A 237637-nucleotide genomic window follows, 5' to 3' on the forward strand; every position below is an offset into this window, starting at 1 on the left:
GTTTGACTCCATTACCTTGCTTGCTGTGGTAATAATCCTTCTCAGGATGTTTCTCTGGCTGACAGTGGCATTGCCAAACCAACAAACAATACAAAAAGTTCAAATACTCTCAATAAAGGATTTGTAAAACAGAGTCAGTATAGTACAGTCTAGATTAAAAGAAGCCACATTTTTGAGAAAGTACAGTCTCTGTTGACTCTTTGTAGATTTGGTCTGTACATTTACTCCACTGAAGCTTATTGTCCAAGAGGAAACACAGATATTTGTATTCCTCTACAATCTCTATGTTCTGACCTCTGATAGATGTTGCAGAGGTAGGTGTTGTACGCTTCCTGAAGTCTATGCACATCTCTTTGGTCTTGTTGATAAACAAGTTGAGGACCAAGTGTGATTCCTCACACCACTCTACAGTCTATTAGTGTACAAGATGTACAGAAGTGGGGACAAAACACATCCCTGAGGAGCGCCTGTGTTGGTATTGCGTATATCCGACACATGGGGACCTATTTTGACCCGCTGTGAGGGTTGGCTCAGGAAGTCCAACAGCCACACAACCAGCCCCCATCTAAGGAGAAGTCCCGAATGAGTCTCTGTGCCAGAATGTAAGGCTGGTGTTGAAGGCAGAAGAAAAGTCAACAAACAGAACCCTGACATGGGATTTGGCACCCTCTATATGTCTATAGACCATGTTAATACACCCTCTATATGTCTATAGACCATGTTAATACCCCCTCTAGATGTCTATAGACCATGCTAAGGAGGGTAAGAATGGCATCATCAACTCCTCTGCTAGGCTGATAGGCAAACTGAAATGGGTCGAGGAGCTTCTGGGTGATACTGAGAATATGACTTTTCACAATTTTCTCAAGGCATTTCATTACTAAGGATGTCAAGGTGACAAGGCGGTAGTCATTCAGCACAGTGGGATTAGATGCTTTAGGAATTGGTATAATTATTGAGTTTTTCCACAGTACTGGCACGTGTTGCTGGTCAAGTGAGGATTGGAAAATGTCTGTAAAAACACCAGCCAATTGTTCAGCACAGTGCTTTAACACATGTCCACGTATTTTGTCTGGGCCTGGGCTTTTGTATGTGTTACATCCCCTGAACAACTTTAGAACATCAGACTGTTGAACAACAACTCTCTGAAACATTTGTAATGATGCTTCCATTTGTTTTACCTCCGACACGAAGATGTCTGATTCAAATCTTGAGAAGAAAACATTCAGTTCATTCGCCATGTTCTGGCCCTCATATCCACCAAGGTCAGCACTGGTTTTTCCCCTGCCTATATGGGGGGTACTAGCCATGGATTTAATCCCTTGCCAGGCCACCCTTGCGTTTCCTGAGGAGAGGGTCCTCTCCACCCTTTGCTTGTGTGCCTCCTTGTCCACTAGTATCTGTCTTTTGATTTCACATTGTACATCTCTTAAAGCCTGTCTATCACCCTCAGCATAAACTGCCTTCTTCCTATCAAGTAGTGATTTTAGATGTTTTGATACCCAAGGCCTGTTGTTAGGGAAGAGTTTACAGATCTTAGTAGGCACAACTGACTCAACACAGAAGTTTACATAGTCTGAAATAACATCTGTGAGTTCATCCAGATCAGAGCTGCTATCCTCAAATACCTCCCGCATTGTACAGTCAAAACACCCCTGGAGACCAAATACCTCCCACATTGTACAGTCAAAACACCCCTGGAGACCAAATACCTCCCACATTGTACAGTCAAAACACCCCTGGAGACCAAATACCTCCCACATTGTACAGTCAAAACACCCCTGGAGACCAAATACCTCCCACATTGTACAGTCAAAACATCCCTGGAGACCAAATACCTCCCACATTGTACAGTCAAAACACCCCTGGAGACCAAATACCTCCCACATTGTACAGTCAAAACACCCCTGGAGACCAAATACCTCCCACATTGTACAGTCAAAACACCCCTGGAGACTAAATACCTCCCACATAGTGCAGTCAAAACACCCCCGGAGACAAGTGATACTGTTGTCATTCCAGATCTGGACAGTTTTAACTGTGGGTTTCTCCCTCTCCAGGAGGCGACAGTAGGTTGGCCTGAGGTAGTTTTAACTGTGGGTTTCTCCCTCTCCAGGAGCCGACAGAAGGTTGGCTTGAGGTAGACCACATTGTGGTCTGATGTCCCCAGGGGAGGTCTGGTGGTGGCAGAGAACGCCTTTGGTGTTGTCCCATAGCACAAGTCAATTTTTCCTAGTGTGACATTTCACATACTGATGGTATGTGCGCAAGACTTTGTGCAAGGTACAGTTGTTAAAATCCCCTAAAATAAATTTGGGTGCGTCGGGGGAGATGGGATTCCAGTTTCTGTGACAGATTATAAATAATCTCTGATGCCTTTGTTATATTAGCTTTAGGTTGAATGTACACAACGGTAACAAACAATTGGGGGAACTCACTGGGCAGATAGTAAGGTCGCAGTGACACAGAAAGCAGTTCAATGTCGGGGGTACAGAGTGCTTTAGGAATTGTCATTAGACGCATGGCATGTTAGCAGAATTGTAGTCCGCATCGTCTGTACAAGGGGTATTCAAGTACTATTTGAGAAGGTGCTGTCACACAAAATTCCTAGGTGGCAAAGGACCGGATGGATAATGTAATTTATCAGTGTAGTAACAAATCCCCACCCTGCTACACTCGCGACCCTGAACTGTTCACACTCCTCTTGTTGGCGGATAGAAAATGTTGCAGTTTTTAAGCAAATTTCCCACAATTCCACACATTTTGCATGGGGCAGAAATTGTATTTACTGTTTTAAAGCTAATTTCCTGAAATTACAAGCATTCTTCCATGTCTTATGTGGGTTTATATGATTCCCACGGGTCGAAGCTGTCACGTTCTGACCTTTATTTCCTTTGTTTTGTCATTATTTAGTATGGTCAGGGCGTGAGTTGGGGTGGGCAGTCTATGTTTGTTTTTCTATGATTTGGGTATTTCTATGTTTCGGCCTAGTATGGTTCTCAATCAGAGGCAGGTGTCATTAGTTGTCTCTGATTGAGAATCATACTTAGGTAGCCTGGGTTTCACTGTGTGTTTGTGGGTGATTGTTCCTGTCTCTGTGTTTTGCACCAGATAGGACTGTTTTAGGTTTCACACATTTTTGTAGTCAGTTGTTAATGTGCACATTTACGTATTAAAAGAACCATGAACACTTACCACGCTGCATATTGGTCCTCTGATCCTTTTCGCCTCTCCTCTTCAGAAGAAGAGGAGGAAATCCTTGACAGAAGCCTGACTGACAATTATTATTATTTCTATATACATATATATTTATTATTATTATTATTATTTTTTTGACTCCATTCTGGGTCCAGATTCCGGTTCTCTGTCTGCCAGTTGAGTACGGGGGTCTATACTGTATGCAGGCGTCCATGTTTGCTGCTTTACCTTAGCCGAAGGATGTAATGGCATGACATGGGTAGCACACGTCTGGTAGCTACTAAGCTACATTCAGTATATGTCTTTTTTTGTGTTGAATTAGTTATGTTTGTGTTGAATTAGTTAAAAATGAAAAGGACTCATTCAAAATGAGTCCCTGGTCTCAATGGGCTCCCCTGATTAAATAAAAAAAATACAAATAAAAACGTATGTTCAACACTCTGTTTTTGCACACGCGCATCGTTAGCTGTACACCCACTCTCATTGAGGGTGGGGGTGGGGCAGGCATCTATCACCCGCATGGCCACAGGGACAGGTCAAGCGGTCATGTTGTCAGTGTTTATTAATGGTGACTGCGAAGCAGAGTGACAGCAGGGTGCTCTCTGTGATGATGATGCCTTATTGCTTTCCATGAACACCCTCGGTGCATTGCATATTTATGACCTGCTGGCTGTTCCGTTGCTTTGACGCGTGGTAGAAATATCTGTTTAACACCCTGCCTGGCTGCCTACCCAGGCAGTCCTGGCAGTAAACGCCCACTTTTAGTGCGAATACTTCTACCGCCTCGCTGGTGGTCGGTAGAACCCCCGAGAATGACTTTCATTCAAATTGTTTCATTTGGAAGTTGAAGTTGAAGTTCGGATGAGAGAAATTGCTCAACAGCAGGCCATGCATTGGACAGTCGAGGAAAAACTGCCTATTCTATTTGATTACTAAAAAGCTCATTCGCAGTCCCAAATAAATCATTACTGTACTGATGTCAGCAATTCGCATTGAACAGGAGTGGTTCTTGACCATCGATTTAATTAATTCGAACTAATTGGAGGGACAGATTGATTTGTGACATGATGACACGTGTATCTATTAAATATTAACGGCCATCAGTTCCCTCCAGACTAGGCTGGAATTTGAAAGGGCAGCTCATTAGATGTCATTTACTTGATTAATAACGGCCTCTCATTGCTAGCCAACATTTTTGTCCCTGTTCGTCCACATATCTTGTTCCCATTGCATCTTCTTTGATGTTCCTTCCATAGGAGGCTACTGGCTCATGTGCTAAGTCATTTGTTTCCTAAAACTGAAAAAAATAGGAATCTCATTCTTTTTGTAACAGTTTCTTACGGGTCAGATCATAGTTAATTGTACAATGGCGTTTATCATCAAACCTAGTTCAAATAAAGCCGACGTCGTGCATTGAGGTCCAGTTTCCCGAGACACAAACTAAGCCTAGCCCAAGAATTAAAAGTGTTTGCAATGGAGATTCTCGATTGAAAAAAGCTTTTTACTCCAGGGACTCTGCCTAATCTGTGTCCGGGAAACTGGCCCACCGAGTGTATGCAATACTACAATACTGAAAAGCCTATAGGCATGCATTGTCTCCCTCCCTAACAACTGCAGCTATTTTTTTTAAATGTATCTCTCATAAATGTTTACTAGGGACTTTATCTTCACACTCCGATTTGTTGTTTAAAGCACCGGTTTTGAACAGAGGTCCTAAATCAATGTACTTTATTGTTATACACCTGCTTCCTTTTGAACAACCGGGAAAATAGCTAAATAAGATGTAGCATTTATCTTCATGACACAGGCAGAGTGTTACATGATAGTCTATGGCACTGTAAATCCAAGGGCTCTCCTCAACTCTGCCTGCTGAATATGTTTGGAAGTTGCAGTTCACCAGGCTCCCCGCTGTACAGGGCTGTAGCTGAATGTAGAAATAGTAAATACGGCCTGCAGACAATGTCACTCCTCCGTGCAGTATCTCTCTCTCTCTTAACCAAAGGCCACCTTCTGCTCTCTAAGTCGATTGGCTTGCCCTGGCTCTTCCCCTTTCATAAGTGCTGCTGCTGAGATCTTAAATGCTCGTAAAACGAAATGCATGCTCTTCAACCGATCGCCACCCGCACCCGCCCACCCGACTAGCATCACTACTCTGGACAGTTCTGACTTTATATACCTAGGTGTCTAGCTAGACTGTAAACTCTCCTTCCAGACTCACATTAAGCATCTCCAATCCAAAGTTAAATCTAGAATTGGCTTCCTATTTTGTAACAAAACCTCCTTCACTCGTGCTGCCAATCTTACCCTCGTAAAACTGACCATGCTACCAATCCGTGAATTCAACAATGTCATTTACAAATTATCCACCAACACTGTACACAGCAAATTGGATGCAGTCTATCACAGTGCCATCCGTTTTGTCACCAAAGCCACATATACTACCCACCACTGCGACCTGTATGCTCTCGTTGGCTGGTCCTTGCTACATATTTGTCGCCAAACCCACTCTGCTAGGTATAGCTCCACCGTATCAGCTCACTGGTCACCATAGCAACACCCACCCGTAGCACACGCTCCAGCAGGTATATCTCACCGGTCATCCCCAAAGCCAACACCTCCTTTGGCCGCCTTTCCTTCCAGTTCTCTGCTGTCAATGACTGGAACGAATTGCAAAAATCACTGATGCTGAAGACTTATATCTCCCTTACTAACTTTAAGCGTCAGCTGTCAGAGAAGCTTACCGATTGCTGCAGCTGTACACAGCCCATCTGTAAATAGCCCATCCAACCAACTACCTACCTCATCCCCATATTTGTTTTTCTGCTCTTTTGCACACCAGTATTTCTACTTGCACATCCTCATCTGCACATATATCACTCCAGTGTAAATTGCTAGATTGTAATTACTTTGCCACTATTGGCCTATTTATTGCCTTACCTCCTTACTTCATTTGCACACACTATATACAGATTTTTCTATTGTGTTATTGACTGTACATTTGTTTATCCAATGTGTAACTCTGTGTTGTTGTTTTTGTCGCACTGCTTTGCTTTATCTTGGCCGGGTCGCAGTTGTAAATGAGAACTTGTTCTCAACTGGCCTACCTGGTTAAATAAAGTATAAAAAATATAATACATTTAAATAAATAAAAAATCTAGTCAGCTGTGAATTCACGCATGTTGAGGCATTTGCTCTCAGGCACCGTGGAGGTGGCTGAAGTGGATGGCCCCAGTGTTTGGGCTCAAGAAATGATGAGCGAGATGTCCTCTGGTCTGCTGCTGATGTGACAGTGACACACCCCCAATCCCAAACCTGACCCAAACCCGAGATCAAGCCATCCCTGTTCTATTGTCTAGATATGGGGATTCAATTGTAAATTCCACAATTTGGTCATGCAGTCAAATCAGATGCTCCTCCCTCCACCTCTTCCATCATTTTCCCAATGGGATGCAATTCGTTAAATACATTAAAACTCCAATCTAGCCACCAAAATGAGAATAAATCATTCTACCAGCTCTGCTGAAGGGGGGACTGATTATTCCACTGCGTGACCAGGAACGGGGGCATTATTTCAAAGCCTACGTCTGGGGAATGCAGCCACACATTCCCATTGACAAATGCACAGTTATTCGATCAAACACCTGCACATTTGGCTATTTTTGTTGTGTTAGTCATCCACTTATTTTGAAAAAAAACAAACATAATTATACCACTTTATTTAAAATCTGCCATTTTGAAGATTGAGAGGGATGTACTACTCTGATTCATGTGTCATATGGCTTGCATGTCGTATCGCACCAGGCCTTCATGGAGCCGTTATGGCCAGGGCTCATGCTTTGGTTAGTTTTACAGAGCGTCTCTTTCCGTTGCCATCCCCACTGCTTGTTGATAATTGCACCTAGGCCATGGGGCTCTTCAGGGACATTCCATATGATTTCAATCACTTTCTGACGGCACCCTTTTTTTACTTGAATGAAACCTTTCACACATGCCCATGGAAGAAGGGGTCAGAAAGTGACATGTTGGACCGGAATGCCAAAGAATTCAGCAGATAGAGCTGCTCAAAGTTGACCCGTTTTGCCGACCCCGCCCACCCTACCGTAAGCCGTCCACGTCTTCATCACTGAAAAAGATGAACGGTTGAGTTGGATTCTCAAACTATTATGTCATGTTTTACGTTTTAAGGTTATTGATCTGAAAGTCTGATTAGCTTAGACCCTATTTTACATCATCTGAAGTGTTTGTGTTGTGCCCGTCATCTGTTGAGACACAGCATACTATTGAATACACGATGAGTGTCATTTCAGTTATAGAAATAGAATTCATAGAATGGACCCATCACTTCAGACCTCTGGTGCACTATTGACATTTACATTTCATTGAAACTTTAACTTCCAATTACTACCAGTAAGATGTCCGCCGGTCAGTGGCGATTTTAGAATGTAAATCTTTCTGAGGCAAATAATTATTTAAAATTTTTATGCATGCCAGCAAAACCACTGCACAACACAGCACTAAACAATACATTAATTCCACTATAACTGTGACAAATGGTGCACACAAATTGTTAGGGCCTACATAAAGCTGTCCCAACAGCAGAGGTTTCTTTTCTGCACCATGGAGTGAATCCTTACCACTGCTACACCTGGCTATCAGCGGAGCCTTGTCTGGCAGCGAAATAGTTCATTCAGCTTCATTTACTGCCTTTTAAAAAGACATAGCTGATATGGCTGACTTGCTTAAACAAATGTGGTTTCTACTGACAATTGAGATGTACCAACTATGGCATAAGGGGACGATGAGTGGATAAGAGGCCATCCGTAATTTCGACTAAGACATTAATGAGCGAGCTAGGACAAATGTAGTCAATATAACTATTTGTTCAGCACTTTTGAAATGTACAGTGACAGAACTCAGAACATGGGTCGTTCTCACATTATTCTCCCTGTACACCAAGTCAGAACAGTAGGATAAATAAAGGTGGCGGATAAGCAGAAAATGAAAACTCTTACAATATTTGATGATTACATTTCTCTAAAACAGGTTATAGGCTACGTGTGCACCACCAAGTCAGAACAGTAGGCTGAATTATGAGGGGTAAATTGAGACACATTAGGGTGAGACACATGGGCTACCAACGGCTTACTACAAAACATACACTTAGCATGACTTTCAAGGCTGGCATATTACATCATTTATACAGCAGCATATAATACATTTTTGGACTTACCTTGTTCTGCTGTGCTCACTTATACAGGAAGGTGGCACTGCGGTTCTTGTGGGCAAATTATCATCAAAGTCTGGCAATCTCTGGATTTATGGTGCTTTCAAGACAACTTGGAACTTGGAAAAAAACAAGGTTGAATCATGACGTCAGTGGTCTTTAGATCAGAGCTCTAGAAATAGGCCTGAGTACCCGACTTGGAATTCTGAGTTGGATGACCATTTAAAAGTTCCCAGTTGTCTTGAACTGATTGAAGTCTGAGATTTCTCAGTTCTGAGTTTCCAGTTGTTTTGAAACCTGACAGAAGTCTTCCTGGATTGACAGCATGAATGTTTATCCTTTTAAGCTTGAAAAAGAGACCCATAAAGCCAAACTTGGACCACACACCCACTCCACTGAATAGCAGGCTGGTGATTGCTTTGCAACGATTGCAGTTAGCCACTGATTACTTCCAAACCAATCATTGTTGAATTTTCGATTTCCAACTTGCTGTGTAATGTTTAGGTACAATGGCCGATGGGCACCGATATGTTTTATCTATAATTTCTCTTCATATGACAAGGATTGTAAAGGATTTGCCAGTAAATTGTCGACGTGATTCATGATGACGTCTGCTTGTCTACCTTGCTAGTTAAGATTTTGAAAGTATCTATTTGTTTCATGTCTTAAAAAAAATATATGTTTTATTATGAACACAACAAATACAAAAACAGAAATATACAAACATGAGTACATGAACCTAACAGACAGTACCTAACAGTGTTACATGTCAAAAACATTTGCAAGTTGTCAAAAACGTTTGAGGTGTGTATTGCTTTTTTTGTTTGTACATTTACTGATCATTTCAAAATAATATTTAAATTCTATCTCAAATAATGTGAAAAGGGGTTTGTTCTCTGCCCACTTCATTTTATGGACAAAGAATCTTCCATGAAAAAAACAAATGAACAATGAAAGTTAAATCAGGGTCCATATCATTAGAATCAAAATAAAACAATATTAGAGTCTCTCAGATGAACATTTATAGTCGTTTCTTTTCAAATAAATCTTCTAACTCACTCCAAAATCTTCTGACATAAGAACAGTCCTAAAATAAATTGTCAATAGTTTCTGTGTCACAATCACAAAATACACATATGTTATCAATAGCTATTTTAAATCTGTGTATAATAAAGGTCTTTACAGGGTAGATTCTATGAATGAGTGTGTATGATACTTCTTTCACTTTATTAGATATACAATATTTACCAGATAACAATGAAACTTTGTTCCAGTTCACTTGTCCTAGGGCTGCATTCCAGTACATTTTAGCAGAAGGAATAGTAACATATTGACATAGTTTCCTTATATACATGTTATTACATTTATAGTTTAAAATGTCAATTCCTTCTAGTTGTATTGAGGCTACAAAATCCTCAACAGTTGCACTTGGAGTACTGTTATATTCCCCTAAAAGAAGAATAGCACCTTTAGGGACAGCTCTAACAACAATTTGATGCTCCTCAGGACTGAATGTAACATTGTGTGTTCTAGTAAATTCTGGATAGTCATATAGTTGTCCATCATTATTCAATAATTGTTTAACTCAGATGATGTTGTTGTCAAACCAGTTCTAGAAAAACAAATAATTATTTTAGTATTTTATGTCTTTATTATTCCAGATTGTATACCTATGAGGGGAAGTGTTGTGTTTGTACATGAGGTTCCAAGTTAGAAGTACTTGTTTATGAAAGTTAGCAAGCTTAATAGGAATTTTGCCCACATCAAAGTTGCGTTTGAGTAAGAATTCTAGACCACCAATCTGTTGGAATATTAAATTAGGGTTTATATTCCAAATGCAATCCTTATTTCTTAAATAGTTTTGTATCCATTTGATTTTAAAGATGATCTTAGTCGTTTTGAAATCCAGAGCATTCAACCCTCCCTCACTTTGGGTGCTACATATTACCGCTTTTCTTAAACAATGAGGTTTATTCCTCCATATGAAGTTAAATAATTTAGTATCAACCATTTTACTTACTGACAGAGGAACACCCAAGGCAAGGGAGGTATAAACCAATCTGGACAGACCTTCAGATTGTGATAAAAGTACACGTCCAGATAAAGATCTCTTAATAACCAGGAGTTAAATCTCTTTCCAATTTTCTCTACAATAGGAAATACATTTAAATTGGCCCTTTCTTTCTGATCTTTGCTAACTTTAATACCAAGATATGTGATCACATCTTTTACAGGGATATTCCATACTGAGTTTAAATCAAATCTTTTCAACGTTAATAATTCACATTTCCTAAAATTCAGAGATAAACCAAATACACGTGAGAAGGCATTAATACACTCAATAGCTTTCCTGCCTTCATTATGATCTTTCATTAAAAAAATGGTGGTGTCGTCAGCCAATTGTGAACATTGGATCTCTTTATCTTGTATCTGAATACCCCTAAAACGATCCTTATTTATATGAAGTGCCATAAATTGTGTGACCTATAAAAATAAGGAGAAATTGGGCATCCTTGTTTAATTCCACGTCTAATATCAAATCTTTGTGAAGTTCCATGGGATAATTTAACAGAGCTGTTACTATTATTGTAAAGTGTCTTAATTACACTTTGAAAATATTGACCAAAACCAAAAAATCGAAGACTCTCAAAAATAAAATAATGTTCAACTGTATCGAAAGCCTTGTAACAGTCTACAAATAAAATAAAGCTATCTTCTATAATGTGCTCATTGTAGTCTATCAAGTCCAATACTAGTCGAATATTATTACATATATGTCTGCCCTTCATAAAACCAGACTGGGTATCATCAATGATTTGGTCAAGACCTTTTTTAAGTCTTTCTGCAAAGATGGATGTGAAGTATCTTTCCATCATTGTTCATTAATGTGATTAGTCTCCAATTTTCTAACACCATAGGATCTTTGTTTAGTTTGGGGATTACAGAAATTAGGCCTTGTGTCATGGAAACAGGCTGGACCCCTAAATCACCTCCTTAAAAACATTAAATACAAAATTAAACAATATCATCCTAAAAATATTTATAGAATTGACTGATAATGCCATCATTCCCTTGATATTTGTTCTCTTTTAACTTGCTGATTATTTTTTTTAGTTCATTACTATAAATAAATTCCTCACAAGACTGTTGAAAGTCTTCACCTATGAATTTCGCATTGTCTTTGACAGAGTCTAGAAAGGCAGATATGTCACTAGTAGGACAGGCATTACTGGTATAAATGTTACCATATAATTCTGAAACATATTTTCAAATATATTTGGGGTTTTCATTTTCTTTTTTTTCTTTAAGTTTATGAATAGATGTAAATTCAGAATTCTTTCTTTCTAAATTGTAAAAGTATTTTGTATTTGTTTCACCTTCCTCCCACCATCTCCTTCTTGATCTTACAAATGCCCCTTTTGCTTTCTCTTCATACATTCTGTCCATTTCTAGTTGTAAAGAGAACAACTGACCCTTTCCTTCTTCATCAAGGTCCTCCATAGAGATTAGAGAAAGGATTTCCTTAACAAGTTTATCTTCCCTCAATCTTTTAAGTTCAGCAATTTCTTTACCTCTCTTCATGGCTGTTTGTCTTATTTCATACTTCATTAATTCCCAATATTTTCCAAAAGACTTAAATAGTTGGGCTTCTTCCAATTGTCTTGTATAATATCTTTGGCATCCGTCTTGAAATGATCATCTTCCAACGGTCTACTATTGCGTTTCCAATAACTCCGATTTGGTTTAACTTCAAATCCATTCATATTTAAAGATAAGAATCTAACTTTATGATCAGTAAGAATTGATGGTTCAATAGATACCTTGACTACAGTGTTATATAACGAATTAGAAATCAACCAGAAGTCAATTCTTGACTTTCTGGACATTTCAAATCAAATCAAAGCAAAACAAACTTTATTTGCCACATGCACCGAATACAACAAGTGTAGATTTTACTGTGAAATGCTTACTAACAAGCCCTTAACCAACAGTAAATTGTCCGGTGGCAATTTTTAAGCAGTCTAATGGCTTGGGGGTAGAAGCTGTTGAGGAGCCTTTTGGTCCTAGACTTCGCCCTCCGCTACCGATTGCTGTGCGGTAGCAGAGAAAACAGTCTATAACTTGGGTAACTGGAGTCTCTGACAATTTTATGGGCTTTCCTCTGACACCGCCTATTACATAGGTCCTGGATGGTAGGAAGCTTGGTCCCAGTGATGTACTGGCCCGTTCACACTACCCTCTGTAGCGCCTTACGGTCAGATGCCGAGCTGCTGCCATTCCAGGCTGTGATGCAACCGGTCAGGATGCTCTCGATGGTGCAGCTGTAGAACCTTTTGAGGATCTGGGGACCCATGCCAAATCTTTACAGTCTCCTGAGGGGGAAAAGGTTTTGTCGGGCCCTCCTCATGACTGTCTTGGTATGTTTGGACCATGATTGTTCGTTGGTGATGTGGACACCAAGGAACTTGAAACTCTCGACCCCCTCCACAACAGCCCCGTCGATGTTAATGGGGGCCTGTTCGGCCTGCCTTTTCCTGTAGTAGAAAAATATTTTAATTTCCAATGATTGCACATTAGCAAGAAGAATGGAAGGCATTGGGAGTTTACTCGCTCTCCTCCGGATTCTCAAAAGGATCCCCGAGCTGCGTCCCCTTTTCCGGCGACTTTTCTTCATGCAAAAGGCGTGGATCTGGGCCTGTTCCAGTGAAAGCAGGATGTCCTTGTTACTCCAAGTGTCCTTTTTATCAGGATATTTAGATCTCCAAATATCGACTAATCCAAGACCAAGACATAGATGATTAAATTTAGGATTAACAATGCTGGATCTGTTAGGATCTGTTAGGAGAGGGATGATCTGTCAATCATCACATTAGATACAGAATTAAAATCTCCATCTAAGATAATTGTGATATCCTGAAATGTACTTATTAATCTCTTCTTCAAATTCTTGAAATAGTATCCTGTTGTTTTGTCAGTTGTTGGACGCATAAATACTCCCTCATAAAAACATTTCACCGTTGAAAATCACTGTTCAAATGAACCAACGTCCAGAGTGGTGAGACTTACTACTGTTGACCTTCCCTTTAAACGCACCTCTTAAAACTGCTACACCTGCAGGTTGGTTGTTGCCATATGATAACTGATATCGTTACCGAAATTGATTTTTCAAAATAAATAAATTGGAAGAACAAGCATGAGTCTCTTGTAGAAAGTAAAAGTAAAAAAACGGTTGTTTGCAATGCACGAAAATAGCCTTACGTTTGAGTAAATTACAAATACCCCTGACATTAATTGAACAAAGAGATAAAGACATAAACTTCAGCCAACAACCTTGTTATGCTAATTTGTATTTTTAAAATTTTATTTTACCTTTATTTAACTAGGCAAGTCGGTTAAGAACAAATTCTTATTTTCAACGACGGCCTAGGAACAGTGGGTTAACTGCCTGTTCAGGGGCAGAATGACAGATTTGTACATTGTCAGCTCTGGGATTTGAACTTGCAACTACTATAATATTTTCCTAAGGATATGTAACTCAAAAGGATTTCCATCCCATTATTAATCTCTCCAACAAAAAACTAACAAACACTGGTCATAAAGTTAACAAAGTATTCTTACTCCCACAAGGGGAAGACATTGTGCAGACTTTACAATAAGTAGTTATTCACCCATAGTTAGTGTTAAGTTTACCAGTTCTCAGGTCAGCCTTTTCTCATTCAAGTCATTTTGTACATTTTTTATAATAAAAGGCTGCTTTTCACCTGGCAATTAGGAAGTTTTTAGGCCTACCTGTTCTGTCCGAGTTAGACTCTGGCTGTCTCTCAAATGTTCTGATTTGGCCACATTTCTTTCCCATCGATGATCACTCGTGCACCGACAAAGAAAAATCCGTTTTCCCTGCCTTTCGAGCTGCAGCCACCATCGGCCACAGTTTCTCTCGTGCCACTTTGTCCGCTGAAGTCAGATCCTCCGTGAACCTCAATTGTTGCTTGATGAGGAATTCACAACTCTTCGCTCGGCTCCAGTTAAGATCCCGTGTAGATCTGTTGGTGAACCGGATGATGGTTGTCCTCGGTCTCAAGTCTTGATCCTTGAGTCTTCCCAAACGATGAACAATGTCCACATTTTCCTTAAGTTTGACTTTTGATTCGGGAAGGACAGATCCACAGATGTCAACAACTCTGCATTTGATGTCCTCATCCGCCTACTCTGGAATTCCATGGAGCCTCAGGTTCCACCAGCGCTGGTATCTCTCCACCTCATTCACCTTTTGCTCGAGTTCAGCCACCTTCTTTTCATTTTCCTGGCAGATAAGTTCCACTTTCTTCATGTCACTTTTGAAGGTTCTCACTTTTCCAAAGATAAAGTCAACAGATTTGTTCATGGCCTCAATTTTTATCGTATTCGCCCGAACCATGTCCTCCAAGCCATTTGCCCTTTCATCTATCTTTGCTGTCAAAAGCATTACAATATTGTTTTGCATCTCAATAAGTGACACAACCTCTTGGCCTCTCATTCCCCCCCCCCCTGGGGCTTGATTGGAGTGCTGGGGTCGTAAGGTAACGGCCTGAGCTGGGGACCGGAGGGGTGCAAGTTTTCATCACCCATAGCAGTATTTCCCCCCACAGTTACATTCTGAAGAAGAGTACCCAAAACCATATCTTTTGCTGTTAATTGTCCATCCATGTAAAGTTAGACAAGCTCGTTTTTGAGCTACTGTAGCTAGCTGATCTGGCTATCTAGTGTTATCGCTAAATTAATTGTTATAGAGGTGAATAACTTGCAGAAAGTAATCAATTACTTTGATAAACAAACTAAACCATATCCATACAAGGTTTTATGACCTTAGAAATGACCAAATGGTCATATTTGGGTAAGGAAATACAATAATTCCTTCAGCTCCCAAAAAATGAATCTGCACTGACCAACCAATTTGCGCACCTCCCAGGATTTTGAAAGTATGATGTTGACATGATCAGTAAAATCAAAGCTATGATAGATATAACATGATTTGATGTCATTTTATCTGTGGCCAATGACCTTGAGCCTTCTTGGAAGGGCACTTGTAATGTAACTCTATGGCAGCACACAAGGGGCATGAATTGTCGAGCTCTCCCCGTATATTTTGTGGTGATGTACTGTAGTGTCACCATGAGTGTACTGTAGTGACACCATGAGTGTCAGAAAACGGAGCCAATCGTGGAGTAACTAGAGAACATTGCCAACCCCTCCGCACCATATTTTCTGCTGGCTGTCCCACCACCATAAAAAGCACTGAGCTAGAATAAAGCACCTGCATTTTGGAGCTGCCTTACTTAAGAAAGCAAAAAAAGAGACCATGTCTGTATGTGGCTTTATTAATTAACTCAATAATATATATGTTTTCTACATTGTTTGCTAACTGATATGTGACACATATTAATGCCAAAATAACATGCAAAACATGCAAAAACAATAATAAAATAAATACATATAAATATACAGTACTAGTCAAAAGTTTGCAAAGCTGTTATCAAGGCAAAGCAACTTTAAAGAATCTCCAATATAATACATATTTTGTTTACTACTTTTTTGGTTACTACATGACTCCATATGTGTTATGTCATAGTTTTGATGTCTTCACTATTATTCTACAATGTAGAAAATAGTAAAAAATAAAGTAAAACCCTTGAATCAGTAGAATCAATATATATATATATTTAGCTAAACAGGTGGGGCTCAAAATGAGCCCCACCTGCCCTGAATGACAGGTCGCCACTGCCGCCGGTCAACCCACCGTCGAATGTCAACTTGAATCGGTATCTATATTCTATTATCTATATTTCTATGATTTCAATGCCAGTTTAATTCTATAACAATGGACATTGCCACTCAAGTCAACATTATTTGATGTGTAGACCTCAAAGTTGAAATTCCAAATGCTTTCATATTTTAGTACATTTATTGCTAATTCATGACACCCATCCTGTATTCAAAGAATATGCTGTGTCTCAACTGATGGCGGGCACAACACAAACACATCAGATGGTGTAAAATAGGGTCGACAATGCAACATATATAAACATGAACAAAATCAGATTTTACACTTTTTTTGGGATAATTGGCCTTACAAGCAATTTTTTGTTTTTTAAAGACAACTTTTTACGTAAAAAATGTATTTCAATAAATCATTAAACAGTTTGTCAACCATGTTTGTAAGCTTTAAAATGATATCAAAAACTATCTTTTTCAGTGATGAAGACATGTAAGTCTCATGGTAGGGTGGGGTATGCAAAATGGATCAACTTTGAGCATCCCTGTCGCCTGAATGTGCATTCAGGTCCAAAAAGTCACTTTCCGACCACTCCTACCATGGGCAAACATGTATGGAAGGTTTTGCTCAAATCAAAAGCTGTCCGGTCAGAAAGTGATTGAAATCATATGGAACAACCATGAATCCAAGCCATGCCCTTGACTAAACAGTCAAGGGCATGGCTTGGATTCATGGCATTTCTAAGTTAAGTGGGGAAGGGTTCACAGCGCAGCCACAGCTTTAAGACCGTATAAAACTTATATATCCTCCATTTTAACGGGGTCCTTGGTTAAGAATCACCATATCACATTTTGATGCATAAATGCTTAAAATTTAGGCTAGTCAGTTTACTGCTCTGCTAAAGAGTACCTACAATATAATGACTTTGGCACTGGCAGAGAAATGACCACCAAGGTCACTTATCCTGTGTATCGCTGCTTCAGTAGAATAGACGGAAAGTAGAATTGACAATGATTGTATATGATAAAGAGCATTATCTTTCATAGGATACACAGCAGTTGCCCTTTGGAGAGTCAGGAAATATGTTTCAATGGAAATTGTTGAATGGCAAATATCTTGGATGATACTGTTCTAGTTCTATGAGCAACGATTGTCTATCTTCACACCCCGGAGTCGATTTTACTAATGCACATATATCACTTTTAGAACCAAGTTTTTGCAGCCATCCATGGATGGTTGTGTTGTCTCTCTGTTTTTCTTTTACTCCAACATGCAGGTTGTTGCTCCCTTTTAGTTTAATTAGGCTACTGAGTATTTGGTGCTCCAGAGATGATGGGTTGTTTGTTTTCTGAACTAAAGAGATCTGGGGGTGTTAACGTGCTACGTTTAAGACACCCTTGATTTGGGCTCTCAAAGACAACGGCATGATTCCCACATAAGTCAGATGGCGTCTGAGTTGAGGCTTGATTTATGTCTGCTTGTTGGGCATCGGAGGTGACTTTGATTTATCATACTCAGGCACAAACAAACGTAATTTACTTACTTCCTTATTGTGCTTGTTGTCGTGTTACCCAAGGCTATTTTGAATGGGTCTATTTAAGTCTTCTAACTGAATCTTCCATTTATAGGCTGAGAGGTGGAGGAAAGTGAGAGCGAGGAAAGCAATAGGCACTCTGCTTTGTGATTGGATGAGAAAAAGTAACCAAGGAAACCACAGTGCTTAACGTGTCCTGAATTGGTTTAAAGCCATTTAACTGCAACCCGAGTTGCAACATTGGTGAAGTAAACATGATCAATCAGTGATGAGGCACAGCTCAATATGTTTGAACACCGTGCCCTATTTCTGTGTTCCCCATATTAAGTTTATGTATCTGCAATGTTGCAAGTGGACCTGCAAGAGTATTTTATGGAAATGTGGGAAATAATTAAGGAAAGCGTTTCAAAGGTACTCTCATAAATAATGTAGATTTGGCGTTAAATGTCCCTGACAGCCAATGCTGGCGCTGCAGAAAGGTTGCCCTGGGAAAGGCTGAGCTGGTCTGTCTGGTCAGGTGGACTCCTTGGAGTGCCATAAATTGACAGGAATGGGAGACAGTGCAGAATAAATGGGATGGCTTGAGTGACGAACATTCCCTAATAATGTGTCCAACGGGGAGATCTGATAGCCTACAGGAGGGTTGAGAAATAGATTAGTTATCACACAAAACAATCTTTATACTCCTCAGATCTGTCCAGAATACATTTTAGAACTAATTTATGGCTTCAGAATAGGTGGTCTTTATCAATCCCGTTTGATAATATTGATAAACCTGAAAACAGATGATGGTGGTGATGATGGGTCACAAATCCCTCTCTCTGAAACCAATAATAACTGATACGAGCTCTTCTTTTGTGCTACATACATATCAACAGCAGAACTGACAAAGTATTGCCACACTATTCAATACTTGTCCCTGCCTGTTTGGAGTGTGGTACGGTAGGCCCATGTCCTGCAGCACCAGCTTCACCATATCGAACCAGCCACAGAGAAACCCTCACCTCTCTTTTCCTCTTCCCTCGAAGCCTAGTGAGCAAGGGTTATGTAGGACAGCTTTAGTGACAGTTACCCATCATTGAAAGGAGTTCTTACTCACATCTTGATTTTATTTTAAAAAACAACAACATTTAAGACAAGACCGTTTGTCTCGTAACGTCTTTAGCAGTCACCGCTTTGTTTCTACGCTGTGTTTCACCGATATTCTGGAAGTCGTCGCTATGTGAAGTTGAGCTTTACTGTCATTATAGTGTTTGGACCGTTTTTTTTTTTTTTTTCTTGAAGTTTTTCAGTTGTTTATGCAACAGCTTTAGTCACTCAGGATTATACCCGGAGTTAAGAAGACCCAGTAAGAAGGCCCAGTAATGTCTAGTTTCTTCTCCAGAGAGCAGAGCATTGCAGTGCAAAGCAGCCTTCTTTCTAAGTGTTGGTTTAGCCTGTGGGCCTGTGACGGATGAGTGCGATGTCTCTGGCCCAGATCTCCGGGAGTGTGTCCCCTTTGATATTCCCTGACTCCGGGGCGTGCATAAGCGCGTTGAGCAAAGAAGTCAAGGTCACTCCCACTCTGTCACCAGCCGCACACTCATGAATATTATGATTAATCAGAGTCCTTTGGCTTGGAGTAATAACAAACCCGACATTGTTGCGGTAAGTGCACAACCCGTAGATTTGACTCCAAGTTGTGAAGAGCTGTCTGTCGCAAGCCCCATTGGCGCCGTTTACCTTGAATGAAAACAAAGGCTTTCTCTCAAGGCACCCATTTGTCTAGTTTAACTGATTACAATCTATTAGGGTGAATATTTTATGAATATTAAATATCGGGAACTGAGGTTATCCTGAGTTCCCACTATGGATCATCTTGCTCTTTTGTATGCAGTAATTCATGTGTTTTTGTTTTTGTTCATTAACATTGATTCCTCCGGACAATTCTTTCATGTTTTCACATTTCACAGGGGGAATGGTGCACGCTACAGTGAATAAATCGATCTCACGCAACACAAATAAAAAATGGTCGCATAAATCAATTTTTGAATCGGCACGTTTAATTGAGTAATTCCATGATCATAGTCGCAAAGTAGTCAATCTATCAGAGTATTCAGGTATGTCGATAGCACAGTACCAACAATTATTAGACTTAATGTCACACCCGGCGATGCTTGTAGAGCAGTGAATAGTAGACGTCATTTCACGTGCAATTGGGCAGAGGGAACAGATCGGAGTCTCTTTATTATGCGACTGGAGATACTTTTTGTTTCCTTTATCAACTCCACGCCAGCCACGGGGAAGACAATATTTCACATAGCTGAGTGTCCATTTGTCATGATAGTGTAATGTTACTGTTGTTTTCTACAAGCTGTAAAACATGAGCCTCTCAGCGATGTGTGTTCAGAACAATTAACTTGTCCAACTTAGAGCCAGCGTGTTGGCTAATTCATTAGCAGTCGTGTATTGGTGGTGTGGGACGGCATCGGAACCACCAAGACGGGTTCCTGTTGCAGCCAAGCTGCCACTGTCTCTGTCACGATGTGCCCAATCTAAAGGCCTTGTTCCACCGAGGGAGGCCACCCCTCTTGACCTGTCCCCGTGTTACTTAAGTGGAAACAGGTGTCTCATTCGATGCTCTCCAGCTCCCCAGTAACCTTCTTTATTTATTTAAATTTTCCTGATGGTCCTGGTTTGCAAATGGAGTTGTCCCGTCCCCCCCCACTGCTGGTTTACGGGAAATGTCTGACAGCTCTTGAGAGGTCCTGGGGATGCTTTGATGGGTATTAGACATGGTTTCACACACCCAGAGGATTGGGACAAGTTCGAGTAGGCCTGCTTTCTCAGAGTTAGTTATTGTCGTGTTCATTTTTAAAGGGGTCGTTGGCAGTGGCATTTGGTGAGGGAGGACAATATTTTTTTGTTATGAGCACGGCCGTATTTCTATTACATCATATTGGTCATTCATATTCTATTCACCCGGCTCAACATAACATCAATAGATTTAGGCTACTACATGATACTCGAATTTCCCTATACCCATCATGAGGTTGCTACAACCTAGTCTATGAATTAAAACGTCTTAGGGCTAGGCCCCTTTTCTCTCAATTTCTGCCTGATTGACATGCCCAAAGTAAACTGCCTGTTGCTCAGGCCCTGAATGCAGGATGTGCACATAATTGGTACCATTGGAAAGAAAACACTTTGAAGTTTGTGGAAATGTTAAAATAATGTAGGAGAATATAACACAATAGATATGGTAGGAGAAAGTCCAAAGAAAAAACAACCAGATGTTTGTTGTTGTTGAGAGAGACCATGCTCTTACAATGGCAAGTATAGGGGCATACTCAATTCTAGCTCCCATCATGCAATTCATATGCCTTCCACAGGGTGTTAGCAGTGTATGTTCAAGGTTTCAGGCGTGTAACTTCCAAAACGAATAAGAAATATCAGTTTTAGTACAGGGACACAATCTTGGAAATTTGTGTTTGCGCGTGCCATGAAGACAAGACGCACCTGCTAAAATCGGATTCCTATTGAACATACTTCTTTCCGTAAGAAATATTATAGTTTGATTACATTTTAGGGTATCTGAGGAGTAAATAGAAACGTATTTAGACTTGTTGAAACAAAGTTTAGGGGTAGATTTTCTGATTCCTTTCTCTGCATGTTGAACGAGTGGATTACTCCAATCGATAGTGCCAACTAAACAGACTTTTTGGGCTATAACAAAGGATTTTATCTAACAAAACAACACTAAATGTTATAGCTGGGACCCTTTGGATAACAAATCAGAGGAAGATTTTCAAAAAGTAAGTGAATATTTAATCGTTATTTGTGAATTTATGAAACCTGTTCCGGTGGAACAATATTTTGATGTGCGACGCCGTCCTCAAACAATCACATGGCATGCTTTCGCTGTAATAGCTACTGTAAATCAGACAGTGCAATTAGATTAACAAGAATTTAAGATTGCAACTGATATAATACACTTGTATGTACCTATGATTATTTATTTGAATTGCTCGGCCTCCAGTTTCACCGGAAGTTAGCGGGACACCTAGCCCTGGTTTACAACATAGGCGCACAGGTTGAGATAATTTTTTTGTAATCAAGGTGACAGACAGTGACACATTCAATACCGCCTTGCACACTCTTGCCTGCATCTAGCTGATCTAGGGCTTAATCATTAGTCCAACAGTTGCAAACAAGAGTTTCTATTGGACAAATTCAGGTATGTTTATTACCGTTTCATTCCATTTGCTTCTGTTTAAAAAAAGTTTTTCAACAGAATCGGAGGAACAAATTCACCCCTGATCACACGTTCACCCCTGATCACAGTTCACTTTCATAGCAGCCACATACAAATAACATGATCATCTTGCTCATTGTAATTCCTTCTCGCATCTACAAGCTTTCCTCCTCTCTCATTTTTTCCCTTCGCTTGTGGACTTCAGTGCAGAACACATCAGCTTTGTGTGACCAGGCAAAAAAAAAAAAATCCAAGACAAACCTTCACATCATAACCGCTAACCGCTACACACAGCCTAAATCGTTGTCACCATATTATCTAACATCTTAGTCATCTTAGCTAATAGAACTAACGCATTAGTAAACCCGCTACAATCATGCAGTACAGCGTACAGTCAGCAAGCACTTTAGCAGTTAAACTGGCGGCCCTGGTGGCAATAAATTAATAAAACCAAAAGCTTAGCTTGACTTGGAAGAGTTCCAGTATTGGATAGCCAGCTAGCTAACATAGCAGCAATCTCTGTTTGAGCTGGGTGTTTGAGGAGGCTAATCTAGCTAGCTAAGTAAGTGAAAGAAAAAAATACTACGAAAAATTGCTATCTCCCTCTCTCTTGCTTCTCCTTCATTTTAATAAATGTTTTTGTTCAACTATTGTCTTTTGACTCAACTACTCACCACATTTTATGCACTGCAGTGCTAGCTAGCTGTAGCTTATGTTTTCAGCACTAGATTCATTCAATGAACCTTTGATTGGGTGGACAATATGTCAGTTCATGTTACAACAGCTCTGATATGTTGGAGGACGTCCTCCGGAAGTTGTCATAATTACTGTGTAAGTCTATGGAAGGGGGTGAGAACCATGAGACTCCTGGGTTTTGTATTGAAGCCAATGTGCCCAGAGGATAAACTATCTGTCCTCCGGCTACACCATGGTGCTACCCTAAAGAGTGTTGTTGAGGCTACTGTAGACCTTCGTAAAACAGTGTGATTTAATCAATTATTTGGTGACGTGAATATATTTTGTGTAGTTTTATCTAAAAAGGATCACTTTTTAATGTTTCACTATTTTTATTTTTATGAAATTCACTGAGGAGGATGGTCCCCCCTCCCTCCTCTGAGGATCCTCCACTGGTAGTTGGATAGTGGGATATTTACATTTGAGAGAGATTATTTTAGTTTTACCTACATTATATTTCAAGTATGCATTTTTTTCTTGTCTACATTTTCTTAATATTCCTGTCAGATCTCAGAGTCCATAGCAGATCTGTCATCCATCTTGCCTGTATTGATTTACAGTCCAGCCTGCATCTATCACGAAACTCCTCTCCTCAATTCCTGTTACGGAGCTTTTCAGATCATTATCTTCCCTTGTTAAATTTTGCTGCCCCCCCCCCATCCCCTTTCTTTGATGACAAAATCCCTTGTTGTGTTCTGAAATCTGAAGAATCTCAGAACACAACTGTTTTATCATGGATGTTGACCTTTAAGTACAAAACTTTCATGACCCGGAACCTTCTTTTTTTTTAAACTTAAGTTGACATTTATAAATGCCGAATGTCCCTCTGAATTGCTTTTTGTTGAAGTCACTGTATTGCAGGACCAGATAGCATCAGTCCATTTGTTCCAGACTTTAAGTACAGGCTCTGTGGGCAGGCACGACGTGAGAGGAGGACAATGCTACCAGTCCAGCTTCTCTGCAAGCCTATCAGAAACAATAGCGATGGAAAAGAGAGGTAACGATGATACTCTCCCCTGCTCCTCTGTTTGTGTACCCGGGACAAGAAATCGATACTGCCGGCTTCAGAGACTATTTTACAGTCAGGGCACCTCTCAGCTTAAATGTTTGTCTGTTTTAGTCAATGACACTTCTCTGCAAACTATTACCCACCGGGAATGGAGAACAAACGTGAAACAAATAAACCAGACGCCGACCCATCTTGGCATTGTTTGCACTTACAGATGGAATCCTGATAGTGTGGACATTTTCTTTGCACAGCGCCAAAGAAAAATCTATCGCGGCCAAGATCCGAAGCCATTCTACTATTATTACAGCCTCAGAGGAAATATTACTCGTGATAAAGGAGGATTTCTCGGCTGATATGCAATCAAGGTTATCTAGAACTTAGCGATGCCTCTTGTATGACATGCAAAGCCAGCCAAAAGAAGGAAATAGTTCAGCCCCGAAAAACTCATTTCGGGCTTTCACTAGACCGCCAGTAAACAAGAACAGTACTGATGTGATCATAATTCTCTTTCTCTCTCCACGGTCTACTGTAGTGTTCCCCAATGCCTCTATGGTTCTTAGTGAGGTGGTTCTCTTTTTGCCTTTTGTTGTTGTTGTTGAGATCTTAAAAAAAAAAAGGGAACAGCATATATTCAGGAAAATGTATTGAGGGGAACAACCAGAAGTCAATATGGGTGTCATAAATAAGTTCAATCTCCAAGTCCTCTGTCTGTGTTGCCTCTCCATGGTTGTCGTGGAATAACATGCTAATTGATTGGGATTCTGCGGGGAAACTTCAGAACTTTAATGACACTTAAAGACACTCACAGACATGACACGTTGAAAGTGACTCTCGCAGCTGCAGGAACATTACATTTAAAATAGTATTTTTTTCTCCTCATTTATACTCCCCCCCCCCTCCATACATTTCAACACACTCGTGTTCCCTGACTTTTAAGCACAGTATTTTCAGAAAATGATTTAGTTGAACTTAAATAACAAAAGGACCTGTTTCTAACAAAGCGCCTCGTTTGACAATTCCTACTGTTACTGGGAAGAAAAGGAGAAGAGAGACTGAGGTTTAGTGGTGCAGACAAGCCAGCCACAGCCTCACACTGCTCACCTGGATCCAGGCAGGACCGAAATAGCACTAAAAGCACCCACTCTCACTTTGTAAATGTTCCTTTGTTGCTCTGTCTCTTGCATCACTTCTATGGCTGAAAATCCCATGGCTTATCTCTCAAGAGATTTCGCCACATCACTGACTGGCGGTTCTCCCACCTAGACGTTTTAACCCCTGAGATTCCGGGACCATGCCCCTATAGACCAAGGGCTGTCACATTGATTCCTGCATAAATGTGTTTTTATAAAGTGGTATAGCAACAAGATTCATGTCGCCTGCCACGTAGCAGGGATTTAAAAAAAAATATATATAGGCATAGCAATTCCATATCGTTCAATCAACAGGGTTTTCCACCATTCCCACTAAATATTTCCACTAAATAAAGAGTATCTCTCCTTGGTACTGTCATGACTTTAGAGACAGTTGAGTTTGAGAGGGGGAATATTATGGCTTGTTGAGAGCGTGACATCAGTAGTGCACTGCAATGACTCGTCCTGACAAGGATGGGGACCCTCCCTCTCGCTGCTGGAGTCTGTTTGAACGGGCAGTCACGACCATAGGGGATTGTCCTTCACAGCGGCCAGGGAAGGACAGCAAGCAAACGTTCTCTGTAGGAACTTGGCTCTAATCTGAACAAACACTGTTTGCAAACCAAGGCAGGATGCAAAATGGGCAACACCTACAGTAGGCCTACTCGGTGTGCACACAGTACAGTGACTTTAGTTCAGTCTTGTTAAGTCAATTTAGTATTAAATATTGAAGTGTTTCGTTATATTATTCCCCCCCCAGATAATTTTTTTTATGTAGAAATTGACTACATAATGTAATTCAGCATTGACAATATAACAACCTCTCGGGTATATGAATAATACAACAAATTTTTTGGGGCAAGGACTGTACTGGATAACATTGTGGTGTCTTTTTCTTACCCCTTGTGTTCCTCTAGTTCCCTGTAGTTCTCCAGCAGTAGTGACAGATTCTCTTTGGCCCAAGCTGTTCCTCAGGGCTATCAAAACCCATTTACTCAGAGTAATGTGGTCCATGGAGCCTACATGGACCTGCCAAAACTCCCCTCAGCTCCACCATTTATCACGTTGTACAATAGTAGACCTGGTTGATTACACCTAGTTTATGTGAACATGTAATGATGTCATAGTAAAATACTCGCCTGCCACAATCGTGAAAGCAGTTGTCGTTCATTTCTATTTTGGAAGCAAACTATGGTAATCTAAAAGTGACAAGACTCCCTTGCCTCCTTTCCAGATAAATGTAGTTTTCATTTGACAAGATAGGCATTCACAACGCTACTTACAAGCAAAAGACACCGTTTGGAATATAGACAGGCTGCTCCCTTAGTCGTAGACATGAGATAGCTGTCTTCCTCTTTACCTTCGTCCATTTTAGGCAGGGCCTTGTTCAATATTTGCAGAGTGCCAAGGCACACAGAAGCCATGGGATCATCCCCATTTACGAACGAGCCGGGCCCCTCTTTTAAATGTTAATTGCCTTCCCTCATGCTTTCTCATTACACCCATTCTAAATGATGTGCTCTAAGCTCCAGTGAAAGTGTTCTAATTTATTCTCCAGAATGGCATCGGAGATCCACATAGTTATATTCCAATCACAAATTTGCCACGAACGAAAAGGAATTGCCCCTGCACATGATTGTTCAGCCAAGTCTGAGCGAAATAAACAGAATGCGCCAGCATCCAGAATGACGACATGCATTGTGGAATGTAGTGTATGGCACTCATTAGTTTGGTACAGGGACGCTTGCTGTCTATATGCCATATCTGCTCTCAGCTCACCCACTCGGCTACTGCATAATGCATAGGACTAGCTACACTGTTAAAGCATTCCATATTGAGCCAAATGAATCATTATTCACTTGTATGGGTAAAATGTTCAAAATAAGAGTTGTGTGCATATTCAACGTTTTTTTTTAACGATGAGCAGCGTTAACCGACTTGGGAAGTATATCATTTTTGTTTCATTTAGGTATTCCAATTGTTACCAAAGTGACCCTACATGATGCAATCTTTAATATTTTTATGCAGTTCGTGTGGTTGAAATGTAACATTTATGGAAAAACATTTGTTACCGGTTTAATACTCTAATAGTAACGGCTATATCAATTATGAACAGTAATGTACTTCATCTCTCCCAACACTTCCTTTCCTTAACCAAATCCCCAAATGGGATTTTGGTACACCACAGTAATTGCTTCAGTTTGATAACGTTCAGAATGTTGCTCGCATTATAATGTCCCTCTAGTTGGTCATTGTGGTTTTTCTTTTGTAATCACAACACATACTTCCGTAAACAACTTTGAAATTCCTTTTTAAGACATTCCCCTCCAGCCCATTCGTCTGGAATTGAGAGGGTTTTTGGAGAACAGTAACGGACAGACCTCTGCAGTGCTCTTTGTTGTAAGCATGTTTCTCTGCAGATCCATCTGGGGTGCTGGGTGTCAAACTCATTGCAGAGAGGAAGATGAGTATGCCAATCGTCAGGGCCCGGGGCTTTGCACCTCACGTCGTCAACATCGCTCCAGTCCTCTCCTACTGTAATGCCATCTGGCAGAAAGGTCAAAACAGGCTGATCCCAGCACAAGACTTTGGGGTTAAAAAACAACACATTTCAGGGTTTATATAATCCCCAAACTCAGTGATGTATCTCGCCTTCCAGACGGTTCCGGCATCAAAGTGCGGCAGGGGAGGTATTTAAAGCATCCATGTGAACGCCTTGGCTGTATAAACATGCCCTGTATTAACTCTCCATATGCCCCCCATCACAGTCCTGGCTATGATGCAGATTAACCGACTTGTCTGGAAGCATAGACGGTTTTTCCCCTCCTTCACAATGAAATGGAACTGATGAGAGCTTGGCAGGATGGTGTTTCTGTACCTTATATTTATGGGGATTCCAGTTTGGTAAAAAAGGCTTTCCCATAGTGAGTCAACCTAATTACGAGGACATATTAGTTGTACGAGGAGGTGTCCGCTACTCTGTCACTCTAGTCATCCAGTTTGCGTCATCCCACATGTCCATATGAGCAGATGTCCCATACCTGAAGGGAATCCGGATGGCATCATCACCAAAGTAGGGAGAAAAGAAGCTGTCACAGATGAACAACCCTCTTGTGATCTTTTCCGTTGGTCTAGTCAAACGTTCAGTGCATGCCTTTTTAAAAGTCGCATTCTTTTTCTTGCATTGTATCAAGATGCGAGGACATAGTGAGGGAAGAATAATGAGCTTCGTTATAGGAATCCACCCACTTGTCACGATACGTCTTGACCATTACCGCTTCAACTTGTTATCTTTAATACTTAATTAACCTGGCTGAAGAGCAGCTGGTGGAATTATCCAAGATGGGTAAAGCTGCAGCATCTTGCTGGTTGCCTTGGAAACCTGGGATTTTAAGCACCAAGCACTAGGCAAAGTTGGATGTTCAAAGGAGCATCAGCACAGGGCGAAAAAAAAAGTTAATTGGTTTTGGAGATTGAACCATAACTGACCAAGAGTTGCTGTTGTGAGAGGAAAAGAAAACCTCTCAAAAGTTTTATAATCTGAGGCCTCACAGAAAATAAGGACTCCATTCCTGACATGTACAGGAATATGCTGCTCTAGTCTAGGGACGGCGATTCAGGATAAGGGCTTAAGTCTGACACAATGTGGCCATACAATAGATGGATCTGAAGCCTTGGGAAATCTGCGGTGGAAAGCACAGACGTAACAGAAATCCCCACTATAAGGAAAGGGGCAAAAAGGCAGTTATTTAACCAGATGCCCCGCTCAGCAGAGAGGGGATTAAAATGCACTGCTGCTTATCTGCCTTTAAAGACCTTGACTTTCAAATCACAGGTTCCCCTCAAATCACGGTGCCAAGGTCAGCTTTTTTTTTTTTTACTACTAGTGCTCCTTTGTGTGCTAATGAGAATGCAGAAGAACTATTTCAGAGATGGGGATTTAAGTGTTCTCTCTTCAAAGTCTGTGTCTATAAAAGAAAGAAATACACGGCTAGTGACACATGCATTCTGTGCTGAACAATATGGCAAGGGAAGGTGAATTCCTCTTCGATGTGTCAGCATGTTCAAGTTGGACTGAGAGCAGATCTTTGGGGGTTGTGTCTAAAGGGATAGGACATTAGCTGTGGTGAGATTGTGGGGCATAGCTGCCTAAGTTTTGCCCACGTTATTTATATTCTTTATTCCACTTAATAATCTTAGTCAACAATGCTAGTCCAGTAAGGGCACAACACGGTATTTCCTTGTAATGCTAGTGACCTGTGATGCAGGAAGCAAATTACACTACATCCAGTCCCAACGTAACATTTCCTGTAGGATAGTGAGCGTAACGGACCGTGCCCAAGTGCAAGGTATCGAGTTGTGCACATAAGAATGGTGTCACAGCCCCTTGCTTGTGTGTGCATGCATGGGATGCGTTACTGCTAATGGTTGCTTGTGTATGTGTGTGCCAGCAACATACAGTAGGAAACGTTGCTACAGAACGTCTGCCTGGCTCATTCCTATTCTGCACGTTCCACTATCTTAGCGCACTCTCCTTCTGTGATGTGACTTTGTGGAGAAATGGCATTGATAGCTCCTACAGTAGTGCGAGAAAGCATCCCTGATGATCAGCAGTGTTCTAGAAGCGTGCTAGGAGATTGTGTAGGCCACAGTGCTCCTCTGGTCAATGGAAGTTGATTGGGGTCCCATGGTCATGAGAAGGTCAAAATCAGAGCCCTATTCATGTCAGTGTACTTAGTAGGCCAGGCAAACCCGTTTTGGTGATTTCTGGTATATCTTCAAAATCAATCAATCGCAGCACATTTTTGGACACATTCAGCAGTTTTTACCTGATTAAGTACACTGTTGAAAGTTCTGTTCATATTCCTAGAGCTTGACAATGTCGTCGCTGATTCCTGTTGAAAAGACATTTTGATAAATAGCCCAAATGTCAAAACACCGTTTTTTAACGTGTCCAAATCATTAACCGATATGCAGAAACAGTTTGTGATATGTTGAGAACATAAACATACAATGTACTATCTATACATGCTGTGCATGTCCCACAATAGTAATCATATTATTTTTAAAACAAGCACCTTATAAACTGCACATGTACCAAAACCCTGTTGTTTTGACAAGTGGCAATAAATCACTGATATCGATTAAGGTCGTAGGCGCTGTTGAAACTAACAAAACAAAAAAACACGTGGAAACTGGATATCTTTTTTGACATCACTGGTTAGAGAACAACCTGCAGATGACAGTCAGCTACATTTTGAAGTGATGCATTTTTGATTTCGGGGTTAGCAAAACAGAAAGAGAAACGCAACACTTATTTGTCAATCACTCATATCGATATCATGTTGAAATCAATTGCCCTAGAGGTGGAAGATGAGGTTGCACGTCTTGTTAAAACTAACAGCTCAAAAACCACACGGAACCTGGGAATAATGTGTTCATCACTGGTTAGAGGACGATTTGTAGAAGACAGATAGCTACATTTTGAAGTGTTGCGTTTGGATTCAAGTGGGTCGCCAACGCGGTAAGTGTAAAGCAACGCTTTTTTGTTAATAACTTCCATCGATATCACGCTGAAATCAATAGAACAGGGGGCAAATGGTTGCTATTTCGCCCTTTAGTGTGGCCAGTGAAGCACATGAGCATCACTCATGACTTGTAGAAGGCTTATATCTATATTTTGCAATGTCAGATGTTGATTTCGTGAACAGACCACTTTTTCTGTTAGTTAACTTAAACTAATCACAACGCGGCATAAGATATCAACAGTGAGAACGGTTGGCTGCTATTTAAGGGATAGTTTGATTGTCACGTCCATGAATTGGTGTGTGGCCAATGACTTTTATAGAGAGACCACCCCGAAGTCCTGTGCATCCCGGGGCATGTGACAAAATAAACGGTACAAAACCAAAGATATTGACCTGTTTGAAGCAATAAATCTTAAGTCATCGTAATGACTATAAACTGTTATAATTAAAACCACCAATCTGAGATTAAAAGGATGTGTAATTCCACCCAATTTTATGGGTGAAAATGCAAGCTTGTGTAAGGTAGTAACACAAACTGTCCACATTAGGTAAATTAGCACTGCAATGTACTTTAATTTAATACTGCAAAACAATTAAACCTGTCCATTTAAGATAATGATATGCAGTGCATTTGAAAATTATTCAGACCATTTGACTTTTTCCACAGTTTGTTATGCTACAACCTTATTCTAAAATTGATTAAATTAATTAATTTCCTCATCAATCTACACACCATACCCCATCATGACAAAGTGAGAACAAGTTTCATTTTTTTTGTTCTAGTTTATAAAAAATACAAAACTGAAATACCAAATACCGTATTCAGACCCTTTGCAATGCGACTCGAAATTGAGCTCAGGTGCATCCTGTTTCCATTCATCATCATCTGTGGTAAATTCAATTGATTGGACATGATTTGGAAAGGCACACACCTGTCTATATAAGGTCCCACAGTTGGCAGTGCATGTCAGAGCAAAAACCAAGCCATGAGGTCGAAGGAATTGTCCGTGGAGCTACGAGACAGGATTGTATCGAGGCTCAGATCTGGGGAAGGGTACCAAAAATTGGATGCAGCGTTGAAGGTCCCCAAGAACACAGTGGCCTCCATCATTCTTAAATTTAAGAAGTTTGGAACCACCAAGATTCTTCCTAGAGGTGACCAAGAACCTAATGGTCACTCTGATAGAGCTCCGGAGTTCCTCTGTGAACCTTCCAGAAGGACAACCATCTCTGCAGCACTACAAATTTAAGAAGTTTGGAACCACCAAGATTCTTCCTAGAGGTGACCAAGTACCTAATGGTCACTCTGATAGAGCTCCAGAGTTCCTCTGTGAAACTTCCAGAAGGACAACCATCTCTGCAGCACTCCACCAATCAGGCCTTTATGGTAGTGGCCAGATGGAAGCCTTTCCTCAGTAAAAGGCACATGACAGCCCACTTGGAGTTTGCCAAAAGGCACCCAAAGAACTCTCAGACCATGAGAAACTAGATTCTCTGGTCTGATGAAACCAAGATTGAACTATTTGGCCTGAATGCCAAGCGTCATGTCTGGAGGAAACCTGGCACCATCCCTATGGTGATGTATGGTTGGGGCAGCATCATGCTGTGGGGATGTTTTTCAACTGCAGGGACTGGGAGAACAGTCAGAACCGAGGGAACGATGACAGAGCAAAGTACAGAGAGTTCCTTGATGAAACCTGCTCCAGAGCGCTCAGGAACTCAGACTGGGGAGACAGTTTACCTTCCAACAGGCCAACGACCCTAAGCACACAGCCAAGACAACGCAGGAGTGGCTTTCGGGACAAGACTCTGAATGTCCTTGAGTGGCCCAGCCAGATCCCAGACTTTAACCCAATCGAACATCTCTGGAGAGACCTGAAATGAGCTGTGCAGCGACGCTCCCCATCCAACCTGACTGAGCTTGAGAGGATCTGCAGAGAAGAATGGGAGAAACTCCCCAAATAAAGGTATGCCAAACTTGTAGCGTCAAACCCAAGAAGACTCGAGGCTGTAATCGCTGCCAAAGGTGCTTCAACAAAATACCGAGTTAAGGGTCTGAATACTTATGTAAATGTGATATTTCAGCAAACATTTCTAAAAGCCTGTCTTTGCTTTGTCATTATGGGATATTATGTGTAGATTGATGAGGAAAAATAACTAGTTAATACATTTTAGAATAAGGCTGTAACGTGATAGTGTTTATGCAGCAATCTGAACGTTTGACGTCCCTGTACTTAGACTTGAATTACAGGCACACCTTACCAGGAACACTCATACACACAACCCTGTTACTTCATAGAATGTAGGTTCTACCATGTTTAATGCTCCCTATATAATTACATATTTAATAAATGAAAGGATCTCTATGATGCTCCTATGCTCTAAGTTGATATTCATGTCATAAGAGGGAATTCCCCTCAACCACAAATTGAGGATTGGGGAAATCAATCAGTCTTTCTCATTGACCCCCTTTGTAAAAGAGCCAACTTTGTCGATTTTTTTGTTATACAGAAATAACAGAACATGCCGAAAAGCTGCTGTGTTGTTTAATATACACGTAACCAGTAAAAAATCCCGACCTATGGTTCACAATGCTCAGACTTCGGGAAATAGAGCCTGCGATAACAGCCCTGTGGCTTCAGGCTTTTCGGCATCGGAAATGCGGGGACCCGGTGTCCAAGTAGGCTACAAGTAGCTACACTGAACAAAAATATAAATGCAACATGTAAAGTGTTGGTCCCATGTTTCATGAGCTGAGATCCCATAAATGTTCCATATGCCCAAAAAGCTTATTCACCTCAAATTTAGTGCACAAGGAATTTCATGTTCATTTCTCTACCATAAGCCACCTCCAATGTTGTTTTAGAGAATTTGGTAGTACCTCCAACTGGCCTCACAACTGCAGACCACATGTATGGCGTCGTGTGGGCAACCGGTTTTCTGATGTCAATGTTGTGCCCCACGGTGGCTGTGGGTATGGTCTAAGCATAAACTGCAGACAACGAACACAATTGCATTTTATCGATGGCAATTTGAATGCACAGAGATATCGTGATGAGATTCCGAGGTACATTGTGTTATTGACTGTACGATTGTTTATCCCATGTGTAACTCTGTGTTGTTTTTGTCACACTGCTTTGCTTTATCTTGGCCAGGTCGCAGTTGTAAATGAGAACTTGTTCTCAACTGGCCTACCTGGTTAAATTGTCGTACCGTTCATCCACCGACATCACCTCATGTTTCAGCTTGTGACCCCATGTCACAAGGATGTGTACGCAATTCCTGGAAGCTAAAAATGTTCCTGTTCTTCCATGGACGGCATACTCACCAGCCATGTCACCCGTTGAGCATATTTGGGTTGCTCTGGATCAACATGTACGACAGCATGTTCCAGTTCCCTCTAGTATCCAGCAACTTTGCTAAGCCATTGAAGAGGATTGGGACTACATTCCAAAGGCCACAATCGACAGCCTGATCAACTCTATGTGAAGAACATGTGTCGCACTGCATGAGGCAAATTGTGATCACACTAGATGCTGACTGGTGTTTTGATCACTGCCCCTACCTTTTTTCAAGGTATCTGTGACCAACAGATGCATATCTGTATTCCCAGTCATGTGAAATCCATAAATTAAGGCCTAATGAATTCATTTCAATGGACTATTTCCTTTTATGAACTGTAAAATCTTTGAAATTGTTGCACGTTGCATTGATATATTTTTTTCAGCATAGTCCTCTTGTTTGTGTTGTTGATCTTGGCTAGCTTAATGTTCCGGTCGGTAGTTGGCTAGCACTCAAGTGGCTGCTAGCATTGTCAAGAATACAGGCATGTGGGAAGCCCTACAATATGACATTTTTCTAAGTAGTGAGAATGCTCAGGAGATGGCAATGTTGAAAATAATAATAGGAGGACACGGGGGGAAAAAAAGGTGACATTTTTGCTGTGTGTCAATTGGGTTGTTTACCCCACAGGTGGCGGGCTGCGATGTTCTATCTAATTCCTACTGGGACTATCCTCCCAAGACACACACTGCTAGAGCCTCTGAATGGCAAGGAGATTCCTTGGGTGAAGGGAAAATGCCTTTCTACTCTACTGGATGATAGCTAAATAAACCCTGCCATTCACTGTATGGTGCCCCATCTGGGAGATTGGCAGGACTTGCTGTTGTAATCGATGTGGTAATTGTAAAACGGCCATAATTAAGGAATTAGAGAAATGGCAAAACCACAGTCGCAATTTTGCCCGGGTTAAAGCAAATAAATGATAGTCCAATTATTAACATTGTTGCATTTTGATGAGGATATGAGTCATTTATTTTCAAAAGAGATGAAAAGGCATTTCCTATATACTAATGTCGAATTCTCATCATCATTTCCTGTAGGTTATGCAATCAGGAATGAGTGATAGGGTTGAACAATAACCAAACACATATAAGTTTAGACTGTCAAAGACCCACTGTGCACCATCTGTCAAAAATACAAAATAGTATTTCACACAATATCAGTTCTGTATTTCACAAAACCTGTTTATGTCCATTTAGGCCAGGCAGAAAATGTCAGTATGAGGGTTTTGCACTTTTTTCTTAGCTCTAGAGCCCACTTCAGAGCCATTAGGCCTTCAGAATAAGATTAGTATTCCCTTCACATGAACACATGGCCGTAAACTATGGAGGTTGAATTATAGGAGAGGTTTATGCTGTAGGTAAGACCAGAGAACACATTACTCTTTCATTTTCTGTCGATACTGTGGCACAACAACTGATGAAGGAAGGATTAGGCAACAGTAAACACAACTTAACATGTAAGGCCACAACATGTACCATAGGATAAAATGGCAAAATGCTATTATCTGTGGGTAATTACATTTTTCTTTTTGCTACAGTGCCTTGCGAAAGTATTCGGCCCCCTTGAACTTTGCGACCTTTTGCCACATTTCAGGCTTCAAACATAAAGATATAAAACTGTATTTTTTTGTGAAGAATCAACAACAAGTGGGACACAATCATGAAGTGGAACGACATTTATTGGATATTTCAAACTTTTTTAACAAATCAAAAACTGAAAAATTGGGCGTGCAAAATTATTCAGCCCCTTTACTTTCAGTGCAGCAAACTCTCTCCAGAAGTTCAGTGAGGATCTCTGAATGATCCAATGTTGACCTAAATGACTAATGATGATAAATACAATCCACCTGTGTGTAATCAAGTCTCCGTATAAATGCACCTGCACTGTGATAGTCTCAGAGGTCCGTTAAAAGCGCAGAGAGCATCATGAAGATCAAGGAACACACCAGGCAGGTCCGAGATACTGTTGTGAAGAAGTTTAAAGCCGGATTTGGATACAAAAAGATTTCCCAAGCTTTAAACATCCCAAGGAGCACTGTGCAAGCGATAATATTGAAATGGAAGGAGTATCAGACCACTGCAAATCTACCAAGACCTGGCCGTCCCTCTAAACTTTCAGCTCATACAAGGAGAAGACTGATCAGAGATGCAGCCAAGTGGCCCATGATCACTCTGGATGAACTGCAGAGATCTACAGCTGAGGTGGGAGACTCTGTCCATAGGACAACAATCAGTCGTATATTGCACAAATCTGGCCTTTATGGAAGAGTGGCAAGAAGAAAGCCATTTCTTAAAGATATCCATAAAAAGTGTCGTTTAAAGTTTGCCACAAGCCACCTGGGAGACACACCAAACATGTGGAAGAAGGTGCTCTGGTCAGATGAAACCAAAATTGAACTTTTTGGCAACAATGCAAAATGTTAAGTTTGGCGTAAAAGCAACACAGCTCATCACCCTGAACACGCCATCCCCACTGTCAAACATGGTGGTGGCAGCATCATGGTTTGGGCCTGCTTTTCTTCAGCAGGGACAGGTAAGATGGTTAAAATTGATGGGAAGATGGATGGAGCCAAATACAGGACCATTCTGGAAGAAAACCTGATGGAGTCTGCAAAAGACCTGAGACTGGGACGGAGATTTGTCTTCCAACAAGACAATGATCCAAAACATAAAGCAAAATCTACAATGGAATGGTTCAAAAATAAACATATCCAGGTGTTAGAATGGCCAAGTCAAAGTCCAGACCTGAATCCAATCGAGAATCTGTGGAAAGAACTGAAAACTGCTGTTCACAAATGCTCTCCATCCAACCTCACTGAGCTCGAGCTGTTTTGCAAGGAGGAATGGGAAAGAATTTCAGTCTCTCGATGTGCAAAACTGATAGAGACATACCCCAAGCGACTTACAGCTGTAATCGCAGCAAAAGGTGGCGCTACAAAGTATTAACTTAAGGGGGCTGAATAATTTTGCACGCCCAATTTTTCAGTTTTTGATTTGTTAAAAAAGTTTGAAATATCCAATAAATGTCGTTCCACTTCATGATTGTGTCCCACTTGTTGTTGATTCTTCACAAAAAAATACAGTTTTATATCTTTATGTTTGAAGCCTGAAATGTGGCAAAAGGTCGCAAAGTTCAAGGGGGCCGAATACTTTCGCAAGGCACTGTATCTATTTTACTGTGGCTTAGTAAATGCTCTCAGTGAATATAAGTTGACATTACATTCACGTGCATGATTTGTGTAAAGGTCATTCGGAAAGTACTCAGACCCCTTGATTTTTTCCCACATTTTGTTATGTCACAGCCTTATTCCTCATCAATCTACACACAATACCCCATAATGACAAAGCGAAAACAGGTTATTAGAATATTTAGAATATTTTTATTTTCAGAAACAGTTGACTGTGCATGTCAGAACAGAAACCAAGCCATGAGGTTGAAGGAATTGTCTGTAGAGCTCAAAGACAGGATTGTGTCGGGGCACAGATCTGGGGAAGGGTGGCAAAAAGAATTCTGCAGCATTGAAGGTCCCCAAGAACGCAGTGGCCTTCATCATTCTTAAAATGAAAAAGTTTGGAACCACCAAGACTCTTCCTACAGCTGGCTGCCCGGCCAAACTCAGCAATCAGGGGAGAAGGACCTTGGTCAGGGATGTGACCAAGAACCCAAATGGTCACTCTGACAGAGCTCCAGAGTTCCTCTGTGGAGATGGGAGAACCTTCCAGAAGCACAATCATCTCTGCAGCAAACCACCAATTAGGCCTTCATGGTAGAGTGGCCTGACGGAAGACACTCCTCAGTAAAAGGCACATGACAGCCCACTTGGAGTTTGTCCAAAGGCACCTAAAGGCTCTCAGATCATGAGAAACAAGATGCTCTGGTGTGATGTAACCCAGATTGAACTCTTTGGCCTGAATGCAAAGTGGTTCACCTTCCAACAGGCCAACGACTCTAAGCACACAGCCAAGTCAACGCAGGAGTCTCTGAATGTCCTTGAGCGGCCCAGCCAGAGCCCAGACTTGAACCCGATCAAACATCTCTGGAGAGATCTGAAAATAGCTGTGCAACAACCTGACAGAGCTTGGGAGGATCTGCAGAGAAGAAGAATGGGAGAAACTCCCCAAATACAGGTGTGCCAAGCTTGTAGCATCAAACCCAAGAAGACTTGAGTCTGTAATCGCTGCCAAAGGCACTTCAACAAAGTACTGTGTAAAAACGTTTTTTGTTTTGTCGTTGTGGGGTATAGTGTGTAGGTTGATGAGGGAAATGTTTTTTAATACATTTTTGAATAAGGCTGTAATGTAACAAAATGTGGAAAAAGTCAAGGGGTCTGATTACTTTTCCGAAATCACTGTATACTTGTAATTCAAATGTCTTTACTACCTTCAATGAATCATTTATTGAAACAAAAATGTAATTACACATGTCTTACCACATCTGTCTTAGAGCAGTCTCATTGCAATAATAACCTATCATTATCTATGAGGCAGTCAAATAACGTTATTCAATAATTTGGGAAAGAACAATAGATTAGAGTCCACATGCCATTATGTTAATATCTTAAAAACATAATTACGTTTTCTCTGGCAATACAGATCATATTGGCTTACATGAAAATCAGCATAACCTAAACAGAATGTAATGTACAATGTTTTTGGGGATTTGCTTCCTTTATTAGTGCCGTGTGGCCCTACTTAAAGGGGCTGTTGCGTTTGAGGGATACTTTGGGTTTTTGGCCTTTTATCTACCGCAGAGTTTGATTAGATCATTTGTAGTCATGTTGGGCGAGTTGGAACCAGTGTTTTTCTGAGTCCAACGTGTCAAATAAATGGACATTTTGGAGATATAACGACGGAATTTATCGAACAAAAGGACCATTTGTGATGTTTATGGGACATTTTGGAGTGCCATCAGAAGAAGACCTTCGAAGGTAAGGCATGAATTATATTGTTATTTCTGAGTTTTGTGTCGCGCCTGGCGGGTTGAAATATGATTGTCATATGTTTGTATGGTGGGGTGCTGTCCTCAGATAATCGCATGGTTTGCTTTCGCCGTAAAGCCTTTTTGAAATCTGACACGGTGGATGGATGAACAAGAAGTTAAGCTTTAATTTGGTGTATTGCACTTGATTGTATGAAAGTATGATTGTATGAAAGTTAAATATTTCCCCCCCAAAAAATTACATTTCGCGCTCTGCAATTTCACTGGACGTTGTCGAAACGTTCCGCTACCGGTGCCCCTAGCCGTAACAGGTTTTTAAGAGGAAATCAACTCAATGTGTTTTACAATAAATTAGATGATCGTGGACTACAGGAAAAGGAGGATTGAGCACTTCCCCATTCTCATCAACGGGGCTGTAGTGGAGCAAGTTGAGAGCTTCCAGTTCCTTGGTGTCCATATCACCAACAAACTAACATGGTCCAAACACCCCAAGACAGTCGTGAAGAGGGCACGACAAAACCTATTATCCCACAAGGGAGACTGAAAAGATTTTACATGGGTCCTCAGATCCTCAAAAGGCTTTACAGCTGCACCATTGAGAACAATGGTTGCATCACTGCCTGGTATGGCAACTGCTTGGCCTCCGACCACATGGCACTACAGAGGGTAGTGTGTACGGCCCAGTACATCACCGGGGCCAAGCTTCTTGCCATCCAGGGCCTTTATACCAGGCGGTGTCAGAGGAATGCCCTATAAATTGTTAAAGACTCCAGCCACCCTAGTCATAGACTGTTCTCTCTGCTACCGCACGGCAAGCGGTACCGGAGCGCCAAGTCTATGTCCAAGAGACTTCTAAAAAGCTTCTTCCCCCATGCCATAAGACTCCTGAACAGCTAATCAAATGGCTACCCAGACTATTTGCATTGCCCCCCCCCCTTTCTAAGCTGCTGCTAATCTCTGTTATTATCTATGCATAGTCACTTTAATAACTCTGTACATATTACCCCCTGTATATAGCCCCACTATTGTTATTTACTGCTGCTCTTTAATTATTTGTTTTTCTTATCTCTTACTTTATTTTTAGGTATTTTATTAGAACTGCATTGTTGGTTAAGGCTTGTATTCAGCACGTGATAAATAAAATGTGTTTTTATTTTATTTGAATAAATGCCAGCTCAGCCGCAACAGCTTAAATCCTAGCCAGCAGCTAATGTAGAATTGACTTTGAATTGTATTGAAACAAGGTGACCTAAATGACCCCTCTTTTAGCCACTTGGGCTCCTGAGTGGCGCAGCGGTCTAAGGCACTGCATCTCTGTGCAAGAGGCATCACTACAGTCCCAGGTTCAAATCCAGGCTGTATCACATCCAGCCGTGATTAAGAGTCCCATAGGGCAGTGTACAATTGGCCGGGGTAGGCTGTCATTGTAAATAAGAATTTGTTCTTAACTGACTTGCCCTAGTTGAATAAATAATAAATCCCTAAACTCAAACAGGAATCATCAGGAAGTGGGATTCTGCCCAAATGTCAGTTTGGCTAGCCATTGTTCAGAGAACACAGACAATGGAAGACCGCATTAAAGGGAGCACACCCACTGTAATCACGGCAGTATGTATAGGTGTACGTTAGTATATAATAAACTGATGTCAAATGGAAAACCTCCAGGTTTGGTTAGTTCTTGTCAACACATGACTTATTTGATGTTGTTGTTGTGGTGTTGGCGTTTATACTTCTGTCAAAAAAATCGTCTTTGACGTGTATCATGTAGCTTTATATGTTTGTCCTTTGAGAGTTATTATACGCAGACTGCTTTCTTCAGTTTTGTGTCTTTTTTTCACAACGCTGCCTGAGGAAGACTCTAGAAGGTGAAACACGGTGCAGTTGTGCTTCCTGATGTACTCAATATGTATCCTTTTGTAAATATTTTCTGTTAATAGTTCACTAAAGTTTATTGCAAAGTACCGGCCACCTACTCCTCTTCTTTCTATGTAGTTTTTATAAAAATGTCAGAGTTTAACAGTATTCTCTCTATCAACTTCATATGGTCGCCTATACTGTAAATGTACTGTCCAGAACAATAAAAAATAATTTTGCAATGTCTCTCGTGAGTGTACACAGCATATTGGACAGTGGTGGGTCTGATATGACCTGAGAGAAAATGGCCCATTTGTTTGTCACATTCTGCCCCTTCTACCATTACCTGAGCAGAACCATTACAAGGAACTATCTAGCCCAGGGGTATTCAAATGGGTGTCCCATAGGGGGCTGCAGAGGTATTGCAGGGGGGCTGCAAAAATATAAACGACTGTTCAAAAGTTTGGGATCACTTAGAAATGTCATTGTTTGTGAAAGAAAAGCTCATTTTTTTGTCATTTAAAATAGTATCAAATTGATGAGAAATACAGTGTAGACATTATTAATGTAGCTGGAAACGGCAGATTTTTTATGGAATTTCTACATAGGTGTACAGAGGCCCATTATCAGCAACCATTACTCCTGTGTTACAATGGCACTTGTGTTAGTTAATCCAAGTTTATCATTTTAAAATATTAATTGATCATTAGAAAACCCTTTTGCAATTATGTTAGCACAGCTGAAAAAAACTGTCCGTAGTTATACTAGTTGAGCATCAGCATTTGTGGATTCGATTACAGGCTCAAAATGGGCAGAAACAAATAACTTTCTATCGAAACTCGTCAGTCTATTCGGAGAAATGAAGGCTATTCCATGCGAGAAATTGGCAAGAAACTGAAGATCTCGTACAACGCTGTGTACTACTCCCTTCACAGAACAACTCAAACTGGCTCTAAGCCAGAATAGAAAGAGGAGTGGGAGGCCCTGGTGCACAACTGAGCAAGAGGACAAGTACATTAGAGTGTCTAGTTTGAGAAACAGATGCCTCACAAGTCCTCAACTGGCAGCTTCATTAAATAGTGCCCGCAAAACACCAGTCTCAACGTCAACAGTGAAGAGGCTGTTGTGGCAAAATGGCTTCAGGGCAACAAAGTCAAGGTATTGGAGTGGCCATCACAAAGCCCTGACCACAATCCTATAGAAAATGTGTGGGCAGAACTGAAAAGCGTGTGCGAGCAAGTAGGCCTACAAACCTGACTCAGTTACACCAGCTCTGTCAGGAGGAATGGGCCAAAATTCACCCAACTTATTGTGGGAAGCTTGTGGAAGGCTACCCAAAACATTTGACCCAAGTTAAATAATTTAAGACAATGCTACCAAATACTAATTGAGTGTATGTAAACTTCTGCCCCACTGGGAATGTGATGAAAGAAATAAAAGCTGAAATAAATCACTCTCGACTAAAATTCTGACATTTCACATTCTTAAAGTGAAGTGGTGATCCTACCTGACCTAAGACAGGGAATTATTACTAACCTCACACTCAACTTCAACAAAACTAAGGAGATGATTGTGGACTTCAGGAAACAGCAGAGGGAACACCCCCCTATCCACATCAATGGAACAGTAGTGGAGAGGGTAGTAAGTTTTAAGTTCCTCGGCGTACACATCACAGACAAACTGAATTGGTCCACCCACACAGACAGCATCTTAAAGAAGGCGCAGCAGCGCCTCTTCAACCTCAGGAGGCTGAAGAAATTCGGCTTGTCACCAAAAGCACTCACAAACTTCTACAGATGCACAATCGAGAGCATCCTGTCGGGCTGTATCACCGCCTGGTACGGCAACTGCTCCGCCCACAACCGTAAGGCTCTCCAGAGGGTAGTGAGGTCTGCACAACGCATCACCGGGGGCAAACTACCTGCCCTCCAGGACACCTACACCACCCGATGTCACAGGAAGGCCATAAAGATCATCAAGGACAACAACCACCCGAGCCACTGCCTGTTCACCCCGCTATCATCCAGAAGGCGAGGTCAGTACAGGTGCATCAAAGCTGGGACCGAGAGACTGAAAAACAGCTTATATCTCAAGGCCATCAGACTGTTAAACAGCCACCACTAACATTGAGTGGCTGCTGCCAACACACTGACTCAACTCCAGCCACTTTAATAATGGGAATTGATGGGAAATAATGTAAAATATATCACTAGCCACTTTAAACAATGCTACCTAATATAATGTTTACATACCCTACATTATTCATCTCATATGTATACGTATATACTGTACTCTATATCATCTACTGCATCTTTATGTAATACATGTATCACTTGCCACTTTAACTATGCCACTTTGTTTACATACTCATCTCATATGTATATACTGCACTCAATACCATCTACTGTATCTTGCCTATGCCGCTCTGTACCATCACTCATTCATATATCTTTATGTACATATTCTTTATCCCCTTACACTTGTGTCTATAAGGTAGTAGTTTTGGAATTGTTAGTTAGATTACTTGTTGGTTATTACTGCATTGTCGGAACTAGAAGCACAAGCATTTCGCTACACTGGCATTAACATCTGCTAACCATGTGTATGTGACAAATAAAATTGGATTTGATTTGATTTGAATACATGTAAGGAATTGTGAAAAACTGAGTTTAAATGTATTTGGCTAAGGTGTATGTAAACTTCTGACTTCAACTGTAGGTCTACCACGCTAATCAATAGACTTACCTGTCCTACCTTGAGTCAAGGAGGAGATGGGCCATTAACTAAGCTGAGGTAACTGAGAACTCTGAGAGAACCACATTTAGAGCAAAAGGTTCCTTCATACCTCCCCCCAAACACAATGTGTCCATAGAAACCTGTAGGATTGTTGAAAATGATGTAGGTGACTTACTGAAAGACAAACAGAAACACAAATCCTATGATAACCTGAGTAGAGATGAGAGAATGGCTCTGAAGGACTTAGAGTCAGATTCTTCAATTATCATTAAAAAATGTGACAAAGGAGGAGGAATTTGTCTACAAAACAAATGTGACTATGTGAATGAATGTCACCGACAAATATTTAAAGGTGACTTCTATCACAAACTGAATTGTGACCCTACCCTTGAATTCCAGCATAATATCTCATCCACAGTAGAAGGCTGTTTGGAATCAGGACAAATCACCAAAAAATAAGTTGAATTTCTATGTGTGAAATGTCCCAAGACACCAACTTTCTATACAGTCACTAAATTACACAAACAAATGTCTCCTCCTCCAGGTAGATTGTATCAGTAATCGACTCTGTCACATCCAACATTTCTACATTTGTGGAGTACCACATTAAACCGATGGTTGAGAATCTCCCATCTTATGTCAAAGACACTAGTCACATGATCTCATTGATAGAGGGCTTAGGAAGGATACCAGAGGGCACCCTGCTTGACACTTTTGATGTGGAGAGCTTGTACACTAACATCCCACACACTGGAAGCTTGCGGGCGCTGCAACACCTCCTTCAGCAGAGATTCTACCCTTGCTCCATCCAATGATTTGCATCTTACAACTTACTGAACTGGTATTATCCAATAACTACTTTGTCTTTGAGCCAGACTTTTTCCTTCAAATTTGGGGTGTAGCCATGGGCTCCCCCTTTTCCCCCCAACTATGCAAACCTGTATGTGGGACAATTTGAAGAAGCACTCCTTTATAAAACAGAGACACACCCCTTACTTTCTAAAATACTCCTATGGAAGAGATACATAGATGATGTCTTTGTGCTCTGGGAAGGAAGTCAGCAGGAACTAAATTAATTCCAAACGCAGCTAAACGAGAGCTCTGAATATCTCAAATTCACCATGCAGCCTGATGAGAGAAAAATAAACTACCTGGACTTATGGATTATCAAAGAGAATGATGCATTACACACAGACTTACAGTATACACAAAGCCCACAGATCGCAATACCTTGCTATGTGCAGATAGTATGCATCTCCTTCCCCTCAAGAATGGTCTTCCAATATAGCCAGTTATGCAGGGTTAAAGGAATCAGACAGATTTTGACAGCATTGCAAAACAAATGACAAATAAATTCAGTGAGAGGCTACAAGGACAAAACCCTTGATGCTGCAATGATGAAAATATCTCAAAAACCTAGAGAGGAATTACTAAAAAAATCAACCAAAGAAGAAAAACAACGCAACTGTCTTTTGCACTAAGTACACCAAAGGTTCGGAGAAAATGAAAGCAACCTGGAAAAAGCACTGGCATATTCTGCAATCAGACAAACAAATCACACACCTCTTCAAGGAACCCCCACTGGTGGTCTATACGCTTGGTCGCAATATTTGAGATCATTTGGTGAGATCTGACTTGCCCCCTGAGCCCACTCAGACACTCTTGACACCTATCCCAATGAATGTATGTTGATGCTAATATGATGTATAATATTAAATTATGTTTCTGTATGATAACAATAGCTATTGCTTTTTTTAACAGTTTCACTAATTCATTTTAATTAACTTAATCATTATGACACACCCCTCACTATTGTCATTGGTTGCACTAATTTCACTGTTTGTCTACATAACCTGGTTCAAGTATTCATGACATTACCCTGAGGAAGGCACAGTGATGCCAAAATGTTGGAGTGATATATGTGCAGATGAGGATGTGTAATTAGAAATACTTGTGTGCAGAAGAGTGGCCACTGGAATTGTGATACAGTGAATTATAAGTGGAATAATCTGTCTGTTAACAATTGTTGGGAAAATTACTTGTGTAAATTACTTGTGTCATTACACAAGTCATTACACAAGTAATTTGTGTCATGACTTGTGTCATACTTGTGTCATGCAGGAAGTAGATGTCCTAACCGACTTGCCAAAAGTATAGTTTATTTTTATTTTTTATTTTACCCTTTTTTCTCCCCAGTTTCGTGGTATCCAATTGTTGTAGTAGCTACTATCTTGTCTCATCGCTACAACACCCGTAGGGGCTCGGGAGAGACGAAGGTTGAAAGTCATGCGTCCTCCGATACACAACCCAGCCAGCAGTATTGCTTCTTATCCAACCCGGAAGCCAGCCGCACCAATGTGTCGGAGGGTACACCGTGCAACCTTGGTTAGCGCTGCGCCCGGCCCGCCACAGGAGTCGCTGGTGCGGGTTGAGACAAGGACATCCCTACCGACCAAGCCCTCCCTAACCCGGACGACGCTAGGCCAATTGTGCGTCGCCCCACGGACCTCCCGGTCGCGGCCGGTTACGACAGAGCCTGGGCGCGAACCCAGGGACTCTGATAGCACAGCGCCACCCGGGACTATAGTTTCGTAACGAGAAATTTGTGGAGTGGTTGAAAAACAAGTTTTAATGACTCCAACCTAAATGTATGTTAACTTCCGACTTCAGCTGTAGTTACAGTATGAGGGCTGGGGGTAAATTGAGGTCCCATCTGGCTGGGGGATCTGTTTGTTTACTTCGTCAAAGTTTTTTTGCAAAGGATTTTACTCTTCCCAATAACTTAGGCTGCATCCCACATGTCTCCCTATTCCTTATATAGTGTGCTACTCTTAAACAGAGTGGTTAAAAGTTGTGCAGTAGGGTATAGGTTGCCATTTGAGGTGCAGCATTAGACACTTAAATGTCAACGTTTACTCTGCTCCACCTCTTGAGAATAGGAAGCCAAATGACATATTTAAATCCCAGAACTCACTCATTCTGAACTAGAATCCCTTTTCAAGTCCTTGGCACAGAGGGGAGCTCATGCCGAAGGGATTTACCCTATCCAACCATTGTGCCTGCAGTAAATAATAGATTTGGGGAGATTTGACAAAATGGCAAAAAAAAACATGGAAATCTCCCAGACATACGACATGTCAAGTTAACAGACAAAACAAAGAAACCAAGCTTGGGGAAAATTGGATTTTAGAGAATGCCTTGTCTTGAAAAAAAATGACCAGTCAGACAGTGTTAGTGAAGCAGACTGGCTTTCATTATATCAGTCATTTAGAGCTATTGAACCATGAAGATTGGTTAAGTGATATTATGTTAACCTCCTGTTCTACATCTAGAGTGAAGATTAAATGTAATTAGGGAGCTTTTGTAATGTTCCGCACTGTCCCCTAGTAATTGATGAGTGACTGAAGCCATTTAGTGTGTGTCTGTGCTATTGTTCTGATTCCAGGCAGTGGCATATGCCATTTTACAGGGATTGTTCGCAAACACAGCAATTCGCTATTTCACTCCTCCTTTTTGGTCTCAATTTGGGCCCATATTGTGTTGGAAAACATTGTCACATGAGGGGTTTATCTATATTCTGTCCTATAATAGTTTATATTAAGAATTCTGCAATATTCTTAGTTACACATCAATCAATGTTAAAACCAAATCGTCCAACTATCACATCTAAGCCAGTATAACTAATTTCGATAACACGCAGCAAATCTACTTGGATGGAGGTCCACAATCAACTCTCTGCATCTCGTAATGCTAGCTAGCCAGAATTACCCAAACAAGAGTGTACAGTCATGGCCAAAAGTTTTGAGAATGACACAAATATTAATTTCCACAAAGTTTGCTGCTTCAGTGTCTTTAGATATTTTTGTCAGATGTTACTATGGAATACTGAAGTATAATTACAAGCATTTCATAAGTGTCAAAAGTGTACATCGACAATTACATGAAGTTGATGCAAAGAGTCAATATTTGCAGTGTTGACCCTTCTTTTTCAAGACCTCTGCAATCCGCCCTGGCATGCTGTCAATTAACTTCTGGGCCACATCCTGACTGATGGCAGCCAATTCTTGCATAATCAATGCTTGGGGTTTGTCAGAATTTGTGGGCTTTGTTTGTCCACGCGCCTTTGGAGGATTGACCACAAGTTCTCAATTGGATTAAGGTCTGGGGAGTTTCCTAGCCATGGACCCAAAATATCGATGTTTTGTTCCCCGAGCCACTTAGTTATCACTTTTGCCTTATGGCAAGGTGCTCCATCATGCTGGAAAAGGCATTGTTCGTCACCAAACTGTTCCTGGATGGTTGGGAGAAGTTGCTCTCTGAGGATGTGTTGGTACCATTCTTTATTCATGGCTGTGTTCTTAGGCAAAATTGTGAGTGAGCCCACTCCCATGGCTGCGAAGCAACCCCACACATGAATGGTCTCAGGATGCTTTACTGTTGGTAGGACACAGGACTGATGGTAGCGCTCACCTTGTCTTCTCCAGACAAGCTTTTTTCCTGATGCCCCAAACAATCGGAAAGGGAAAATGACTTTACCCCAGTCCTCAGCAGTCCAATCCCTGTACCATTTGCAGAATATCAGTCACGTCCTGACCTTAGTTCCTTTGTTTATGTCTCTATATTAGGTTGGTCAGGGCGTGAGTTGGGGTGGGCATTCTATGTTTTTATTTTTCTATGTGTTTGGCCTGGTGTGGTTCCCAATCAGAGGCAGCTGTCAATCGTTGTCTCTGATTGAGAACCATACTTAGGCAGCCTGTTTTTCCCAATTGAGTTGTGGGTAGTTGTTTTGTGTTGTTGCACCTTACAGGACTGTTTCGTTCACGCTCTTTGTTGTTTTGCTATTCAGTGTTCAGTTGATTTATTAAATATTAACATGGACACATACCACGCTGCGCATTGGTCCGATCTTGACTACTCTTCCTCAGATGACGTGGAGAACCTTTACAATATCAGTCTATCCCTGATGTTTTTCCTGGAGAGAAGTGTCTTCTTTGCTGCCGTTCTTGACACCAGGCCATCCTCCAAAAGTCTTCGCCTCACTGTGTGTGCAGATGCACTTACAATTGCCTGCTGCCATTCCCGAGCATGCTCTGTACTGGTGGTGCCCCGATCCCGCAGCTGAATCAACTTTAGGAGACGGTCCTGGCGCTTGCTGGACTTTCTTGGGCGCCCTGAAGTCTTCTTCACAACAATTGAACCGCTCTCCTTGAAGTTCTTGATGATCCGACAAATGGTTGATTTAGGTGTAATCTTACTGGCAGCAATATCCTTGCCTGTGAACCCCTTTTTGTGCAAACCAATGATGATGGCACATGTTTCCTTGCAGGTAACAAAGGTTGTCAGAGGAAGAACAATGATTCCAAGCACCACCCTCCTTTTGAAGCTTCCAGTCTGTTATTCGAACTCAATCAGCATGACAGAGTGATCTCCAGCCTTGTCCTCGTCGACACTCACACCTGTGTTAACGAGAGAATCACTGACACGATGTCAGCTGGTCCTTTTGTGGCAGGGCTGAAATGCGGTGGAAATGTTTTTGGGGGATTCAGTTCATTTGCATGGCAAAGAAGGACTTTTCAATGAATTGCAATTCATCTGATCACTCTTCATAACATTCTGGAATATATGCAAATTGCCATTATACAAACTGAGGCAGCAGACTTTGTGAAAATTAATATTTGTATCATTCTCAAAACTTTTGGCCACGAATGTATATATGGACATGTTGTGCACCATAACTGTGACCATAAATATTGACGATATCCCACATTTTCCACAAAACATACTGTAGATAGCTAGCTAAGTTCAAAGCTAAAAGCAAACTTTGGGAAACTGCAGCACTGCTTAACTTACTAGCTTGCTACGTATGTAGCTACTAGATAGCTATCTACTCCATTATCAAACAAACTTGGGTTAGCTAAGGTAAGCCAGCAAGATACAGCTAGAAGGTTTGAGTCTGCCCTGTGGTGAGTAGCCTACAGTACATGTTGTTTGCAGTACAATAGACCAACATAGCTATTGTAGTAGGTCAAAGCTGTGAGTCTATTAAACCCAAGTAGTGCATGTGTGAAGTTAGACCTCGTGTTGCTTGTCAGACCAGCCTAACTTCTCACTTAGAAGGTTGTTTTTGTGCTTAATTCAAAGTATATTCTGTATTTGTTTGTTTTTTATCCAGTATGGCTGTACAGATTTGATAGACTCCCCTGCAGCATCTTGGAACAAATATGGAGGCAGGAGATGGATGACAAATGTCATTTTCGGTGCACAAATGCCTACATCATATTGAAGCGTGGACTCCCTGACCTTTTAAAAAGCACTATGAAGGATATGTATTCACATGAAATTATGTGTTGTCAGCCATTCCTCTGGACTCTTCTTTTCGTAACTCCCCTTTACACTTCGGGCAACTTTTTCTACTGATTGCAGCTTTCACAACCAGTTGTGAGATCTTTATTTGATGCATGCAGATGCATGTACATTTGCATAGTACATGGGGACAGTAGTACAAATATGGCCAGAGATAGAGTGGTTAGTATGTTTTTCTAAGATATGGGAAAGTGGGTATGGAACACAAACGAATCTAAAAGTACTTTCACTCATGTCATTTTGGTATCTTGGACAATATGCTACAAAGGAGAGCAGGCACACTCTATCCTGCATAAGGGCAGAAGGAATTGAATTCTACTCTGTCTTATGCTCATCATGGACAGAATGGAATGGCCCAAGCAATGTGCAAATACGCCTCAAGCTATGTTAACTACCGTAAATAGCATGTAATAGCAAGCATTTTAAATGATCAATTCATTTAATGACAAGATATAGATCTAAATAAAACTGCATGATCTCCTAAAACCGTGGTGCTAATTTTCCATTCCCTGATCATGTCACGTGTGGCGCACGCATGCATATGCATCAGAGTTGTTGAAAGTCACCTTTCTCACCATTTCTCAGTAGAGAACACGCATATTTCAATAGCTTTTGGCAAGGCTGCTCCTTTTCCACCCATGTTAGGGGAGGAGAGTGGTTTTGGGGCTGGAGAGGCAGATGGGCCCTCATCTTTCCCTCTCCACTGATGGCCTGACCTCTGTGTCCCCTGAAAGCATGATACCACCAAGGGCTCTGATTAAGACCAGTGCAGCCTGCATGGGGCCTGGAAAACCCACTGTGCAGGTGAGAGAGGAAGCAATAGAGTGGACCTGATTGACTACGCTGCACACTCTGGCCCGAGAGTTGCAGTTCTAACAGATCGAGAGAGTCCTCCCCATGTTTTCTGCTCTTTGGCTAATTAAGTATTATTATCCAACACAGCAGGAAGTACCTGAGAGATAATTGTCCACAGCGACAGCTAAATGTCCCAATCTGGAGGTTGAAGCCAGGAGCACTAGGAAAGGTCAGACACCATTACGTGTTCCGCTGCAGATCTAATTATTGCTACCGTCCCTCACAAGGACCTCCATTAATTCAAATTCCAAAATATTTCTTGGATGTAGTCATATTATTATTTTTTTACTCTGTCGAAACCCTTTTTTTTTAAGTGAAAAAAAATCTCTCTTAAAAAAAAAAAGAAAAAAAGAGTGAGTTAATGGGCATTTAGTGTCCCCTGAAAGCAGCTATTTTGGTCTCTGTTTGAAAATGTATTTTTATGTAGCCCCGGCCCTTGTTGACATGCTTTGTATTTTAATGTCTATGCATAATACAAAAAACGGCTTTTTTTTTGTGGTGAATTGCTGTGTTGTCATAGTTCTTTGAAGACACCAATTACATCGTATCAATAGCAATGCCATGCAGACTTGATTCATTGCTTCCCTCTCATGCAAATGTTTGAATTCTCTGTGTTATGGTCAGATGCAAAAGGTCATCTCAGAGCCATGAAGGTTACCTAATGTTTACAGCTTGGTTATGTTTTACACTGATGCCTGATTCACATTGGACTTCTTTCATTCGCAACCTTGGGAATTGACCAAAATGCACCTATTAAGAGATCAAATGACAGCATTGCAGTACATTACACATCATAATAGATTCCTCCCCCCGCTGATGATAAAGACATTTTGGATCTGTTTGGGCAGAATGGGACTTTCCTTGGTGAGAATGAAAGTCACGTACAATGTGAATAATGGTAAATCAACAAGTAGCTAGCTGTATATTGTACTGTTATACTGTATTACATTTTCCTTTTGAAGTACTCAACGCCGTTGATATACTTTCAATAGAGTGGGTTCTAACTTTCTTCATCTGTTTTCATGAACAGAAGAAATAAAATAGATGAAATAAAATCGACTCCCATTCATAGTGACTGAACAACATGAAGTTCTGGCTCATGTAAGATCGCACCAGCATGCTCTGAATGGCTCAAGTGTACCGTCAATCCAATTTAGTTTGGAACAACTGAACACATTTGAACTAGAAGTGTGTCTTGTTCTGGAAAGTAATAAACGTCCACAGCTTTTACAACCACATCAACACATTTGTGCCCAACAGATGTTTTGAAGCAAGACCTTGCCAAATTGTGTCAAATTGATCTGTCTTTCATTGCCTTTGTGAGGATCCCATTATCGGGTGACTCTTCTGCAATATTTATTCAGTTCACCCCTCTCTGCCCCCTGGCTGATCCATCCATGCTCCCCTTGTACCTCCTTTAGCTATCCAATCACTCCCCAATGCTAATGAGCAGCTTAGGTGCCCGCTCTCCTGTCTCTCAGATATCATGGCTGGAGACGGGCTCATTGATTGGAGTAGATTGATCAGGCCAGAGATGATACAGCAACATTACATGATTTATTCTGCCTCTAATACCCGGTGTCAGGGCCTCTCCCTAAGGATGCTGTTCTTCAAGCATGTTGTTCTTTCATCGTCGGGAGGATCAGAACCTCTTTACAGAATGCAACCTCAACTTTTCTCGCAGGATGTGGCTGCGACACTCTTCACTTAGCGGGGAGCCCGGGCTGTTTTGATGAATTTTTACACCGTTTCGAAATTGTCGTCATTTATATTTAATAAGTTGTTGTTCTAGGACTGTTTTTTTCCTTCTCCCCTTCTCTTACACCGAAAAGCCGTTTGTTTGTCTTGCATTCGGTAGTTGCTATGTTAAGGCAATTTAATGAGCTGTTTCCCCACCTCTGAAAGCCAAGACGGCACAAACAAACACAATGATTCTACCTCTCAAAATAACTGGATTAGCGATAAGATCCAGCCAGAGAGACAGTTTTCAACTTTTAACTCTCTTCCCACCACCACCACCACCACCCTCCCCCAAAACAGAACAGAATCATTATCATCGTCACTGACTCTCTGTTGTGTGAAATCCTAGTGAGCCTCACAGGGCTGGAGTGAGTTTTCACAGACTCTACCGAGGCGTGCGTGGTGGTGAGGTACACAGCTGGTGGCAGAACATGCCCTGTTGTTGTTTGGGCTGGAGGGCAGGTGAGGCTCTGTCAGAGCAGGGGAAAGATTGGGAGTGTGATGCCCGTCTTGTTTGTAATGCTGATGGGGAGGGGAAGAGGGTCAGCGGTCCCTCCCAGGCTTCCCTCCACATCCCATCTGTCCTGCACTGACAGCCTGTGAGCCCAATAACAAGTCAGCATCTGCCCTCTAATGAGGCTTCCCGCTCTGCATCAAGACATCAAACACAAACATATAGATAATCAAGGCAGGGGGAGAGGTGTCCCATGTGAAATATAGCCGTATCAGTCCACTTAATCACAATGTCTCCAAGTACAAAGTAAGCAATTATCGCAAGATGGCTTTGCTATTCATTTTACAACACACATAACTTGGCTTTATCAGTGTAAACTTTGTTTTGTAACCCCCCCCCCAAAAAAATCGTTCATTTGTAAATATCTGTTCCCCCTCACATTTATCATGTTTTTCCTCCTACCGTCTTCTGTCATCCATTGTTTTCAACTGGACTGTTATTCTGTGTGTCGGATGCAAACGTATCAGGTTCAGTCAGTCAATGTTCTCCCCTGGCATTACAGGCCATCGCTATTTTGGCCGGCCTCCATAGAAAACCTGACACTCCCATGAACTCTCGAAGAGGGAGAGGGATTTTTATTAAGAAGCTCTTAAAAAGAAAGTGCATGTATTATTTACAAAAAGCCAAGTGTTGTAGAAATTGCGCATGAATGATTTCTGTGAAAGGAGATTCAGCCTGTGACATTTAGCTTTTGTTCCACTTGCTTATGGGAGAGAGTGCCTTTCTTTCTTCTTCTTGGGGGAAGGGTGTGGGGAGGGGAAAGGGTGAGGACACAAAAATATCATACTGTAGGGAAGTTAGTCTGCTCTACTCTGGCTGTGTCCTTCACTAACTGTAGATGCAGAGCTCTGCCATTTTGGTTGTCAATACTTGAAAACCCTGCATATTGTCAATAATCTCTGTTTTTTTTATTTGAGGATTTGTCAATAATGTTGCATTTGTTAGCCTCGGTCTATTTTTGGTTCCCTTAAAGAATAGTAGTCTTTCATCTGAACTGTGGCTGAGAGCAGCTGATTGGCAGCAATACACTACCAGGGGACTAATATGCTATGGTCCTCAACATTCTCTGTGAGAGCACTACTCGGAAGGGATGTGCACTTTCCGTGATCTCTCCCCATGTTATTCACATATCTATGGATTTTATGGACTGAAACATTGAAGACATACAGTACCGTTCAAAAGTTTGGGGTCACTTAGAAGTGTCCTTGTTTTTGAAAGAAAAGCACCTTCTCTGTCCATTAAAATCACATCAAATTGATCAGAAATACAGTGTAGACATTGTTAATGTTGTACATTTTTATTTGACCTTTATTTAAGTAGGTAAGTCAGTTAAGAACAAATTCTTATTTTCAATGATGGCCTAGGAACAGCGGGTTAACTGCCTTGTTCAGGTGCAGAACGACAGATTTTTACCTTTTCAGATGGGGGAATCAATCTTGCAACCATTTGGTTACTAGTCCAACGCTCTAACCACTAGGCTACCTGCCGCCTATTGTAGCTGGAAACGGCTGATTTTACACAGGCGTACGGAGGCCCATTATCAGCAACCATCACTCCTGTGTTCCAATGGCACGTTGTGTTAGCTAATCCAAGTTTATCATTTTAAAAGGCTAATTGATCCTTAGATAACCCTTTTGCAATTATGTTAGCCCAGCTGAAAAATGTTGTCCTGATTAAAGAAGGCCTTCTTTATACTAGTAGAGTATCTGGAGCATCAGCATTTATGGGTTCGATTACAGGCTCAAAATGGGCAGAAACAAATAACTTTCTTCTGAAACTCGTCAGTCTATTCTTGCTCTGAGAAATGAAGGCTATTCCATGCGAGAAATTGGCAAGAAACTGAAGATCTCGTACATCGCTGTGTACTACTTCCTTCACAGAACAGCGCAAACTGGCTCTAACCAGAATAAAAAGAGGAGTGGGAGGCGCCGATGCACAACTGAGTGAGAGGACAAGTACATTAGAGTGTCTAGTTTGAGAAACAGACGCCTCACAAGTCCTCAACTGGCAGCTTCATTAAATAGTACAAGCAAAACACCAGTTTCAACGTCAACAGTGAAGAGGCGACTCCGGGATGCTGGCCTTCTAGGCAGAGTTGCAAAGAAAAAGCCATATCTCAGACTTGCCAATAAAATGAAAAGATTAAGATGGGCAAAAGAACACATGCAGAAAAAATTAAAAGATGCCATACCCTTTGGATGGCACTTCATTGGAGCCAATTTCCTCCTACAACAGGACAATGATCCAAAGTACAGCTCCAAACTATGCAAGAACTATTTAGGGAAGAAGCATTCAGCTGGTATTCTGTCTATAATGGAGTGGCCAGCACAGTCACCGGTCACCGGATCTCAACCCTATTGAGCTGTTGTGGGAGCAGTTTCAGATAAGTAAGAAGTGCCCATCAAGCCAATCCAACTTGTGGGAGGTACTTCAGGAAGCATGGGGTGAAATCTTTTCAGTTTACCTCAATAAATTGACAACTGGAATACCAAAGGTCTGCAAGGCTGTAATTGCTGCAAATGGAGGATTCTTTGACGAAAGTAAAGTTTGAAGGACACAAAAAAAAACTCTTAAAAATCATTATGTATGACCTTGTCAACGTCTTGACTATATTTCCTGTTCATTTTGCAACTCATTTCATGTATGTATTCATGGAAAACAAGGACATTTCTAAATACTCCAAACTTTTGAACAGTAGTGTACATGAGTAAGACATTGTGCATTTTTAAATAAAGCAGTATACTGCTTCTTGAATAAAAATGATCCTCGGGGCTCTGAAAATAATCAGTGAACCTTGAGCTTTCTGCTCATGTGTGCAGAGCATGTCAATTCCTCAGTCCACTGCGTTGGCTACACTCTTTCTTTTTCTCCCTTGGGCAATGGTCTCCATTCATACATACAGCAAAATGAGTATCCATATGGTCCTTCAGTAGATAGTCTAACCTTAATAATGAGAGCTCTCACTAGGCCCTGGCACTTTGGACTTTCATGTAGTATTAGACCATGGGAGCAGGATTTGTGCTGGCCAAGGCTGAACTATGCGACTGATCCGTACCGTGTCCAATCTCAGCATAAATGGGGGGAAAAGTCTGGTGTGTGGCTTTCAATGTCATACCAGTTATTTTAGCAATTTCAGGGGAATTAAAATTTAAAAAAAAGTCTCAATCTGTAATGAATTGTGAACCGGATGTAAAGCCGAAATTCCAATTCTATACTTAGCAGCAAGGTTGGCCTCAGTACGTATATCAGGGCAACATGTTAATACATTCACTGCAGGGTTTTTATTTGATTTGGATCCCCAGCAGTATCTACTCTTCCTGGGGTCCACAAAAAACACAAAACATGACGTATAACAAAACACTGATACACTGCGAGACAAGGACAGTCACAGAAATATAAAATACAACGATATACAAACAATACAACAAAATAATATGTTAGTGTGTCTGTTTGTGTGTGTCCCCTCCCACTGTTCCATTTATTACCTGGTGTAATAATATTACCTCGTTTATTTATATATTTTTTTACCCATTTTTCTCCCCAATTTCGTGATATCCAATTGATAGTTACAGTCTTGTCCCTTCTCTGCAACTCCCGTACGGACTCGGGAGAGGCAAAGGTTGAGAGCCATTCGTCCTCCGAAACATGACCACGCCAAGCCACACTGCTTCTTGACACAATACTCGCTTAACCCGGAAGCCAGCCGTACCATTGTGTTGGAGGAAACCCTGTGCAACTGGCAACAGGGTCAGCGTGCACTGCGCCCGGCCCGCCACAGGAGTCGCTAGAGCGCGATGGGACAAGGATATCCCAGCCGGCCTCATGGGTCTCCCGGTCTCGGGCTGCGACACAGCCCGCGATTGAACCCGGATCTGTGGCGACGCCTCAAGCATGACGTAATCTCTCAAATAAAATAAAAACTAGCAGGCTAGCGTGAGAAAAAAATCCCCACAACGATCCGTCGGTTTAAACTAGAGATGTCCGTTGTTTTTTTTGTGTGCAATGGATGCGTCTCAATTACGGCGCATCCACAAAGGTTCCACATCTGCAGCTTCTGTGAAAGGCGGCAAGAGCTAGAGCAGCGTTTGTCAGACCATGAGGCATCGTGAAAATGTTTTTTTTTTCTCACAAAACCATCTGTAGCGTCTGAACAGTTTGGCATACAAACTACACTGCTCCAAAAAATAAAGGGAACACTTAAACAACACAATGTAACTCCAAGTCAATCACACTTCTGTGAAATCAAACTGTCCACTTAGGAAGCAACACTGATTTACAATAAATTTCACATGCTGTTGTGCAAATGGAATAGACAACAGGTGGAAATTATAGGCAATTAGCAAGACACCCCCAATAAAGGAGTGGTTCTGCGGTTTGTGACCACAGACCACTTCTCAGTTCCTATGCTTCCTGGCTGATGTTTTGGTCAATTTTGAATGCTGGCGGTGCTTTCACTCTAGTGGTAGCATGAGACGGAGTCTACAACCCACACAAGTGGCTCAAGTAGTGAAGCTCATCCAGGATGGGACATCAATGCGAGCTGTGGCAAGAAGGTTTGCTGTGTCTGTCAGCGTAGTGTCCAGAGCATGGAGGCGCTATCAGGAGACAGGCCAGTACATCAAGAGACATGGAGGAGGCTGTAGGAGGGCAACAACCCAGCAGCAGGAACGCTACCTCCGCCTTTGTGCAAGGAGGAGCACTGCCAGAGCCCTGCAAAATGACCTCCAGCAGGCCACAAATGTGCATGTGTCTGCTCAAACGGTCAGAAACAGACGTCCACATGTGGGGGTTGTGCTTACAGCCCAACACCGTGCAGGACTTTGGCATTTGCCAGAGAACACCAATATTGGCAAATTCGCCACTGGCGCCCTGTGCTCTTCACAGATGAAAGCAGGTTCACACTGAGCACACGTGACAGCATGACCGGTTTGGCAGGTGGGTCAGTCATGGTGTGGGGTGGCATTTCTTTGAGGGGCCGCACAGCCCTCCATGTGCTCGCCAGAGGTAGCCTGACTGCCATTAGGTACCGAGATGAGATCCTCAGACCCCTTGTGAGACCATATGCTGGTGCGGTTGTTCCTGGGCTCCTCCTAATGCAAGACAATGCTAGACCTCATGTATCTGGAGTGTGTCAGCAGTTCCTGCAAGAGGAAGGCATTGATGCTATGGACTGGCCCGCCCGTTCCCCAGACCTGAATCTAATTGAGCACATCTGGGACATCATGCCTCGCTCCATCCACCAACGCCACGTTAAACCACAGACTGTCCAGGAGTTGGCGGATGTTTTAGTCCAGGTCTGGGAGGAGATCCCTCAGGAGACCATCCGCCACCTCATCAGGAACATGCCCAGGCGTTGTAGGGAGGTCATACAGGCACGTGGAGGCCACACACACTACTGAGCCTCATTTTGACTTGTTTTAAGGACATTACATCAAAGTCAGCCAGGATCAGCCTGTAGTGTGGTTTTCCACTTTAATTTTGAGTGTGACTCCAAATCCAGACCTCCATGGGTTGATACATTTGATTTCCATTGATAATTTTTGTGTGATTTTATTGTCAGCACATTCAACTATGTAAAGAAAAAAGTATTTAATAAGAATATTTCATTCATTCAGATCTAGGATGTGTTATTTTAGTGTTCACTTTATTTTTTTGAGCAGTGTATTATGACCCCTCTATGGAAAGATGAGACGTTTTGCTACGAGCCCCCACAAGCGTCTTGGGACTCGGCAGATCAGCTGTACTGACAAGTTCTGTCTGTAGCGTCGGAACAGTTTGGGCTCCAAACAGGTACATGTTGGTTGTTTTGCTCTAGGACCAACCACAATCCTCACAAGACTTGTCTGAAGGTTCCCCAGTACCAGTTTGAAAAGGGAAGGATGGATATATGGAGGTGTCTAATACATGTAAAAAAAAAAATATATATATATATATAATTTCCTGATCTTTCTTATAACTCACAGACATAGGACAGACACTTCAGTTATTTTGACCAATCAGATCAGCTCTGAAAAAGATCGGACGTGAAAAGATCTGACGTGATTTGTCAAAAGACCAATTAGTGGGAAAATGATCAGAATTGGGCTGTATGTGTAAACACAGCTTTAGGGACATATTTTTGTTGTTGTTGTTATCTTACCTTGATTTTACACTTGAATCTCCCAAACTGGGATCTATGCTATTTATTACTTTTTTAAATTTATTTTTAATATCAACACGTCCTTCCATTTCTCTCAGTCCCCTATCCTCAAATGAGGAAAACCAACTAGAAATACAATATTGTTTTGCTTAAATGTAAATCTGACATTTCACTGGTCGGTTTCAGGCAGTTGGATTGTTTGTTTGGTGCAGATAAACACCTTTGTTACAGCTTGTTACCTCACCTGCATTCAAGGAACATTTTTTAACAACTGTCAGAGAATTAATACCTCTCTATCAACAATTACATAGCCTCAGAGTCTCAAAGTTCATTTGCTTGTGTAGCAGCAAGGCTGGCTAGGGTCTGTCAGAATGTCAAACTTCCTATCTCATAGTTGCACTCTTGGGAATGAATAGATATGCCTGTGTGGAAAACATTCACCCCAAGGAACAATTCTTTCAGCAGAGATAAAAGAAAATATATTTCTTCCCAAGATAAATCAAAAATATATTGAACAGCAAAATGGAAGCGCAACATTCTGGATTTATTATGTAGCACAAAACTGAAAAGTGAAGATAATTCTCCAGTTCTATGCTGAACAGAGATATGAACGCAACATTCAACAATTTTAAAGATTTTGCTTGGTTACAGTTCATATAAGGAAATCAGTCAATAGAAATGTATTCATTAGGCCCTAATCTATGGCTTTCACATGACTGGGAATATATAAATGCATCTGTTGGTAAGAGATTCCATTAAAAAAAATGTAGAGGTGTGAATCAGAAAACCAGTCAGTATCTGGTGTGATGACCACTTGCCTCATGCAGCGTGACACATCTCCTTTGCATAGAGTTAATCAGGCTGTTGATTGTGGCCTGTGGAATGTTGTCCCACTCTTCTTCTATGGCTGTGTGAAGTTGCTGGATATTGGTGGGAACTGGGACACGTTGTCATACACATCGATCCAGAGCATCCCAAACATGCTTGATGGGTGACATGTCTGAGTATGCAGGCAATGGAAGAACTGGGACATTTTCAGCATCCAGGAAGTGTGTACAGATCCTTGCGACATGGGGCCGTGCGTTATCATGCTGAAACATGAGGTGATGGCGGTGGATGAATGGCACGAAAATGGGCCTCATGATCTCATCACGGTATATCTGTGCATTCAAATTGCCATCGATAAAATGCAATTGTGTTTGTTGTCGGTAGATTATGACTGTACATACCATAACCCCACCGCCACCATGGGGCACTCTGTTCACAACGTTGACCTCAGCAAACTGTTCGCCCACACGACGCCATACACACTGTTTTCCACCTGCAGATGGGCTTCCCTGAGACAGTTTTTGACAGTTTATGCAGACATACTTCGGTTGTGCATGCCCACAGTTTCATCAGCTGTCTGGGTGGAAAACTTCTTTGCTCGCATTGAGGACAATACAGTGCCACCGACACGGCCCGCTACCAAAACCTGCGGGCTCTCCTTCACTGCAGCCAAAGTAAGTAAAACATTTAAATGTGTTAACCCTCGCAAGGCTGCCGGCCCAGACGGCATCCCTAGCCGCATCCTCAGCGCATGCGCAGACCAGCTGGCTGGTGTGTTTACGGACATATTCAATCAAACCTTATCCCAGTCTGCTGTTCCCACATGCTTCAAGAGGGCCACCATTGTTCCTGTTCCCAAGAAAGCTAAGGTAACGGAGTTATATGACTATCGCCCCTTAGCACTCACTTCCGTCATCATGGAGTGATTTGAGAGACTAGTCAAGGACCATATCACCTCCACCCTACCTGACACCCTAGACCCACCTCAATTTGTTTACCGCCCCAATAGGTCCACATACGACGCAATCCCAATCACACTGCACACTGCCATAACCCATCTGGACAAGAGGAATACCTACGTAAGAATGCTGCTCATCGACTACGGCTCAGCATTTAACACCATAGTACCCTCCAAACTCAACATTAAGCTCGAAACCCTGGGTCTCGACCCCGCCCTGTGCAACTGGGTACTGGACTTCCTGACGGGCCGCCCCCAGGTGGTGAGAGTAGGAAACAACATCTCCACCCCGCTGATCCTCAACACTGGGGCCCCACAAGGGTGCATTCTCAGCCCTCTCCTGTACTCCCTGTTCACCCATGACTGCATGGCCACGCACGCCTCCGACTCAATCATCAAGTTTGCCGTCGACACTACAGTGGTAGGCTTGATTACCAACAACGACGACACGGCCTACAGGGAGGAGGTGAGGGCCCTCGGAGTGTGGTGTTAGGAAAACAACCTCATAATCAATGTCAACAAAACAAAGGAGATGATCGAGGACTTAAGGAAACACCAGAGGGAGCAGCCACCTATCCACATCGACGGGACAGTAGTGGAGAAGGTGGAAAGTTTTAAGTTCCTCGGCGTACACATCACGGACAAACTGAAATAGTCCACCCACACAGACAGTGCCTCTTCAACCTCAGGAGGCTGAAGAAATTCGGCTTGTCACCAAAAACACTCACAAACTTTTACAGATGCACAATCGAGAGCATCTTGTCTGGCTGTACCACCGCCTGGTACGGTAACTGCCCTGCCCACAACTGCAAGGCTCTCCAGAAGGTAGTGAGGTCTGCACAACGCATCACCGGTGGCAAACTACCTGCCCTCCAGGACACCTACACCACCCGATGTCACAGGAAGGCCAAAAAGATCATCAAGGACAACAACCACCCGAGCCACTGCCCGTTCATCCCGCTATCATCCACTTTAATAATTAAAAATTGGATGTAATAAATGTATCACTAGCCACTTTAAACAATGGCACTTTATATAATGTTTACATACCCTACTTTACTCATCTCATATGTATGTACTGTACTCTATACCATCTACTGCATCTTGCCTATGCCGTTTGGCCATCGCTCATCCATATATTTTTATGTACATATTCTTATTCATTCCTCTACACTTGTGTGTATAAGGTAGTTTTTGTGAAATTGTTAGATTACTTGTTATATATTACTGCATGGTTGGAACTAGAGGCACAGCATTTCGCTACACTCGCATTAACATCTGCTAACCATGTGAATGTGACAAATAAAATTTGATTTGATTTGGACGGTCTTAGATGATCCAGTAGGTGAAGAAGTCAGATTTTGAGGTCCTGGGCTGGCCTGGTTACACGTGGTCTGAGTTTGTGTGGCCGGTTAGATGTACTGCCAAATTCTCAAAAATTACTTTGGAGGCAGCTTATGGTTGATAAATTAACATTCAATTCCCTGGCAACAGGTCTGGTGGACATTCCTGCAGTCAGCATGCCAATTGCACAATCCCTCAAAGTTTGAGACATCTGTGGCATTGAGTTGTGTGACAAAACTGCACATTTTAGAGTGGCCTTTTATTGTCACCAGCACAAGGTGCACCTGTGTAATGATCATGCTATTTAATCAGTTTCTTGACATGCTACACCTGTCAGGTGGATGGATTATCTTGGCAAAGGAGAAATGCTCACAAACAGGGATGTAAACAAATTTGTGCACAACATTTTAGATACATAAGCTCTTTGTGCGTATATGGAACATTTCTGGGATGTTTTATTTCAGCTCATGAAACATGCGACTAACACTCGACATGATGTGTTCATATTTTTGTTCAGTGTACTTACATGTTGTTGATTTTGTATGTTGCATACAGTATCAAGTAATCCCTTCCATCACAATAGTTTTTTAAATGGACAAAGGTGTTGAATAGCCTGAAGCCAACGAGTGACATTTGCTCGGCTGCTGCTACCAAAATATGATATGAAATGTAATATGATTTTTACCAGGGCTGAGAATTGCCAGGAACCTCACGATACCATCTTATCATGATACTTAAGTACCGATGCGATATGTACTGTGATTCGTACGATTCTATATGTATTGCGATTCGATACTGCAATTTGATTGATATTTGGTGTTCCAATCATATTGTTCACTTTATGTCTGCTGCAGAGAGCGCGTGAGACAATGGGTTTTGATCCGTCATGGAAATGAAAGAGCTGAAAACGTGTTGGCCCACTATTTAAAAAGTAGATGGAGAATAAGCTATAGAATGAACAACACTGGAGTTTTGGGTGTTATATTATCCAATTATACTATCTATATAATATCGTCCAAAAAGAATATTGTGATGTCTTAATGTGTAGATTTTTTTCTCCCTAATCCCTAATATTTACCATAGTCTCTAGGGTTCATTCAGTCACTTCACTGGAGGTCTATTGAATCATATCATCACAATAGCTTTCTTTAAGATGTTATGATTTTTCCCCCCACGTCTTTGAAATACACCAACCAATCAGAAATACCCTATATTCCATGTGTGCTTTGTGCGTGAACAATGGCTGCTGAAAGGTTTGTGGTTTTTGCATCTCAACATAAAGCAGGGTATGACAAAAAGCACAAAGATGCTGAACTAAGGTACAACACACGGCAGGGAATTACCATGCTACTGGGAGTGGCAGGTGCTTCCTTTCACAGCTTATCAGTAGCACCATTTTCCTTTTCACTGGGATAAAAAGACTACAGCTACTAGCTGCTATCAAATACTAGAGCTACAGTACCGCTGGATGAACCCATTCCTCCTTATTTTTGAGCTCTCAAAATATTTTAATAATTTGATAGAAACAGTAAAAAAAGTTGTTTATAATCTATGCTCAACAAAAATGTCATTCAGCATGTAAAGGTCCCATGTCTAATGAGATGAAATGATCCCAGACATTTTACATACGCACAAAAAAAGCTTATTTCCCTAAAATGTTGTGCATGCTGACTGCAGGAATGTCCACCAGAGCTGTTGCCGGAGAATTTCATATTCATTTCTCTACCATAAGCCGCCTTCAATGTCGTTTTAGAGAATTTGGCAATAGCTCCAACCAGCCTCACAAACGCAGATCACGTGTAACCACTCCAGCCCAGGACCGCCACATCTGGCTTCTTCACCAGCGGGATCGTCTGAGACCAGCCACCCGGACAGGTGATGAAAATGTGGGTTTGCACAACCAAAGAACTTCTGCACAAACTGTGAGAAACAAGGAAGCTCACCTGCGTGGTTGTCATCTTCACCAGGGTCTTGACCTGACTGCAGTTCGGCGTCGTAACCAACTACAGTGGGTAAATGCTCATCTTTGATGGCCACTGGCACGCTGGAGTGGTGTGGTCCTCACGGATGAATCACGTTTTCAACTGTACCGGGCATGTGGCAGACAGTGTGTATGTCGTCGTGTGGGTGAGCGGTTTGCTGATGTCAACGTTGTGAACAGAGTGCCCCATGGTGGTGGTGTGGTTATGGTATGGGCAGGCATAAGCTACAGACAACGAATGCAATTTAATTAAATCGATGGCAATTTCAATGCTCAGAGATACTGTGATGAGATCCTGAGACCCATTGTTCATCCGCCGCCATCAACTCATGTTTCAGCATGAAAATGCACAGCCCCATGTCGCAAGGATCTGTACACACTTCCTGGATGCTGAAAATGTCCAAGTTCTTCCATGACCTGCATACTCACCAGACATATCACCCATTGAGCATGTTAGGGATGCTCTGGATCAATGTGTGCGACAACATGTTCCAGTTCCCGCAAATATCCGTCAACTTCGCACAGCCATTGAAGAGGAGTGGGGCGACATTCCACGGGCCACAATCGACAGCCTGATTCACTCTATGCAAAGGAGATGTGTCGGCTGCATGAGGCAAACGGTGGTCACACCAAATACTGACCGGTTTTCTGATTCACGCCCCTACTTTTTTTTTAAGGTAGCTGTGACCAACAGATGCATATCTGTATTCCCAGTCGTGGAATCCATAGATTTGTGCGTAGTTTCCTTGTATGAACTGTAACTCATTAACATCGTTTATATATTTGATCCGTTAGTGTACTGTGTTTTTTGGGTTGTAAGATGAAAAAAACCTGTCTTGGCTAAATGCAAATTTAATTCTCTCCATTATGAGAAATTGTTGAATTTGCCAGATGTGGCTGCTATATTTTTTGTAGGCAGGAATGAGAGCTGTACCCCCTCCCCCGGGATGATGGTCTGCCCAGCCCTCTGTGTGGCTGTTGTAAAGAACCTCAGCAACTTCAGGGTATCTCTCAACAAAATACTTCATGTACAGCAGACCACACTGCCAGAAGCATGGTTAATCCATCTAAACATCATTACCACCAAGTTAATGTAATATTCCTTAGACACAGTGTCTCAATGTATCTGTGCGGAATTATGATCAAGGGTCCATCCCTTTATGTTTGACGGAGTAAAAACCCTCGTTGAAGTGACTACCATGACATTGATCAAGGGAGAAGGGTCAAGGGTATGGCTTCAGCAGCTACTTGAGGGCACTTTGTCAGCTCTCACTGTGGATGGGAATTTCCTTGGCTTGCGCAAACTAAGCGTATATCGATTGTTCTTGTCTTTTCAATCAATATCTGCATTCTTGATCATTTCTTCTTTCTATAATTTGACAAGATTTCATGCTATTCGGTTATTAACTTTCAGAAGTCAAAAGTAAACTTTCCTGCTGTTTCACAGTTTTATTTAGTCCCCCCAGTCTATTTAGTGAGTGAGTAAGAAAGGGGAGGGTCCGTGGAAATAACAATTTGATGAAGCTTTTAAAAGCCTCATTGCCCCAGTAGTTCCTTGTTCAATCTGTAATCATCCTATATCCTCTACCCTCTCACCATCTCCACTTGAGAGGACTTGGCACGTACTGTATGTTGAATGCGTTTTAAATTCATCTTCAAACATGCCTTTTTCCTCTAAAGGTCCCAGCCCTGTGTGATGTGAATCACATGACTAATCCAATTTAAAGGGGAATAACATGCATTAGGGAGCCCACTTTTGTGCCTCCCATTCACATCGTTTTCTTTGGCAATCTGATAATGGCCGTTAATAACATGAAGGCGCACACTGTCAAAGAGGAGGAGTGGGTGGAAATCCATACTTTATGTCAACATCTCCAGCGTCATCATGGTCCCAGATCAGAAGGCATCCCCGAATTCAAATTCGTGCTGGAGCCTGTGACGCTGCCATTAATTCCTGATAAGAAAGGACCGTTGTACTGCCTTCCTTAATCTCTGACAGATGCTTCAGCCGGATCGATAGTCTTTCACTTTTTTGTTGTTGTTCCAAAGAGGAGATTGATTGCTAGGAGTTGCCTGGTGCTCCTTTCCACTTCTCTCACTCCTCATCATTGTTCTAATTAGGCATTCTCTGGGGATCTGAGGAGGGGGGGGCATTAAAAACTAGTGACACCCTGCAATTCTCATAAAGCACCGGATGTTTGGCAGAACAACCTTTGACCCTAACTTATAACGGTCAAGGAGTAAGACCGTTTCAAACAAGTGGATTAAGCAGGAGCGGGCTGTGGGAAGCACAGTGACGTACAACGGGGGAAGTTGCAGCCCGCGCCAGTGAGGAGGAAATAATCACAGTGTTGCCTTCTCATGAATTATTAAGTAGCCCCCTGCCTCTTTTAGCTTGACTCAAAATGCTGCATTTTCATCTGTGGGTCTGAAGCGGAGAGCAAGGGTGTTTTTTTGACAGCTGTATTACTGCTGATAAGCAAGACTCTGCGAGATGATCAAGTACTGAGACACGCATCCAGAACAGCAGCACAGCAGCACTATTCACTACGAGCAGTGGCAGTCAGTAGCAGCAGCAGGAGCAGTAGCAGCACTAACAGCAGCAGCAGCAACAGCAACTCTCTCGTGCCTTTTTCTTCTTCTTTGTGGAGTTGTAATCTGTTCTGAGGACAACAGCCGGAGAAGACGGGACAAGTGGATCAGGGCTGACAGCTGTCATCAAAACAACCCCAAACGCAGAGCTGGCTGCCCACATGCCGATCGAATTTGTTTGCAAAATCAAATTTGCAGAGGAGGATGAGAAGCAGAAAGGCAAGCAGGATGGGGACAAGGAGAGCCTGATTGAGGAGAGCTGCTCACCTCCAGCTAAGGACCTGGTCAGCTTCGCCAACTCCAGCTCTCTCCACGGGATTAACCACATCTTTGTCTCGGGGCGCCTGGGCATTCGGCAGACCCTCTGGGCACTTGCCTTTTTGGCTTCTCTGGCACTCTTTCTGTACCAGGCGGCAAAGTGTGCCATCTCTTACCTGGAGCACCCTCACGTCACCGCTCTGAATGAGGAAGCGAGCCCTGAGATGGTCTTTCCCGCTGTGACCATCTGCAACATCAACCGCTTCCGCTTCTCCGCTCTCACCGACGCCGACATCTACCACCTGGCTAACCTCACAGGTCTACCACCAAAAAACCGGGATGGCCACAAGCCCACTGATTTGGACTATCCTGCGCCGGACATGCAGGACATCTTCAACCGGACAGGACATCAGCTGGACGAGATGCTGAAGAGCTGCAACTTCAGTGGACAGAACTGCTCTGCTGAGGACTTCTCTGTGGTAAGTTGAAAAGTTTCCCAAAGTAGCTGACATACCTGTGTCTTGTTCTGAGAAAGAACATTTAATTCCCGGGTTCTTCTGAACTAAAAAAACATTACAGATACCGAAAACACAGGGCATTAGAAAAATAAGTACACATGTGTTTGGAAGTTAAATATTCTGCAATTTGATCAAAAACACGGATCCTTGGACACTTTTCTTGTTTTTGCAAAGCACCTGGAGGCATGAAAGATAATGTTGGAGTCGGCTATATACTTTAAAGGCAGTGTAATTTAAATTCTCCGTGTTTTAGTGTTACTTCAAGAGCCATGTGCTTTTTACTGGGAAAAGCTGAAATAAATAGGATTCAGAGCTCTGTGTCTCTGTTATCTTTCGTCATATACAGGGGAGCAACAGTTCTCTAATGATTTCCTAGCGTTTGAGAATGTAACGGCATGGAACAACGGCTCTGGCTGCTCTCAAGAGAAAAATTGTTTGCAACTGAGAGAGTACACGGCCACAAAATTACCTTTTAAAAGCTAACTTCTCTCTCCCTCACGCCCTCTCTCTCTTTCTCTGTCTGGGATTGTGGCTCCCTAGCTCTCACAGCTCTTGTACCTTTCAGGAGGGAAGGAGTAATGTTCCACCAATGTTGTATTTCAATCTCGCTGCTGTTAAGATGAAATATTTAGAGACAGACATACATGATTTTTGCATTAGCCAGATTGACTAAAAGGAATTAAACCATTTCCATAAGCTTCTCTCACATCCAGTCATGTCCTTTCTCTCTCTCTCTCTCTCTCTCTCTCTCTCTCTCTCTCTCTCTCTCTCTCTCTCTCTCTCTCGCTCTCTCGCTCTCTCTCTCTCTCTCTCTTTTGTGTGTGTGTGTGTTGTGCATGTGTGTGTTGTGCACTATTTATTAAAGCCACAGTCCTGATAGGAGATGGATTTTTTTTCCCCTCTCTCAAGGAGGAACAGGAATATGCAATTGCTTTAGTGATGATAAAGTACTGGTGTCAAGTGTTAATAGGGTCTGTTGAACATTGATATGCTCACCTTCCTGAGACCCAAGTATTCTCTCTTATCGTGGTATTACACCATTTTAACCTTTGATATGCCAAGTTACGGACCAAGGAAATAATGACGTGTCCTCCCTGATTTCTGTGGCTGCTGCAATGTATAGGCAGCTTTTTCCTCTTCGTAGTATTTCTGATCCTAAAGAATCACTCACATAGACATTCTACTACCCCTGACATGTACATTTAGTAAGATTTTACATTTTACATTTTGACATGCCAAGGAAAATGCCATGCATCCCTAGGGGACCAAAAAGATGGGTAAAGATGGCAAAACACTGGCAGCTGTGGAGATGTGATTCCAAACAGTTTGTTATGCACTCGGGTTCAAGCTACAGCATTTCTACACCAGCTGATGAGAATGTCCTCTGACACGTTGACAGTCACTTCTCGCGCGGTACATTAATTAGGGGAGGATCACGACGTCCAGGAACGGGGCTGTCCCGTGTCAGCTGTTGAAACCTTGCTAGTTCTCTTGGATGGGGAGTGACTTCAGCACAGATTTAAGATCCCATAGAAAGTTCCTTAAGTTGCTGTTCTTTCTCTGTATAGCTCTGTGGTCGGCATTGGGGGGGTGTCAGTTAGATTTGTTACAGGCTTCCTACTTCTTCCACGCATGACATGTCATTTACTGCACCCCCAAGGGCAGCAGAACTTGGAGGGAGCGTCTGTGTGAGGAGCCAGTCAGCCTGGGTTGGGAGCTCTGAGTGAGGGCAGACAGGGATTGGATGTGAGGGATGTGCTCTAGCTAGCTAACAGATGTTAAGCCCATCCACAGAGTTTCTTTCACACGGCATTTACTCCACTTTTCATGTGTGCGTGCCTCTGAGGTGCGTGGAGCAACAGAAGTGTGCACCACAGTAGCTAAGGCTGAATATTAACCTAACTCAATTGAAGCATGGTTATTACAGTTGAAATGCTATCAATCACACGCACACTAATACACTAACACGCACACACACACACACACACACACACACACACACACACACACACACACACACACACACACACACACACACACACACACACACACACACACACACACACATACACACACACACACACACACACACACACGCACACACACGTGCACTCTCCATCTGTCTCTGTATACGCATTCATTCTTCTTCTTCTCATTGATTTGCATTTAGCGGGATTGCCTTGTTGCACAGCGTCGTGAGTTTCAGTGGATCATTTGGAGGTCTCCAGATGTTTTGTTCCGGTAATGACTAAGATGGTGCTCAGGAGAAGAGTCTGATGAATAGTCTCATCACAAGGCCTTTGTCGTTTTATTTTTTATTTTTACCTCAAGAAACATTCCGTCTGTCTTTATCCTTTTACTGCAGTCGGGTAAATCAGGGTCAGGTACAAATCACCAACAAATCTACTTTGAAACAAAGTGTACTCAACTCACACATATGGTTATGGGCTAATCTGTACCATGTCAGATATGGAGATGAAATGTATTCAATTTTGAGTTTGCATCCCAATATTACACATTAAAGTATATACATCAAAGAAGACTGAAATATAACAAAACTGTTTGACATAGAAACATGGGATTTTCAGCGCAATTTTTTTTTAAATAATGTTGATTAATTATGAAATGATGAAAAATACGAATACATTCCACCCATGAAGCCGCTAGGTCATTTGATTGCAGGAAAGAGATACTACCTTGAAACTGCCATTTTGTTTTGTTCTTTTTCTACTGTTTTTAAGAAATGGTCTCTGACAACACTTGAATGATCTCAAGTTAGACACAAACACAACATTTGATTGAAAAATAAGTGTGTCACTGTGCGTCTGAATCGTGTGCTTTGAAAAGCAATAATTGGAAAGGGAAAAAGGAATTCAAACCATGCATTTGCGCTCGAGGCACTCAAGACCCTACCAAGATAGAGATACATAGCAATTTATTATACATTCTGGTGAAATGATTGTTGAAGGAAAATAGGCATATAGTTCAAAACCTGTGTCTTTGTCATCCAAACACAGCAGCTCCATGGAACCGTATCGTCAGAAACACCTTGGATGAAAGTGGACTATCAAAGACCTGTTGTTATTTTTCAGAAGATTGATAGGTGTATTTTTAGGAGCGGTTCTTCTGCATTGAAAGGAAAATGCAAAAGAAAAATGCAGCTACTATCATAGTCGTATTGTTTTATTTGTACAGATACCCAATGTTAGCCATTCCCAGTCCCTATTCAATTCACCAACCTGTTTTCCATAGAGGTCTTGTTGTTTCATATTGAATCTAAGAATGTGTTGACTGGTCAACACATAGAACAACAAAAAAATAGATGATCGATTTTAAGATGCGATCGTACATAATTATGCATCAAAATGATTTGTTTCCTTTTAATACCTTTGCTGATTGGTAGCATTGTTTGACTAGCATTTTATGCCATTTTTTAATAATAAAAAAAGTCATATTATTGACTCAGATGAATTCATCAGCACCAGATAGAGCTAACTCAACATGCCTTGACGCTTTTGTTGTTCATTTTTGTAACCTCAGGATAATTGTTCATTCATTGTGTGGCGCTATCGTGTGGATCTGGCAGAGAGCCTTTGGCTTTTTAAACAGGATATTTTGGATTTGTTTGCTCTCTGTCGGCTCTGTTTGCAGCTGCATTATCAGATTTATCTCTCAGCCAGGACAGAACCCTTCTGCATATATTCATGGGGTTAACTAAGTGGTGTTGGACTTGTAATGGTGTGCAGCAACCTATGAAACCTGGGTTAACGCAGTCGCCATTAAAGGTCCCCCATCTGCAGTTTGTCATTTCTGCATGTTAAGTCTTTGTTGAGAGGCTGCTGTGTTTTAGTAGACAATAAAAAATTGAACGACGTGAACCTGAATGGTTGACTATTCTTGATCTCCACCTCATCTATTTTGATCATATTCTAAGGGTTGGAACAAGGATGATGCAAATCAATAGCATGCAGAAGGGTTCGGCAAGCATGTAATGGTGATGCTGTTGTTGATCCTTACCGAGGCTGACAACTGCCTAACTTGAGATCTGGGGGATTTGTTCATACAAGCTCCAGTGAATTTCCTATAGGCAAAAACTCCCAGTCAACAACAAAAGGCACTCTCTAGATCTGATTCCTTTGATTCCTTTGTGTCGTCCTGTGAGAAGTTTTCCCATGAACAGGTGCTCTGTGTTCTGTCTCTGTGTGGCTGGCACCCACTCTCTCCCGGGGTGGCATGTCTCTTTTGTCTCGGAGTGAGTGCTGCACATGATGCGCAGGAGTATGTGAATGACAGTTCCCCCCAGTGGGTTCAGCGTCTGCCCGCGCCCCTCCCCGCATCCCTCCAGCCCCCAGATAGAGACAGAGGACTGGGGACCAGGGAAAGTGACCGCATTTCTGGAGCTCCATCTGAAACAGCCTGTCAATTAGCCAATCCAGTTCCACTGCTGTGGGCCTCTTTCCCTCCAGCCTTCGCAGCTTACCATGCTACTCCACATTTGATGTACAGACTCACTCTGAATTCAGAGCCCGTCTTCGGTTGGGATATGAGCAGCTCGCCAGACCAATGCACAGTCTGTGTAGTTGTTGCTCCTACACGTGTAAAGAATACCCCAGTTGATCCCACATCATGCTGCTCTGATGGGGGATATGTGAAGAGTACAGTCGGTGGAACCTATTCCAGCCCTGTCCCACACACTGTCCTCCTCCACGCTGCCACACTCGCTGGAGATGAATTACAGTAAAATTGGTCGGCTGCTTTACTCGATATGCATCATCAACATCTAATCAGATAAATCCCACCTGTGACCAGTTATTGTATGATACAAAACCAAACCGTTTATTTTTTAGGGGGGGGATTTGGCTTTTTTGAATCATTTCTGATCACATTTAAAACGTCTTACCTCTGCAATGTTTGGAGCACTAGGCTGTATATCAGATGAAGCTAGAGCTTAGGGATGGCTTTTAACTCCACGATAAAGGCTTCTAATGCTCTGGTGCAGTTAACCCCCTCTAACCTCTGGGAGTCTTTACTCACATACACATATATCTCCTTTTGATAACTAGTACACCAAGCTGTTGGTGGTGGTGGTGGTGGTGGTGGTGGTGGTGGTGGTGTGTGTGTGTGTTTCATCACCGGCTGAAGGACTTGATTCAACAAGATTGATAATAACCCCTAACTTTGTGGCCCTCCCCCTTCCAATGGATCGATAAATCCTTCAGTCAGATTGCTTCCCAGCCTTTAAGCCTGGTGTGACTAATTATCTGGTTGCTGTGTTTTGGGCCGAGTCTCTGCTGCATTTGTTAGTGCTGCCAGAGCCCATGTTCGAGTTAGATTTGAACATCTCTATTAGAAGAAACACAGAGTTGTTGGCCAAACTCGGTCAATATGTCAGACCTTTCCTCATTTACATGTAAAGGGTGCGCCAATGGTCTAGTACTGCTACATATTGAACCATGAGCAGCCATTTCCACACCTCATACAATAGTGGGCTGAAAATACACTCTGCATTCTCTATGTATGTTTTCAAAAACGGTGTTTATAGTCTCCATCGGGAATACAGTAAGACTGCATTCCAAGTTGCTCCCTATTCCCTTTGTGTGAGCAGTAGTCCACTATATAGGGAATAGTGCACTAAGTAATGCGCGATATAGAGAATAGGGCGTCATTTGGGTGGCATGCCTAGGTGATGATGACGAAAGCTGCTGACCAAAGATGCACTGTAAACTCTTTCCTTTCTTCAGGGGAGCAAGCCGTGAGAGTCCCCGAAATACATTAGTGGAAATGCGTGTGAAAAACGAATCAAGCCTGCTTTTAGACCACACCAGATAATGGATGTGTGCCTCTCATTTCCTTTTACCAGTATCACTTAATTACCTTGAAGGAGGCAGCACATTTGAACATTTCAAAGAGATTTCAACTGTAGAAACCATTGTGGTTGCGATTTGCATTGGAAATGTCATTGATCACTCGGACTACCATTCAGCGGCAGGAAATAGCAAGGAGCACAAATGTCACGGTGGCATATCTACCCCCAGCGCTATCTGTGTCTGCATGAGGAACTGCCCGTGCCTGGTGTATCTGCTTGGCTGGAGAATTGGCTTGCGTCCTGAATTATGTCTAATGTCACTTGGCTCGGCCCCCTCGCTGATCTTTCGCGTGTGGCCTGGCCCCACACTTGCAATACATTATCGAGCGGGATTTCGCAAACATTTCATCTCAATTGCTGTGCCAAGTGTATATCATTCTTTGCATATTTGCCACTATTGCTCAAAAGATTGACGCAAACCAGGTATGCCCTCTATTGACCCGCAGTGCCGTTGGGTGCCAGGTGTGATATTCTGTCTCCGATCTATTAAACCCTAACAGTGTCCCGAAGACGACACTGAACCTAGAACCCCTTCCCCCGTGAGAGAGGTTTGGTAAAACCATAGTGTTATGGCTACATTTGAAATGGCTGTTAACGGATTGTGGAATGGTTCACGACGGTTACATTTGAGCCAACTGCAAATATACTGCCTGGGGTTGACCCCGCACAGACGTCTTGTGTAATCATAGAAATCCCTTTTGAGTCATGTCAAAGCTTTCCGAACAATACGGTGACGTAGTGTAATGGAGAAGGCCATTACGGTAACGCGGATGCCTCCCAGTTGCCATCGTAGCAATCCTTTGCTAAGAGATGTGATCAAAATGTGTGCCTGAAGTATTCCTTGCAATTGCGTATAGTGCAATCAAGACTAGACTCTGGAAACCACTACGCCCTGATTTAATAAGCATTTACACTATAGTGCAAAGTTTGCACCCTTTTTTAGTTTCCGAAGGGAATTTAGCTTTGTCCCCTCCTCCCCAAACATCAGCTTTGTCCCCTCCTCCCCAAACATCAGCTTTGTCCCCTCCTCCCCAAACATCAGCTTTGTCCCTCCTCCCCTAACATCAGCTTTGTCCCTCCTCCCCAAACATCAGCTTTGTCCCTCCTCCCCAAACATCAGCTTTGTCCCTCCTCCCCTAACATCAGCTTTGTCCCTCCTCAGCTCCCCTTACATCAGCTTTGTCCCTCCTCCCCAAACATCAGCTTTGTCCCTCCTCCCCTTACATCAGCTTTGTCCCTCCTCCCCTTAGCTTTGTCCCTCCTCCCCTTACATCAGCTTTGTCCCTTCCTCCCCTAACATCAGCTTTGTCCCTTCCTCCCCAACATCAGCTTTGTCCCTTCCTCCCCTAACATCAGCTTTGTCCCTTCCTCCCCTAACATCAGCTTTGTCCCTTCCTCCCTAACATCAGCTTTGTCCCTTCCTCCCCTAACATCAGCCCCTTCCTCCCCTAACATCAGCTTTGTCCCTCCTCCCCTAACATCAGCTTTGTCCCTCCTCCCCTAACATCAGCTTTGTGTCCCCTCCTCCCCTAACATCAGCTTTGTCCCCCTCCCCCCTAACATCAGCTTTGTCCCCTCCTCCCCTTACATCAGCTTTGTCCCCTCCTCCCCTTACATCAGCTTTGTCCCTTCCTCTCCTCCCTTTGTCCCTTCCTCCCCTAACATCATTTGTCCCTTCCTCTCCTAACATCAGCTTTGTCCCTCCTCCACAAACATCAGTTTGTCCCTCCTCCCCTAACATCAGCTTTGTCCCTTCCTCCCCTAACATCAGCTTTGTCCTTTCCTCCCCCTAACATCAGCTTTGTCCCTCCTCCCCTAACATTAGCTTTGTCCCTCCTCCCCTTACATCAGCTTTGTCCTTTCCCCCTAACATCAGCTTTGTCCTTTCCTCCCTAACATCAGCTTTGTCCTTTCCTCCCTAACATCAGCTTTGTCCCTCCTCCCTAACATTAGCTTTGTCCCTCCTCCCTTACATCAGCTTTGTCCTTTCCTCCCCTAACATCAGCTTTGTCCCCTCCCCTAACATCAGCTTTGTCCTTTCCTCCCCTAACATCAGCTTTGTCCCTCCTCCCTAACATCAGCTTTGTCCTCCTCCCCTAACATCAGCTTTGTCCCTTCCTCCCCTCATCAGCTTTGTCCCTCCTCTCCTAACATCAGCTTTGTCCCTCCTCCACACATCAGCTTTGTCCCCTCATCCCCCTCCTCCACAACATCAGCTTTGTCCCTCCTCCCCCCCTTACATCAGCTTTGTCCCTTCCTCTCCTAACATCAGCTTTGTCCCTCCTCCACAAACATCAGCTTTGTCCCTCCTCCCCTAACATCAGCTTTGTCCTTTCCTCCCCTAACTTAGAACATTAGATTTATATGGTGGTGCACGGTAACTGTAAATTGATATCTGTTACGTTGAGTGGAAAAAGAGGGATTATATATATTTTTTAAGTAAAGATGGAAATAACCTTTTGAAGGTACTTTAGTTACTAATACCTAACAATAATGCAAAAAATAAAAAAAGGGATTGAATACATTCAAACAAAGTAAAGAGAGAATTTCTGAAGGTAGTTACTTGAACAAGGTTTTTATAGTACCTTGAATAAAGTTATTCCCACACGATTTTCACGATCGTTGGTATATTTCTATTTCTGTACATAGGCTAATCTTTCCAGACAGACAATTTCCCCATGTGCCAGATGTGGAGATGTGATGTTGACAAACCACTCGACCTTCAGACGCACAAAAATGCCACCTGATTTATCTCCCAGTGCTTGATTTCCCACCTCTCATTTTGTCATCCTGCTAGTACATTTCACTTATGAAGTGCTTGAGGTGCAGGAAATACATTACAGTGGAAGGAACTGCACTAAAAAAGCAACCAAATTACTTCCTGTTAGATTCCAATATGATATTAATAAATGCTTTTTGTTGTGGATATACACACATTTACACAACTTAAAGTAAACAAACCGTTTAATTCTGGTGCTGCAGCAGATTACATGACTGGAGCCAAGATCATTACTGTGCTTGGTTGGTTCCTGGGTGGGCCGTGTCCCAGACCGTGTCCCTCTGGGCTGTGGTGGGATGGTCTGATCTACTCTTCCTGGCCTTTTCGTCGTCTGCCTGACACAGGGCTTTCACCTTGTGTGCGTCTCAAATGGCACCATGTTCCCTGAACCGTGCTCGACATTTGACAAGAGCCCTATAGGCCCCTATGGGCCATGGTCAAAGGAAGTGCAGTATATGGGAAATAGTGTGTCATTTAGGATGCTGCTCCTGGATTACCGTCTCTTGCAGTGACATTTGTTGATATGCTGTTGATCATGTCTGGATCCAAGGTTGTGACCGTATGTGATGGAGCAAGGGCATCCAGCAGCATTTAGGAGGATGGCCTTTAATTCAGTGTTGACGTTCAGAAATGATTTAGATTGAACTCATATGAACCCGGCTGAAGTAGGAGGACATGTCCTTCAGAAATAGTTTTTCAGTTCTGCTAATCATCCTCCCCGTATGTTATTACCTAAACTAATTATACCACATTTTTCTGATTGTAAATTTTTTTTTTGTCTTAATGAGTCAGATAAGCGGCATTCCTCGCTTTAATAGCAGTGTTTGATGTGCTATTTGTTGTCTTTGTTATTGTACTCCTCCTCCCTGACAGTGTTGTCAAGATTTATTCTGTTTATCCTAATGCATGCTGTTGAGAAGGTTTTGCGCATTTCATTGTCAATAACGTGAAATACGGCCCTGCTCCTTAAATGACGTCTCCGTTCAATAACCTATTAAAGTTGAAACACAGATAACTTGGCACGCAACAGGAAATGTCTGCTGACATTGATCCAGTGGGGTGAGGACCTAGTGGCTCCGATTAACACTGCTGTCCCTAGAGGGAAGTCCCTTTGGCCATTGATAGCAACACTGTCCTCATGTCCTGGGTTCCCCTCATGACCATAGGAACATTCTTCTTCATGAGGACCTAAGTTGGAAGTCTAAAAGGGGGAAAAGAGATACTTGGATATGGGGAGAGTCCTGCCCACCACCAAACACTGTTTCTGAAAACGAATGCCAAGTGAAGAAGAGCTTACTGGTTTGTCTCGGCTCACATCTTTATCATATATTTTTCACCTTTTAATATCAACATCACACCAGTTAGATACAGTCGGTGAAATCCAATACACATGACTGCCTGACTTTTCTTTTAAAAGATCAGAGCAGAATCTGTGAAGAAGCACCTTGTATTTTGTTGATGGTGAGATGCATAAAACGAAGCACTTATTTTAACAGCAAAATTCACAGCACTTTTGACGATCAGCACAGTGTGTGTGTGTGTGTGTGTGTGTGTGTGTGTGTGTGTGTGTGTGTGTGTGTGTGTGTGTGTGTGTGTGTGCGTGTGTGCGTGTGCGTGTGTGGGTGTGTGTGTGTGTGTGTGCAGATGATAGGAGCACTTGAATGTAAATACTCTAATTAGAGCTTCTCCGTTTGTGATTTTCTCATCTAAAGATAAGTTAAGATCATATGTCCTTTCCTGGGAGAAGAATTTAAATCGCTTTTCCTCTAAATGCCCTCGGGACACACCAAAAAAAAGATAGATCTTTTCAAATTTGTGATCTCATCCATTTCATTACAAACACCGTGATAAGGGCATCACTTAGAATAAATATGGCCATTAATGAGGTATGGCATCCCTTTCTGTCCATGTTTACGTGTGTCCTTGACATTCTCTCTGAGGCAGCATCCCCAAATATCAACCTATTCCCTATATGTTAGTGCACTACTTTTGATCAGGGCCCCATGGCCTTTGCCATAGGGCTGTAGTCAAAAGTAGTGCACTATACATGGATTAGGTTGCCATTTGGTTACAGAGCGTTAGAGTAAAGGAAGGATGGTATAATAGCATGCTTCGAAAACAGATCTCCAATGTCCAGGGAAGAAATAAATGTCACGCAGCTTCACTCACAAATCACCACACTTTTTTCCCTTCGTCTCTGACCTTCACCGTCGACTCAGTTCTATGGGAAATGAACAGGATGCTAATGTTTTATTAGTAGGTGTACCATAATGAAAGTTCTCCCCTGAGACTGCTTGTATATTCTTTCCATATTAGCTATAATATCTCTTAACTGACAGTTAATTAGCAAGTTGAGGTAATACGCTAATATATAAATAATATCACCACGACATTGAGGGACATCAGGGAAGATAATGTGCAATAGGACCTGAGATATAGGAGTGAGATGGAGATATATTGAACGAGACTTGTCATTCTAGAAAAAACTGTCGGCTCCTTGTGCCCGAAAGAGGCCTTGACAATATCATTTATGCTCGTGAATCCATTTTATTCTGGAATATTGATGATCTAATAGCTATTATCATACTTTCTGAAGAGAGCTTGGGGTATTATTTGACAGCTCCTGAGGAAGCGCAACAGCTATGGATCGATATCAGCAGAGTACTATACATGACTATGTTATGATCATAAACTCCAGCTACAGTATAAAGGAGAGGAGAACGGCTGATTTGAATGAGCGCCACGCCCCTTGGCACAGCTTTTTCTTCCCAAAGTGGTACTCAGTGAGCTCAGTGGGAAACAGAGTGGTCAGCGAGATTGCGCTTGTCCCTTGCTGTCCACTTCTGTGCTGGACCAGTTGGTTCGGGAGCTAAATTGGAGCCACCCCGTGTGCCAACTTTCCATATGCTATTGGAGTGTTCCAAACGGGGGCGTTATCTGCCTTTCCTTTCCTGCCCCTCTGACTCCGCTTGTATTGAAGTCAAGCAGATTTCCTACTCAGAAAGAGCACCTTTACACAATGGATTCACCCTTTAGTAAGATAGAAATCACAAGGCACCGACAGAACTGGACTGCCAGTCACTGCTCTCTAGCTCTATGTTAAGGTGCATGGCATCTTTCAGGGGGGGAAAACGGGCCTGTTTGTGGCATGTAACGTTTGTTCATAAACAAATGTTTCAAAACTATACATTTGGGAGCATAATATTTATTTTAGATTTGGATCGCAAGCGAACAACGAATCAGAAATGAATTATTCAGCCGTCCACAAGATTAATATCATGTACTTTTTGCTTGAATAATTAAACGTCCCGCTGGATCAATTGAGTTAAGGAAGGAAAATCAATCTGAAACCAGCATCGTATCAAGTAGGTAAAATGATGCTCAGGAGAAGTCACCTTTAACCACGCGCCTCGTTCAAATGCAGATCATGCCGGATGAAGACCTGAGACCTCTTCACACGAAACATGTATACAGATAGACACTGAATAAATAAAGGCCTTCTTTCTCCCAAACACTGGAATAAGTTGCAGAGGATTAGCATCTCATTACAAAGGAGGGCTGTGAATTGTGGGCAAAGGGGCGTGAGGGAGCAAAAAAAGGGACCGGGAGAGTCTCCTCTCTGAATACGAAAGAGGTCGTGGACGCTGGGTTCCTCCCGGGAGCGCTGGATAAACATGCATTGACTATGGATTGACACCGCAACAGGGAAAATGTGCCAAAAATGGTTCTGTTATTGCGGCAAACTTGCTATGAGACATGATTACACTCCCTGCTTTAGATCCGTCCGAGGTGGTGCATCCAGGTTGGACATTTCACAGCAATAACTCTAAACTGTGTGAGCTGTTTGAGTAAACACTATCTCCCGAGACGTTGGGCGAGACAGTTTGCCACAAAGCTTTACAAGTCTCCTGCTGCTGGCCAGTCTGCGTTCTGTGCTATGAGCATGCAATTGCCCTCGATTCCACTCCCCACTGATAAGTGTACACGCTCAGTCATGCAGCAAAGACTCGTTGACGGTAGCTACGCTGCATCTGATTCTGAAGGACAACGAATACGCTCTCCCTAATTTGGATATTGTAGTGTGTTGTGTTTATAGTTAGTTGGATAAAGCAGCCCAATGATGCAGTTCTATCTTATTTTCAAGTTGCTTATGGGAAAACGTCCAGTCTGTATTCCTCTCAACTGTTTGATGAAACTTGGAAGTGGTTCTGCTCAGACTCCGCTGCTCCTCTCCCCACGAGAGCTACACTGGCCTGTATCCTGGCTGATTTGGTAGAGGCAGATGTCTCAGGGCAGTGTGTGGGAAGGGTAGGAGTGAAATCCTAGATGGCCCCAGTGACAGACGGCGTCCCATTGCGCCACTTCAAGTGATACAAACAGGATCTTCACAAAAGTGAGTTAAATTGCATGGCCACGTGACGTTACACTTGCATCTGAAAAACTCGAAGCAATTTCTTTTCACCATTGAATGGGGAGTGAGCTGTGATTCGCACAACTCATATTTGTGTTGACCAGTACACAATGGAACCAGGGTCTATCAGTAACTGTGATACATCATTTGTAATGTACGGATCAGAATACACCACTAGAGTAAGGGTGAGTTTTCTCCCACAAAGCTGCAGAATTGGAGATGTAGGAATATGTCAGTCTTCTCCCTATGATGGCTTACCTTGCTGTACTTATCTGCTGTTGTATACAGAGCCTTCGGAAAGTACTCAGACCCCTTGACTTTTTCCACATTTTGTTACGTTACAGCCTTATTCTAAAATGGATAAAATAAAACAATTTCATCAGCAATCTACACACAATAACCCATAATGACAAAGCAAAAACAGGTTCTTAGAAATGTACGCAAATTTATTAAAAACGAAAAACAGAAATACCATATTTACACAAGACCCTTTGCTATGAGACTCGAAATTGAGCTCAGGTGCATCCTGTTTCCATTGATCATCCTTGAGATGTTTCTTCAACTTCATTCGAGTCCACCTGTGGTAAATTCAATTCATTGGACTTGATTGGATAGGCACACACCTGTCTATATAAGTCCCACAGTTGACAGTCCATGTCAGAGCAAAAGCCAAGCCAGGAGGTAGGCCAAATTGAGCAATCGGGGGAGAAGGGCCTTGGTCAGGGAGGTGACCAAGAACCCGATGGTCACTCTGACAGAGATCTAGAGTTCCTCTGTGGAGATGTGAGAACCTTCCAGAAGGACATCCATCTCTGCAGCACTCCACCAATCAGGCCTTTATGGTAATGTGGCCAGACGGAAGCCAATACTCAGTGAAAGGCAGATGAAAGCCTGATTGGAGTTTGCCAAAAGGTACTTAAAGACTCTCAGACCACGAGAAACAAGATTCCCTGGTCTGATGAAACCAAGATTGACCTCTTTGGCTTGAATGTCAAGCGTCATGTCTGGAGGAAACCAGGCACCGCTCATCACTTGACCATTACCATCCCTACGGTGAAGCATGGTGGTGGCAGCAACATGCTGTGGGGATGTTCTTCAGCGGCAGGGACTGGGAGACTAGTCAGGATAGAGGGAAAGATGAACAGAGCAAAGTACAGAGAGATCCTTGATGAAAACCTGCTCCAGAGTGCTCAGGACCTCAGACTGGGTCAACGCTTCACCTTCCAACAAACCAACGACTCTAACCACACAGCCAAGTCAACACAGGAGTCTATGAATGTCCTTGAGTGGCCCAGCCAGAGCCCGGACTTGAACCCGATAGAACATCTCTGGAGGGACCTGCAAATAACTGTGCAGCGACGCTCCCCATCCAACCTGACAGAACTTGAGAGGATCTGCAGAGAAGAATGGGAGAAACTCCCCAAATACAGGTGTGCCAAGCTTGTAGCGTCATACCCAAGAAGACTTGAGGCTGTAATCGCTGCTAAACGTGCTTCAACAAAGTACTGAGTAAAGGGTCTGAATACTTAATACTTTAAATATTTTATTAATTAGCAAAAACGTCAAACTGTTTTTGCTTCGTCATTGTGAGGTATTGTATGTAGTTTGATGAGGGGGAAAAAACAATGTAATCAATTTTAGAATAAGGCTGTAACCTAACAAAATGTGGAAAAAGTCAAGGGGTCTGAATACTTTCCGAAGGCACTGTACATCTTAAATTTCCTCCCCATAGCAACTCCCATTCTAGCAACATGTTCACCTGCAGGGGTGGATAATTCCTTAATCCCCCGACAATCCACTAGCATTTAGTGTGTAGGATTACAGGTGGGAATGCAGAATATTGGTGATGACCTTGGTAAACACTGACAGGATACACTTTTTTATTAATATTGCTGAAGTCAGTCGAGATTTTATTATTTAAATTACCCCAGCCATTATCACCTTGGCTGCTGTAGGTTAATTCACCTCCGTCAATCTACAAACGCATAGCCTATTAGCTACACATTTGTAATGTTTATACCCCTGAAAGATGGGAAATATGAGAAATGATTCACACTGGCACGTAGCTACTGTTCAGTCAGTTGTAATGATGAATTGCATAAAATCCTCAACTCTTTACATACATATCTCTTTTGTCAAATTACATAGCATTCACATTTGTATTCCTAGGCATTACTAATTAATGGAGTACACAGATTATTGTATTATCACATTCACATGAACTATTAGAATATGACTTACAATTCTGTAATATATTTACTTTAAAAAAAATATATACATATATTTGTTTTTAGTTGAACCCTTATTTAACTAGGCAAGTCCGTTAAGAATAAATTGTTATTTACAATGACGGCCTACCCCGGCCAAACCCGGACGACGCTGGGCCAGTTGTGCGCCGCCCTATGAGACTCTCAATCACGGCCAGATGTGATTCAGCCTGGATTCCCACCAGGGACTGTAGTGACGCCCCTTGCACTGAGATGCAGTGCCTTAGACCGCTGCGTCACTCGGGAGCTCAAAGGAAGCGATGTAGTAGTCAAAGGTGGGTAATGGGTAAATTATAAACTCCAGTGGGCGATTGAGATGAGCCAAACATCCACCGAAATAAACAAAAACGTATGACATTCTTACAACTGTATCGTTTGCATTTGAATGTAGGCCTAAAGGGAACGTAGGCCATGTGGAGATGTTCATATTGAAGCATCAACAAACAAAATGCGTTCCTAACCTGTTTGATAAGATTAGTGGGCCTACATATTTTCTCTGAGGACCCCACGCAGGAGGCCCCTGACCCCAAGTTTGGGAACCACCGTTCTCTCTCTCTCTCTCTCTCTCTCTCTCTCTCTCTCTCTTGCTTCCTCTCTCCCTCTCTCTCTCTCTCTCTCTCTCTGCTTGCTTCCTCTCTCTCTCTCTCTCTCTCTGCTTGCTTCCTCTCTCTCTCTATTACCCATTTCGGACAGAAGGTCTGGTATTATTACCTGTAAAAATGTTTTACGGCAATGTTTAAATGATCCCCTTTCAAACAGCCCCTTATTTACCGCGTTCTTGCAGGTATATCCCTTTTATACATATCAGTAGGTAACAGGCACATTGGGATTGGTTGGGGGCAGGGGGGCGTTGTTTAACCAAGAGGGCTATTTGCATTTCAAATTAGGGAGAAACAATGGAAATGTTAATGAATTTACCTGCAAAAAAAGCAGAGAATCATTCACATAGACCTGAAACCAGTATTTTGGTTAAAGGGCCTGTGAAAATGCAGGAATCATGACTAGGTCTTTAGGTTGGTCTTATTTTCAAAATGTGTTTTTTTTACCACCTTCCCCTTTCAGATAAATTTAAAAAAACAGGCAAAAAGAAAGCAGGCATAGTACATTAGTGGGATTTCGTTTGGTGTATGAAAGGGATATCTGTCTCCTCTGCTTCCTCCTGCATGCAGCCTGCCTCAGCCTCACCACTGAGCGCCACATTCATGTCTGTAACCTACTCTCTGTAAAGCAAAGTTATTATTATTATGTAGCAGCCAATTTTGTTTTGCTCCAGCTAAAATAGGCTTTGTTTAACTAACATGAGCCAGCTAGAAGGAGGACGTCAGAGGCTAAGTAATACTAGCCAGAGCCCTTCAAAGATATTGCAATAGAAGTCTCTGCCGGCTGATACCCACCTGACTGTAAGCGACTATTTACTAGTTGTGCACTCCTTCTCCGAATGTATTTTTTTGTTGGTTTTAAGGAATGACTGTAGACAAAAGGAAGAAGGAGGAAGTCGAGGGACGGTTAAAAAATGGCCTTTTGTCCGACGTTTCGCAAACTGTCAGCGTCTCTAGTTGCCTACTTGAGCCCGCTCTGAACTGGTAGTTTGTTTCATGTCTCAGGCCCTCGAAGGTCTGCGCCGCGAAAGGGTGGAGTTAGCCATTCGAGAGAGTGGTGAAAGTGCTGCTAAAAAGGCAAATCCGGGGAACGCAGGTGAACATAACGAACAAACTACTGTTCATGATTCCACTCGTTCACAAAGAGGCATATGCGATTAGATCAAGAATATAAACGTTCTGAGCATCGATCAACGCTGGGAGCACTGTTCTCTCTCTCTCTCTCTCTCTCTCTCTCTCTCTCTCTCTCTCTCTCTCTCTCTCTCTATATATATATATATATATATACTGGACAAAAATGATGAATGCAACATGTAAAGTGTTTTCCACATGCACATAAAGCTTATTTCTCTCAAATTTGGAGCATACATTTGTCTGTTAGTGAGCGTTTCTCCTTTGCCAAGACAATCCACCTGACAGGTGTGGCATATCAAGAAGCTGATTAAACAGAATGATCATTACATAGATGCACATTGTGTTGGGGACAATAAAAGGCCACTCCAAAATGTACAGTTTTGTCACACAACACAATGCCACAGATGTCTCAAGTTTTTGGGGAGCGTACAATCTAATGTTGTTTTAGAGAATTTGGCAGTAAGTTCAACCGGCCTCACAACCACAGTCCGCGTGTAACCAGATTAGCCTAGGACCTCCACATCCGGGCTTCTTCACCTGCGGGATCGTTTGAGACCAGCCACCCGGACAGCTGATGAAACTGTGGGTTTGCACAACCTAAAATGTCTAAACAACCTGTCAGAAACCGTCTCATGGAAGCTCATCTGTGTGCTCGTTGTCCTCTCCAGGGTCTTGACCTGACTGCAGTTTGGCGTCATAACCGACTTCAGTGGGCAAATGCTCACCTCCAATGCCCGCTGGCACACTGGAGAAGTGTGCTCTTCACGGATGAATTCCGGTTTCAACTGTACCGGGCAGATGGCAGACAGCATGTAAGGCGTCGTGCTGGAGAGCGGTTTGCTAATGTCAACATTTGTAACAGACTGCCCCATGATGACAGTGGGGTTATGGTATGGGAAAGCATAAGCTACAGACAACGAACACAATTCAATTTTATCGATGGCAATTTGAATGCACAGAGATACCGTGACAAGAGTCCCGTTGTCATGCCATTCATCTGCCTCCATCACCCCATGTTTCAGCATGATAATGCACAGCCCCATGTGGCAAGGATCTGTACACAATTCCTGGAAGCTGAAAATGTCCCAGTTCTTCAATGGCCTGCATACTCACCAGACACGTCACTCCATTGAGTATGTTTGGGATGCTCTGGATCGACGTGTATAACCTCAGGAGGCTGAAGAAATTTGGCTTGTCACCAAAAGCACTCACAAACTTCTACAGATACACAATCGAGAGCATCCTGTCGGGCTGTATCACCGCCTGGTACGGCAACTGCTCCGCCCACAACCGTAAGACTCTCCAGAGGGTAGTGAGGTCTGCACAACGCATCACCGGGGGCAAACTACCTGCCCTCCAGGACACCTACACCACCCGATGTCACAGGAAGGCCATAAAGATCATCAAGGACAACAACCACCCGAGCCACTGCCAGTTCACCCCGCTATCATCCAGAAGGCGAGGTCAGTACAGGTGCATCAAAGCTGGGACCGAGAGACTGAAAAACAGCTTCAATCTCAAGGCCATCAGACTGTTAAACAGCCACCACTAACATTGAGTGGCTGCTGCCAACACACTGACTCAACTCCAGCCACTTTAATAATGGGAATTGTTGGGAATTGATGTAAAATATATCACTAGCCACTTTAAACAATGCTACTTAATATAATGTTTACATACCCTACATTATTTATCTCATATGTATACGTATATACTGTACTCTATATCATCTACTGCATCTTTATGTAATACATCTATCACTAGCCACTTTGTTTACATACTCATCTCATATGTAGATACTGTACTCGATACCATCTACTGCATCTTGCCTATGCCGCTCTGTACCATCACTCATTCATATATCTTTATGTACATATTCGTTATCCCTTTACACTTGTGTGGATAAGGTAGTAGTTTTGGAATTGTTAGCTAGATTATTACTGCATTGTCGGAACTAGAAGCACAAGCATTTCGCTACACTCGCATTAACATCTGCTAACCATGTGTATGTGACAAATAAAATTTGATTTGATTTGATCAAGTTCCAATTTTCGCCAATATCCATCAACTTCGCACACCCATTGAAGAGGAGTGGGACAACATTTCACATGCCACAATCAACAGCCTGATCAACTCTATCTGAAGGAGATGTTTTGCTGCATGAGGTAAATGGTGGTCACACCAGATACTGGCTGGTTTTCAGATGCATACTTGTATTCCCAATCATGTGAAATCCATAGATTAGGACCTAATTAATGTATGTATATTATATACTGTAACTCAGTAAAATCTTTGGTTCAGTGTGTGTATATATATATATATATATATATATATATATATATATATATATATGTGTGTATATAGTTTATTTTATTTGAAAACATTCCAGCGGTCCGGACATCAGTGTCTTCATATGTAGTTACAGCCCTGGTTAGGTCTAGACTAGATTTCGACGATGAGTGCTTTAGATCCCAAAGACTGATGAGGTATGAAAGACGGGCAACTGCTCCTTTTAAAAATATTGACAATGGGATTTGTGAGGAATATTACTCCAGCATTCTCCCCACGCTCTCAACTTTAAGATCTTTTGATCACCCAACCTAGGAGACGTTCAACTCATGATTTACCCTCCTTTTTTTTATCCCTACGATCATCTATCTTATGCTAGGATATGGAGTCTGGATTCTGCCTGTTTATTCTATCTTCCTGATTACAACAGGTTCCGGAGCTGTCTGTCTGGCCTTGCTAGCAGCCAGCAGAAGGCTTTGTGGGGGTGGGCGGGTTGCGGAGGTGGGTAGAGTGGGCGGGGTGCTGCTGGTTTAGTTGATGGTGGATTAATCTCCCACACTGAGAAATCAGCTCTTGTGTTCTCCCTCTAGATACTGGAACTTTGATCAAGCCCTTATGTGATTAGACGCTGACCCTGACATGACAGGCCCCAGAAAGTTTTAAAAGAAGGGAAAAAAGAAGGAAAAAAACCAATTTCTTCTGATCTGACGGGTAAACCAGGAAAAGTCTGAAATATTCTGAAGGTGTCTTTCCTGCCTCTCTCACATCGTCTTGCGGGTAATAAAGATTTAATGTATTCATTTTACTCTGGCAAAAATTGCAATCTATAATGACCTGACATTTTTTTTTTTTTTAAACTAGCCAGCAGCCTCATGATTTGAATGTTAACCAGAGTCCCGCTCAACTCCAGGTAGTAACTAGTGGGAGAGGCATACTTTGAATTACACACCTGTGAATGCAGAGATGCATGTTTTGAATTAATCTGTATTATTCATTTGTTTATATTTTGCATACATTTTTATAGTATGTCAGAGGACTTTGGTTTTCTAGAATATTCTATGACTCATGTAATGTACAATTTGAATCAATGGCAGAAATGAAGATGGGAACAGACAGAAAGGTAGTCTCTTGTTAGTGGAATGGATATTAGTTGATCTGAATGTCAAATAGAGTAGGGTGAATTAGGAATAAGTGGGACACGTTTTGCATTTCATTCTCCTGCAACCTCTTACGACATCTATCCAGCGTATTAGCCCAACACATGATACATTTCTGAAATCCTCAAGATTTTTTTTCCTAATCACACAAAAAGGACTAATGTTGATATTATATTCACACCCATTTGGGCACACTGAGCCAAAACCACATTTTCAGTTTGCATTTGGTCAACTGGGACAGCAGGTTGGATAAAATGGGATAGCCTTAATTGTACCCTAACGATAATTCAATGACATTGTGTGTGATTAGGAAACATCTTGATCATGTGTTGGGCTCATATGTTGGATGGATGTTGAAAGAGGTTACAGAAGACAGAAGCGCAGAAAATTCTGCTTGGTGCCATTGGTGCCAAAAATGAACATGATAACAGTACTAAAATAACCAGAGCCCTGCCTAACCTAAGTACAGGGGTCCTTAATGTAAACGGGATCTCTTTCCATTGGAAAAACCTATAAGATTATCACCACCTTAGCTACTCAGTGATGTCCTACTTTAGCTACAGTTGAAGTCAGCAGTTTACATAAATTTTTCAACCACTCCACAAATTTCTTGTTAACAAACTATAGTTTTGGCAAGTCGGTTAGGACGTCTACTTTGTGCATAACACAAGTCATTTTTGCAACAATTGTTAACAGACAGATTATTCCACTTATAATTCACTCCATCACAATTCCAGTGGGTCTGAAGATTACATACACTAAGTTGTGCCTTTAAAAGCTTGGAAAATTCCAGAAAATTATGTCATTTAGAATCTTCTGATAGGCAAATGTACATCATTTTAGTAAATTGGAGGTGTACCTGCGGATGTATCTCAAGGCTTACCTTCAAACTCAGTGCCTCTTTGCTTGACATCATGGAGAAATCAAAAGAAATCAGCCAAGTTCTCAGAATTTTATTTGTAGACCTCCACAAGTCTGGTTTATCCCTGGGAGGTATTTCTAAACGGCTGAAGGTACCACATTCATCTGTACAAACAATAGTATGCAAGTAAAATCACCATGGAACCACGCAGCCATCATACCGCTCAGGAAGGAGACACCCTCTGTCTCCTAGAGATGAACATACTTTGGTGTGAAAAGTGCAAATCAATCCCAGAACAACAGCAAAGGACCTTGTGAAGATGCTGGAGGAAACAGGTACAAAAGTATCTATATCCACAGTAAAACGAGTCCTATATCGACAACCTGAAAGGCCGCTCAGCAAGGAAGATGCCACTGCTCCAAAACCGCCAATAAAAAGCCAGACTACGGTTTGCAACTGCACATGGGGACAAATATCTTACTTTTTGGAGAAATGTCCTCTGGTCGGATGAAACAAAAATAGAACTGTTTGGCCATAATGACCATCGTTATGATTGGAGGAAAAAGGGGGATGCTTGCAAGCCAAAGAACACCATACCTACCGTGAAGCACGGGGATGGCAGCATCATGTTATGAGGATGCTTTGCTGCAGGAGGGACGGGTGTACTTCACAAAATAGATGGCATCACAAGGCAGGACAATTATGTGGATATACAGTGGGGGAAAAAAGTATTTAGTCAGCCATCAATTGTGCAAGTTCTCCCACTTAAAATGATGAGAGAGGCCTGTAATTTTCATCATAGGTACACTTCAACTATGACAGACAAAATGAGAAAAAAAATCTAGAAAATCACATTGTAGGATTTTTTATGAATTTATTTGCAAATTATGGTGGAAAATAAGTATTTGGTCACCTACTCTCACAGACCTGTAACTTCTACTTTAAGAGGCTCCTCTGTCCTCCACTCATTACCTGTATTAATGGCACCTGTTTGAACATATCAGTATAAAAGACACCTGTCCACAACCTCAAACAGTCACACTCCAAACTCCACTATGGCCAAGACCAAAGAGCTGTCAAAGGACACCAGAAACAAAATTGTAGACCTGCACCCGACTGGGAAGACTGAATCTGCAATAGGTAAGCAGCTTGGTTTGAAGAAGTCAACTGTGGGAGCAATTATTGGGAGATGGAAGACATACAAGACCACTGATAATCTCCTTCGATCTGGGGCTCCACGCAAGATCTCACCCTGTGGGGTCTAAATTATCACAAGAACGGTGAGCAAAAATCCCAGAACCACACGGGGGGACCTAGTGAATGACCTGCAGAGAGCTGGGACCAAAGTAACAAAGCCTACCATCAGTAACACACTGCGCCGCCAGGGACTCAAATCCTGCAGTGCCAGACGTGTCCCCCTGCTTAAACCAGTACATGTCCAGGCCCATCTGAAGTTTCCTAGAGAGCATTTGGATGATCCAGAAGAAGATTGGGAGAATGGCATATGGTCAGATGAAACCAAAATATAACTTTTTGGTAAAAACTCAACTCGTCGTGTTTGGAGGACAAAGAATGCTGAGTTGCATCCAAAGAACACCATACCTACTATGAAGCATGGGGGTGGAAACATCATGCTTTGGGGCTGATTTTCTGCAAAGGGACCAGGACGACTGATCCGTGTAAGGGAAAGAATGAATGGGGCCATGTATCGTGAGATTTTGAGTGAAAACCTCCTTCCATCAGCAAGGGCATTGAAGATAAAACGTGGCTGGGTCTTTCAGCATGACAATGATCCCAAACACACCGCCCGGGCAACAAAGGAGTGGCTTCGTAAGAAGCATTTCAAGGTCCTGGAGTGGCCTAGCCAGTCTCCAGATCTCAACCCCATAGAAAATCTTTGGTGGGAGTTGAAAGTCCATGTTGCCCAGCAACATCCCCAAAACATCACTGCTCTAGAGGAGATCTGCATGGAGGAATGGGCCAAAATACCAGCAACAGTGTGTGAAAACCTTGTGAAGACTTACAGAAAACGTTTGACCTCTGTCATTGCCAACAAAGGGTATATAACAAAGTATTGAGATAAACTTTTGTTATTGACCAAATACTTATTTTCCACCAGTCAGGAAGTTAAAGTTTGGTCGCAAATGTGTCTTCCAAATGGACAATGACCTCAAGCATACTTCCAAAGTTGTGGCAAAATGGCTTAAGGACAACGAAGTCAAGGTATTGCAGTGGCCATCACAAAGCCCTCTCCTCAATCCTATAGAACATTTGTGGGCAGAACTGAAAAAGCGTGTGCGACCAAGGAGGCCTACAAACCTGACTCAGTTACACCAGCTCTGTCAGGAGGAATGGGCCAAAATTCACCCAACTTATTGTGGGAAGCTTGTGGAAGGCTACCCAAAACATTTGACCCAAGTTAAACAATTTAAAGGCAGTGCTTCCAAATACTAATTGAGAGCATGTAAACTTCTGACCCACTGGGTATGTGATGAAAGAAATCAAATCTGAAATCTCTACTATTATTCTAACATTTCACATTCCTAAAATAAAGTGGTGATCCTACCTGACCTAAGATTTTTACTAGGATTAAATGTCAGGAATTTTGAAACTGAGTTTAAATGTATTTGGCTAAGTTGTATTTAAACTTCTGACTTCAACTGTAGGTATGAAGTGGGACAACAACAACAAAAAATGACTGAATTACAAAATACATTCATAAAATGTTTGTTTTCAAAGATTTTATTTTGATGGACCAGTACGTATCTAGTACATATGTACATTTACATCACCATTTTTCATTGTGCACTATTTATGTCAGCTTTGTTCTGTTTTGATGCTTTATGAAACTATGTCACTGACCTTATCGTGTGCTTCGCAGCGTGACCTTGCTCTGCCCACCTCTATGATGACACACCAATGAAGTAATGTGATTTTTTTTATCATGTGATTTCTCTGCAAGGGCTTAGTAACGATAGTTGTGATTCTCACTTGTCAGATCAAGAACTGAACACATCAGGATTAAGCTGTCCCAGTATATATGACATCCCACTTTTTCTGAATTCACCCTATGTTATAAAACTACCTGATCGGTGTGTTCCGCCTATCTTTAGAGTTCAGTTCCTCCTTTTCACCTTTGTTTGGGTTAAACTGCAACGCCTGAACTTCAGAGGCTGCATGCTGGCTGTGCCTGTGTCAGGCCTCAGTGTATTAAGTTCAGTCTAAAGCTATTTAGCAGCTTTGGCATGAAAAGTCATGGAGATTAGAAAGAGGGTGGATAGTTGATTATTTAGCATTCTGTTTGGTTCTCCCCACCATGCCTGGAGTTGCTTAGAAGACTTGAAATGCCTGTCGGAATCTCTTTAACGTAGCTTTCTACTCCATCCTCGGGTACCTCTATTGCTTTTTACCACATCAGCCTGGCCACTTTCCCCATAATCTCCATTGGTAATGAGATCTAGAAGATTCAGGGCAATGTTGTCTCTACTGAGAAGCCCTCTGCAAAAAGGAATACTTCTTCCCACAGGCTATTATGGCATTTTGAGGGCAGTGGAGGTAAAATACTGGTAAAAAAAATAGTACAAAAAAAAACATTATTTTAATGCAGGTACTACTAAGCTTCTTGGGTTTACACCAAATATGTAAAAGTGAGTCATGCAAGTATAATTCTTAATTGATATTTTTTAACTTTATTTCACTAGGCAAGTCAGAACAAATTCTTATTTACAATGACGGCCTAGGAACAGTGGGTTAACTGCCTTGTCCAGGGGCAGAACGACAGATTTTTACCTTGTCGGCTTGGGGATTCAATCTAGCAACCTTTCGGTTACTGGCCCAACGCTCTAACCACCTGGCTACCTTGATTACTGCATTGTTGTGTTTAGAGCTCGCAAGAAAGGCATTTCACTGTACTTGTGCATTTGCAGGAATATTATATATGTTTACAGGAATACAGTCCATCCCCCAAATTCAACCAAGCTTTCATAGTACGTCGTGTTGATAGTGACCAATGCAGAACACAGAAAATATCCTTAAATGAACAGATGGATATGTATTTAATATTCCATCCATTAACCTAACAATCAGTTCCAGTCCTTTTTATTTATTAATGTTCAAATCTTTTTGCACAAGAAATATACAATTCTATACAGACAACAGACCCGATTTTCCACTTAAGAAGTGTGTTCAGGGACCTATCTGGAGATTCACACACATTTAGTAAGCTTGCCTCAGCAACTCATAAGGGACACTGGCAGTACAGAAGATGTGAACGATACTCAACACAATTGGCCAAGAGATGGAAAAGACATTCAACCTCAAGGGATCCTCTAACATTAGCGCAGAATGAGAAAGGAGATGTGTAGAAATTGATTGGTTTGCGGTGGGACATGTGGCCCGTGCAACTAAAGGCACAGGCTTATTTTCCTCGAACTACGTCCTCCAGAATGGGGGGGGGGTGGGGGAAGTCAACGTGATAATGGATAACTTCAGCAAAATTGGATTTTGTTGTCCTTGATTGCATTTGCGGTTCATATCTCATTATCGACGTGTTGCATTAGGACTTTCACCAGATGAACACAAACACTTTCCTCTCTTATTATCTGCATCATTTTGTAAGAGCACTGCATGGCATTGATTGTGTAAGTCTACTTAAAAAGAGACGGATGTAATTGCGTTGATTAAGTATGCCAAGGAGTTGACTATCTCTTAACCCCTTAGACATGTCTTTATGTGACCTGCTCTAACATAAGCCTTCATGCTGCCTCCTTAGAGAGGGCGATAGGTCAGGATCTGTGTGTGTGTGTTTGTGTGTGAAATGTAATACATTATTCCAACCCTGTGCATCTCAAACAGAGAGTGGTTAGACATATCTTCACCTTTCCCTCTTTGGCGTTGTCCGTTGTTGCTCCCTTTTGTGACTTCACTCTCTTTTCGACAACAACAACAACAACATCCCTCTACTTAAGTTAGCTCCACTCTCCTGCTGTCCATTCAACAGCCTGGTAAACCACGGCCTCCCACCCCAATGGAGTCCTAACGCAGTGTCTTCCCGGAGGGAAGTCAATCAAAGTCTCCCTGCAGTAAGTCATTTCTCCGGCCCTAACTGATCATTTTCCCTCTAATATCCCAGGCCCGGCTTCACACCCGGCTGATCAATGTCGTTGAAAATAGTGGACTGTCCATTCTGTCTGGGAGCAGTGGGGAGGTGAAAAACGTACTAAATGGATGACTTTGTAAAGGGAGGCGGGATCGCTTGTTTATCCCATGGTTCCCTCTCCAAACACATTCCCGTCAGCTTCATCACAACTAAATTAGCAATTCAAAGTGCGGCCCGGGGGTTGCGAATGTTTATGTGGATGCCCAGTGCAATGAAGGTTCACATTTGTATTCTGTCACTGCTCTGTCACTCACTTGGCACTGAAGTTAGGAGGCAGCCCTAATTTTAAACCTCAAACACTTCTACAGTGGCCAGACTATCTCCCTAAAAATAAAGGATGTAAGGTTCTCCTATCATGATCATTTTTTCTCTTGTTGCTTCCACTCCCAATGATATAGGGTTATCATACAGTTAGAGTATTTTTTTCTCTCTCATTGTTTCCTCTCGAGCCATTAAAATGCATCAGTCAGAGAAACAGTTTTTGAAAAATTTTTTTAGAAGTGCCCTTCATGAAAGTTACAAAGTTGCACACCTTGCACTCCCAGTAAATTATGTGGGAGTTTTCCTTAATCATCTTAAACTGTGACATGATATGGGATCAATAATCCTAATTAGCACATCTAAAGCATCCCAAAGTAGTCATCAGAGTTTGAGATTATATTTTCAACCTCACTGATCAATTGGCTGTTTGAAGTGTCTTACTTAATAACGCTACAGTAACTCTCACCCTGTAACTTGCTAATGAAGGCTCCTGAGTCTCCCAGGGACATGTGTAGGTTCAGCCCTAACCCACTGCTTCCCACTGCTTATTTTTGCTGTGCATCAGCAGTTACCACCATGGTCTTTAGGAAGACGTGAAAAGATAGCAAGTTATCTTGATTTTGTTTTGTTGCCTACTTATATACTGTGTAGATATACTGTATATATTTATAAAACCAGTTTTTTTTACATCCTGGATGCCAATTGGTTGATAGCAGGGAATTATTCACCACAATCCCCACATTTTCCAGGTAATGCCTGTTAAGAATTCCTTTATATTTATCAATGCGCGGCCACTGTCCCACAGCTCAGCCCGTCAGTTTAAGAAAGTAATCTCCCCTGGAGAAAAAAAGTGTATGATTCAAAACAAATCTTATTGGTCGCATACACATATTTAGCAGATGTTATTGCGGGTGCTGCAAAATGCTTGTCTTCCTATGTAGCTCCAGCAGTGCAGTAAGATCTAACAATGCACAACAATACACAAACTTTTTTTTAAAGTTAAAAATGGAATTAAGAAATATAGAAATATTAGGACGAGCAATGTCAGAGTCCGGAGTATAAATATATATATATATATACCTTCGGAAAGTATTCAGACCCCTTGACTTTTTCCACATTTAAAGCCTTATTCTAAAATTGATTACATAGTATTTTTTCCTCATCAATCTACACACAATACCCCATAATGACAAGCAAAAAAAAGGTTTTTAGACATTTTTGCAAAAAAACTGAAACATTTAAAATGGAAATATCACATTTACGTAAGTATTCAGACCCTTTACTCAGTACTTTCTTGAAGCACCTTTGGCAGCGAGTCGTCTTGGGTATGATGCCAAGGTACAAATCTGTCGTTCTGCCCCTGAACAGGCAGTTAACCCACTGTTCCTAGGCCGTCATTGAAAATAAGAATTTGTTCTTAACTGACTTGCCTTGTTAAATAAAGGTAAAATTAAAAAATTAAAAAAATAAAAAGCTTGGCACACCTGTATTTGGGGAGTTTCTCCCATTATTCTATGCAGATACTCAAAAGCTCTGTCAGGTTGGATGGGGAGCATCGCTGCACAGCTATTTTCAGGTCTCTCCAGAGATGTTAGATTGGGTTCAAGTCCAGACTCTGGCTGGGCCACTCAAGGAAATTCAGAGACTTGTCCCGAAGCCATTCCTAAGTTGTCTCGGGTGTGTGCTTAGGGTCAATGTCCTGTTGGACGGTGAACCTTCGCCCCCAGTCGGAGGTCTTGAGCGCTCTGGAGCAGGCTTTCATCAAGGATCTCTTTGTACTTTGCTCCGTTCATCTTTGTCTCTATCCTGACTAGTCTCCCTGTCCCTGCCGCTGAAAAACATCCCCATAGCATGATGCTGCCACCACCATGCTTCACCATGTTTCGCCTCCAGACATGATGCTTGGCATTCAGCAGTTCAATCATGGTTTCATCAGACTAGAATCTTGTTTCTCATGGTCTGAGAGTCTTTAGGTGCCTTTTGGCAAACTCCAAGCGGGCTGTCAAGTGCCTTTTTATTGAGGAGTGGCTTCCATCTGGCCACCACCATAAAGACCTGATTGGTGGAGTGCTTCAGAGATGGTTGTCCTTCTGGAAGGTTCTCCCATCTCCACAGAGGAACTCTGGAACTCTGTCAGAGTGACCATTTGGTTCTTGGTCACATCCCTGACCAAGGTCCTTCTCCCCCGATTGCTGAGTTTGGCAGGGCAGCCAGCTGTAGGAAAAGTCTTGGTGGTTCCAAACTGATTCCATTTACAAATGATGGAGGGCAATGTGTTCTTGGGGATCTTCAATGCTGCAGAATTTTTTTTTGGTACCCTTCACTAGATCTGTGCCTTGATACACTGGGGTTTTTGATCTGACATGCTTTGCCAACTGTGGAACCTTATAGATCCGTGTGTGCCTTTCCAAATCATGTCCAATCAATTGAATTTACCACAGGTGGACTCCAATCAAGTTGTAGAAACATCTCAAGGATGTTCAATGGAAACAGGATGCACCTGAGCTAAATTTCAATTCTCATAGCAAAGGGTCTGAATACCTATGTAAATTCGGTATTTCTGATTTCTTATTTTTTATAGATTTGCAAAAATGTCTAAACTTATTTTCGCTTTGTCATTATGGGGTATTGTGTGTAGATTGCTGAGGATTTACATTTTTTAAATCCATTTTAGAATAAGGCTTTAACGTAACAAAATGTGGAAAAAGTCAAGGAGTCTGAATACTTTCCGAAGGAACTGTATAACTTATCTTTCTTATCTTATTTTGCACCGGCTATCATTTTGTCTTAACCCAACAACAGATTACTACAGGCAGAGAGGAAGAGGCGAAGCAAAAGAGTTTACTCCACCCAAAATCTGTCCACATTAAGCAGATCAATAATTATTAAGCAAGAAAGGAGTTTTTGTATTCAGGGCTGGACTTCCGCATTTAGGGCTTCAGGAGTTTTTTATTTTAGGGAAATCGGCTAACTTCCTGTATTTGAACTAATTTTGGCAATTTTGGCAATGTGCAGAGAGCAGAGAGTTTTATAATGCGATTCTACACAATTTGTCATGAGGCTAAGAGAAAATGTTGCAGATTTAAAGCTAATTTCCAGCAATTCTACACTTTTTGCCATGGTGTCGAGATGTTTTTGTTGTTGCTGTAATATAGCTCATCTCATGCTTTTGCACATTTTTGTAAATTGAAGAAACATTGCCTTGTGCCTTGTGCCTTAAGATATTTCCCAATTTCTCTCCCTCATGAGGAGGAAGAATAGTGAAAGTTCACAGAAGTAACAAGTAAAGGTACACCTATCAATTAGTTAGTGTTTTTACTTATATCATTTTGTTTATGAATTATTAAGTGATTAAAGCTCAAAATGCTGTTACCAAATCGGTAACAGAATTTCCGAACAATTGGTAACAGAATTTCTCCAATGGGAAATCATAATCGTCATAAACCACAGAGTGGTCACCTGCTACTGTCCCCCCTTCCACTGGCATGCTGTTATGTTCAGCTCATAACTGTTTTCTTTCTCTTTTTGTCATCTGGTGGTCAAAGCAAGAGTTTGAAAAGTCTGGAAAACCCCTCCCTCCCTCCCTCCCTCCCTCCCTCCCTCCCTCCCTCCCTCCCTCCCTCCCTCCCTCCCTCCCTCCCTCCCTCCCTCCCTCCCTCCCTCCCTCCCTCCCTCCCTCCCTCCCTCCCTCTTCTCTCGCTCCTTCTATTTCCATTTACTGTAACCGGCATCCTCAACCACCGAGCACAGAATGACACCTGATGTCAATGGGTGTTGAAAAGTAGTTGAAATGTGGTCAGTCCGCCCTGGCCTTGATTTCAACGTCCACAACATCATTTTTTGGTCCAGACCAGCCTTGATTTCAATGTCCCCAAAAGTCTGGACTGGACTTAATTTGGCCCAAACATAGACGTCCATGATTGGTTCAGATTTGGTCCAGGTCACAATTGTCCAGACAGAATCAAATCTGAACCAATCATGTCTATGTTTCACAAGTTTGGACAGCACAGTGCCAACGGTAAATAAAATAATATATATATATATATAACCATATATATAATATGTTTTATGTTTTTACTCTAGCACTTCATTAATTTTAACCACTTTAAAATGGACCTACAGTACATCCATAATTTCAAAGCTCACTACATTGAATTACACATACTTTTAAAGCCCACTTCATAGAAAATGTAACAAACTGGACTATATGTAGTAACTTACTCTGACGAGATTGTGATTGGGTCTAAATAGGTGTTTGGCATTTGGTAATCTAAATTCAGTGTACTTCAGGATTTTTAACTGCCAAGTCAGATTCTTCTCACATGCCAACTAAATTTCCTTAGCTTCAGAAGCAGCCACATTCATCAAATTTGGTGTGATTATCTTTAGATATATTCTCTAGACTAGCCCAGAGGGAATTGTTGATATGTTATAATTTTTTAAAATTCTAGATAACATTTTATTTTGAAATATTTGCCAAAATACTTTAAAAAATATATATATTTCTGAGTAAATTCAGTCCTGGTCTGTCTTAACAAAATAAAACCAAAACACTGACTTAATCCAGTGTCTTGAAAAATGTATTTGTGTGATTTGCAAATATGCACATATTTAATGAGATATAGTCTCATTTTGATATTTGTATACAATATTTGAGAAAAATTGTTATACAAAACAGTATTATATTTGTGTCTACGTCAACCGGTAAAAGTTGATTGTGATATAATTAGGGGGGATCCCTATTAGTAAGTGGTGCCTGGCCTTAAACTTTGAAATCAATAGTTTTTGTTTGGCATACATGTTAATTAAGTGAAAAGTCTGAGTTTCAGCACAATTCCGTTACCGTGGAATTACCCTAGACTTTCCATCCTTTTTGGCTAAATAGGCAATTTAGTAAGAAGAATAGCACTTTATTTGCAAGCAGGGATAAGGCTTCAGGCTTGATATGAATGTTGACATTTCTAATTTGACTAATGCCTTGCCAATGTGGGACTGGCAGGTGTTAAACAGATGCAGTGTAAAGAAACACCAGAGGCGTGGTGAAGAAAAGTGTCATGACTTGCATTAGCAGGTGCTGTGATTTCATGTTCAAAAAAGTACATCTAACACAGGACTTTTGGCCATTGGCCAGTCAAGTAACACAATTTAATAAAATCCTGGGTTTAAATTACTCATGTTTTTTATTTGTCTTGCACTCCATTCACTAACGCTCAAATTCAATATACTTATGCACAGAGTTCAGGTGGGCCTTCTCACTTCAGAAAACAACAATGACAAAAGTCATGAGAAGGGCTGTCCAAGAAAAACTTCAAAAAGGACTTATTCGAGGCAGAAAGGAGTAAGAGCACTCAACAAAAAAGGCAGAGATTGATTTCTTTGAGCTCACTTTAATCCATTGTACAGGATTACAACAGGTGACTGACGTTTCGACATCAATCTGACGTCTTCCTCAGTGACCTGACCATTGCACTTAGCTCCTATTTATAGCCTAGTAGCCCATTGAGACACACCAATGTAAGAAAATAATAATAATGTTTCAAGGTAAATGGCATATTATAGCACAAAATAATACTCATAATAAGATGAACCATCTTTCTCATTAATCTAATAGGCCATATCCAAATAAAGTATATACATAGGTGATAATTGGGTGTCTGCAACTCTGACTCTGCGGGTGACCAGAGAAACTGTATTACACCAGTGGCTTCTATGCAGTGGCGCTCAACAGCAAAGTCCGTGTTTTTACTACAAATAGCAGCCTTGTGTTCTGCGATGCAGAGTTTCAATGCTGGTTCAGTTTGACCAATGTAAGCAACCCTGCAGACGCATTTGAGAACGCATGTGACATTTAGTGGTGCTTCAATCAATGAGGCGTTGGATTTCTGCGTCCTTTGCGTGTTCTTCGGTGGTAAAAACTATAGTGCCGGTTGAGTTGCTGCAATGTACACAGTTGATCAAATTTGTATCTAAATAGCGCTGCATGTTTTACTCCCGCGTCATATCACGTGCCTCTCTACATAATAATCAACATTGTCGGCTGCTTGTTGAGTTTATTATCACATTGTTTCCGAACCAGCTTTGTATTATGATGACAGCTAATCGTACCGGGAGACTTCGATTAAGTTCAATGAGGATCATGTCAGCCCCGTTGTTATTAATACGCTGTTTGTCCGTTTCTGACCCTAGTTATGTAAATGTAGCATTAATCCCCCAGAATCCCAGGGATTGTGGAGCTGAACTGGGGTCGTCGAGAGGTTAATGATGGTCGGAATTGTCTGGGTGGTTATCAACATACACTGATAACTTCTAGGACCCATATTGGTTTTAGCTGCTGCTTTAACTGCACTGTGTAATTAGTGTTTGTACACTGTGTGCATATGATTAGCTCTCTGTGGCCCTAGCCGCCTTGTGCTTGTCAAGTACATATTTTCTTCCTCTTGCCCAGGTACCCTATTAAGAATAGACAAACAAAATGTCTAATGTTTACTTATTGTAAACCTGCCACCCACGAATGATACATTAACGTGACAATTCTTAGAAAAAAATTTTTTTGGTCTGAGCTTCATAATAAAATGAAATTAATAAAATGTATTGCTGCTAATTTTTTATCAAAAGCTTTGAGTTGCCTGATCTTTCTGTTGTTTTAGAATCAATGAGACCTTTGGGCCGGGCACTTACATGTTCAGTGAGTGGCACATTTTCCCGTAGAGCAGAAATTACTAAGATCGATGCAGGAAATAACCAATTCAAACTGATTGAACAGTGTCCTGAATCATTCCACACCACACTCAAAACGGTACGTGATTTGTCTTTAACCGACCAGAGCACAGCACATACATGGCAAATACATAAGCCTACATCTAATGAATAGTTTATATATACATATATACTGTAGAGAGAGAGAGAGAGAGAGAGAGAGACTTGATGTTTTTGTTCCAAATTTTTTATATTTTGTCCTATTTGTAAAATAAATTTGAATCTCCTTACCAGGCAAACTACATGGGTAATCTATATGACATGATCACATGGGGTTCCGATTATTACTCATCTTCATAACAAACTATCTCAGCACATCTAACGTGTTTTCCAAGATGGCGCTGCAGTGGATAGCAGCTGTTTTACGGGCTCCTGACCAATTGTTCTATATTGTTTTTTTTTATGTTGTTTTTTCTATGCATCATCAAGACCGGACGGCAGACACGGGTAAGACGAAGGGGGAGTCTTTGTTAACAACAGCTGGTGCACGGTCTCTAATGTTAAGGAAGTCTCAATGTTAAGGAAGTTTTTGCTCACCTGAGTTAGAATACCTCATGATAAGCTGCAGACGATACTATTTATTAAGAGAGTTTTCACCTACATATTCCGTAACTTGCTATTTACCATGACAAACCAAAGCTGCACTAAGATCGCACTCAATGAGCTTTATAGGGCCATAAGCGAACAAGAAAAGAGGTGGCATTCACACATTCACGCATTCACACATTCACATTCACATTCAGAGGTGGCATTTCTTGTGGCCAGTGATTTTAATGCAGGGAAACTGAAATCTGCCCTTATAACATATCCCGCTACGACCTACGACGAGTCATTAAACAGGCAAAGCGTAAATGCAGAACTATGTTTGAATCCCACTACGCCAGCTCTGACTCTCGACGGATGTGGAAGGGCTAGCAAACTCTCACTACCTAGGAAAACTCAGCCGCTAGCTGCCCAGCGATGTGAGCCTAACAGACAAGCTAACTTTGGGTCAAGCAATACTGAACCATGCATGAGAGCACCAGCTGTTCTGGATGACTGTGTCATCTCGCTCTCTGTAGCCGATTAAATGCACAAAGATACCGTGACGAGATCCTAAGGCCCATTGTTGTGCCATTCATCCGCTGCCATCACCATCACCTGTCACGTTTCAGCATGATAATGCAGGGCCCCATGTCGAAATGATCTGTACACAATTCCTGGAATCTGAAAATGTCCCAGATCTTCTATGGCCTGTATACTCACCAGACATGTCACCCATTAAGCATGTTTGGGATGCTTTGGATTGACGTGTACGACAGTGTGTTCCAATATCAAGCCACTTTTCACAGTCATTGAAGAGGAGTGGGACAACATGTCACAGGCCACAGTCAACCGCCTGGTCAAATGTATTTGAAGGATATGTGTTGCGCTGCATGAGGCAAACGGTGGTCACACCAGATACTGACTGGTTTTCTGATTCACGCACCTACCTTTTTCTTTAAGGTTTCTGTGACCATCAGATGCATATCTGTATTCCCAGTCATGTGAAACCCATAGATTAGGGCACAACGAATCCATTTCAATTCACTGATTTCCTTGTATGAACTGTAACTCATTAAAATCGTTGACATTGTTGCATGCTGCGTTTATATGTTTTCGCAGTGTACATAGCTGCCTCAAATACCTCGTACCCTTGCACATTGATTCTGTACTGTTACTTTCTGTATATAGCCGGGTTATTTTATACCCATTATTGTCATTCATGTGTATTTGTTCCTTGTGTCACAATTTATATTTAAATTGTTGTGTCTTTATCTTTAACTCTGAATTGTTGGAAAAGGATCCCTAAGTAAGTGTTTAACTGTCAGTCTATACCTGTTGTTTACGAAGATTTTTGATTTGATTTCTGATGTATGGACCAATATGAGGAACTCTCAATGGAGAAGTATCACATAAAACTACACCCACCATGGCTATTGCACTGTGGAGACCTGTCGACTTGTGTGAGCTATAACCTGTTGTCATCATGGAAATGTTGGACCTGGAGAGGGTTGAGATTAATTAAGAAGCTCACTGTCAAGGCTAAGCTCCAGTGTTCTGTGACCTATGTCTCCCATCTGATCGAACACGCCCAGCGGTGGACAACTGTGACTCTGCATAAGTAGGGTGCTCACACAATTTAGGAGGAATGAACATTGGGCTCAGGGGGACACTTGATGTTGTCATCACCATAATTAGGCCATTTTGAACAACGATTGCCAAAGAGACAGATGAAAAGTGCCTGATAAATGTAGGTTCCCTGACCTTTGCAAACCACGCAAATAATATTGCAGCTCATAAATTCTGTCTCAAAAGAGAGGAATTATGTGCATGTTGTATTTTCCTCTCTGGGCGAAGGCATTTTTTTGTGCTTTTGGAAGAGTACTTCATAAGAGCTCAATAAGATCGCTAAAAGTAGCTAGTTTGGGCCATTCAGGACGAAACTCATTGTGATCGGGCTATGCGACAAGATCACGTGGACTGCTTTTGAAGAAGAGATGCAGATTGTGTGTATGTGTTTCATCTCAGCGCGGTAGAGGTTGAGGTGTGGGAGTGAATGACTTTCATGTTAAAGCCCTCAGGGATTTTTTTAACCTTGACTCTTCCGTCTCCCTCTGCGTATGAGAACATTAAGTTTTCCGACGACCTCGTTATGCACATATTTTGAGAACAGCATTGGCACATCATGTGCAGTAAGGACAATTAACGCCCTTTCTTTCTGCACCGGCAATCTGTTTCAACTCAGAATTCAATATCGTTAGATGGTGTTTTGTCCCGGGCCGCACAAATCAAACGCACTTCTGAAAGCGCAGTACAGAGAATATATTATTATGTATGTCAATATTTTTCTCAGTCTGGACAAAGAAATATGAACAACTGTAACTTGGACATCATGCTTGGATGTTTTTGCTGTTTTGTTAGCGTGTCTAAGTCTGAGTATGAAGTTGTATAAATAAATCTCTACTGCACGTTGAATTGTCTGTGGAAACATTTATTTTCAACGGTTATTTTTGTCTATTTAGTCACATTCGTAATTATTCAATTAAGCTGTGCATGGATGATTAAACAATTTTGAGTTTGATTTAAATAAATTATGCCTTGGAAGTCTCCAGAGAAATGGAGTCAGATTACTTATGTACCTATTTTTCACAGATCATTTCACTGTTTTTCTCTGTCTTTTCCTAACAGCTTTGCAATTGTATGATTGAACCATAGAGACGCGTGTTGTCTCTTACATCTTGAAATTACAACCAGCGGCCTGTGACATGTCGTTAATATACAGTAACTTTGAATTTAACTTCCACTTTGATATTTGTGCTGTAAATTGCCACCAACCGGTAATGAGTTATCAGGAATTCATTATTGGTTTCAAGGGGAAGGGATACAAATCGATCTGGTGTCTTGATGCTGTGTAAAATATATGTCAGATTTACGGGGCTTGTCTTAGTCCTTGGCGATGGTACTGTAGATCACATCAGGGGGCAACGGACTGCAGATTAAAAATGTCATTTTCAAACGTCACACACTGTTTCGCGATATATGGCCCATGATTGAGGACCTGAGCTGGGCTCTTCTCGTTTCAGAAGGACTCTCGTCTTGGATTATGCATTGTCAAGGCTTAGACCAAGTCCCAAATGTCATTCTATACCCTTAGTAGTGCACTAAATAGGGAATAAGGTGCCATTTGGGATGCACATACAGTAGAGGTACATGTAAATAGAGGCCAGGACTGTTTTGCTTCCTGATGATATGGCAATACACTATCATCTCCAGAATACACTATATTCCCCAATTCCCCTCTGTGTCTTTCTCTGATTAATGCCCCTTCACCACTCCTAAACCACACTGGCCTTTGACTCATTTACACAGATTACAGACGTGATGTTGAAACATGGGCTGGATCAGCGCCTGTCCCTCTGAGGCGTAACAAAATGTCACAATGATGGTGAGGACACAAATGCTTTATTTTCTTGGACTTTTGTTTAGCAGATCCACAGCAAATGTGATGAATGTCCTGCAGCGGGACACACATCCTACCTGTCTACCTGTCTGTGGGGCTTTACCAGAGGGAAGAAGAGAAAGCTGTGGTTTCCGATGGTTACATTAGGAGGGATGTTTGATCAGAGACGAGGCGGATGCACTCGTTGCTCGGTGTTTGGCCTCTGGAGAGTTCTGTCTGCCACTGCAAGGGAAGATGAACTAGAACAGGGACACACACATTTAGAAGGTCAATACAGGGACAGGCAGCTGTGTGCCACTAGGGTGTAGGCCACAGCAGCCTCCACAGTCACAGGATGTACCACTGCTGTCATACTGTATAGCTTAGAGATCAGACATGGTAATACACTGTAACTTTGCTGTAATGTAGAGATATTTGACATTTCAGTCATTTAGCAGACACTGTTATCCAGAGATACTTACAGGAGCAATGAGGGTTAAGTGCTTTTCTCAAGGTCATATTGACTGATTTTTCAACTAGCGACCTTTCGGTTACTGGCCCAATGCTCTTAACTTCTTGACGCTACCCATCCCTGTCACGGGATCATTTTCGTCAGCAACCGCTGAATAGCATGGCGCAACAGTCAAATAATATTACTGAAAAAGATTCATATTCATGAAATCACAAGTGCAATATTGCAAAACACAGTTTAGCCTTTTGTTAATCCACCTGTCATCTCAGATTTAAAAATGATGCTTTATAGCGAAAGCAATCCAAGCGTTTGTGTAAGTTTATTGATAGCCTAGCATAGCATTATGTACACTTAGCGTCAGGAAGCTTGGTAACGAAAATCAGAAAAGCAATCAAATTAACCGTTTACCTTTGATGATCTTCGGATGTTTTCACTCACGAGACTCCCAGTTACACAACAAATGTTCCTTTTGTTCCATAAAGATTATTTTTATACCCAAAATACCGACGTTTGTTTGTAGCGTTATGTTCAGAAATCCACAGGAAAGAGCGGTCACGACAACGCAGACGGAAATTCCAAATAGTCTTCATAATGTTCACAGAAACATGTCAAACGTTTTTTATAATCATTCCTCAGGTTGTTTTTAAAATATATATTCGATAATATCAACCGAGTGTGTAGGTTTTTCAATAACAGCGGGAAGAACAATGGAGGCTTTACTCTGTAGCACAAAAACTCACTCTGAGAGCCCCCACCCATCCACTTACGCAATGTGATCTTTCACGCTCATTTTTCAAAATAAAAGCCTGAAACTATGTCTAAAGACTGTTGACACCTTAGGGAAGCCAGAGAAAAAGGAATCTGGTTGATATCCCTTTAAATGGAGGATAGACATGCATAGGAAGAGAAGGGTTTCAAAATAAGAGGCACTGCAATATCAGTTCTGTTATACTCACAGACAATATTTTGACAGTTTTGGAAACTTTAGAGTGTTTTCTATCTTAATCTGTCAATTATATGCATATTCTAGCATCTGGTCCTGAGAAATAGGCTGTTTACTTTGGGAACGTTATTTTTCCAAACATAAAAATAGTGCCCCCTAGATTCAAGAGGTTAAAGGAGTAGTTCACTATTTTACAACTTGATGGGCCAAGAGAAACTGTAATCCATGGTTCAGTTTTCTTTAAACAGCCACTACAGACTTCAGCTAACCTTAGCCACCACAAGCTAACAATCAATGGATGTGATGGGGGGTGGCATGTTTTAAAAAAACAATGTCCAAATCACCTGAAATCTATTCAAATCAGCTAATTGGTTAGATGTTACTTAAAGGTGATTTGGCCATAAAAAAAGCATGCTCACATGCCCCCATAATTTCCATTGATTGTTAGATTGTGGTGGCTAAAGTTAGCTGAAGTCTGTTGAGGATGTTTTAAAGAAGACCGAAGCAAGGATTCCAGTTTTTCCTGGCCCATAGACTACTTTCAGAGTGAGGAACCATCTAATATCAAGTTGTAAAATAGTGAACTCAATAGCATACCCATCTAAAGTCCCAATGCAAAGTAGCACCTCACTTTTCTATTTTTCGAGTTAGTCATAAAACCGAGTCATGCGGGAAAATGTTTTTGCAGGGTGTGACATTATATGGAGACAGTGGTGATTTTACATCTTGGTGGGGCAAAGAAACCAAAAAATATTGGGGACACATGCCGGCAAAGCCACTACACAACACAACACTTGTCACGTGTGCTCCCTCTCCGGCTTCTAGGTCACCAGGCTGCTCATTATGGTGCACACCTGTCACCATTGTTACCCGCATTATGACACTCACCTGGACTCCATCACCTCCTTGATTACCTGCCCTATATATGCCACTCCCTTTGGTTCCTTCCCCAGGCGTCATTGTTTCTGTTTCTGGTCTGTGCGTTGTTCGTGTTACTTGTTTGGTTTATTCAATTATGCACTCCCTGAACTTGCTTCCCGACTCCCAGCGCACACGTTACAACACTAAACAATACATTAATTGCACTATAACTGTGACAAACGGTTTCCACAAACTGTAAGGGCCTACATAAAGCTGTCCCAACAGCAGAGTCCCAACAGCAGTCCCCACACCTTACCACTGCTACACCTGGCTATCAGCGGAACCTTGTCTGGCAGCGAAACAGTTAATTCAGCCTCATTTACTGCCTTTTAAAAAACATAGCTGATACGGCTGACTTGCTTAATACACTGAAAACAACTTAAGGATACTGAAAACTATTTAGTCCAATCAGTGTTGCTAACTATCATGTGGCTGTCCATGTTACTGATTTCTCTCTCTCTCTCTCTCTCTCTCTCTCTGTCTGTGTGTGTCTCTGTCTGTGTGTGTGTGTGTGTCTCTCTGGGGGTCTGTGTGCGTGTGTGTGTGTGTGTGTGTGTGGGTGGGGGGTTCTGGTTTCTATGCATGTGTGTGTGTGTGTGTGTGGGTGGGGGGGTTCTGTGTGTGTGTGTGTGTGTGTGTGTGTGTGTGCGTCCACCCTCAAGTAAAACAAAAAATATTGACTCACCCTAAAAGTAGACTAGTTGAACGCCAATGTCATTCTCTCTTTCTTGTTGGCAAAACGGTCAATGGCTCTGTCATACAGTAAATCTTTAGTTTTTGTTGTCATAGGCTACCTAGCTAAAATGTTTGCTAGCCTAACTTCAGCGCATGGGCAACAATGAAGCATCTAAGTTAGCTAGCTAGTTGGCATGAACCTAAAAGGTCTAGGCTACATCTAGGCTACATTTTGAACATCAATCGTCTCAGTGGCACAACATATGAATTTATGTTTAGATCAGAATCGGCGTCATAATCATTGGCTTGTCCAGAGAATTCATGTAAAACCACAAGTTCAAATCCTCGTCTCCATCCATGGCTTAAGAAATGGCAGATTTAGCTACTGCAGGACATCAACACAACCAGACCAGAAACAGAGTCTCGGAAAGGTTTTTCTGGAGTTTTAATGAAAATTAAGTTTTGCTTAAGAAGTGATTTGATTTGTGTGAAGTCAAATCCAAACTGGCATCCCTTGGGGGGTGTTTTGCTGCACCAGGACAACCCCCAGTTGAGTTCAGCTCAACTCTGATTGGCTAATTATTATTATTTATTTATTTTTATCAAGGGAGGCCAAATGCTTGCTGGCATCACTCAATCAAATGCTACAGTGGCAACATGTCATATTCTTTGGTCCAGACAGCATACATGGAATGCACGTACTGAGACAGAGGGGCACTGTTTCCCTCTGTCACGCCCTGACCTTGGAGAGCTGTTTTATTTCTCTATTTGGTTAGGTCAGGGTCAGGGTCAGGGTCAGGGTTAGGTCAGGGTGTGATTAGGGTGGGAATTTCCTATTTCTTTGTTTTTGGCCGAGTGTGGTTCCCAATCAGAGGCAGCTGTCTATCGTTGTCTCTGATTTGGATTCATACTTAGGTAGCGTTTTTCCCACCTGTGTTTTGTGGGTAGTTATTTTCTGTTAGTCTCTGTTACCTGACAGAACTGTTCGCTTTCTTACTTTGTTCAAGTGGTTTTTTTATATTAAAGTAATCATGAACACTTTTCACGCTGCGCTTTGGTCCACTCCTTACGACGACAGGCGAATTAATTACTTAAAAATCATACAATGTGATTTTCTGGATTTTTGTTTTAGATTCCGTCTCTCACAGTTGAAGTGTACCTATGATAAAAATCACAGACCCCTACATGCTTTGTAAGTAGGAAAACCTGCAAAATCGGCAGTGATCAAATACTTGTACTCCCCACTGTATGTGTACCAGCCAATTTCAAAGGGAAGATCTTGATCCAACATGTAAGGTAATTATAATGTAACACATTGACCTTGCGCATGACCTGTTTTAAAGGAGTGCTCTGCTGACAAGCACTAATTAATATTAGCCTGCAGCAGCAATGGACCGGTGTCTTCTGGGAGGAGGTAAACGATGCTCGCGAACTGACTGAGGTCCTGTAGAACACAGCAAAGGCCATCAGTTCATCGGTTAACACCCTGGCCTCAGCCCTCTCTTTCTCCTACTCGCGTGAAAAATAAACTGGCCAGCTGCTCATACATATTACTAAATATGGAGAGTGGCTCAGCTCTCTAGTCCTGTGTAGCTCAGTTGGTAGAGCATAGTGCTTGCAATGCCAGGGTTGTGGATTTGATTCCCACGGGGGACCAGTATGAAAATGTACAGTATGTATTCACTACTGTAAGTCACTCTGGATAAGAGCGTCTGCTAAATGACAAAAATGTATGATATTTCTTGATGTTGCAGGGGTGGTAGTTGCCTCTATGCTGTGCCCGAGACTTCCGTGCAGCCGCGCAGAAGCTCAACAGACCAAGAGCAGTGGCCATCAACGGGTCATTCCTAGTCGATCGCCAAACATTCCTGTAAAAAAAACAACCCAGTAGGCAACTGTTGCCATTTTGAACCAATTCCTGTGTCTGAAGGTACAAAATCTGCATTCCCCCGGCCCAAAGAGCAAATCAAGTGCACTATAGGCCTACTGCTGGCCAATCCGAAGACTCCGATTACCGTGTGTGCAGTAATGTAGCAGACATAAAAGAAAGCTACAGCAGAGTTCATGCTGTGAGATTTCAAAATGCTTAAAACCATGCCTAGAGAGAGACTGTCAATGAATACAAGAAAGAGCTGCTGTTTCTATGAGTGAGTTCATGTTTAAGTTCTTACTCAGCACCGTCAACACTTTGTATTCAACACTTGTATAAGCCATAAAATGAGTGTTCATCCTATTTTCACTCAGCGCTACAACAAGCACTGCAGAGTAATGAATGAGTAGGAAAGTGTATCTATAGGCTTGCGTTGTTGTTTTTAGCGGCATGGGCCTTTTTAATATAGAGGAATATTTAACTTTCCTTTGTTCACAGGAGTAACAACATGAGGCAAAAATAATGCGGTGCACCTCGAGTTTCACCATCAGCTAGAAGACGGTGTCCCTTTTTAGTCCGTGTCAGTGGAGGAAAGGGAGAATGGAGGGATGTTGAGAGGCAGACCCCCAGGCTGAGATTGACCATCAGATTGCAGGCACCATCAGCCCAGTAAAATAAAAAGCTTTTTATGAATGTTCACTCTGCTGTGCCTCACAAGTAATACAACAACGGATCTATTACCTGTGTGATCATACTGTACAGCTTACCTCACATTTAAAAAGATATAATGGCCCGAACAACAATGCATTGGCAGTGCAATTCAAACCAACATGCAGTGGTAATGTATTGGGCCTATAGCTTAATGCACAAACCTCACTGCTACAGTGCTGTTTTTAATTGGTTAATGTTGTTATGGCTCATGTTTTTTTTGTGTAAGTTTGTGAGGTAGATATTGGCTTGCATTTTGACTTAGAAAGTGATCTTGACTTAGAAAAGGTTGGTGACCACTGTTCTAGAGCAGTTCTAGAACACTATCAACGTTTCCCTATACTGTGGCAATTGTGATCTAATCACCGCAATATTAACCACTTTCAATGCAACATACCAAAACAAAATGAACTATGCAAGAGATTTTGTTGTAGGAAGAATGCATTGGATTAGGATTCTATTGCATTGACACGCACGACAACTCTACACAGACCAATGCAGCATAAACAATCAGAGCTGCAGTAGGCCTATATGCAAATAGACCGTAACCATATATGAATCTGTGCCATTTACTTTGAACTGGACTGTGTTTACAGCATGAGTGGTTGTGAGTAGATGCGCTTGTTTTGAGATCAAAGCGAGAGCTTCACGTGTGCACATTTTGTTTATATCCTTTGCTAGTTAGTGAGTTATTAGCCCAGTTATGCATCATTTGTAGTCAGCAATAGGGGACTGATTGCTTCCTACAAGAGCACAGAATATGTACATTTCTTGACCTCTTTGAAAACATGAGTCAGGTAAAGAGCTTTTTTTCTTCTTTGAAGGGCAGTGTTGTATTTTAAGACAGGCTTGAATAAGCTAAGTAGCCAATAGGCAGAGGGTAGCATAATTTGTCTGTTTCTCTGTAGTAAATGTATCGGAATAATAATGCATTTTATTTTGTAAAGTGGTTTCTTGCATCAATCAACACAACAATTTGTTCAGTCAAATGGATAAAATAGGTTAATATCAAGCCCTGCATGTTTTTTCCCAAAATTATCATGGAATGTAGAAATATATTGAACACCACACATTGGCTGCTAATGTGGCTGAAAGGTAGAACAGCTGTGAAAATGTCATGGGATGCATTTTCTCCATTGTCTCTGATGGTAGGCCACTCTGGTAGGACTATATTACGATCAAATAGCCACAGTAGCCTACTTGGCCATTGTTAAAATTGTCATTTAAAGCCGGTACAGCCTCAGTGTTCCCAGTAAACGCACGCTGGAAGTTGCACAGAACTTTCACAATGTTCAAGTTTGCGCTCAGCAGAACTGTGAAATTTGCTCAGTGCCCAATTTTGTTTTAGGGAACATTGGTCACCACACCTCTCCATTTACAATATCTCGTTGGTGTTTTTAACAAGCTTCTATGTTAACATGTGTGTTGTACACTAGAGGGTTGTCAGCACACCTGGTGTAGTACCCAGTGCATAGAGGTAAAAGATTCCCCAGCATGCTCGTTCTCTACAATGTCTCAATCTTCCTACATGGATGCAACGCCTCTGTATTTTTGGGATGGTCTATAATATCCTTTAAGTTTAGCCTACAATTTTTCTCAGTCTCCACAATGTTGCGTTCAACGTTTTGCTCCATCAGAATACCAGTGCCCCGGGTTCCTTTTTCAAAATATACTGTATGATATCAGAGCTTTACAAACGGAATAAAGGTTTTTCTGCATTTGCCACCTGGAAATGTACCTGGCCCATACCGTAAACAGTTTCTCTCACACAGGCAGCCATGTTTTTCCCTCCGTTTGCCATTTCTCATGGTCAAATCAATAGCAGTTTATCAGCTGCAGCAGGGGACTCATTTTCATCATCAGCTCATTGACCTTCTCGCTCACGAACGTCCAAATTCTTCCAATAACAATATCTACTGATAGACCTGGAGGCATGCAGCAGGGCCGGGAGATAATACTTGAGCACAGCACACCTTAATGAGCTTGTTTTGAGATTGTGCATGTCTGCTGAAAACAGCTTTGTTAGCTGACATTTTGTAAAAACGGTCTGCATCACAAATGGCACAACCTATTTCATATGTAGCGCACTATTTTTTTTTTTAACAGGGGGCCATAGAGCTCTGGTCAAAAGTAGTGCACTAATATAGGGAAGGTAAGGTAGCACAGCCAAGGCAAGGTTTCGCTTGATCTGTGCAGCTCTGAGTCATCATCACAAATGCTGTCACATGAGCGGTCAGTGGGAGCTCGCAGGTGAGATAAAGGCATCCAGCAGGGAGTTGGGTTTTATGTTGACAGAGCACGTTTTTTTGATTTACCATTTTGATAACGTTGCTCGGCAGAGACTGGGTGAAACCTAAAGCGTACATCAATGCTTGCTTTCTCCCATCGACATTGATATAGGCCAAAGAAAATCGTTTTTTAATTTTATTTAGTTTTTTTTACGGTCAACTCCTAACTTTAAATTTAGGATTCGGACATGTTCAGACCTCGATCTGAATGAGACATTGATTTTGGAAATGATTCTACATTTGTGTTTTCTGTGTGACAAACATTTGCTCCTTCACTGTGTTCGTGTTCTCATCAGGCCAATGCTAGGGGCAATTGTTTGTCAAAATTCCGAGCCGAGTACATATTCCATATATTGACCCCATTAAAACTAGACTCGTGAGGCTGGCCACTATCGCCCTGTTTTGTCCGTTGCCATGGAGACGGTGCTGCGTCGGAGAGTATTTCGGTCACTCGTGGCGGAGGAATACGTTTGACCATACCATGTTAATCACCAGTTCTGATTAGTTTTTTGTTTTGTTATTAATGCCAAGGCCAATTATGGTAAAGCCCTCACTCTGAGAATTACACTAGTGGCAACAGGCTGAGTTTGCCTCTCCTTGGGTGGCCTCTGTAGTCAAGCACACACATTTCCCTCCCTGCAAAGCATACTGGAAACAAATGGGGTGCCTCTGTCACTGCCTGCATCTCAAATTGCACCCTATTCCTTAGATGGTGCACTACTTTTGATCAGAGCCCCTATTCCCTGCATAGTGCACTACTTTTGACCAGGGTCCATATGGTCAAAAGTAGTGCACTAGATCGGGAATAGTGTGCCATTTGGCACATAACCTCTGGGTTCCTAATGCACCCTCATGTTATTTCCAGCGCTGCTTGTATGGGATTCTTCATAATAGCTCATGGATGCTGACCTTCTCTGCAGATTTTTGTGATGGGATCTAAGGTGACATTCAAGTATGTCCCCTGGATCGAAGGCCTGCTCTTTAGTGCCTGTTTGGGAACAGAGATGCATCTCTCTCTGGTCTGTGCTACAGCCCGTGAGACAGGGATTGAACCAGTGGTCTGCTGGTCTCAGGGCGAGCCCCGGGGGCGAGACAGAGGGACTGAGTACTGCTTAAACCTCAGCGGAGGAGTGCACTGAAAGGTGTGTGAAAATGTCAACGGGGGAATGAAACAGGAACACAGGTCATTATTCTCCTGTATCCAATTGTTTGATTTTTGTTGTTGTTGTTGTTGCCCTCTGCCCTATTTCATGTGATTTGAACATTTTCAGCTGTTCAATTAAACACAACTTACACTGTTCAGTAAGGCGGAGGAGAAGGCTGTGGCAAGTGATATCCAGAGGCTGCGGAGTGTGCTAAAGTGGAATGCTAAAATATCCCTGCCGTGGCCTCAGCCAAGAGATGTGAGCTGCTCTAATGGAAATCAATGAAACCGCTGGCATTTAAAATGTGGCTTGATGAAATGTGTGAAGTGGCCAAGAGAAAAGGAAATTAAATGATCGGGAGAGTAAGCCCACTGACGGCTGAACATCACAGCGTGGCCCTGCTTGTTGTGCTTACTCTGCGGGACTCCTGGTTCTGTGACCTAGGCTTTACCTCACTGCTGTCCAAAGGAACCTGGTTTGCATCCCAAATGGTACTCCATTGTCCTATATAGTGCACTACTTTTGCCCGGGGCCCACCCAATTCCTTATGTAATGCACTACTTTTGACTACAAAAGTAGGTACATATAAAAGCGAATAGGGTCTCATTTGAGACGCTGCCCTAAGGTGCCTGGCTAAAACCTTAGAAGATGAATGCACTATATTAAGACAAATGACAGTCACATAATACTGTCTGCCAGTGAAGCAGTGCAAGAAGAGAGATAGGGAGTGAAAAGCGACACAGTTTACCTCTGTTCTCTCAAGCATACAATTCAATGCAAATGACCTTCCCCCATTTTATAACTATTGTATAAAGTACAAGAGTGATGTGTTGCAATGTCAATCTAGCTAATTGTTTTATGGCAGGGTATTAAACTGTTTACCTTTCAGACTGAGATCCCCTTTGGCTGTGGTAACAGCATTCGCCGAGAGAGGATCCTGTAGTTTACCTGAGGTGCAGTTTTGTTTTGCAGATGGTATAAATCAAGTTTTAATATGATTGATAGGTGCAGGTTTAAGTCTCCAAATGACGCTACTGCAGTCTAGTCTAAAGCAGCCTGCTCCTGTCACGTCTTAAAACATGTGCCGTCTCTAGCTGCGCCACCCGTAGGAGTTGAAATTTCCAGTACAAAATTAATAAATGATGATAGGAAATGTCTAGCTCTACCTATCAATGCCAAAATGCCCTGGTAACTTAGGGTAGATTGCCTAGAGTGTTTTGTTTCTGGTGAATGTGTTCATCGTGTTTCTGTAAAGTAGACGCAGGGAGTCCGGAAGCAGGTGCAGATGGTGAGTTTAATAATAACGAACACGAAGAGTTACAAAACAAGAGAAGCGTCTGGACATGAGCTGAACCAATGCTGCCTAAAGAGTGATGCCTGGGAGTGCTAGATAAAGGGTAAGTAATCAGGGTAGTGGTGAAGTCCAGGTGTGCCGGTGTGCTTAATGAGGGTTGCCAGGTGTGTGTAATGAGGGTCGCCAGGTGTGTGTAATGAGGGTTGCCAGGTGTGCGTAATGAGGGTTTCCAGGACCGCTGGTTAGTAAACCAGTGACGTCGAGCGCCGGAGCGGGGGGGACTCAATCAAAGAGGAAATAATGTTTACTGTGAATCTCTTTCTGTTGCGTGCCCACAACGTTTGTCCTCAATGTTTATGTGAGAGACATATTAATATTCAGGCACAACATGTTCTTTGTTTGATTTGAAATATGTGAAAAGTAATAAAAACAAAAAAATTAAGTGTTCAACTCTGCCCATTCTGTTCTGTTATCATGTTGAAATTTCACCCCTGATGTTTGGTTTGCATCAGATAAAAATGATTCGTCTTAGAGGAGCGAGATTGTGAACGTAAAAAGGTACAGTAGATCCATTACCTTTTTGGACGTCCATTTTGACAGACCTTATATTACACAGTGATTGGCAGTAGAGTCAAAATGGAATATAAATTCATATTACTCCCATCCTCTAGTTGTGCGACATCCATGATGACGCCAATGACATTTGCAGTTGTAAAATGAAACTGTAGATACAGTAGATACATGATGCAGTCATGTTGTTAAATGCCACATTTGTTTTGAAACAAATGTCACATTGCGTCAATGTTTGAAGTTTGAGTCTAGAGCGAAAAGAGTGCAAAAGACAACTCGAAAAAGAGTGGACGTAGATCATTTGAGTGAGCTCCCTCTGTTTGACAGTGCGACAGCTGCTCCGATGGTTCTCAGCAGCTCTGTGTTGACTCTGTCTTCAAGGGTCGGGGCTAAGTGCCCATTAAAATCCTATGATCACTTAATACACCTGTCATTAGCCATCGGCTGTCCATTAACAGTGCAAATCATCGGGCCCTTTGCTCCAGGAGAATACAGAACTTAATAGAAACCTCGGCTACATCCCAATTATCTCTCCTTCCTCCCAAAGTGTGCACTTGTTCATTTCCCTTCACTGATTTTAAAGGAAGTTACTGGTGTAAGAGAAGGTGAAAACTCCCTCTAGCTAGCCCACGCCTCCACAAATCCAATGGGTTTAAATGTGAGGTAAGTAGTGAACGTGTGTACATTTTAGGATTAAAGAAGGTGGTATTGGGACGCAACCCGCAGCCTCAAAAGCCTGCTTCAGAGATCCAACACAAAAGGCCACACCTCAGATTTTTATTACAATATGTTTGAAACTTTGAGGCAAGTTAAGGCAATGTGTGAATAAATGGGAATTGAAAATGGCTATTTTACGGATCTCACACTTACCTTTGGCAAGACAAAAATCTATTTTCTTCTGACCAACTCTGAAGCTAAGGACAATAAACAAACAAAATAAAATGGCACTCGGTGTTGTTAGGACCATGGCAAGTCAATGGAATGTTCTCATTAACAGACTCGTAAAAAAATAGGTAGCTGTATGTAGAAATTGATTTTCTGGTAATTGTTTTTGTAGCTGGAGGCCAGAGATGCGGAATCGTTTAGTAGGACTGTTTATTTCTCTGAATATCAAAGAGAAAGGTAGCCCATTTCAACATATCGTTTGAAAAGACCGGTTCCTTCTGCCACTTTAATTAGACTAGACCAAACTGAAATGTGAAGTTACTCTTTGGACGAAGGAGCACGTCAATCCTTTTCTGTCACCTCATTTTCTCTCCTCTGCTCTGCTTGGTCAGGGATGGACAAACTGCATCTTCAAAACAACAAACACATTACATATTTCATATACAGTGGCTTTCGGAAAGTATTCAGACTCCTTCACTTTTTACACATTTTGTTATGTTACAGCCTTATTCTAAAATGGATTAAATAAAAAAACAAAAAAAACTCATCAATCTACACACAATACCCCATAATGACAGAGTGAAAACAGGTTTTGAGAAATGTTTGCAAATGTATTAAAAATAAAACACAGAAATACCTCATTTACATAATTATTCAGACCTTTTGCTATGAGACTCAAAATTGTGGTGCATCATGTTCCCATTGATCATCCTTGAGATGTTTCTACAACTTGATTGGAGTCCACCTGTTGTAAATGTAATTTATTGGACATGAGTGGCAATAGTTGAGACGTGTCAGAACAAAAACAAAGTCATGAGGTAAAAAAATGTGACCATTTCATTCAGTGCAAATAGGTCGATTTAAGAGTCACCAAAGGTCGGTCTTAGCGGCAATGCGGTTGGTTAAGGCATGGGATTTGACAGCGGAAACACAGCCTATCCTTCTCTCTGGAAGAAGGAACACCTGTCAATCCTTTTCTGTCACCTCTTTTTCTCTCCTCTGCTCTGCTTGGTCGGGGATGGGCAGACTGCATCTTCAAAACAACAAACCTATTTTTCCAAGCCTTTCAAATACCAATGACATATTTCAAATACAGCCCATCCCGGTGCAGTGTCATGCTCAGTCAATTCTACGGCTGATCACTTAGCCTTTGGTTGTTATAAGACCTTGATGAACAATTTGGATACAGCTCATAAGACAGCAGACAACCTAGCTAGTAAATATCTACACTATTGATGAATTAAATTAATGTCTACCTAGAAGTGATCCCGCGGACTAGATTGTTTAATAAGATGTTATCTTATTAAACAATGTCTGCACAATCATGTTGCTGTTCTGAGCATTTGCAAAATAATTGGGATAAACATTTTTGGTAATTGACTAGTTTCCCCTGCTGTGCAGTAAGCAAAGGCAGTCTCAAGCTGTGCTATACAGAGCATTTGGATATGACACTTAGCAAGTATGCCACTAGAAAGACCCATTCGATCCAAGGCTAAAACAGAGTGCTCATGGTAAGGTCAAGTGAGGGACGAAAAGAAACAAATGTTTTTAAATCATATAGTCATTAGTCCTGTTCCTGATTCAGCGGGCTGGGCTTTTTCTGAGCGAGGGCAGATCTAGCATGCATTCCAAATGGCACCCTATTCCCTACATAGTGCACTACATTTGACAGTTTATCTCTTTCAAAAGTCAATGCTTGACAAATGAAGACTGAGCCTGACTGTAATAAATTAAAATAAATGCAAAGGCTGTGAATAGACGTAAGGCTCTATTTTTCGGCTGGCGAGAAGGCGCCACAAGTGTCAAATGCACGTTATTTGTCAATTTCAGCATGTTAAAACTGGCGCTCCACCCCTTGCGACAGGTTCGGGAATGTCTCTGTCTAACGTCAACGCACTTGCGCTGAAGAGGGAGGGGTGTTAATATTTCAGGTGTGTCCTTAAAACAAGTGCAAATGTGTCAATTCCATTGAGTGCAAATGGGGAGATGTTAGACTCACCAAAAGCAGCCCTTAGCGGTAACGCGGTTGGTTAAGCCAAAGATTTTGACAGTGGAAGTGCAGCTTATCTAGCCGTGACGCACAGTGTCCATTTGCACAGGAACAAAATACGTGCTTTTTGTGCCCCATGAACCTCGTATCTATGTATTGAACATTATTTTAGCCGGCTCCTGTTATTATTTTGGATGTTGCGTAAAACTCCCTCCATGCAGGCTACATGTCATATATACCCATCATGGAACGACAGATGACATGATGCCTGTGACCCTCATATTTAGAAACATTCAAGTCATTTTTCTGTAACAATTGCTTGTTGTCCGTTTCACTCTAATAAAAACCGAGCCCTCAGTAGCTTACCATAATATAACAAAAGTTGGTTGAACAGCAGTGCTTTGGGTGTCTGTCTAATCCTGGCTATGCATTAGCAAAGTGGCCTACCTGCAAACGGTTTTTTAAATGGTCTACTTGTGAGGCTTTTGCCGTCATGCTTTTGCATTATTCACAGTTCACATGTGCTAACCTGCAGAGGCTACTCCGTTTCGCCTGTATCCATCCCCACCTCTTGTCCGGTTACCAAAGACGTGCTCCCCCAAACGTATTCGAATGATTTAGTCCTATAATGTCATATCTACAGTGGATATTGCAAACGTGCCTCACACACACAGCACATTACATTTGAAGGGGAGCCTCAGACATTTTTATTTTAGGAGAAGTGCGATGCGCATAAGACATGTATGGCAACTACAAATAAAGCAACTACAACAATGTTGACGAGCAACACTCCAAACTTGTTTCGTGAAAAAAACTGTATGTATTTTACTATTGCGAGCACTCCCCCATCCACATTTGACGGGGCCATCGCAGAGCGGGTCGATAGCTTCAATTTCCTCGGTGTCCACATCACTAAGGAATTAACATTCATCGGTAGGCTGAAAAGATTTGGCGTGGACCCTCAGATCCTCAAAAAGTTATCCAGCTGCACCATTGAGATCATCTTGACACACACACACACACACACACACACACACACACACACACACACACACACACACACACACACACACACACACACACACACACACACACACACACACACGCCCACGCCTACACACACATAACACGTGCACACATGCATACTGACGCCACATACACACACACACACACTTTCACACTCACCACATACGCTACTGCTTCTGTCTATTATCTATCATGTTGCTTAGTCACTTTACCCCTACCTACAAACACTAGGAACACCTTGGTAATGAGCTCATTCTGCATTGTTGGAAAAAGACCCGCAAGTAGGCATTTCAGTGTTAGTCTACACCTATAGTTTACGAAGCATGTGACAAAAACAATTTGATTTGTCACTTATAACGTATTTAATAAACAGTAACAATATACAATGGACTAGGACACAAATATTTTGTGCCCCACAAGCAGAATTTGGAGTTGATGACAACACATCGAGACAACATCATCAAGTATTACGTCATGGAACACGCTGATTGGCCAGTGAATGGTCAAGCCCTCGTCATACCTACAACTTATTTATGAATCAAAACCCAATTTATTTCACGCCACCGCCAACTATTGCACACACAATTCTCTCTGTGAAAATAGCTCAAATATTTCTGACACACCCCCGGGAACTACAGTATAGCTACCACTGTAAGATTTACCATTGTGTTAGGTTTGTTAAAATATAGCCCATAGCCTTTTTTTTTATCACTGTAGTGATATTTATGTTTGTTCGCTTTTCCCACATTGTACTAAGCCTCTTGGTAGTTGACAGCTGCTGAGTTTACAAACACAATTTGCAGTCTTTTTGCAGCCCACTGAACCAGGCCAATGAGCTGGAGTGTAGTGCCAAGGCTCCGGTGGCCCAGATTCATCACCCCCTCTATAAAACAAACAGTGAGAGGAAGGAAGGAAAGAATGAGTGGCCAACCCTTGGGTGTCCGATAGAATCAGTGGTATGGTACTCTCCGCTCCCTCTCTATGGCCCTTACAAAGCTGGATGGGGGATGTCTGGGCTGAGTTAGGCAGGGCTGGGATGGCAGTAACCCGGATGCTGTCCCTGGTTCCCCCCCTAGCTCCCCCCGGCCTGCCCGCCTCTCAGTACTGAGTGATCTCAGACAGTCAGACTGCCTGGGTGCTGAAGGAGTGTGCAGAGGCAGCAGGAGGCAGAGATAAGGCCTCCCCATACCTCCACAGATTAAACAGGCGGATTAACCTCTCTCCTCCAACACCACTGCTTTTTTTTTTACCCCTTATCTGGGCCCCTTTTTCCTCCAACATTTGGCACCATTATTTGTACAGATGTCATGATGGGGGAAATTGCTTTTTAACCCCTTGCTGCACTCCCTCTCTGGTAATTGAAGCATAGAAACAAATGGAACTGACACTGACTAAACACAACAGTAGCATGGTGTGTTAGTCTTGGAGAGTTCAAAGTATCTTTCATTGTGTTTTATTTCCCCTTTTTTCCCTCCCGTTGTCCCAGACTTGACATGCGCAAGCATGGGGACATTGGGAAAAGTGCAAGCACTGCCGAGTAATCCACAGATTACAATGGAATGATCTTTGTTGATTTTCTTTTTCACTCTGCCAGATTTAATAACTTTGGAAATTCAGTCGCACATCTGAGTTATTCGTGTTCAATGGAATGGGGGCGCCAGCAGCGCCAATGAATAGTGGCTGTGATAATGCTGTCCTCAGCTGTGCCACCCTGAAGCCACACAACAGAAATTATTTGTAGATACTTACTCCCCCCCCGTAACCATATTCTACAAAAGTATACAGAATGTCTCCAGCCCTCAGATGTGCTTAGTTTCATGGCAATCACAATAATATATGTTAAATGCGTCCTGTAAAATGGAATGGTTTGTATTTACATCATTTATATTCTGAGATGGCCCGGGGTGGCTTTAACCAATACCCACTTAAGTGTCTGGCTCAAGGATGGAAAGGCTAGGTGTTGTGGTATAATCTGATTGTATGACTTTCGACTAACAAAGATTGTTAAGGAGAGTGGTAGCTGTAATGTTCTTACAAGTCTCATTTAAGAGTACCTTAATTTCAATGAAAGATCAAATGCACACATTTTTTTGTTCAAAATAAAGCAAATGGATTTGTACATTTTAATTTATACATTTAGTGTTTGCAAAATGTTTTATATTTCTGTCCCTAAATGCCACTTTTTAGGATAAAATAACTGTTAACTCTGAATTAGAGAAACATCAAATGTGTTTAGGATTTTGAACTGGCAGGAAAGGGGCAGAGATGCCCTGTTGGAGGAACATGCCCCCTGCACCCCTCCAGACTCCGTGATTAGCATAGGCCCCCCCTACAACCCGTTGCTGTTGGTACCTGCGATAAGAGGGCTAGTGACCAAGTGAGCTATGACGTTCCATTGATCCAGAAAATTGCTGCGGAGCCAGCCTTGAAATTAGTTTAAATTGCTGATTCAAAAAATGTTATCCGTGATTCTGGCAAGGCTAGCGTAAACCCCTCTTCCTAATCCCCGGCTGATGTGAAAAGTTGTCAGGGATCGTGTCTTCCGCTGCCCGATTGATGGGGGAATTTGGATTGCTCGTGACAGAGAGACACACATGCAACCAACTGGGATTTGACTTGGATTGCACTTATGGCGACCAGGGTCGTGACTTGGTTTTGAATTCGAGGGCTTGAGGAATTTTGAGTGTGATCTACAGCGGCTTTGTGCTTTTCAATTCAATTACCCACCAACACTTTCCACTGTGCCAATCTGATCCTCTCTTAGTTGTGATTTGAGTCATAACTCCATGCCTTGCTACACAGTTCAAGGATTGGGGAATAACTTAACGTCAATCATGTTTATTTTTTTTTACCCAGTTTGCTTCATCCTAAAAATAGCAGCCAAGACCAGCGTTTGAGCTGGGGATTGATGTGAAGAGGGAGCAGGCAGGGACATTTTGACACAACAATAGCCCTAATGTGGAGTAAGTCTAGCTAAGAGGATCACTAGGGCAAACACAGTAGTGGATTATACCACACATATTCTGTCATTATTACGTATTATTATCATGCCATTAAAGAGCATAAAGAAGGTCTCAGCATACAGTACCTGTCAAATGTTTGGATACACCTACTCATTCCAGTTTTTTTTTCTTTATTTCTACTATTTTCTACATCGTAGAGTAATCGTGAAGACATCAAAACTATGAAATAACACATATGGAATCATGTAGTAACCCCCCCCAAAAAAGTGTTAAACAAATCAAAGTAGCCCACTATTTAATGGGAAGTGGGAACGTTTATGGTAAAACAATGAAAATGCAATGGAAAGTTCTGATTTTAACAGAAAGCCACACTCCCACATGTACAGCTTGCACTCTGTAATTGTCCAAATTGACTGAGCATTCTAAAGCCTTTCCAGTTCATCACCTGCATGCAGAATCTTGCTATTAGCCAGGTGTAATGGGGGACTGGGGCTAATTGAATTGCTTAAGAATAATGCAACCACACCCAGCAGATGACACTGGCACTACCAAACGTGCATATGTTGTCTCAAGCGATCCTTGGAGGGAAAAGGGCAGGTGTTCCATTTCATTGTCAAAGGTACATTCCGCTGTAGATTTGTGAATCCTGAAACAGGAGAATAAGCTTCTTCTCCACGGAGAACAGTTTTATATTTTCATGACTGAAAAATGTCTGGGATAAAGGATAGCAGATGGCTTTTCATCTGCCACTTTGATGGGTGATTTTTTTTGTTTGTTTCTTTACGCCATGCACCGGGGTGTCGGCTCACTCAAAATGTAAACCTCATTTCTCCTTTGTTTTTTCGCCCACCTTTCCTGGCAAAAGTTGGAGGTAGAAGCTTTAAATCTTACCCATAATCCCCCCCATCGCTGACAGGAATAAGAATTCCGCCCTGAAGACCACTCAACAGATTTTAAGTTAGTGTGTGAAATCCTTAAGGATAAAAGACTGCCCGACTGGATACAATAGGATTAGAACGTCCTTTAAGTGTCTATTGATTTCTGTCATCACCAGCTACATGCAGTGTATTATAGGCAGATTAGTTAGACAGTATCTGTCAACATTTAAATGAAAGGCAAAGAGGGTGGTCAAGGACTTGCATGTCTCTCAAACAGCTGCTTCAAACAGGAGGCTTCTTGGAAGTCAGGGGGTAGATTTGCCCCCACCTGACCTTGCCCTATAGAAAAAAACATGGGTAAATCCAGGGCAATGCTAAAAAGATTCTACTCTGAGATGTATTGCCTCTGAGCAGATGTTATTTCAGTTTGATGAACAGGGATCTGAAATTGTTTCTTTTTAATTAAACCAGGCATTAATTAAACAGTGTTTCGTTGTTATACATTTACATTGATCGATTTCACAGATCTCTAATAGGAATTTCCCACTTCGTTTCGTAAGCAAAGGTCAAAAACTTGACCGTCTCACTCATGACACTACATATTGAAAGCCACTCGGCCTTTTCCTAGTAGGATGGTTTTGCACAAGCTCTTTGAAATGAGAAATGCATGGCAATAATTGTCAGGGTGATTTGACTTCAAATGGAGTCCCACTTGTCCTGGAGACCCCAGCACACTCTGTGTCCTCTCTGTGGCCCTGTAGGGGATTGGAAATCATGAGGCCTGACAAAGTGCTGACAACTTGTCCCATGCAGAGCAACCAAGGCATTCTCAGGTCCGTCTGTCTGTCTCTGTGAAGCGCAGTACAGGTGCCACACATGCCAAACTGTATCAAAGGTAGACTACCATGATGCAGTTGATAGGATTGGACAGGATGAACTTTAACCCCCAAGGGGAAAATTGTCTTAGACACAGAGTACTGCTTAATACAAAGTAGACACTATATATCAGTGTGTAGTACTCGAGACCACATATTGAGTATCTCGGTCTTGACTCGGACAGTGACGACTCATCATTTCTTCCTGAGACAAGACCGAGACCAGCGGAGTAAAAAAAATCCTAATTTTCAGCTTCCATTCAGTCATCGCATAAAACTGCTTCGCCAGGCCAAATATATACACTCCTTTCTTGAAATATGAATATCTTAACAGCATGATCTATTATAGACATTTTGCCCAGTGGCGAACCTATAGGCTTTCAGTGTGTGACAGGTTTCTGATTCTGAAAGGACAGCAACCAAATTACCAGCGCACTCCTGTGGGAGATTGCACTTTTTGTCAAACACAAAGGGCAGATAGCCTAGTTTCAGCAGAATATCATCTGCAGGCAGCAAGAGCGTGCAGCTCTCAACTGGTTTTGGAATGGAGCATCTCACAGACGAATGACATCGGTAGGAAAGACGTTTCAACTTATATCTACCAGCGAATAATAAATTAAATATTACATTTACATAAGTATTCAGACCCTGTACTCGGGAACTTTGTTGAATTACAGCCCCAAGTCTTCTTGTGTATGACGCTACAAGCTTGGCACACCTGTATTTGAGGAGTTTCTCCCATTCTTCTCTGCAGATCTTCTCAAGCTCTGTCAGGTTGGATGGGGAGCGTCGCTGCACAGCTATTTTCAGGTCTCTCCAGTGATGTTCGATCGGGTTCAAGTCCGGGCTCTGGCTGGGCCACTCAAGGAAATTCAGAGACTTGTCCCAAAGCCACCCCTGCATTGTATTGGCTGTCTGCTTAGTGTTGTTGTCCTGGAAGGTGAACCTTCAACCCAGTCTGAGGTCTTGAGCACTCTGGAGCAGGTTTTCATCAAGGATCTCTCTGCACTTTGCTCCGTACATCTTTGCCTCGATCCTGAGGAGTCTTCCAGTCCCTGCCACTGAAAAACATACCCACAGCATGATGCTGCCACTACCATGCTTCGCCGTAGGGATGTGCCAGGATTTCTCCAGACGTGATGCTTAGCATTCAGGCCAAAGAGTTCAATCTTGAATCTTGTTTCTCATGGTCTGAGAGTCTTTAGGTGCCTTTTGGCAAACTCCAAGGAAGTGGTGATGTGCCTTTTGCTGAGGAGTTGCTTCCGTCTGGTCACTCAACCATAAAGGCCAGATTGGTGGAGTGCTGCCGAGATGGTTGTCCTTTTGAAAGGTTCTTCCATCTCCACAGAGGAACTCTAGAGCTCTGTCAGGGTGACCATCAGGTTGTCGGTCACCTCCCTGACCAAGACCCTTCTCCCCCGATTGCTCAGTTTGGCAGGGTGGCCAGCTCTAGGAAGAGTCTTGGTGGTTCCAAATGTATTCCATTCAAGAATGATGGAGGCAACTGTGTTCTTGGGGAACTTCAGTGCTGCAGACATTTTATGGTACCCTTCCCCAGATCTGTGTATTGACACAGTCCTGTCTCGGAGCTCTACGGACAATTCCTTCGACCTCGTGGTTTGCACTGTCAACTGTGGGACCTTATATAGACAGGTGTGTGCCTTTCCAAATCATGTCCAATATATTGAATTTACCACAGGTGGACTCCAATCAAGTTGTAGGAACATCTCAAGCATGATCAATTGAAACAGGAAGTACCTGAGCTGAATTTCGAATCTCATAGCAAAGGGTCTGAATACTTATGTAAATAAGGTATTTCTGTTTTTAATGTTTTATAAATATGCACATAAAAAATTTGCCTTGTCGTTATGGTTTATTGTGTGTAGATTGCTGAGGATGTATTTGAATACATTTTAGAATAAGGCTGCAACGTAACAAAATATGGGAAAAGTCAAGGGGTCTGAATACTTTCCCGAAGGCACTGTATCTCTTGCGTTCGCAAATTCACTCTGGCTATCTACTCCTATTTCAGAGCACTGTCGTCTGACTGTGCCAGAGCGCAGAACAACTGATGAATTTACGAACGCGCAACACTCGCTGAATGTGACCCGTGTCAGTAAACGTAAGCAAAAAAAGTAAGAGTTTGTCAAGTAAGCTCTGGATAACATGTAAACAGCCCAACTAGCTCTGCTACGGCGAGTAAAATGGTCAGAGTGGGGTGTTCTCTCATTTGTGTCTGGAAGTAGCAAGCTAGCAAGCTAGCCAACTTTAGCCAGTCAGCTTGGGTGCTTGGTTGGGACAAGCATGCGTTGGCAGGCAAGCTGCAGAAGGTCGAAGACACTATAATTCCCCATTGATTATCAGTGTAATTTTGACAACCAACTAGCTTAAAAAGTTTGAGAGGTTTTATCTAATGTTAGATTTTAGCTCATCTTGCTCTGGCTAGCATTAGTTGTTGATCTTTTTGTTGTTGATGTGCATAAATGCGGGAGAGAGAGCCTTTTCATGGTTATCAATAGGATTGTATAATATTTTGTGGCTTTTGGCGAATGCGTTCTAATGATCTAAAGTCACGCAGTCACAACTTCCTGTAAACACAAAGTCCAGTTCAAAGTGAATGATGTTAGGCCCGTGTGGCAAATGGCTTGTTTGTATAAAGGCCTACTGTAGCTCTGATTGGCTGTTTGTATAAAGCCATACTGGAGTTCTGATTGGCTATAGCGCACCGGTCTGTGTAGACTCCAGTCCTGGACAAGACAGATGTTTTTATTCTGTTTTATTTACTGCAATGTCTATGAATTGTCCAAACACACGGCCGCTTTTCCATTCCATATTGCTATAGAATTTTCACAAATGCCTTAGTATGCGTAATTCACAAACATTCTAAGAATTTATGAAAACGTGAAAAGGACCATATCTAAGTGTAATATACTTTCTGGAGGTCTAAATGAACAGATTTGAATATGATTTCATGTTTCTATAATGCTGTCAGTTCCACTTTAAATGCAACAATGTTTCACACACATAAGTTATTTTCAAAGAGATGGCTAACAACAGCAAGCGCGCTGCAATAAAAAACGCAGTTCCACTCACCAGATGGTGATCATTTGAAGCATAACTTCTTTTATGCTTCATTTGAAGCATAAGTTATTTTTGAAAAGGGAGATGCTAACAAATTAGCAACAACATCCTCTTTGATGACACCTGCTGCAGATGCTGCAAACTAGCCGAAATGCTCCAGTGTTGGTCTTGAATCGGTCTCGTTTTAGGTGGTCTAAACACTGCTATATATTACACATGCAACATAGTAATTGCCTGGTGAAAGTCTTCACATGATTCCTTAAAATTAAATCTAAAAAAGGGATTCAATTGAATTTTTATTCAAACCACGTCTCTGATTTTCAAGCAAATTTAAGTCAGGACTGAGACTGGAACACTCAACACTTCTTGGAAAGCCATTCTGCTGTATCGTTGGCGTTTCAATTTGTGTAATTGTCCCGTTTCATTTTTTTTTCTATCCCAGGGTTACGTTTTCAGAAGACTCAGGCGGGTTTCACTCTAACTTTTTACCTGGGCTTTGCTTCTTTCCTATTTTCAGATCCTGACAAACTCCCCGGTCCCTGCCGGTGATAAGCATACCCATAACCTGATTATGCCACCACAATACTTGAAAATGCACAAGGTTTCACTCTGTGATGTGTTGTTTTGGATTGGACCCAAACCTGTAGTTTTTCATTTAGGCCAAAAAGTTAACGTTTTTGCTGGGTTGTCTTGCAGCATTACTTAACGGCCTTGTTGCTATCATAATGGATGATTGAAATTATGATTTGGAGTGGATTTTTTTAACACAGGCTACCTTTTCACTTTGTCATATAGGCCAGTAATGTGACATGAATGCAATGTTGTTGATCCTCTGTATTTTCAAGTATTGTGCTGGCAGGATAATGTTATGGGTATGCTTGTCACTGGTAGGGACTGGGGACTTTGTCAGGATCAAAGTAAAACCCGCCTCAGTCTTCTAAAAACCTAACACTGCAGGACAATTACACAAATTGTAATGCCAAAGACACACCAGAATGGCTTTCCAAGAGGTGTTAAATATTCCAGAATGGTCCAGTCATAGTCCTGACTTAAATCTGCTTGGAAAATCAGAGACAAGGTTTGAATATTGATGTCCATCAATTATTCCCAACCAAATGTACTTGGCTTGAGCAATTTTGACAAAAACAATGGATATATGTTGCCCTAAGAGTTGTGCAAGGTTGGACAAATTATATTCTAAATGATTGACAGTGGTAGTGAGTGCAAAAGGTGTTTCCACCAAGTAGTAACTCTGGGGTGTGAAGACATATGCAATCAATACATGTTCATGAATGTTCTATAATTTGTCTTAGACTTAAATAATGTGGAGTAGGTTATGTGGATGTCATTTTAAGGCAGCAAAATGCGAAGATTGTGCAAAGCGTTTAGACTTTCATTAACTTCTTCGGGATCGTTGTCCTTTCCATAGGACGGTTGAGCTAACGTAGGCTAACGCGATTAGCATGAGGTTGAAAGTAACAAGACAATTTCCCATGACATAGACATATCTGATATTGGCAGAAAGCTTAAATTCTTGTTAATCTAACTGCACTGTCCTATTTACAGTAGCTATTACAGTGAAAGAATACCATGCTATTGTTTGAGGAGAGTGCACCATTTTGAACATGAAAAGTTATTTAATAAACAAATAAGGCACATTTGGGCAGTCTTGATACAACATTTGGAACAGAAATGCAATGGTTCATTGGATCAGTCTAAAACTTTGCACATACACTGATGCATACACTGACATACACTGACAACATTTAAATTGCACCTGGGCTGGAATAGTACATTATGGCCTTTCTCTTGCATTTTGAACATAAAAAATAACTATTTTTCTTCTTTGGATTATCTTTTAACAGATCTATTGTGTTATATTCTACTACATTCCTTTCACATTTCCATAAACTTCAAAGTGTTTCCTTTCAAATGGTATCAAGAATGTGCATATCCTTGCTTCAGGGCCTGAGCTTCAGGCAGTTAGATTTGGGTATGTCATTTTAGGCAAAACATTTTAAAAAAGGGGCTAATCCTTAAGATTGTGCTGATGTTGCTTCCAAAGTCAATTTTTAACCCGGTAGTGAATGACGTCGGAGAAGAAGGCAGACGTTTTACGTGTCCCCAACCGATTGTGTTTTTTTTGTTTGTTTATTTGCTTTGTTTGCAACTTTTTTTAAAACTTATAATGTACCTAATGTTGCCGCTACCGTCTCTTTTACCAAAAATAACTTTTGGACATCATGACTGCGATTACTTACCACAGACTGGCAGAATCCTTTTTTCCCCTCTGACGAGTCTGACGAACCCGACATGAACTATATACTGCTTTCTCGGGAACAGGCCCAGATCCCTGTGATTTACGTGAAGAGGAGGAGGAGAAAAAGGGGCCAGAGGGCGGACTGCCTTCTGAGAATTCGTAGGCAATCGAATAAACTCCCACTTATGGAGTCGTGGCTGAACCACGACACATTCAACATACAGCTGGCTGGTTGTACGCTGTACTGGCAGGATAGAACAGTGGCGTCTAGTAAGACAAGGGGCGGCGGACTACAGTTTTTGTAAATAAAAGCTGGTGCACGATATCTAAGGAAGTCTCAAGCTATTGCTCACCTCAGGTAGAGTATCTCATGATAAGCTGTAGACCACACTATCTACCTAGAGAGTTTTCATCTGTATTTTTCATAGCTGTTTATACATACCACCACAGTCAGAGGCTGGCACTAAGACAGCATTGAATGAGCTGTATTCCACCATAAGCAAACAAGAAACTTAAATCTGTTTTACCAAATTTCTATCAGCATGTTAAATGTGCAACCAGAGGGGAAACAACTCTGGACCACCTTTACTCCACACACAGAGCTTGTTTACAAAGCTCTCCCTCACCCTCCATTTGGCAAATCTGACCATAATTCTATCCTCCTGATTCCTGCTGACAAGCAAAAATTCAAGCAGGGAGCAGCAGTGACTAGATCAATAAAAAAGTGGTCAGATGAAGCAGATGCTAAGCTACAGGACTGTTTTGCTAGCACACACTGGAATATGTTCCGGGATTCCTCCGATGGCATTGAGTACACCACATCAACCATTGGCTTCATCAATAAGTGCATCGATGACGTCGTCCCCACAGTGACCGTACGTACATACCACAACCAGAAGCCATGGATTACAGGCAACATCCGCACTGAGCTAAAGGCTAGAGCTGCCATTTTCAAGGAGCGTGACTCTAACCCTGAAGCGTATAAGAAATCCCGCTCTGGCCTCTGACGAACCATCAAACAGGCAAAGCATCAATACAGGACTAAGATCAAATCATACTACACCGGCTCTAACGCTCATCGGTTGTGGCAGGGCTTGCAAACCATTACAGACTACAAAGGGAAGCACAGCCATAGAGCTGCCCAGTGACATGAGCCAACCAGATGGGCTAAACTACTTCTATGCTCGCTTCGAGGCAAATAACTCTGAAACATGCATGAGAGCACCAGCTGTTCTGGAAGACTGTGTGATCACGCTTTCTGCAGCCGATGTGAGTAAGACCTTTAAAAAGGTCAACATTCACAAGGCCGCAAGGACAGACAGATTACCAGGACGTGTACTGCGAGCATGCGTTGACCAACTGGCAATTGTCTTCACTGAGTTTTTCAACCTCTCCCTGTCTGAGTCTGTAATACTAACATGTTTTAAGCAGACCACCATAGTGCCTCTGCCTGAGAACACTAAGGCAACCTGCCTAAATGACTACCGACCCGTAGCACTCACATCTGTAGCCATGAAGTGTTTTGAAAGGCTGGTCATTCCTCACACCGTTATCCCAGAAACCCTAGACCCTCTCAAATTTGCATACCACCCCATCAGATCCACAGATGATGCAATCTCTATTGCACTCCACACTGCCCTTTCCCACCTGGACAAAAGGAACACCTATGTGAAAATACTATTCATTGACTACAGCTCAACGTTCTACACCATAGTGCCCTCAAAGCTCATCACTGAGCTAAGGACGCTGGGACTAAACACCTCCTTCTGCAACTGGATCCTGGACTTCATGACGGGCCGCCCCCAGGTGGGAGCAGTACGTAACAACATATCCGCCATGCTGATCCTCAACACAGGGGCCCCTCAGGGGTGGGTGCCCCTCAGGAATGGGTGCTCAGTCCCGTCCTGTACTCCCTGTCCACTCATGACTGCACGGCCAGGCACGACTCGAACACCATCATTAAGTTTGCAGATGACACAACAGAGGTAGAGCTGATCACCGACAACGATGAGACCACCTATAGGGAGGAGGTCAGAGACCTGGCCGTGCGGTGCCAGGACAACAACCTCTCCCTCAATATGATCAAGACAAAGGAGATGATTGTGGACAACAGGAGAAAGAGGACCGAGCATCCCCGCATTCTCATAGATGGGGCTGCAGAGAAGCAGGTTGAGAGCTTCAAGTACAGTGCCTTGCGAAAGTATTCGGCCCCCTTGAACTTTGTGACCTTTTGCCACATTTCAGGCTTCAAACATAAAGATATAAAACTGTATTTTTTGTGAAGAATCAACAACAAGTGGGACACAATCATGAAGTGGAACGACATTTATTGGATATTTCAAACTTTTTTAACAAATCAAAAACTGAAAAATTGGGCGTGCAAAATTATTCAGCCCCCTTAAGTTAATACTTTGTAGTGCCACCTTTTGCTGCGATTACAGCTGTAAGTCGCTTGGGGTATGTCTCTATCAGTTTTGCACATCGAGAGACTGAATTTTTTTCCCATTCCTCCTTGCAAAACAGCTCGAGCTCAGTGAGGTTGGATGGAGAGCATTTGTGAACAGCAGTTTTCAGTTCTTTCCACAGATTCTCGATTGGATTCAGGTCTGGACTTTGACTTGGCCATTCTAACACCTGGATATGTTTATGTTTGAACCATTCCATTGTAGATTTTGCTTTATGTTTTGGATCATTGTCTTGTTGGAAGACACATCTCCGTCCCAGTCTCAGGTCTTTTGCAGACTCCATCAGGTTTTCCTTCCAGAATGGTCCTGTATTTGGCTCCATCCATCTTCCCATCAATTTTAACCATCTTCCCTGTCCCTGCTGAAGAAAAGCAGGCCCAAACCATGATGCTGCCACCACTATGTTTGACAGTGGGGATGGTGTGTTCAGGGTGATGAGCTGTGTTGCTTTTACGCCAAACATAACGTTTTGCATTGTTGCCAAAAAGTTCAATTTTGGTTTCATCTGACCAGAGCACCTTCTTCCACATGTTTGGTGTGTCTCCCAGGTGGCTTGTGGCAAACTTTAAACAACACTTTTTATGGATATCTTTAAGAAATGGCTTTCTTCTTGCCACACTTCCATAAAGGCCAGATTTGTGCAATATACGACTGATTGTTGTCCTATGGACAGAGTCTCCCACCTCAGCTGTAGATCTCTGCAGTTCATCCAGAGTGATCATGGGCCTCTTGGCTGCATCTCTGATCAGTCTTCTCCTTGTATGAGCTGAAAGTTTAGAGGGACGGCCAGGTCTTGGTAGATTTGCAGTGGTCTGATACTCCTTCCATTTCAATATTATCGCTTGCACAGTGCTCCTTGGGATGTTTAAAGCTTGGGAAATCTTTTTGTATCCAAATCCGGCTTTAAACTTCTTCACAACAGTATCTCGGACCTGCCTGGTGTGTTCCTTGTTCTTCATGATGCTCTCTGCGCTTTTAACGGACCTCTGAGACTATCACAGTGCAGGTGCATTTATACGAAGACTTGATTACACACAGGTGGATTGTATTTATCATCATTAGTCATTTAGGTCAACATTGGATCATTCAGAGATCCTCACTGAACTTCTGGAGAGAGTTTGCTGCACTGAAAGTAAAGGGGCTGAATAATTTTGCACGCCCAATTTTTCAGTTTTTGATTTGTTAAAAAAGTTTGAAATATCCAATAAATGTTGTTCCACTTCATGATTGTGTCCCACTTGTTGTTGATTCTTCACAAAAAATACAGTTTTATATCTTTATGTTTGAAGCCTGAAATGTGGCAAAAGGTCGCAAAGTTCAAGGGGGCCGAATATTTTCGCAAGGCACTGTACCTTGGTGTCCACGTCACCAAAAGCTAACAAGACTGAAAAGATTTGGCATGGGTCCTCAGATCCTCAAAAGGTTCTACAGCTGCACCATTGAGAGCACCCTGACTGGTTGCATCACTGCCTGGTATGGCAGCTGCTCGGCCTCCAACCGCAAGGCACTACAGAGGGTAGTGCGAACGGCCCAGTACATCACTGGGGCCAAGCTTCCTGCCATCCAGGACCTCTATACCAGGCGGTGTCAGAGGAAGGCCCTAAAAATGGTCAAAGACTCCAGCCACCCTGTTCATAGACTGTTCTGTCTGAACACCTAATCAAATGGTTACCCAGACTATTTGCATTGCCCCGTTCCCCCTCTTTTACACCGCTGCCACTCTCTGTTGTTATCATCTATGCATAGTCACTAACTCTACCTACAGTACATGTACATATTACCTCAAATAACCGGTGCCCATGCACATTGACTCTGTACTGGTACCCCCCTGTATACAGTCTCACTATTGTTATTTTACTGCTGCTCTTTAATTACTTGCTACTTTTATTTCTTATTCTTATCCATATTTAAAACTGCATTGTTGGTTGGGGCTTGTAAGTAAGCATTTCACTGTAAGGTCTACACCTGTTGTATTCAGCGCATGTGACTAATACAATTTGATTTGATGTAATTGTTGCAACTGAGGTCAGATGATTTTTAAGCTCTATTCGCATCAGCACTCAGAGGTCCTGTTCTGTGAGCTTGTGTGGCATACCACCTCGCGGCTGAGCTGTTGTTGCTCCGAGACGTTTCCACTTCACAACAACAGCACTTACAGTTGACCAGGGCAGCAGGGCAGAAAATTGACGAACTGAGTTGGAAAGGTGGCATCCTATGACGGTGCCACGTTGAGAGTCAGTACGGGCCATTCTGCTGCCAATGTTTGTCTGTGGAGATTGCATGGCTGTGTACTCAATTTTATACACCTGTCAGCAAAGGGTGTGGCTGAAATAGCCGAATTCACAAATTTGAAGGCGTGTCCACATACCTTTGGCCATGTAGTGTAGATACTAGAACTAACGCTTTAGCAATCCCGCTACAATAATGCCATACAGTGTACAGTCAGCGGCAAGCAGTTTAGCAGTTACACCGGAGGGCCCCAATGGCAATAAAAAGCTTACCTTGACTTGAAAGAGTTCCAGTGTTGGATAGCTATAGCGAGCTAGCTAACATAGGCTTCCTCTCTATTTGAGTCGAGTGTTTGAGTAGGCTAAACTAGCTAGCTGCATTAGACGCTAGCTAAGTACATGAAAGTATATTTACTACGAAATATAGCTAGATGTCTCTCTCTCTCTCTGGCATTAACTATGTTCTATCTCTCTCTTTGATTCAACTACTCAGCACATTTTATGCTCTGCAGTGCTGGGTGGACAACATGTCAGTTCATGCTGCAAGAGCTCTGATAAATTGGAGAACGTCATAATTAATGTGTAAGTCTAAGGAAAGCAGTGAGAACCATGAGCCTCCTAGGTTTTGTATTGAAGTCAATGTGCCCAGAGGAGGACAGAAGTTAGCTGTCCTCCAGCTACCCTTCAGAGTGCTGCTGAGGCTACTGCAGACCTTCGTTGCAAAATAATCTGTTTTAATCAATTGTGTAGTTAAGTGAATATAATTAGTATAGTTTTATTTTAAAAATGATAACTTTTTTCATTTTTCAGGTATTGCATTTTTCCTTGAAATTCACTGGGGAGGCTGGTCCTCCACTTCCTCCTCTGAGGATCCTCCACTCCTGCCTGACACCCATAACCTTCATGGCAGTTTGTGTCAGGTGGGAAATTTGAGATTTTAGTTGGACGGATACATTACCAAACCAGACTGGGATGCCATATCTCTCTATGACCACATGGTTGAACAGTAGCATACTTTTCTGGCCATCTCCAAAAACCCTGAGTTTATGTAGGAAATAGAGGCGGTGTTGGACAAACCTGTGCTATGTTGGAATAGTGGACAACCACAGGCGCGTTGTCATTTTCTCTGGATCTCTGACCTGGATCTCTGACCTGTACATGATAGTATCAGCATCATTATACAGCAGACCAAGAGTGGCGGAATCATCTGAAAACTTGACAATATAGTTATCAGGATTACTGCTGGTGCATTCATTTGTGTAAAATGTATGAATAAGATGGCATAACTCACAGAACCCTGCGGGGCCACCAGTGCTAATGTCTCTACACTCAGCAAGTGTACCGTTAACTCTAACCTGCTGAGTTTGGCTAATCAGGAATGAGTGGTACCACCTAATGGTGTACGGCTTAACACCCATTTGCTTTAACTGACTGAGTAGGACATGTGGCTGTAGCGAGTTAAATGCTGAACTGAAATCAATAAATAACAGTCTAGCATAGGCTTGGGGTTCTCCAGGTGCTTAACAGTTAGATGTACTATGCTGGTGATTACTTTATCAGTCCCACAACTTTTCTTATAGGAAAACGAATCCCTGGTACCACTGGCAGACTGCTGGTCTTCTATGCCTCCACCCTCCAGCATTTTCCCCTACATGCTACCCTTCAATAGACATTTTAGTCCCGCAAAAAGAGTACTTCATGGATTATTTCTGGAGGAATGGCAAATTATATACTTTTTAGACAAATGTTTATGGTGTCCATTTGATCTTCCAGTAATAGGCCTACAGTGCCAAACCCAGTGCCCACCCCCACCCAACACTGTACTATATCTGAGTTAGGTGATGAATGCAATGAGGCCCAGGTTGGAGTTGAATGATAGTTAAAGGGCAATTGAATGTCAGCTAAATCAGTCAAACATTTCGTGAAGAGGAGGACACATTTGATGACAAAGAAAAGAAAGCGCCCCCTTTTTGTTTCGTTCAGTAGAGCCGCACCTCCCATCGTTAAATAGTTACCGTGCTGTGGTCTCTTGGGAAATTAAAATCATATTGTGCACAGTTTCCCTATGACTTGGAGACTCTCTGGGGAGGAGACTTTTTACATTTTCTAATAAAGGAGACTTCAAATGACTGAACAGGGGACTTGTCTTTAATTAAACTGGGAATTTGGACGGGTCAAGCTCTCATATCTAACTGTTTATGTTCTTTGTTAGAACTCCTAAAGCATGTTCAGTCTTTTAGGATCACCACTTTGGGGACTGGTCACCCCCATGGGTTGTGCAATAAGTGATTTGTGTGTTGCAATAACTTCAGGTGATAAGATGAAGAAAGATGGTACCGTAAAAAATAAAGCATACAAAGGTTCGGACAAATATTTTGTTTTGGGGGGGAGCACATTGTCCTTTCTCTTTGATATCTTGCATCACAAAGGATTCCCAGCTAATTTAATATTTTGGTCCGTGGGACATCGACGTTGGATTTCATCATCTCATTTCACAGGTACCTCTTCATTCTTATGCAAAGTTTAAACATTTGGAGCAGAAGTTAGACAATAAGCTTGTGGGTAGTTAAAAAAAATTAAACGTAGCACAAAAAGTGGGCAAACATTCAGGATAATACTTGAATGATAGTGGGATGAAAGTGTGTGTGGAATAATTACATACTGTATAATCAGGTACTCATAATTATCCTCTTGATCTCTACAGTATGTTTGCTGTGAAGCATACGTTCAGGGTTGATTTTAGGGTCAAGAAGGACCAACACAAACATCAGCCATACACAGCAGGCATGTCCTATATCGCCTGTAACCACAGAACATCGGCCCTCATTGTATCTTAATTTCCTGACGATTCTACACGTTCGTTGACACCCAGCAGGTGATCTACTGCACACGGCCGTCGTGGTCTGTCTCATGTTGATTAATTGATTTATTAAGCATTTTGACCTCTAAATAATGAACGTCTGCCTTTACCCTACGCTAAGCATTAATATTACTTTATTAACCTGACACCTGTTAATCAGCCATTACACAGCACTTATTCTCATTTAATAGTGGAAATAAGGCAACATTCAAAAACGTGCCTTGAAGTGCAGCAAATCGGTTGAATGTACGGTGGCCATTTTAAAAATCGGTTCCTATATCTGCATTGTGAAGTTGTGGCTCTTTTTTCCTTTTTGCTTGATCACACACAGTTAAGATACCCTACCTGTAGCTCACACTAATTTCCAGTAAATAGAGGGCCTGGTAAAAAAGTGAGAGTTTAATGAATGGTCATTGACAGCTCCTCCGCTTGTTTGTCCATCCCTTGCTTTGTTGTCCCCGACGATGATGTGGACTGTGGATCTGCCTCTGTCCGGTAGTACGTTTTTTTGTTAGTCACACGTTATCTTAGACAGCGCTGGCCCGATTTTAACGAAACTTGGGTGAATGACGTGTCTTGCCAGACTAGTACCTAAAACAGCATAGACGCTATTGACCAAATAAACATTCACGTGGGCGTGGTCTGGCACATAAATGCATATAAGTCAGTCAAGGATATTCATATTGTAACAACATGTGGTACACATGTTGCAAACACTGTCAAGACTCAACATATGCAAGAACATTCATTCAACCTTATGGCGTTATAACGGGCACATGTTTATATCGCTTGATCTGTTTGACTCGGGGATAAGTCTTACTTACCCATGCTATATCACAGCCACCACTGGCCAGATTCTGACGAAACTTGGCTGAATGATGCATCTTGCCATAGAGATCTGGCATTTACAAAATTACACGGATTGGCCCAAGGGTGCGCTATAGAAATCAACTGTAACGTATGGCAGTCATACACGATATCTCAGACACCACAGGCCCAATTTTGACGAGACTTGGGTGAATGATGCGTCTTGGGGGACGGCATGTTTACTGTTGTTTACCCTTGTTTAAACAAGACCAAAGGAGGAAGCCGAAGTGTTTCACTGAGCAGAGGGGCATGGTCGCTTACGTAATCCATTACCATTGCATTTCTAAGGGTCTTTCTTAATACCCGACAGACACCCTTCAAACCTCAATATCAGATGTCTGCTATTCAGACAAGTTCAGCTGAAGACATTCCATCCTCGTATGAAGCCTTGCTGGGCATCAAGGCGTCAAGGCCAAAATAAGTTGTTTGTCTTTGTTCAGGCTCCTTCATTCCATCTTTTAAAATGATCTTGATTTGTAAATTGCACTAACGCTAGTTAGCAATTGCGCTAGTGTTATTTAGTAATGTCCTTCTCGCCTTGGTGTCTATTATAGAAAAATACATTTCAGGGATTTAGACGACTCGCATTTCCTAGGGAATTCATGTAACTTCAGCCGTCTGAATCCACAGGACGTAGTCTAAGTCAGAGGCTAACCGCTTACAAATGGGTTTGCCAATGAGATTATACTGTAAATAATACAAAATCATTGACCATTTTTGTTTTGATTGCTTATTCTGACAAGGCTATTTTGTTTTATTCCCTGTATGGGATTTGATAGTATCTCCACTGCTCACCAAAAATGTTTGACCCTAATATCCAGTTTAAAATGGATTTGACGGAAAATGTTACACCCATTTACCTTGAGGGAACTATCCAACGACGGGGAGAAAAAGAAATGTAAAAAGAATTGTTGTTTATATGCAGTGTCTCACTGCTTATGTGTTTGTATCATCGTCACTGATCATCATCTCTGGTGTTGGTACAACACAGTGGATCCTTTTCACTCAGAAGTAATTTCCCCTCACTTGACCCATGCATTGGCATCAGTTTGACCTCCAACTCATCTTCCCCCAAGAGCAGAATAACATCAGCGCTAGCTCTTGAGTTTGGCTGTAAATAAAAGCAAATGTGTGTCATCATTGCTCAACACCAGCGAGATCAAATCCACATTGACAGGTAGCGCTGTAACCGCAGGAGCCTTTCTAATATGTGTAGACCTGTGTATACCAAACGAGTCCTTCACCTGACATTAGTAGTCTACTCACTTGTGGCAACATTCATACCAGTATGGGGTTGCCATTACAACAAAATATACAGAGTTCACACATATTTACCTATTAATCCTTTCAGAGAAGTCTGGCACAGAAAACCAAACAGCATTGGTTATATTTGAGTCCAACAGCTTTGGAGTGAGCTTTCTGAGACTTGACGAGTAAGAAGTAATATCTTTTTTCCCAGAATGTTAGCCGCCTTGGGGTGTTATTGACTGACCATAGACTCACCCTTGATGGGAGCATCTTGGGAGCATCACAGGCCTCTTGGAAAATATCCTTGTGTCTCATGACCCAATTTGGCAGCTCAAGAGTCCACATGCCAAACATCTGTGAGAATGGCACCCAGTGCTGCTGCTAATAGCCCATCATATATCTGGACCTGGTTGGATTGAACAGCTCTTCCACCACTCTTTGATATGTTGCCCATAGAGTTGGATAGAGGGCATGTCTTTGCATCTTTCGCATTATGGCTAAACCCAGAGGAAGTCCCACCCAGCAGTCTACTTCAAAATGATGAAAGTAATCAATGGCGCTGGCCATGCTAAAACAGGAACCCAATCCCAATATACCCCTAGACCTTTCGCCCTATGCACTTGTGGAGATCTGAGAGGATTTGACCGGTGCAATCAATATGGTAATAGCTCCAACTTGTCCTCTGATAGGTTGAAGTTCCACCATATTGCGTATACAAATCAAATCCTCTTAGGGTCTAGGGGTCCATTTGGTATTGGGCCAGGTTTTGTGGAAAGTGCGCCCTCCATCTAACTCTATGGTGTTCACAAAGATCACAGTGGTGGCTAGCACTTGATCCCCACCATCATGCTAACCAAAGAAAGTAATTCAAGTGTGCAAAATGTCTCTTCCACTAACTTCCACACGTTCTAAGAACAAGTGTGTAGGCCCGAGTAAAGATGCCGCTCGGAGGCACAGTCTGCTGACTCACAGACCATGTACCACACCGGTCCCCAGGATCATCAATATTACAAGGTAAACATTGTTTCCTTGTTCGTGTTAAGCCCACCAAAACAAGAGGTTTGGGTAAGCCTGATATGTTGCGCTTATTGCACCACCTTGTGAATAAAGGTAGTGTTGCATGTCTCATTTGGAATATCACAACATGGGCTATGGTGATCTAAAAGTATTCTATATGTATAACTTATTTAACAACATTTGCAATAGATGTGTAATAATGCTGGGTGAGGTCATTTTCCCAAATGACCACAATCCTTACATTTTATAATGAATGTGTTCAGTCTAGGTGTAGACTCTAAAAGGACCATTGACTGATGAGTGGGAAAAAACACGTTCTAAACCCATGAACACCATATATATTTTATACTGATGAGTTATGTGGTGGTAATTTGATAGTTGCCGTTCTTCCAACGTGGAATTGTCCGTCCTTAACAAATATTGTTTTTCCCCAGACTTCCTTCCCAGAGAAATTAAAACAAACGCGACAGTGTCTCACAACCTGATGAACACCAAATAGAACGTTTGCCAGGCAAAAAGTGACAGCGGCGGGAACAGTTTTCTAGCGTTTGCACCAGGGAGGTGGAGGAGTCTGGAGGAGAGAGAGGTGGAAGATTGAGAGCTGGGGGAATGAAGGTCTATGTTAACGAGAGAGGTGCCTTAATTAAAACAGAAAAATCTAAACCGCAGCAAGAAAACAAAGTCGACAGTTAGACTAATGCCTCAGGCAGGGCTGTTTCGGCGCACTATGCCCAGGGCCGATTCCTCCTCTCCCCTTCAAGCTCTATCAAATATTACCAAACAGAATCACTGATAAGAACAAAGAGCAAATTGACCCGAAGGGAATAGCCCGGGCACATATTTGATAACCGTGGATTCTATATATTGGTGAGGACCCTTGTGACCTATGATAACATGCAGTCAGCAGTGCTGCTGTACTAATCTTTCCCAGTCCTTTCATCCACTCTATGATCCTGACCATCCAAGTGGGGTGGGGGAGCCAGAGATTGTAGCTATAATGCCGTGGGCAAGAAAAGGCACACAAGTCAACTGTCACAAACGGTTAGTGTCGTTTAGACACGTGATGCATAATCCAGTAAACAAACGTGCTCATTTAAATACAGATCTGAAAGAACGATGTGACTACAGAAGTACGTCGAAAGGAAGCGCATACCGCATCAAATGCTTCCCGATGATACATTCATAGAAGCCTTTGGGTGTTTTTAAAAGTGGGAAGATTTAATCATTTGATTTATAGAGGAGATCAGGGGGCATCGTTTCTGTGCCCAATCAGTTGTTTCAGTCCTCCAAGACATTTAACAAAGCTTTACAAGCAAGGGAGGACTCATTTCCATTACCGGCAAAGGCTGCTGAGAGAATTGTATGCCTCTGGTGATAGAAATTAATAGATCTCCGTTATATTAGTGGTATCTAATCACATTTCCAAATGGCTCATTTGTGTGCCCGTGTACGCTGTTGGATGTTGGCACACTCTGTCAACACTGTCAAGGTAGATTTCCCCCCATCTGTCTGAGCTGCTGCTTGCGTCCCAAATGACCTCCTGTTCCCTACATAGTGCACTACTTTTGATCAGAGCATTATGGTGCCATTTGGGACGCAGACTTTGTCAAGTGCTCATGTGCTGCTCCATTAGCCTGTTATAATCCAACATGAGGAGAGGAAGGAGGGCTATACAGCCTGCTAGTTTCTGATGAAGTTGTGGATACCATTTTATTGTCTCCGCGTGCAGTTTGAAGGAAGTTGCTAACTAGCGCTAGTGCAGTTGTTAACTGAGGTCTAACATGCTAGCAGATACACATAGACTTCCAGTCATTGCTCTAAACGCTAGTTAGCATTGGCTCGCGAAACTAACTCTAAATTTGTTCAATCTGGACAGAGAGACATAAAAATTGTATACACAAGTTTATCTGACTCTGAGGAAGTAGGTAAAGGGCCTAATATTGCTAAAATCCTAAAGTAGCCCTTTAACAATATGTGTATTCTAAGGAGTATAGTGCATTTTTTCCCCCTTCATTCCTATTTTTGGGATTGAGTGAGGGAGATAAGAAGAAAAATAAAAGTCCCAGAATTTTTGTTGTTGTTGAACAATACAGTAATTGATATTTCAGTACATATAAATATTTGTAATTACCCACCTCCAACCCCCCCCCCAATATACTGTATATTTACCAGGATATTGATGATTAACCAAACTGTGAAAAGAAAACATAACGAAACGTTTGAAAATATAGAAGGTTTTTCCTCTTGGTTCTCTTCAACAGTGATTATAGACTCGATAGTTTGACAAAGGATAATCTCACCGCTGTGGCGTCTGTCCTTAAACTACATAATATACTACAAATATCCAATTCAAATAACGATTCATAATACCGTCATAATCCACTCTGATTTTAAAGTGGTGCAAACAAGTCCTTGATGACAGGTCTTACTTACTGCGGTGTATGCGAGAGGGATAGGCCACCACTCAAGAGATGCTGCCAGTCAGTTGTTTAATGAAGTTAGGAATTGATATACAATAAATGTAATGTGTTTGATAGTGTGCCAAAGTGGTGCCCTAGACGCCGAGTGGAGTGGCTTACCCCTGAGACAGGAGCTAATGGTGCAGAACCTTGCGTGCCTCACATTCCTATCCACACTGTTTAGACTTCATGTTTCGATGTCTCCTCCTTTTTAACCAGTGTCTGGGTGTCTGACCCATGACAAATCTCATATGTTTCATGTTGCCTCTGATAGACTCTAATAGCATACTTTGATTCTGGATTATTTGAGAATTAAGTGATTAAACTGCAGCCACTGCACCTTGAGCAGTGAGGTAGAACCGTCTCCCTTAGTTCCTTAAATTCCTCTGGCACCTAGCTACTGTATGTGCTATTCAGGCGGTTGTGAGACTTCGTAGATAGTCCTTACTTAATCCTCCCTGCCTTGCAACTCAACACAAAAGCTACCAACCAAGACACGTCTCCAAACAGGGTTGCAGAATTCCACAATCTTATCCCAAAATTCCCAGGCTACGCAGAAATCCTGGTTGGAGGATTCCAGATTTCCTGCTTATTCCCTCCTGATTCCATGAATCTTCCGAGCGGGATTTCTGGAAAACCGGGGAAAGTTTTGGGAGGTTACCAGTCTTTTGCAACCCTATTTGCAACTTAACACGAGAGCAACCAACCAAAAGACAAGGTATGTATCCGAGGGTTGTGCAGCTCTCATGTAAGTATTCCATAAATGTATGCCACTGTGTGATTCCTAGCACTTTGCCAGAGGTCTGTAATGAAGCCATTAAACGAGAAAACGTTCCGTCTCACCCTTAAACCTGCGTGAGCTGCCCTTAATGGGACTCAACTGCCAATCAGCCATGCAGCATGTTCCACTACCCTCTGAAATTAATTCCAATCCTCCTCCTCATCCATACACGAAAAGAGGCCGCTGACACACGGCCACATGCTAGGAAATGGATGTCCTCTGGAGAAGCAAGTGATTCTTTTTGGGTTATTTAAAAGGAAAGCGCCCGGGAAGTGTCCGATGACTGTCATAAAGCAAGTGGTGAGCCTCTTAATGTGTTTAAAATGGAGAGACAAGGGGAGAAAGAAAGCAATTTAAGGATAAAACAATGCCAAAACACTGTTAATGGCCTGACATTAAGCCCAATTAAGTTGGGTGCTAGAACAGGATAGATTTATGCAAATGAGACGTAGCTAGGCATCTTTCCAAAGCAAAGATACTGCTACGGACTTGGGTTGCATTTTAATGTGGATAACATGTAACTATCCAGCTGTTCATGCGGGTGTTGCCCTATGAATTTGTATCCTTTTTTACTTTCTAACCTCTGTCCCTCAGCAGAGGATGAGAATGTCAAATGAACTAATGACCCGAGATAAGGTTCACTTGTTTATTAAGAATATAGATCATGTCACATCATGCATAGCACAGCAGCAGCTGCATAGGTCAGTATTCAGCACCTTCTGGTTTACATTTACTTCCGGCGCCGACAGAGATGGCCGCCTCGCTTCGCGTTCCTAGGAAACTATGCAGTTTTTTGTTTTTTTACGTGTTATTTCTTACACTAGTACCCCAGGTCATCTTAGGTTTCTTTACATACAGCCGAGAAGAACTACTGAATATAAGATCAGCGTCAACTCACCATCAGTACGACCAAGAATATGTTTTTCGCGATGCGGATCCTGTGTTCTGCCTTACAACCAGTGTAACGGAGTGGATCACATGCAGCGACCAAAAAAAAAAAACGACTCAGAAAAAGAGGGAAACGAAGCGGTCTTCTGGTCAGACTCCGGAGACGGGCACATCGTGCACCACTCCCTAGCATTCTTCTTGCCAATGTCCAGTCTCTTGACAACAAGGTTGATGAAATCCGAGCAAGGGTAGCATTCCAGAGGGACATCAGAGACTGTAACGTTCTCTGCTTCACGGAAACATGGCTAACTGGAGAGACGCAATCCGAAGCGGTGCAGCCAGCGGGTTTCTCCACGCATCGCGCCGACAGAAACAAACATCTTTCTGGTAAGAAGACGGGCGGGGGCGTATGCCTTATGGCCAACGTGACATGGTGTGATGAAAGAAACATACAGGAACTCAAATCCTTCTGTTCACCTGATTTAGAATTCCTCACAATCAAATGTAGACCGCATTATCTACCAAGAGAATTCTCTTCGATTATAATCACAGCCGTATATATCCCCCAAGCAGACACATCGATGGCTCTGAACGAACTTTATCTAACTCTCTGCAAACTGGAAACGATTTATCCGGAGGCTGCATTCATTGTAGCTGGGGATTTTAACAAGGCTAATCTGAAAACAAGACTCCCTAAATTTTATCAGCATATCGATTGCGCAACCAGGGGTGGAAAGACCCTGGATCATTGTTACTCTAACTTCCGCGACGCATATAAGGCCCTGCCCCGCCCCCTTTCGGAAAAGCTGACCACGACTCCATTTTGTTGATCCCTGCCTACAGACAGAAACTAAAACAAGAAGCTCCCACGCTGAGGTCTGTCCAACGCTGGTCCGACCAAGCTGACTCCACACTCCAAGACTGCTTCCATCACGTGGACTGGGAGATGTTTCGTATTGCGTCAGACAACAACATTGACGAATACGCTGATACGGTGTGCGAGTTCATTAGAACTTGCGTTGAAGATGTCGTTCCCATAGCAACGATTAAAACATTCCCTAACCAGAAACCGTGGATTGATGGCAGCATTCGTGTGAAACTGAAGGCACGAACCACTGCTTTTAATCAGGGCAAGGTGTCTGGTAACATGACTGAATACAAACAGTGCAGCTATTCCCTCCGCAAGGCTATCAAACAAGCTAAGCGCCAGTACAGAGACAAAGTAGAATCTCAATTCAACGGCTCAGACACAAGAGGTATGTGGCAGGGTCTACAGTCAATCACGGACTACAGGAAGAAACCCAGCCCAGTCACGGACCAGGATGTCTTGCTCCCAGGCAGACTAAATAACTTTTTTGCCCGCTTTGAGGACAATACAGTGCCACTGACACGGCCTGCAACGGAAACATGCGGTCTCTCCTTCACTGCAGCCAAAGTGAGTAAGACATTTAAACGTGTTAACCCTCGCAAGGCTGCAGGCCCAGACGGCATCCCCAGCCGCGCCCTCAGAGCATGCGCAGACCAGCTGGCCGGTGTGTTTACGGACATATTCAATCAATCCCTATACCAGTCTGCTGTTCCCACATGCTTCAAGAGGGCCACCATTGTTCCTGTTCCCAAGAAAGCTAAGGTAACTGAGCTAAACGACTACCGCCCGTAACACTCACATCCGTCATCATGAAGTGCTTTGAGAGACTAGTCAAGGACCATATCACCTCCACCCTACCTGACACCCTTGACCCACTCCAATTTGCTTACCGCCCAAATAGGTCCACAGACGATGCAATCTCAACCACACTGCACACTGCCCTAACCCATCTGGACAAGAGGAATACCTATGTGAGAATGCTGTTCATCGACTACAGCTCGGCATTCAACACCATAGTACCCTCCAAGCTCGTCATCAAGCTCGAGACCCTGGGTCTCGACCCCGCCCTGTGCAACTGGGTACTGGACTTCCTGACGGGCCGCCCCCAGGTGGTGAGGGTAGGCAACAACATCTCCTCCCCGCTGATCCTCAACACTGGGGCCCCACAAGGGTGCGTTCTGAGCCCTCTCCTGTACTCCCTGTTCACCCACGACTGCGTGGCCATGCACGCCTCCAACTCAATCATCAAGTTTGCGGACGACACAACAGTGGTAGGCTTGATTACCAACAACGACGAGACGGCCTACAGGGAGGAGGTGAGGGCCCTCGGAGTGTGGTGTCAGGAAAATAACCTCACACTCAACGTCAACAAAACTAAGGAGATGATTGTGGACTTCAGGAAACAGCAGAGGGAACACCCCCTATCCACATCGATGGAACAGTAGTGGAGAGGGTAGCAAGTTTTAAGTTCCTCGGCATACACATCACAGACAAACTGAATTGGTCCACTCACACAGACAGCATCGTGAGGAAGGCGCAGCAGCGCCTCTTCAACCTCAGGAGGCTGAAGAAATTCGGCTTGTCACCAAAAGCACTCACAAACTTCTACAGATGCACAATCGAGAGCATCCTGGCGGGCTGTATCACCGCCTGGTATGGCAACTGCACCGCCCTCAACCGTAAGGCTCTCCAGAGGGTAGTGAGGTCTGCACAACGCATCACCGGGGGCAAACTACCTGCCCTCCAGGACACCTACACCACCCGATGCTACAGGAAGGCCATAAAGATCATCAAGGACATCAACCACCCGAGCCACTGCCTGTTCACCCCGCTGTCATCCAGAAGGCGAGGTCAGTACAGGTGCATCAAAGCTGGGACCGAGAGACTGAAAAACAGCTTCTATCTCAAGGCCATCAGACTGTTAAACAGCCACCACTAACATTGAGTCGCTACTGCCAACACACTGTCAATGACACTGACTCTACTCCAGCCACTTTAATCATGGGAATTGATGGGAAATGATGTAAATATATCACTAGCCACTTTAAACAATGCTACCTTATATAATGTTACTTACCCTACATTGTTCATCTCATATGCATACGTTGATACTGTACTCTATATCATCGACTGCATCCTTATGTAATACATGTATCACTAGCCACTTTAACTATGCCACTTGGTTTACATACTTATCTCATATGTATATACTGTACTCGATATCATCTACTGTATCTTGCCTATGCTGCTCTGTACCATCACTCATTCATATATCCTTATGTACATATTCTTTATCCCCTTACACTGTGTATAAGACAGTAGTTTTTTTGGGAATTGTTAGTTAGATTACTTGCTTTTTATTACTGCATTGTCGGAACTAGAAGCACAAGCATTTCGCTACACTCGCATTAACATCTGCTAACCATGTGTATGTGACAAATAAAATTTGATTTGATTTGATGTGCAATGTGTCCCTTACATCGATTCATATACTTGTCTATGATTGGCTTACAGGGTTGTCTGTTAATAGATTTGGCTAATACCTTGACACCTCCTCCTTGAAGATAATTACCCTTTTCCTGCTTTGTCAACCATACTATGCAATCTGTAATGTCAACAGTAAGGTATCACCTCAACTCGAACTTCAAGTCGCTTATAGTAACTTCCAAAATAAGCAAGCCTGTCAGCATGAGACATATTTTCTATTCGTTTAACTGACCTCTCCATACTCTGCTGATCATTCATTGAAATCAACTTGAACTACTGTAACACAATAAACAGTTTTGTACATTGTTTGTATTGCCTGCTTGTAGCTCCACAATTTTTCAGACTATTATTCAGACTGTTGAACAGTCCCCACTAGCCAACCTCCACCCTGTACCCTGCCCTGAACCTTAGTCACTGTTACTAGCTGGCTACCACCCGGTACTCTACCCTGCACCCTACCCTCTACCCTGTTAGGCTGCTTTTCCCTATGTACATAAAGTAATTGAACACTGGTCACTCTAATAATGTTTACATACTGTTTTACCCACTTTGTATATATATGCTGTATTCTAGTCATGCCATATCCCATATAACTACTGCTGTACTCACCTTTTCTATATATATACTGTTCATACTGTCTATGCACACCATTATATACAGTACCAGTCAAATGTTTGGAAACACCTACTCATTCCAGGGTTTTTCTTTACTTTTACTATTTTCTACATTGTAGAATAATAGTGAAGACATCAAAACTATGAAATAACACATATGGAATCATGTAGTAACCAAATAATTGTGAACAGGAAAACAACCCTAAGCACACAGCCAAGACAACGCAGGAGTGGCTTCGAGACAAGTCTCTGAATGTTCTTGAGTGGCTCAGCCAGAGCACAAACTTGAACTCGATCGAACATCTCTGGAGAGACCTGAAAATAGCTGTGCAGCGACACCATCCAACCTGACAGAGCATGAGAGGATCTGCAGAGAAGAATGGGAGAAACTCTCCAAATACAAGTGTGCCAAGCTTGTAGCATCAAACCCAAGAAGACTGGAGGCTGTAATCACTACCAAAATGTGCTTCAACAAAGTACTGAGTAAAGGTTCTACTTATGTAAATGTAATATTTAAGTTGATTTGTTTGTTATAAATTAGCAAAAATGTTTTTTTCTTAACTTTTTGCTTTGACATTATGGGGTATTGTGTGTAGATTGATGAGGGAAAAAATATATATAATGTATGTGGAAAAAGTTAAGGGGTCTGAATAATTTCCGAAGGCACTGTACATAGGGCAGCAGTCTCTAAGGTGCAGGGCAGAGTACCGGGTGGTAGACGGCTAGTAAACAGTGACTAAAGTTCAAGGCAGGGTACTGCATGGAGACCGGCTAGTGGTGACTATTTAACAGTCCGATGTCCTGAAATAGAAGCTGTTTTTCAGTCTCTCGGTCCCAGCTTTGATGCACATGTACAGTCTTCGCCTTCTAGATGGGTGAACAGGCCGTGGCTCAGGTGGCTGAGGTCCTTAATGATCTTTTTGGCCAATATGTGACACCTGGTGCTGTAGATGTCCTGGAGGCTAGGCAGTGTGCCCCCCGGTGAAGCGTTGGGCTGACCGCACCACCGTCTCTTGCGAACCTAGCTCAGGGCTAGCTAGTCTCTGTTCCATTTCTTGGGAGCCCGACACACGCAGTGCTTGAAGATGCCGGGGATTTGTCCTCTTCTCTCCCACAACCTCAGAAGGTAAGAACGTTGGGTCACATTCTCTCTCACTACCAACGCTGGGCCTTTCCATATCTTTTCCCCCTTCCAGCTTGACTAGTACCGGATTCACCGGTCTCAAAGTGGATAGGTCTCGTACTCCGTGACGTCTGTTAGAGTAGAAAGCGCGTTGTTCTGCCGCATCTTATTGCCCGATAACAGCTCTGTTTTGCCATTTCGGATGTAGGTTATTTTTCAAGTGTAGGTAGTGTTGTGTGGATTTTCCGTCCCATCAGCAGCTCTGCAGGGCTCGCACCTGTAGATGTAGCTGGTGTCGCTCTGTAGCACACGAGAGCCAACAGTGGGTCATATTGCTGTAAGATCTGTTTTGCTGTCTGGACTGCAAGTTCACCATGTCCATTCCAATGCAGGTTGTGAGGTTTTACTGTTTAATAAACTCTCCAGGCTTCACTGGTATACCAGGGTCCATTATCACCGACTCTTTGGGTCGGAACCTCGAACCTGCCGAATGTCACTTTCAGTTTCGCTATAACCGGCCCTGTTGTTGTGGTAGACAAGACGTCGTATCTCTAAGTAGCGAGAATATTAGTCTGACACTACGAGGTAGTGTTGACCTTTATACTCACACAAGTCTGTGCCTATACGCTGCTCTGGGAGTTGGGGTCGAACTGAGTGTCTCTTTCTGTTGTGTTTTGCGTGTCTCACAACAACTTGCATGACAGTACTCTGCTTTTGATATCTCCGATGATAAACCTGGCCACCACACTGAGGTTCTTGCTCTTTCTCTGCATTTAGTCCCTCATGACTAACATGAACAGAATCTAGTAGTCTCAATGCCTCAGTTATGACTGATAACGCATCTTTCATCGGATAGTAGTCTAACACGGCTGCTGGTATACTTTTAGAATTTTCTGGACAGCCTTGACTTATTCGTCTATGTACAGGTTAGGCTGTCAATCACAGTGTTTCGTCGTGTCCAGTGACATCAGTTGTGCTCTGCTCCCTGCACAGTGGGTTGCGTGATAGTGTGTCTGCCACTACCAATGTTTTACCGGGTGCATATTCTGCTGTTGCCCCGAATCGCATCAATCTCAGTAAAAGTCTCTGACATCTTATCGGCACTGCATCTAAGTATTCGCTATCTATCAATGGAATTGGGGGTTTACGGCCTGTTATTAGACTGCATGTGTCAATGCCAACTTTTGGAAATGTTCACATGCCCCAAACTCCAAACAGTATGCAACAGGTTTCCAGCTGTCGCCATTGAGCTGTAGCATTGTGTGTAGCATCTCGCTGTGTAATGGTATTTGCCAAAAACCACTTGCTGCGTGGTTTTCATGAGAACACAATGGCACCGATGAGACGCATCCCCTGAACACGAAGGTGAGAACGAACAAGATTAATCAACACAAATCCCAATATGAGCGGCCCACCAAAGTCCTTGTCAATTGACCGACAGCCCAACAACGTGCAATGGAGTGTTCACTGAGGAATATCTTGGGTTTTGGGAGAAACCCCCCCAAAAAAAAAAAAAAATATATCTGATGCTGAGATGGTTAAAGAAGGCATGTGTGAAGTCGCTGACACTCTGCTTGAAGGTTAACATAAACATGGGCTCAGGGAAAATGTCAAACAGAGCTCACTGTCAGGTTCCACAGCAATCTGAAATATTAGCTGAAGATTTAGTAACTTCACAACTCGATGAGGCCATTCAGAATTCACCACGCACTTCATTAGCTGTGGATGAATCAACAGAAGACACTTATAATGCACAGCTTCTGGTGTTTCTTATATTTTACAATGAAACAAGGAAGGAATTCTGTGGGGAGATGTTGGGCTTAACAAATCTAGAAGCACACACACACACACACACACACACACACACACACACACACACACACACACACACACACACACACACACACACACACACACACACACACACACACACACACACACACACACACGAGAGGATATCCCATGAGGTCATCAAAGGGATGCTGACAAAAAGCAGGAGAGATCTGAAGTCTGTGGTCTCCATCATCACAGATCCAGCCATGGTAGGAAGAGGGAGGGGACTGGTTGCACGTTTAAAAGAGGACCACCCTGACCTGACATCATACCACTGCATCATCCATCAATCTGTTCTGTGTGCCAGTCTGGGGAAAGAGTATCCTGAGGTCATGACAATGACAATGAAACTTATCCATTTTTTGGAGAGCAACATCATCCCTACAACACTGCCTGCTACGAGGCTTTCTGACAGAGGCCAATGCCAATTTTGCTGACTTACTACTGCACAACAATGTAAGATTTCTCAGCAAAGGCAGGGTTTTGGAACACTTTTGGGCCATTCAGGAAGAAATCAAAGCTTTTGTTATCAGAGCAAAAGAGTGACAAGGCAACTCAGTTTTTGGAGTTTTTGGAAGATAAAGAAGAAAATGTGAAAAGTTGAATTTTTGACAGACATTACATCACACCTTAATCAACTGAATGTTAAGCTGAAGGGATGGCACAACACAGTGTGTGATATGATAACAGCAGTCATCCAGAAGCTGATGGATAACTTCAAGGCTCGCTTTGATGGCTTCACTGTTGGGAGATAACTGCTGCTGCTCATTCAGAACCCCTTCTTGGTCACAAATGTGACAAAGTTGTCAGGAGAAGCAAAACAAATCTTCAGATTGGTAGATGTTGCCTCACTGCAAATGGAGTTGATTGAGCTGCAAGAAAATGTGTCTTTGAAGGAGCAGACTGGTGACTGTGACCCTGTTACTTTCTGGGGAAAGATGGTGCCTGCAGCTGATGTCCATGTTCTCAAGAAACTGACACTACACATCCTGACCATGTTTGGCTCCACATACAGCTGTGAATCAGATTTCTGAACAATTAACTTTATTAAAAACAAATACTGCACAAGGCTCACCAATGAACAGTGTCCCAGAGTTGCTCTCACACCATTTGTCCCAAAGTTCAAAGCATTGGCAGGAGACCGAAAGTGTAATTTCTCTCATTGATGCAAGGGCAAGGCCCAGAGTGACTTTTACATTAAGTTTGCACGGCCCACAGAGACATTCAAATTGTTATTTGTGTTAAGCTCTCCTTTGTTCTCCAGAAAACATGCATTTTATTTAATTTAAATTGGTTTGTTTTTTATTCAAGGCCCATCTACAATGGTTCACAGTACACTTTTTATGCATAGACAATTATGCCACGTTTTCAATTATCACTTTTGTTCTTCAGCAAAGTTGACGCAATGATGCACATGTTAACATTCTGAAGAAGAAAGTTGTAATTAATTCAAATGTGTCTTGTCTGATTTCATGTTTTTAAGTGTACATTTTATATAACAACATCTTTCCTAAGTCGTAGACGACTGTGTTTGTTCCTACGCTGTACCACAACGCCAATAAAGGACGATATCCACCCGGAACTTTGCCACCTAGGAAATTTGTGTCACTGGACATCTGGCTTACCGGGTTATCTGTTCAATTTAAACAATACCTTGACAGAGAACATCGTAGAAGTTTTGTCATGAATGTACCTATCTATTACATTCATTAAAAGTTACCAAGAACACTAGTCCACAGCATGGTTTACCTGAAAGGTGTATAGCTATAGATGCCTTTGAGGGATTCTTCTAGAACTCTCTTAGTGTGATTTGAGGATACTTTGTTCCTCCTTGGAATTGACAAAGTCAGAGCTGTTACTTTGCTAAATTTGGTGCGAGATGAAACGCAGAGAAAATGCACCATCAATCACACAGACTCCTGGAGCGACGAGAGAGAGAGGCTCTAAAGCTGAGAAATGAATCAGTGGAGGCTCTGCCAGCAACGATTTCCAGGCTGAGATGATGGGAAAACTTCCCCTGCTCTCTGGGGACATCATTTGTGAACACCCCGGCATTCTCAAAACAGCCAAACTTTTAGAGCAGAACTCGGGGACTCTCTGTAAGAGAGTATTCTTTCCTTCTTTTTTTTTTCATTTCTAAACTTGAATCCCTCTACCGCTGTAGCCTGCTGGATCAGATTTGAGTGCAGCGGTGGAGGATTAAGTATGTCAATGAAGCAGGCTAAATCAATGATAGGTACAGCTTACCTTCTCTGCTTGCTCTGTGCCAGCCTTCCACAGATTAAACCAATTTACACTAACAGCACATGTCAGTCAAAGATGGCGGCTTGCACACCATTGTCCTCTTCATACACTATTGGTTTAGCCACAATTATACTGTATGCCTTTGAATCATTTGACAACATTGTTTTGTTCCTACATATTCTAGATGTGTACCCATTTACGGAACGATCATACAGTCGATTTGAAATGTTTATTTTTTTTCTGTTAAAGGAACCCTATGGTAGTAGGTGTGTACTATGTTTTAGTAAACATCCCAGTTTGGTAATACAGTTGAAGTCGGAAGTTTACATACACCTTATCCAAATACATATAAACTCAGTTTTTCATAATCCCTGACATTTAATCCTAGTAAAAATTCCCTGTTTTAGGTCAGTTAGGATCCCCACTTTATTTTAAGAATGTGACATGTCAGAATAATAGTAGAGAGAATGATTTCTTTCAGATTTGATTTCTTTCATCACATTCCCAGTGGGGAAGACGTTTACATACACTCAATTAGTATTTGGTAGCATTGCTTTAAATTGTTTAACTGGGGTCAAACGTTTCGGGTAGCCTTCCACAAGCTTCCCACAATAAGCTGGGTGAATTGTAGCCCATTCCTCCTGACAGAGCTGGTGTAACTGAGTCAGGTTTGTAGGCCTCCTTGCTAGCACACGCTTTTTCAGTTCTGTCCACACATTTTCAATAGGATTGAGGTCAGGGCTTTGTGATGGCCACTCCAATACCTTGACTTGGTTGTCCTTAAGCCATTTTGCCACAACTTTGGAAGTATGCTTGGGGTCATTGTCCATTTGGAAGACCCATTTGCAACCAAGCTTTAACTTCCTGACTGATGTCTTGAGATGTTGCTTCAATATATCCACATAATTTTCAAGCATCATGATGCCATCTATTTTGTGAAGTGCACCAGTCCCTCCTGCAGCAAAGCACCCCCACAACATGATGCTGCCACCCCAGTGCTTCACGGTTGGGATGGTGTTCTTCGGCTTGCAAGACTCCCCCTTTTTCGTCCAAACATAACGATGGTCATTATGGCCAAACAGTTCTATTTTTGTTTCATCAGACCAGAGGACATTTCTCCAAAAAGTACAATCTTTGTCCCCATGTGCAGTTGCAAACTGTAGTCTGGCTTTTTATGGCAGTTTTGGAGCAGTGACTTCTTCCTTGCTGAGAGTCCTTTCAGGTTATGTCGATATATAGGACCCGTATTACTCTATTACTCTGGATATTGATACTTTTGTACCTGTTTCCTACAGCATCTTCACAAGGTAATTTGCTGTTGTTCTGGGATTGATTTTCACTTTTTGCACCAAAGTATGTTCATCTCTAGGACACAACGCATCTCCTTCCTGAGCAGTATGACGGCTGCGTGGTCCCATGGTGTTTATACTTGTGTATTATTGTTTGTACAGATGAACGTGGTACCTTTCAGGCATTTGGAAATGGCTCCCAAGGATGAACCAGACTTGTGGAGGTCTACAATTATTTTTCTGAGATTTCTTTTGATTTTCCCATGATGTCAAGCAAAGAGGCACTGAGTTTGAAAGGTAGACCTTGAAATACATCAACAGGTCCACCTCCAATTGAATCAAATAATGTCAATTAGCCTATCAGAAGCTTCTAAAGCCATGACATAATTTTCTGGAATTTTCCAAGCTGTTTAAAGGCACAGTCAACCTAGTGTATGTATACTTTTGACACACTGGAATTGTGATACAGTGAATTATAAGTGAAATAGTCTGTCTGTTAACAATTGCTGGAAAAATTACTTGTGTCATGCACAAAGTAGATGTCCTTACCGACTTGCCAAAACAATAGTTTGTTAACAAGAAATTTGTGGAGTGGTTGAAAAATTTGCTTTAATGACTCCAACCTAAGTGTATGTAAACTCGTTTTAATGACTCCAACCTAAGTGTATGTGAACTTCCGACTCCAACTGTAAGCGTCTGCACCTGCGATAACATCTGCAAATCTGTGTAGGCGACCAAAACACTTTGATTTGGGCTTAAAGGGGCAATCTGGGAATCAAACAACAACAAAACTGGTCTTAATGACTGTTATGGACGGTGTACAACAGCCAGCAGAGCCAGATGACAGTGTACAGGTTTTATAGCTCAACCGTGGCTTTAATTTGTGTGTAACTATCAGTGTTGTCTCATTTTTGTCCCTAATTTAGTCGTCACACCAGTCATTATAAGGCTTGTACTTAGGGTTGCAAAATTCTGATAATTCCCAGGATTTCTGGATTTCCTGCTTATTCCCTCCTGTTCCGGGAATCTTACATCTGCAATTTCTGGATTTCCTGCTTATTCCCTCCTGTTCCGGGAATCTTCCATCTGCGATTTCTGGAAGACCAGGCCATTTTGAGAAAGTTACTGGAATTATGCAACTCTAAATGGGGTGATATTGAAGTAAAAACAGGCTTGTTTTTACAGAAACATTCTGGATTTGACACCGTTGTAATTTTACTGTCAACCCCGCTGTCTCATCTGCTCATCTTGTTTGTCATGTGATTTCCTCATCTTTCATTCTTTCATTTCACAAGGTTCATGGTGTTAAGTCAAAATAATAGACATGTGTCACTTTGGCTTGTACTGTAGTGAGATGAGGCCCATAAACAAAGAAAATTAACTTCCTTAAAATGCTGCTGTCAAGCTTTCGAATGATATTGTACATCAGTTACAAATGTTTCTATTTTAAAAAATTTTTTTCTTATTAACGTAGATTAAAAAGATCTTTGTGGATTTCTGTGGAATCCTGAATGGATAATTTTATCATAGTCCTACAGTAAGTATGTAAAATACAGGTATACGTTACAAGTTGTGTTTTTGATATGTTTTTATCAGTAAAGATCAAGACTGTTGGTATATAACTCTCCCCTCAAAACACATCTCCTATGTTTATTACAGACAGAGAATGAGAAACCACGTAGACAATCTTGTTCATTTTCCAGGCCTTATCTTCAACTTCATTACGACACCTCACGAGTACGTCTGTCATAGTGGAGATGGATATTGTCATGTTTATTATGACATTTCTGATACGAACATATTCTCCTGTAGGTCTACACCAGATACGGAAAATGTTACACTTTCAATGGGAACAAGTCGACGTCCAGGAAGACCAAGCAAGGTGGAATGGGAAATGGCCTGGAGATTATGTTGGATATTCAACAGGACGAGTATCTCCCCATCTGGAAAGAGACAAGTAAGCCATAAATCTTACGTGATGTTGCGGGCTCCTGTGTCTGTTGTCATAAATCTCTGAATCTTGTTTGTGCGGGACCCTAGCGATACATTTTTGCAATGGCATCACCATCCTGAATAATGTTTTTGTAAAATGATTACTGGAAGGGATACATCTGTTGACAGCACTGTTAGTCATATTCTACACACACACACACACACACACACACACACACACACACACACACACACACACACACACACACACACACACACACACACACACACACACACACACACACACACACACACACACACACACACACACACACACACACACACACACACACACACTCACACACATTGTCAGTGTCTCATTTTTCTCATGACTGAGATAGGCGTAGTGAAAATTAGCCCTCCCCTAGGATTGATGAATAAAAGGCTGAATGAATCCACTCTGTGTGTGTGTCTTTGTACTGCCTGCGCGTGCCTCTTTTATCCCGGAAGATGAGACGTCGTTAGAGGCAGGGATCCGCGTGCAGATCCACAGCCAGGATGAGCCTCCCTACATCCACCAGCTGGGCTTCGGAGTCTCCCCGGGATTCCAGACCTTTGTTTCATGTCAGGAACAAAGGGTAGGCCCCGGCACTGCTTTCTCCCAGATTTACCACCCCCTCAGTACTTTTCCCACTTCTCCTCCCTGTGGCTCAGCCACGGCTCTAATCAATCACTCTGTGCTTAGCTGACCTACCTGCCCCAGCCCTGGGGGAACTGCCGCTCCACCAGCGACCAGATGATCCCGGGATACGACACCTACAGCATCAGTGCCTGCCGCCTGCGCTGCGAGACCAGGGAGGTGCTCCGGGAGTGCAACTGCAGGATGGTGCACATGCCCGGTAAGTAGTCTACTGTAAACCTCACTCCCTACATGGCACAGACATCCATCTGACATCTATTCCACGTGGGTTCAACCTGATTTCTTTGAAATGACGTGGAAACAACGTTGATTCAACCAGTGGGTCACTGATATTAGATAATTTTGTCCCTGTTTCAACCATTTTATGTTCACACACTGTGTCAATATGTACGTCTTGGCACGGCTGGAGTCCTATGTGGTATACCAATCTGCTTCGTTTCATTCCTTGATGAAAATCCCCAGTACAGACACACCTGACCTCTTTCCATTGAAAATATGGTGAAAGATTTCCTGTGCATTCCTGCTACCCTGATCATAATGACGACTCTGCTCCTCTGTGCCCCCGACTTTAATGTCCCCAAATCAATCTTCCCTAATGCAAATTGGAAAGGCGACTGTTCTCAAAACATTAACTCAAAGAACATTTTGTCGTCTGCGTTGCCACACATATTTCCCGCGATTAATTGTGCTCCTGATGAATTCCTATCGTTAGTGCCCCCTGCTCTGTGTTTGTCATGGTGAGAAGGTAAACCGTTGATTGGTTTTTAGACTTTCTAAATATGCCTTTGGGGTGGGGCCCCGGTGCTCCATTTCTCGATGCAATCAGAGGCGGACACCCTATCCCTGGAACTCATCTTCCCATGTCTGCGTTCGTAGATGAATGATAAGCTAGTGTTCTGTTCTCAATGAGAGTTTTCCATGTTGGCAGAGATACAGGCGGCGACCATTTTGTTTTTGATTGATCAAACTCATTTCATGTTTTGTACTGCAGGAACTGCCGATATCTGCACTCCCAGTAACATCAAGTGTGTTGACAAGGCGCTTGGTAAGAAACATTTTTATTTACTATTATAATAGAGTAAAACGACAGTGAAATCAGTAACTCAGAATGTTGACTCACTTTATAAGGAGATATTGAGTTTCAGTGTATGGGTGGAGATAGCCTGGGTAAAGATTTCAAAATGAAATTGCCTCCATGTTGATATGTCAATTGTAGGAGAAGGAAATGCGCAAGCTGTGAGTGACAACGATGTTACCCAACTCCTTACTCGACTTCACGTTGGAGCTTTCACAGTACATTGATATTCCTTGACCAAACCAACTCCATACGGTGCGGCCGACTCCCCACTGTCTGGTTCGGGTTATCTCTGTGCAGAGGTGATTTGTCTCAAAGATACTATGACAGTCATAAAAGAAACGCTTTATTATGTGATGAGAGATATATTAGTACAATTAGGATTTTCAAGCCTAATAAGCCAGACATTTAATTATCTCCTTCACAAAAAAATCCAAGCCCATTTAATGGGTGGGTGAGCTAAATGTAGATATATCTTACAAGAACTGTTCATATTTATATCGGTTACATTCTCCACTCAAATAATCAGAATAAATTCACCCATTGTGAAAGGTAATAACTTAAAACATTATTTATATATTTGTATTATATAGTTGATTTTTCTTGTGTGCCTCAGTCCAAGAATAGATTATGTGTTGCCCCTGCATACAAATAACCTCATTATAAGAGTTATAAAATTGGAATTACTGTTATCAGGTCATAGACACTGGCCATTTTGTCCAACTGAATTGAATTTTGTCTTGAAAAGAGGGATGATTGAGTAAGCCATGTATTGTGGTCTATGTTTATGTAGTATGTGAGTTTTTTTTCTGATTGTGCATATATTTGCTTTTATCGCTGTGAATGAGAAATTGTTTATGCATGTAGAGTGCATTCGGAAAGTATTCAGGCCCCTTGACTTTTTCCACATTTTGTTACATTACAGCCTTATTCTAAAATGGATTAAATTATAATTTTTTCTCATCAATCTACACATAATATCCCATAAGGACAAAGCAAACACAGGTTTTTTTTTTCTTTTTTTTCCCCCATTTTTTTTCATCTTTTGCTATGAGACTCGAAATTGAGCTCAGGTGTATCCTATTTCCATTGATCATCACCTGTGGTAAATTCAATTGATTGGACATGATTTGGAAAGGCACAAACCTGTTTATATAGGGTCCCACAGTTGACAGTAAATGTCAGAGCAAAAACCAAGACATGAGGTCAAAGGAATGGTCCGTAGAGCTCCGATACAGGACCTGGAAAGGGTACCAAAAAAAGTCCCCAAGAACACAATAGCCATTCTTACATTGAAAATGTTTGTAACCACCAAGACTCTTCCTAGAGCTGGCCGCCCGGCCAAACTAAGCAATCGGGGGAGAAGGGCCTTGGTCAGGGAGGTGACCAAGAACCTGATGGTCACTCTGACAGAGCTCCAGATTTCCTCTGTGGAGATGAGAGAACCATCCAGAAGGACAATCATCTCTGCAGCACTCCACCAATCAAGCCTTTTTGGTAGAGTGGTCAGACGGAAGCCACTCCGCAGTAAAAGGCACATGACAGCCCGCTTGGAGTTTGCCAAAAGGCACCTAAATGACTCTCAGACCATGAGAAACAAGATTCTCTGGTCTGATGAAACCAAGATTGAACTCTTTGACCTGAATGCCAAGCGTCACATATGGAGGAAACCTGGCACCATCCCTACGGTGAAGCATGATGGTGGCCGCATCATGCTGTGGGGATGTTTTTTAGCGGCAGGGATCGCGGGAAAGATGAATGGAGCAAAGTACAGAGTTCCTTGATGAAAACCTGCTCCAGAGTGCTCAGGAACTCAGACTGTGGTGAAGGTTCACCTTCCAACAGGACAACAACCCCTAAGCACACAGCCAAGACAATGAAGGAGTGGCTTCAGGGCAAGTCTCTGGATGTCCTTGAGTGGCCCAGCCAGAGCCCAGATTTCAACCCGATCGAAAATCTCTGGAGAGACCTGAAAACAGCTATGCAGCGACGCTCCCCATCCAACCTGACAGAACTTGAGAGGATCTGCAGAGAAGAATGGGAGAAACTCCCCAAATACAGGTGTGCCACGCAAGAAGACTTGAGGCTGTAATCACTGCCAAGAGTGCTTCAACAAAGTACTGAGTAAAGTGTCTGAATACATATGTATATATGATATGTCCATTTTTAATCAATATACAAAAATGTCTAAAAAAACTGTTTTTGCTTCGTCATTATGGGGTATTGTGTGTAGATTGATGGGGGGGGAACAATTTAATCAATTTTAGAATAAGGCTGTAATGTAACAAAATGTGGAAAAAGTCAATGCACTGTATGTGTTAGTGTGTGCACCCAATGAAATAGCCATGATTTCAGTAAGTATATTAAGCCTCTGCCACACTGACCCTCAGCACGGGGGCCCCACAGGAATGTGTGCTTAGTCTCCTCCTGTACTCCCTGTTCACCCATGACTGCATGGCCAGGCACGACTCCAACACCATCAAGTGTTGACACAACGGGGGTAGGCCTGATCCCCGGCGACAATGAGTCAGTGACCTGGCAGTGTGGAAGTCAGTGACCAGGCGGTGTGGTGCCAGGAAAACAACCTCAACGTCAGTAAGAGCAAGGAGCTGATCGTGTACTACAGGAAACGGAAGTGGGGCGAGCACACCCCCATTCACATCGACAGGGCTGCAGTGGAGCGGGTCAAGCGCTTCAAGTTCCTCTGTGTCCAAATCACTAAGGACTTAAAATGGTCCACATACCACATACAAACAGTCGTGAAGAAGACGCGACAGCGCCTCTTTCACCTCAGTAGTTTGAAAAGATTTGGCAATGGCCATCAAATACTTGAAAAGTTCTACAGCTGCACCATTGAGAGCATCTTGACTGGCTGCATCGCTGCTTGGTATGGCAACGGCACCTTTCCCTCGATCGCATGGTGCTACAAGGGGTGGTGCGGACAGGCAGTACATCACTGGGGCTGACCTCGCTGACATCGAGGACCTCTATATCAGGCAGTGTTGAAAGGAAGTCCCGGGAAAATTGTTAAAGACTCCAGCCACTCCAACCATATACTGTTCTCTCTGCTTCCGCACGACAAGCAGTATCCAAACATCAAGTATGACACCAATAGGCTCGTGAACATCTTTCTATCCCCAAGCCATGAGACTGCTAAACAGCTAACAAAATGGCTACATGGACTATCTGCATGGACTCTTTTATTTTTTTACACGGTCTCTATGCACATTCTACACACACACACATATATTCATACTGACTCTACATACGCACACCTTACCCCTATACATATCTAATCGTATCACTCCAGTATCCCTGCCCATTGTAAATAGGATATTAGCACTGACCCTGGAACTAACCCTGTATATAGATGAGTTACTTTTTTTGTGTTCTTCTTTTTTTGGTCTACTTCATTTTAATTTTTTATTTTATTTTTTATAGAACTACTGCATCGTTGGGAAAGAGAGAGCGTGAAAGGCATTTCACGGTACTAGTACAGTGCACGTGACAATAAAAACGTAGAAACTAGTAAACATTGAATTAGAAGAAAGGGAAATCCCACCAATTTTCATATTCATTATCTCCAGCACATAGGCACTGGAGATAATAAATATGGGGATAAAAAAGTAACAGAATTCCCCTTTAACTTGCTAACTGAAATCCATCAACAGTGGTTATTAGGGAGGCAAAGATGGAACCCAAACACACCAGCATCCTATTTGATGGTGCCCATGCAGGAGAACAAGGGCCTCACTTTGTGCATGGCAGCTGTTCCATCGTCACTGGAGTCTATAGCTCATTTAGGATCACCTGGCTTTAGACTGGCCTTACTGACCCAAGCTATGTCCTAGAGCCAGGCTAACAACACTGCTCTGTGTTCGAGGCTATCTTCCAGGCCCAGGCTATAACACTCTGCTCTGTGTTCCCAGCCCTTCTCCAGAAGAGCACTGGGGACACCTGTCCCTGTGAGACACCATGTAACCTGACCCGCTACGGCAAGGAGCTCTCCATGGTCAAGATCCCCAGCAAGGGCTCCGCTCGCTACCTGTCCAGGAAGTACGACAAGTCTGAGGAGTATATCAGGTAGATCTAACTTGACGACTTATATTACTATGACCTGGAAAAGATCAGCGCTGGAAAATGGAGACCCCTCAGGGGTTGGCTACACATCATGAGAAAATGTCACCCTATTCATATATAGTGCACTACTTTTTGACCAGAGACCTATGTACCCTGGTCAAAAGTAGGGTACTAGGTTGCGTTTTCAGATGCGGCCTGTGCTTTTCAAGTCCACTGCTCAATGCTGTTAAGATCTTAAAGGCCGCATAATCTGACAGTCATTAACTTGATTACTTTTAATTGCTTTTAAGGCATGAATGTGCCACCGTGACAATTTATGATGACCATAAAAAGGACATGGTACAGTATATGTGTTGACGTCTTATCCTGTTAATATTGCAGTGTTGTGTTTGAGTTTAAAAGGAAAGTGCAAGTTGTATAGTTTTCTTTGTAACACTTCACTATTGGTTATAACAAACGTGTCATAAACATATGCAGTTATCTTTTATTAATGTTCACATTTTCCTCCGTCTCCAGAGACAACTTTCTGGTGCTGGACATCTTCTTCGAGGCTCTTAACTACGAAACAATTGAACAAAAAAAAGCGTACGATGTTGCAGGTTTACTAGGTGAGTGTTTCTCTTTTCGGCCCTGACCACTTTCTCTCTCGCCATTTTTAAAATTTAATTCAACGTTTTCAATAATTGGTGTTTCATGTGGTTTAAAGATGAGTATTAATATAGAAACTGCCTGACAGTGGTTCTTTGTAATAAATTAGTAATAAATGGTAATAAATGGAATTTGGACTCAAGATAATGGGTTTGAACTATGAGTTTAATGAGTAATCATTGGCATCACCTGGAACCATACCAGGAGGAATCTTAATATGATGTCTTCCTTTTCAGGTGACATTGGAGGCCAGATGGGCTTGTTCATTGGAGCCAGTATTTTGACAATCTTAGAAATTTTGGATTATGTTTACGAGGTACATTGTCTCATATGTGTATGTGCATGAAGCTCACAAAAGGGGACACATTCGGGGTTGCAAAATTCTGTTAGTTTTCCTCAGAAATTCTGGTTGGCGGATTCCGGATTTCGTGCTTATACCCACCTGATTCCAACCGGGATTTCTGGAATACCTGTACATTTCGGGAAAGTTACTGGAATTTTACAACCCTACACACATTTCAGCTGTTCATAATCTGTAAACCCCAAGGACAACATTCTAAAATGGCAGCCTTAATCAGTGTCAGTGGGACTTTGACCTTTTCAACTGTTACGTGAGGACTACGATCACTGCTTATGTGTCAATTATGAGCGTGAATGATTTCACTCGTGTTATACGAGGCTAATGATATGGATAGCCCCCGCTCGCTGAGCACTGGCATATGTCAGATGTGCTGATGGAGTGGACTCCTGACTTTCTCTCTTCCCTCCCTTCATGCAGGTGATCAAGCACAGGCTGCAGCGTCTGCTGAGGCCACAGAAGGATGAGAAGAAACAACAGACGACCACGGTTGCAACTGTGGATCTGCAAGATATGAAAGCCAGTAAGGTGAGCGTGTTGCTTGGGGATGACAGGCATGATGTATCTGGCATGTTGCGGGCCTACACATCCACAGTATGTGCATGAAGGGAGAATGAACCTCCTAAAAATGGGGATGTTCAGTTCACTCTAGCCGTGATGTACAACCATTTGGGCACAACGCTTGTCAATCTAAATAGCACTACAAGCTATATCATTATAAATCTTTATACATTACTACAAGCTATATCACTATACATCTTTATATATCACTATACATCTTTATTTATCATTATATGCTCTATCCCTATAAATCTTGACATATCACTATACATCTTTATATATCACTATAAATCTTTATGTATCAATACATCTTTATATATAAGCTATCTCACTAAATCTTTATGTATCAATGTAAATATTTATAAATCACTATAAATATGTATCACTACAAGCTATATCATTATAAATCTTTATATATCACTATAAATCTATATATATCACGATAAGCTATATCACTAAGCATCTTTATATATCACTATAAGCTCTATCCCTATAAATCTTTATATAACACTATAAATCTTTGTGTCACAACAAATCTTTATGTATCATCTTTATATATCACTATAAGCTATATCACTATACATCTTTATGTATCACTACAAATCTTTATATATCACTATAAGCTATATCACTATACATCTTTATATATCACTATAAGCTATATCACTATACATCTGTATGTATCACTACGAATCTTTATATATCACTATAAGCTATATCACTATACATCTTTATATATCACTACAAGTTATATCACTATACATCTGTATGTATCACTACAAGTTATATCACTGCATGTCTTTCTCAAGGACATCAGGGTAGTCTCTTGTTAAAAATATTGTTTTATCCCACTGTACAGGATTACATCCCCCCAGAGGCAACTCCAATTCCCAGGTCCCTCTCTCATGAGGAACAAATTTACTTCTCGAGTTCATATAAAATCATCCAAAATCATCCATTTTCCCTAGATGTAAAAAAATCATCTACATGAAATATCTACCATTACATCAAAGGTATTATCATTTTGGTTTATTCAAAGGCATTGTAATTTTGGTTTATTGAGCCAACGTTAAACTGTACATCAGTTAGGGCCAGTTTCCAGGACACAGACTAAGCCTCCATTGAACATTCTTAGGGCTCTATTCAATCCTGAGCGCTGATGATCTGCTTTGTAGCACGATTGATCCTCTTAAGGATCCTCCCCTTTTTTCAATTTTTGCCTAAAATGACATACCCGAATCTACCTGCCTGTAGCTCAGGACCTGAAGCAAAGTTATGCATATTCTTGACACCATTTGGAAGGAAACACTGAAGTTTGTGGAAATGTGAAAATAATGTAGGAGAATATAACACATTAGATCTGGTAAAAAATAATAACAAAGAAAAAAACAATATTTATTTTGTATTTTTTTGTACCATCATTTTTTAAATGCAAGAGAAAGGCTATAATGTATTATTCCAGCCCAAGCACAATTTAGTTTTTGGCCACTTGTTAGCAGCAGTGTATGTGCAAAGCTTTAGACTGATCCAATGAAACATTGCATTTCTGTTCAAAATGTTGTATCTAGACTGCTCAAATGTACCTAATTGGAATATTAATAACTTTGAGTTTATAACTGTGCACTCTCCTCAAACAATATCATGGTATTATTTAACTGTAATAGCTACTGTAAATTGAACAGTTCAGTGAGATTAACAAGAATTTAAGCTTTCTGCCAATATCAGATATGTCTATGTCCTGGGAAATGTTCTTGTTACTTACAACCTCATGCTAATCACATTAGCGCACATTAGCTCAACTGTCCCGTGGGTGGGACACTGATCAGTAGAGATGCTCAAAGTACCTGCGGTCGCTGAGACTGCATTCACAGTAAGCGCTGCATATTTCGGCTCAATTGGAAATTACCTTAAAATGTATACATGGATCTTCCGCGATACTTCGGCGATACGAATTGAATAGAGCCTTTAGTCCAAGACTAATCTTTATCTGTGTCTGGGAAACTGGCCCATTTTGTATATCTTATTGTGTTGTGGTCTTTGTGGCCACCAGGAGTCCAGTGATATGACCATGACCAGAAGTCATCCTGAAGGAGCTTACGCCAATACGATTCTACCGAACCACCATCTCCCCCACCACCAAGGACAGCCACATGGAGTGTTTGAGGACTTTGCCTGCTAGAGCCGGCGGCCATCTTTCCATCCTGATGACAACAAAAGTTGTGTCCTCTCTGGGCTGGATCGGGCATCAAAACAGACCCTGGGACCTCAGTTCTATACCTTTCTTGCTGTCACCAGTGAAAAAGCTACAGCCAAAGTTGAACACCAAACCTGTGCTGCAAACAGACCACTTGTATGTAAGCACAGATTGGACCCCACATTACTGTCCAGCTGGAGACGCCCACCTTCAATCTTCCTACAATTGACAGCTGGCCACTCTGCGATTTCTATACTGGTTATTTTGGTACATGGTCACCACATGGGAACAAGACAAGGACTGCATGTCATTTTTGAGCCATCTTGATTCATTTCTACTCAACTCCAGTATCTTGATTTGTGTACCTTTCTTAATTTGTTATTATTATTCTCAATAAGTTCTCACTCAGCTCACTGTTTTTGAATCATTGTAAAATATGTCATTATTTGATGAGATATCATTTCCCCTTTATATTGTATACAAGATGAGTATAAGACAGGTGGTCATATTCAATCGAACCATTATACAGAGATATCAAACAAAATCAGAGGAATTACATTGATCTTTTGGCGTGTTAAAACCATTCTATCCTCGCTTTGATGATAGGGCCCATACTGCGTACCAGCTATACACTATTTAGTATTTATTAGGATCCCCATTAGCTGCTGCCAAGGTAGCAGCTACTCTTCCTGTGGTCCAAGCAGGGTTAAAACAATTACATCACAACCAAACACAACAGCCGAAATCATAAATAAAACAACGCATCATACAATATATTATATTACTGCTCTTTTATTACAAATGTACAATATAAAATCCACAATACCACATTACAAATATGTGTGTGTGTGTGTGTGTGTGTGTGTGTGTGTGTGTGTGTGTGTGTGTGTGTGTGTGTGTGTGTGTGTGTGTGTGTGTGTGTGTGTGTGTGTGTGTGTGTGTGTGTGTGTGTGTGTGTGTGTAGAGTGAGTGTGTTAGATTGTGTGTACGTGTTTGGGTCTCTTCACAGTCCTCGTTGTGCCATGAGGTGTTGTTTTATCTGATTTTAGTGCTCGCTTGAGTTATTTGGTGTGGAAGAGAGTTCCATGTAGTACTGAGTTTCCCAGAGTCTGTTCTGGACTTCGGGACTGTGAAGAGACCCCTGGTGGCATTTCTTGTGGGGTATGTATGGGTGTCTGAGCTGTGTATTAGATGTTTGAACAGACAGTTCGGTGCTTTCAACAAGTCAATACCTCTCACAGAGGCAAGCAGTTTGGAGGTCAATCTCTCCTCTACTTTGAGCCAGGAGAGATTGACATGTCTGGTTTATGGGAAAGGTGTTTTAGAGAGTAGCATTATACATTTACATAGGTTCAACCTGAACACAAAGAGAAAGCACTGTTTTAAATGGATAATGATTAATTTAATTCAACACTAATACTAATTTTTGTAATTGATTTATATATTTTAGAGAAAATTATTTAATAATAATATATATATATATATATATATAGCTGTTATGATTGTAGTAATCACACTGACATATTTTTGTTTATTAGCAAAACCAGTCAGAAAGATGATTGGAATTGCCTTGCTCCAAGCAACAAAATGCACATAGATATGGTTAATATTACTGTCATTATTTTTATTTTATTTACTGACTTGGGCATGGGTGAAGTTCTTACAACAATTACGGTGTCCATATTGGGTCATCATTCAAAAAGGCAATGAATAGCAAGCAACAAGCTGTGCTGTGAATCCCCTTGACATGGATGAATCATAATACACACAATTGAGCACATTCCACAGTCTGTAGTAGCTGAGCGCCTCTATGTAAAGAAAGGGCCAGAAGAGTCCTTTCCCATAAATCCCTGTTGGAAGCAAAGTTGCTTCCAAAATAATTGCTTTATGTCTCCCGCACAATCTCTTGGCTTAGATAGTGAATTTGTTACAGTAAAAGTTTATCCTGGACTAAAACTGCTGTCCATTCCCGTGTAGAACAGCCTCAGTGAAAGACCTATCACTTTGACTACTGTCTGAAAATCGACTGTAGGTATACGATTTTGTATTTTGCTGGGTTATTCATTTATACCTCACATTACAGCACACGATCACATAAATAGATAAAGATGTTTGAATATAACTATTTGTTATTTTTTTATTTTGATTGTGATCTTAGAAACGGCCGCAATGGACCTTTTTATCTCAATATCAAATCATTTGGATAACAATGAAGGTCCTTCCTGTGATTGTTTTAAATTAAAATGGTCAAAAATGAAGAAAAAAGGTTCTTAGCAAAGAGAAATTTCTCAATCAAGAATTTAGCTAGGACTGTCTGGGAGTGGAGGGGGAAACTAGCGGTTATTGGCAGAGAGGTTTGGAACTCTTTCTTATTAGTCTATGAAGTAGGTGATGTCACCAGGCAGGGCAAAACTCCATCCCACCAAAACAGGCTGACATTTCAGGCGGACTTTTCAAACAGCCATTACACTAAAAGGGCACCATCATCATTTTCACAATTTCACAGTATTATTCCAGCCTCCGTGTGGAAATATAAAACACAGGAAACTCTCATTTTTGATCCCACTGGGCCTTTAATATCTGTAACCCTGCTGAGTGCTCTGAGCTGTGCTTTGTTTGACAAGTCCACAATGAAATTACCTATTCATCAGCGTAAATAAAATCTACTCTTGCCCCATGTCAAGTAATCACGGGGGCCAAATATGGCTTTTAAATATTCATAATCATGTGTCACTATGACATTTTCAAAAGTTCCCAATCATGGTCCCTGATGGCACCCTATACCAAGTTTCTCCTCTGTCATCAACAACACTGAAGGACAGGTCGCACACTGAGGAGATGCTGTACTAAGGTGAATGTGGGGTCAAATGATCAATGTAAAGCTTGACTTCGCTTGTTGCAGTCACGTATAGGCGGTCATGCATGTATAGATACAGGAAAGCCTCAGAGTCGGTCTGTGATTTGCTGTGTGTATAGTATACATGTTTGGCTCGTCTGAGAATGTGTCCATAGAATTCTGAAATAATTTGGTATGTAGTATTACAAATAGTAGTTGCAAATGACATCTGTGCATATTACAGTGGAACTAAATGGTGGCTGTGTAGCTGGAGTTGACCTTGCTTGATTTCCCCAATTGACGACATTTTGTACATTACCATTACTAAATTTGCCACTCTGCTCGTTCGTTCACTGAATTTCGCTCTTCTCTGCTTGTTCAGGTTCGCAATACTGTTGACATATTGTATATTCACACAATCAAAATCAATTCTCTGTAATAACAAATTTGTGTATTGCGAAATTTCTCATTTTGGTCTGAATGTTCCACATGACAGCAATAGGGGTTTCATTGAGTGAAATGGCATTGCGGCATGCACCGTTACACTGTCGACAGCTCAAGATGAAGAACGGATCAGAGCAATTCTATCAAACAGTATGACACCAATGGAAATTCACTAAGACTTACAGGAGAACGCTGAAGACGTTTTGTTCAGAAGTCTGCTATTGTAACTGTTTATTCTGTTAGAACACATTTTATAAATGTTATGGTTAAGTACAAATATTAAAGTTTAGATTGGTACATTAAAATGCCTCATATGATCTATTGTAAATGCACTTTTTCTTTGCCTTCGTCACTTTGTTCTTGAGCTTTAAGGAGCTTTGGCCGTCAGGTATTTTGGATTAATACTCACTGCGACCGTTGTCAAAATCATTTCAGAGAGAAAGGAGAAGACAACTTACGTTGCTCATACATTTACAACAGGTTGAGTGTGACTCAACCGTTTCTCTGCAAAGCATCAACGTGAAACAAACAAGAGCGTTTTCGATAACAAGTTGGTGTAACTAATGTGAAAGTTGAACAGCTCACCTAAAAAGGGTGCATCCCAAATGGCCAACCTATTCCCCGTGTATTCCACTACCCATAAGGCTCTGGTCAAAAGTAATTAACTATATAGGTAATAGGTTGCCATTTGGGACACACCCCTCAAGTCTGAATTCTTCAGATGAACCCTTCCTTGTGGGAGGAGAAAGTCCAAAATGGAGTGCAACAATAATGACATACAATTTGATCCCAGCTGCCATATAGTTAGGTGGTTCCACAGCATGCCTGGGGGTGGTATGCATTGGGCCCTTGAAATACACCCACTATAAATATAATTTAGCGTTTCTCATTTTTCCCAAACAAATTTTAAAAGAACATTTGATACAAGACAAAGTAAAAATAAGATTGAGAATATACCAAATATAATATAGTGTACTGCCTTTGAAAGTTTGAAAGTGTGGTTTTAAACATTTAAAACAGAGGAAATTGGGTCATAAGCACACACTTTTCGCAATATTGACACAAGCCAACGTTTGGCCGTGGCTGAATGATTATGTGCTCTTTTGCTGACACCTAAAGGACAACTTTGGCTTTGTTGGCTCCACTGCCTCAATCTGATGTTCCGCTCACTATTTATCCACGCTAGGTCATCACCAAACTACACATTTTTTTAAAAAGGAAATAAGACAAAATGCTCATACTGAAATAGTTTATTTCAAAATGACAATAATTCACAGTTCATTGTAGATTTCAGTATACCATTGAGTGTTTTATCTACATAATGACTCACTTGGATTAATATGCCATGCTAAATCTTTGTAACAGAAGACTCACCAATGAGTATTTTGGTTTTTTTGGTAGGGAAGAACTGTTCTGCATTTGTGTAACAAATGTCCTAAGATGGGGGGCAAAACATCACAGTTTGTACTGTACATAGGACCCTTTGATATATATCTGGATAGCATTGGGCCAGCTGCTTTAAAAAGGGAGGATATGGATTGAATGTCTAACCCTGCCACAGTTTCTCAAGTCAATGAGTAATGGCTTTGGTTAACACTACCATTAGAAACATACTACAGTGCACTGGACACTTCAAATTACTGGTAAATAAAAGGATTGATCCAACTCTGAATCCAATACTTGGAATTACAGTGGCAGTAAAAAGAAAATACACTGTGTAAAATACAAAATAGGAAACGTCTATCACGCACACTATTACCATGTGTAAACAAAGCTAATAACAGAACAAATTATATCACACACACAGAGATACAAAGCAAACAAATTGAGATCTCTATTTGAGCTTCGGCCTTCTGAATTTGCATAATGTAACCTCAAGTCTCTGGTGAAGTAGACACGCATTAAGAATTGTGGATGCAATTACAAAAACCACTTGGGGAAGAAAAAAAAGCAAGACTTAAGGGAATTACGTTATTTATTTTAAGTAGGTTTTCATGTCATGATAGACTGTGTCCATTTTGTTTGTCAGTATAATACAATATAAATCTAATGTGGTGTATTAACACACAAAACAGTAATGCAAGTTAAGTCAATGTAGTTCATGTCACATTCAGTGTTGTTACACAGGATATTTCCTTGGTATAAGTTTTAAATAAATATAAATTTAGAGCATGTATTCAACTTGCAACACGTCACAAAAATGTAATCCTTGTTCTTGATTGGACAGTCAATTTTTTTGTTGTAATCTATACAGTATTGCACATATTTTACTTAAACTCAGGTTCAAACTCAGCTTCAAACTCAGGTTTCTAGTACCTGCTGCATCCACTCAAAAGGCCTCTGGTTGCACAATACTGAGCGGGAATTGGGGTGTGCTTGATAGCAAACCATTAGATATTGAGGGCTACAATGTGATACCATTTAAATACATATAATACTTATCAACATGAAATAAAAAATAAAATAAAAACTTCCATAAATGTTGCAGGGAAATATCAAATGTAATTTCAAACTACCTACACTACCGGTCAACATTTTTAGAACATCTAATCATTCAAGGATTTTTCTTAATTCTTACTATTTTCTACATTGTAGAATAGTGAAGACATCACAACTATGAAATAACACATATGGAATCACTTAGTAACACCCCCCCCCAAAAAGTGTTAAAAAATATGAGATTCTTCAAAGTAGCCAACCGTTGCCTTGATGACAGCTTTGCACTCTTGGCATTCTCTCAACCAGCTTCACCTGGAATGATTTTAACAGTCTTGAAGGAGTTCCCACATATGCTGAGCATTTGTTGGCTGCTTTTCCTTCACTCTGCAGTGCAACTCATCCCAATTTGTTTGAGGTTGGGGGATTGTGGAAGCCAGGTCACCTGATGCAGCACTCCATCACTCTCCTTCTTGGTCAAATAGCCCTTACACAGCCTGGAGGTTTGTTGGGTCATTGTCCTGTTGAAAAACGAAATTATAGTCCCACGAAGCGCAAACCAGATGGGATGGTGTATCACTGCAGAATGCTGTGGGAGCCATGCTGGTTAAGTGCACCTTGAATTCTAAATATATCAGAGTGTCACCTGAAAACTACTCTCACACCATAACACCTCCTCCATCATGCTTTATGGTGGGAAATACACATGCTGAGATCATTCGTTCACCCACACCATGTCTCACAAAGACAAGGCGGTTGGAACTAGAATTCTCCAATTTGGACTCCAGACCAAAGGACCAATTTCCACCGGTCTAAATGTCCATTGCTTGTGTTTCTTGGCCCAAGCAAGTCTCTTCTTATTGGTGTTCAATTCGACCATGAAAGGCCTGATTCACAGCTGATGTTGAGATGTGATGTGTCTGTTACTTGAACTCAGAAGCATTTATTTGGGCTGCAATTTCTGAGGCTAGTAACTAATGAACTTATCCTCTACAGCAGAGCCAACTCTGGGTCTTACATTCCTCTGCCAGTCCTCATGAGCCAGTTTCATCATAGTGCTTGATGGTTATTGCAACTGGACTTGAAGAAACTTTCAAAGTTCTTGACATTTTCCAGATTACTTTCAGACACGAAGGTCAGTCAATGATGGACTGTTTATTTATCTTTGCTTATTTGAGCTGTTCTTGCCATAACATGGAATGCTCTTTTACCAAATAGGGCCACCTTCTGTATACCCCCCCAACACAACTGATTGGCTCAAATACATTAAGGAAAGAAATTCCACAAATTAACAAAGGCACACCTGTTAATTGAAATGCATTCCAGGTGACTACCTTGTGAAGCTGGTTGAGAGTCAAGAGTGTGCAAAACTGTCAAGGCAAAGGGTGGGTATTTGAAGAATCTCAAATATATTTTGATTTGTTTAACATGATTCCATGTGTGATACGTCATAGTTGATGTGTTCACTATTATTCTACAATGTAGAAAATAGTACAAATGAGTAAGTGTTCTAAAAACTGACTGGTAGTGTATATTCTGGTATATTCTGATGCAATAGAAATGTAATGTAACAATGTTGACTGCCAACTTCTACAGTACATACCACAATTTAATTTATTTGACCTTTATTTAACTATGCAAGTCAGGTAAGGACAAATTCTTATTTTTAATAACTGCAGTCTTGTTCAACTGATTTCAAATACCTACTTTAATATATTGAGATTACATGTGTGTAACACACCGAAACCAACAACTACTGTGAACTAGTCCAGTCACAGCTGCTCTATCGGTGCACAAAAAAATACATCACTTTCTCTATGGAAGAGCGGGCATGGAGTGCCATCTGAAATTGTGTTTTTATTTCATTTAAGTAGGCAAGTTAGTTAAGAACAAATTCTTAATTACAAAGAGGGCCTAGGCACAGTAGGTTAACTGCCTTGTTCAGGGGCAGAACGCCAGATTTTTACCTTGGCAGCTCGGGGATTCGATCAAGCAACCTTTTGGTTACTGGCCCAACGCTCTAACCACTAGGCTACCTGCCACTCCGTCTGACTTTTCTGCCGCTCTTTCGGCGCGGAACGGGTGAAGAGCGTATCCGTTTCATGGAGCGCAAGAGCAATTATTCCCCTGTCGGGAGAAATGGGCACGCAGGTTGTTGGTCACGTTAGAACAGACCCAGGGTCTGTTTCTGTGGCGGCCGAAACGCTAAGGCTCATGGTTAGTCGTTTTTGGTGATCTTTGAAACCCGGAACAGACGGCAAAAACACAACTTCTCAACACGGGCAATTCTTCTTAATCTTACGCCACTTCGATTACTTTTTCGTAGCAGGTTATGAGAATTTACACAGCAGGGTGGGAGATTTAAGGTAGCAAGTAAGGAGCCTGAGGAAAAGGGTTTAGCGAACATGCTCTCCTAACCTGGTACGAAAATCACTTTAGAGTGTGTCCCTTCTCGACACAGAGGTTGAAACATTCATAACCGATGGGCACTACAACGTACAGATTTATTTGCAATCTCGGGGGGAAAAATATAACATACGTTGCACAGTAATATAGCTAACATCATGGTTTATATTAAGCTTGAGGAGACTGGGAGACAGGAAATCTGAAGACACCCTGCGTTAACCGGGTAGGGATGAGTAAATTAGCACGGCAACGGACGTAAAAGCTCTATATTTAACCAGAGATCACTTTTTTTCTCTCCAAATATCACTTTTTTTCTCTCCAAATAGACCACTGTAAAACTAAGGCAAGTGACATTTTGTCTTTAGACAACGTTCAAATTTGCCTCGACTCTTGTGTTCCATATGAACATGTGCATTTGCTGGGTACAACAAAAAAAGAAACCAAGCCAAGCATCACACATTTCTTCTCCAAATTCCCTTTCCCCTACATGTCTCGTGTGTGGAGGGATCCGATCCCGCCACACGAGCTCCCGTTGGGCCCACAGAAACAAATGCCTATAAAACACGTATCTAACGGATTGGATACACAAGCTACATTCCATGCCAAATGAACACAGTTACAAATTCAAAATGGACTGGTTGATTGAAGTTGGGAAAATGTGTTCCAGGAACGAGCTGCAGTTTTGGAATAGTTGTGCCCTGACTATTTCCGCTTAAGTTACTTTGCGTACTGTTAGTGCCATTTAGAATTTGTTAGCCTAGGCTATAACCCCCCTAAACATACATGTTCCACACTTAACATCTGCAAAACATTAGTTTGATGACGACAAAGAGCGTATTTTCATCTGAATAAACAAGTATATGCCTACTCGACAAACAGATGTGGCCATAATGCATCACCATGCGCAGTGTTCAATGTGAGTGTTCATCCATTATTAAGAAACGTGTCAAATGATCACTGGTGATATAACTGTTCCGACATGCAATGCGCATCACTTTGCACTGGCAACTTTTTCCAGTTGGAAAAATATTCTGTTCCATTTTATTCTGTTATATTACATCGTTTTTAAAATGTATTTTAAACTATGAAATATGTGTTTTGACTGTGATAAGGGCTCGGGAAATAAGAGCGTATTGTCTGCTAAATTAACAAAAGGCTAAGCCATTGAACAGCCACAGGGTTCTACAAGCAAGCGCAAATGCGAAGGTTACTGCCTTTCTGAAGATTGTGTTCCATGATATAACCAGTTGATATTACGGCTTAAATAAATTAATTTTAAAATGGCACTTGCATTTTTATTGTTTTAATATATAGGGCGATTTGGGTTATTTGAGTACTCGAAAAAAAAAAGGGGGTCTACGAACATTCAACAATTGTAAAATGCCCATCCCTATAATATACACATTAAACCGATCATATTCACCGTTTCAAACATTATCTTCCGCGCTGCATAGGTGTGGGAATCGTCTGTCTTTGTCCTTTTTGTGCAATGCACTTCTTTAAAACAAGAGGTGTTGTGCCTGAATTCGACCCAAAGCCTACAAGGAAGTCTGTAGTGTTGAAATGCGGTTGTAGTATGAAACCAATCAATGTCAAGCAAAACCTTTCAACCTCTTAATTTCTATTCCATTCGATTAACCAAAAATTCAGCGCCTGAACTGTGCGTTAGCCTCTCAACAAGGACTCTCACAAAATATCGTCAGACAAACGTATCTGACCAGGGGTGTATTCAGAGTTAAAACATTCAGAACGTTGCATATATAAATGTAATGGATAAAGATGACATAATTCCCTATTCTAAATAAGAGACAATCATATCGTTCTCTTTTTACTGTAACCTCCTGAAGAGGCTCTACATCTACAGGCTTGTTTGTGATGTCACCTATGGAGACCTACAGTACCAACACATACCATCCAATCCTCTCAACCCAACAGTAATCTCATTCTGCATCTGATGACGTCAGTGCTGTAAAGCTTCCTTCCCGTTAACATGCGAGTAGAGTTAATCTATATTGCAGATGCCAGCTCATTCATTCAAATGTGAGAAGTGTAATGTGAAAGGAAGGGACTCAAATATTGATAAAATGTATACAATGTAAAAAAATCTCTACTTATTTTGCTTGATATGATAACGGACATGAAAATACAAGAGGACTGACGGACGTTTTAAAATGTTTTTAAAAAAGGCACACAGATGTGCTTTAGTAGTGATTACTAAACTGCAAATGACCAAGCATCAAAAGCTGTGCAGGTTTAAAGCCATACCCTCAAGAGCCACAAAGGTATGTAGAACTTTTGTAACATGTTAAAATAATGAGATGACCAGCATGACCACCAAATCCGAATGTTTAAACCACATTTGGTTCCACCATCGTTTTCTGTACGGACAGCACATTTTTATTGTAAACATTTAGTTTAAAAAAAAAGGTTTCCGCTTAGGAATGTACTGCATTAGTTTTAAAACAAACACACACGCATACACACATCACACTCACGCATACACACAATCACACACATACTAGGTCAAGTTTCTAAGGGGGCTGGTGATCAAGTGCTATTTCCTTGCTCGTGTTCAAATAACAGCATGGCGAGCTGGGAACGTGATCCCAGGCCATCCAGGTTGCTCTGGACACACCTGTGGTAGATGTCCTCACTGAGCTGCGGGTTACATGCCTGGTAGTGGTACTTCTGGTGCAGAGCCGGCTCCACAGCCCTGAACACATGCAGGGTGGAGTACCTGACAAACATGTCGTAGATATCCAAGGTCTCCATGATCTCCTCATTCTCCTGCACGTCGGAGGCCATGCGCGTGCGCGTCACCATGTAGTCGGAGTTGTAGAAGCACGCCTCCTCGAAAGAACTGCGGTCAAAGTGTCCGGCGTCCTTGACCAGGTCTACTGTGGGTGGGGGCTCCTGGTTGTGGAAGACAATGTCTGGGTTGTAGTCCTGGAAGTGGATCGGGAAGAATACCTGCCAGTTGTTGATGGAGTTCATGCGGCAACGGTTGAGGAACTCGGAGTTGACGTTGGTGTTGACGTTGGTGATGAAGAACAGCGTGTCTACTGGGTGCTTCTTGGAAATTATGTCCATGAACTTGATTTGAGAAGGGGTTTCTGTCTTGACACTTATCCACAGGATCTTCACTGCCGGATACTTGCGTTCGTATGCATTGATCTGCGCTTTAACACTGGTGAATATGTCATTCTGGTTGACCTGCTGGGCCTCGAATGGGTCGTAGATAAACAGTAAAGTCAAGATGGCGTTGTCACTGGTCTCAAACAAATTTGTGGCAAACACTTCTAGAAAATGGTTGACGGCACCCCGTTCCTGAAAAGTCAACGGCAAGATGACGTGAACCCTGGTGGCCTCTGTGACGTAAGGCATGGGGATGATCTCGATGCGACTCAGGGGACGCACCAGGTGGACCCTCTTGGTGATGGAGCGACTGCGGCCCTTCTGGTTGACCACCTCCAGCTGCAGGTCCAGGGTGTACTCCATGCCCCGAGTGGGGTCGAAGCGGCGGTAGCCGTTGATCAGCTGCTGCTTCTTCAGGTGGAGGACAGGCTTGTACTTCTTGTTCAGCTCCCCCATGGCTCTCTCGATGACGTCGGCCACGTCCAACCGATCAATGCCACGCAGTTCACACTTGGGGGAGCCGTCAATGCATGAATATACCTGATCCTCTGTGAAGTAGTCCCATCGGATGACCTCAAAACGGGACTTCGGCTCAAACGTAGGATTGATCCCAACGGGCCACTGGGCGCTCCGGTTGCCATCAAAAGCCACTTTGCTCACATTCTTTATCTCTGCCTGTGGACACATGAGATGTACAGATATATAAAAAAAATTACCTCTAAAGTCAAACTGACAATGATACTGTACTGCTACAATTGAAGAGATTCTCCAGTACTTTCGTATGTTTCAGCCAGTAGTTCTGAAAGTAGTGCTCACGAGCCAAAAGTGGTCTCAGAAAATTGCATACTACGTCACATGCAGATATTTGCACAACATCCTCTCTCTCCCTCTCTCTGCTGTGTGTACATCTTGTTAGCTGTCACTCAAATGGCGAGGGGCTGAATCTCATTGGCATGAACTCAAATTGCTAGGGAGCTGGCCCACGTGGGGAACATTTTGGGGAAAATGGCACCGCAAGGCTTCCAGAAAACTTTCAAAACTAGGGAATTATGCATGAATGAACTACACAACTCATCCAGCCCAAAGCAGGAGGTTTAAAAAATACTAGTTGGCAAAGTTCCCAAGCATATCTTTAAATGCCCCTTATGTCCAACCAAGAGAACAGTCATTCACAAAACAAATATTCAACTGAAATAAGCCTTCGGCGCTCAATGTTAAATGAAAACAGACAGGGGAGACTGACTGCATCGGTGTTCACTGGACAAAGGATGTTTTGTGGCGTTCAGGATTAGATCGTTTACCTGCAACTTCTCGATCTCATCGTATGTCCTCCGAAGTTCGATTTCAGTGAAGTGTTTGTGTAGTCTGTACATCTGCTCAGGGTCAGATACCGGGTGGACAGTCAAGGCATTATTAAACTGCACATTCTTCACCTTACTCGGATCTGAGTTCTTGCCCATCTCGTAATGGTAGTACTGCAGCCCCTGAAAACAAAACAAAAATGTACGTACAGTGCCAGTCAAAGGTTTGGACACACCGACACATTCCAGGGTTTTTATTTTTTTACTATTTTCGACATTGTAGAATAATAGTGAAGACATCACAACTATGAAATAACTCATATGGAATCATGTAGTAACACTTTTTTTGGGGGGGGTTATCTTCTGCATACCAACCCCTACCTCGTCACAACAACAGATTGGTTCAAACACATTAAGGAAAGAAATTCCACAACTTAACTAAAGGCACACCTGTTAATTGAAATGCATTCCAGGTGACTACCTCGGGTTGAGAGAATGCCAAGAGCGTGCAAAGCTGTCATTAAGGCAAGGCAAATAATTTAAGACTTTTTGGGGTTACTACATGATTCCATGTGTTATTTCATAGCTGATGTCTTCACTATTATTCTACAATGTAGAATATAGTAAAAATAAAGAAACTCTGGAATGAGTAGGTGTGTCCAAACGTTTGAATGGTACTGTACATTTAGCAAAGTGGTAACATGGGAAATTGGGTGAAAACAAACAGAAGTCTTTGGGTTCCATTTCATCAAATCTAAGGCAAATGGTAAATGTTAGCACTGTCAATAGTGCTATATTCTTGGTATTTTCACAGCTGGAATTACGGCTGTAGTGGCGGGAAAGGCCTGGGTTTTGATGAATAAATAAGTTGTAGGTGGAGGCTTGACCCCTCACTGGCCAATCAGAACCTGCTCCATGGCTAAATAGGTGGTTGCTTCAAGTTGTGCATTTACAGTCTTTTATGTATTGCGTTGTCATCAACGCTGATTTGAATGTTAGTTTGTTATAGCCTACTTTGTTAAATAGCCTACAAAAACAAAATATATGTAGGCCTGTCCCATATTTGCTAAATATGTTTAACATGTTCGCAAGGCACATTGTTCTAAGAAGTAATTGCATGGCTTCAATATGGAAATGTATTGTTGAACATAGTATTTTTCATTGATATATTGGCTAGGCCAACTGTAAAATAGCATTACGTCTGCCATGTCTCAATGATGGACATGCCAAACATTGTCAATAAGCAAGATTAAAGACACTACTGATACGGCTTAAAAAGCGAGTGAACGATTATAAAATCAAAACAACTTGTTTTAAATAGGCCGTCTAAATATAGTTACAGCCACAATAACGGCTCCCTGCGAGGACATAATAAATGAGGCAATTAGACGACAGAGGGTTTTACGCACTTACTAAACTTTTCATAGGAGATCCAAACAAAGATCCAAATTCAATATAAAGAGGGGGTAATGTCCCCTCATCATTATAGGCTACACATCCACTCTACAGATAGGAGCGGTCTGCTATTTCTGGAGAAGTGCGCATGCTAAATTGCATTGCATGCGAGCCATGGACGTTCTCACCATGAAGCCAAGGACGTTGAATCATCCTAATAAAGTTTGGTTTTTAATTAAAAAATATATATAAATAAATACGAGGGCCACCGACCGACATATCTACATAGGAGGTTTAACACATGTCCAAAATAATAAATGGGAGCTGGCTGAAATAACTTATCCACTCACTGTTTCGCTGCTTCCAAATTTGATCTTTAAGTAAAGCTGAGGGTGATTAAGGTTTATTTCAAAGCAGTCTCGCTAGTCAAACCCTTTATTGATAGTCTGCTACCAAAAACAAACTGCCTTCTGAGGGGGAGGGGAGGCTATGCTTGTTTTTTTTTAAATCAACTTAAAAAAGTAAAATGTTTTAGGTTTCTAAATGCCAGGGTTACCAGCGCAATATGCAAATTTCCCCTCTTGTTACAGGAGCGTATGGGCATGGTGCGTCACTGCTGAATAGGTTTGTGCTCCCGCCCTCAAATTCCATGTCATTACCATCCATGTTACCGCGAAGACCGGCTTTTTCGTTGGTCTTAAAATCTCACCCTTTGTGCTCCATGAAATTTTCATCTTTGAAGACACAAGTCAAATATTGCTATCCCTCCCACCTCAGTGCAAGAGAGCCGATGTTAGACAGATAAATTGCCGAACCTCACGCATGCCGAAATGGCCAACTAACGTGCGTTTGACACTTGCAGCCTCAGTGAAAGCTGGAAATAGAGCCCTGTGTATTATTTACTAGTAACGGTTGAAAGCTGATAGAATTGTTTACTTGGAAATGGTTTTGGAAGCTTTCCTATCTATTTGGATGGAGTAAATGAATGTAGGGGAGATATGGGGTGCTTTCAAAGAGAAGGTATGAAGAAAAAAATAAAATAAGAGAATGTGTCAGACAGTGAATCAGTTTTAGTCCACCTAAGGCAATTAGTCATCTTTCCTCACTAAAACAGCATTTCAGAGTGATAGCCATTTAGCCCTGATGATGCCCCACTATCAAACATTGGTCCTCTGACATGAAAAACTTTTCTTAGTGGCTGTTTCACTAGCAGTTTCCAAACCCATTGACCCTTACAGCCTGTATCGGTCATAGCAAAAGGGAGAGTAAAGGCTTCTTTTTGAGCAACAACTTCCTGTACTAAGAGTTCCGACAACCATTGTATTACAGATCCTAACAACATGTAAGAGTAAAGCACTTTAGATTGTATTGTTTTTCCTTCAATTAATGAAATAAAAATACACATAGCCCACCGGTTCAAATGCTCTGCAGACCCTCCAGCGGGTGGTGAAGACGGCCCAGTACATCACTGGGACGATACTTCCACCCATCCAGGACATCTACTCAAAACAACTCCTAAGGAAGGGACCCCACACAGACCTATTGGAACATGAGGTCTGATAGTTTCTATCTACAAGCCTTTACACTGCTGAACACTTGAACTGGACTGACCACCTGCTCTATTGTACTAAAAATAGTTCCTTCCTGTATTATACTTGTGCTAAAATGTTTTCTATTCTTCTGCCATTTTACTTTGTTGTATTCTTTTACTATTTCTTATTGATGTTGCATTGTCGAGAAGGAACCTGCAAGTAAACGTTTCGTTGGACGATGTATACCTTGCCTATCCCGTACTTATAGCTAATAAAACTTGAAACAACTTCTGTCCAAACAATTCATGTTTAACAAACTTTTAGAAATGTCTTCATAGGAAAAACACTACTGGAATGTATGGTGTCACAGCCTAAGAGGAATCAGTGTACGAACACCTACATTACCATAAGTAATAGGACCACTTAAGATGCACTATGCAGAAATCACTCCGCCATTTCCAGGTTGCTAAAAGTCTACTGCATGTTCGCCTAATTTCAGTGTGACAAAACAAGCAAGTATAGTGTACAGTAGATAATCATTGTACCATCTAAACCGCTGGTGAAATATTTCTTATTATTTTTACCCCAACTAATTTACAAAACAAAGTAAAAGCAAAAACTTAAGCACATAGAACAGATCCACCGCCTCTTGGACTTGCTTTCGATGAGCATGACAGATCTATAACTCACATTTCTATGTGAATTTGGTCAGGTTGCCCGAAAAGGTACATATTGCAGCTTTAATCTAAAGAGACAACCATTTAGAATAAACAGAGTAAGCACCTTAAGAATTTAACCAATTCGGAAGAAAGCATTTATCCAATCTGATCAAGCTATAATATAATAGCTATAATAACAAATAATGAAATCGCATGAACAGAGGTCACCAACCGTCGGACTGAAAAATGAATTGCAAAGGTCTAAAGAATCAATGTCACTTCGACACAACTGATAACTGTTACAAATACAGTTGTGGAATGGGAGTTGTACTTCCACGTAACACTCTTCCATGTTTTTTCATCTGACTTTTCCCCTACTTCTCCTTTCTCCCTCCTGGAGTTGTGCTGGCCCTGAGGCAAGATGACCACGCAGCAGTGAAACAGGCCCTCCGTTTCTGTTCCAATACACACTCTTAAACAAGATGGTTTCCTGCTCAAATGCGACCATAGGGAAAAAAATAAATAAAATGGAAGCCCAATTAAAGAGGGTATAGAACGTAACACGCCACAGAAAAAAGTTTAGGCAAACTCAAACTGTCTTGTATTAACTACTCATTATGTAAAAAAAAATTTAAAAAAAAACAACTTCTAAATAGTATTGCGGTAGAATGGTGTATAACTGGTGATATTGCTGGAACAAATGCAGGTGTAATGTGCATGCGGCCACACTATGGGCCAAAACGGGTAACATATACAAACAGATTAAATCAATGTAGTTATCGAAGGTGCACAGTCTTTAAACTGTCACTTGGACAAGCAGTGTGACTGTGACAGGGCTCCACTGGGTCCCTGACTGTCAGTGCAGAACAGGAGAAGCAAAGCTCCCCGTCACAGCAGAGGGGACAAGTACCCTCAGGGGCCCCAGTGTGAAGACGGGCAAATCTGTCTCTACAGAGAATGCAGTGCTAAAACACCGATGGTGTTACAACTATGTTTTAGCACTAATAATGGTGCAACATGCTTTATTCTATAGATGTCACTAGTATACACTTTAAGGAGACTACTTTTTAACTACACATGTAGTTTGGAAAGAAAGTATTCTAACGTGAGGCTGGTGGATCTTGAAAGATGGCTCTTATGTTTTGATGTTGTAGTATATGGCCTTCAATTTTATTTATTTTTTACAATATGGTGTGCGTGTGTCTCAAGCGATTACAGAGCAGGAACCAGCCGACTACACTGACAGATAATGAGTCAAGTTTATGAGGCGTCATAAAGTCAGGCTCCGTTTCATCTTTTTGGGGGAAGATGCCAGTGAAAGGCAATCGACTTGTAGTTTCTATTCAGAGCAGACCTGGGCCAAATACACATGTTCAATTCTTGAGCGTCCACTTTTGTGACTATACATTGGTTCTATTGTACTGGACGAACTAAATCAAGCGCAGCGCAAGTATTTGACATTATGTATTCAACACGGGTCTGCTTTGTTGACACAAGAAACGTTCACTTACTGAGAAACACTTGGGGATGCTTTTTCGGGCACAGATTAAGCCTAGTCGGGGCCTTAAAAAACTGAATAGAGAATCTCCTTACTGAATAGAGAATCTCCTTTAAACATGCTTCTTATTCTAGGACTAGGCCTAATCTATTTCCGGAAAACAGTCTCTTGGTCAAAGGGATCATAAACCCATGGAACAGAACTCTCTTCGTGGAACTCGTCTGTACAAGACAGTAGCAATACATAGCCTACCTCATGCTCAGCCACACAGTTGGTGTTGGCATAATCAATGATGCATCTGCCCAGCCACTCGTCAGGCCTGGCGCTCAGGATGTCATTCCTACAGTTCTCCAGGAAGGGTTTGAGCCGGAGCAGCAGGGTACGGGACAGGAGGTATCCGAACCCACCGTAGCAGTACCTCCCCTCCATATCCCCACCTATAAACTCCTCAGGGCTGCCCATGTAAAGCTCCCGGTCTATGCTCAGGTGATCCACCAGCTGTTGGATCCGGTCTGCCTCGGTGTAGGTGTCGTCCTGGGCCAGGTAGAACCAGTCATACTCATGGACGTAGTGCTCCAAGATGTACTTGATAGTCTGGAAAATGTTCCATATGAGCCTCTCGTCCCCATGGGTGACCACGAACATGCCGTGGGGCACTTTGCGGTTGCGCATGCCGGTGAAGAAGACCACAGTGTCCAGGTGGTGGCTGATGGTGCGGTTCACGGCCACTCCCAATGTGTTGATGGTGCTTTTGGACGTCAGGATCCCTACGAAGAGGCGCTGCCGGATCCCCAGCTCTGTACTGATGTACTTAGCCCTGGAAAACATACACACTCATTCAAATATATATTTTTAAAGACGCAATCCTTAAATTGAAAACATTAAGTGTCATCCCCAAAACACAGTTTCAGTAAAAAGCTGAAGGATGAGGCTGGAGAAATGGAACCTAGGCTATGGATGCAAGGACCGATCATCCGTGATTTGAAAAATGGTATTAAAAACAGTGGTCATTTACATTATTTACATTGTTTACAAAACATTGGAGTTTATTTTTTGGTGTACGACAGTTGTACTAAGCTCACAAGACATTTGTGTTATATTCTTCAAGAATCAGACGGGTACATATCAATCCAAAAAATGTATGTAGGAACTATGGATCGGAACTTTAAGCGATTGCTGCTATTTTCAAATGGGAGAAGTTTAATCTAGAGAATCAAGTACACAAAAACAGACTAAACAGAGATTTTGTACATATTTTTAGAGTTCCTCGCGAAAGTATTCAGAACCTTTGGATTTCTTCACTTTATGTGTTACAAAGTGAGATTACAATTGATTTGTCATTTTTTGGCAACAATTTATACAAAATACTAATGTCCAAGTGGAAGGAAAAAACTTGAACATTTAATAGATGAATAGAAATTAAATAGCAAATGTATAGTCGTTGCATAAGCATCCAGCTCCCTATGTCAATACATGTTAGAAACACATTTGGCATCGATTACAGCTGCGAGTCAACACTATATGAGCTTTGCACACCTAGATTGTACAATATTTGCCCATTATTATTTTCAAAATTATTCATGCTGTCAGAATTTTGGGGATCATGGCTAGACAGTCAATTTCAAGTCTTATCAAATATTTTCAAGCAGATATACAGTCATGTGAAAAGTAAGTATACCCCCTGGAAAGTATAGATAGATATTTTTTAAACATATTTGGACATGCATATTTGAGCTAAATTCCCACCATATTCGTTGAAAGGTAACCCAATTTAACAAACCACACACAAGAAAATTCACTTTGAAAATGTTACGCAATTAAAATAAACAAATGCATTTTACTTATGAAGAAAAAGTTAGTACATCCCTACCTTTACCATCATATAAAATGGCTAAAATTAGAACCAGGTGCACCAAAACATGTGCAAGTGATTAGAAAATCATTGGAGAGAAATGTAGGCGGGTCCAGCCTTCCATAAAGATTAGAAACCTGGTCTGGTTCGGTCATAACCATATGGGTGTGTGGTAACACATCATGCCAAAAGCAAAATACCTATCCGAGGCTCTTAAAATAATAATTATTAATGCCCATGATTCTGGGAGGGGTTACAAATCCATTTCCAAGAAGTTTGAAGTACATCATTCCACTGTCCGATGGCTCATCTACAAATGGAGAAACCTCCAGGCCACTGGCAATCTACCTAGGACATGTCATCCCACCAAATTCAGCCCAAGAGACTGAAATATGCTCATAGAAGTCTCTAAGAACCCCAGGGTAACATCAAGGGATCTTACAGGCCTCTCTTGCCACAATCAATGTCAAAGTACAGGAGTCATCTGTCAGAAAGAGACTGCACAAACTTGGCCTACATGGGAAGTCAGGAAGGAAGACGCCTCAAGACACGACTGACGTTTGCCAAACAACACCTGGGTAAAGACCAAAACTACTGGAACAATGTGGCCAAACAACTTCACCTCATCTGTCCAGAGCACAATGCCAGACACCATGTTTGGCAAAAAACGAAAGAACCTCATACCAACCATAAAGCATGGAGGCGGTGGCATTATGGTTTGGGGCTGTTTTGCTACCTCAGGGCCTTGCCAACTTGCCATCATTGAGTCAACCATGAATTCTAGGATTGTACCAGAGAATTCTTGAGAATGTTGGGCCATCTGTCAAAAAGCTGAAGCGAACATGGATCTTGCAACAGGACAATAATCCAAAACCCAGAAGCAAAGCTACAACAGAACGGCTTAAAAAGAAGAAATTGAGGGTTATGGAATGGCAGAGTCAAAACCCAAATCTCAATCATATCGAAATTTTGTAGGGGGACTTGAAGCAGGCCGTGCATGCAAGAAAGCCCTCAAACATGACAGTTGAAGCAGTGCTGTAAAGTAGAGTGGACAAAAATTCCTCCCAGTCAATGTAAGAGACTGATAGACAGTTAAAAGAAACAGCTACATTAAGTTATTTCAGCCAACGGGGGAAACACAAGCTATTGAAGCTAGGGGTGTACATTTGTTGATTTTTGATGAATAGATGATTGCAAAGTATAATCTTTCGGTGTATTTTGTAAATTAGGTTACCTTTATCTGTCAATAGTGTTGAAGTGAAGATCACATATCCATCTGTCCAAATATGTTTAAAAATTAAAAATAAATCTGGGGGTATGCCTACTTTTTCACATGTCTATGTTCCACTCAGGAACATTCGCCGTCTTCTTGGAAATTCCAGTGTAGATTTGGCCTTGTGTTGTAGGTGATTGTCCTGCTGAAAGGTACATTCTTCTCCTAGTCTCCAGTGTAAAGCAGACAGAAGCAGGTTTTCCTCTAGGATTTACCCTGTGCTTAGCCCCATCCCATTTATTTTTATCCTTTAAAAAAAAACTCCTCAGTATTTGCCAATGGCAAGCATACCCATACCATGATGCAGCAACCAACATGCTCGAAAATAAAGAGGCAGTTCCTCTGATGTGCCGGATTTGCACCAAACATTTTTTGGCAAAAAAGTGTATTCCTTTACAGGATTACTTTAGTGCCTCGTTGCATACAAGATGCAAGTTTTGGAATATTTAGGTCATTATCGTGGAGTCACTACAATGTTGTTGAGTCATCCTCAGTTTTCTACCATCACAGACATTGAACAACGTAGCTGTTCTAAAAATCGCCAATGGCCTCATGGTAACATCCCTGAGCAGAAGGATGATTATCTTTGTGTCTGGGTGGTTTAATATATAAACCCCAAACAATCATTAACTTGACCATGCTTAAAAATATATTGAATGCCTAATTTGTTATTGTTACCCATCTAACAATCACTGCCCTTCTTTATGAGGCTTATCAAAAGCTCCCGGGTCTTGGTAGTTAAATCTGTGCTTGAAATGAGGGACCATACAGATGCAGTATGTATGGGGCACAGATGAAGGGTTAATCATTAAAAAAATCATTTCAACAGCTATCGTTCCAAATTTGACTCCTGAACTAATTTAGGTTAGTGGCTGAATACTTATGTAACAACTAGTGGCTGAATACTTATGTAACAACTACATTTTTAGCTCTTATTTATTTTTAAAATCAAAATGACAATTACATCCATTTTAATCCCACTATGTAACAAAATGTGAAGAAATCCAAGGGGTCTGAATACTTTTGCAAGGCACTGTACATATACATAGAGTACCAGTCAAATGTTTTAGAACACCTACTCATTCAAGGGTTCTATGTATTTCTACATTGTAGAATAATAGTGAATACATCAACACTATGAAATAACACATATGGAAACATGTAGTAACCTAAAAAGTGTTAAACAAAGCAAAATATATTTTATATTTGAGATTCTTCAAAGCAGCCACCCTTTGCCTTGACAGCTTTGCACACTCTTGGCATTCTCTCAACCAGCTTCATGGGGTAGTCACCTGGAAAGCTGCCTTCTTAAAGTTAACTTGTGGAATGTATTTCCTTCTTAATGTGTTTGAGCCAATCAGTAGGGGTGGTATACAGAAGATAACCCTATTTGGTAAAAGACCAAGTCCATAAATTGTCAAGAACAGCTCAACTAAGCAAAGAGAAACAACAGTCCATCATTACTTTAAGACCTGAAGGTCAGTCAATACGGAATATTAAGAACTTTTAAAGTTTCTTCAAGTGCAGTTGTAAAAAAACCATCAAGCGCTACGATGAAAATGGCTCGCACGAGGACCGCCACAGGAAAGGAAGACCCAGAGTTACCTCTGCTGGAGAAGATAAATCCATTACTGCACCTCAGATTGCAGCCCAAATAATTGCACCACAGAGTTCAAGTAACAGACATCAACATTAACTGTTTAAAGGAGCGTGATGCATCAGATTACCTGGCCTCCACAAATCCCTCAACACAATTGAGATGGTTTGGGACTGTTGGAAATGCATTCCAGGTGAAGTTGGTTGAGAGAATGCCAAGAGTTTATATGTATAGTAGTACAAGTCAAAAGTTTGGACACCTACTCATTCCAGGGTTTGTATTTTTTTTAAACTATTTTCTACATTGTAGAATAATAGTGAAGACATCAAAACTATGAAATAACACATGGAATCATGTAGTATCCAAAAAGAAGTGTTAAACAAATCAAAATATATTTGAGATTCTTCAAAGTAGCCATCCTTTTCCTTGACAGCTTTGCACACACTTGGTGTGTATATACCAAGCGTGTGCAAAGCAGTCAAGGAAAAGGGTGGCTACTTTGAAGAATCTCAAATATATTTTGATTTGTTTAACACTTCTTTTTGGTTACTACATGATTCCATGTGTTATTTCATAGTTCAAGGATTTTTGTTTAACTTGACTATTTTCTACATCCAGGGTAATACACAACTACACCATGATGCAAAACTTGACTGTGCATCCTACGCAGGGTTAGGGAAGCACATGGCACCATATTAAATGCAATTCTCCAAATATTCTTTCACATACAGTAGGTAGACTACATCAATACAATACTTTACAATAATGTGTTATGGCCCAAAATACTGTACTCTGGTAGCCGAGACTGAAGGGCACAGATACGGCGAAGGTTGTAAAAATTAGTGTTATAGTTTCAGGAATGTTGTCCTTCCACAGATGTTTCTGTTTTAGTGGTCATAATAAAAGCAGACTCCAAAACGGACTGATTTCCAAATGTAATGTTATATTGTTATCTAATGTAATGTTATCAATTGCTATCTGATGTTGTTTAAGTGTGCTTGACATCTAGGGGTTGAAAATAATGCCAAAAATGAACAACTGCCGAAGAAAGAGGTGAAAAACAACCACATGCCCAAATTAACCTAAACTCGTAATATACCGCTGAAAGACAAATTGGCAACATTGTTTCCCTTTGAAAACGGGCAATAAAATATCCATTCTGAAAAAAAGTTGTGGGGCAATAGCGTCAGACAGAAGTCAACTGGAAAAATAAGATCTAAAGTAGGCTACACTGTTGAATCATGTTTATAATAACACATTTGACCTTTTCGGGTTTCAACCATCCCTTTTGAGTGCTTACCGAAAAAGTTGCTTTGTTTGGCTTTGTTGGACTGGTTTATATGGCACTATTCTTGGCTCAAAATCTTCCTCGGCATCCACAGTCGATATCGAATTGGGTCTCCTCGCTCCTTTTGAATTCCCATCTTGGGCCAAACGTATTTCTTCACTCGCTTTCCCGTCGAGGACACAAGTTTCCTCTACCCAATTCACACTAAGTAAACTCAAGGTAAATCCCAAAGAAACACCGATAATAACCGGGCCGATCGGCCTCAGCATAGAAATAAACATTGCAAATCTCATTTTCAACGTTGACTGTAGACTACGTCGCCAGGCTACACGCACCCTAATGTGCGACTCGTTGGGTAATTTTATGCATCAATCCGAATAGAAAACATTAGCAGCTGGTTGTATTTAAAAAGGACATTCTTCTCGACTAAAAAGATGTAGGCCTATGTAGCTTCTCCCTTGGAATTAATGCAGGATCCTTACGTGTCAGTGGTCTCTAGCTCCGCCTCAAATAAAACACACCAACGTCAGAAATACATAAGCATAGGCGTTTCCAGCACTCTTTCTGTAGCCCTCTGAATCCCAGAATTGGTCAAATAAAACCCGCCGACCTCGCCCATGGCTAAATAGATCACAATACTGAGACCTAGATAATTGTTGGTTTTAATAAAACATGAGCTGTTTTTAAGTCAATCCTTGCTTCAGCTGAAAAGCCTATTTACAGAGGTGCGCTGTCACACTAGAGGGCATCCTAGAGTCACATTCAATCTAAAACAAAGCCCAGATTTGCGGGTTAAGACAAAATCAAATGATAATGATTCACGGTTGGTATGAATTATGATACACGGTTAGTGTGTGAAATAAAACAAATGTTAAGCTGCACGACTGTTCAAACATGCCCTACAAGAAGCACATTGTTGTTGTCTTCTTGACTTGGAAACCTTGGCCTGGTTTTATGAAGGGCCTGGGGTGTCACAGGCCTACAAATGCTAATTAAATAATAGAATAATGATTATGTATGTATTTTTCATAATATGTGTCTGAGAAACCTTCCCTACGAGACTAAATAGAGGACTATGAGGATATGTGCAATTTTAGAGGATAACGCTCTCTGATTGTCACTTTTTTTTTACCTTGCAAAAATGTCCCTAAAACGGCCCTAGATTAGAAAGATATTGTTATGTGTTTAAAACAACACTGCATATCTTTCTCCAGGTCAGGCCAGTAGGGGTCACAGCCCCTCAGGCCAGGTCACTGTCCTATAAGCCCCAACACCTTACTAGAGGCTATGGGAACTAGGGTACATAAATGGATGATAGTGGACACTCATTTAGATCTGACACTACAAAACAAACTTGTAGATGTTACACTGCAAAATAGGCCATATTTCCAAAATATTATTGTAATAGGCCCATTTAAAAAAAACTTATGGTAGCATTAACCTACCTGAATGAGAGTGACTCTCCGTTTGGGCTGATCTGTGGCCCACTAGTACCTCCCCTGGTCAGAGGGGAATAAGGCAACTTCAAAGTTAGATCACTTCATTGTCATAGAGACACACAAACAACAGATAGGGGCGTGGAAAGGATGTGGTTCTGTGACACAGGATAAGCTCATGGATCCAGAATAAGACAGAATGCAATGGACTACTAACAACAATAGCACAACTGGAGCAATAATATCACTCATAGCAAAGGACTGTATAATAGAGCTAAATATGGGAGCATCAATCAGCAACTACAACCAACAGTAACAATAAACACACCAAGTTACAATAACAGTAACAACTCACTACCGCACGCACCCCCATCCCACAAGTCCACTCAGAGAAGAAGTGAGGAGCTTGGGAGGTGCTGATAAGTCACCGACCTATACATGAGCCTATACGTGAATGGACCTGGTTAACCACTTGGTGTATTTGTTTTAGTATATAAGAAATGAGGGGTTTTGGGTGGTGCAAAAGGATCTGCTTCACCCTCTCCCAATAGCTGTTTATGGTCCACCTCTTGGCAAGAACCAACATGCGACCAAATGCACCATGTCATTTGACACATATTTTCACTTTTTGCCCTTCACCTCCCCGTTGAAGCAACAGATTGCACTGGTAGTAACCTTGGCTACTTTGCATACATGCATTGCTCATGAAGATTTCCAAATGCATCTGCGATGCGGTATGCAAATTAAATCAATAACATTTTCACGAGGCAGACGTGCACCAAATCACCGGAAGTTCAACCTATTTTGAGTGTTCCTTGCTATCGGGATCCTTGGGAAGCCCTTACCCAATTGAATTTCAATGGTTAAGGGTTAAGGTTAGGGTTAGGTAAGGATTATGGTTATGGTTAAAGGCTCAATGCAGCCGTTTAAAAAAAATCTCAATACCAATATTTCTGGGTAACAATTAAGTACCTTACTGTGAATTTTCTCAATAAAAATATACAAAAATACACAAAAATGGCTTTTTACTAGGACTGTCTGAGAGTCGTCTGAGTGGGGAGATGAAATCTGAAAAGTAGCTGTTATTGGCAGAGAGGTTTGAAACTCTCCTTCTTATCGGTCTATTAACACATTTTCTGCCTAGTGATGTCACCAGACAGGCCAAAACTCCTTCCCTCCAAAACAGGCAGAAATTTCAGGCAGTCTTTTCAAACATCTCTTAAACTTAAAGGGCATCATACATTTCAAAATGTCACAGTATTATTCCAACCACATAGTGTGGAAATACATATAAAATTCAGAAAATCATGTTTTTGACTGCAATGGGCCTTTAAGGTTATTGTGAGGGTTAAGGTTAGGGTAAGGGTTTAGGGTAGGATTCTGAATAGGGAAAGGGAAATGGGGATGCGTTATCAGTTGTACAACTGAATGCCTTCAACTGAAATGTGTCTTCCGGCACTAACATATTTTGAGTAGGCTATCAGAGATACTCTATATAATGTGTTTAGGTTCCCGAGTGGCACAGCGGTCTAAGGCACTGCATCTCTGTGCTGGAGGTGTCTCTACAGATCCTGGTTTGATCCCGGGCTGTATCACAACCAGCAGGGATCTGGAGTCCCATAGGGAGGCACACAATTGGCCCAGCTTTGTCTGGGTTCGGGGAAGGTTGGGCTGGGGCAGGCCTTCATTGTAAAATAACCATTTCTCTTAACTGACTTGCCTAGTTTAAAAAAAAAGGTTAAATAAAATGATATATAATGACGAGATAGTCTTGTTTCTGCTCTAACAATGGGAGTCGTTGCAAAGACAGGAAAAGGAGGTGAGATCAGGTGGGAACATTGTAGCCAATGAGAGGGCAGATACTCGTGTGTGAACGACAGAAACAACTCAAATATAAAGTCGTTTTTCTCAAAGTTGCCAAAATGCCACGTGCGTCCACTTATATCAGAATATTCATAACAACCTAGATATATTATGGCACTTGTATTCGATCAAATAAGCCTCACTTAGAAAATTAGCAATCACATATTTTTGCTGACCAAATCCGACACTCTCAAATACCTCCATGCAAAAAAATCCCCACATGGTCTGATTATCGCTATATTCTCGCGTGGATAGATTTTGACGGGAGTGGGGCTTCGCTTCGCCTCTGAGGCTACTCTACTACTCAACCGCTGATTACCAAAGTCGCACTCGCAAGCAACGATCATCACATCAATTATGGTCCCCTGGACGGCCGCAGCAGTAGGCTACTGGTTTTCATGCTGATTCAGACCTGTGACACCAGAGACCGGTTCAGGGGGGCGCAGAACGTTCAGAGAGATTAAATGTAGCATATTGAAAATTATTGTATCATCCACATTATCCTTAATGTAGAATACTGTAATACTGCATGGAATCGTATAGTGTTTTAATAAGATCTCTCTCTATGTTTATAAGTTCATGGCACATCTCATAAAATAATTGATGACATCAAAGCTCACACTACAGTGTAGCCAAGGCTAGTCATGAATTCTTTCCTCTCTTCTCTCTGAAGCGTCCTTTACATATATTTCCACAATGTGGCGCTATATACTAATAAACCATATCATTGTTTTTCCAGACAAAACGAATAAAACAAATATTTCCAAAGTAGCAGGGCTTGACTATGTAGTGTACCCACTGTACATACCAATCACGAGGTATCATAATGAACAATAATGTAGTGAAGGTAATGAAAAGAAAAGTAATATAAAGGAAATGTTTTTTTTTTTCAAAAGTAAAGAAACTATTATCATCAATGTTGTTGTACATGCTAGGGAATGCATTTCTCCCACGGTTGCACACTGTGGCCCGACTATGTTTTACTACTGTACATCTCATTGTGAGCACTGTGCATGACCTGGAGTTATCATTCCAGTGATCCGTGTGTGGCCTGTTAACTTCTGATCACCTCCCTGCAAACGTGCAACACAAGGAAAAGACCTCTGAGAGAGCATTCTCACCCGGGAGAGATTCACTAGTAGTACATAAATACTGTATTTCCTTTGTAAGACACCGGCACTGTTGACGCAAGGCAGCACACGGAGACACATGTTGAGTGAGCGAAAATTCAGAAGCAGCAAATGTTATCTCCTTTTGTCTCTTTTGTCTTTTCAACACAGGCCCAAGATAAGAACACATCTGTAGTGCCATGGCTTTGTGTAAAAGGACCCTGCCCAATAGGACAGATCTTGGTGAAATAAAAGCAGCTGTGCGTGTAAGTGATAGGCACACTATCAGATCGACACTATCCGAGAGACAGTGGGTCTCACTTTCACGCAATTGATTGGACCAAACCTAATCTAATAAACAAAAGTTCAACAGTGATGCTATTATGGAGTATTAAAAGTGACGCACTTGGAAGATGCGAAAACCGCTGGAATCAATTATGTTTTCAATAGGCTGGCCCGATTCTAAGGGGACAATTTGCTGCTGAGGGGGTGAGCTCATGATCAGTAAAAAATGTAACACGTTTTTACAGTCAGAATGCGTAATCTGCATGGGAATTAGGTTTGTGTCGAGGAAGCACGCGGTCTGGACTCACCGCAAAGGGTCATAGGTGACAGTGCAGACAAGTGACATTGATTTGTAGGTGTCAACACCAACGGGCCTTGCCTATGTGAGAATACGAGAAAATCCTTTTTTTTTCTCTGTGCAATTTACTCTGAGCAATTTACTGTTTTCCTAAAAACATTTACACAATTTTGATGAAAATATTTGCTGTAGTCAGGACATCATATCATATGACATATGACAACAACACAATTTATTTTTCCAAACAGACAGATATGTGGTATCATGTGGCAATATTGATGTTTTCTAATAACATTTCCTCACCGGTTATGAAAAAAATGACTGTGGTTTGTTTAAAAAGGTCAAGGCACATACACATCATGCAAGTTTGACTTAGCCTTAATTTAATTTGGCATATAAAATATGATGTGTGATGGGATTTCGAATCATTTTGGATGACAATCGCAGGGGAATCCATTGACAGGCTTTTTTTTGCCAGATTAAGGGGATTTTGTAAGATTTGAGAAACAAAGGGCTAATGTGTGGTAGAAAGATGAGGCTCTGGTAACCAGAGATAGGAGGTGCAATCCCATGGCAGACAGTAGGTCATGGTTGGACGAAGGCAGTGTGAAAAGGTGAGTACGCTGAGCCACGTTGCAAGCGCGAAGTATGAAGCACATGCTAGCAGTACAAGGGATTGTTGAAGCACTGTCAGCTAAAGACATACTCTAGTTCTGCTTAGGGCTGTTCCCAGGAACACTCAGCCAAGGCCCCAGGCTCAACACCCTGCTGTACTTTGAAATGGGATCTTTATTGTCCATAAAGTTTAAGCCAAGTATGAAGAATCAGTCTTCCCTAACAAAAACACTCACCCATACAGAGAGAGAGAGGGGAGGGGGGACTACAAGTGGAGTAGTCATGCTTGCAATTATGCCTCAGTTAAATATAGACGAGGAGTGATAACCCAATTTTCATAACTTTATTATATGATTATGAGTGCAATTCATATAAATAGCAGAGCATTTTTTTTGCAGGAATTCCAAAAATGTAAGGGTAGATTTACGTAGGCCAATTTATTGGATTAGGTCAAATGTAATGTATTGCACTCAAAGCTGGGACATGAACTGTCTGCATGTGGTTAATAAAGAGAGACTTCAAACTTGATACAAAATTGCACAGAAAATACACAGTTCAGTCTACTTTTAATTGTGTCCGACATGTGATCTTGATTTTACTGTAGGTCACACAACAACAACAAAACTTTAGATTCAATGTCTGCTTTGTCACATGACCCATTGATGACACAATCAGCCAGATATCACTTTTTTTTCTTTTTTTAATCTAATGATAAATTGAACTATCATTACAGTGACACACCTGCGGCTTAGACAAAACTCTTCCATATCTCACCTTTGAAGTTGGAGGGAAAACAAAAGGTATGAATCAAAGAGACCTGGACATGAGATAGTAGACAAGGCTCCTCTTCTTTCCTCTTAGCTGCTCAGGGCTATAAGAGAGAGAAATGAAAAATGCAAATGAGACTAGTGAAATTACCTGTTTGCTTGTGTTTATATTGTGATTGATTGGATCACTGTATTGGAATGCAGGGGTGAATCTTTGATGGGCTACATGAAGACAGAGATCTTGAATTTCAAGTGGGATGCCCTTGGCAACTCTAAAAGGAGATAAGTAGATGGTAATCCTATCTAAAATATGTATGACACATGGGCACAAAGTGTCCTTTTGTCGTGAAAAGATTGTAAATCATTTATTAACGACTAATATGAAAAAATAGAATGTGAGCTCAGCAAAGAAAAAGCACTGAGAAGGTTTTTCCATACAGTATAATGTAAACAAATCATAAAATATATTTCAGCACAGACGGAGGTAATAGCCCAAAGATTACCTTAGGCTATTTGTCCTGAATAAATAAATACAAATATAGATGAATGGATGAGCAGAAACATATTATCTCTCTCTCCCTCAATAAATATTTTTGATGAAAAAGTTATTGCCTTTCCACAACTGTTACAGTTGCAATGGAAGTTGGCTTTACTGGTCTATTGGTCTACTTTATTTCGGAAAAACAACTTTGGGTCTACATCGTTTCCCCAGAAGTATGCATGTTCACATTATCAACAGATATTGGCAAATGTGACAAAGGTATGCAACACCTGAAAGCTCTAATTTCTTCACTATAAACACACAGGGGAAAATGTTTCCCTTTCTCTGCCATTCTGATGTAAAACATATTTTTTTGCACACAGTCAGGTTCTTCCAACTAATTATCCCGTTTTTCTGAGTGACAAAATAGGTCTTCACTTGGCCCGAAGCGACATCATACCAGGTGGGAGATGAGCGCATATTTTATGCAAAGGAAGTACATTCCCACTTGAAACGTGCATTAGAGCGCAGACACCCGGATAAATTTGCGGGCTTTGCGCCTACCTGTGAATCGAAAAGTACCCGACACTTCGATGCCGAGTAAAAATTTACAGTTGTTGCCAAGGCCAATAGATTGTATTACTTTTGCACTAAAACGTTAGCATTGATTGTCCTCACGGAATCTGCTGGTCCATGGGTTTACTTTTCTGCCCAAGGTCTGGCTACATTCCATCACCCCCGGGGCTGTAGTATCCTTGCTGCCAGATTAAAATCGCTGTGCTATTGGAATTTGGGTGTTTTAGTCAGGACGTGCTTGTCACCTCTGCCTCTGGTGTTTCAGTCTTGAATCTATCTGCCAGAGAGACGACTATGAAGAGGTTAACACATTTCATCACGATGTCTCTTCCCTCCTGACCGTGTAATCGAACTTTAAGTGGTGCATCCAAAGAGGGGTTCAAATGACTTTTTGAGCATTTAGTGGGTGTGCTGAATCCAATGAAAACAACAACACCTTAATTGAATTGGGGATTGGCGCCTCTCACTTTTTAATTTAACGTTGTTGTTTTTTTAAGGACACTCATCATGACGATTCCATTATCTCGGACTCAACTAGCCCTGTTTTTCATCCTCCTGTGTCCGGTCAATATCATTGGGTTATGGTGGTAAGTCATGCTACAAACAATTAACATGTGCGTCAAATTGAGTTGCTAATGTAAATATGGTTTCTTAGAATACGTTATTATGATGTTATGTAAAGGTTATGTTTTGCACGCGCCCATGGTTGATATCTGGCTAAAGATTGGCATGATGTTAAGATGTACTCAAATACATGCAATTCTGAATTTGACTTTATTGATACAACCACTATTCAAAGAGCCTCGTTTTGACAAGTGTAATAACATGGTAATACTTTTGTTGACCTTGACCGCACTGTGAAGCATTTCGTAATACTTAGCCTACAATTACATACTAATTAAACGTTTTCGTTTTCTTTATCTATCACCACCTCCCTACTGCAAACTCACTCAAAACAATTGTAATGACTGATCAGACAATCTCTAAAAATGTCTTAACGAACCACAACATTTATTTTCAATAAAGCATTTTTTATTGTTGGTAACAAACTAATATCTAAAATGTGGTTAAGTAACTCAATGAAATCAACAATAAAAAACTAAAGTCCCTAATGTTATGACTCAGCTAGCCAAAAAAGATTCAGCTTCAGCTTGTGGAGGTCTGCAATTGCCTGTTGTAAAAACAGAGATATTAGGGAGGTCAGAGTTGGAATTTTTTCCTGTGGACCTTGAGGCAGTGGATATGTCATCATAAAACAATTATTTGTTCAGTACTCTGAGATGTATGAGACTTAAAAAGACACAAGACAGATTATTTTTTTCTGAAGTATAATCAATTCATTTCAGACACGCACATCTGAAGAGGGATGTTTAACTAAATCAAACCTTTTCAAGTTTGAAGGCCAGCTATTAGTACTGCTAAACTGTGAACCTCTCTCCCCAAAGACAAAATTGGAGTACTCAGGTGAGCACACCTGGAGGTCCTGCAGTTTGACAGGACAAAGATGCTTTCTGTTGAGAGCTGTGCATGCCATCTCACTCCTGTCTCTCTGCCCCTTGTCTTTAAAAGCAAATGGTTGTCAGCCCGACCAGACAGACAGGATGCCATTTGTGGGGGTAGATGAAACGTCTCTGAGATAAACCTCTTCTTTCAGAGCTTCTTTGATTAGGCTCTAATCATTTTGGCAGAGAGCAGTGAAGACCAGAGAATTTGGAATGCCTTTGCAAGTTTCAGGACAAGTAAACTCCCGGTCCTCCTGGCTGTGTGTGGGTCATGGTCTGGCAGGCAGCCAGGAGTGTGGCCCACAGGTGTGCATATAGCGTGTGCCATTTCCACTCATCCGCTCCTGGAATGGGTTCTGGGCCAAGCTTCAGCTCGGCATCATCTGTAGAGAAGCACTTCATTATACCAGATCGTTATCAAATCAAATCAAACATCACATTTTATTTGTCACAATGCCCCGAATACAACAGGTGTAGACCTTACAGTGAAATGCTTACTTACAAGCCCTTAACCAACAATGCAGTTTTAAGAAAATACCCCCCCAAAAGTAAGAGATAAGAATAACAAATGATTAAAGAGCAGCAGTAAATAACAATAGCGGGGCTATATACAGGGGGTACCGGTACAGAGTCAATGTGCGGGGGCACCGGTGTCGTGGTAATTGAGGTAATATGTACATGTAGGTAGAGTTATTAAAGTGACTATGCATAGATAATAACAGAGAGTAGCAGCAGCGTAGAGGGGGGGCAAAGCAAATAGTCTGCGTAGCCATTTGATTAGCTGTTCAGGAGTCTTATGGCTTGGGGTAGATGCTGTTTAGAAGCCTCTTGGACCTAGACTTGGCACTCCGGTACCGCTTGCCGTGCGGTAGCAGAGAGAACAGTCAATGACTAGGGTGACTGGTGTCTTTGACAATTTTTAGGGCCTTCCTCTGATACCGCCTGGTATAGAGGTCCTGGATGGCAGGAAGCTTGGCCCCAGTGATGTAATGGGCCGTACGCACTACCCTCTGTAGTGCCATACCAGGCAGTGATGCAACCTGTTGGAATGCTCTCAATGGTGCAGCTGTAAAACCTTTTGAAGATCTGAGGACCCATGCCAAATATTTTCAGTCTTGTGAGCATTATTAGGTTTTGTCGTACCCTCTTTATGACTGTCTTGGTGTGCTTGGACCATGTTAGTTTGTTGGTGATGTGGATCCAAGGTAATTGAAGCTCTCAAGCTGCTCCACTACAGCCCCATTGATGAGAATGATGTTGTGCTCGGTCCTCCTTTTCCTGTAGTCCACAATCATCTCCTTTGTCTTGGTCACGTTGAGGGATAGGTTGTTGTCCTTGAACCACACGGTCAGGTCTTTGACCTCCTCCCTATAGGCTGTCTCATCGTTGTCGGTGATCAGGCCTACCACTGTTGTGTCATCAGCAAATGTAATGATGGTGTTGGAGTCATGCCTGGCCGTGCAGTCATGAGTGAACAGGGAGTACAGAAGGGGACTGAGCACGCACCCCTGCGGGGCCCCCGTTTTGAGGGTTAGCGTGGCGGATGTGTTGTTACCTACCCTTACCACCTAGGGGCGGCCGTCAGAAAGTCCTGGATCCAGTTGCGGAGGGAGGTGTTCAGTCCCAGGGTCCTTAGCTTATTGATGAGCTTTGAGGGCACTATGGTGTTGAACGCTGAGCTGTAGTCAATGAATAGCATTCTCACATAGGTGTTCCTTTTGTCCAGGTGTGATAGGGCAGTGTGGAGTGCAATAGAGATTGCATCATCTGTGGATCTGTTGGTGCGGTATGCAAATTGGAGTGGGTCTAGGGTTTCTGGGATAATGGTGTTGATGTGAACCATGACCAGCCTTTCAAAGCATTTCAAGGCTACAGACTTGAGTGCTACGGGTTGGTATTCATTTAGGCAGGTTGCCTTAGTGTTCTTGGGCACAGGAACTATGGTGGTCTGCTTGAAACATGTTGGTATTACAGACTCAGACAGGGAGAGGTTGAAAACGTCAGTGAAGACACTTGCCAGTTGGTCAGCGCATGCTTGGAGTACACGTCCTGGTTATCCGTCTGGCCTGTGGCCTTGTGAATGTTGACCTGTTTAAATAGCTGGATTTCTTATAAGCTTCTAGGTTAGAGTCCCGCTCCTTGAAAGCGGCAGCTCTACTCTTTAGCTCAGTGCAGATGTTGCCTGTAGTCCATGGCATCTGGTTGGGGTATGTACGTACTGTCACTGTGGGGACAACGTCCTCGATGCACTTATTGATAAATCCAGTGACTGATGTGGTGTGCTCCTCAATTCCATCGAAAGAATCCCAGAACATATTCCATTCTGTGCTAGCAAAACAGTCCTGTAGCTTAGCATCAGTTTCATCTGACCACATTTTTATAAACCGAGTCACTGGTGCTTCCTGCTTGAATTTTTGCGTGTAAGCAGGAATCAGAAGGATAGAATTATGGTCAGAATTGCTAAATGGAGGGTGATGGATAGCTTTGTACGCATCTCTGTATGTGGAGTAAAGGTGGTCTCGAATTGTTTTCCCTCTGGTTACACATTTAACATGCTTATAGAAATGAGGTAAAACTGATTTAAGTTTCCCTGCATTAAAGTCCAGGAGCGCAGCCTCTGGATGAGCGTTTTCCTGTTTGCTTATGGGGGTATACAGCTCATTGAGTGCGGTTTTAGTGCCAGCATCAGTCTGTGGTGGTATGTTGACAGCTATAAAAAAAATACAGATGAAAACTCTCTTGGTAGATGTGGTCTACAGCTTATCATGATATACTCTACCTCAGGTGAGCAAAACCTCGAGACTTCCTTAGATATTGTGCACCAGCTTACATGAATGCATAGGCCCTCGCCCCGTGTCTTGCCAGAGGCTGCTGTTCTGTCCTGCCGATAGAGTGTATAACCCACCATCTTTATGTTCTTAATGTCGTCGTTCAGCCATGACTCGGTGAATCGTAAGATATTACAGTTTTTAATATCCCGTTGGTAGGATAAACGTGCTTTCAGTTCGTCCCATTTATTTTTTCAGCGATTGAACGTTAGCTAGCAGGACGGAAGGCATGGGCAGATTAGCCCCTGGTCGCCTGAGCCTCACAAGGCACCCGGATCTCTTTCCGCGAAATCTCAGTTTCCTTCTCCATCGAATAACGGGAATCTGGGCCTGGTCGGGTCTCTGTATTATGTCCCTCCCGTCCGACTCCTTGAGAAGAACTCTTCGTCCAGTTTGAGTTGAGCAATCCCAGTTCTGATGTCCAGAAGCTCTTTTCAGTCAAAATAGACTGTATCAGCAACCTTATGTACAAAACAAACAAAATAGCAGGGTTGGTTGAGATCCAATAAGACGGCAGCCTTCCCCTCTGGCGCCATCACAGCACCAAATCCAATCGTGCACAACACTGACGCACCACTGCTGTCTGTCACACGTTTGTCTTGCAATAAGTGACAACGTGAGGTCTCATTCAATGACAGGGCTTGGCCTGGGGCTGCTATGTACACTGTTTCATCACAGAGCATGTGGCCTCCACCAATTTTCAGACATTGAAGTTTTTCAGTGCGCGCATGGACCTCATGTGGTCCTCACTTATTGCAAGACACACATGTGACGGAGAGCGTCGGTGCGTCGGTGTTGTGCAGGATTTGTTCAGGATTTGAGTTTTAGAGCCGATTGTGCCGTGGCTCGGCGACACGAACCAGAGAGCTGAACACAAGCCACTCTCCACAGCTAGGGTTCCAGCCTTGTCATGACCGACTTCGTATCCACCATAGCCGGCATAGAGAATTAGGAGGACGAAATGTATTGTTTTGCAAAGTGAGAAAAAAAGCCTTTATATCTATGGCCATGCACTTCATAATATCACTTGAGGTCCACACAAAGCTAGACGAACAGCTTATCTCCAAACGATCATGATGGCCCACATGGAGACTAGATTATTTGGATACATGTCCTTTATCAGTGTTTCCCTTTCTATTTTGGTCTCTGGTTATCTCTGTGATATTTCATGCAAGGCACTGTTTGGAGGGCTCTTGATGGCGTAGATGGTAGTGCATCCTCCTTTCTCCCGTGATAAGACTCTGTTTCAGCATTATCGTGTCCAGGAGCATTACCGTGACTGATAAAGGAGACGGAATAATGAACACATTGCATGGACGTGGAAGATTGATTGCTTATCTGATTTTGTAGTTCCGATATGTGTGCTTTTATAGAGATCCCTATCCTTTCATATTCAACACTGATAACATTGTGTTCCTCATAGTGAGTGCTTTGTTCAGGTCGGTCCTGGTTTGTATTGACACTGGAACACAGCATGGTGTTCAAGACAGAGAAATGTCTTCATCATACATATTGCCGGAGCCATATTCAGACCGCATGATTCGTCCTTGCCAGTGTTCTAGCTGCTTCGGCTGCTCGTGTGATATAAAAGCCTTGCTTTTGAATTGGGCGAGGAGGGTTTGCCCTTTCACTTTGACAATGACACAGGACTTGGAGAAGGAACTCAAACATGGTCTGCTTCTTTTTTCTTTTTTCTTTTTTTTTTACGAGTCTACACCTCCTGCTGTAAAAACCGGTCCCTTTTTTGTGAGCAGCTTGCCGAGCCAATTTCAAAGCTATGATCCTGGCTCGCAGATCCCCCCAGGTTTGACGATCCATGACACGTCAGATAATCAGGGGTTGTTAAGACTCGGTGTGTCTGCTAAGTTCTGGATCTGCCCATGTCACTTGCACTTGGGTGTGGAATCATTGGATCTCAGATCTGTGTAGGTATACTATAGCGCGCCGAAGATGTGTTCCCCTGTGATCCGTTTCCATAGAGACGTTGCCAATACATCATCAGTAACTGGCAGTAGGATGTCAGGATCCCAGAAGCCGGTGACGCTGGACTGTCGGAGTCAAGTTCTCACACTTCAGTGAAGACAGCTCACATTGTGGGCATTAAGCTACTGTTCAATCCCCGCTTTTAGGGCAGTGTGAATTATTAGGCTTTCAATCATTTTTCTATACTTAATCTGTGCAGCCATTATGGTATTTTGTGTACAGTATGTTGGCAGTTACATTTTAGTTTTCCATGACGCTATGGCTAAAAAAGGTGCATCTAACTACAAATAATTGGTATTTTGATTGAATCACAGATATACAGTGACATTTCAGACATTGATATATAAATGGTTTCGACTTAATAATGTAATTGACTTACTGGAGATGGGATGCATTACATTTTAAGAGCAACGGTCCTGTCTCATGCTTCTTATCAGACCACAAATGCTTGGGATTGGCAAGAGTGCTTGTTTGACTTCTTAAAACAAACTCACAAGGCAGATGAATGTTATTAGTCAGGAAGATTAGCTGTGACACGGGTGAGTGAAAAGCAATGAGGTATTCTCACACACTCCGACTCCCACATAATGATAAAAACGGACCCGAGCTTTACGGATCACATCAGCTGAACTGGAGTCAGATGCAGAGTTATTGAATCGAGGGAACAGGAGGATGGGGCTGTTCTCACATTATGTCATAGCAACTGTCACGAGAAGGACTGGCGAGAGTTCACAGTGTTGAACCCGAGGCCCGTACTCCCATTAGGAATTGAAATAAACAATTTTCCTAAAGGGTAAACATACATCTGTCAACGCTAGGTAAGAAACCCGGCAATTAAAATGCAGCTCTCTAGCTCCTTTTTATGTTTCCACATCACTGCAGCTTTACTATTTCTCTCCACACCCGATGTCAGGTAATCAAACGGCCTAATAGAAGAACACATACATTTAGCTTTAGTGATACTTATATGGAGTAAGAGTAAGACACGAACAAAACATCATAATGCTATGCGGCTGTAGTGTGAGTTGTAGTCACAGTCTATCTGTTGTATGCTTCCCTGTAGGGCAGTGGGGAGCCCTCTGGTCATGGACCCCAATAGTATCTGTCGGAAGACCAAGCGACTAGCGGGCAAGCAGGCCGAGCTGTGCCAGAACCAGCCAGAGATCGTCCACGAGGTCGCCAAGGGTGCCAAGCTGGGTGTGCGGGAGTGCCAGTACCAGTTTCGTTTTCGCCGCTGGAACTGCACCAGTCAGAACAAGTACTTTGGCAAAATACTCCAACAAGGTGAGTGAGCACTTGTCATTATGGAAAATAGGACCCTGTGATAATTTCCCCCTAATCTTTCCAATAGCTCCACATACACACTGCTTTCCTGACATAGAAAATAATAATCTAAGTGCCTTTCAAATGGTTTAACAGTGTCTCACTTAAGACGTGACCCCTTGACCTTTGAGTGCACAGCCAATGGCCTCACTTCAACTTTACTCTGATCCAAAGTGCAGTGGAGAACAAGGCCAGCTGTTGTATGTTAACAAGACTGATTTACACTTGACTGCTCCTCTTTTGCATCAAATTGCAAACTCCAAATTACCTCCTAAATTGCTTCTCATATAACCACTGATCTCTACCATTGTCGGTGCTCTTTGAACTGAGTAATAAAACAAATGTAGGCCCTGCTACTATGCAATTATTCTCTTGCTTTTTGTACGTTGTCTCCTCCCGTTGCACTTTTTTATGCTTGCTTATTAATAGAGACCATTCTGTGTGTACCAACAAGGAAGTGTTTTGTCAACAAACCACCGTTTAGCTCCAGTATAGTGTATCCATTATTGGTTTTATCTTCTACTATCTACCTAATGCATGCCTTCGGTTGTTGGAAGAATCTTTTGAGCAGGTCTTTCATATTCAAAACAATTAGAGTACCGTTGCAAGCAGCCTGCTGGCGTTGACAGAATTCCTGTTCTTTACCGTCATTAGTCTGACACAAGAAGTGTCCATTATAACTTTCCCTTCAAGATTTTGTCTCGAAGAACCGCCGCTTAGTTCTAAAGACTAAATTCGGAGTCAAAAAAATATCTCATGCCGTTGCCATTTAAGTCATTACAGATGAAGCCTTTAATCTCTTGAGGCAAAGCTAAGTATTCTGCAGGCGCTTTAAAGTTATTTTGTTCGCTCGGTGAGGAATATGTGGGTATTAAGATGATACCTTCTATAGCGCTAGATTATATACATCATCTTCCTTTAAACTGTGGTTTGCAACATTCCTGTTTTGCTGCTGAGAGTCAGCAGAGGGCAGAGTGCCTGTGGTGCGGTTAGTCTCCTCTGGTCAGATGTGAATCCAACCATCAGATGTTGATCCAAGGAACATCTAGAACATTGATCTGACCTGGTTTTATGTGACCGCTCTTATTGGACTGGGCCCGGTTTCCCGATAGCGATGGAAATGATGCTTACTAAAGTGTTTTAACGATGCATCTTTCCTACAACGGCCGACGATGTAACGTGAGTTTCCCGAAACACCACGCAGAAAGAACGTTCGCGAAGTGCATCGTTGGACCATTTGTCGATACTGAGAGGAATGAAAGAAAGGCAGTGCAGCTCCCTGATCAGCTTTCTCCATTCAAATCTTACCGTAGCTTTAGAATTATTCCACAATACTGATGACAGACCAGCTCCTAGAGAGCTATCACCATATGGCTGCAAGTATTGAGGTGGCTCACTCTAGTGCTTACTCTATAATAATGCACTAAATCACAGATTAATTTGGCACTTCATTGCACACGTTGTTACACATCATGAAATATACTGAGGCGTTACAGGCAGTGTAGCCTACAAATAGAACTCAATTGACTGAACAATAAATATATATGTGTATTATATTGTACTGTGTTTTGTTTTAATGCAGTCATCTCAGAATCATCTTTTTATTCTTCGCTTGTTAAATTGCGAAGACAAAATTGTATCGCAAACAGCTTGATTCTATGTTAAGCAGAGATCTTCTGTGTGTAAAGCGACGCGGAACGGCAAAAGATAATCTAACAACTACCTTAGCTGTTCTATATGAGTGGTCTGAGACGGTCAGTAGATAACAAGTGTTTTCAAGTGCAACTTTACTTATGATGGTTTTGGGAAACAACTCGGATATTTAATGATGCTCCTACGAAGGTTCTAACAAAAACCAGTGTAACTAGATGTAACTATATGTAATCGAAAAGGTCATTTACGTAATCTCCAAAAGTAATTATTTATCACGAGAGAGCCATAAACAATAACTAGTAATGCTGCATACTCTAAAAAAAAATGTTATAAATTGCTGAGGTGTACCCAATTTTGAGGACACAAGCTCAAGCAGAGTACAAATACGATAAAAAATATCTATGTATTTTGTATTCAACAAAACTGTATGAATAAGGCTCAAAATGACTTATATGCTTTCTAAATATAGTATAATGAAATTATAAAATGACTAACTATAAGATTTCACCCTTCTAATAACTGTAAAATACATATTTGTATGTTTAGTGTTAGAGATCAAAACATCTGCCTCCACTGCTGTGAATGTCTCACTGAGCTCTAGCTTGGCTTCCTGAACTCCTTAGGTGTTCATCTCATCTAAGACAAACATAATGTGTTTTTTGTTAAAATCTATGAATTATTTTAGAATAATGGCTTTTTTAAAATCTCTGAATGTGCAGTTGTGACAAAATCACTCTCTCCTGCTGCACTATTAAATAAGGATTGCAGGCATGTGCTTGGTCAGTGGCTGTGACGTAGGGTTCAGCCAGGAGTTGATGGACAGTTGGAAGAGCGAATTAAATGGTAGGAGGGACATCCCAGCTTCAAGTGGTTTCATATTTCACACACGCCCTACGTCACACAGGAAGACAAAATATACTACTGTGTCTGTAGGAACCAGGGCTATCGCTCAATGCAAGCCATGTTGATCGACAGTGTCCACAGATCAATTCGTAAGCCAAAAAGTTGCTCAGAACCGGTACCAGAACAACGCAGACCCCTAAACAGGGAACTTTACATCTAAGAGGTTTTAAGATGCTTTTGGGAACCCAGGCCCTGATTTGTTCCCAGACAGACGGATCTAAATAGCATCTTTGTAGCTTTCGTTGAGTGTAAATTTAGTGAAGAGTTTTTGCTGTCAGTATAAGGATTACAACATTAGCTACTCCTTTCACTGAGAACTGGAGAACTCAGTGAAACTCCTTGCCAAAATGGCAATTAATCATAAATTCCTCCATGTCTATAGGTATGGCTTAAGTGCTCCTATGTTTTGAAGCATTCCGAACAATTACCAAGATGTAGCTCTAATGACCATTTGTCAGTGCAGGAAGATCTGCAAGGACAGGTTCACTTCCTCACATGCACGCGGCGGGCTGAGGGTGCTGCGCCAAGGAGCTTACATCTTTCTCCCTTTGCAAAAATAACTGGAGGCTTTTTCTTCCTATATTCAAACATATAAACCAGAGATGTTGTTGTGTTGACTTATCGATGCCAGGGGTTTGCTGTGAGCTATGCTGGCTGCTTCGACATGTTGTCTCATGGTTGTAATGAAGTAATTTAGACGTGCTCAGAGACAATATACAGTTGTGACAAGATAGAATAATCATAATTCTTCTGCCACCTCAGGAATGCAGCTCATTATTAGCTCTGTTAAAATGCTCCTGCTTCTGTCTGCTTCTCTGTCAATCATCATTTGGGAGCTTTGCATCGTCTGGACGGGGGGGGAGAGAAAACAAACACCACACATTTGAGGTCTTTCAGTATCTGTCCTTTCTAATGAATGTGACACGCTTAGTCTATGTCCCAAATAGCACCTTATTCAGCGGTCATACGGCCTCCACTCATCACTGTCAAGCACTCCTTAAAACACTTCTGTGAGCAGGCCTTTCTAATTAACCTGGCCGGGGTATCCTGGAATGACATTGACCTCATCCCGTCAGTAGACGATGCCTGGCTAATCTTTAAAAGTGCCTTCCTCACCGTCTTAAATAAGCATGCCCCGTTCAAAAAATGTAGAACTAGGAATAGATGTAGTCCTTGGTTCACTCCAGACCTGTCTGCCCTTGACCAGCACAAAAACATGCTGTGGCGTTCTGCATTAGCATCGAATAGCCCCCATGATATGCAACTTTTCAGGGAAGTTAGGAACAAATATACACAGGCAGTTAGGAAAGCTAAGGCTAGCTTTTTCAAATTTGCATCCTGTAGTACTAACTCCAAAAAGTTCTGTGACACTATAAAGTCCATGGAGAATAAGAGCACCTCCTCCCAGCTGCCCACTGCTCTGAGGCTAGGAAACACTGTCACCACTGATAAATCCACTATAATTGAAAATTTCAATAAGCATTTCTCTACGGCTGGCCATGCTTTCCACCTGGCTACCCCTACCCCGGTCAACTGCCCGGCACCCTCCACAGCAACCCGCCAAAGCCCCCACCATTTCTCCTTTACCCAAATCCAGATAGCTGATGTTCTGAATGAGCTGCAAAATCTGGACCCCAACAAATCAGCTGGGCTAGAGACTCTGGACCCTCTCTTTCTAAAATGATCTGCCGAAATTGTTGCAACTCTTATTACTAGCTTGTTCAACCTCTCTTTTGTATCGTCGGAGATTCCCAAAGATTGGAAAGCTGCCGCTGTCATCCCCCTCTTCGAAGGGGGTGACACTCTAGACCCAAACTGCTACAGACCTATATCTATCCTACCTTGTCTTTCTAAGATATTCGAAAGACAAGTTAACAAACAGATTACCGACCATTTCGAATCCCACCGTATCTTCTCCGCTATGCAATCTGGTTTCAGAGGCGGTCATGGTTGCACCTCAGCCACGCTCAAGGTCCTAAATGACATCATAACCGCCATCGATAAGAGACATTACTGTGCAGCCATATTCAACGACCTGGCCAAGGCTTTCGACTCTGTCAATCACCACATTCTTATTGGCAGACTCGACAGCCTTGGTTTCTCAAATGATTGCCTCGCCTGGTTTACCAACTACTTCTCTGATAGAGTTCAGTGTGTCAAATCGGAACCTCTGGCTGTCTCTGTTGAGGTGCCACAGGGTTCAATCCTCGGGCCGACTCTCTTCTTTGTATACATCAATAATGTTGCTCTTGCTGCTGGTGATTCTCTGGTACACCTCTACACAGATGACACCATTCTGTATACTTCTGGCCCCTCTTTGGACACTGTGTCAACTAACCTCCAGACGAGCTTTAATGCCACACAACTCTCCTTCCGTGGCCTCCAACTGCTCTTAAACGCAGGGAAAACTAAATGCATGCTATTCAACCGATCACTGCCCTCACCTGCTCGCCTGTTCAGCATCACTACTCTGGACGGCTCTGACTTAGAATACGTGGACAACTACAAATACCTTGGTGTCTGGTTAGACTATAAACTCTCCTTCCAGACTCACTTTAAGCATCTCCAATCCAAAATTAAATATAGAATTGGCTTCCTGTATCTCAACAAAGCATCCTTCACTCATGCTGCCAAACATACCCTCATAAAACTGACCATCCTACCGATCCTTGACTTCGGTGATGTCATCTATAAAATAGCCTCCAACACTCTACTCAACAAACTGGATGCAGTCTATCACAGTGCCATCCGTTTTGTCACCAAAGCCCCATACACTACCCACCATTGCGACCTGGATGCTCTTGTTGGTTGGCCCTCGCTTCATACGCGTCGCCAAACCCAATGGCTACAGGTTATCTACAAGTCTCTGCTAGGTAAAGCCCCGCCTTATCTCAGCTCACTGGTCACCATAGCAGCACCTACTCGTAGCACGCGCTCCAGCAGGTATATCTCACTGGTCTTCCCCAAAGCCAATTCCTCCTTTGGTTGTCTTTCCTTCCAGTTCTCTGCTGCCAATGACTGGAACGAACTGCAAACATCTCTGAAGCTGGAGACTCATATCTCCATCACTAGCTTTAAGCACCAGCTGTCAGAGCAGCTCACAGATCACTGCACCTGTACATAACCCATCTATCTACCTACCTCATCCCCATACAGTATTTATTTATTTATTTATTTATCTTGCTCCTTTGCACCCCAGTATCTCTACTTGCACATTCATCTTCTGCACATCTACCATTCCAGTGTTTAATTGTTATATTGTAATTACATCCCCACCATGGCCTATTTATTGCCTTTACTCCCTTATCTTACCTCATTTGCACTCACTGTATATAGACTTTTTGTTTTCTTTTGTTCTACTGTATTATTGACTGTATGTTTTGTTTATTCCATGTGTAACTCTGTGTTGTTGTATGTGTCGAATTGCTACGCTTTATCTTGGCCAGGTCACAGTTGCAAATGAGAACTTGTTCTCAACTAGCCTACCTGGTTAAATAAAGGTCCCATAGGACTCTGGCCAAACTCTCTGGATGAGGTGAGACACTGTGGCATAATGTCATAATGTCAATGAAATGATCCCAGTTAGACATGGGATAAATTGCACTGTAAAAAAAAAGAAAAAAGAAAGTTGTTTCAATTAAATGTGATTAAGTAACACTTTCCGCTGCCTTTCTTTTTGTTTACTCAACTTTTTAGTCAAAGTGTTACCTGAACTTAACAAATTTGGCTCCATCAATAAGAAAAAATAGGCAGGAATTCAGTCAACTTAAAGTGATGGGTTTGCTCAAATGATCTCATATGTTCATTCAACTAGGGTAGCTGGAGTCTTTGACAATTTTTTCAGAGGAAGGTCCTAAAAATTGTCTCCAGCCACCCTAGTCATAGACTGTTCTCTCTGCTACCGCACGGCAAGCAGTACCAGAGCTCCAAGTCTAGTCATAGACTGTTCTCTCTGCTACCGCACGGCAAGCAGTACCAGAGCTCCAAGTCTAGTCATAGACTGTTCTCCCTGCTACCGCACGGCATGCAGTACCGGAGCTCCAAGTCTGGGTCCAAGATACTTTTTAACAGCTTCTACCCCCAAGCCATAAGGCTCTTGAACATCTAATCAAATGCCTACCCAGACTATTTGCAATGCCCCCCTCTTTTACGCTGTGGCTACTGTCTGTTATTAACTATGCATAGTCACTTTAATAACTCTACCGACATGTACATATTACCTCAATTACCTCGACTAACCGGTGCCCCCGCCCATTGACTCTGCACCGGTACCCCTGTATATAGCCTCACTATTGCGATTTTACTGCTGCTCTTTAATTATTTGTTACTGATATATATTTTTTTTTTTTGGGGGTATTTCTTAAAACTGCGTTGTTGGTTAAGGGCTTGTAAGTAAGCATTTCACTGTAAGGTCTACCACCGTTATATTTGGCGCATGTGACAAATAACATTTGATTTGAACTAGAAACTATTATTTGGACGTCTTAGGCTGTGGAACGAGTTACACACAGTGCTTTTAACATACAATGTTTTCAACGTACAGATTTGACACACATTGACCTACTTGATTACATTGTGCATGTACACAGTAATTAGTATTCAACATGTCCTCAACCTGGTATTTGAACTCAGAACCTCTTGGTTCACAGCATTACAATATTCCTGCTACATCATCATCATCATCATCATAATGTCTGTGTCAATTACTGATTCCACCTGTATTGCTACACTTTGCACTTCACTGTAAATCTGAGCTCTGTTAAAAGTACACTCAAGAAAAGCTATTATGTTCATCATAGTGATTCAGGAGTAACATTAAAACAGAGTAATATGCTCCGCCAACATTAGACAACTATACAGAAAAAACAAGAATCACTTAAATAAGTCCATCAAATCAACGATGAGAGAATAGTCAGGTGAAGTGAAAATTGTCACAGACATGGTCGCGTAGCAGGAAGCTTGGAATGCCATGAACCAAGAGGTTGTGAGTTCAAATCGTAATTAGTGTATGAATGAACATGCGAAATGTATGTCAACGTGTGTCAACTATGTACATTGGAAACATTGTGTGTTAAAAGCAGTGTGTGTGTGTGGGTGTAAACAGTTGCACACCCTTTTTTAGTTAAGCTTCCCTCCAAAAACAAGTTTAACAAACACCATTTTTACCAAAGTTTTCTCAAGATGGAGCTAAGTTTGGGCCAAATAAATGTTTTAGTTCAGGTAACACTTGGACCGAAAAGTTGAGTAAATGAAATAAAGGCTGTAGAACCAGTTACTTAATAATAATTAGTTGAAACACCTAGATTATTATTATTTTTTTTTTACGGTGTGGACAAAATATGAATGAACATACAAAACGTTACGTACCACTGCGAACATTAAAGTCATGTACTATCCACTTGTTTTTAGGAAATTACTGTTCTCGGTAATGATCTACCACCGTAATTGCCTTAATCTCTGTTGTGTTAGAACCGATTAGCCCTGAAGTGTTAATTACATAGGGCTTATCCTGATCCTGTGTCAGGCCCTGACACTGATACGATCAAAGTGGAGATGTTGCCTCTTCTCTCTGTTCTAAACTCAGATAAAAGAGGGTATAATGGCTTTGTTGTATCAGGTAACACCGTGCCACTTTAGATTACACTCTCACGGGTCCACTGGAGTTCAGCTACTGTAGCTAAATCGTCTCTCGTGTTTCCTCAATGTCATCTTTTTATTCACAGTAGTGTGCGTCCGTTGAACACCAGTGTTCAGCCACAGTCTTAAACATTCCTCTGGTTGTAAGTTGAGGGCTTGAGTGGGTCACAGGGCCTTGGACTAGAAATCCAGGGTCCAGGAATGGTCGGAAGAATTGCAATATTTACCTGAAGCTTACTCCGCAGAAAGCACGACTGGGTGATCTGAAAAGTCATAGTCTATCGATCAATATTATAATGCATGATGAAAGAAATACTGTATGTGTTGATTGAGAGATAAACAGAGCAGCTGCATTTCGTCAATTTTCGGATTATAGTCAAATCTGTGCGATATAAGGCTACGCATCATTTTCAAGGTGAAATGCGTGTCGTTTTGAGTACGTGTGTTTGTCTGCTTGATGCATGTTTAGGGATTGCTTGGTGTACTCACTGTTCTGTAAGTCTCAAGGTAACAGAATGGATTTCAGAGATGCAATGAGATATGTGCTGTACAAGACTTGAACTTCCCCTGGTCTGTGGCACAGGGCAGCAAAATCAATCAACCAAAATGATTCACACTCATCAGGCTGTGTCACATGTACTGCTGCATAGAGGGGCCCTGGGTTTCCTCGATTCATTTGAACCTGAACGCATGCATCATTGACTCAAAGATTGAGTATTATATGATCTAATTCCTTGCAAAGCCCCTTCTGGCACCAAGTTATGTCCCAGGCAGGCCTAGGCGTAGGCTGCTGGAGGATTTTGGGGGAATATTTGTCTCTGGGGAAAATAGAAAAATGGTGTTCATTCAAATCAAGATATTTTTTTTTTAAATCTTTTTTTCATAACCTCTTCTTTCTTTGTCATGTAAGCATGTTTTTATTATCTTAGTCAAGGGGCTGGGTCACATGATACAACTGAACAGACATACTTTTTGATTGTGTTATAACGTTTCATTTCACTTCTATGAATGAAATGTCTTCTTTCCAATATAGACACGATGATTGCATTGCTCAGGATAAAGACGAGCGAGCAGGGGCTAAAGACGAGCGAGCCCGAGGGACATTACTGAAACACCTATGACTGTAGCTTGTCTAGACATCGACCTCCTCAGAGATTCTGTGGAGGCTGATTAGTTGTCTACGGTTCGATTTCTCTTTGCATCGTTTTAATCTCCGCCTCTCCAACTGAAACAGTAAACAGGAGTGACTGTTAGACATTTACCCATAATCCCTCTATGGACGCGTAGCAAATGGCACCCTATTCCATATATGGGTGATTCAACAGAAGAGGGGTACATTGCTGTCCCACCCCAAAAACAACTATTAAAACATTTAAAATTATGCCTAGGAATGCTTTAATTCATTCCAAGGCAATAACAAACATATTGTTACATTAATATAGTACAAAATCATTGTTTATACACCTATTTCTATTGAGAGGTGGCTGTCCCAAACCCTGACTCCTAAAGCACATCTTGATTTATGATCTTTTTGTTTTTACCCCTATTATTTCAATAGAACATGTTGAGTTGTTCTATAATTACATTGAAAGACGCTGTTCTAATCAGTAGTTTTGTTCGTTTTTTTAAAGATCCCCCCCCCCCAAAAAATGCTGTCCCACCTTTTGATGACACTACCGAAACACACACATTAAAAGACTGCAGAATTAATTAAGTGATGATGCCAGTGTTTGGAGGATATTGGCATGGGTGCTGTTAGGCCCGAGACAAAGTGCCAATATATCCTCCAAACACTGGCTTCGAGGGGCAATCTCTCGCTTCTATACAACGGGTTACCAACATATTCAAATAATGGTTGACATATTTTCATTAAAAACATTATTTTGATTAATTTCTTCATACTATACTATTTCATCCGTCCACAATATATAGTCCCGACACAAATCTAGGGTTGCTACCCAAGCCGGTTGGTCATTCGTTCTATCGGTTCGGTTGCCAGAGACACGACCCAGTCATTCAGACTTTTTGTTCTGTATCTATGGACACGACCCAGTCGTTCATTCTAAATGTTCCATTGCCATACTGGCTGGCAACGTTCTTATCTCTTGCTTGCTATCTAGCCAACGACGGCTAATTTATAGCCACGTCAAAAAGTGCAGCCAGAATAACAGGAAATTAGCTGCATTTGCTTTTGTTTAAGCTGTTTTCTATTGACATTTAATTGGATACATCCATAACAATGAGCTAACGAGGCACGATTTCACCTGGCATAGAACACTTGCTCATTAGTCAGGACACTGTTGTTCAGAGGAGCTAGCCAACAACACAGCTAACACAATCGTCCCAACCACTTTCATTACTATAGGACAGCTGGAGATCGAATTTGAATATTGAAACAATGTTACAAATGTCAGAGAGACAGACAGCAAGGTTTATACAAATCTCTGCTGTTGAAAACGAAATGTTAGTCTAAAATAAATGTGAGATAATGTCAAGATCAAGTTTATAAATTGCGCAGTCAGATAGAACAGAGTAAATAGGCATTTTAACGTCATAGATTTAGCCGGTGCTAACTTGTGGAATAGACACTGGCTGGAATGCTGTTTTAACCAATCAGCATTCAGGATTAGACCCACCAGTTGTATAATATGCCTTAAGCCACACCCCTACAAATATCACCAGGTGAATGGATCGCACTTCTCTCCAGCATGGCCACATGGTGAGTAGTCTATGTGCAAACATTTTAGAGAAAATTAGTGAGAAAAGTTGGTAAATCTTCATGTATTTTTAAGAAATGTCACTAGCGAACATCTAATATTTCAATAAATATGTAAAGTATGGTTTTGGGTAGGAGTGTGAACGTTTAAATGTTAAAAAGTCAAATGAAATTGGGATCCTTAACATTAAGAAAAATGCCTGCCTATACTGTGCCCCTCCTCTCTCTCTCCGTCCCTCGCTAGCTCGCTATGAAAGATGCGTGTGTTCTCGGAAGTACAGCAACTGATCAGTCTCCTCCTTTTTAAAAAAAATACTGAATCTTAAGAATCGATTCCTAGTTGAAGATGGGATTTCTTTCTACGAACTGTTTTAGTAAGTCAATGGTTGAAGCCCTCAATTGCAATGTCCATACTTAAATGGGTCATATCCATCAAGAGTCCTCTATTTATCTCTATGATTGACACTTGATTTTTAGTCCGTAATGGATCTGCGGTCAAACGACCACCCCTCATCAAACGCTCCCTAAAACACTTCTGCGAGCAGGCCTTTCTAATCGATTTGGCCCGGGTATCCTGGAAGGATATTGACCTCATTCCGTCAGTAGAGGATGCCTGGTTATTCTTTAAAAGTGCTTTCCTCACCATTAAATAAGCATGCCCCATTCAAAAAACTTTGAACCAGGAACAGATATAGCCCTTGGTTCACTCCAGACCTGACTGCTCTTGACCAGCACAAAAACATCCTGTGTCGTTCCGCATTAGCATCGGATAGCCCCCGCGATATGCAACTTTTCAGGGAAGTTAGGAACCAATATACACAGGCAGTTAGGAAAGCAAAGGCTAGCTTTTTCTAAACAGAAATGTGCATCCTGTAGCACAAACTCCAAAAAGGTCTGTGACACTGTAAAGTGCATGGAGAATAAGAACACCACCTCCCAGCTGCCCACTGCACTGAGTATAGGAAACACTGTCACCACCGATAAATCCACGATAATTGAGAATTTCAATAAGCATGGCTGGCCATGCGTTCCACCTGGCTAACCCTACCCTGGTCAGCAGCCCTGCACCCCCCATAAGCAAATTGCCCAAGCCTCCCCCATTTCTCCTTCAACCAAATCCAGATAGCTGATGTTCTGAAAGCGTTGCTGGGTTAGACAATCTGGATCCTCTCTTTTTTATTTTTTTATTATTTTTATTTCACCTTTATTTAACCAGGTAGGCTAGTTGAGAACAAGTTCTCATTTACAACTGCGACCTGGCCAAGATAAAGCATAGCAGTGTGAACAGACAACAACACAGAGTTACACATGGAGTAAACAATAAACAAGTCAATAACACAGTAGAAAAAAAGAGTCTATATACATTATGTGCAAAAGGCAGTAGGAGGTAGGCGAATCATTAAACATTTTCAGATTAACACTGGAGTGATAAATTATCAGATGGTCATGTGCAGGTAGAGATACTGGTGTGAAAAAGAGCAGAAACGTAAATAAATAAAAACAGTATGGGGATGAGGTAGGTAAATTGGTGGGCTATTTACCGATGGACTATGTACAGCTGCAGCGATCGGTTAGCTGCTCAGATAGCAGATGTTTAAAGTTGGTGAGGGAGATAAAAGTCTCCAACTTCAGCGATTTTTGCAATTCGTTCCAGTCACAGGCAGCAGAGAACTGGAAGGAAAGGATGGCCAAATGAGGTGTTGGCTTTAGGAATGATCAGTGAGATACACCTGCTGGAGTGCGTGCTACGGGTGTTGCCATCGTGACCAGTGAACTGAGATAAGGCGGAGCTTTACCTAGCATGGACTTGTAGATGACCTGGAGCCAGTGGGTCTGGGGAAGAATATGTAGCGAGGGCCAGCCGACTAGAGCATGCATGTCGCAGTGGTGGGTGGTATAAGGCGCTTTAGTAACAAAACGGATGGCACTGTGATAAACTGCATCCAGTTTGCTGAGTAGAGTATTGGAAGGTATTTTGTAGTCGAGGATCGGTAGGATAGTCAGTTTTACTAGGGTAAGTTTGGCGGCAGGAGTGAAGGAGGCTTTGTTGCTGAATAGAAAGCCGACTCTAGATTTGATTTTAGATTGGAGATGTTTGATATGAGTCTGGAAGGAGAGTTTACAGTCTAGCCAGACACCTAGGTACTTAAAGATGTCCACATATTCTAGGTCAGAACCATCCAGGGTGGTGATGCTAGTCGGGCGTGCGGGTGCAGGCAGCGAACGGTTGAAAAGCATGCATTTGGTTTTACTAGCGTTTAAGAGCAGTTGGAGGCCACGGAAGGAGTGTTGTATGGCATTGAAGCTCATTTGGAGGTTAGATAGCATAGTGTCCAAGGAAGGGCCAGAAGTATACATAATAGTGTCGTCTGCGTAGGGGATCAGGGAATCGCCCACAGCAAGAGCAACATCATTGATATATACAGAGAAAAGAGTCGGCCCGAGAATTGAACCCTGTGGCAACCCCATAGTGACTGCCAGAGGACCGGACAACATGCCCAACATGCCCTCTGCTGCCTCCTGTAGTCCACGATTAGCTCCTTCATTTAGTTGACGTTGAGGGAGAGATTATTTTCACTCCGCCAGGGCTTTCACCTCCTCCCTGTAGGCTGTTTCATTGTTGTTGGTAATCAGGCCTACCACTGTTGTCGTCAGCAAACTTGATGATTTGAGTTGGAGACGTGCGTGGCCACACAGTCATAGGTGAACAGGGAGTACAGGAGGGGTCTGATCACGCACCCATGTGGGGCTTCCGTGTTTGAGGATCAGTGTTGCGGAGGTGTTGTTGCCAACCTTCACCAATTGGGGTCGGCCCGCCAGGAAGTCAAGGACCCTTTTGCACAGGGAGGGGTTCAGACCCAGGGTCCCGAGCTTAGTGATGAGCTTGGAGGGCATTATGGTGTTGAAGGCTGAGCTGTAGTCGATGAACAACATTCTTACACAGTAAAAAAGTGGGTGTAAGAATTAGTGTTGACTTATTTTAACCCGGGATGAGTTTTTTTCAACATTATGAGGAGTCAATGAGCTATAGTGTCGGAGTGTAAAATTATGCAGCCATTGCAGTGTAATTCAACTCAATTCAGTGGAATGAAAAAACGTGCCAATCTTCTGCTGTGGTTGTGGATGATCATTATTTCAACTTACTTGTCAACGCAATTGTAAGTAAGGTCAACAACTAATAGCAAGGTTTTCACTTTGACATTTACTTAATTGTAGAGTAATAGCCTATATATGTTAAACCAGTGTTATTACACATTTGTGTGAATTTTAACACCATTTTGAGTCAAATTAATTTTGTAGACTGGGACCAAATGTTATCTGAAACAGTGTTGAATTCAACTCTATTGGAGTTAAATTAACACTTTTATTTTTTACTGTGCAGGGCAGCAGTGAAAAGGCAGAAAGAAACAGAAAGACATTTATTGATTGTGATATTTATGTGTATCATATTTGATATGGTTTCAATTAAGTAAGCAATTAAGTTCCTAATTAAGTTCCTAATGTGACGCCTGGTCACTACCGAAACGCCTGATATTTTGCCACAGAGACAAAGTGACAATTGAAACATCTGACGAACATAACTAATTAGATGCATAAGTAATTCAATGAATCAATAGGTTTCAGATTCTGTCACGCCCTGACCTTCGAGATCCTTATTTATTCTCTATGTTTGGTTAGGTCAGGGTGTGACTCGGGTGGGAGAATCTATGTTTTCTATATCTTTGTTGTTTTTGCCGAGTGTGGTTCCCAGTCAGAGGCAGCTGTCTATCATTGTCTCTGATTGGGGATCATATGTAAGTTGTGATTTTCCGTTTGGGTTTTTGGGGAGTTATTTTCTGTTTATCTGTTTTGTTGCCTGACAGAACTGTGCGCTTTCGTTTTTTCTACTTTGTTATTTTGTTGCGGTGTTCAGTTTATTAAAAATCATGAACGCCTACCACGCTGCACCTTGGTCCCCTTCTTCAACCCACGAGAGTCGTTACAGATTCATAAAATCAACATTGAACCTTTTATAGAGAATAATAGAGACTATATTTCTATAAATGAAATTGAAATATTTTGAAAATCTGGTTAAAAATCATGTTTTTTCCTATTTTGTAAATGTTGCCTGCAAATAACGTTTAATAAATGTATCTGTAATAGAAGGTTCATCAAAATGATCACTACTGTGCAAGGTTCTCGCTTTGCTGCAACTATCACTATGTTTTGGTAGTGACTTGGAGTTCGGTACATTATTTCAAATATGCAATACAAACAAAGTGTGTGAGTAGTAGATATCACAGGAGGTTGGTGGCACCTTAATTGCGGAGGACGGGCTCGTGTCAAGGGCTGGAGCGGAATAAGTGGAATGGTATCAAATACATCAAACACATGGTTTGTTTGTTTGATGCCATTCCATTGGCTCCGTTTTAGCCATTGTTATGAGCCGTCCTCCCCTCAGCAGCCTCCACTGGTAGATATGTCTATCTCACATACAGTGTGTTGTAAGACGTGCTTAAAGTTTTGGAGAAATAGGATACAAATGTGAGAAGAAAAAAACAAACATTTAACCCCCCAATTTGCATCACTTCTGTAGAATGGCCCATATTCACTGAGATTACAACACATTAAGAACACTTGCTCTTTTAATGACACATACTGACCCAGTCAATCCAGGTGAAAGCTATGATCCCTTACTGATGTCACTAGTTAAATAAACTTCTCAGATGAAGGGGAGGAGACATGTTAAAGAAGGAATTTTTAAGCCTTGAGGCAATTGAGACGTGGATTGTGTGTGTGTGTGTGTCATTCAGAGGGTGAACGCAACTCAACATTAGGAAGGTGTTCTTAATGTTTCGTGCACTCAGTGGACCCTGGTCGAAAGTAGTGCACTATAAAGGGAATATTGTGCTATTTAGGACGCAGCCTATATGAAACTTCCTGCAAAAGCAGACATGACTGGCCTGTCTAAGAGAAGTCTCAACAGAAGTTATTGAGTTAGTCAGCTCTGTCCCTTCTGTACGCTCAATTGTCCTGGGAGGAGAACATTTGTTCCCCCCCCCCAGATCTATTACAGCCTAAACCTGAGATGAAACAGGGATGGTGTGGGATGGGGAATGGCCTTCACAATGCACACGACAGGCAGGCAGGCAGGCAGGGGAGGGCTTTATTGGAGCAGAATGTGAGGAGAACTGCTTGTTCAGGTGCTGGTCCAAGCTGGGCTGGGGCTGAGGCTGGGTCTGGGCTGGCAGGGAGACGCCACACACACAGAACCGGCCTGTATGGAGCCATCAGTGGGTGTGCAGACGGACAGCTGGTATTAATATCACCGGGTGCTGGTCTTAAGGGCCCTCGCACGGCACCGATTCCGTTTCACTAGATTTAATGAATCCCATTCACTGAATCATGCGATATGGAATTGGCACAGGGCTAAGCGGTGACGACACGCTCATGTCTTCCAGCTCCAGAAAATAAATGTCATTCATTTCAGCTTCGACACAATGGACTGCTAACTGCCTACCTCCTCTTCTCCCCCATAGCAGCTAGGAACACTGCAAAGACATGTTGTATTTTCCAAAGCAACAAAGGACAATACAAATTAGAATGATGTTGTGGTCCCTAAGATAAAGACAGAGGATCAATCTGCAGTTGCAGCCGTACATCCCTCTGGGCTAGAGTGGTAAAAATCCCCTACTACACAAATAGTCCTGCAGCTGTGTCCTAGCCCCCCCCCCCTATCTCAGATACCAATGGTATCAGCACGGTATGTGACCTGGGTCACTGTTCTGTTCACTCCTCTGATGATACCCCTGTGTGTGTGTGTGTGTGTGTGTGTGTGTGTGTGTGTGTGTGTGTGTGTGTGTGTGTGTGTGTGTGTGTGTGTGTGTGTGTGTGTGCGCGCGCGCATGGGCGCACGTGTCTTTCAGACATCCGGGAGACAGCGTTTGTGTACGCCATCACAGCGGCTGGGGTGACCCACACGGTGACTCAGGCCTGCAGTATGGGGGAGCTGCTGCAGTGTGGCTGTGAGGCGACCAGGAGCAGGGCTCCCCCCCGGCCTGCCTCCTCCTCCACCACCACCTCTGGCGAGGGAGTCAAGTGGGAGTGGGGCGGCTGCGGAGACGACGTGGAGTTTGGCTACGAGAAGTCCAAGCAGTTCATGGATGCCAAGAGGAAAAAGGGCAAGAGTGACATCAGGACGTTGATCGATCTCCACAACAACGAAGCAGGACGACTGGTAGTGAATGAACTTTTCTTTTTTTTTAATAAGAATTGTGGGACTCCTCTTGTACTTTTGAATCCTTTATTACAAAGGGTAGAGATAGAAAGGAAATGAAGCTGAAAGGGCCCTTTGCTGCCAGCGGTACAATGTACAGTACACATGCTCCAGAGGCAGCAGCTTAGAACACTAGACCATCCCAGGCTGTGAATGACATTTTTATAATTCCCTCCAAACACACTCATCTCCTATCTTTTATTTTACCTGTGCTGATTTAAGCAAAAGTATAAGCAAGCATACGTGTGAAATGTTTTATAAATTATGCTCACTATCATCAAGTGAAATTCTTTCATTTATTTGTATGGCTTTTTTTTAGAAACAAAGTTGAAAATTGGGCCTAAGTGCTGAAAGTATTCATTATTTAGCTGAATGTTCCTCTTTTTATCCAATGCATCATCCAAGACAGCCTCTAGCTGTAGTTCTGTAACAATGTAAACTGATATTTTAACCAGAATCATATTTCGGATAAAGGAAAACAAGTGTGAGCCTCAGTTTGTTTTCAAGGCTTTAAGGCAAGTAGCTGCTACTTTTTCTCCTTGTAAAACTTTAACTTTTTCAGGTCTTTGTTAAGGACTCAATACAGTACATGTATGTTAAAAATGTCAAATATTGCATTCACAATGGCCTTCTTGTTGATAGGAAGAGAGGAGCATTGCACTCAGTTAGGAGGTTGTCTGCTCTTTTGAGAAGCCAATTACAGGTTATTGCTTTGAATTTCCTGGGACTTTGCTCACCCCTGTCAGCATTGCTTCATCACAGTATGTTACATGGGCACACAAGCCAAAACCTTTCCCAAGGGGTCAGAGACAGGTAAATGGGGAGGAGTGGCTATGTAGTTGGGCCAATTATAGTCTCAGGAAGACAGGTTTTTGAATTAAACAACAAGAAGAGAAGGTTGCACACATGTAGAAAAACAACAACGTGAGGTTAAAGACTTAGGAGGGTAGAACTCTGCATAAAATGGGTTTTAATTACCTCAATTGTAATTCAATTGATCTCTGTTCTGATGTCAAGGCCTGTGAGCTCTGGGAAGGCCAGAGGTCGGTTGGGGGTCGGGGAAGGGATACATTCCTTCTGAATAGTGTCTGCTTTAATCTCACCTATCTATCTCTGTGTCTTTACTACAGGCGGTGAGGAATTATATGAGGACTGAATGCAAATGTCATGGCCTGTCCGGGTCTTGCACACTCCGGACCTGCTGGAAAAAGATGCCTCACTTTCGCGAGGTGGGTGATCGCCTCCTAGAGCGGTTCAATGGCGCTTCCAAGGTGATGGGAGGCAATGATGGCAAGACCCTGGTTCCCGTAGGCCAGAACATCAAGCCTCCGAGCAAACAGGACCTGATCTACTCGGCCGAGTCGCCCGACTTCTGCTCGCCCAATAGGAAGACGGGCTCGCTGGGCACGCGGGGCCGCATGTGCAACAGCACAGCCATGGACGTGAGCGGCTGTGACCTGCTGTGCTGTGAGCGTGGCTACCGAGACGAGACGGTGGTGTTCGAGGAGAACTGCCTCTGCCGCTTCCACTGGTGCTGCGTGGTGCAGTGTAAGAAGTGCTCGGTGAGGAAAGAACTCAGTCTCTGTCACTAGCATTACCATAGTGAAGCTGGGTTGGTTTCAGGCCTGGCCTCTTCTGCCTCACACGAAAGATGCACTGAGATCATGCTCCCACAGTTCAATTCAGGAGCACGCTGAGAGATTAGTATCTTATCTAGGATCATCTTGGACAGACAGCTGCAGTAACTCTTCTCTCAAGCTGTAGAACAGTCCAGAATGGCCGCTACTCCAGTGCTCACCACATAGAGCTCTATGACCCAGAAACGGAGGCTCTTTTAGGCTCTTTTTCTAGAAACCCACTGGAGGAACTTACCCAACAACTGTTCCAGCTCTCCAGAGGGTTAAAAGTTCAAATTCAGCTCCGAGAACGCTCTAGAACAGAACGCTTCGGTCCCATCTCATAGAAGACCATCAGACAGCTTGGTACCATTCTCAGTCGTCGGTACGGAGGTCGTTGCCTCTAAAGCAGTGGTTCCCAAACGTGTTTGCGCAGTGACCCACCTCAAGCCTTTCGCCATTGAACCAGAAAATAGCATAACAACTGTTTCTAGCCTAAAACCCAATGCCAATGCCCTCTAGGAACATGCTTACAACCCACAATTAGGGAAACACTCTTCATAGTCAGTTAACCATGTAACTACAAGTGAGGACTATTGTAACAAAAGCATAATGACTTTTGAGTGTGGAAAATAAGACTTATGGTCTTGGTAACAAGATAGCAAGCACATCAGCATGCTACGTTTCTACACACGGTAACTGGAATGTTATGGAAGAAAGGAAAATGGACACGCACAACGTGGAATACAGGTATCAAGCACAAAACGTACGAAAAAGGGAAATCTGGGGATTATTTGTTTGGAGGACGAACCCCATCACGTTTCATGGTGAGGAGCTGAACTGACACCCGAGACTATTATTTATGGACATTTTATGACAAGACTACTCATAGTGATAAGGTGAGGAACGTGCCTACCGTCTCTCTGAAAAGCACTTTGGACATGGGAGCTATCTCTGTGAACCATATGTTACATTGGTTGTTGTTTGAGTAGTTTGGAAATGGAGAAACGTGTTACGCCTTTTTTTTTTTCGTACGAGGTGCAGCATCGAGAAAGTATAATATGTTTATCTGTTTAATATACAGGGCTTTTGTAATGCACTTTCAATTAAAGCATTTGCTGCGTGTAGATTTGTTACATATAGTCATGTTGTGCAGAATGGCCATTCCACAATCACATACAACGCTGACAATGAATCCATCCATTTGTCTCTTTGATAAGTCAACTCGCTGAAGTGAGTTGGATGTCAGGAAGCCCATTTCTTTTGACTCTCTGCCTACGTTCTTCGGAATAGGCAGATCAGATCTCTGCTTATTTTAATTTTTTTTTTTGGGGGTGGGGACAAAACCTATCTTCACCGTCATTAATGATAACAATTACTTACGAAGCGTGTTGTACCCAAACGCGCTGTACATTTTCACTTTTTACGTGTATGGGTCGAAGTTATTCAAGTGTACTGTGTCTTACCCTTCCTTCAGAGTATGATTTTGTTGCTCCTTACCTTTCAGGGATCTGTAAGATCTTTTGTTGGGCAAAAGAGAGAGAGAGAGAGAGAGAGAGAGAGTACAATGAGGGATGACATCGCTACAATTTATTGCCAATATGCCATGGTTTATGACCAGATTATTCCTTGCCAGAGGGTTCATCGTTAATATTGTTACCATGACAGTGGATACACACTGCACAGGATTACTCTGTCCTCGGAGCTACTAGTCCTGTCTGTGGAGTCAGCACCATTCAATTTTTCATTTACCTAAATGTAGTTTTTGTACAAAAGCATATCACGTTAAGGGATAAAAACGTGGTATAGTGGAACTATTCTGACTGAGCTCTGCAACAATATTAGGCATTCTTTACATGGTAAAGTGGTCAACTATTCTGACTGAGCTCTGCAACAATATCAGGCATTCTTTACATAAGCAGTAGAATTGGCCACTTTACCATGTTACGTTTGGGTTGCAGTCTACCAAATCAGGAAATCAGACCAAATGTGGCTATTCCTATGCGAGACATAGTCAGTGGCCAGTTTAGTAGGTACGCCCCGTTCACGAAAATGGTTCGCTCCTACAGAGAGTGAGTCACGTGGCTGTGGCTTGCTATATCAAGCAGGCAGACGGGCATTGAGGCATTCAGTTACTGTTCGATTGAACGTTAGAATGGGCAAGACGAGTGACCTAAGCGACGTTGAGTGTGGCATGATCGTTGGTGCCAGGCACACCAGTTCCAGTACCTCGGAAATTGCCGGCCTCCTGGGTTTTTCACGCACAACAGTGTCTAGCGTTTACTGAGAATGGTGTGACAAACAAAAAAAACATCCAGTCAGTGTCAGCCCTGTTGGGGAAAATAGCTTGTTGATGAGGAGCATGACAAGAATCGCGCAAGCTAACAGGGGGGCCACAAACAGACAAATACCGGTGCAGTAGAACCGTGGTGTGCAGAACAGCATCACGCCACGTACAACTTGTCACGGATGGGCTATTGCAGTAGATTCCACCCCTATCAGTCAAAAACTACAAGAAGCGGCTCCAGTGTGCATGCGATCACCAACACTGGACAACTGAGGGTGGAAAAACATTGCCTGTTTCCGACGAATCCCGAGTCGTCCATGGTCCATCCTGCCTGGTGTTAACGGTATATGCTGGTGGCGGTGGTGTGATGGTGTGTGAAATGTTTTCCTAGCGACGTTTGAACACCACACCTTGTAGAATCCACGCTGTTCTGTTCTGGAGGCAAAGGGGGGGGGGTCTGACCCAGTACTAGATGGGTGTACCTAAAAAACTGGCCATTATATTTTCCCCATAGCACAACTTTAGGACTTGTTGGGCTGCCAGGAGTTTTTCGACGTTACTGCATGTATGTTTAAACAGCCCTTGTCAAAATGGAAGACAGCTGCTTTGACGGTTTGATTCAAGGCAAGAACCAATTTCCAAGTTTTGAAAACATCATTTTGTCAGGGCATGTTGAATGATCTAAAGAGAATTCGTCAGCGTTTGTTTGGGTTCAGAGACAGGATTTTGACTTCCATAATTGCTTGTTCATTGATTAAACTTTTGTATTCTACAAAGTTAGTTTCATATCCATTTTGTTATTTTCCAGTTACAGTATGTGTAGAAATTGGAATGAATTGACAAGTGAGTTTCTGCATTTACTATACAAATAAAAAGTCAACTGTTCTCTCTACTCTTGATTTTTGGGGTATTTCATTTTTTAAATATTTTTGTTGTATTTGACGTGAACTACACCAACTAACTTTTTTAGACCAAGATAAAGCAGAGCTTTAGATTCATTATAGAAACGTATGTCACTTTTTCCTTCCATTGACCTTCAACACATCGTGTAAGTGTTATTTCTAACTGGTTGACTTCATACTGGGTCAGGGTTGAGGGTTTCACCTCACTCCCAATGACCATTCTCGAAAAGATCTTTTCGACACTTCTGCTTCAACTATATCCTTTTGCCACTCAGCAACAAAGGTGTTGTTTTTAGTTATTTATGGTGTTGGGGGGTGGAAAACTCCCGCTGTATTAGTTTGAGCCTTGCAAGTCGACACAAGTTCATATTATCCAGGAATTCACATTGCAGCGGAGCCAGCAGTGTTGAAGGCAGAGGTAGGCCACAGACATGGAGAGCGCCTGAGGCGCTCTCTCCTCAAGCTGCCACGGCTCAGCAATGGTAAAGTCAGAGAAACTGCATAGACAGTGGATAGATTTATAGAAGCTCTGATATTAATGTGGCTGCCTCTCTCGCTCTCCCTGCTGTGTTTCAATGAAGAGGTTGTACTTTTCCATATGTCCCCCTCCAAACAGTGCCCCGAGGAATGCGGTGTATTCGGAGATCTGTCTGTCTTTGCCCGCTGATTGTAAAACACACAGAGACATTAATGAAGGCCTGCCACTGTAAGTGGATATATGTCATGAGGCAGACAGTCATTTCCTTGGATCAATCAGACCAATAGGAGTCCTCCTGGGGTAGCGTCTGGTTATCGTAAGGGCAATGAGTGAACTCCCGGTGGTCTAGTCACTGAGCTTAGTGGTTATCATTAAAGGTGCATACTGTAGGTCTTTAGATACTAGAACTTTTGTCTATGTCCCAAATGGCACCCTGTTCCCTATCTAGTGTACTACTTTTGATCAAGACCCATATGACTCTGGTCAAAAGTAGTGAGTGCACTAAATAGGGAATAGGGTGTCATTTGGGAAACATGTTTGTCACAGAGAGTAGCTGTCAATATGAAATCCTCTCAAAGCCAGTTAAATGTACTTAAATGTGAATCTCTTCTTGTTCGCTCCTTTAATCAAGGAGACCTTTCTCTGTTGTCAGGCGGCTTGACTCGTTGCTAAGAACAAAGGAGAGAGTGAGAGCTAGAGTAACTGTTACAACATAACACCATAATGTTCTGTGAACCTTTGTGAATTTCTCTTGCTCGTCACTGAGATGCTATCGACAATAAATCTACTCACAAACGTTGTGTGAGATTTGATCCGATCCATAATCAATCTAATTATAACCCACAGAGTGTAAACCTCCGTTCTAGCAGTTTGTGAGCGCTGTGTTTGGATGAAACAATGATACTCACGAGCGAGACGTCCCGCTGGAGCTGGAAGTTCAGCTGTTGTCTGCGTGGTGGACTGACTGAGAGGGGCCCACCATGGTCCACGGCATTATACTATGTGAGTAACACAATTACCTACAGTGTATCATTACTTTGGCTGCATGAACATACAATTGAGCACTCTTTGTTTAGTAAAAGTAGACCTCCTTGTTATCCTTTGCAGTAAAAACATTGCTGCTTGGTCGGGGGGTGATTGAGGAACCTGCTGTTTTAGGTTGACTTGGCAATGCCTGTTCAAAAGAAAACAGGCTTCAGGACAGTCACTCCAGGAATGTGTCAATAAACAATGTTTGCGAACACTCCATATGGGAATTCCCAAATGTAGTTGTCTCTGTCTGGAATCAAATGTTGATTTCACTGTTTGAGTACATCCCTCTTGTTGAGTATTTATGATACAGTATATGGCTCAGTTTCTCTGGTGTCCTGGGGCCGTATGTGTCATGCGTCTCAGAGCAGTAGTGCTGATCTAGGATCAGGTCCCCCTGTCTATGCAATCTTATTCATTGTGATCGAAAAGGCAAAACACCTCAAATCGGCGACTGAGATTCAGGGCCAATTTAGAGGACAGTATGATCTTTTGACACAAGATGGCGCTGTTTGAACAGGGTGTTTTTTTCCCTCTCCCATCTGAGCCATGCTTCAAAGACAACTCCTCGAAATGTTGCGTCATGAAATAGCTGGTTAATTGCGATGGATGACTTGCAACACCAATACCTATGGGTTTGGAGCTTTTTGTTGACTGTGTGGCTTTCAAATCCTCCACTCAGTATAACTCTCTGTTCAAGGCCACTGGCCAGCCAAAGTGATCTGTCGCCTGGTCAGCCCAGTGCACGAATGTCTCCGTCCCAAATGGCACCCTATTTCCTTATATAGTGCACTACATTGAACAGAGGAGCCCTATGGGCCCTGGTCAGATGTAGTGCACTATAAAAGGAATAGGGTGCCATTCGGGATGGAGACACTCGTGCACTGAGCTGACCAGACCTAGTGGGCCAGGTGCTTCAACAGACTGAAATCCCTGCTTTCTCATCCTTATCTTCATCTCTGTCACCTGAGATCACTCCACTTAAAGGTTTTGAAAGATGCCCGGGCCCAGCATATCTTCAGATCTCTATCTTCACCCCGTTTCTCTCCTCAGATTGCTCATCGATAATGCCTCAAGCCACTTCTTTCTCCTCCTTTCTGGGGTTTATGTGCAGTTTACGTAAAAGTTGTAAAAGTTCCGCTCCGTAAATTGTTGCGATCCTTTGTCTTGATAAACAAGACATTGGTGAATGATTCACAGGAGGCCATGGAGAGAGACAGTCCAGATGATTGGGTCAGCACTGCCTGTGAGAGAGAGAGAGAGACCACCATCTATAGCATAGAGAGAGAGTGAGATCCCACTATAATAATCCCACAGTAGAGCAAACAAACAGCAACAAACAGCAGATATTTCAAAATGTGTATTCTATCCCAGCAAACATGACCACATTGGCACGATTTGGGCCAAATGCAGGAAAAAATATTGGCCCCATATCGGCTGCCAACATTGGGCCAATGCACCTTTGCTCATTGGCTGGACATTAGGCCCCAAGGCATTTGCCACGTGTGGCCTTGTGTGAGTAGCCCATATCTGATGAAGGCAGCACTCACTTTGTCTGAAATAAGCAAAAAAAAAATACTAGCAAATATTCCCAAATTGGCCCAATGCAGGCAAAAATATTGTCCCCGTGTAGGCTGCCCACATTGGACCAATGCATCTTTGCCATTTATTAAGAATTTAATTCAATGCATAAATTGCATAATTTCCAAGTGTTAAAGGTTTTTATGGAATGTGATACATTATTGTATCAGAAAGACATCTGTAATAGTCCTATATGTAGCTGGTGTAGAGAGTCAGGCGCAGAACAGCAGATATGAGTAATCAACGTACTTTACTCAAAATACAAAAATACACAGCAACATTTTTTTTGTACTTGGTGCACACATACAACTTCTGTTATCTTGTCCATTTGGTCACGCTGTGACTTCCAGATGCTCAGTACAGGTAGTCAAGCTGCCTGACTTTGTTACTGCCCACAAAAACGGGCCGATGTACAATGATCAATCACTCACAAACAAAACATGGGCAACAGAGGGTTAAATAAAAATCAAGTAATTGGTTGAGTGAAGCCAGGTGTGAAAGACAAAGACAGAACAAATGGAAAATGAAAAGTGGATCGGCGGTGGCTAGAAGGCCGGTGACGTCGACCGCCGAACGCCGCCCGAACGAGGAGAGGGACCGACTTTTAAGTTTCTCATGTCACATGCACTTTTTGAAGTCTTTTTAACGACTTCATTATTGGCAGTGTACAAGATCCCAAAAATTGGGCATCTCACAACATAACGCTTAAACTGGAACGACACTCTCAGTAATGGTTGCATAAAAGTAATTGTGTGCACACCACACAATAATCGAATGAGCCCCCTTCTCTAGTTGGGCTTAGTATGGGCTATCCTGTGTTGGGCTTGGTATGGGCTATCCTGTGTTGGGCTTGGTATGGGTTATCCTGTGTTGGGCTTGGTATGGGCTATCCTGTGTTGGGCTTGGTATGGGGGGGCTTGGTATGGGCTTGGTTGGGCTTGGTATGGGCTATCCTGTGTTGGGCTTGGTATGGGTTATCCTGTGTTGGGCTTGGTATGGGCTATCCTGTGTTGGGCTTGGTATGGGTTATCCTGTGTTGGGCTTGGTATGGGTTATCCTGTGTTGGGCTTGGTATGGGCTATCCTGTGTTGGGCTTGGTATGGGGGGGGCTTGGTATGGGCTTGGTATGGGCTATCCTTTGTTGGGCTTGGTATGGGCTATCCTGTGTTGGGCTTGGTATGGGCTATCCTGTGTTGGGCTTGGTATGGGCTATCCTGTGTTGGGCTTGGTATTGGCTATCCTGTGTTGGGCTTGGTATGGGCTATCCTGTGTTGGGCTTGGTATGGGCTGTGTTGGGCTATCCTGTGTTGGGCTTGGTATGGGCTTGGTATCCTGTGTTGGGCTTGGTATGGGCTATCCTGTGTTGGGCTTGGTATGGGCTATCCTGTGTTGGGCTTGGTATGGGCTATCCTTGGGCTTGGTATGGGCTATCCTGTGTTGGGCTTGGTATGGGCTATCCTGTGTTGGGCTTGGTATGGGCTATCCTGTGTTGGGCTTGGTATGGGCTATCCTGTGTTGTGGCTTGGTATGGGCTATCCTGTGTTGGGCTTGGTATGGGCTATCCTGTGTTGGGCTTGGTATGGGCTATCCTGTGTTGGGCTTTGTATGGGCTATCCTGTGTTGGGGGCTTGGTATGGGGGTTGGGCTTGGTATGGGCTATCCTTTGTTGGGTTTGGTATGGGCTATCCTGTGTTGGGCTTGGTATGGGCTATCTTGTGTTGGACTTGGTATGGGCTATACTGTGTTGGGCTTGGAATGGGCTATCATGTGTTGGGCTGGTGTGGGCTATCCTGTGTTGGGGCTGGTGTGGGATAGACCTGTTGGGCTGATGCAGGATTGCTGTGGGCCTGGTGTGGGCTAGCCCGTGGCCACCTTGCCTACCAAGTACCCACATGGGGCCAATGGGGTCATGTTTGCTGAGATGTTTTCTGTCTTACATACTTCTCTGGTCGTATCTCCAGCATTGCACAAACAGATGTTCTTACACAATAACAATATCAAACAAACATGTAATTATGCCCAATTAGGGATACTCAGGAGTAATTCAAGCGGTAACGAAAATAAGCGATGTTCTGATTTTCCTCAATGAGCTCTGGAGAGCCAGAGCCAGCTGATAGGTAAACACCAGCACAGAGGATTCCCTGCTTATTGCCCTCCAGGAATTAATAACACATCCAATGCTAAGTTCAAACCATAAACTACCTGGTAACGGAATATCTGGGAATAACTGAAGATACCCAGACAGTAGAGAATAGAACGGAATATAATAGAATGCGGTAGAATATAATATGATTGAATAGAATCGTGGACATTTGAGCTTTTTTGTTTTTAAGAGAATTTGACTTTACCAGCATGAAAATCCAATCCACACAGGACATGATACAGTGGAGCAAGGGGCGTCATGCAATGCAAATATCTGAAGTGGCACACAGTACGTGAGGATGGCTCGAGGTGGTCCGTGGTCCCTCTGTCACGTTCTGACCTTAGTTCCTTTGTTTTTGTCTTTGTTTTAGTATGGTCAGGGCAGTCTATGTATGTTTTTCTATGTTGTTTTTTGTGTTCGGCCTAGTATAGTTCTCAATCAGAGGCAGGTTAGTTGTCTCTGATTGAGAATCATTCTTAGGTAGCCTTTTTCCACCTGGGTTTCGTGGGTGTTTATTTTCTGTCCAGTGTTTTTCCAGCACCATTCAGGGCTGTTCGTTTGTCGTTTTATTTATTGTTTCAGTGTTCAATTACTTTATTAAAGAATATGGACACTTACCACGCTGAACCTTGGTCCTCACCTCCTTCCACCTACGACGACGCTCGTTACACCCTCTTTGAGAAAGTTGGAGAATTTTGAATGTTTCAAAGACATTAAACAGTTTTTTTCTACAATCTAGAGCCATAATCATTATGGTTAATTCTATGTTTATTTTTCTGCGTATCTAAGCATACCTCTCGAACTGTCTGTACCCTCCTGACTAGTAGTTTTTTTTTTTTAAGAAATGAAATATGCTTCTCTTCATTTCTGCTAAAAATCTAGGTAAAAGATTGAAAGGAATGTGAGTCATATTCAGTACATTTAGTAATTGCTTGCTTTTCTAAAGTCTACCAACCTTGCCAGAAGGTATGCCAGCTAAGGTAGTTAGACAAGCTAGCTGATTGCTGTTTGGCTGATACCTGATCCTCCTTATAATTTAATTCTGAATAAAAAAATTCAACATCACACTTGGTGTGAACCTTTTTACTACGCTTTCACCATCACATTGAAATTATACTGCGAAATTAATTTTCATTAAATCTATTGAAATTTGGAAATTATTCCAATGTCTCGAGTACTATTTACCTTTTTTATGAAAGAGAGCACATTGATAGATATTAAGTCAACTTTGAATAAGACAATAATTTAGCTTCTTGCGTCGAGCAATCCCGTATCCGGGAGCGTAATCATAGCCTCAAGCTCATTACCATAACGCAACATTAACTATTCATGAAAATCGCAAATGAAATGAAAGAAATATATTCACTCACAAGCTTAGCCTTTTGTTAACAACAGTGTCATCTGAGATTTTCAAAATATGCTTTTCAACCATAGCTACACAAGCATTTGTGTAAGAGTATTGATAGCTAGCATAGCATTAAGCCTAGCATTCAGCAGGCAACATTTTCACAAAAACAAGAAAAGCATTCAAATAAAATAATTTACATTTGAAGAACTTCGGATGTTTTCAATGAGGAGACTCTCAGTTAGATAGCAAATGTTAATTTTTTCCAAAAAGATGATTTGTGTAGGAGAAATCGCTCCGTTTTGTTCATCACGTTTGACTAAGAAAAAAACCCGAAAATTCAGTCATTACAACTCCGAACATTTTTCCAAATTAACTCCATAATATCGACAGAAACATGGCAAACGTTGTTTAGAATCAATCCTCAAGGTGTTTTTCACATATCTATTCGATGATAAATCATTTGTGGCAGTTGGGTTTCTCCTCTGAAGCAAATGGAAAAATACACAGAGCTGGATATTACGCAATAATTGCGACGGAGGACACCAAGTGAGCACCTGGTAGATGTAGTGTAAAATGGTCAATCTTCCAATGATATGCCTACAAATACGTCACAATGCTGTAGACACCTTGGGGAAACGACAGAAAGTGTAAGCTCATTCCTGGCCCATTCACTGCCATATAAGGAGACATTGGAACACAGCACCTTCAAAATCTGGGGTACTTCCTGTTTGAAATTTCATCTTGGTTTTGCCTGTAGCATGAGTTCTGTGGCACTCACAGACAATATCTTTGCAGTTTTGGAAACGTCAGAGTGTTTTCTTTCCAAATCTGTCAATTATATGCATAGTCAAGCATCTTTTCGTGACAAAATATCTTGTTTAAAACGGGAACGTTTTTTTATCCAAAAATTAAAAGAGCGCCCCCTATATCCAAGAAGTTAAACTGTGCAGCCAGCAGGCTTTTATTGAAGACTACCTGTTCTGCAGGACATCTGCAATTTATTATTTTTATTAGGATCCCCAGGGGCGTTGCCAGAATTGAAGAAAAAAAACTACCGGGCCCCTAACATAGAAATTAGAACATTTCAGATTAAAATAACGTACCGAACAATATGCGTTATTACATGTACTAACTATAAGCTTCTGCTACTCTATACTACAATTGTGCAGATTCTAGTTTCCACCTTTGTCCTTTGCCTATATTAACAGTACTGCAAACATTTTTGGTTCCTAATGTTAACAAAAGCAGTCTGGGTCATGCCATTTTTATGATGCTTTATTATAAAAATCTACACAATTGGTGACTTTAAAAAAAAATATATGGTATTGTAGTCAGTTTTAATGAAGAAATTACCAATGATCCATGTTTCAAATTAAAGAATTGAATACCAATTCTTATAAACAAGGCTAACCTTCTTCTGCCCTACACATAATTCCTAAATATATGCCTAAATAACATACCCAAAATAAATAAAAATGTCCTGAACTATGTGGACTGCAGGCATAAATGTGGTATCTACAGAGAACAAGCATCTGTGAAACTGCAACTGTAGTGTCAAGACATTATGTGGGCATTCCTGAGTAAATTCAACAGGAGATAAACCATAGCAGATAATACTCTGAAACAGTATTTTGCCCATCCCCGGGTAGGCTTGGGTAGAACAGGTTAAGGCATTTGCCCTTGCGTTTGTTCCATGTAAACAAAACTCAGAGCTTACACTGCACCAAGAGCCCAGCGTCGAGCCTTCTTGTGAGCAAACTCATTTAAAGTTACATTTTCTAGCTAACTGGTTTTCAATTGAAAGGATAGCAAGGATGTCCAACCTGTCTTGGCACATCGTAGATCTTAGACAGTTAATTGTAAGTTTCAGCTTACACATTCACATTCACATTCACCTCCAGCAACTGTTACAGGTCATTGTACAGAAGATTCGCGGTGCAACGCACACCTCTCCAAAAATGCTCTGTAGCTGCATCTTGTGGATGGCATTTAGGATCTCTACAGGAGAAAGACCATCTGAAAAAAGTGACACCATATATCGTCTTTAGACGCCGCACTTCATTTTCAAATCCATCTGTGAGATCTTTGGAGTACTTGTTTCTCAATTTGTGGCAAGATACACAAATTTGGTTTTCAGTCAATTTCCTAAATGTAAGTATTGGTGAAAACTCCTCGCGCATAGCTGTAATCGTGTGGAACCGCACATCCAAATGACTGATTATACTATCCAGAGCCACATAAAACACTGTGTTGCGAAATCCAGTGTCTGACGGTTAATTTGCTCTGTCATCTTCGGTCTCGTCAGGGAAACGTTTTCTTTTTTTTTCTGGCGGCTCCTCTGTTCACTGTGAAACTGAGTAGTTACACCCATTTCATTTGCCACCGTGGAGGCTTCTGCCAGAAGAGCGTTAAATTGATTATGCAGAGCCTGTATTTCTTCCTGTAGTGCCTTATTGTGTGTCCAGAGAAATATTTCCTGACTGAAGAATTAGGCTTCTATTCTCAAAACGCTGCAAAGCTTTTACCCAGAAAGTGAGCAGGAAGATTGCCTTGAAAGACATGAAGTAGTACTAAACACAGCTGCTAGAATCTTGACTAGAACCAAAAAATGTGATCATATTACTCCAGTGCTACCCTCTCTACACTGGCTTCCTGTTAAGACAAGGGCTGATTTGAAGGTTTTACTGCGAATCTACAAAGCATTACATGGGCTTTCTCCTACCTACCTTTCCAATTTGGTCCTGCCATACATACCTACACGTACGCTACGGTCACAAGACGCAGGCCTCCTTACTGTCCCTAGAATTTTTAAGCAAACATCTGGAGGCAGGGCCTTCTCCTATAGAGCTACATTTTTATGGAATGGTCTGCTTACCCATGTGAGAGACGCAGACTCGGTCTCGACCTTTAAGTCTTTTCTGAAGACTCATCTCTTCAGTAGTATCGTGAAGTGATTGAGTGTAGTCTGGCCCAGGAGTGTGAAGGTGAACGGAAAGGCACTGGAGCAACGAACCACCCTTGCTGTCTCTGCCTGGCCGGTTCCCCTTTCTCCACTGGGATTCTCTGCCTCTAACCCTATTACAGGAGCTGAGTCACTGGTGCTTACTGGTGCTCTTCCATGCCATCCCTGGGAGGGGTGCGTCACTTGACTGGGTTGAGTCACTGACGTGATCTTCCTGTCCGGGTTGGCACCCCCCCTTGGGTTGTGCCGTGGGGGAGATCTTCGTGGGCTATACTCGGCCTTGTCTCAGGATGGTAAGTTGCTGGTTGAAGATATCCCTCTAGTGGTGTGGGGGCTGTGCTTTGGCAAAGTGGGTGGAGTTATATCCTGCCTGTTTGGCCCTCTCCAGGGGTAGTGTTGGACGGGGCCACAGTGTCTCCCGACCCCTCCTGTCTCAGTCTTCAGTATTTATGCTGCAATAGTTTGTGTCGGTGGGCTAGGATTAGTCTGTTACATCTGGAGTATTTCTCCTGTCTTATCCAGTGTACTGTGTGAATTTAAGTATGCTCTCTCTAATTGTCTCTTTTTCTCTCTTTTTCTCTCTTTCTTTCTCTCTTTCTTTCTCTCTCTCGAGGACCTGAGCCCTAGGACCATGCCTCAGGACTACCTGGCCTGATGACTCCTTGTCCACCTGGTCGTGCTGCTGCTCCAGTTTCAACTGTTCTGCCTGCGGCTATGGAACCCTGACCTGTTCACCGGACGTTCTACCTGTCCCAGACCTGCTGTTTTCAAATCTCTAGAGACAGCAGGAATGGTAGAGATACTCTGAATGATAGGCCATGAAAAGCCAACTGACATTTACTCCTGAGGTGCTGACCTGTTGCACCCTCTACAACCACGGTGATTATTATTATTTGACCCTGCTGGTCATCTATGAACATTTGAACATCTTGGCCAT

At 42.0% G+C, this 237637-nt stretch overlaps 3 protein-coding genes across 4 annotated transcripts; 2 read left to right on the forward strand and 1 right to left on the reverse strand.

Annotated features, from left to right (window-relative positions):
- Positions 1-66364: 66364 nt before the first annotated feature.
- LOC112235493 (acid-sensing ion channel 4-A) lies at positions 66365-167362 on the forward strand. 2 transcript variants are annotated; one of them, XM_024403947.2, is made up of 11 exons: positions 66365-67269; positions 156736-156880; positions 157366-157493; positions 157601-157754; positions 158547-158600; positions 162560-162713; positions 163227-163318; positions 163595-163674; positions 164137-164244; positions 165137-165290; positions 166328-166446. In XM_024403947.2, exons 1-10 carry the CDS (start codon positions 66694-66696, stop codon positions 165266-165268), a joined length of 1623 nt encoding a protein of 540 aa, XP_024259715.1. In that variant the 5' UTR covers positions 66365-66693; the 3' UTR covers positions 165269-165290; positions 166328-166446. The 2 variants fall into 2 exon arrangements, with proteins under 2 accessions (XP_024259715.1, XP_024259723.1); XM_024403955.2 differs by lacking the exon at positions 165137-165290 and having other exon boundaries at positions 166328-167362.
- Positions 167363-176964: 9602 nt separating this feature from the next.
- Positions 176965-190730, reverse strand: LOC112235510 (chondroitin sulfate synthase 2). The gene is made up of 4 exons (XM_024403965.2): positions 190136-190730; positions 184366-184930; positions 179030-179212; positions 176965-178403 (listed from the first exon to the last, which is right to left on the reverse strand). Exons 1-4 carry the CDS (start codon positions 190414-190416, stop codon positions 177141-177143), a joined length of 2292 nt encoding a protein of 763 aa, XP_024259733.1. The 5' UTR covers positions 190417-190730; the 3' UTR covers positions 176965-177140.
- Positions 190731-197565: 6835 nt separating this feature from the next.
- LOC112235519 (protein Wnt-6-like) lies at positions 197566-227141 on the forward strand. Its single transcript, XM_024403976.2, has 4 exons — positions 197566-198140; positions 204930-205150; positions 222005-222315; positions 223485-227141. The coding sequence occupies exons 1-4, from the start codon at positions 198061-198063 to the stop codon at positions 223944-223946; spliced, it is 1074 nt and encodes a 357-aa protein (XP_024259744.1). The 5' UTR covers positions 197566-198060; the 3' UTR covers positions 223947-227141.
- The last annotated feature ends 10496 nt before the right edge of the window (positions 227142-237637 follow it).

The sequence above is a fragment of the Oncorhynchus tshawytscha genome, linkage group LG03 (genome assembly GCF_018296145.1).
Source record: "Oncorhynchus tshawytscha isolate Ot180627B linkage group LG03, Otsh_v2.0, whole genome shotgun sequence".
NCBI classification, from domain to species: domain Eukaryota; kingdom Metazoa; phylum Chordata; class Actinopteri; order Salmoniformes; family Salmonidae; genus Oncorhynchus; species Oncorhynchus tshawytscha.

Coding starts and splice junctions, on each gene's coding strand:
- LOC112235519 (XM_024403976.2), top strand. CDS start 198,061: ATGACGATTCCATTATCTCGGACTCAACTAGCCCTGTTTTTCATCCTC. Junction 198,141..204,929: donor AATATCATTGGGTTATGGTG/GTAAGTCATGCT, acceptor GCTTCCCTGTAG/GGCAGTGGGGAGCCCTCTGG. Junction 222,316..223,484: donor ACAACGAAGCAGGACGACTG/GTAGTGAATGAA, acceptor TCTTTACTACAG/GCGGTGAGGAATTATATGAG.
- LOC112235510 (XM_024403965.2), bottom strand. CDS start 190,416: ATGAGATTTGCAATGTTTATTTCTATGCTGAGGCCGATCGGCCCGGTT. Junction 184,931..190,135: donor CAAACAAAGCAACTTTTTCG/GTAAGCACTCAA, acceptor TATGTTTTCCAG/GGCTAAGTACATCAGTACAG. Junction 179,213..184,365: donor ACTGTGTGGCTGAGCATGAG/GTAGGCTATGTA, acceptor TTTTGTTTTCAG/GGGCTGCAGTACTACCATTA.
- LOC112235493 (XM_024403947.2), top strand. CDS start 66,694: ATGCCGATCGAATTTGTTTGCAAAATCAAATTTGCAGAGGAGGATGAG. Junction 157,494..157,600: donor TTTCATGTCAGGAACAAAGG/GTAGGCCCCGGC, acceptor CTCTGTGCTTAG/CTGACCTACCTGCCCCAGCC. Junction 157,755..158,546: donor CAGGATGGTGCACATGCCCG/GTAAGTAGTCTA, acceptor TTTGTACTGCAG/GAACTGCCGATATCTGCACT.